Source organism: Echiichthys vipera, assembly GCF_963691815.1.
Source record: "Echiichthys vipera genome assembly, chromosome: 3".
Lineage (NCBI taxonomy): Eukaryota > Metazoa > Chordata > Actinopteri > Perciformes > Trachinidae > Echiichthys > Echiichthys vipera.
The window spans coordinates 33,373,022-33,661,379 of NC_139828.1; positions in this window are offsets into that span (position 1 = coordinate 33,373,022).

Sequence of the window (288,358 nt, forward strand, 5' to 3'; positions counted from 1 at the left end):
ACAAGCCTTAACAGACTCAGTACTATGGTTAATCCTAAAACCAGATTGACACTGTTCTAAAATTGTGTTGCTGTTTGAAAAATTATTTAATTGGATAAAAACCAGCTTTTCTAAAACTTTACTTAAAAAGGACAAGTTGGATACAGGGACTTCACCACTTGCCTTCAAGAAGTACGTGGGGAAGACACTCGTCTGGAGAGAGCAATTCACACGGTTTAAGAGTTCAAACTCTAAGAATGCATAAAATTGTTTAAGAGTGATTTGGGAATTAGGTCTAAAAGGCAGGTTGTTGGGTTAACTCTACCAAGTGTTACTGCATCAACCAGGACAAAATGCTCCATTGTCTTCTCGATTTTACCTCTGAAGTGGTCTGCAAAGTCCCCACATAGATGGTTTGTTGGAACTATGGAGGATTTCTTAAATTCACTATTAGTTAAACGAGCTATTGTGGAGAAGAGGAATTTGTGGTGGTTCCTTTTATCTGAGATGGGTTGTGAACAATGGGAAGTTCTTGCCGGTTTTACTGCTTTATTGTAGATTTTGAGTGTGTCCCGGAATATGTCATAGTGAACTGTTAACTTTGTCTGCCTCCATTTTCTCTCTGCAATCCTGCAATTTCTTTCCAGTTGTTTTATTTCAGTCTTTATCCAAGGTGGTGTAGGTTTGGTTGATATTGTTTTTGTGCAATATGGAGCCACTGGATCTAGGGCTGACCTGAGTTTACCTTACTTTTTTAATTGTTAACAATAAAATTGATGGGTGCAGGTTAAATGTCAGCAGTGCTATTGTGTAAAATCTCAATAAAATTTTGCAGCCACTTCAAGTAAGCTAGCACTTCCTCACTGTTCTCACCGGGGCCTCCTGATGGATAAAACTGGAGATATCAAAAAACACACAATAATGGTCGGACACACCCAGATCGACAACAGAGGACACACCTGCTGACAGACCATATGTTACGCCGCGGTGAGGTTTGTCCTGTCTTTGGGTTTTTTGTCTTGTGAATTTCCTGTTTTATTTTGAAAGATAACTCTCCTCTCGTTCCAGGTCACTTGCCCTTCCTCTTGTGTCACCGGTCTGACTTCATTCCCTAATACCCGATTGTTTCCACCTGTGGCTCCCCTTCCCTCATGTGTATAAAGTCTGTGTCTTTCCCCTTGTTCCTCGCCAGATTATACGTTCAGGTGACTGAGAGGCTTCACAGGGACGTGCTGACGTGCTACGGTGACGTATTACATAATTTCCGGTACTTGTGGGTTGGTCACTCGTTGTTGTTTCACTGTTAGCTGCTCTCACTAAATTCAGCTGTTTTGCTATAATATTCACCACAGCCACTTAACTTACTCTACCACTTAACATTTAATCATCAACTAGTTCTACTCAAGCACCCACAGCTCTCCTTCTTTCAGCCGCTTTCTCGCTAATTCCGTAGTGTTAAACGTTACACACTGTTAGCCACTTTAGCTTAGCAGTTAGCTTCAGGGCTGGTAATGGATTCCCCCACTCTCTCTCCTGCTCTCTCTTGCTCTGAGTGTCTTATGTTTAGCTACTCCTCTGCCTCCTTTAGTGATAATGTGTAAATAAGTGTAATAAGTGTAGTGTATTTGTAGCGCTGGAGGCGAGGCTCAGTGAGTTAGAGGCACGGCTCCGCACCATGGAAGCTCAGTCTCTCAGCTAGCCGGCCACCTATAACTTTAGCCAGTGCGAAGCCACATAGTGTAGCGTTAGCTCCTGCTAGCCCTCCCCCTGCAATCCCTGAGCAGCCAGGGTCCTCCTGGATGACTGTGAGAGGAAAGCATAGCTCTAAATCGAAGCCCATGGTTAACCATCCGCCCGTTCACGTTTCAAACAAGTTTTCTCCACTCAGTCACACACCTGCTGAGGAAACAACACTGGTTATTGGCAGCTCCATTTTGATGAATGTGAACTTACTGACACCAGGGACCATAGTACAATGCGTCACAGGGGCCAGAGCGGGTGACATTAAGTCCTATTTGAAACTGCTGGCTAAGGATAAACATAAATATGGTAAGATTGTTATTCACATCGGCGGTAATGCACTTATGCACTTATGCATAGTTTTTGCTTATGCAAAAACTATGTCGGACTCCGTAATTTTTTCTGGTCCCCTGCCCAACTTGACTTGCAATGACATGTATAGCCGCATGTCATCATTCCGTCGCTGGCTGTCTGGGTGGTGCCCGGTAAATAATGTGGGCTACGTAGATAATTGGCAGTCTTTCTGGGGAAAACCTGGTCTTATTAAGAGAGATGGTATTCATCCTACTTTGGAGGGTGCCGCTCTCATATTTAAGAACCTGGACGCAGTTGTTAGCGGTCTAAAACCATGACAACCCGGTGTTGGGATCAGGAAGCAGAGTCGCAGTTTAATACACCTCTGCGCTGCCCTTATCGCAGGTGCCCAGGAAGCAGAGTGGCAGTCTTACACACCTCTCTGCGCTCCCTGTGGAGCATTTTCCAGCTCAGTATAGTATACAAACACTTTCTGCCCCACGATCATTTAAATTAACCAGATCAAAAATGAACAGAAGAGGAGCTATACAGAAAAACTTGATACAAATCAACGCAAAATCTGCGACTATGCAACAAAATCAGAAAATAAAATGTGGACTTTTAAACATCAGATCTCTGTCATCTAAAGCTGTATTAGTAAATGATCTGATATCAGATAACCATATTGATTTACTCTGTCTGACTGAAATATGGCTGTGTCATGAAGAATATGTTAGCCTAAACGAATCCACTCCTCCCAGTCATATTAATACTCATATTCCTCGAGGCAGTGGTCAGGGAGGAGGCGTTGCAGCTATTTATGACTCGGACCTATTAATTAACCCTAAACCTAAACTAAATTATAATTCATTTGAAAGTCTTGTTCTTAGTCTTTCACATTCAACCTGGAAAACTGTGCAGCCAATTATATTTTTTATAGTGTACCGTGCTCCTGGTCCGTACTCTGAATTTCTGTCTGAATTCTCAGAGTTTCTGTCAAATTTAGTCCTTAAATCTGACAAAGTAATCATTGTAGGAGATTTTAATATTCATGTGGACAGCGATAATAATAGTCTTAGTACTGCGTTTATCTCTCTCTTATTAGATTCGATTGGTTTTAGTCAGAGTGTACATAAACTTACTTACTGTTTTAATCACACCCTCGACCTTGTTTTGGCTTATGGTGTGGAAATGAATGACTTAATAGTCTTTCCACAGAATCCTATTTTATCAGACCATTATTTAATACCTTTTTAGTTCATATTACAGGAATACTCACCTCTGGGCAAAAGTTTCTACACTAGATGTTTATCTGATAGTGCTGTAACAGCGATTGCGATTACATCTGCATTTAATTTAATCCTTATCCTAATATTTAAGATTCCTGTACTAACATTAGTTTCTCTGAAATTGATCACCTTGTTGACAGTGTTGCAGGCTCACCATAAACAACACTCGACTTTGTTGCTCCTTTAAAAAAGAATATAATGAAATGGAGGAAGTTATCTCCATGGTATAACTCACAAACCCCTGAATTAAAACAAGTGTCGGGGAAAATTGGAATGTAAAATGCGCTCTACTAAATTGGAGGAATCTCGCTTAGTTTGGCATGAAAGTCTAAAAACATATAGGAAGGCCCTCCGTAATGCCAGAGCAGCCTATTGCTCATCTTTAATAGAGGAGAATAGGAACAATCCTAGATTTCTTTTCAGCACTGTAGCCAGGCTGACAGAGAGCCACAGCTCTATTGAGCCATGTATTCCTATAACCCTCAGTAGTAACGACTTCATGACCTTCTTTAATCACAAAATTAGAACTATTAGAGACAAAATCAACTCGCTTGGCACCAACTTTTCTTCAAACCGAGGAACCTTAGAAACAACTGTGCGACCTGATATGTTCTTGGACTGCTTTTCTACAGTTGACCTTAACAAATTAACCTCTACTATTTCAGCATCAAAGCCTTCTACTTGTCTCCTAGACTCTATTCCAACTAGGTTACTTAAAGAAGTGTTACCTTTAGTTAGCACTCCTGTACTAGATATGATTAACATGTCTTTATCAGCAGGTTATGTACCACAGTCTTTTAAAGTAGCTGTAATTAAACCTCTTCTTAAAAAGCCCAGTCTTGATCCTTAAGGTACTAGCCAACTATAGACCTATATCGAACCTTCCTTTTCTCTCTAAGATCCTCGAGAAATTAGTTGCCAATTAGCTGTAGGACTTATTAGTTAGTTATTTGAGGACTTCCAGTCAGGATTTAGAGCCAATCCTAGCACTGAGACAGCACTGGTAAAAATTCCTAACAACCTACTAATAGCTTCAGACAAAGGACTTGTCTCTGCACTTGTTTTACTAGATCTTAGTGCTGCCCTCGACACTATTGACCATCGCATCCTGCTACAGAGACTGGAGCATCTAATTGGCATTAAAGGAACCGCATTAAGGGGGTTTAAGTCACATTTATCAGATAGATCTCAGTTTGTACAAGTTAATATCACTATAGTCACTGTTACTTTTGTGGTTGCTTGGATCTCTGGAAGTGTGTCTTTGTGTATATCTTTCTCTCTCTCTGTCCATCTGTCTGTCCTTTCTCTCTTCTTTTCTTCCTCCCCAAACGGTGCAGACAGATGGCCGTCCTCCATAGATCTGGGTCTGTCCGACGTTCCTGCCTGTTATAGGGAAGGTTTTCGTTTCCACCGTACTCAGTGGGGGAATTGTTGGGTCTATGTAAATCATAAATATGATTTAGTTTGTGGCTACCTTGTCTTGCTGGCTTTAGTCACATTGTTGGCTATATTGCAGCATACCATTGCAAAATGTCACACCAGCTCGCAGTGCTTCCCCTAGGTTAGATGCTTTGAGATGGTGGCTTTTGTTGTTAGCGTAGCAGCTTCAAGTAATTACAACTTACGCGCACAACTAATGCTTGTCAATGTATTTCAGCTGATTCTGCACTCAGTGAAACATCGGATATAAATAATGTGATCTGAAATTTTAGCAGTGGCGCCACTGCTAAATGCATATAGCAGAAACATTATGCGAGCTGAGTGTCCAAAGATTTTTTGAATTTATGATTCATCTTTTTACTGTGGTTTTGACATGAAATGTGACCACACGTTCATAAGCCGTTTTAGACCTTAACAATTGGGGGTGCAAGGATGACCCCTGTAGGGTTTTTTCCCCATAAGAAATGTTGAACATGCATCATTCTAGTGCGCTTTAAGAGAAAAATAATGAGGCTAGATTGAGGCTTTAATTGTTACAGCAGTATATGAACATCTGTTTGATAGTCAATATTTGTTGAAAACTTTACATTTTTTATAACCTGCACCAGATGGATTGATTTGCATGATTCTTTTTTGCTGGGCATATCCATCTGGGAACTCTCGTTTGGAGATCTTTTGGGAAGGGGCAGAAATACTGGTTGCTGATTGGATAATACATCTGTCTTTCACCAACATACGGGCCAAATCAACCAATCAGATCAACGAAGTCGGTAAAGGATATTTGCCGTTTGTGTAATGCAAATTTACAGATAAAAGGCACAATTTCAGGTGCCAGGTCCATATTCCAACGGAAGGATCCAAGAGAAAAAAATAGTTAGCGAGCGGCTAACAGAATTAGGGCTACCTCTGTCTGAAAATGTGTCCTGATCAGGTCGGATTTGCGTTGCGTCACACTAAAACCCACCAAAAAAAAAAAAATGTCTCCATTGCACGTTACCAGACTGATCTGAGAGTAAAAAACAATGGAGCTCACAAGATCAGGATGGTCTCATGAGGCTACATTTTTATACATCTGAACAGAAACAAGTTTTCAATGTAAAGTATCACTTTAATAAAGAGCCAGTGTTTCAATTTTGATATATCATGCTGAAGGCTTGTTTGTTTCCTTCACACTTATGTACTGATTAAGTATTGACACTTGCCCAGAAACACCTCACTAGCTGCAGTGAAAACATTCAACAACTATAAATGCAGCCTCTCATTTGGACATATTTCCAAACTTTTACTGTCTATGAGAAGAGGAGAAGAATAGAAATGGTCTGTTTAACTACTATTGTAGTAATTGTTAGTCAAAATGCAGTACACCCTTCTATGGAATGGGCATTTATACCAAGAGGTTATTTCAATAAACTTCCAGCAAACAGGACTTCATCTTTCTGACATCAGTTAAGTGAGACAGCTAGCCGTGTCACAATTTGTTCCGACTATCTCCTGTTCAATGATATAGCTTTATGATTACTGTAAATTTGGAATTTTTGGTGGCCCATGTTACGACTGTGATGGTTGTTTTTTTTGTTCTCTTTGTGCGCCCCGGCTGTAGGTCCCGCCTTTTCCCCACCTGACATCGATTACAGCCAGTCAGCGGGACCTTTAAAGGAGAAGGGGATCTGCTCTCTCGTTCTCTCTGACTCTCTCACCCTCGCCATTCCCTGAGCAGCAACTTCGGTGGCAGAAGCTGTGTGTTCTTCTTGCAGCTGTTGGAGCTGTGTGTGTGTGTGTGTTTCTGCAGCTATGTGTCTTTTGTTATTATTTAATACACCAAAGGTTAATAAAAACCTAATTTAGCTTTTAAAAAACAGCTGGTCCTCGACTCCTTACCCCCCGGTTATTATTATTTTAATATAACTTTATTTTGTGTTCGTCCCTGTTCCCCTAGACACTAATCGGGATGTAACCGCCCAATTAAAACAATATGGGATCCAGATGTTCATCTTTTCTCTAAGAAAAGAGCAAACTCACTGGGTAACGCAGGGCCGCATAATCACAGCCACAAAACGGATACGGAAACGGACTCCCTGACCGCGACACATTATCCTTACTTAGCATCACTTCATCCTTCTCAGTTCAGCAGGGCCTATCCCAGCTGCTGCTGCTCCTTCATCTCATGGGGGGATTAACATTATAGATGCATCTGCGTCTGCGATCATATTTTTCAAGTCCACAGTTTTGGGTTTTTTTGGTGAAAAATTGGTCAATAGTTGTATGAGTATGTCCACGCTTCGACATAGCTGTTGATTAGCCTAGCCAACATCAGAGTCAGTCAAATGTGACCATGTGCGACAGTTAAGAGGTCATTATTGTTAAATGTAGAACACAAATTTAATATAGGTAAGTATGCCATAATATATTTATTATTTATACACACTGGAGATCAAAATGAGAGAACATAGTATTAATACTTGATTTATTCTGTAATGTTGTTATTCTTTATTGTTCAGAATTTGATATAATAACTGCTGTGGCTATACCACAGCTATCCTAGCATGTTTTTTTGAATAACCAAGGCACTTCAACAAAAACCTTTATTTTGTGAAAAAACAGTGAGCAAAATTAGAGAAAACCTTCAGATACCTCCCAGTTATTGGTGGCTACTGGTGTATGGAGTTAGAATCATGCCAAGACCTCACACACACAAAACTTGTTTTTCTCACGGCCAACAAAGTGAATCTTTGGGCGTGAGTAAAGCACGTTTTGTGTGTGTGGCATGATTCTAACACTATACTGGAACCTGGTGACAATTTAATTAACTTATATAAAACATTGCTTAATTGTTGGATACCAGAGATGATAATATAATACAATTTAGTGCAATGTGGGGAAAGTTGCATGATGCCTGTTGCTACTCCAGCCTTTGAGTTTGCTTTTTTAAACTTTCTTAACTTTTATTCTCTTTTTGTTTATTCTGTTTCTTCACCCTAACTTCTGTGGAGTTCTGCCCTCTACAATGAGGTTACTTTCGCTAGTTTTTTTTTGTGCTGTTTTTATTAATGCCGCTTCTACTATTAGAACTACTACTAGAACTATTACAATGAGTTCTGCCACTTTCAGAAGTTTTGTGATGAATAATTGACTGTATCAGAAAGGGGGATGAAAGTGAATACAGGACTGTTGTGGGCAACTTTGTCACTTGGAGTGAGCTGAATCATCTGCAGCTCAACGTGACTAAAACAAAGGAGCTCATAGTGGATCTGAAGAGGGTGAGTATAAGTACCTGGGGGTGTACTTCATAATAAGTTGAACTGGACTAGAAACGCCAAAGTCGACTCTTCTTCCTGAGGAGGCTGAGGTCCTTTAACATCTGCCGGACGATGCTGAGGATGTTTTATGAGTCTGTTGTGGCCAGTGTGATCTTCTTCGCTGTCACATGCTGGCGCAGTGGGCTGAAGGTCACAGACACCAACAGACTGAACAAACCGATCAGGAGGGCCAGTGATGTCATGGGGGAGGAGCTGGACACCCTGACGACCGTGGCAGAGAGGAGGAGCTTGGTAGCTGAAGGCTGTGCCTCCCCTTCTATTTTTGGAGACTCTAGGAAAGAAGAGTAGCCCTACATTTTCAGAGCGCAGCGATCTAGTCGGATGATACGGTACTATGAGCTCTTTAAGAAATGACAGAGCCTGACTAATAAGAGCTTTGTGGGTAAGGAGAAGGATTTTAAATTCTATTCTAGATTTTACAGGTAGCCAGTGCAAAGAGGCTAATACGAAAGAAATTTGTTCTCTTCGGTTTGTTTTAGTTAGTACACGAGCTGCAGCATTTGGGACCAACTGGGGACTCTTAACAGACTTATTGGAGCAGCCTGATAATAAGGAGTTGCAGTAGTCCAGCCTAGAAGTAACAAATGCATGTACTAGTTTTTCTGCATCTTTCTGAGACACAATGTTCCTAATTTTCGCAATATTACGCAGGTGAAAATATGCAGTCCTTGTTGTTAATTTTATGTGAGAATCGAAGGACATATCCTGGTCAAAAATAACACCCAGATTCCTTACTGCGGTGCTGGAGGACAACACAACATCATCCAGAGTAACAATAGCTTTAGTTATTGAGTTTCGGAGGCCTTCTGGGCCAAGTACGATGACTTCAGTTTTATCTGAGTTTAACATCAGAAAATTGCAGGTCATCCAGCTCTTAATTTCCTTAATGCACATTTGAAGTTTATCTAACTGATCAGTGTCTTCTGGTTTGATCGATATATATAATTGTGTATCATCAGCATAACAATGAAAATTTATGGAGTGCTTCCTTATAATATTTCCTAAGGGAAGCATATATAAGGTGAATAGAATCGGTCCATGGACGAAACCCTGTGGGACTCCGTGACTAACTTTAGTGTGAATGGATCGAACACAGATAAAATCTCACTGGAGAATTGTTGGAATGTAGCCTGCCTAGTCAGGGGATTATTCCAAAACCCAGCTCCCCGGACTCGAGCCCTACCGGATCATAAACCTAACACATATACTATTTTGTTGCTATCACTAGCGTATGTGAGAGGCTGCTGACCGAAAACCAGAGAGCACTGAAATAGGAAAATCTTACATTCCCCTAGTTTCCCACAATAATGCTCGGGTGCCGGAACATGAGGCTCACAAGGCAGAAGAGTACTCGCGGTGGTAGCGGGTGACTCAGCATTCCCAGGTTAAGCAAGGGGAGGCCCTACCTGTCTTCTCTCCAAACGAGAAACACAGGCAGTCCGTTGACTCAGACTTTCCATGATCCCTTGCAGCGCCTGCGAATGCTGACAGAGTAGTACTTCCTGGGAGGTAACCGCTCGACGAACGGAAAAACCCGGGGGAGCGGTTTCCATGTCCGTGGTGTCCATGTTATGGCCGGACCGTTCTGTCAGACTACCAGGGAATAGGACGAGGAAACAGGAACGCTGGAAACTACGGAGAAAACAAAGAGAACAACGATTAATAGAACAAACAACAAGAAGCGCAAAACCAATGAACGAATAACGGGAGCCAATCTGACGAAGAGTTTACCAGGGGAAGGATAACGGTCCGGCGCTGCATGCCTGTCAGCTCACGGTTCTTATAGTCCTTCAGGTGATTAGCGTAACAGGCTGCAGCTGGGGGGGACACGCCTGAAAAACAAAACACAAGGGAGGGTCACATGCAGGGAAAAACAGACAGAGGGAGACAAACTCACACAAAAGGGAGAGAGGAGGGTACTGACAGAACCAACTCTTGACAAGTACTTTTGATATGTATATATTACTATTGTAATTTTTTGTAATTTAATATTTTATATATGTATATATGGTTATATACATTAACTGTTTTATATGTCTGTTTTCACAAATATAAGTTATCTGTTTAATATTTTTGTTGTTAAATATGTTGCTTGTATAGCTTGAGTTTGAAACGAAAATATTTTCCCCCTGGGATTTTTAAAGTATTTCTGATTCTGATTCTGATATCCATGCTCGGTTTGGGTGAAAATCCTCATTCTGTGATATATTTGTCACAGAGCCGCTCTGCGTCTGTGTCCCCCTCCACTACACACACAGACACCCGCTCTGCTCACTCACACACACACACACACACACACACACACACACACACACACACACACACACACACACACACACACACACACACACACATCTTGTGTGGAAATGAAAAAGAACCAAAAAAAATAAAAATTCAATGTGACCATAAAAAAAATTAAAAGTTAAAAAAAGAAAGTTACGTTGAGCATGAAAACTCTTGTTCATTACATTCTTGTGTTTTATTCATTGTTGTGAACTTGTGTAAATAGTTTGTTTACTATCGTGATCTGAAGCTCAATGCTGATGCTGTCCTGGAAAAGGTTTTCTAATCAGCAATAAATAGAACTATTTCTGACCCAATCCATAATAATTGCATGCTTAAAATAACATACATAAAAGCCCTGGCCATTTCAAGACAACTTGAAGCACTTTCGGATTAAATCCTCCACACTTCCGGGTTAGGCCCCGCCCACTGGTACACAGATACAGATAATTCTGTACTCGCTCATCCCTATTGGACCCACACTATTTATCTGGCAGCTCTCCTGGTTACTTTGCAAGATGGCGAGCTGCTCTAAGGAGACTGAAACCCTGAGACAGCAAGTTGTCCAGAGAAAGGCCAAAGGGATGACCCTCTCAGCCATCAGAGAGAGGTTGGGCGTTCACAGTCTGTGATTTCAAGAATATTAAAACTTTGCAAGGACACAGATTCATTTAAGTCCCTCAAAAAGGCGTGTCCACGTAAAACAAGTGCACCAGAGGACAGGATTATGAGAAGATTCTCAATGGGAAATCAGTTCAACACTGCAGCAGGAGTTGATTTCCAGTTCAGCACTCAGTGTCCCATCGTTTAAGACTTTTTGGACTGAAAGCCCACTCTGCAGTGACCAAACCTCTCATCATCAGAAAGAATAAAAAGGCTAGACTTGCCTTTGCTGAGGAGCAGGTTGTGTGGACGGAGGAGAACTGGTCCAGAGTGCACTTCAGTGATGAGAGGACTGTAGGTGCAAACGGCATTCCACAGATGATTGTTAATTTCTGGATTAATGGGAACTTCAGTTTGGTTTAGACAAGGCCTCAGCCTAATCAAACAAAGGAAAAAGACCAGGGCCGAAAGCCTGGTAGCCTTTGTTCCTGAGCGCATGGTCACAAACAAAGGACTGCCATTTAACCCCTCCCCCAACAGGTCACAACCAGGTGTAGAAAAACCCTCAAAGGGCGCCCAAACTGTTAGTCCATTAGCTGACCTGACCTCTGGCTGATGACATCAGCATGTCTACAAAACTGGAGGACACCATCTTCTTCTTATTCCTCTTACTCTTGGAGTCTTCTTTGATCCTCTTCTCCTCTAATCTTCACTGGTCTCTCTTCTGCTGAATCAGGGGACCAGCTGCCAGCTGTCCCTAGGTCCTGAACATGGCCTGTATGGAGTAGGGTCATCAGCCATGGTAACCAACCGGTTACCAACCCAACTGAGCAGAACAAAGAGCGATGTGATTCCTCTTTTGTCTAAGAGCAAACATCAAGGACAAGAACCTTTTCTTCAACCAGCTTCCTTCACAAGGAACAGACATAGGCATCAAAGCAACACAACTAATCTTTCCCATCTCATGGACTGGTAACTAATCAGCAACTGGGCATTATTACATGCTATGAGACTTTATGAACAGCTGAGCAAAGAACTGTAACTTTCTTACAACTGATGGCTAATGATGATTATGTGTGACTGTGTTGATTCAGTTAAGTTGAGGAGGTTTTGTTAGCAATGTTTCCACACAGCTATCGTACGCACTAACACTCCTTTAACTATACCTGTATTTGAACAGACTTCACACACATAACCTGAGTGTAGCATTTCTTAGATCTTCAGCCTGCTGGCATTTGTGTGACTTAAATGTTTACACTTTAAAAAGGGGTGCATACCCACATATGCCCCCCCCCCCCACACACACACACACTTCTCTTTGTTCCTCATTCACACACACACACACACACACACACATACACACACACACACACACATTTGTTGTTTGTTGCATTTATAAAATTGGTAATAAACATGTTTACAATATGTCTAATAATATTATATGTAGTTTTTTTTGATTGCTTTGACCTGGTTGAAGAAACTGGTAACCTCTCAGTCTTCATCATCACTCTCTCAGCAGAGCAAAAGACACCTCTTGCAAATGAGTTAACCCATTGTCATTGTTTTGACACACTTCCCGCACCCTTTTGCAAATCAGTTAACGCAGATGTCATTCAAGCAGTCCAAACTCCACTGCTTTAGCTGTGGTAACCAAACAGAACATATATGTCCCAATCTCTTAGACACTTCTTGACCAGTATGAAATCACTGAAGCACCTGTTTGACACTGCTTCACAAAACTTTTCAATTTGCAATCAGTCTGCAGGCTTCCTCAATACTCTACATTTTTAAATCCTATAGAGGAATTCTTCAGTGCATGGAGATGGAAGGTTTACGATTCAAGATTCAAGATTCAAGATTCAAGAAGCTTTATTTATCCCGAGGGAAATTATTTTGCAACAGTTTCAATACAAAGGTGGGAAAGGGTCAGAGTAACAATAAGCATAAACATAAATCAAATCAAAATACTGTAAAGCTAACGTAAAATAAATCAAGCAATGAACTACCGTAATTTCCGGACTATAAGCCGCTACTTTTTTCCCTCGTTCTGGTCCCTGAGGCTTATACAACGGTGCGGCTTTTCTACGGCTTACGGTAACCAGGGGCGCGCACTACCGAGGATGCGCGAGACAGAGGCAGACATCTGGCGCCAGGTAACGAGAGCAAAACAAAGAGTAGGAGAGCTTCAGCGACAGTTTGCGCGAAGGAAGTGTTCATGCAAACACCCTCAACATGGAAAACAAACGGAGAAGTGCATATGATGCTGCTTTTAAGTTAAAGGCAATCGATCTGGCTGTCAAAGAAGGAAATGGAGCTGCTGCACGTACCCTTGACATCAATGAATGGCTGGTTATTTTGATAACGTAAACGGCCGCGGGACTGCACTTTTACTGCCGTGTTACAGGCGAGCACTTTGTATTACTTTGCACCGTTGTATTATTTGTACTCTGCACGAATGCTGTTCGCCATGTCAAAGATGTGAAAGTTTGATTGAATGATTGAAAGATTTATTGTTAATAAATGGGACGCTTTGCGTTCCCAAACAGTCATCTCTGTCCCGACAATCCCCTCCGTGGTAGCAAGAACCCCTATATACTACGGTAATTACACATCAAAACGCCTGCGGCTTTTAGTCGGGTGCGGCTTTTATATGGAGCAATCTGTATTTTACCCTAAATTTAGCTGGTGAGGCTTATAGTCAGGTGCGCTTTATAGTCCGGAAATTACGGTAAGTGTGACAGAGTGCAACAGACATCGTGGTTAAGCGTAGGTATATACAATATACAACAATACGCACTGTGCAGTTAAGCAGCAGATTGAAATGAAATAAGTACAAACTAAATAAGTGAGAAGGAGCGATAAGTTATAAGTCTTACGAATGTTAAAAATGTTAAAAATGTTAAAAATGTAGCAGCATTTCCTACAGAACTAAGTGACAGTATGGCACAGTGGAGTGTAGCAGCATTTTACTGAAGTAAGTTACAGTAAGTGACAGTAAACCACAGTGAAATGTAGCAGCATATCCTAAAGCACAGTAAGTGTAGCAGCAGATAGTTACAGTACCACAAAATATGTGATGTAGTGGTGGTATAAAGTGACAGTGTAGTATAGCAGCATTTCTTACTGAAGTAAGTGACAGTACAACATCGCCCCTATGACCAGATGCCCTTGATCGTTGCAATGACCGCTGCTGCCCAAGATATAGATGCAGATGCATGCCAAGGCTGGATCAGGCATGCAAGAAAATTTTTCCCTAGGTGCATCGCAAGAGAAAATATTGAGTGCGACGTAGATGAGGCCATGTGGCCCATTCGTCAAGAGAGAATTGACTAGAAGATATTTTTTTCTTTATTGTACAGAATTTTTATTTTCATTTTCCTTATGTCTTACACAGTGATGGATTTTTATACTATATATGTGGTTTCTGTTGGAATATTTCATTTCTTAGCCACAATCTCAAAAAAAAAAGAATGAATACTGCATTCAATAAAATTTGAAAAATCATTGTATATGATTCTGGATCTATTTTTTGAAGAAAGCAAATTGGCACTGATATGAAAGCTGCTGACCAGTAATGCAGCACTGATTCACACTGAGAGCTGAATTTTGTATTTTGATGCCCCTTGTCTAATGACTGATTGGAAGCGCTTATGCACTTGTGTGCAAGTTGTGTCAATTGAGGGCAAAATTTGCTTTTGGTCCATATTTTAAATGTTTTGGCGGAGGTAGAGCCTTTTGCAGGCAAAATGAGTCATTTTGACCATTGGTGCCACTGTTTAGGCCTTTGCGTTAACAGTTTTGAGGAATGTGTATTTTGAGTCGACTACTGTGTCAAAGCAATCCCACACTTTTGATCCAATTAACCTAGAGCACCTACAGGACATTTAGTTTATTTGTGTCTGATGGAAACATTATTTTGGGCGTGTGTAAAGAAGTCAGTTCAATTTGGAGGAGGAAGTGTCATGGTTTGGGGATGTTTTCTGCAGCAGGAATTGGGCCTCTTGTACAGCTACATGGCAGAGTGAATGCAAATGTTTATGTGAACTTCCTTCAGCAACATGCAATACCTCCACTGCAATTGTCTCCCAATCAGCTGCAGTTTTCATGAGGACAATGTCCCCTGTCACACTGCAAAACAGGTTAAGCCGTTGATTGAAGCTAAGAATACTGAAACAATGAAATGGCCAGCCCAGAGTCAAGCTCTAAACCCCATAGAGGATCTCTGGAAAATCCTCAGCATCAAAGTAATGTCTAAGAAACCCACTCCAGTTACTGAACTGTGGAAGAGACTGAGTCAGAGCAGTGTGAGAAACTAGTGATGTCCTGTGGGCGCAGATGTGCTGAAGTCATTCAAAGCTGTGGCCTCTACACTTCCTATTCATTTTTGAATACTATAGAAGAAAACATTCTTGAAATCTTCTCTTCTGACACAATGGTTATTGTTATCCGTTTTTTCTTGAAGTACCTTGGTTATTTAAAAAACATTCTAGTACAGCAGTGGTATAAACACAGAGGATATTCTATCAAATTGAGATAAAATAAAAGATAACAGCATTTCCGAATAAATCAAGTATTTATAATTTGGGCCTTATCCTATGATCGGGGCAAAATAATCAGGCCCACCCCAAATTGAACTTGAATATCTGTCCAAGCCGACCCGAGGCAGAACTGCAGCAAAAACACAAACTTCCACTGCCTTTATCCATGTGTGTAAGTTAAATAATGAAATTAGTGAATTTTGAGAAATTACAGCACAAACAAACCCTACTGCATGGTCCGTGTTAATTTCTTCATTCCCTTATAAAGAACCTAATTTATAAGCTTGTTCTGTATATTGATTAGGGCCTATTAAAAAGGAATGTATGAAAATTAAATGCCATTTAGTATGTCTTATTAAAACAAAGTAAGAAATAAAAGTAAAATGACTTTGGTGAGAATGAATGGCCTACAATGAGAAAGTCTAACACAACCACTGACTGACAGGGTGATTAGAGGATAAGAAACGTGAGCAGGTAGATATGGGAGTCAGGTGATTGGGAAAGGTAGGAAAGTCCAATGGCATGTGGTTGATGGAGAATAACAAGGACTGCAGAGCTTCAGAGAAATGTAGGAGGAAGAGGGGACATGACTGAAGGGAGGGACAGAGAGGCAGACGTTGCAAGGACGTTGCATTCATGTCCTGCTTCCTGCAGGTTCTACCCCCCATCCCACACAGACACACTTTTTTACTAATTGTGTTGTAGGATGTATAGCTGAAACCTTCTTGGTTAAACACTTATTGTAAACTGCTGTGGGAAACGTCAGCTAAATTACTGCAATATAAGAAAGGTCTATCAATGTCATTAGTGTTTGTGTATTGGCTATTCTCTCACTATGAGACAACAAAAATATGACTGATGCAGTCAGTTTGTTTCAGAGGTTGCATAAACAGCTGAATGGAGCAGATCAATGTATTTGCATCCAACAGATTCATATTTTTTACAAAATCACTTATACTCATCCTCAACTGCTTATCCAGGGTCAGGTCGCAGGGGCAACAGCTCTAGCAGGGGACCCCTAACTCCCCTTTCCCGGGCCACATTAATCAGCTCTAACTGGGGGATCCCGAGGCATTCCCAGGCCATTGTGGAGATATAATCTCTACACCTGGTCCTGGGTCTTCCGCAAGGCCTCCTCCAAGCTGGACGTGCCTGGAACACCTCCCTAGGAAGGCATTCATGGGGAATCCTTACCAGATGCCCGAACCACCTCAACTGCCTCCTTTCAACTCAAAGTAGCAGCGGCTCTACTCCGAGTTCCTCACGGATGGCTGAACTTCTCACCCTATCTCTAAGGGAGACTCCAGCCACCCCCCTGAGAAAACCCATTTCGGCCGCTTGCACCCGCGACCTCGTTCTTTCAATCATGACCCCGCTTTCATGACCGTAGGTGAGGGTAGGAACGAAGATTGACCGGTAGATCGAGAGCTTTGCCTTCCAGCTCAGCTCTCTTTTTGTAAGCATCCCGGCGGTTTGCTGTTGAGCACCATGGCCTCAGATTTAGAGGTGCTTATCCTCGTCCCAGCCGCTTTACACACAGCAGCGAACAGGTCCAGTGAGTGCTGAAGGTCAAGCTTTGGCCTAGGGTGCTCTGGTACCACATGCACTTATGAGCATCCATATGTTTGAACATGATTTTTATTATAGACAATACATGACTAGCAGAGAAGTCTAATAATAAATGACCGCTCAGGTTTAGATCAGAATCCAATCACGCCCCTCCAGGTGTGATGCACCAATCCGATATAAAGATCAGATATCGGTCCAGATATTAAGAAATTAGCTGGATCGAGTATCGGATTATTCATGAACCAATCCATTGGATGGAGTGACCACAGACTCAGCTGTATGGAGGTATTTCACCTAGTTCAGTCAACTGAAATACAGAAATAAAGATACAAATGTACAAATTATGATGTGTTCACACCACTGGAACAATAGCCTGTGCTTTTATTATTAGTTACAAAAAATGACAATTAACATGAATGCTAACCTAACATTGAAAATGCCATAGACGGGCTAGTATGATTAGCATGTCGCCCAGTTCATGTTTACACATGAATGAACAACAGATATAATTAAGTTTAAGGGATTTTAATTAAACAAGCCTGATCTAATGAGGTCAAATTTAACTTTTTAAGAGATTATGAGCGAGCAGAGTGGAGGAATAAAGAATTTGTAGTGTGTTGAGGGAGAATAGTAAGGGTAGAAGTGTGAAAAGAACATGTGTGTGTATGGATTTACAGTTTTTTTTTATTGCTTTGACGCAGTAGTCGATTCAAAATACACATTTTTCAAAACTGTTAACGCAAAGGCCTAAACAGTGGCACCAACGGTCAAAATGACTCATTTTCCTGCAAAAGGCTCTACCTCCACCAAAACATTTAAAATATGGACCAAAAGCAAATTTTGCCCTCAAACAACACAACTTGCACACAAGTGAATAAGCCCTTTCAATCAGTCATTAGACAAGGGGCATCAAAATACAAAATTCAGCTCTCAATGTGAATCAGTGCTGCATTACTGGTCAGCAGCTTACATATCAGTGCCAATTTGCTTTCTTGCAAAAAATAGATCCAGAATCATATACAATGATTTTTCAAATTTTATTGAATGCAGTATTCATTCTTTTATTTTGAGATTGTGGCTAAGAAATTAAATATTCCAACAGAAACCACATATATAGTATGAAAGAAAAAATACGGTAAAATCCATCACTGTGTAAGACATAAGGAAAATAAAAATTCTGTACAATAAAGAAAAAAATCTCTTCTAGTCAATTCTCTCTTGACGAATGGGCCACATGGCCTCATCATGCACCTAGGGAAAAATCTTCTTGCATGCCTGATCCAGCCTTGGCATGCCTCTGCATCTATATCTTGGGCAGCAGCGGTCATTGCATCGATCAAGGGAATCTGGTCATAGGGGCGATGATTGTAAACCCTCCATCTTCATGCACTGAAGAATTCCTCTATAGGATTTAAAAATGGAGAGTATGGAGGAAGCCTGCAGACTGATTGCAAATTGAAAAGTTTTGTGAAGCAGTGTCAAACAGGTGCTTCAGTGATTTCATACTGGTCAAGAAGTGTCTACAAGATTGGAACATACTGTATATGTTCTGTTTGGTTGCCACAGCTAAAGCAATGGAGTTTGGACTGCTTGAAAGACATCTGCGTTAACTGATTTGCAAAAGGGTGCGGGAAGTGTGTCAAAACAATGACAATGGGTTAACTCATTTGCAAGAGGTGTCCTTTGCTCTGCTGAGAGAGTGATGATGAAGACTGAGAGGTTACCAGTTTCTTCAACCAGGTCAAACCAATCAAAAAAAACTGTAAGAGGGTAACATACAGGGAATGGACAGGATGTAGAGAGGTGAATTTGTTTCAATAAAGTTTAGAAGGGAGAAAAAAAAAAGTCAACAGTGATCGTGAATGTGACAAGATGGAGGCTCTGAAAGAACAGGCTTACCACCAAAGAGGTCGCTAGAAACAAGGTATCTCAATTCTAATGGGGTACAACTTTAATAACCAGAGTGTAACTGAGGTACTGAGAGCACGACCAGAAAACAAGATTCCTCTCAGTGCTGCGTTTAAATTAGATTTATTAACTATTGCTGATCAAAAGAAATATCCAAAGTGAAGAAATGCTTCTTACCTGTCAGTGTGTGTGTGTGTGTGTGTGTGTGGGGGGGGAGAGAGAGGCCATGCCCCTGACTATTACCAACAGTGCTGGAACCCTGCAGAAACAGCAACACAGACAATTTACTCCCCGTGGGAGCTGCTGACGCAGCCTGCAGCATATGATTTTCAGCTGATTGTATGTCACTGAGTTCTCTCTTACAAGCTACAGTTCTCTCTCCTACACTCGCCTTTGTCTTCGAGGAACTGTAGCATAACTGTGTACCTGCTCCCGCCTCCATAGCGGCCATTGATTTTCCTCTTTTCCTGCTTGCCAGCCCTTTCCCTGAAATCAATGCTCTTGAATTGCTTTTTCACCACCAAAATGTCAAGCGGTTACCAACAGAGCGTGAAGGGCAGAGAATGTTTCAGGGGATGTTTTTCAGGTTGGGCTGTGCCAGATTGGGCTTTTTGAGGAGACGTTGGACAGTTACTGTACAGTTAGGAAGTGATGGGAGAACGCATCGTCCCGCTCAATCTTTCCCTCTATACTATATTCAGAAATGTTCAAGGTGCCAGTGTCAGATTTATAGGAATTTATAGGGAATATTTTGTTGACACACGCAAAATGTACCCTAAATGTTTTACTTGACCTGAAAAGGGCCATTTGGGTTGGCTACAAATAAATGAGCCACTGATTGGTTCACTTCTGCATTACAGCATGTTTCTCTTGAGACAATAGCACTGAAGAATTTCTAAAGAAGGTCCTGCAGTGGAATTGACAGGGACTCATGGGTAGAAAAATCGGCCTGGTGGTCTACCGACCACAGTGCATCATTTTAAAATGAAGAACACATTAAATCACATTTAAGTCAGTGATAAGTTGTGATGGGCAAAGTAAGCTATATAAAGCATTTTCTTTATTTTCTGAGCCCACTAGAGGGTGCTCTCCGCTATTGAATTACACTGAATTACCATTCTTTAAGCCCTGATTTTTAAAACCAAGCGCTCCATCTAGTGGGCCCAGAAATTACAGAAAATGCTTGCTCTTCATGAAGTATACATTATACCTTTGAAGTAGTTTGGCTTTCCTTAAGACAAAGAATACCACAAACATGGTGACGCCCGACGTGATCTTGAGGAAAAGCAGTAAAGGATTGGACTCCCATCCGGTTTCAAGGTTGTTGAGAAGTTGAGAATTTAAAAAAAGGGTTAAATAAATGTCAGGGACATTGAATCGTCTGGGACGAGTTTAACTCTCCTGTTATCAGGGGCGCAGATTACATTTTTGAACTGGGGGCCACTGTGGGGGAACCAAGCTGTCAGCAAATGATTTTAACTGAATGAGTTATTTTTGTGTAATTTGGGTTAGCGCTCAAGTACTTACTTTTGTAATAGCCTATGGGCCAATGGTTTGCACATAAAAGCCATTGGAGAATTCTAATTTGAAGTCATGGATGAACAACAATGAACATTGTTAAAGAAAGGCCGGCCTGATCAACACTAGCCATGTATGATGAAACTCTAATTTGTTTGGGTGCCAATCACCCACAAAAACATCATGCCCTATGCAAAATATGTTTTATTTAAACATTTGGGTATAAATTCAGAAGTGTTAACAACAACATATCATACATAAATAAAAATAATTGAGTTTTTATTTATGTAGAGTTGGAGATCCGACTGTAAATGAAATTCACATATTAAATGACAGAAGTAGTACTATTAGGAATTCCCTATAGTGCAGCCAAACAAATTTACTGTCATCAGAAATTCCCTGCAGGCCAGGAGGATAATGATAATGTTTTAAATCTTAGAATTTCACAACCGTGGTTTATTAAAATAAGATTATACATAAAATATATTAAAAAAATATTAAAGCTATTCACCTACGGCCTAAAAAGACTTTTATTTTACATTTAGCCTACTTCAGGTAAGAGCAAATGCCATTTATTAATGTCAGACTAGCTACTCAACATTACAAAACGATTAGCTGCCACATCTGGGAAAGTCAACAGACGTAGGATGGCCTACTTACTCTTTTGTTTTTTGTTTCTTCATTGAATTGAAACCACCCGCTCTGTCATAGTAGACAAATGGTCTGATCAGTGCAACATGCACAGGTGCAGCTACCAGTTCCTCTTTAGGACCCCGGGGAGAGCTCGGAACAATGTAACCCCAAGGTTGAGTGCTCCCAGTGCTTCCCAGTGCTTCCCGGCCAAACGTACAACAAAACATGTAACTGCTGTTTACATGAGAAGCAGATAGCATGAAGTCAATGTCTGGCTGGTGAGATTAATCCGACTTTCAGAGATGGAGATCCGACTGCACGAGCATGGGGGATCAAAATTCTCCCTTGGAGCTTGGAGATTTCAACGTTCGTGCACAACTTGAACCCACCATTAGTCGTAGCACACAAACGCCAGGTTCTCAATGCGCTCTGCAACGTACATTAGTCTAACTAGTGGAAGATTAATCCTCATGCCCTGGATTAGAACAGCAGTGGAGGAAGGAGAAGGCAGGGAGACTCAATTAATGTACAGTTGAGCTGGATATGGACAAATATCGCATGTCCTACAAACTAAAAAAGAAGAAGATCCAGAGGAGTTCGGGCAACATGACTCCAGTGAACCAGGCCATAGAGAGACAGCAGAGGAGGGTCAGAGCATTTGAGAAGCACAATAGACACAAATTAGAAACTAATAATGAACGGTACATAAACACTACATGCTATGACACCTTTGACTTAGAATGCACAAGATGTTTAAGTTCAACACGTACATGCACACATACACTAAGCACATTTAGAACATTTGTCATTTAAAACTGAAGAAAAATAATACTTAATAAGAACCAAACAGAATATGAACTTATAATGAAACAGAAACATGGAATTCTTAGACTTAGACCTAGACTTTTCTTTATTGATCCTTTGGGATGACTCCCGCAAGGAAATTGAAGAAGAAGAATTACTTTATTAATCCCGCAAGGGGGTATTAATATTGTTCACTCTGTTATTATACTTGTTACACACACATGCACAAACAGGAACTATATATATGCAATTAATGGAGAGATGTCAGAGCGAGGAGGCTGCCAACGGGGTCGGCGCCCCAAGCAGTTTGGTGTTTGTTGCCTTGCTCAACAGCACCTCGGCAGTGCCCAGGAGATGAACTGGCACCTCTCCAACCACCAGTCCACACTCCATACATGGTCCACACATGGTCCACACAGGGACTTGAACTAGCAACCCTACGGTTCCCAGCCAAGTCACCTATGGACTGAGCTACTGCCACCCCAAGACAATATCCATTTCAGGTTAGAGACAAAGTAAGCTGTCAAGCCAACACTGTTTTCCCCCGGCAGATCTCATCCACCCTTCTTCGTCTCCTGCTGGGGCCAGATTCTTCTTTGTGGAGAAAAAGGACCAGACACTACGCCCCTGCATTGATTATTAAAGCCAGAACGACATAACTTTGAAGAACACGTACCCCCTCTCACTCATCTTCTCTGCTTTCACACTTCCCTGAACCTAGCTGGATCTTGTGATATAGGCCACGTCCGTTTCCGCCTCGACTTTTTGCGCGATATATGCAAAAGCTACTTTTTCAAGTAGTTGTAAGTGTCCGATCAAAGTGAAACTTAGCACCCTTAATGTTTGGATGAACCTGATGAAAAGTTAACAAAAGAATTTTGATAATCTTAAAACTGACAAAGTTATAAAGGAACAACTTTCTGTAGATTACAGTCAAAACAGGAAGTACTTCATATCTTCGCCAAAATGTGTCAAATCATCACCAAACTTGGTAATCTAGTTCCCTATGTCTTATTGAGGCCTGCTACAAAGTTTAGCAACCAATCATTAGGTTGCACTGTTATGCAGCATATCTCCGCAATTATTTGTTGGATTAACAAGAAATAAACAAATAGTTTCTGATGCTCGTCTGATGCTTTGAGAAAAATATGACATCAATCAGCCAGTAGGTGGTACTGTTTGAATATCACTCATACTGGAGAATTAACTGTACAAGTTATGGAAACAAAACTTCCAGGGGAAGTTAAAACTGGTGCCCCCACAGAACACACTAAAAGGAAAAGGCCTTTTGGCCTCTTAACTCCCCTATCGTATAACGCAAATTAAAATGCCTTACTTCCATGTGTTCTCTAATTGGCTAACAGAGAGAGTAGGCGCTGAAGGCTCTGTGCCCTGAAAGTCGGGAAGTTGGTGTTGGCCCTTAGTAATGCTGCTATAGGCCTAGTCTGCAAAGAGACTTCCTGTGATAATCTGAGTTTCTCTCTCCTCCCCTCTCTCTGTCTGTATCATTCCTGCCCCAATAATGCACATTGATAGCTTCATTTCTTCACCAAAGTTGTTTGTGCTTTCTTTTCTCACGGGTCTCTGCTGATCGTGGCGGTGCCTGCTGTTGTGGTCCTGCTTGACTCTTCCTGCTGCTATAATTGTTAGTCTTCATATCAAATTTTTTGTATAAGCCCCTTGAGATGCACCATCTCGTTTTCGAGGGGGTCCAGACATAGATTGCATAATACATTGCAAATAATCAACCAACACAAGCAAACAAACAAAAACAAAACAAAACCTAAATGAAAAAAAAAAGGCTAAATAAACAGATACACCAAAGATTGCTATGAAAAAAAATGGGTTATTACAACTAAAATAGGGCCATAATGGCCGACATTAAATCAACAGCAAAGTTATAAATTGAGTACATTTAACAAAACATATTGGGAAGGCACATACAAGAATTCATTGAACACAGGAGCAGGCCAGACAAGACAAGATCCCTTGAAAAGATGCAGTGAGGAATTAGACCTGATACTACAAGGTAAATTGTTCCAGTCTGCTGGGGCCTTAAACATAAAAGCTCTTCTGCCAATTGATTTTTTGGCTAGGGGAACAAAAACATAGAGTTGGTTAGAATGTCTAATAGTATGATTTGATGTGTAAGGTAAGAGAAACTGCTGAAGGTAAGGGGGGTAATTAAAATAAATACATTTATATATAAGTAATAGGGATACAAACAATGAATCAATTATCGATTAATTGTCGATAAGAAATTACTTGATTAAAACAAATGAATCGCTGTTAATTGCGCTTTGAACCAATAATTTCCCGCCACGTGGGGGTGTGCTTGACGCCAGACGTACTTGACTCTCACGCCAGAACACACAAGCGAAGCAGTTCTCTGACGACAACAACAAGACAAACCAGAAGCAGTACACTGACAGGATGAAGAGGATAAACAGAGTGCAGTATGGCAGTATGGAGCCTCTTTAAGACGGGCTACAAGTTATAGTCACAGTGACGTCAGTCACCTGACGAACCCGAAGCCTCAGCTGTCAGCAAAATTTACTAAACCAAAAATAGTTTTCATGTCGGCTCTATGGGAAGAAGTCCACAGTGTTTAACTGATTCATTGACTTTGTTTCTCCGAGTGAGACAGCAGGTGGCACAGACTGATCTGGGGTCATCTGTTTCAACAGCCAATCCAGTCTGAGCAAAGTCCGCTGGTCAAGTCACTGACAAACTGTCAGCTGGTTGAAAAGGCCGTTCAGGCCGGACAAAGGATCAACAGCAACAGTGTGTGTGTGTGTGAGAGAGAGAGAGAGAGATGAATAAGTACACGGTTATCCCCATCCCCAAGAAGAGCGCCGTCAAATGTCTGAATGACCTCCGGCCGGTGGCCCTCACCTCTCTTGTGATGAAGGCCATGGAGAGGATCATAAAACAACACATCATCAGGGAAACCCACTCCCAGATGGACCCGCTCCAATTCGCTTATCGAGCTGGCAGGGGCGTCGATGATGCAAAAACATTCATAATAGACACTGTTCACAAACACCTGGAGCGCCCCAACACCGCAGCCAGACTCCTGTTTGCAGACTTCTCCTCTGCATTTAACACCATGCAGCCCCACATCCTGGCTGACAAACTCTCAGCCCTCTTTCATCTGGACCAACTGCTAATCCTGTGGATACTGGACTTCCTGACCAACCGTTCACAGAGAGTCCTGGTCAACAGCACCTTCTCCGACCTCCAACACACCTCAACCGGCTCCCCTCAGGGCTGTGTGCTCTCACCTCTGCTCTTCATCCTCTACACCGATGACTGCAGAACCACACAGCCTAACTGTCATCTGGTGAAGTACGCTGGCGACACCGTCCTCCTGTCCCTGCTGTCAGGCCCATCTCTGCACCACGGACCAGCTCTTCAGGAGTTTGTGGAGTGGTGTGACAGCTCCTGCCTGGAGCTGAATGTCAACAAAACCAAAGACATGGTGGTGACCTTCTCCAACAAGCAGAGGGAACTGGCTGCATCAGCAAACACCGTGATCCACGGGAAGCCTGTTGAAGCAGTTGAGGAGTACAGGTACCTGGGCACCATCTTCGACAGCCTGCTGAAATTCTCCTCCAACACAGAGGAGATTCTCAGGAAATGTCAGCAGCGGAAATACCTCCTAAGGAAGCTCAATTCCTTTGGAGTCAGCAAGAACATCCTCCTGACCTTTTACTACTCCTTCATCGAGAGCATCATCACGTTCTCCATCACATGCTGGTTCTACTCCACCAGCCTCCAGAACAGAAACCGCCTGCAGAGCGTAGCCACGGTCTGCTCTAAGATCATTGGACTTCCTGTTAGAACTCTGTCGACCATCCACGAGCAGCAGACACTCAGGTTAGCTGGTCGGATCATGCAGGACCCCTCTCACGCTCTCTTCTCAGCGTTTGAGTGGCTCCCCTCAGGACGCCGTCTTCGCTGTCCCTGCTGCAGGACACAGAGGAGAAGAGCAACCTTCATCCCCAGGACTGTCCAGCTCAACTCCTGACCCCTCTGACCATCCCCCTCCCCACTCTTGACACCCTCCCCTGGACACTTCACCCCCCCCCCCCCCCCCACTCCAGACACCCTCCCTGGACACTTCTCCCCCCTGGACACCCCTCCCTTCACCCCTCCTCCTCCCCTCCCCAGAACACCCTCCCTGGACACCATCACCATCACCCCCCCCTTCCCACCCCTGACACCTTCCCTGGACACCTTCACCCCCTGGACACCCCCCCCCCCGGACACTTACCGGACACGTGAACTGGCTATCTACCTCCACTCCTGTCCTCAAAGCTGTGAACTACTGGTTTGATGCACAATTCCACTTATGCTCTTCACTCGGTTTATAATGTTACTGGACTGTTGCACTACGCCACTTATTTATTCTGTTTATAATGTTACTCCGGTCTGTTGCACTACGCCACTTATTTACTCTGTTTATAATGTTACTCCGGTCTGTTGCACTACTCCACTTACTTATTTATTCTGTTATTATGTTCACACCGGACTTATTCTGTTACTCTGTTCTTACTGGTCCACTTGATTCTGTAGTTATGTTAATTTATGGTATTAATGCACTACTCCACTTTATTCTGTCTATCAGGTCTATATTGGATCCATCACAGCACTATGGTCACTTTATTTTTCAGTATTCATCTGTTACACAGAGCTAGCATATACTTAGACTGCTGTTTTCCTGCTATGCACCACTATCACTTTATTATTTAGCTTATAGTTGTATATTATATTTATACTCTATTACTGCACTATAGTTCTGTTTACGTCTGCTCATTACACACATGTATCATGTCTGACCTCATCTGAATCCGATCACTGTCCACTTATATCTTCTCTGCACTACAGTTCTGTTTATACCTGTTTCAACAGTCTACTGCATGTTTACATTGTTTACATCTTATACACCCGTTCACATGTCTGCTTACATCTGATACACACATGTCTTTCTACATCTCACGCCGACGATGTTCTCTCTATCTAACCTGTACTAACACACTAACATCCTGACACTTATCCTACCTGTACTAACACACTAACATCCTGACACTTACTCTTCTTTTACACTTTATTCTTGTGTTAGGTTAAAATGTTTTTTGTATAATTGCACTGTCGTGATTTGCTGCTCTGTGTGCCTTGAATTGCCCCCCAGGGACAAATAAAGTTTTTTGAATTGAATTGAATTGAATTGAATAGAGCAAGCGCAGTAATCCAGAACAAAGCAGTGAATCAGGGAACTAAAACAGTATTTTCTCTGTTTTATCTCACTATCTCTGTCCTCATTTATACTTTATAATGCTACAAATGATATCCAGCTACGGAAAAAACCCTCAAAAATTCAGAGGTTAGAATGGAAGTACAGAGAGGCGTTGCAATGGAGATGATAAACCCACTCACCTGGTCGCATTGGTCTGAACGGGCCGGTTTTAGAACGTTGCAGACCTGCACGTTGCAAGTAGTTGCAAGTTTCAACTCGCATTGCGAATCTTTAGTCTGAACTGGGCTTTACAGTCCTCCAAGGTGCATGTTGATCCATAACTTCAAGAAATTCTTTGTAAAATAAATCCCAGGCATCATGGACATAGGTATACATTGGTATCCATCCCAATTAATGTTAATCAGATCATTAATAATAGATCAACATTAAGTGTCTTATATTGTCTGATTTTAATTAATTTAGGAGGCAATTTAAGGGATCTAATTTTCCAGACGCAATAAACAATTGAATTGTCACTTAAGCAATCAGACATAGTCCCAGCCTTTAAGTCTCGATCAGGTTGGGATCCAAAAATCCAATCGACCAAAGGCTAGCTTTTAGAAGTAACTTGTGTAGGTTCCTTAATTAGTTGGGTAAGATTTATATAATCAAATAATTGTTGTTCTTAAATTACATGACTTATCCAACCAAGTAAGTCGCCAAGTAAGATGAGTTCATTGTTACTAAAGAAGGAGTTAATGTAGAGATCATGCAATTAAATGACTCAGCTGGAGTGGAGGGTGGCCTATATATGCTACCAATGATTAGAGATTTATTTGTATGAAATATAACTTTAATAAAAATACGTTCAAAATATAGAGGCTCAATTGTAGGAACAACTAGCTCAGTTTCAAGGTCAGATGAGACATATATAGCTACACCTCCACCCCTGGAGCATCTCTCAGAGCTATAGAGAACATAATTTGCAATATTTAGTTTATTGTCAGGGATGTTGTTATTGAGCCAGTGTAAGGATGTCAGATTTATACAAAACAACCCATGTACAATCTACAATCTATGCCTCTTTCGCGCTAGAGAAAGGAAGTGACGTATTCGACACTGCAAAATGTAAACAAACAATACTATAGCGTGAATTGTACATAACACAAAAAAAGTGTTGATGACACATCCATAACCACAACATGTCAACTTAGTGCCTCAATATTTGAGGCAAATGAAAAGAGGAAAAGGGTAACTTAGGGAGGTTAGTTTGAGGTGGACAAGAAGGTAGCTTCAGCATCTTTATGGGTAAAGAAGCGTTGCTGTTTACCATCCATAAAGACACACAGTGTGGCGAGGAAGCTGAGAAAGTACGTCAGGTTGAGTTCACAAAGCTTTCGTTTGACTGAATCAAAGCTCTGGAGCCTCCTCTTCAGGTCAGGACCGAAATCCGTATAAATATGGATATATTTCCCATTCAACTCCAATGTTCCTCACTGGCAAGTGGATAAATTTCCACTTTATCCTGAAAATTTAGCAGCTTGATCATGATAGAGCGGGGACGGGCCCGATTGCTTTGCCGGACCATCAGGGACTGGTGCGCCCTCTCAATGACAGGCTGTTTGGGAAAAGCATCTTGCTCCAGGAGCTGTGGAATTAGATCGATCGTATTCTTAATGTCTTCTTTATCCATTTTGAAATTTAGAGTTTCTTCTAGTCAGACAAATTAGTTATATGGTAAGGATGTCCTCTAACCTTTTTTTAGCTGGTAGTTTCGGCTGTACTCCCACCTTCCCCAGAGGTGCTGTTTTCTTACGGGTATGACGTGTTTTCATAAACTAAACTCTAAATTTCAAAGCTGTGGAATTAACCGTGACATGAAGCGAGCAACGTTGCTGCCATTAGCTGACTCCTGAATCCCAACAAAGCGAAGATTAGAGCGTTGGCTTTGGTGTTCCAGGTCGTCAACCTTATCCATCAGGTAAGAGTTATCTTTCTCTACCTGCTTAATCCTGGTGACCAGCTCCGATATACTGTCCTCATCAGCGGCAACTCGCTGCTCTAAGATGCCAACTTGTTCTCCCAAAGTAGACAGAGAATTCAAAATGGTAGATAGACTTTTCTGAATAAGATCCAATTTGGAATCAGATAGGGACAGTATGTCGTTCTTGCTCTGTTGAATGGCGTCCCACAGAATTTGCAAAGACATGTTTCCCTCCATAGCGGCTGAAGTTATTCAGATCCAGCGGCCACTGCTCGGCTCAATCAAAATATGAACAGTTCAAATCACGAAGATCGGTACCAAATTAAGGTATTCAAAGTTACTTTCAGTTATAGTAAGCATACAAGCTTGAAGTGCGTTCACACTTTGGCCATCTTGATTTCCTTCTAGGAATTCATTGATCATATATATTATCATTACTATCATTCCTTCTAATATTCACTGCCATAATAATACTATTAGTGTCCGTCCATATGTTTGTCTGTTGTTCTCTCTCGCTCTCTCTCCCCCCAGACGGTCAAGATGGCCGTCCTCCATAGAGCTGGGTCTATTCGATGTTCCTGCCTGTTAAAGGGAAGGTTTTCATTACCACTTTGTGCGCTGATTGCTGGATAAATACCGTATATAGATATAATTATTAGAGATGAGCCGGATACTCGCCTGAAACAAGTATCCGGTACGGCGAGTGATACGCGTCGATATCCTTGGATTGAATGAAAATCCTCATTAGCGGACTGTGTCTGCCTTCTGTGATATGTTTGTCTGAGCACCGCTCCGCTGCTGTGTCCGGCCCCTCCGCCACACACACTCACACACACACATTCTGTCTCTCCTTCACTCAGACTCATGGGTCTTTTACTTGAACTTTCATTGTTTGTTTTAACTTTGGTTTGTACTCACTTATTAACAGCAGAGTTCTGTAAACGTGGGTTCATTCAGATGTGCTGCTTGGTAGAATGGGACTCCTGTTGCATCTCTGCCTGTGGAGATTTGTTTCTTTTTCTTTTTTTAACTGAGTGTCTGACACTTTCTTGCTGTATTCCATAAAAAATAAAGGTTGTAGTGGTATAAATATGACAAATTAATTATACTGCACACACACACACAATCTGAGGCCATGGCTCTCAGCAGGTAACCAGTGGATTACTTACTCCAGGTAGGGAATGAGTCCTTACCCCACGTGAAGGAGTTCAAGTACGACGATGGAGCATGAGTTTGGCCGGAGAATCGGAGCAGCGGGGGCGGTATTGCAGTCGCTCTACCGCACCGTAAAGAGAGCTGAGCTGGAAGGCAAAGCTCTCGATCTACCGGTCAATCTTCGTTCCTAGCCTCACCTATGGTCATGAAAGCTGGGTCATGACCGAAAGAATGAGGTCGCGGGTACAAGCGGTCGAAATGGGTTTTTTCAGGAGAGTGGCTCCCTTAGAGATAGGGTGTTCAGCCATCCGTGAGGAACTCTGAGTAGAGCCACAGCTCCTTTGCTTTGAAAGGAGCCAGTTGAGGTGGTTTGGGCATCTAGTAAGGATGCCTCCTGGGCGCCTACCTAGGGAGGCACGTCCAGCTGGGGGGAGACCTCGGGGAAGACCCAGGACCAGGTGGAGAGATTATATCTCCACACTGCCCCGGGAACGCCTCGGGATCCCCCAGTTAGAGCTGGTTAATGTGGCCTGGGAAAGGGAAGTTTGGGGTCACCTGCTAGAGCTGCTGCACCCGCGACTGGACCCTTGATAAGCTGTTGAAGATGAGATGAGATGAGACCTACACACACACACACACAAATAAAAATCCCATTGATTATACAAAAATTAAAAGTTACAAAAAGAAAGTTATGTTGTTTATGAGTATGTAAACACTTGTTCATTACATTCATGTGTTGTATTCATTGTTGTAAACTTGTGTAAATAGTTTGTTTTCTATCGTGATCAAAACCATTGATCTGAAGCTCAATGCCGATGCTGTCCTGGAAATAGTTTTCTAATCAGCAATAAACAGAACTATTTCTGATCAACCATATCAATTGCATGCTTAAAATAACATACTGGTTAAAGCCCTGGCCATTTCAAGACGACTCGACCCACTTCCAGGTTAGGCCCTGCCGACTCCTAGTGCGGACACGGATAATTCATATGGTAAACAGATACAGATAATGCTGTACTCACTCATCCCTAATTATTAATAGTCAGAGAGTATGGTCTAGACTTACTCTATATGTTAAGTGTCTTGAGATAGAGTAACTTTTGTTATTATTTGGCACTTTAAATAAAATTGAATTGAACTGAAATTCAATTGACGATGATGTCACAGCAGTTTTACAGCATCGCGCTGGTGATCAGCTAAGAGTCCTGCCTACAGTGAAGGGATCCTATCCGCAGTGGAAAATGAAATTGAGTATCTGTATCTGGTACCAAAACTGTGTTGAGCATTACCATGCAGTGTAAATTTAGCAATTGACTCCCATCCCACCACTGTGTAGGCCTCTTTGATGGAGCTCTTTAGATTTCCGAAAAGTGGGGTTATTTACAAGTAGATGGTGCAACACAGCTACTAATGTAGGACAGCTTCTTCTGTTTTGAAGTCTCCAGCTCTAAGTTACATCAAAGATCAATACTGTCTAAGAGAGTAATATACTACTCCATGGTGAGAATTTACATGTCCATCGATGTTAAACTCTTTGTGCGTGCAAATTTATTTTACTCCTGCTAATTGCACCAAATTAAAATCTACATCATTCCTTTCATTTCACCCAAAAATGACATAGAGTTTAAATTGATTTTAACATCAAAGATCAGACAATCAGAACTATGAATCTGGGCCTATCTGCCCCGAGAGAGCTTATTACCTGAACCATCATTTTTTTTAACTTTTTGTACTTTAATATCAAAGTTAATCATCTTGATTTTCAAACCATATCCTCTGTCTCTCTTGGGGGCGTTGTTGATTGCCTCTCTTTTTGGCTGTGCAGCCTTCCAATTTTTCTGCTGATGTTGGTGTAAATGAAGTATATATGAATTGATAGACTGAGCAGTGTCTGCCCTTAAGGAAATAGTGTAGGTGAAGCTCTCCCCCTGGCTGACAACTTCTAAGTGGTTTAATTAAAACAGCGGAAATATCAGCCTAGTTTCCTCTCCACAGAGATGCCCAGCAGGAATCAAAAGCTGTCAGCCAATCACACACATCCTGCATAGACGTTGGATCAATTACATTATGCTAAAGTGCTTATTACCACCAGCATGGGAATAATCAGCCATTTAACTCAACACAGTCTCAGAACCCCATGAAGTGTCAAGCTGAGATAGAAACAATTCATCAGCAGCCTCAGCCAAGACGTTTACCTGCACACAGCAGGACACACGATAAAGGCTAAGCAGATGGTGCCCAAACTTCACAGACACAAAGCCATGTTTACAGAGCCTAACTAGAGAACTGTATGCTATAAATATCTAAGAACCTGGTCAGAGTCGAAATAAAACAAGAGACAGGTCTCACAAACAAATTGGTGGTATAGGGCTTTGACTCACAATCAGATTATGAGGCTGAGTATTCTCAATAAACATATTGTTAATCAATTAATATAAGCAATCACAAATAATTATCAAAGATAATAATGAAAATGACTCTATTCTATGGATTCCTCATTTGAATACTAGGGACACCACCCTTAAAAAGGGAAAGTGACAGCCAGTATCAGGTCTCATGAAATAAACTATTCATTTAGGGTTATGAATAATAATTAACGTAATAATCACTAACAAAATCACTATGCCAATAGTTAGCCAGTTAAGGGATCTGGGAGTTCTTACCCAGACAAAACATACAAACATATTGAATAAATGCAAACAAAACACACAACAAATCTAACTCAACTAAGAACATGATAGAGAAGAGGAATAGGGGTTTGAACCACTCTGTGAAGCCAGAGGCTTGAAACTGTGTTCAGACAAAGAGCAGCTGTGCTGTTTGAATCTCTCACAATCTTTTAAAAGCCAAATCCAAGTTATGTGTGCGTAGTCTGTTTAGATAAAGTTATAGTCATATGAGTGTTACCTTGTGTCTTTGTGAAGCATTGCTAACATAAACATCATTAACTTGTAGGGCCTTGATGCACCAGTTGTTGTTACCAGTCAATGGAAAGACTAAGTTGTGTTATGGTTGCTCTCAGACAAGTTTGCCCTTCCTGTGTTGCCTTTATACACAAGAGAAAACTTGGCAGGCCTCACCAGGGCTTTGGGATTTCAGGAAGGCCGACGGCCAGTCCAGGAGGGTGTTCCAGTAAGAGAGTCTGAAGAAGAGGGGAGAGGAAATCCAGGAGAAGAAAATGGCATCCTCCAGTTTTATAGACATGATGATGTCATCAGCCAGAGGTCAGGGGCCTGTTTCACAAAGCAGGTTTAGTGAAAACTCTAAGAGAGTCTGTTAACCCTGAAATGAGGGAAACTCTGAGTTTTCCGTTTCACAAAGGGAGGTAACTCAAACCAGAGACAGAGGGGTAACTCTAGCCTGTTTCACAAAGAGAGGTAACTTAACCTCTCGGTCAGTTACCATGGTAACATGCTCTCTGAAACTAACCTGGTCGGGACCAGGTTTTTCTCAGAAAACCTTGAGTTTCTCTCTGTCTCCGCCCTCTTTCAGCCACACACGGTGTTTTATTTCCTCATTCATTCAGTCAGCAGGCGAGTTTTAGCGTAGTATAGTTCCGTCTGTTTTTTCAGAAAATCACTGCAAAAATCAGACGTTAGGAGTTATATTAGGTCGCAACTATTTCACTACCATGGCGTGTCCTTTTGATAACGATCCCGTGGATGAAGGTGCAGAATTACTGCGCAGAGAATTAAATATTCGTCGGGAGATGATTATCAGACTATTGATTATAGATGTTCTTGCATTTCCAGGCAATTCTCTTTTTGAGCGGTACCGTTTCATATCACAGCAGATATTCTGTGTTGCGCTGCGTTTTTTTGCAAACGGGAGTTTTTGTATACAACGTATAAAAATTATTCAGTAGGCCTACATTAGAAGTTATATTAGGAGGTGAATATTTACACTACCATGGCATGTCCTTTTGATAACGAGCCCGTGGATGAAGGTGACACATTACCGCAAAGAGAATTAAACATTCGTTGGGAGATGATTATCAGACCGCGCATTGACGTCCTTAATATACTGCAGCCATGATTACAAAATGAATGAAATGGATCTTTTGAGCAAGTTGAATGTATTTGACTTAGCGTTTCCTAAATATAATCCCAGCTTTTCTTGCAATTCATAGGTTCAAAAGTGTGTGCTTTTAGTTGGGTTACTGGTATATAAACTACTCCTATATATCCTTCTGATCCAGAATATCACCTATAATGCGAGGGGGCTGAATACCGCACAACACCGTTTCATGTCACAGTCCATCTCACCCCTCCTTACATTTCCAACATTAACAACCAGTAATGCTCTCATATCACAGCAGATATTGTGTGTTGCGCTGCGTTTTTTTGCAAATAGGAGTTTTTTATACAACATTTATATGTTGTATAAAAAACAGCCACTTACGGTAATATTTACTTTACCATGTAAAACATGCTCAAAATGAGGCGTCACCATGAGATTTTTCAGATGTTTTACCTGTTTGTTTTTATGTTTCATCTAAAGCTACTGCCAAGTGCGCTTCTCCCCCGCGGGGTTGCACTTAAATTAAATAAACTAATAGGCTCCCACTCAAGCAGTTTCCCCTGTGATATTACTGTGATTGCAACAGAACTACATTTAAACTTATGCACTGACCCGAGCAGCAATGTCCTCCCGCATCGTCTCCCTCTATTTTGCTGCAGCAGCGGTTTAAACCTGCTCAAAGTCACCGTATGAGCGCATTAATATTTCCAATTCCAGTTGTAGCGTAACCCTTCGCTTCCCCGTTGCCATGGTGACTCGTCGAATCAGGGCTCCATTGATGCTGTCTATTTTTACTTGTGGTGCACGCGCTTAACTCCAGGTCAAACTACTCTGAGTTGATCAACCTAACGCAAATCTGCTGTTCTGGAACCGAATACTCAGAGTTTCCTATCTCAGGGTAGATCAACTCAGAGTTCAGGGTTAGACTCAGAGTTTTTTGAACCTGCTTCGTGAAACAGGCCCCTGGTCAGCCAATGGGCTGACATAAGAATCTTTGGAGAGTTTTCACACCTGGATGTGAGCTGTGTGATCCTTAGCCTTAGACTTCTCTTTATTGATCCCTTTGGGATGACTCCCGCAAGGAAATTGAGTTTCCAGCAGCTTACAAAACACGAGGGAGGTATAAAAAAATACAGTATAGGATAACCAATAAACTCTTAGCTAAATAAATACAAAATATATATATAGCAATAAACAGTAAACAATAAACTCTTAGTCAAATATATATGAGGTAGATGTAAGAATTCACAGAAAATGAAATAAGATAAGTTAAATGTAGAGGAAATGTATAAGATAAAATATGTATGACTGTATATGACAGAAATGAGCAGTAACATTAAATTATTGCACTTAAGTGGTAAGTGTTGCACAAAGAAAAGTAGATAAGTGTCCAGGTATGTAAGAGTAGATTATTAATTGCACAGTGAGTGGCTCCAACTCCTTCCCGTCTGTCCTCTTTATTTCCTCCTCCCCCTGAGTAAGGAGTTGTAGAGGATGATGGCCTGAGGGACAAAGGAGTTCTTGAGCCTTCCACTGAAAAGGCTCCTCTGGTTGCTGATGATTGTGCGCAGGGGGTAGCTGGCATTGTCAATAATCTCCAGCAGTTTGTACAGGGTCCTCTCTACCACCGTCACCAGTGAGTCCAGTTTCATGCCTACCACAGAGCCGGCTCGCCTGATCAGTTTATCCAGTCTGGAGGTGTCCTTCTTGGATATGCTGCCCCCCTAGCATACTCCTAGATACTCCTCCTCTCTGTCACCCCTGAAACATCCCACTGGGAGCAATTCAGGGTTCAGTGTTTTGCCCATGGATACTTCGACATGTGGATAGGAGGAGCTGTGGATCGAACCCCTGATCTCTCAAATTGAAGACGACACACGATACCTCTGAGCCCTTCTGGCCCCAGTTGAGGCCTCCACCTAATCAAACTGGAAGTTCAAATTAGTCCAGAAATTAACAATCATCTCTGGAATGCTGGTTGCACCTACAAACTTAACCTAATCGACACGATCCCATCCGTAGTCACCATTAAAACATCAGTCATATAACATACAGTTCTGTGCTAAGCTGTTCATGTAAAGCCTCAGAACATGTATTTAATGCCCAGTTGCAGTTAGTTACCAATCCATGGAATAGTGGCTCTTAGATTCTGGGGTCTGGTCAGATAACCCTTCCTGCGTTGCTCTTTAACACAGGAGAAAATCAGGTCACTCCTGTTGTGTGCGGTTACCGTGTGTAAATGGTAGATGACAGGGAAAATGGCAGGCACTCACATCTCTGCTAATCTGCTGTTTTGGTCAGGCGGCTCTGCTCCGTTCAGGCCACACCAAGAGTCCAGGATTCAGGACAGTCGGCTGCCAGTCCAATATTATGTTCAAGTAAGAGAGTGGAAGTGGCTTTCCTCTACTTTTATAGACCTGGTGATGTCATTGGTCATGGGTTATGCTTTTTGACCAATTGTAGCTGACACTTTGGTCTCCTTGGAATGAAAGGGGAGGGGATGAGTTGGCTATCAGCCAACTTTGCTGCTCACAAAGGGATTTGCCTGTTTTTTGATGCACGAAGGACTATGTGGTCAGAGAAACAGGCTTTTGGCCTTATCTTTGTCCTGAGAGTCCAAATTTATCACAGAAATGAACAAATCATCTGTGGAAAGCTAGTCAATATCATCCCACTGCAGACACAAATGGGCGTTATCTCGTGGTGGGCATTCTCGTTTATGCAGACTGGAACGCCCTTGCTCTTTGATTCACATGGAGAGGACCTTGATGATCTCACGGACTGCATAACAGGGTACATCAATTTCTGTGTGGACAGCGTTGTTCCTACAGTGACTGTACGCTGTTTCCCCAATAACAAGAGAGACATCAAGAGACATCAAGGTCCTGCTGAATGAGAAGAAGAGGGCCTTCAGATATGGGGACAGAGAGCAGATGAGGCAGGTCCAGAGGGAGCTTAAGGACAGGGCAAAGACAGCTACAGGAGGAAGCTGGAGCATAAACTCCAGCAGAACAATTTAAAGGACGTGTGGAGTGGTATGAGGAGCATCACTGGCTACAAACCATCTGGTAGCCAGTCTTGAGAAGGTTCCTGTGCTGTGGAAGACATCCTGCCTGGCACATGTACCGAAGAAGGTGCGTCCCAGCACCTCCGAAGACTACAGACCGGTGGCGCTGATGTCGCACCTGATGAAGTCCCTAGAGAGGCTGGTCTTTTCACTTCTTCGGCCCCTGGTCAGCTCATCACTGGACCCTCTACAGTTTGCCTACCAGCAGACACTATGTGTTAAGGGCGCTATCATCTTCCTGCTCCACCGTGCAAGCGCCCACCTGGACAGACTGGGAACCACTGTGAGAATCTTGTTCATGGACTTCTCCAATGCGTTCAATACCATCCAGCCTGCTCTGCTGGGAAGTAAGCCGACGGCGATGCAGGTGGACCCTCCCCTTGTTTCCTGGATTACGGATTACTTGACAGGTCGACCATAGTATCAACAGCACTGGAGCTCCACAGGGAACTGTTCTTTCCCCCTTTCTGTTCACCCTGTACACCTCAGACTTTGCTGACGATTCTGCAATTGTTGGCTGTGTCAGTGAGGGGAAGGAGGAGGAGTACAGGGGCATTGTGGACTCCTTCGTCGACTGGTGTGCAGCTAATCACCTGATTCTAAACCCCAGCAAGACTAAGGAGCTAGTGGTGGATTTCTGCAGGAGTAAATCTTCCCCCACACCCATCTCCATCAACGGCGTGACTGTGGATGTTGTCCAGGATTACAAATACCTTGGAGTATACCTGGATAACAAACTGGACTGGTCCAAGAACACTGAGGCTGTTTACAAGAAGGGCCAGAGTCGTCTCTATTTCCTGAGGAGGCTCCGGTCATTCAATGTATGTAACACCATGCTGAGGATGTTCTACCAGTCGGTGGTAGCCAGTGCCATATTCTTTGCTGTTGTGTGCTGTGGCAGCAGACGCCAAGAGGATCAGTAAGATCATCAGGAAGGCTGGCTCCGTCCTGGGGGTCCAGCTGGTCTCTTTGGTGGTGGTGTCTGAGAGGAGGATGCTGTCTAAACTGCACACCATCCTGGACAACGACATACCACCAGCTGCTGACCTACAGCAGAAGCACCTTCAGTCGTAGACTCATTCTCCCCCGGTGTAACACTGAACGCCGGAGAAAGTCTTTTCTTCCGGTGGCCATCAAACTGTATAATTCATCTCCCCCTGGTCAGGTAAGGAACAGTGGAGATACTTGTGTCCTGAGAAAATGTCACTTTTGTCACTTTACATCATCACTACATCACTTTATTTAGTTGTACTGTAACCTACTTCAGTAAGAAATGCTGCTACACTTTACTGTACTTTACTGTAACTTAGTTCTGTAAGAAATGCTGCTACATTTTTAACACTGTTATCACTTATGGCTCCTTATCACTCACTTATTTAGTTTGTACTTATCTTATTTCAATTTGCTGCTAAACTGCACGGTACGTATTGTTGTATATTGTATATACCTACGTTTGACCACAATGTCCATTGCACTCTGTCACATTTAGTTATTGTTTGATTTATTTTATGTTAGCTTAATTTTGATTTGATTTATGTTAGCTTATTGTCACTCTGATCCTTTCCCACCTTTGTATTGAAACTGTTGCACAATAAATTCCCTTGGGATAAATAAAGCTTCTTGAATTGGATTGAATTTAATTGAATTCTTGAGACTGCACTTTCTAACCTCAGGCACTAGGGGGCAGCAGTATACTTAAAATCTGTTAACAGGATTTAAGGAAAATACACCCTCCTCTGGGTTTCAATGACATAGTGGCACTGTCCGTATTTCTGCATTATGACTCTCCAGGAAATAAGCAGCTGAAGAAGTATTGTGATGCTGACAGCTACAGCAAAGAGGCTGAAATCTGAGAGAACCTTGCCTGTGCCAACTCACAGGACTTGATGATGACTGGTGGACTGATATTCATCTTATTTATTCAGGGACTGAATCAACGGTAAGACGAGGCATGACTGTCCTGTTGTCTTTGATTTTCATCATTGTTTACATGTGAACACCATTAGAGCTCCTGTTGTTTCTTTTATTTTTAATTTGAGGATAAATGCAGATATCATCCATTGGTAGGCTAACGTAAAAACTGTTGGTCTGCGCTGCGTTCTTCACTCGGCCGTTGGTCTTGAACAGCCTGATTAAAACTGGATATTGTTTTTAAAGTTGCCATTTTTCATGTGCTGAGTCATTGTTCAGTCATGCACATGTTACACAGAATTAAGTCTCTGATCAGCTCAGAATATAACATCTGCATGTCATTTTTTAAGATTAAAACACTGTGACTGTGCAGAAATAGCAAAAATTGTGAAATAACGAATGTTTTATTTTGTCTTTTCTTTTTCTTACTTTTCACATTTAATACTGTAGGTCCGTGGTTGAACCTGTCTATCTGCCCTGATGACGTGAAGACAAAGAGGAACTCAGCCATGGATTTTAAAAAAAAATGTTATACTGTAGGTGTGTGGGGGTTGTTGACACAAACGTCACGATGGTAGATGGCCCATCAGCCTAAACAAAAGGATCAAGAAACTCTGGAGCAGTGCGGTCAGGTTACTTGTTAAAAGAGTTTACTTTTAAATTAAGTTCTTAGTATATCATAGTTTAAAACTGGCATTTTTATTGTACTCTTGTTAAGCACACTGTTGCTTAGAAAATGGAATACAATGTGAATAGTGCCACTCCATTCAGTCTTTACATCAAAATTATGACAAACTATTTGCTGTGTCTGAATGTCAACCACATTATACTTCTCAAAGTGCAGAAGCGCTGCTCCCGTGCGTTTCGGCAGGACTACACCCCTGGTTCTACTGTATATCATAGGTTACACCTGGCATTTCTATGTTTCTCTTGTAAAGCACGCTGTTGCTTAGAAAATGGAATATAATGAAAATGGCAATATAAATAAAGATTATTGATCTCTATTATTGTTATTCTTGTTCATATTATTTTTTGCTACCTCTTGTATTTGTATTTGTAGTACACCCCACTGGAGCTGACATTTATTATTGCAGCAATAAAGGTAAAGTGTTTATTAGCAAACAAAACTAAAGCATTTGACGAAAACATTCACAGCGTTCCTGTAACAATCTGAAGTCCAGAGCAGACGGCCATGCTACAGTAACTGACAGTGGTCCAGTGGTTAAAGCAGGCTCTGTGTACAGAGGCTGAAACTCTTCCTCAGCAGAATAGGTTCGACTCCATCCTCTGTGTTGCATCTTATTCTCGCTCCACTTGAAATATCCAACCGTGAAGAATTTACGAGTTCCAGGTTGAACTAAAACACAACATAAACCAGTGTCATTGAGTCTTGCTGCTGTATTAAACACTAATGCAGTGTAGCCCCGCCCTAAAGCATCCGCTGCTTTATGATCTCTTTTACTCTAAATGGGATCATAAGTTACTACATGAACGGCATTCTGTATTGAAGAAGACTTGAAACTAGAGATTAAGACCATAAACTATATGAATGAAGGTTAAGGTGCACACTCGTCTACTTATTTTATTAAACGTCTCTGGTCATAGCACATAACATAACATGTCCACTATGAAATGAAGACTCTGTAATGTGTAAGTATACTGTAAAAGCACAGCAGTTTTTTTTGGGGGGGCTCAAATTTTTAATTTCCTTTCATAACAGCCAAAGTTACAACAAACATTAAACAAAAGGTGCAAAATATATACAAAAAAAAAAAACCAAAACAGTACAGACAAAGAAATTAAGAAGACAAAAAAGTGAATCATAAACCCTGTGGTGTACCTTCCCTCCCCACCCCTTTGGTTTCTATTTTACATAATATTATCTGGAAATTTGAATGTTGCTTTCCCTGCATATAGTATTATTGGGATAGCACTTACAACAGATCCTTAATTTTTCCTAAAATCAATTCCCATGAGATGGTGACAGCTGTAGCACAAGAAAATCTACAGTATTGAATAACATGACTAAAGAGCTTCGCTTTACTGAGCCATGGAGGGATAACAATCCAAAGAGGAGAGACTATACATTTTAATTCAAACCTGCATTCAAGATTCAAGATTCAAGAAGCTCTATTTATCCAGAGGGAAATTATTGTGCAACAGTTTCAATACAAAGGTGGGAAAGGATCAGAGTGACAATAAGCTAACATAATCAAATCAAATAAAGCTAACATCAAATAAATCAAACAATAACTAAGTGTGACAGAGTGCAACAGACATTGTGGTTAAGCGTAGGTATATACAATATACAACAATACGCACTGTGCAGTTTAGCAGCAGATTGAAATAAAATAAGTACAAACTGAATAAGTGATAAGGAGCGATAATTGAAACATTGTTAAAAATGTAGCAGCATTTCTGACAGAACTAAGTTACAGTAAAGTGCGGTGAAGTGTAGCAATGGTAGCTATTCGAGGATAGATTTTTTTTTCTATGTATCACAGCAACATATACCCAAATTATTGAAATGTGGAATAGAAATATAGCTATAAGTGATCATGCACCTGTTGCCCTAACCATAGATCTAGGCAATGAGCACCTTTTCAGATATTGGAGGATGAATGTGTCTATTCTTTCAAGTGATAGTGTAATAAAAGAAATAAAGCAGAATTTAAAGGAATACTTTCAAATAAATGATAACGGGGAGGTAACACCATCAATATTATGGGAAGCTAGGAAAGCAGTAATACGATGGAAAATAACAGAAGTATCATCTCGAATGAAGACAGCTTGACTAAAACAACTTAGACCTAAGAATAAGATTAAAGAATTGGAGATGGAACATAAAAGAACATCAGATAAATCCATATTTGTGATTTAAAAACAATCAGAGGGAAATTAGATGAACTCTTAACGTTTAAAGCAGAAGGATCTCTACACCCCACATCTAAACAAACTATTGTAAAACCTTGAGAAATTGCGGAGGCCTTTGCAGAGTATTATGAAAGCTTATACTGTATGATGACTCTGATTTGGACCACAGTGATAATGACACACAAGCCTTTCTTAAAAAAATGTTTTTACCAAACCTGTCAAGAGAAGAGGCATCCGAAATGACTTGGCCAGTTTCTACACAGGAAGTATTGGATACTATAAAAACCTATAAAAATAATAAATCACCTGGGACTGATGGTTTTCCAGGAGAGAGTTACAAAAGTTTTAGAGAGGAGATAACACCTGTGCTACACAAAGTATTTAACCGTGCTCTAACATCTGGGGACCCACCTAAGTCGTGGTCAGAGGCCATCATATCAGTCTTGCATAAAGAAGGAAAAAATTAACTCTGTGTGAAGGATATAGACCTGTGAGTTTACTCTGCAATGATTTAAAGATCCTAACAAGCATAATGGTAATACGAATGCAAAACTATATAACTAAATTAATTAAAATAGGTCAAACGGTTAATTCCCGGGAGGCAGGACATAAAATATCACTGTTTGCAGATGATTTATTAATACTCATAAACGACCCATCCCTATCGATACCATCCCCAATGGAGAATCTTAGAGAATATGGAGAAAGTCAGGATATTTGACTAATGAAAGCAAATCATTTGCTGATCTCAGGTAATTGCCCAGCAGAGTTAAAAGAAAGGGTTGGGTTTAAATGGGCCGACAAACGGTTTAGATATCTAGGTGTTATTATTACTCCTAATGTCTCACAGTTACTGTATATGATGCAAATTATGGAAAACTGATAAAGGAAATTTAAAAAGACTTGGATAGGTGGGTGATTTTACCCCTAACTCTCATCGGGAGGGTAGAAACAATTAGAATGAATATCTTGCCAAGACTATTGTTCCTGTCACTGCCAGTTTTGATCTCTGGCTCCACCTTTAATACGCTGGACAAAAGTATGTCAGTTTTCTATGGCAAAGTGAAAAAGCCAGAATTAAATACAAGATACTTTTAGCCCCCAAAAATAAGGGAGGGCTAAAGTTACCAAATCTAAGGAACTATTACTGGGCTGCTCAACTTAGAGCTCTTATATTATGGATAACTAAAGACAGAGATGCAATATGGGTGGAGATGGAGCAAAGGGCCTTAGTGTAACTACTATTTGAAACCAGGTCGATGCAAAAGAAGCTTAAAATTAAAAATTATATGATTATAGAAACAAAGAAAATATGGTCGACAATACAAAATAAATCAAATATATCAAGCTCTGTAAGTAAAAGCTACAAAAATATCAAAAAATTCTGACTAACAAGGGCTTAATATATAAAGCACAACTTTTTACAGGTACTCAAACAGCAGTTAAATTGACCAAATAATGATTTTTATAAATATTTGCAACTGAGAATGAATATTAATCCATTATTATGGATGTTGACGAAAGGTGGGAATTGGAAGCAAATGTAATAATAACAGATGAGGATTGGGAGGAAACTTTCAGATCTGGACATAAATTAACAGTCCAACATGGAGGGAGTTTGATTGAAAAGCGACAATGCGTTACTTTAACACCCCATCTGCCACTGCAAAATGTAGTAAAACATCAGATTTATGTTGAAGGAATTGTGGCATGGTCGGAGACTTCACTCTTCTATTTCGGGATTGCCCAAAGATCATAGACTTTTGGAAATGTGTGAAAACAGCAATAAAAAGAATTCTGGGTATTGATCTACACCTTGACCCAACCCTGTATATACTTGGGATACTACCCGAAGATCTGATAGACTAGAGTCCTGCTCTTGATTGCAAATAAAATGATCACAGTCAAGTGGTTGAAGCCACACACCCCCAACATAATGCAATGAATAGAAAGGGTAAAAAAGGTATTTATTATAGAATAAACTACAGCAAGACTACAACTGAAGCTAGAAAGATTTGAGAGAAGATGGAAACCAATAACACAAGCGATATCAGAGCTCTAAATACCTATTTTTGTTTTAAAATTTTAAGATTGTACCTATTTATTCTTATTTACATATGTGGCCTTTTGTTGGCTTAATTATTTGTATTATCATTTAAAATTCTATTGTTTTTTTGTTTTTCTTTCATGAACACCAGTTTTGGTTTCACAAGTACACTTGTCTCTGCTAGTGAATATTAGAGAGAGTTCAGAATTCGAGAATTTTGGGGTTAACCGTGTAATATATATGTGTGATCTTATGTTTGACATGTACAGAGGGGAGGTATGGTATGTATTGATGATGATATGCATCAAGTGGGTTGTAGACTGAGGCAGGTGTGTATTTAATTTTTTTTTGTACTTCTTCATGTGTTCTACCTGTGGAATAAATAAAAAAGTTAAAAACGTTTTTTTTAAATGTGTTCATGAAGTGTTCACAATAATCCTTATTTTTAAGTAACAAAGTGTTAAAGCGCCACCTTGTGGATCTAATCTGAGTACTCTTTAATGTTAACTGTGAGGCCATAACCCCATGGTCAGACAGAGAGTTAGTATGAATTACAGAGGGCTAAATACGCACAACACCGTTTCATGTCACAGTCCATCTCATCCCTCCTTACATTTCCAACATTAACAACCAGTAATGCTCTTATATCACAGCAGATATTGTGTGTTGCGCTGCGTTTTTTTGCAAATGGGAGGTTTTTTTGCAACATATAAAACAGCCACTTACGGTAATATTTACTTTACCATGTAAAACATGCTCAAAATGAGGCGTCACCATGAGACAGTGCTGAGGTTTTACCTGTTTGAACAATGTTTTTATGTTTCATCTTAAGCTGCTGCCAAGTGCGCTTCTCCCCCGTGGGAATGCACTTAAGTTAAATAAATGAATAGGCTCCCACTCAAGCAGTTTCCCCTGTGATATTATTGTGATTGCAACAGGACTACATTTAAACTTATGCACTGACCCGGGCCGCAATGTTCTCCCGCACCGTCTCCCTCTCTTTTGCTGCTGCAGCGTTGTAAACATGCTCAAACTTCCGTATGAGCGCATTAATATTTCCAATTCCAGTTGTAGCGTAGCCCTCCGCTTCCCCGTTGCCATGGTGACTCGTCGAATCAGGGCTCCATTGATGCTGTCTTTTTTTATTTGTGGTGCACGCGCTTAACTCCAGGTCAAACTACTCTGAGTTGATCAACCTAACGCAAATCAGCTGTTCTGGAACCGAAAACTCAGAGTTTCCTATCTCAGAGTAGATCAACTCAGAGTTCAGGGTTAAACTCAGAGTTTTTGAACCTGCTTTGTGAAACGGACCCCTGGTGTGCCAGATAAGGGATCAAGGATGGCATTCATATCAGCACCAATAATTACTGAAAAATCCTGTAAGGTGCATAAAGTATTGCTAACTTGTTTAAAGAAATCTATGTTAAATTGGTTAGGGGCATATATACAAAGGAAATCTACTTATTGTTTATATTTGCCTTTATGTATGCAATCCTACCCTCTTCACCACCATAGGCTTCAATAATTCTAAGGATAGACCATGTTTTGAACACTCCCCGGCCTTTAAAGTTAAAAGCAGCCGCGGTATAAAAGTGCCGGGTTTGCCAGTCTAAATTTATCAACATATTTAAGGTGTGACTCTTAAATAAAACCTACATCTATTTTATGTCTCTTAAGCCAATCTAAACACATTGAGTGCTTGACTGGGCCATTTAAACCGTTAATATCCCAACTAGCAACATGTAACATAGCCATTGTTATAAACAAGACAGTGTAAGTGCTTATTCCACTGCATATATATGAAAAACAAAACTATAAGGACCCAAATATACCCAAACCCACTTTGCAACGTAACTACATAAACTAAAAGCAAAACTAAAAGACTACAAAACACATACGACACTACCCAACATGGTGGCGGCTGCCACTACAAAAGCCCACTAACTGGGAACCTGAACTGAGAAAATTTGGCTATCACACCAATGCACAAACCACTTCCCTGTGTAAATAAACAATGTAACAATCCACGTAACTCCAGATGAGCCTACTAAGAAAAACAAACATTTATTTCCAACGTCTCCCTGGCAAGAGTAGGAAACCACTTCAGGAGACAAGACGAGACAAAAATTGTTGCAATGTCGTTCTCAACTTTTTCAGGCAAGTTTATGATGCGAACATGTCCTCTTGCTCTGCTTTACTAGCTTAAAGTTTAGAGGAGGTCATTTGGAAAAATGTTTCCGTCTTTGCCACTTTGGAAGACAGATCGTTATGGTCCGCTTTCAGCTTTTTTATGTCGTTAAGAGTTCTTTGTTATCTCCATTTTAATAGAGTACAGACCGGTTCCGAACTTAGCAATCTGTGAATCAATAAACTTGCGCTTTTCTGTGAGTGCCGTAGATAGCATGGAGGCTAGGGCTAGCTTCAGTGGATCTAGTTCTCCTTCGACAATTGCAGGCTCTTGGCAGCCTTTGCTTCTTAAACCCTCCGCCATGGTAGGTGCATGGGTTTAAAACGCTTGATGCAACTTGCAACTAAAGTGTAAGTGCGTGAAAAGATGGATAATCTTTTGAAGTTAGGGAAAAGTTTGGCAAGAGCAATTGTGCTACGCAGCCATCTTTGCCAGAAGTGTTTTCATCTCGTTTCTCCCATTGCCGTCTGTACCATAGACTGTATAACTCCTCTTAGCTGCTCAGATGAGCATTGCAGCTACTGCAGCTGGTGAAATGAAGCGGGGAAAAAATAATGTTTGACCCCCCCTTAATCATGCCACCGCATTCATGCAGAGCTCAGGTCAAATGAAAGGAGGAACATCTGTAACTATTGGTCATCTTGGTGATTTATTGTATTTGTAAAGGAAGCACAGATTTCAGCCTATCAAGACGTGAAGTCTGTAGGAAAAGGACCGGAGCTAGCTTAGGGCGCTCTCTTATTTTCCCGGTGATAGGATGCATGTCAGAGTGAGATATTGGAGCTGACGCCTACATTCATATGAGGCAGACAGCTGGTGCACCTCCTTCAGTACAGAAGCTTCATCAGCCTCCGGTGCTGCTGACGCCCCGAGTGGGATTGATGGTCATGGAGAATCAGCTGAACTAAAACATGAACTGTGCACCGTAAGTTTAATTTTCTAATGTTTGTCAGCTTCCACATGAACCAGCATAAGTGTTTCAGGAATTACAACCGAGCTGTGGTTAGTACTCTTGCTATAAAGCAGCCAAAACACCCCAGCTAATAAGCTAATATTATTATTAGCTGACGTTACCATTAGCAGTTAGCATTGGATTTTGTCAAATTTACAAGTTAATCCGGGGAAATCTGTAACGTCAGTTCGCTAATGTTATCCTGAATTGTAGTTACAGGGCGTTAGCTTGTGGTCATGTTTGCACAGCTAATGTATTTATAATTTATGGTTGTAAAAGACTACTATGGCCTGCAGGTCCAGACAGCTCACAGAGTCAGTTAAAATGGAAATATCAGGCAAATAACGTTAACAGCAATGTTGGTGTGTTAACAACAGTTTATAATGTTTATGGAGAGTCTGTCAGTAACGTTAATGTAGGGACAGATGCACCTAAAGTTACAGATCTACTGTCATGAACAGTACAGAGATAACACACAAAAAAGGGTGGACCCCATGCAGACACGGACATGAAGTAAAAGAACAAACAAAAGTTTAATAATACTACGCAAAAACACTACAGGGAAAACAGGCAATACAAACAAAGAGACGGTCGAGGGAAAACAGGAACGGGGAGATGACGGAAGAATCAGGGAGACGGACGAGGAAACAGTAACACGTGAAACTACGGAGAAAAAGAAAACAAACACGATTAGATATACTCAGCGACAGGAAGCGTGATAACCACAAAAAGAAAGGGAATGCCGGTCCGGGGGGAATAGTTTACCAACGAAGGAATAAAACGGTCCGGCGCTGCATGTCTGTCCGCACAGGGTATTAGTAGGGATCCAGGTGATCAGCGTAACAGGCTGCAGCTTGGGGGGAACGCCTACCGGACCTAGACGAGAGACACAAGAGGAAAACACACACATGCAGGGAAACACAGACAGAGGGAGACAAACTCACACAAAAGGAAGAGAGGAGGGCACTGACAGAACCGAGTCTTGACATCTACAGTGTTGTAGATTCAGAGAAAAACATATCCATTTACTCTGGTATCTAGCATGAACTGTTAGTTGTACATGTTCTATAGTAAACAGATATATCCACTGATGCTGTGTAAGCAGTAGTGGCTGCTGGTCTTTAAAGGAGGGGAAGCTAATTTATCCGACCTACATCAAAAATGTGTTTGTTTATTTATATGGAAATTCTGCTCTTTGTTCCTTTTCATGAAAATAATCTGTGACCTTGTCGTACTATGACACGGCCAACACAACCCCGGGTATTTTACTACTTCCAAATAGGCAAACACTCGCGTCTAGGGCTTCCGAGGCTTGGCTGCCTGTTCATACGTTTCAAAGGAGAAGGTTTCGGCTGCCAGGCTAGGGAGTGAAGTGTGTGTGTTGGCTCACCTGCTTCATCGTCGGCCTCCTTCAACGCCCGTCACTTGGTCAGCTCGCTCCCAGCGGTCCAACCCTCAGTTACGTTCGGACTCCGTTCGACAGTTCATTTGTTTTACCTACTCTGTAAAGTGTCCTGAGGTAACTTTTTTTATGATTCGACACTATAAATAAAATTGAATTGAAGTTGAATTGAATTTGTGACATGTAGCACGCGGACAAAACTTAAACAAACGTAATCGCACAAAAGAAAGGAAACACGGTAATCATCTCTCCTCAAGTTACTCAGGGTCACTCTTCTCCGTAACTCTTCTGTCACTCCTCTGTAACTCCTCTGTAACTTCCACCCAAACCTGTCCTGGAACGCCCTATTAATCACTCAGGCCGAGTGGAACCAGGTAAGCCCACCCCCCTAGCCTCACAGCCAAACAGGACAGCCAATCACAAGGTGTGTGTGTGTGCTGTGAAATTCCTCCCCCCATAAACAAACAAACAAAAAAAAACCCTGACACGAGACTAACATCCAAATTTATCTAAGTGTTTTTTGTTTTTTTTCTTTTCTCAACCCACATTTTTTTTTTTTCCTCATAAAATGTTCACTTGTCATTCATTCACATTTTTAAAGTTACCAAAGAAAATCAAAGGAAGACTTTTGTAAACTTTCTTCCTTGAACCCTAAACCATCTGGTTTTATAAAACAGGTGTATTCAAACTTCTCACCTCTGAGCTACTCTCCTCAAGTTCTGGATAAAGAATCGGCTACCACATAGTTCTTGCCTGCAATATGCTTGATCTCAAGATTATATGGTTGCAGAAATAGACTCCAACGAAACACCCTTGCATTAGCACTTTGAAATTCAGCCAGAAACACCAGAGGGTTGTGGTCGGAGTACATCACAACCTTCTCACTGCTGACAACATAGACCTCAAAATGTTTCACTGCCAGAACCAAAGCCAGCTCTTCCTTCTCAATGGTTGAATATGCTTGCTGCTGTTTGTTAAGCTTTTTGGAGAAGTAGGCCACTGGTTTTTCACAACCATCCTCCCCTACTTGGAGCAGAACAGACCCTACACCGACGTCACAAGCATCAACGGCGAGCAGAAGTGGCAGACGAAAATCTGGAGCTCGGAGCACTGGGGGACTAGATAACATGGCTTTGATCTTTGCGAGCGCTTCCTGACAGCTCTCTGACCAGACCAACCTCACACTTTTCCTCAAGAGGTTTGTCAAAGGGGCTGTAACGGTGGCAAAATTCGGCACAAACTGACGATAGAAACCACACATCCCCAAGAGTCGCATTAGCTGTGTGCGGGTGCATGGGACAGGAAAATCTATAATTGCTTGGACTTTCGCTATTCTTGGAAGCACAACCAACCTGATGTTCAAGGTAAGTCACTTTACCCTTGCCAAAGTCACACTTGGCCAAATTTACCACCAGCCCAGCCCGCCTGAAAGATTCAAACAGCTCCCTTACCTGCTCCATATGTTCCTTCCAGGTTTCACTAAAGGTAACCACATCATCAATATAGGTAACTGTGTTCTGCAACCCCTGGGTGACAGAATTCATTAAGCGCTGAAACGAGGCTGGTGCATTTTTCATACCAAACGGCATAACCTTAAATCTGTACAGACCATTGTGATTAAACAAAAGCTGACATCTCACTTACCCGCTCTGTTAAGGGCACTTGAAAATAACCCTTCAGGAGATCCACCTTGGTCACATACCTGGCCTGACCAACCTGATCAATACAGTCCTCAAGACGAGGAATAGGGAAAGCGTCGGCTCCGGTCACACTGTTAAGCTTTCTGTAATCTACACAAAACCTGTCTGCCTTCCCTTCCTGTGCTGCCAACACCACTGGTGAACTCCAGGCACTGTCAGAGGGCTCAATGACCCCAATCTGCAACATATATTCAACATCCTCTTGGACAGTTTCCTTTCTATGCGGGGGATAACGGTAGGGATGCTGTTTTATAGGGATGGCATCGCCCACGTCAACATCATGCACCGCCCTATTAGTTCTTCCTGGCACGTCTCTGCATAGCACAGGATAAGAATCAACCAAATGACACACATCCTGCCTCTGAGCTTCTGTCAAATACTGCAAGTTTTCCTCAAGCACATCCCGAGCCTGGGTGTTGAAAAACTTGGCACTCACAATATCTGGAGGAGAAGACATCTCGTTGCCACCAGCACCTGACTCTCCCTTCTCAATCAGTGTTGGCACTGCACAACCAACCGCTACTTCCCGACCCTCATATGCCTTTAATGCATTGATGTAACAGAGTCTGGTTTTACACCTCCTGTCAGGAGTGCTTAAGATGTAATTCAGGTCACCTACCTTCCTCAACACTCTGTATGGACCAGCAAAACCAGGTCCCAACTGATCACGTGCCCCTTGGACCAACACTAACACATGGTCACCTGGATCAAAAGTGCGCCTTACAGCCTTTTTATCATACCTGACCTTCATGCGGGCCTTGGCCCCAACCAAGTTCTTTCCTGCGACCTCACAGGCTGACCGGAGGCTGTTTCTAAAGGACGTTACATATTGCAAGACTTCTCCTGGCGATACTGGCTCAATAACCTGTTCCTTAAACAGATGCAACGGGCCCCTTACCTCATGACCAAAAAATAAGAGACTCAGAGACTCAGTTGGCGCATCAAAAACAGCAAATAATAAGAACGGTATAGCCTCATCCCATTCCTTAGGCTGCGCTTCGACAAATGTCCTTATCATGCTCTTGAGCGTGCTGTGAAACCTTTCTATAACTCCCTGTGACTGTGGATGGTACGCCTTTGAATATTTTGGTGCTATGTTTAACTCTGACTGCAGATAAAGTTTAGAAGTGTAATTACAGCGTCTATCCAACTGGATAGTACGTGGCAGACCCGCCCAAGAGAAAAACTTAACCAAATGGTCCACTATTACCTTTGCTCTGATACTTCTCAGTGGGATAGCCTCCGGATACCTTGTGGCTACATCCATTATGGTAAGAAGGTACTCATTGCCCCGTTTTGATTTAGGCAAAGGCCCTACACAATCAATCATAATGTGAACAAAGGGCTCCTGCTCAACAGGCAATGGCTGCAATGGTGCAACAGGTGGAGCTTTTCCAGGTTTACCTACCACCTGGCACACATGACAGGAACGACAAAACCGCTGCACATCTTTTCTGATGCTGGGCCAATAAAAGTGTCGATTGATTCGTTCCAAGGTCTTTTTCATGCCCAAATGACCACCAAAGGAGGAATTATGGGCCAGTTGCATCACCACGGTTCCTCAAAGGCAGAACTACCTGTTCATATACTGCCCAGTCGTCATGTGCAGGTCGTGCGGCCGGCCTCCACTTCTGAAACAGAATGTTGTCCCTAACAAAATAACCTATAGGCACCTCCCTGGCCTCCCTAACACAGGTTGCCATCTTCAAAGCATAGTTCAGTGACTAATCTTTCTGCTGTACTTCTACCAGTGCCTGGCAGTTAAGGGGCAGCAACTCTGGTCCGCTAGGGGCCCTTCTCATCCCCTGGTCTTGGCTGTCCACCATTGGATCAAGTACCAACTTTATGCTCTCATTAGGTTCTTTCACTCTATCCAACCCCTCAGTCACCATCTTCTCTTGCCCCTGGGCCTCTTCAGACTGAATGAAGATGGTGTCTGTCAGGTCGATGGAGAGGTCCTTCTGGCCTTCCATTTCTGCAGGCACAAGGGCCTCATCGTGCGTCTGTGCCCCTTTCTTCACCTGCGCAAGGGTGACCACACATGCTGGAAAGACCTCAGGATAGTCCATTTCCAGTTGTCTTAGCTCAGGTAAGTCGCCTGGCTGCTCAGATGCGTCTGTAATCACCTTACTCCCAGCTAAATCATTACCCATAACAAGATCAATTTCATTAAAGGGGAGGGTCTTCCCCTCTGCTACATTCACATAACCCGACACCAGCTCTGATCTTAAGTAAATGCGGTGAAGAGGCACAGTCTCATAACCGCCTCCAATCCCCCGCACTACAGCTAACTGCCCAGTGAAGGTGGAACTCGGCAATTCCACCGCACCTTTTTTCAGCAAAGTTTGTTTGGCTCCAGTGTCCCTAAGTATGGTGACTGGCACCGAGGGATTTCAACCCGAGGGTAGGCGTTTACCTGCCTGCCAGAACTGATGTGAATGAAAGGGGGGGTTTCTCTCAGCCACTGGGGGGCGCCATACTCCACTATCACCTGACCTCCTCTGTCGGTATTCTCCTCCCTGCATCTCTTCTTGAGGTCTCCTCCTTATCAATCCACCAGTTTTATTACCATGGGCCACCTCATAACCATCGGCCAACTCCGCTGCACGCTGTGGATTGGGCACCTCACGTTCATTGAGATAGACCTCCATCTCCCTGGGGACACTGACTTTAAACTACTTCAGTAGTAGTAGATCTCTTAATTGCTGGTAATTAAAGGCATTACAAGAATTAGCCCAGCGATCGAATGCAACCTCTTGTCTTTGCCACAGGTCCAAGTATGATTCACCCTGCTGCCGTCTCAACTCCCGGAACAATTTCCTATAGGCCTCTGGTACACTGCCATACGCTTCCAAAACAGCTTTTCTCAAAGCATCATTTTCAAGGCTTACTCGGCCGTCCAAAGCCGCAACTGCTCTCTGAGCTTTTCCAGTAAGCACGCTTTGAACTAACAGTGGCCAATCACTTTCTATCTCAACCTTCTCGAACATTTCAAAGAAAATGTCAACAGCGCTTTCATCAAAAACTGGCATGAGACTGCGAGCTCAGTTAATATCAAACCTGTGCTCAGCCCTATGTCCCATCGCAGAGGCTTTCTCAACCTCCAACCTTGCCAACTTCTCCTGGTGGGCCCTATCCTTGTCCTTCTCACGGCGTTGATTTTCCCTTTCTTGTCTTCAAGTTCCTTTTCCTTCTGGCATCGTTGGATTTCCTTTTCTCTATCCTGCTGTGACCACATTTCCTCTAACTGTAGGACATCAATCAAACAGGCTGCTATTGCTGGCTTGGTCAGGTCCTTTTCTAGAAAAACTTCTTCTTCCCCGGCCATAGCAATAAGCTGATTCTTCTTCAGCCTCCTAAATTGCTCCCTGGACCGCCCACTGACTGCCACAGGAACTGCCTCATTCGCCATTGCACCTAATGCTATGCTGCTTAACGAACGCAGAAAACTATTGCTTCTCACAGCACTGTTTACAGCTATCGACCTCACCAAAAACAGCATACACAACATCCGTTCCCCAACTCAAACCAAACTCCTAGCCCTACCTACTCAAAATAGCTGAAAATCCCTGAAGTCATTTTCCGTGTATTCACAGCTACCCTACCTACCACCATACACTACCATCAAGCAAACTTACATTTTATTGATCTAACCTCATTCAATTTTTATTTTATTTTATTTTATTAATGTAGGTGCAACCGGCGCCCAAAGATGATTGTTCATTTTCTGGATTAACTCGAACTGTCAGTTTGATTAAACGTAGAACCCACAGCCTGCTGGAACAAAGACCTCAAAATGCCTTCACCCCCACAACAGGTCACACCCAGGTGTGAATCCTCCAAGGCACCCAAACTGTTCATTGGCTGAATTGACCCCCAGGTGATGACATCATCCGGGCCTATATAAAGTGAAGCACACAATCTCTCGCTCTCTTTCTACTGAATCTTTTCTACTGGATCTTTCGACCGGATCTTCCTCCTACTCTCCTCCATCTCTACGCAATCACTCAACTCCAGGAGACCAGCTTCCAGCTGTCCCCTTGGCCCTGGACCTGGCCTATGGCGTGGGATCACCACAAAGGTTAACCAACCGGTTATCCTCAACTGAGCCCAGCACAGAGCGATCCGAATCCTCTTTTGCCTAAGAGCCACAATCAGACAAGAACTACCACGGAGCTATCTTTCTTCAACCCAGCTGCTGGCATCAAGCAATGCGCAACATCTCCCATCTCATTGACTGGTAACTAATCACCAACTGGGCATTACTACATGTTATAGGACTGTATGAACGGCTAGATACCATTGTAACTTTGTCATAAGAACTGAGAGATCAGGCTTCCGGCCTTTGTGTAACAATGAGAATGTTCACACCTTCTTCGAGCCCCCACCTCTTCTCTTTGTCTCTCTCTCTCACACACACACGCACACACACACACACATACACACAAACATACGTTTGCTGTTAGCTTTAGTTAGTTTATTGTGTTTTGTTTGTTGCATTTATTAACCTGTTAATAAATGTTTGTGTTTACCATATGTCTGATTATTTAATATTACACAACGATGAATGAGCCAGCTTCTACTAAGAAAAGAACTTTTAAATCCTTCAACTAGTTAAACTATTATATTTATTGGTGTTTAACCCTTAATTAGTAGTTTAATATATTTTATGAGACTTTAATATTAGTTATCACTCCGTCTATGACGGTGGTGCCCCGAGGAACTCTGGTTTAACTAGAGTCATTTTTATTATTATCTTTGATAATTATTGGTGATAACTAATATTTACTTGATTAACGGTAAGTTTATTGAGAATACTCAATCTCATAATCTGAACGTGAGTCAAGGCAATATATTTGATTGGTTCTCCGTGTGACATTTTTAATAAATTGAAGTTATTAATTTTTGGTAATTTTTCTTTATCAATTTTCGTTATCAAATATTTCATTTGATAGTCACACTATTGATCCAATTAAACCCAAAGTACCTACATTAAGTTGCATTTTTTTTTGGTTTGTTTATTATTTATTTTAACTTCACCTCCCTTCAACTCTGTCTGCGGTGGTACTAAAACTGAGCTGCTTGTCCATCCATAAGCTGTACACACCTCTATTTAAACCTGGCTGCGCACACTTTTTAAAGAGCTGAAATATCAACTCCGGTGTCTTTCCCAGTCACAGACAGAGTTTAAGACTATACTTGATGTAACTACGGTAAAATACAGATAACTTCAGCAGCGCTACCGTAGGCCTCAGTAGCGGGCTACTTGCTATTGCTACAAACAAATGCCCACACTGTCACTCAAATCGCGGACGAGCCACCCATTTATATGACACGGCCAACACAACCCCGGGTATTTTACTACTTCCAAATAGGCATACACTCGCGTCTAGGGCTTCCGAGGCTTGGCTGCCTGTTCATATGTTTCAAAGGGGAACGTTTCGGCTGCCAGGCTAGGGGGTGAAGTGTGTGTGTGGGCTCACCTGCTTTGTCGCCGGCCTCCTTCAACGCCCGTCACTTGGTCACCTCGCTCCCAGCGGTCCAACCCTTAGTTACATTTGGACTCCGTTCGACAGTTCATTTGTAACATGTAGCACGCGGACAAAACTTAAACAAACGTAATCGCACAAAAGAAAGGAAACACGGTAATCATCTCTCCTCGAGGTACTCAGGGTCACTCTTCTCCGTAACTCTTCTGTCACTCCTCTGTAACTTCCCCCCACACCTGTCCTCAAACGCCCTATTAATCACTCAGGCCGAGTGGAACCAGGTAAGCCCACCCCCCTAGCCTCACAGCCAAACAGGACAGCCAATAACAAGGTGTGTGTGTGCCGTGACAGTACCAACTAAGCGTCTTTTCCAGGGACTTGGAGCTGTAGCTGCTGCACCAGGCTACTGTGAAGTGTGACCGCCTGTGAGTGTGAGTGTGAGTGACGAGGGGAGAAGCTCCGCAGCTGCCACTGCTCGTTGGGGAAAGACACCGCAGAGTGACAGAAAATTGTTGCCAAACACAACGCTTGTCGTTTTTACCAAAGACAAAGTCGCTGGGAATCGGTAAAGTCTCCGGATCAGTTCAGAACAACGGAATGAAAAACTTGGAAAATGCTCCGTTGGATGTTTATTCTTCAAGATCGCTGGTTTGCTCATTTAGCTATCAATCAAAAAAAGATTCCGCATCAGACAGCTCATACAATCATCATGCAGAAGCCGAGCGTCTGGGCAAGTCCATTGTTCCATAAACTCCCAGAGACGCTGAGCGTCTGATGGGCGGGACAAAGCTCAGCATTTATCCAATGAGCGTCTAGTTTGGCTGCAGTGGAACAACCCGCTCTACGCTTCCCCATTGAAGTCAGTAGAAGCTGAGCGTCCGACTGTGTAAAGCGCTGTAAATGTACACACAGCATTACATATTTCACCACTTTTTTTTCGGTGACTTTTAGGGAAGCTGAGCTTCCCTTGCCATCTTAGAGCAATCGCCACTGGTAGCTTGATTTAATCTTCCCACCTCTAACTATCAAATAGTGAGTTAAAACAATGGTGACTGATGATATGACCCACTAATGAAACCACTTTTTGCTGAGTATTACAATATCTTTGTGTGCGGAGACACTCCCTCTCTAGATAGAAATAAGCCATATTTAGTGATGCTGCTGACAGCGGTTGGTCTGTCAACCCAGATCGACGGTTATGCTGCATTTCATTGTAATTGGAAATCGGGAACTCCCAAATTTTGAGTCAGGCCTGTAGTAAGGGCAGAAGTGTAATAGGAACATATGTGCATGGATTTTAAGAGGGTAACATATAGGGGATGGAACAACTTTTGAATTCGTATTACAGGACTCACCTCTGGGCAAAAGCTTCTACACTAGATGTGTATCTGATAGTGCTGTAACTAAATTTAAGGAAGCGATTCCATCTGCATTTAATTTAATGCCTTATCCTAATATTTAAGATCCCTGTATTAATGTTAGAGCCATATTTTATGTTAGTTTAAAATCACTTATTATATTAATGAATTCCTATTTGATTTAAGGGATGTTTATGTTTTATTCTTATTTATTTAAATATTAGATTTACGTTGTATTAATCCAAAGCATGGTGTAATTAGAGGAAGCTGACAGACAGTGGGTGGGGTCGCCAGGCCAGGTTAAGAGCCAGGAAATGGGGCATTGACGGGGTGGAACAGGGGGAATCGACACTGCTTTAGACCTCACGCTCACGCTCACGCTCACACTCACCAAGTCAAATGAAATGTTCTGTGAATATAAGGAAAATGAATCATCTTAAACGAAGAAGCAAGACTCTGAGTATAATTGAACACCGACGTGCGAGTCCAGCAAGCGATCCCCTGTAAGGTGAACGGTTTAAAAATTAGGTTATACATAGTCTAAAGCATCGAAATCGCTTTTAATGGAAGGAAAGCTCGTGAAAAGAAACAAGCAACTTGGATCGGAGAGACTGTGTTACGAGCTGCGAAGCGACCGCAGCGGGCCGCTGATTGACAATCGGCTGATCGCCGGCATGTGCGGAGACGGTAAATGGAACAAAGAAATGGATCAAGCTGTGAGTAACCAAACGATAAAGATGATCTGTGGACTTTGTGATGATAAACTATAAGGCTGATGGCATATGGATACGTTTGGATGTCTGTCTAAAATAAGGAAACTGGAAACACAGCGGAAAGAAATGTTTGTTGATGCCGACGGAAATGTTTGTTGATGTAACTCATGCAAGACGCGATGAATGGAAAAAAGTGACAAACAAATGCTTATGAACTGATTGATCAATTAATTGTTAGGAACGCAATAAAAGTGAATGATGGCTGATGAAATGGAAAAACCTGAAAATGACTTTAAAACTCTCTGCGCAAGTCGCAGAGGGAAGCTGGGCGCATGCACGCGCAAAATGGATGAAGTCAGACCATATCTTGTTACTGACGGCGGTGAGAGTGAAAAAGTGTTGAATGCTGTAGAACAATTCAAAGTGACATTGAATAACTTTAAAGAGGCCCATGTTGCCGTACAAATGTTCTTATATCCTGAAATAAAAGAGAATGAAACAAAAGACTGGTATGAACCCAAAATGGAAACATTTGAGGAATTCCTAGCAGAGGTGGATTTGTGGAAAAAGTCAAGGAAAGATCCTCAGACACTCATTGGACCTCAGGACAGTGTCTCAAATGTGTCTAAACAAAGTAGCAAATCCAGAGGTTCACACCAGACTGCAGCATCTCCATCTTCCTCAACACGTCTAAAGATAGCCACAGAAGGAGCGGCTCAGCAAGCACGTATGTCAGCGTTAAAGGAGAAGCATGAGGTGGAAATGGAAAAAGCAAAACTTGAAATGGAAAAAAATAAATTGCAAGCAAAACTTGAAAGAATTGAACTACAGACAGAAATCGCTGAATCTGATGCCAAACTAAAGGTTTTAGACAGTTTCCAAGAAGCAAGCCTTCAATATCAAGCACAAGAAGAGGATGGCATGAATTCATATGTGGGCAGACATAATGCCTGTGAGGAGGATGAGTTGGAAGAATCCTCTCCTATTAGATTTGCAGAGTTGGGAGCGATACCCAAGACACCCCTTCACAGATTCCTGACTCTACCGACAGAACTGGAGGACCCCAGACCAAATCCCAGGCAAGAACAGAGCGAACAGATAACACTGGATTGTTTTGAGGAAAGAGGCTCAAGTAACAAAAACAATGATTTGCTGCGTGTGATCCACAGACAAAATGAAATTGCAGATTTGCTTGTTGTACATCAAAGACAATCATCACTCCCCTCCAGACAAATCCCAATATTTGATGGACCAAACATTCATGAAAGCATTTAGACATGGTATTGAAAAGAAAACCTGTAATGAAGAAGACAATCTGTTCTACCTCGAACAATACACTAGAGGCCAGCCCAGGGAACTAGTCAGGAGCTGCTTCCATATGGAGCCAAGCAGAGGCTACGCAGAGGCACAAAGACTTCTAAAAACACACTTTGGAGATGGATTCAAAATTGGCGATACTTACATGGAGAAGGCTGTCAATTGGAGCAACATTAAATCAGATGATGGCAATGCATTACACTCCTATGCCCTTTACCTGCGTGGATGCTGCAATGCTATGCATGCACTAAAAAGCATGCAGGACCTGAATCTCCCATCTGCCTTAAAACTCATATGCCATATCTGTCAAGGAAATCACCCTAGCCTGCTACACATTGAGAGGCAAGCAGTTAATGTGGAAAATAGTATGTCAAACCAGATGAAAAAATCTGTTGGTGGAACACTTCTCTCACTGGAAAAGGAGGAGGATACTGGGGCTGGAACAGAGTGCAAGCTTTCGATAGTGCCAGTACAGGTAAAAGCTTCAAAAGGCAGCAACACAATACTTACCTATGCATTCTTGGATCCTGGTAGCACAGCAACATTCTGTACAGAGAAACTTATGAGACGACTCCATGCAACTGGAAGGAAGACTGCAGTTCTTCTTCAAACAATGGGTCAGAAGAAAACAGTCAGTAGCCATGAAATAACCGGACTTTAAGTTGGGGATTTGTATGGAAAAAACTTTATTGAGCTGCACAAAACATACACACAAACAAAGATACCAGTGACAAAAGAAAACATTTTTTCTCAGCATGATCTCAGTAGATGGCCTAACCTTAAAGAAATACAGGTGCCTGAAGTTGATGCAGAAGTGGAACTCCTGATTGGAGTAGATGCCCCGAAGGCAATTGAGCCTTGGCAAAAAATAAATAGCCAAGACAAGCCCTATGCAGTGAGAACGCTCTTAGGATGGGTGGTGAATGGACCACTCAACTCACCTGCAGCCGTGGATGGATTTGAAAGACCATTAGCATCAGTCAACTGCATCTCAATTGAACAATTAAAAAACCTTATTGTAAACCAGTACCACCATGATTTCCCTGAGAGAAAGTACGAGGGAAAACCGGAGATGTCAGCTGAAGACCAAAAATTCATGCAACTGGTATCAATCGGAGCTACAATAAAGGACAATCACTACTACTTACCTCTGCCATTTAGAAATAAGGATGTCAGTATGCCAAACAACTACAAAATGGCAGAAGAGCGAGCGCACTATCTCGCAAGGAAACTCAAAAAAGATGCTGCCTATGCAGAGGAGTACAAGAGCTTTATGAAAGATGTCATCTCAAAGGGCTACGCAGAGAAGGTGCCCTTAAAGGACCTTCATCAAACAGATGGGAAAGTGTGGTACATACCCCACCATGGGGTGTACCACAAGCGAAAAAAGACACTCAGAGTAGTGTTTGATTGTACATCCTCATACAAAGGAACATCGCTAAATAATGAACTCCTACAAGGGCCCGACTTAACCAACTCACTGATTGGTGTTCTGCTGAGGTTCCGCCAGGAGGAGGTTGCTATAATGGCAGATATAGAGGGGATGTTTCACCAAGTTCGGGTAAGCGAAGAGGACTCAAACATGCTGAGATTTCTATGGTGGCCAGACGGTGATACAAGCCAACATTTAGAGCAATACAGAATGAAAGTTCATCTGTTCGGGGCCGTTTCCTCACCAAGCTGCGCTAACTACGCTCTGCAGAAAACAGCTGAAGACAACAAAGACAAGTTTGATGTAGTGACAGTTGACACCATCAAGTCAAACTTTTATGTCGATGATTGCCTTAAATCCGTGGCTACAGAAAAGCAAGCCGTTACCCTCATCAGAAATCTCAGGAACCTGTATGCTAAAGGAGGGTTTAAACTAACCAAATAGATTAGCAACAGCCGTGTGGTCCTGGCCAATATCCCACATGAGCACAGAGCCAAACTGATGAGAGAGCTGGATCTGGACAGAGAAAAACTACCGGTGGAGAGGGCCCTGGGGATGTACTGGAACCTTGAAAAGGACGAATTTGGATTCCAGATGGCACCTGAAACTACCAAACTTACCAAACGAGCAGTACTCTCCACTGTCAGCTCAGTATACGACCCACTAGGTCTTGTTGCACCGTTTGTGCTCAAAGCAAAACAGATTCTTCAAGATCATTGCCAGGCTAAATGTGGATGGGATACACCAATACCTCCTGAATTCTCCAAACAATATCAAAGATGGCTGACCGAGCTAGATCAATTAAAACATTTCAAGGTCAGGAGATGCTTGAAACCAGAAGTTGGACAGGTAAAATCAATTAATTTGCATCACTTCTGCGACGCCAGTGAGCAAGGCTATGGCACAGCTAGCTATCTCAGAGCTGTTAACAGCTTGGGTGAAGTACAGGTTGCTCTAGTGATGGGAAAGGCTAGAGTAACTCCCCTCAAAAAAATGACGATTCCCAGACTTGAGCTAACAGCCGCCACCCTAGCTGTAAGAATGGAGAGGATGTTACGCTCGGAGCTTCAACAGAACCTTCAACAGTCAATCTTCTAGACCGACAGTCAGTCTGTACTCAAATACATCTGCAACCAGACCAAGAGATTCCATACCTTTGTAGCCAATAGAATTACTGTGATCCAGGACTTGTCAAACGAGACTCAGTGGAGGTATGTGGACTCCAAGCAGAATCCTGCAGATGATGCTTCAAGGGGCTTAAACATTGAGCCTTTCCTGAAGTCTAAAAGATGGATACATGGACCGGACTTTCTTCAAAAGGAGGAATGTCAATGGCCAAAGAACCCTGATACATCACCAAGAATGTTCCTCCCTCCTGATGACCCTGAGGTAAAAAGGGATGTGATTGTCAACACTGTGACTTTAGAGGACAAGAGCCCCACCAGTAAACTGATTGAATACTACTCAGATTGGAGCCACCTGAAAAAGGCTGTTTGCTGGATACTGAAGTGGAAAAGCTTACTCCTGGAGATCAGCCAAAAGAGGAAGATTGTAAATAGTGGCAATAGAGGAACATTGAAAGAACATGCTGCAAGCTTGAAGGTTGTACTGAGCACTAAAGTGACTACTGAGGATATGGACAATGCTGAAAGAGCCATATTGATATTTGAGCAACGGCATCACTTTGGGGAGGATATTGCCCTGCTTGAAAGAGGGGAACACTGCAGGAAAAATAGTCCTATTCTGAAAATGGATCCAATCATGGATAAAGGCATTCTCAGAGTTGGAGGAAGATTGAACAGATCAGCAATGCCTGTTTGCAGCAAGAATCCCATAATCATACCTAAAAAATCCCACATATCAGAAATGATTCTAAGACACATACACACCCAAGTTGGTCACTCTGGAAGGAATCATATGCTTTCAAAACTAGGACAAAAGTAATGGATGCCCTCTGCAAACTCCTCAGCAAGAAAAACAATCAGAAACTGCGTCTTCTGCAGACGAATGCAGTCCAAAGTAGGAGAGCAAAAGATGGCAGATCTTCCACCTGATCGTGTGATGCCAGACCTACCACCTTTCACTTCAACTGGCATGGATTACTTTGGACCCTTTGAGATAAAGCGAGGTCGTGCTAATGTCAAGCGGTGGGGTGTTATATTCACTTGCCTGACTAGTCGTGCAATCCATCTTGAGGTGGCCAGCAGCTTGGACACCAATTCATGTATCAATGCCATACGCAGATTCGTATGTCGAAGAGGAAATGTAAAAACAATAAGATCTGATCAAGGAACAAATTTCATTGGTGCACAAAAGGAGCTTGAAAAATCACTAAAGGAACTAAACCACGACAAAATCCAAAGGAATCTACTCTTAGATGGAATAAATTGGTTATTCAACCCAGCATCTGGCGCTCACCATGGAGGAGTATGGGAACGCCTCATTAAGTCCTTGAAAAAGATCCTGTGCTCTGTGGTGAGAGAACAAGTTCTCGATGACGAGGCTCTTCAAACTGCCTTATGTGAGGTGGAGGCAATAATGAACGACATCTGGCTGACCTTTTCTGGAAGAGATGGGTCAGAGAATACCTCTTCATCATGCAAGAAAGAAGTAAGTGGAATAAGGTTCAGAAAAACTTCCAAATCGGAGACCTTGTTGTCATCGTGGATGGCTCTGCCCCAAGAAACACCTGGCTTCTAGGATGGATTCTAAAGACCCTGCCAGGAGATAAAGGACTAGTCCGTAGTGTCCTAGTCAAAACAAAAACAAGTGTCTTACAGAGACCAGTCAACAAACTCTTTCTGCTTCTGGAAGCTGAAGAATAGCAGAAGGAAATATAATGTTGAATGAACTCTGAACCTAAGTCTATGGACTGAAAAGAGCAACTGTAATAATGATTAACTGTCTGAATATGGGCTCTATTTGTTGTTTACGTAATTGCTATATAAGGAGCAATTAGGGGCTGGAGTGTTAGAGCCATATTTTATGTTAGTTTAAAATCACTTATTATAGTAATTAATTCCTATTTGATTTAAGGGATGTTTATGTTTTATTCTTATTTATTTAAATATTAGATTTACGTTGTATTAATCCAAAGCATGGCGTAATTAGAGGCAGCTGACAGACAGTGGGTGGGGTCGCCAGGCCAGGTTAATAACCAGGAAATGGGGCATAGACTGGGTTGAACAGGGGGAATCGACACTGCTTTAGACCTCACGCTCACGCTCACACTCACCAAGTCAAATGAAATGTTCTGTGAATATAAGGAAAATAAATCATCTTAAACAAAGAAGCAAGACTCGGAGTATAATTGAACACCGACGTGCGAGTCCAGCAAGCGATCCCCTGTAAGGTGAACGGTTTAAAACTTAGGTTAAAAACTGGCCGCAACAGTTAACGTTAGTTTCTCTGATACTGATCACCTTGTTGACAGTGTTGCAGGCTCACTACGAACAACACTCGACTCTGTTGCTCCTTTAAAGAAGAAGATAATGAAACAGAAGAAGTTAGCTCCATGGTAGGTGCTGGACAAAAAAGCAGTACAAGAATAAACGGTCAGTCCGCACACCAGGATCAGCCCCAAATAGCGTTTTTAATAAACCATGTAACGTTTCGGGCCCCAGCCCTTCATCAGACATGAGACAAAGTGGGGAGACACACCTCCTTAAAAGCACCTGCGACAAGTCATGTGATCTATGCTCTCAAAACGGAAGTACAGAAGGACCATGCAATAAAGTATACAAATATACATGTAACCCTATGGGAAATTAGAAGAAATGTTTTTATTTTCTTATTTCCTGTAAGAAATACATATTATGTCAAAAGAATGTAACGGCAATATTTGAATGTAAAAAATATAAATTTGTTTAAGATTACCTACCTTGGGGAGATCTAATCCATGATCAGAGGAGAGTTTGGCCGGAACCAGAGAAGAAGTGATGAGGGAGAGACAGAGGAGAAGAAGAAGAACAGGGAGCGAAGAGCTGCATGGTGGCGAAACGCGACAGTTAAGCAAAAGACTTTGATAGTAAAGACGCTAGTTGAGGAACGTATGTCGGGACAAACGGACAGTGAGTCTCAGAGGGACAGTTCAGTCAACGTAGTATATATGTATGAGTCTCGAGGAGGACTATTCTGGAAAAGAGTGTCTGACGAGAAGCGCAGCTAAAAGCTAATGTAGCTCATGTTAGCTTACCTGACGGCCTTCACTACGGAGCAGCTCCCTCAGCCTGTGATGGTCTAACACAGACGCTACCTGGACAAAGGGAGGAATCGACTATGGCCCACGCCTCAGCAACCCGCTGTACGGCTGAAAGGACGAGGACGACGCCATTACGCCGTGAGCTTGTCATTGTTTCTTTTGCACTGTGGCGCGAAACAGCCATTGTGGTTTTCGGCTTCCACGCACACAAGCATCGACTCAGGCCTGCATCGCTTCACAGACACATTGGGTATCCATTTTATTTTATTTAGTAAATAAGTGCCGGCTTTAGGGGATATATATATATTATTATTTCTGTGATTATAAAACCTATCTTACAGAGTGCATATTGGAAAAAAGTACTGAACTGACTGCCTCTATTTTGCACTGGGATATTGTTTTGTTTTTTGTGTGTGTTTCTATGATACAGATATGTGTGTTTAGTTTTTTCCTAAGTAAATAGTTAAAACGTACCTATGGTTATTCATTTTTCACCTGGTATCTCATAAATACTCATTTGTAGACATTTTAGAGAGTGTTGGTGTGTGACTTAGAGAGTGCTTCAGGTGAGTTCAAAAAAAACTTAAAGGGTAACTAAAGGTAGAAAATATAATTTCATTGATGTACAAGGGGGATTTAAAAACCTTTAAAACAATATTAAAAATTACACATTCTGGTAAATAAAAGTACAATTAATAACAGAGTTCATACATAACATTTAATAAATCCCCTATTACAGTATACTTACCTACTAGCATTAGTTACCTAATTAATAATAGGTTTAAGGAACATGGGGAGCGCACCTCAGTAAAAGACCAGTCATCTAGAGGGAGCTACATACATACACACACATACACACACACAAATGTATAAATATACACTCCAAAATTTACCCTACCAAGAAATTTAAAGTGCAAAAGTAACTTAAAGTGCATGAATCATATAGGTAAGAGAAGTTCTACTGGGCCTAAAGCTTAACCTAAACGACTTGTATATACATGTCTGAAACATCAGGGAAACTGTCATAATGAGTGCATGCAATATCAAGAAGAAAGTAGTAAAGATCCGCCCCTACCACTATAAAAAGTCGTGATGAGAAATGAAATATTAACATTGGACAAATACCACAGAGGTGTGTTACACAAGTGTAGCGTAACGTGCTGGACATCGTTCCCATAGCAATGGAATGATACATGAATGTAATAAACTATTAGACCAACAGATGGGGGGAAAAATGTCCACACACAAGTGAAACGCATCCAAATCAAGCAAAAGAGTAAAATACACAGACATCTTAGAATCTAAGACCAGTTCAAAATGGCTCAGAGTAATACATCAACACAACAGGAAAGTTGCAGACAGATATATACAAAGTGTCAAGGGTATAGATCCAAAATGCTTTAAGTAACAGACAATTAATGTCACCTCCACGGCAGGGCGGTTTTACTAGTTCAGTCCCAACGTATCTGAGAGTTGACACATTGTGCAAGGCTTGTGTGAAGTGCAACATTACAGGGTTTTCTGGTGTCATGGTTGCAGGTATTGGATCAGTGTTCAAAAACAGGAAATTGTTGTTTTCAGAGGTCAGGTTGTTTTAGTACATAGGCCAAGCTGCACCGACACTTGAGTAAATAAATTACATTATTAGTGTTACAAGTGATCACACCTTTGATGTCATTAGATTTTCCTGTGTGTGGATGATTAAAGGTAGTAGTGTTATGTGTGAAGTTGCATTGAGGGCAATTACCACAACACAAGGTAGTGTGGTGAAGCATTTGAGTGTTGCATCAGAGTCAACAATTTAATATTTAATACATTTAGGATGATGGATGGAAGATCTCTGCAAAGATGTGACTATTGGACAAAACAATTAACTCTGGACTCAGGTGTTCTGGATCTGGTATTGTTGAGACACTTAGTTTGTGACAAACTATCAAAGCGACTGTGTGCATGTGCTATCCATTCAGGTTTATATGTCTTTGTCGGAAATGTATTTCCAGATCAGCAGCCTGGGCTTGGAAGTCCTCATCCGAGCTGCAGATAGGGTGAACCCGACTGAACTAAGAGACAGGCAGACAGAGTAGGATGAAAGGATTGTTCATGTAGGATAGAGTTTCTGTCTTTACTTTTTCGGTATAAATTTGAGCCAAGTCTATAACAGTCTCTGTACAAAAGGACGTCAAGGAAATTCATCTTCTGAGTGTCATACAGTATATATAACATCTTAAGTTGGGCCTTAGAACCTGTCCATAGGGAAAAAATGTCATCGATGTTCCTCCTCCAGTCTTTTAAAGTAGTTGGTTTAAATCTTATTCATCAGATCGATCTCAGTTTGTACATGGGATTTTGTCGTTGACTGATTCTGTTCACCTTAAATATGCTTCCCTTAGGAAATGTTATAAGGAAGCACTCAAAGCACTACATTTTCATTGTTATGCTGATGATACCAAATTATATTTATCGATCAAACCAGAAGAATCAGTTAGATAAACTTGCAATGTGCATTAAGGAAATAAAAACCTGGATGACCTGCAATTTTCTGATGTTAAACTCAGATAAAACTGAAGTTGTTGTACTTGGCCCTAAAGGCCTCAGAAACTCAATAGCTAAAGCTATTGTTACTCTGGATGATGTTGTGTTGTCCTCCAGCACCACAGTAAGGAATCTGGGTGTTATCTTTGATCAGGATATGTCCTTCGATTCTCATCGACAAGTACCGCATATTTTCACCTGCGTAACATTGCGAAAATTAGGAACATTGTCTCAGAAAGATGCAGAAAAACTAGTCCATGCATTTGTTACTTCTAGGCTGGACTATTGCAACTCCTTATTATCAGGCTGCTTTAATAAGTCTGTTAAAAGTCTCCAGTTGGTCCAAAATGCTGCAGCTCGTGTACTGACTAAAACAAATCTAAGAGAACATATTTCTACTGTATTAGCTTCTTTGCACTGGCTACCTGTAAAATCTAGAATAGAATTTAAAATCCTTCTCCTTACCTACAAAGCTCTTATTGGTCAGACTCCGTCATATCTTAAAGAGCTCATAGTACCGTATTAACCGACTAGATTGCTGCGCTCTGAGAATGCAGTTCTACTTGTCGTTTCCAGAGTCGAAAGTAGAATGGGAGGCAGAGCCTTCAGCTACCAAGCTCCTCTCCTGTGGAACCAACTCCCAAGTGTTGTTCGGGAGGCAGTAACCGTTGTAGGTGCAACCTGCACCCAAAGATGATTGTTCATTTCTTGATTAACTCAAACTTTCAGTTTGATTAAGACTAGGCCCAAAGTCTGGTTGCCTTTGACTCTGAAACAAAGGCCTGCCATGCCTTCTCCCCCACAAATCACACCCAGGTGTGATTCTCCAAGGGACCCCCAAACTGTTCATTGGCTGACTTTACCTCTGACGATGACATCACCAGGGCCTATATAAAGTGTAGCACACAGCCTGCACTTCCTCTTCCTCTCTCTTTCTCCCGGATCTCTCTCTCCCGGATCACTCAACTCGACGCGATCCTGCGGATCCAGGAGACCAGCTTCCAGCTGCCCCCTCGGCCCTGAACCTGGAGTATGGCGTAGGCAGCAAAGGTTAACCAACCGGTTATCCTCAACTGAGCACAAGACTGAGCGATCTGAGGGCGCACTCACACTGTCCTTCTGCACCGCGCCCCAGGCTTTAGGGTACTTATCCCCCCTCCCTCTCCCCCCGCGCCCCAGGCCCGTTTGTACTCACACTGCCTGGGCCTCGCGCAAATGCTTCTTGCTGTCCATACGTCATCACGCTGTAACACGTCACACGCATTGATTGACGTCATCGCGATGCGTCGCTTTGTTTACAAATCTTTCCATAGACCTCAGAGTTTTTGTGCGTCTTGTCCGACTGTTTTTTTAATATACTCATCGACCAAAATCTGCAGTAAACACTCCACCTGCTCATCACACCAACGGGTGCACTCACACTGCTCAAACGCACTAGGCTTGAGCTGAAAAAACGGTTTTGGCCCGGTGCGGAAGGACAGTGTGAGTGCGCCCTAAGTTTCCTCTTTTGCCTAAGAGCAACAATAAGACAAGAACCATTCTTCAACCAGTTCCTTTCTTCAACCAGCCGCTGGCATCAAGCAACGCAAAACATCTCCCATCTCATGGACCGGTAACTAATCACCAACTGGGCATTACTACATGTTATAGGACTTTATGAACGGCTAGATACAATTGTAACTTTGTCATAAGATCTAAGAACTGAGAGATCAGGCCTCTGGCCTTTGTGTAACTTAAATGTTCACACCTTCTCTGCAGGGGTCCGAGCCCCCACCTCTCCTCTTTGTCTCTCACACACACACACACACACACACACACACACACACACACAAACACACACACACACACACACACACACACACACACATTTGCTGTTAGCTTTAGTTAGTTTATTGTGTTTTGTTTGTTGCATTTATTAATTTGTTAATAAATGTTTGTGTTTACCATATGTCTGATTATTTAATATTACACAAAGATGAATGAGCCAGCTTCTACTATGAAAATAACTTTTAAATCCTTCAACTAATTAAACTATTACATTTATCTGTGTTTAACCCTTAATTAGTAGTTTAATATATTTAATGAGACTTTAATATTAGTTGTCACTCCGTCTATAACGGTGGTGCCCCGAGGAACTCTGGTTTGACTAGAGTAATTTTTATTGTTATCTTTGATAATTATAGGTGATAACTAATATTTACTTGATTAACGATAAGTTTATTAAGAATACTCAATCTCATAATCTGAACGTGAGTCAAGACCCTACATTTAATTGGTTCTCTGTGTGAAGTTTTAATAAATTAAAGTTATTAATTTTTAGTAATTTTTCTTTATTAATTTTCTTTATCAAATATTTCATTTGATAGTCACACTATTGATCCAAATAAACCCAAAGTACCTACACCGTCCTCATATTTAAGAGCAAACTTAAAACTTTCCTCTTTAATAAAGCTTACAGCTAGGGCTTACGAACCCATTAGCAATGTTGTTATTGGCATTCAGTTTGTCTTAGAGCCTGCATGTACAGGGCCTAAGCGGATTGTGTTATGATTAATTATGCTGCTATAGACCTAGTCTGCTAGGGGATAATACTTTCCTGATACTCTGAGCTTCTATCCTCTCTAGCTGTATCATTCATGTCCAATGCATGTTACTAATTCAACTTCTTCCCCGGAGATGTTTGTTATTTGTCATCTCGCAGGTCTCTCTTGATGGTGTTGGTGCCTGCTGCAGTGGTCCTGAATGACGCTTCCTGCTACTATTATCACTATTACTCAAATATACTATCATTAGTCTTATGAATTATAAAATTTGTAGCCATAAATACACCATAAGTAATTTATCTCACTGTATCACAGCTGTTATTACTGCTACCCCCCCCCCCCCCCCCCGCTCTACATCATGTCCTCTACAATCTGATGACCTCAGCCCTCCCCAGACGGACACCTCTAAAGTGTCCTTCCACGCCTGACCTGGTGAGCAGACAGCTGACGAGCCTCCACACTGGCAAAGCTGCAGGCCCCGATGACGTATTTCCCAGGGTGCTTAAAGCTCTCTGGAGGGTCCCTGTGCTGTGTAGGACATCGTGCCTCGTGTCTGTTCCGAAGATGCCGTGTGCCAGTGGCCTTTACGTCCCACATCATGAAGACCATGGAGAGACTTGAGAGTCCTGGAGCAGCTAAGGCCTATGGTCAGGCCCTTTACTGATCTGCTATAGTTCGCTTACCAGCCCCGCCTGGGAGTTGAGGACTGGGTCACCTACCTGCTGAACAGAGTGTACAGTCATCTGGACAAGTCTGCAAGCACTGTGAGAGTCATGTTCTTTGACTTCTTCAGTGCATTCAACACCATCCGTCCGGCTCTACTGGGTGAGAAGATGACTGCGATGCAGGTGGAGGCTCCCATCGTGTCCTGGATTGTGAATTACCTGACGGGCAGACGACAGTATGTACACCTACAGAACTGTGTGTCTGACAGTACCTGTGACCCAAGTCTCCTTCCAGGGGCTCCATGTGGACACTGTTGGGGAGTATAAGTACCTGGGGGTGTACTTCAATAATAAATTGAACTGGACTAGAAACGCAGAGGCTGTCTACAAAAAGGGCCAAAGTCGACTCTTTGTCCTGAGGAGGCTACGGTCCATCTGCCGGACAATGCTGAGGATGTTTTATGAGTCTGTTGTGGCCAGTGTGATCTTCTTCACCGTCACATGCTGGGGCAGTGGGCTGAAGGTCGCAGACACCAACAGACTGAACAAACTGATCAGGAGGGGGATGTCGTGGGGGAGGAGCTGGACACCCTGACAACTGTGGCAGAGAGGAGGATGCTGCCCAGGCTCCGGTTTATCCTGGACAATGTCTCCCATCCTCTCTACGACACACTGGCCCAGCAGAGGAGCACCTTCAGCGGAAGACTCCTCGCACCCAGATGCACCACAGGAAATCTTCCCTGCCTGTTGTCATTAAACTATACAATGCATCCCCAGGACAGTCTGTCACTCCCTCTCTGTAATATGGACTCAATCATAAACATCTGTTCTTTGCACCTTATTACAGTACTTTTGATCTGTATTTATTACTATTGTATATTTGATATTATATATATAAATATATATATATATATATATATATATATATATATATATATATACGTAGTTATATAATGTATATATACTGTTTTATGTTTCTGTTTTTACAAATATGTTATCTGTATAATATTGTTGTTATTAAATACTGTATGTTGTTTTTATAGCTGGAGTTTGAAACGAAAAAAAATTTCCCCTTGGGATTATTAAAGTATTTCTGATTCTGATTCTGAGTCATCATTGATCAAATTTACCACCATAAATGTTATTATTGTAACCCTGTTAAGTATCCTTACTCATAAAATAAATAATTCATGGTTTATATGAGTTCATGTTTGGTTAAAACTTTAATTAGAAGTCTATCAAAAATGCAACGGTTAAAATAGCTTGATAAAAGAGTAAGGTGTAATAAATAAGATTTAAAGACACAAATGTAAATGTCAAATCTTTCATTTTATTTTGAAGAAACTCATGAAGAGAGAGGAAGTACTGATTCAGAAGAAGTGTGATCCTGGCATTTTCTTGGTTAAGGTGTAATTGACAGGTCTAGACCGGAAGTGTGAGAAGGTGTGTTTTGGGGAGAGCTTAACAGAGAGAACAGCGCCATGACCAAGCGACGCATGTTCGCGACTATGATATTCTACAAAGAAAATAGTTAAGTGTGTAGTTTTCAATGTTTAAGAGACTGTCTGCTCGACACTCGGAACCTGGATATTGGAGCTACTGCTGTTCGGTGTACAGCTTGAGAAGTTTCAACTCGGAACTCCTGTCGAAGCTGCACTGTTTTAGCTTAGCCTAGCTACTGAGCTAACTTTAAGCGTATTGTTAGCATTCGTTAGCTAAGCGAATGAACTTAGCCGTGAGGAGCTAAACCAGCTTCTGATAGGCTGTGCCTTGTGGTCTCAACGCGGGAGCAAGATGACTCGGCTCGGACGCTGCTAGAGTGTGTGACTCGTCGTCGTTGGATATCGTCCCGAGCTGCTAGGCTCCATCGCCTGCTCGTCTGTCTTCATCTACGTGCATTGTCACCTTCCAGACTTCGGACGCTGGATTTCATCGCACTCAAAAGTCACTATATCAGGCCTGCAACGGGGTTATTTTATTTTGCCGGCTGTGTGTGTGTGCGTGTGAGTGTGGGCCCACTGAGTGTGTTTGAGTTTATTACTGAAAGTAACTAAAATTTAACTATTTAGGGTTGGAGTAAATTGAATGGTATTTTGAGTCCAAAGAGTAATTCTGAAACTTAACGGATTAGGATTTGAGGAACTTAAAGGTGTTCTATTTAACACAAAAGGTACTATTTGGTGTTTTGCTAAATTTGATTTATTTTATAACTAGCAGTAAACAAATAATTTACTTTAGAAATATTTCAGTTAAAGTGTATTTGTGTTTTGTTTGAATACATTTAAAACCTGAAGTAAATCCTTGATTTGTTAATTTTTTTAAAAGAGTCTTGTGATATTTCCTTTGCCAAAGTTGAAAAGGTGAATTCATCTAGGTGTATTAGTTAAGGTCGTATTAAACGAAATCCAAATTACTTTCAGAAAATTATTTAAGAAAATAGGGTTAACATACAGTAAATGAACCCAGAAGCCTCCCCTTAGTAAAAGGTCTATTGAGGGGAGTGCTACATTATCATTGTCATATTCTTCACCTTGGCTGTGCTTTTTTCTTACTATTCTACTATATTAACTGCCATAACATATAAGTCTATTTTAAGTCACTTTACTATAGATACTATAGTTACTGTTACTTTTGTGGTTGCTTGGATCTCTGGAAGTGTCTCTCTGTCTGTCTGTGTCTGTCTTTCTCTCTCTCTGTCTGTCTTTTCTCTCTTTCTCTCTCCTTTTCTTCCTCTCCAACTGGTCAAGACAGATGTCCGTCCTCCATAGAGCTAAGCCTGTCTGACGTGCCTGCCTGTTATAGCGAAGATTTCTGTTGGCACTGAAATGCCACCGAATTGTTGGGTCTTTATAAATCATAAATAAGTCAGTGTGTGGTCTATACCTACTCTGTAAAGTGTCCTGAGATAACTTTTGTTATGATTTGGCACTGTAAATAAAATTGAATTGAATTGGATTGATTAAAATCTTAAAATGTATATATATATATATATATATATATATGCTTGTGTGTGTGTGTGTGTGTATGCGTGTGTGTGTGTGTGTGTAATTGTGCAGCCTGATAGAGCTATGCTCTCTCTGGGTGCTTTCTGGGTTTATATATGATCATTGTTGCCCACTTTGTCTTCTACAGTCCTCTGTGAGTGCTATAGCTTACTATAATACTTCACACAGTGCCATCCAGCTTTGTTGTGTGTGTAGAATCCTCAGCTGTAAAATTGGCTACATCAATGTGTCAAGCAAATACAGATGAAGTAACAGTTCATAAAACCATGAGAAGTGCAGCAGTCACCATGGAACTACCTCTTAAAATAGCGGATTTCACTTACTTTTTGAAGGTATAGATCATTTTGATGTGAACACTGATTATTTATGATGAACAGGAAGTCGTTTTAAAACTTGTTTCCATTGATTGCTGTCTCAGGGAAAGCACATGGGTCCTCTGGAGACCTTCTGTAATCGTTTTTAAAGTCTGTCAGCAGGGATGAGCCTTAAACTAAGGAACTAAGGATCTCACCCTTAAAAGTTAGGACAACTTGTGTGACATATAATCTGTAATATAGTTGAATAAATGTGCTCCCTGTCATATATCTAGATCAACAATCCTGCCAGCTGGGTCAGAATCAAATACAAAACCACCTGAATCTTTTGGAGCAGGTTTCATTGGACAAATTTAAAGCTTAATAACTTGTAAGCATATACGTCTGGTTGTAGATATTCTGAATGTTGAATAATGTTTTGATATCTTATAAGACCATCATCTGTTATTTGTTTCCATTTTTTTATAGTTATATGTGTGTTTTTATCTGAAAATGTGTTACTTGGGCTACTGCCTGTCTTGGCCACACTGAAAAATAGATTTTTAATCTCAAAGAGTCTTTTACTCCTGGTTAAATGAGGTTAGATTAAATAATACATACAACTTAAAACCTAAGTTGTACACCTAAAGGTGTACAATTTCTTTGATAATTTTAAAGGTCCCCATGGGTGCAGGTTAGAAATATATCATTCAAAATAATTCATTGCATATTAAAAACCCAGATGCTTGAATTAAAAACCCTGAAATTCATAGTGGAAAAATTAATTAATTAAATATAATGTTTTGTTTATGGTTGAAAAACAGATGTTCCTTAAAAAGAGAACTAGAACTGTAATAAAATAAGATATTTAGAGTTTTAATTTGTAAGAGCTGGGTTGGAGATGCTCTTTCATCCAATCAGAGAGAAGCTCCCGCCCATTGACCTGATCAGACTGGGTTCACTTCCTCTGAAGCTGCTAGGAGAGAGAGAGAGTAGCGGCATTGAACACGAGTCACGGTATACACACTTGCCAATGAAACAACCAAAAAAACGTGGATAAATCCCAGAGAGAACTGTTGGAGAAAACCCCCAGTCGACCTGGACCTGTGTGAGCACAGTTGGTGAGCAACCAGTTTGAAATGCTAAATTGCTAATGCTAATAGCGACACAAGCTAATCGTTAGCATACGAGACAATGACAGAGCGCTAGCTCCCGGTGCTAATTAGCAACAGGGCAGACACACTAGATAAAGCTGAAGCATTAGTCTGGCATTTTAAAGACATTTGTTTTTTTGTGTTCACTGAGCTGTATTATGTGTGTGTTTACCACTTTATCTATGAACTTTTAGCCACAATTTACCGACGCACATTTTGCCACAATTTACCAATTGTGCACATTAGATATTTTTCTTTTCATAATGGCTGATGTTGTTTGTGTGCTTGTTACTATATAAAGAGCACAGAATATTTTGAGAAGTTATTTTAATGACATAATATATTTGAATGCTGTTTATTTTATTACTTAGAAATGTGATGTCATATTACACAAGTAATTCAGTAAAAATATTTATTCTCTATTGAAATAATTTGCCTAGATTTAACATGATTTATGTTCTATAATTTATTGAGAGCTGAGAAATTAAAATGAATGCTCTGATCCTAGGTCAGGTTTTTTAATTTATTTTATTTTTTATTATCATTCTTACCCAGGTAAGAGTTGTAATTAATGTGTTGTCTTCACCACCCTGTAATAAATAGGGAAGCATTATTGGTTCTTTAAGAGTACACTGTGGTCGCGTCATTTCTGTGCTATCAGTTGGTCATTCCTGAGGTCCGTAGTCGTTGTTAGAGCTTCTGATATTCCTGGCCAATAAACCGAGTTACTATTCTTCCTTCTTCAAAGGGTAATGTGTTACAATAAGTGGCGAGTTGATTGCCAATTGATCGCCTGGAGCAAACCATTTCATTGTGTGGAAGATAGAGGAATGAGCTGCTCGGTCATGTGGCTTTTGAAATGGCTAAACTGAAGTTGGTGCACAGTGGGGTCATGGTACATAAACCCCTGGAATGAGACTAGTCCTGGCTGGTTGAGCAGATAATAACTTGCATCACAGAGCCTCACAGAAAAGAGAGGAAGATAGAGATCTCGTGCTCTCTCACACATTACCTCGTTATGATCCTAAAAGAACAGAGGAATGCGCATTTCCTTATTTTAGGCACACACACACATACTCATTAACTAACAATTTTGTGTGGTGTAAACACAGACACATCTGTTCTCTCTAGATAGCCATATAGGGACATGCACTAAGTTCCCTCTCTCAGCTTTTAGTGTTATAATGTGTTGCCAGGCAGATTAACGGCCATTGCCGCCTTTTTTACCTTTAAGGCGTTACCATCGACAGAAGGGTATTTAAAGCCGCTACCCCTAGACCACAACAGACTCGTCTGATGTATGACCTGGTTTGAGTTGTATCAGAACTTGTCTCCGCTTTGCAAAGTGCTCCAATAAAGATATTGGTGTGATCTCAAGCCATCGTCTCAAGATCTCTCCTTCTATCCTCCGATCAACGGACCCGGGGAGGTAACTGCAGGTTGATCTCAACAATTGTTAGTGTCAAGTACTACCTTTGGTTAGCACTCCTGTATTAGATATGATTAATATGTCTTTATCAGCAGGTTATGTACCACAGTCTTTTAAAGTAGCTGTAATCAAACCTCTTCTTAAAAAGCCCAGTGTTGATCCAGAGGTACTAGCCAACTATAGACCTTCCTTTTCTCTCTAAGATCCTCGAGAAATTAGTTGCCAATCAGCTGTGTGACTTTTTACATAATAATGAGTTATTTGAGAAATTTCAGTCAGGATTTAGAGTGAATCATAGTACTGAGACAGCACTGGTAAAAATGACCAACGACCTTCTAATAGCTTCAGACAAAGGACTCGTCTCTGTACTTGTTTTACTAGATCTTAATGCTGCCTTCAGCACTATTGACCATCGCATCCTGCTACAGAGACTGGAGCATCTAATTGGCATTAAAGGAACCGCATTAAGCTGGTTTAAGTTTTATTTATCCGATTGATCTCAGTTTGTAAATGTTAATGACAAATACTCCATGCACACTAAAGTTAGCCACGGAGTTCCACAGGGTTCTGTCCTTGGACCAATTCTTTTCACCTTATATATGCTTCCCTTAGGAAATATTATAATCAGGATATGTCGTTCGATTCTCACGTAAAACTAATGACAAGGACTGCATATTTTCACCATTTTATTTGTTTGTGCTTTGTCGTCTCGCAGGTCTCTGCTGATCGTGGTGGTGCCTGCTGCCAGGATCGAGCATGATGCTTCCTGCTACTGTTATCACTATTAGTCATATATACTATCATTAGTCTTATAAACTATAAAAATTTGTAGCCATAAAAACACCATCAGTGGTATGTCTTGCTGTATCGCAGCTGTTATTACCGCTAATCATCATTGATCATGTTTGCCTCCATAGTTATCATTTTCATATTCTGTCACCTTAGCTGTGCTTGTTTCTTACTATTCTGCTATAATAACTGCCATAACATATAAGTCATTTTCACTTTACTATAGATATCATTATAGTTACTGTTACTCTTGTGGTTGCTTTGCATCTCTGGAAGTGTATCTCTGTCTGTCTGTCTGTCTGTCTGAATTAAATTGAATTGCATTTTTATCTCTTGATTATACACATTGCTTAAAAAAAGGATGTTATTGAAAAATTGGGTATCAACGTTCCTAATTCAGTTCTAGTGAGTAGGTTGACAGGATCAGGAAAAGATGAAGAGATTCTTGACTTTTGAAAACACATGGTTCAATCAATAGAACTGAAAAGTCAGATGATCCAACAACAGAGTTCCACATGAACCAGATAATAGAGCATAAACATGGGACTGCTATGCAAGCATTAGAACCTCTATTGCCTTGTACTCACCCATTGTCAAGCAGTCCCAATATCACCTTCCATGTTCAAGCCCTGGCGAGTGTCTACACACAAAAGGTAAGCAGTGATGTCAAACAAACTTACCTTGGCAAACTGAAGGGAATCACCAAACTCAGTGGAAAGCACTTCGAGGAGGTGTTAAAGGAGGTGATGTCACAAATAGAGCAATCCATTGAGGGTGCTGAATCTAGTGAGTGTGTTACTTCTCCCCAACACCCAATGGAAACTGAGAAGGCTACAGAGGCCAGCCAGCATGACATTACATCACAGCTTTTGGCTGTTGCTCCCCCTCCCGTTGATCTTGGTCTCTCTGACATTAATCAAAGAACAACTACTCCCTCCTTTAACTCAAAGACACCCTCAACTCTGAGTCCCAGTGAGCTCAACCCACCTGAGGTGCAAAAGATAGTGGAGGAGCATATTGTGAGGAGTGAAGACAGACCCCCACACTCTCATTCTACCCTGAGATTGAGAGGTTTCTCTGGGAAGATCCCTCGACCATACAGTGAGGTTGATTATGACACCTGGATGTCCCATGTTGATTTGCTGATGACAGATGTTTCTGTCTCTGACCTTGATAAAGCTCGTAAAATCCTTGAGAGTCATCTTGTTCCAGCTTCTGATGTCGTCAGGCATCTTGGTCCTGAAGCGCCTCCCACTGCCTATTTGCAATTGTTAGACTCTGCGTTTGCCACAGTTGAAGATGGGGAGGAACTGTTTGTGCAGTTCATGAACACATTTCAGGATTCTGGAGAAAAACCATTTACGTACCTGCAGCGCCTACGGGTTGCCCTAGGAGACACTGTGCATGCCATCTGTGAGAGGCATCTTGTTTGTAGCATACCAGATGATTGCAGTGACAGTGTTAAAGGCATGGCGCTGGTGCAATCCTTAGAAACCTCCCCTGAGTCCCTGCCAGACAGTTTTGTGGACAAGCCTGGTGGCTTACCTGGCCTTCCTCACCGGTCGCGGTTAAATCAGAGATGTGCAGCGAGCTGACCCCTGTCTCCGGGAGGTAATAGCTCAAATCAAAAGTGGAGAAAAAGCTGCCTCCAATGGTCAGAAAAAAACTGTCTGACATTCCCTTCCTTCTACGGGAGTGGAATCATCTTGAATTACAAAATGAAATACTGTACGGGAGACGTCAAGACAATGGCAGAGTGATATATCAACTTGTTATACCTGAGAAGCTCCCGACGGTTGTTCTTCGGAGCCTTCACAATGATATGGGCCACCTAGGTACCCGAACGTACCTTGGATTTGGTACGGACCAGATTTTTCTGGCCAAAGACAGCTGCTGATTTTAAGTCCTGCGAACGGTGCATCCGCAGAAAAGTACAGCCAGAAAAGGCAGCACTGCTGGGGAACATAAAATCCACCAGGCCCTTAGAGCTTGTTTGTATGGACTTCTTGTCTGTAGAGCCTGACAGAAGCAATACGAATGATATTTTGGTGATCATAGATCATTTTTCGAAGTATGCAGTTGCCATACCAACGGCAAATCAGAAAGCTCACAACGTCACCAGGTGCCTTTGGGACAACTTCATGGTCCATTATGGAATCCCAGAGCGATTGCATAGTGACCAAGGACCTGACTTCAAGTCACGGACAATCAAGGATCTCTGCAGAGTAGCTGGAATCCGTAAAATCCATACGATGCCCTATCATCCCAGAGGGAATCCAGTCGAAAGGTTCAATAGAACGTTGTTCAGCATGTTGGGAACACTTGACAACAAGGACAAATCACAGTGGCAAAACTTTGTGAAACCTTTAGTACATGCGTACAACTGTACGATGAATGATGTAACAGGTTTCACACCCTATGAACTTTGTTCGGTCATCAACCAAGGCTACCTGTTGATCTTCGGGTTACCGATGAAGGACGGTGAGTACAAGTCTCGCTCAAAGTACGTTTCTCAAGTCTCGTCTGGAAGACCTACAAGATAGCCACCCAAGACGCGGCTAAGACAGCAGCAAGAAACAAAACCACGCTAGCTGAAAACACAAAAGTCTGTTGAACAGTGAAGATGTACAGGATCAGTGCGACTCTGAGGATGACATTACATACGAGTGGTTCAGAGAGCAGCCTGACAAAGAAATTATGAGATTTACAAAAGTCTATAAAGTTCCCAAACCAAACATCCACCCTGGGACCCTTTTACCAAAGAACGAGGAAAGGAACCTATCCCAACAACACCTACCTGTTGATCCTCCAGTCAGTAAAGAACACTTAACTGTTGATGCTCCTGTTTGTGACTATCACTTACCTGATAACCTATCTGGTGACTAATGCAGAGCTGAAGCAGGAGACCTACCTGAAGTTCTGCCTTCTGCTTCATCTCCCACAGAACCTGAAAAAGAAGTAAAGTCTAAAGAACCATCAAGTGAATACTTACCTACCAATGTCCCTGTTGGAAGAAAGGAAAGAGAGATTAATAATGGTTCAGGAGCTACCAGTGATAGTGTGCGACGTTCAACCAGAAATAGAGAGAGACCTTAATGGCTGCACTATTCACGCCTTGGCAGCCCACTGGTGTCCATTGCTCAATCCCTTTTTCAAGGACTGGGCACTGCTCTTACTGAAGCACTATTGGAAGCCGAACAGACTAACCTCAACTCATCCGTCAACCTGTTACGGGACATCAGTTCCCATGCACAGAGACGTGCATAGATTCAAGAGGGGATGGTGTAACCCAGGTTAAAAATCTGTATTCAAAATAATTCATTGCATATCAAAAACCAAGATGTTTGAATTGAAAAGACTGAAATTCATAGTGGAAAAATCAATTAATTAAATATAACGTTTTGTTTATGATTGAAAAACAGATGTTTGCTTACATGTTTGCTTACAAAGAGAATTATTCTGATTATTTGAATGCGTTTTATTTTATTACTGAGAATTGTGATGTCATTTACAACAGTAATTCAGTAAAATAGTCATTCTCTATTGAAATAGTTTGTCTAGATTTAACATGATTTATGTTCTATAATTCATTGAGAGCTGAGAAAATTAAAATGAATGCTCTGATCCTACTTACCGTAGGTCAGGTTCTTTCGTTGGACCCCATTGAGATTTGGACCTACCTGGATGTTGGAGCCAGTCCAAGTTTGATGGCGAGCCAGACCCCTGACAATAGTTAGAGATATGACAATAAAAGCAGCTGCAAACTTTATTAAATTTTTTATTACCATACGTACCCGGGTAAGAGTTGTAATGAATGTGTTGTCTTCCCCATCCTGTAATAAATAGGGAAGCATTATTGGTTCTTAAAGAGTACACTGTGGTTGTGTCTGTCCTGTGCTATCTCATCATCTCATCTCATCTTAAACCGCTTATCTATGGTCGGGTCGCGGGGACAGCAGCTCCAGCAGAGGACCCCAAACTTCCCTTTCCCGGGCCACATTAACCAGTTCTTACTGGGGGACCGCGAGGCGTTCCCAGGCCAGTGTAGAGATATAATCTCTCCACCTAGTCCTGGGTCTTCCCCAAGGCCTCCTCCCTGCTGGACGTGCCTGGAACACCTCCCTAGGGAGGCGCCCAGGAGGCATCCTTACTAGATGCCGGAACTGGCTCCTTTCAACGCAAAGGAGCAGCGGCTCTACTCCGAGTTCCTCACGGATGGCTGAACTTCTCACCCTATCTCTAAGGGAGACTCCAGCCACCCTCCTGAGAAAATTCATTTCGGCTGCTTGTACCCGCAACCTCGTTCTTTCGATCATGACCCAGCTTTCCAGGTGAGGGTAGGAACGAAGATTGACCGGTAGATCGAGAGCTTTGCCTTACGGCTCAGCCCTCTTTTTGTGGTGCGGTAGAGCGACTGCAACACCGCCGCCGCTGCTCCGATTCTCCGGCCAAACTCACGAGGTACTTGAACTCCTTCACTTGGGGTAAGGACTCATTCCTTACCTGGAGTAAGCAATCCACTGGTTTCCTGCTGAGAGCCATGGCCTCAGATTTAAAGGTGCTGATCCTCATCCCAGCCGTTTCACACTCAGCAGCGAACCGTTCCAGTGAGTGCTGAAGGTCATTGACCGACGATGCCATCAGGACCATGTCATCTGCAAAAAGCAGGGACGAGATCCTCAGCCCACTGAACTGCAACCCCTCCCCACCACGACTACGCCTCGATATCCTGTCCATGAAAATCACAAACAGGATTGGTGACAAAGCGCACCCCTGGCGGAGGCCAACCCTCACCGGGAACGAATCCGACTTACTGCCCAGGATCCGGACACAGCTCTCGCTTTGGGTGTACAGAGATTGGATGGCCCACAGAATGACCCCCTCACCCCATACTCCTGCAGCACCTCCAACAGTATCTCCCGAGGGACCCGGTCATATGCCTTCTCCAGATCCACAAAACACATGTAGACTGGATGGGCATACTCCCAGGCCCCCTCCAGGATCCTTGCGAGAGTGAAGAGCTGGTCCGTTGTTCCACGTCCAGGACGGAATCCGCATTGTTCCTCTTCAATCTGAGGTTCGACTATAGGACGAACCCTCCTTTACAGCACCTTGGAGTAGACTTTACCAGGGAGGCTGAGTAGTGTGATACCCCTGTAATTGGCACACACCCTCTGGTCCCCCTTTTTAAATAGGGGAACCACCACCCCGGTCTGCCACTCCCTTGGCACTTTCCCAGACTTCCATGCAATGTTCAAGAGACGTGTCAACCAAGACAGCCCCTCCAAATCCAAAGCTTTCAGCAATTCTGGACGATCTCATCAATCCCTGGGGCTTTGCCACTGTGGAGTTGTTTGACTACCTCAGTGACTTCCGCCAGAGATATTGACAATGATTCCCCATCAGCCTCCAGCTCTGCCTCTACAAGAGAGCGCGTATTAGTCGGATTAAGGAGTTCCTCAAAGTGCTCCTTCCACCGCCCGATTACCTCATCGGCTGAGGTCACCAGCATCCCGTCCTTACTGTAAACAGCTTGGACGGTTCCCCATTTCCCCCTCCTGAGATGTCGAATGGTTTTCCAGAAGCACCTTGGTGCTGCCAAAAAGTCCTTCTTCATGACTTCTCCGAACTCCTCCCACACCCGCTGCTTTGCCTCTGACACAGCAGAGGCAAAGACTCGGATTTAGATCAGGGAGGCAGTTCCTCCCAATCACGCCTCTCCAGGTGTCTCCATCATTGCCCACATGGGCGTTGAAGTCTTCCAGCAGAACTATGGAGTCCCCTACTGGAGCCCCATGCAGGCTGAATACTCTGACCTGCTGTTTGGTGCATATGCAGGCGTAAGGAGGCGACCCTCTCGTCCACCGGGGTGAACTCCAACACCGCAGCGCTCAGCCGGGGGTTTGTGAGTATCCCCTCACCCGCCCGGCGGGTTGGACCCTATACTTCTTCTCCAGAGAAGAATAGGGTCCAACCCCCTATCCAGGAGTATGGTTCCAGAACCGAGACTGTGTGGAGGTAAGCCCCACCAGATTTAACTGGTAGCGCTCCACCTCCTGCACAAGCTCCGGCTCCTTCCCCGACAGAGAGGTGATATTCCACGTCCCCAGAGTCAGCCTCTGCTGCCCGTGTCTGGTCCGTTGAGGCCCCTCACCTTCACTGCCACCCGTGCAGCAGCGCACCTGACCCAAGTGGTTCCTCCTGCAAGTGGTGGGCCCACAGGATGGAGAGGAGGGAGGTGCCACGTCTACTTTTCGGGCTGTTCCCGGCCGGGCTCTCGTTTGTCCATTGAGTCTTTGTGATCCCCCCCATTTCTGAAAACATGAATTGTTCCCCCCAAATAAGACTTCACATTCTTCACAATGTAAGTAATATTGTTTGACAAATATATTTCTGACTTCACATTCCATCTCTGCTCTTCTTCACTACAACACAAATTAACAGGTAGTTTCTTACATCAGCAGGCTTAAAAAACAACAACAAACCCTTCAATCTTTCTCTCAGCTCTTGTAAGACATTCAAGGCATTCAAGAACTCAAAACTTGTTGTTCTTTATGGACTTTATAGTGTACTGTATATTATGATATTCAAATATTTTCTGAGCAAAAAATAGTTGACGCCATACATTTTTACTCTGATTTCTAGAAAACAAACCATAAAAAGAATCTTGGTAGGCATAAGAACATTAATAGGATGTGTATGATTTATTTAAATGCTATATGTAAGCACTGCATTGTCATTCCAAAATAGTAATTAATCGTAATTTGAAATCTTTAAACTCTGAAAATATTATTTCAACTATCAACTTTTACCCTTTCACCGGGAATATGTTTTTGCACAAAAGTAAATGTTTAAAATAAAATTATATTTAGTTTAATTATATTTGTATGTATATTTTATTGAACAAATGTCATTTTTAGCATTTTATTTTTTATCTGATATATGCATTGCACTGAATGACGTTTTGTCAGAAGATGTAATGCAATTCCAATATTAGAACTATTATTGTTACTTATTGTAATATTATTAGCATTAGAATAGCACAGTCCTGAGTAAATGATGCAGCAGTAGATATTTCCAAAGAATAAACATTATTTATTAAAGATTAAAAACATTACAAAGAAATATTTAAAATTAGATGAACATTCGACAAATCTGAGTCTGTTAATTCTGAAAACCTCTCCCAGTCTCCATGGCTAAGCTTGGACTGCTTCGCCATTGTTGTAAGGGGCTTTGACTTTGGCCATATGTAGACATAGCCTGCTATTTTCATAAACATTTCCCCGCTCTGTTTTCAAAAATAACATCATAAACACCTAAACGTCAGTTTTTAGAAATATTTTTCGTTTACACAATCTTATGTATATATGGCGTCAAGATCATGCCAAACCTGTACGTGTCAGTGTATAGAGTAGCTCAATGATCCATGATTACCACAGCCAAGTGAAAATGGAAACACAGGTCGCACCTGTGACGTAGAGTTTTTCAAAATCTCTGCTCTGGACAGAATTTTTGGAAATAATCGTTTTCAGAGGAGAATTCTCCATTTGCATGTAAACGAAGGACGCAAATGCAGGGAAATGTCTCTGTTTTTAAAAATATCTGTGGACGTGTAAACGGGGCCTTAGACACAACAGCCTATTGGATTTGCATTAATTTTCTCTAATGATTTCAATATCAAAACATAATAACTCAATGTCCTTTTATTATAGAAATCATTAACATGTGCCAAGAAAGTTCAAATGTATTTTTGTTTGGTATTTTACATATTTTGTAAGGATGAAATAGTCATACTGAAGTCTGGACCAATACACTGAATGACAATTTTTTTACCCACATTTTTTTATTGAATTTTGCCGATGGTCAAAGAAGAAAAGGTACAACAGGTGTACAGTGTGTCAATGCATCTGCCCTAAAGTGAAGAAACAGGAACAAAAACAAAAAAAAACAATATAGATCTCACTATCCCTCCCGACAACCCATGTCAGGCGTGGTCACAGTAACCAACTAAATAATTGATTAACATATAACATAAGTAGATAAATAAGTTACAATTAAACCAAATACAGTGAAATCCAAAGCTTAGAGCAAAAAATAAGTAAGGTAATTCAGGAAAAGAAAAGAAGAAAAAAAGAAGGGGGGGTGAAGAATTAAAAATCAATGTGTGAAGTATCATAATCATGTGTAAGCGTTTGTATTAGTAATGATTAATGAGAGTGTGATAATCAATGATTGAAGAATTAATAATCATGTCTTAGCGTGTGTATTAGTAATGATTGATAAGAATGTGATAAGTGTGATTATTAGGTATGATCATTTAAAAGTGTGATAGTGATTATTAGTCCAAGCTCAAACTTTTGACTCAAGCTTTTTCTGCTCTTTCTGCACAGGAGCAAGTCAAGGTCACAAAGACAATGAACTGGTCAGCTTTCACACATACATATGGCAGATAGTGGAGATTTAGGAGAATTGTTGTCCGTGGTGTGCTTCCTTCACAGATAAAGAAGAAGACTCCTGTGGACACAGAGGGTACCCCTACGCGTGGGGGTTGAAGATGGAGGCGTCGTGACGGCTGCTTCTAAAATACACATATATGCACGCACAAGCGGACACATAACCACGCCTTTGTAACAAGCATAAATGCTGGAGTTTTTAGAATAGATATCAGAACTTCTTGACTCTGATCACGGGTACTGTGTTGCACACAGATGCTCTAAATAGAGAATAGAACATTTCTCCAGACATCTGTATCATCCGATGTCCTTCTGTTAATAAATGCCTGCTGGCGCACTAAACTACCAACGACTCTGCTGACTCCAGGAAGCCTCCTGTAGAATTTGAATTACGCAATATATACTCTGTGAGGTAGGAAGTATTGTGTGTAAAATTCCGACAGAGAAACTTGGTGACCCCGGACGTGATTCTAACAAGGAGGCTCAGCTAAAAGGAGCTTTAGAGGTTGGACCGGTGACCACGCGGAGTCACAAGGGCGCCCACCACTAAGAAAGGTAAGCAGTCACCTATTCTTCTTAAGAAGTAAAGACTGTGATTCGGCCTATAATCTAAATTGGTGGGGAAAGTCAGTATGTTTCCTAGAGGTTAATTTGATCCAAATTTAGCCGATGGATGGACGATTTGAAAAAAGGCCTGGTAAACTGATTTGGAATCAGTATAAGACTAAAAGGTAAAGGATTGTTGGGATCCTAAATCTCGACAGGTCCTAGGCGCATAAATGGTGCTCAGTAAGACGTTCAGGGAACGCAGAAAGGCCGGAGGCTGTAGAGACCCTCGAATATACATTAGGCATTAAGGACTAAAAGCACCTAGGTGAGCCTAGAAAGCCACCGTAGGTCTGGGACCTAAAGGTTTTGGGAACCAAAGAAAATTGTAGGTCTGGGACCTAAGGTTCTGGGAACCAAAGTATAAGAAATGCCTAAAAGTTGTGTTTGTTTGTGGGATTGTTGTGTGGGAGGTTTCGAGGATAATAGAGAACACAAACAGATAAAAGTGTGAGTAGGTTTCTGTGATGGTGGATACACCCTTGTCTGGAGCCGCTGATAGTGAAACACTGTCTGTAGAAGCTTGTTGCAGACATCACAGAAAAGCCTGACGGTTAAACTCACCACTGGTCTTCTCTTATCTGGGGGTTCATAAAATAACGGGGCTGTGACATTCGGCTTTTGGTCATTAAAACTGGTGATTTATCGTCTCACTCCGCTCAATCACGGTAGATTAGAAGCTTGAGTGAGGGGAGGATCACTGAGGACTAGATCCACCGACCGGATAACAAGTGTGTGTGAATAAAGAATAAATAATACCTGTGAATAGTACTTTAACAGCTGAAATAACTATGGCAGGCCCTGTAGCGTCCCCGGCTGATTGATGGTCGAACTCTTTAACTGATGGTTCACACTGATGGTTTGTTTTTGGGCAAAATAGATGATACAGTTGCTCCATTAAATCTTTTGACACCTTGAAGACTCTGAACACAACGCGAACACACCGTGAACACACCGTAAGAGCTATGGAATAAAACAAAAATAATATGTTACCATCTATGTAATATCATGTTCAACAATATCAAAATAGTGTGTTTTTAACCTTTTACAAAAAATGAATTGTCATTTACAATCATGAAGTATCATTTTTAACCTGTTTAATCTTAATTACAATCTCAGAATAGAATGCAATAAACAAACATATTTAACTTAAAAAATTATATTATAACTCTCAGTTTGCAGCTTTAACTTCCAAAGATTGTTAATGCACACAAAAATAATGCTGTATTTATTAAATACTAGCAGTGTAATGAAATAATTGTCTCCTTCAGAAAGACAGATGCTCTGAATCGCTCCAAAACAGCGTTACTGATTAATTGAGCTTAAAATAGACTTGTATAAAACGATGCAAAACAATACAAGGACATCACGTTTTGATAAAGCATTAAGCACCACATTAAAACAAAATGATGACAAACCTTGTGCCCTTATCAGCCAGGTGCTAAACAAACTTGTCGGTTTACATTTCCTTAAGTTTTTGCACTTTTGATGGACCCGTTTGCGATACACTTAATTTCCTGTAAAGTTGTTATTTTTTCCTCTTTTCCGGTTACACTCTATCAAAAATAAAAGCACAAGCCTAAAAACAGGAAGTAACGGTAAAAATAAACTAATTTTAAGAGATTTGACTGTAGAAGCCAGAAAAGCAACAAACATGGGAGAAAGAGAGAGGGATTTAAAAACAAACACATAAATATAAAAAATCAGTATGATGAGTTCTGGCTTAGAGGGTGAGGAAGAGAAGATAGTATGGTCAGAATGCGGAAGTGAAGGACAGGAGTGATGAGGAGGATGAGGGAGTATACATGCAGGAATTAGTAGAGATGCAAGAATTAGTGGAAAATAATCGAAGAGAATTAGAAGATGAGTTAAGACTTCTGACACAGCATGGAGCAGACGGACCAGTAGCGTTTAGAACACGTGGTAAATCTCACATGATGCCTCTAGTGCGCTCTAAAGGGACAGGACCACCGATATACAAACCATTTAGTTTAGTAGACAAGGAACACATGAATGCACAACTACCACCACTTAGTGACGGAGCTGGAATATGGTTACAGAAATTAGCTGGTCTAACCGTAGGCACAGAGCTCACCATGAATGAATGAATGAATTTTATTTTTGGTTCTACATCAGATGTTAAATAAAATGACATAATGTTTTGACAATTTCAACCAAAGAAAGGATTTGGCTGAAGCAACTTGCTTTTATTAGCCCACCCTAACATCACAGTTCTAACTGTTTAAACCCAACATATTTACTTATGATTAAACATATTTTTGATTAAAAGTATATTTACTTATACCTAAATAAATGAAATAATTTACTTACTTTATATACATTTAAACATATTATACATGTAAACATACACACACATACTCACAAAGCAAAAATAAAAATCTTCAAAATCAAAATTCATATTTGCTTAAATAAGGTTTACTTTTTTCTCATTTCCATGTATTCAATAATCAAAATGAATAACATTTCCTTTTTTTATTTATCTATTTCTTTTTCTCTTTTCCAATTATAACATTTATACATATGCATTAATTATTTCAAATTTCAAGGTCTTTTAAAATATCGGTCGTGTTGTAATTACTTTCAGTTTATCATTAGGGTCATTGTTTCTTAAATTAAATAAGGATTGAACACCTGTAGGAAGATCTTTTTTACAGCTCTGAATAAGATTTCAAGTATTTTTAGCTTGACTATATCCTTAAATTTTAAAATATTAGATTTTATGAAATGCTCCTTAGTAGAGTCACCGTATCCCACCATAGGTGATGTGAGAGGATTAAGATTCAAGATTCAAGAAGCTTTATTAATCCTGAGGGAAATTATTGTGCAACAGTTTCAATACAAAGGTGGGAAAGGATCAGAGTGACAATAAGCTAACATAAATCAAATCAAAATAAAGCTAACATCAAATAAATCAAAAAATTACTAAGTGTGACAGAGTGCAACAGACATTGTGGTTGAACGCAGGTTTATACAACATACAACAATACGCACTGTGCAGTTTAGCAGCAGATTAAATAAGATAAGTACAAACTAAATAAGTGAAAAGGAGCGATAAGTGATAACAGTGTTAAAAATGTAGCAGCATTTCCTACAGAACTAAGAATGAATTGGACAGAAATACGGAATAGGGACAACAGACCAATTCGATTTAGATGCAGGAAAGACTGGCAGGAAAAGGTCAGGAACAAACCCAGTTTCAGATCCACTGCAGGGATCAATGTTTAAAGCCACCGTTATGAAAGGAACAGATAAGGAAGTGCAGGCAAAGATTGAGGATGACCCCAGAGCAGACACAGTGCCATTACACATATGGATGAGGACACTTCAACATCACATGCGTAGAGCAGATGAAAGAAAGGCTGCGAGCAAAACAGAGATAGAGAATTTGAAAATACAACTGACCAAATTACAGTTAGCAAAAGCCAGAGAGGAAGGCACAAGCCACAAACAAGCAGCTAAAGCAAAGACACAAGCACAAATGAGCCAACAACAGGGGGAGCCAGTGCCAATGGGAATCCCCAGTTCCAGTTGCCCCAGTTGCGTGCCAATTCTATGCAGGACCCCCTCCCGAGGGACCATGGAACCCGCCAGGACCATGGGGCCCAACACAATCACCTTATAGAGGAGGAAGAGGACGAGGCTTTAATCCTCGAGGAGGTTATGGAAGGGGCAGGGGCGGATCACCGGGGACTAGGGACAATGGATGTTTCGTGTGTGGAGGTCATGGACATTGGGCACGAGACTGTCCACAAAACCAGAGAGGGCCACCAAGAGGGGGACCCCCTACACAGCAGCAACAACAGCATGTGCCACCGCAACCACAACTTGCCCCAAGTAACCAGTTGCCCCAAGGCACCTGGTATCCAGACCAATACTAGGGGTGCCCAGGGTCAAGGGCAAGGGGAGAGGCTGACCCTTGCTACGGGGAGAAGTGAACGAACGAAAAGTGAACTTTTTAGTCGATACAGGAGCAACACATTCGACTCTGATACAACCTCAGTTCAGTCAACAGCTCTCCAAATATTCCATAGACCTGGTGGGATTTGGAGGACAGCCAATGCCACTCCCTTTCACAGAACCCCTCCCCACTAAAATAGCTGGTTACCAGTTTCATCAAAGCTATGTATATTCGCCACAATGCCCAATCTCACTGCTAGGAGGAGATGTCCTAGTTAGATTGAAAGCATCTATCCTATGTGGCCCTCAGGGGGTGCAAGTTAATTTCCCTAATGGGGTAAAAATAGACTGTTCAGAGACAATCACTTCAAGATGTAATAATGGACAATGGATCCTAGGGGAAGATCCTGATCAGCAGCAACAGTCGGCCAACGTTTACTGGGCTCAATTGAAAGAGGACCCAGACCCTCCAATTACCAATGTTTTGAACCTGTATCAACAATGGAAACCGTGAGCCTGTGAATGTTCTCATTCGTCCAGGTCATCGTTATCCTCAAAGCAATTTCAGTCAAAAACAACTGGACTGGTTGTTTGTCTAGGAAGACGTTTCACCTCTCATCCAAGAGGCTTCATCAGTTCATGTACGCATCTGACCAGGCTGGGACTGGTCCAACTAACTGGTGTGGAGATCCAGGTATTTAACCTCTCACAAGGCCGATGATGTCACTGACACTCTTTGTGCTCCAAGTGCCCACGCCCGTCGTTAGAGTGACAGTCGTTGGTGGGCAGTTGGTTTCGACTTTGTTAGTGCTCTATTGAGTCTGAACGACAGTCGTTGGGGCCATGTGTGAACAGTTGTCCTTTGAGGTTAGATTGTTGAATCTCCTGGGAAGGGATGAAAGGGCGGCATTGTAAATTGGAGATAAGTGGTGTCTCAGACCCCCTCCTCTGTTTAGCGATGGTTTCTCCACTTTTACATAGATGGCTTCTTTTACTCCTCTTTCAAACCATCTGTCCTCTCTGTCCAAGATTTGGACATTGCTGTCATCAAAGGAGTGGGCTTTCTCCTTGAGGTGTAAGTGGACAGCCGAGTCCAGGCCTGAGGAGTTAGCTCTCCTGTGTTGGGCCATGCGTTTATGCAGTGGTTGTTTTGTTTCTCCAATGTAAAGATCTTTGCATTCCTCGTTGCATTGGACAGCATAAACCAGGTTGCTTTTGTGGTGGTGTGGTGTTCTGTCCTTCGGATGTACTAGTCTCTGTCTGAGTGTGTTACCGGGTTTGAAATACACAGGGATGCAGTGTTTGTTGAAAATCCTCCTGAGTTTCTCCGATACCCCAGCCACATATGGGATGACTATGTTGTTTCTCCTGTTATCTTTTTCTTTCTCAACCACTTTGGTTTTCTTTCTGGAGGCAGCTGCCGTTTTAACAAAGGTCCAGCTGGGGTAGCCACAAGTTGTGAGGGCGCCTCTCAGGTGCTTGCGTTCTTCCCCTTGAGCCTGTGAGCTAGTGGGTACGTTATCAGCTCTGTGCTGCAGTGTTCTGATAACGCCAAGCTTGTGTTCCAAAGGGTGGTGAGAGTCGAAAAGTAGATATTGATCCGTGTGAGTGGGTTTTCTGTATACCCCTATGTTGAGGCTCCTGTCATTCTCCATATGGACGTCACAGTCCAAGAAGGGCAAGCTGTTGTCCTTAACTTCCTCTCTGGTGAACTTGATGTTTCTGTCCACTGAGTTGATATGTTCAGTAAAAGTTTGCACCTCTTTGGATTTGATCTTAACCCATGTGTCGTCCACATATCTGAACCAATGGCTTGGGGTTATTCCTTTAAAGGAGTTCAACGCCTTGCCCTCTACCTCCTCCATGTACAGATTTGCCACAATAGGGGATACTGGTGAACCCATGGCACAGCCGTGTTTCTGTCTGTAAAAAATGCCATTAACCTGGAAATATGTGGTATTCAGGCACAAATCCAGAAGTTGACTGTCACTCTAACGACGGGCGTGGGCACTTGGAGCACAAAGAGTGTCAGTGACATCATCGGCCTTGTGAGAGGTTAAATACCTGGATCTCCACACCAGTTAGTTGGACCAGTCCCAGCCTGGTCAGATGCGTACATGAACTGATGAAGCCTCTTGGATGAGAGGTGAAACGTCTTCCTAGACAAACAACCAGTCCAGTTGTTTTTGACTGAAATTGCTTTGAGGAATGGAAACCGTGGATTCACTCAGTGCACCCATATGAACCGGTCCCTGACGTTCCTCACTGTACTCTTCTCTATGACCGCACCCAAACTGAAGAAGTGTATGAGGAAAGATTTAGGGAAGTAGAGGGTTCCCCTTGGACACTGACTTTGGACTGTATATATCAGAATCAGAATCAGAAAACCTTTAATGTCCCGCAGACGGGGAAATTCTTTTTTTCACAGCAGCAACAGAATATTACAAAATAAGATTAAAAAAAGCAAAAATAAGCAATAAAGTTAAATTTTAAAAAGGGAAGAAATAGAAATAGACTTATATATATATTCACATGATATAGTGCAGTTGTTCTTGTTTTGTTTGTTTTGTAATAATATAATATGGAGTGAATAAATATAAGTAAAGAAGACCAAATAGTGCAAAACAGAAGTGACCATAGTACATAGTACATATGTATCAAAGAAAGGAGTTGTAGCACAAGTCCTGCTCACTGCAGAACAGGCAGAGTGGTACAACATGGGTGACACTGCAGCACCCCATATTAACTTAGCATTAGGAGCAGGAATTCAAGCTAAAGATTTAGGGCCCATGGTAAAAACAACATCTCAGTTACAGGACTGGGAACAAACCACAATCCCGGCAGTCACATACTCTAAAGAAGGACAGGTGTACAAGATCACTCATCACACCACCTCGCAGTCAGAATTAGAGAAAAAGATAATCCAGGCATCCACTCAAAATTTTGACCAGGCATAGTGTAATAGCGTTAATCTCATCATCCGTTTTTACTCTATCAGGCTCTCGACTGAGGAAAGTAGAGGACGGCTTAAATGCATACATAACGTACACACACGAAGGAGTTAATGCAGCGAGCTGTTTAGTAGTTCCAGATGACAAAAACCCACATGACTGCATTCCACTGACAGCGCAAGCCATTAAAGTGAGACCCGACTTGCACCACTGGACCGACCAGACATGGACTTGTATGTAGATGGGTGCTGTTTCAGAAAAGATAATGGAGGACTAAGCGCAGCATGGGCAGTGGTTATCAAAGATCAGGGAAAGTTTGAGACACTAAGTACAGGAGAAGTGACAGAAAAACCGTCAGCTCAGCTAGCGGAAGTGATGGCAGTGACAGCAGCTTGTAAGCATGGTGAGGGAAAGAGAGTGAAGATAGATAGATAGATAGATAGATAGATAGATAGATAGATAGATAGATAGATAGATAGATGGATAGATAACTTGATTTATCCCCGAGGGGAAATTAGGTCATCGTAGCAGCGGTACAAAGCAATCAAAAGTACTAAAAATAAGATAAAATATAACAATAAAATAAAATAAAAGTACAGTATCGCAGATAAACACTATATTACAATGTGCTATGTGGATTTTAATGTGCAAAAGAGATAAAGGTGCATTTCAGTGATAGGTCACTTTGAGTAGTGTGAGTTTATTCCCTGAGCGTTGCTCAGCGTTGCTGTGCAGTGTTGTACAGTCTGATGGCAGGCATATGCAGACTCTGCATATGCCAGTGCAGCAGTCCATTGTCAGTTGAAAGAGTGAGAGAGAACAGGTTTTGTGACAGCTTCAGGTCTGCCTATTAAGCATGAGGAGGAAATGAGGAAAGAGAAAATAGCAAAAATGATGGCAACCACAGGTCTATCATGATTAGACTGTTTGCCTATGGCATTATACTCTAAGAGGGCTAGTGTGAACAGAGAAAATAAATTTACCCCTTATGAGTTACTTACAGGTCGCACCATCCCCGGACCAAGACAACAGGAACCGCTGCAGCCAGGGGCCAAACCAGGACTAGCACGCTCCTACGTGACTCAACTCCAAGGCTGGGTAAAAACATTGGCAGGAAGCCAAGGGGGGTCAGGACCAGTACCGGCCCCATTCACTCTGTTTGGTGAGCCTTGGGTATATGTAAGGATATTGAAAAGAAAGTGGGCACAACCTCGGTGGACAGGACCCCATAAGGTGGTGGAGCGAACCTCCGCAGTAGTAAAAATACAGGGAAGTGACAAGTGGATTCACCTTTCAAGGTGTAGACAGGGGGAGGAGACCAAAAGGTCCCTAGAACAAGTCAGAACAGATCTAACCGAACAGGGTTAAGGGACTTCTGTAAATACATATAATCTATGATTGACCCACATACACCATTAGTAAAAAACACCACAGTATATAGAGTTGATAAATAGGGTAAAAAAGGGAGCAGAAAAACAAACAGTGTGTGTGTGTGGACACTTAGTGTGTTTATTGCAATATTCATTATTTTAGTGTTAATTTATCCCATATGGGCATGGTCAGATAATTGTTAGAGTTATGGAACTTAGCAGGCTACGTCCGTGGCATCCCTTTAGACATCCAGGATTTTGTGGTCTCGGAGGAATGATCACTCTGGTGAGTGATCAACAGGGGGAATTGAAGAATTAGAAATCAATGTGTGAAGTATCATAATCATGTGTTAGCGTTTGTATTAGTAATGATTAATGAGAGTGTGATAATCAATGATTGAAGAATTAATAATCATGTGTTAGCATGTGTATTAGTAATGATTAATAAGAATGTGATAAGTGTGATTATTAGGTATGATCATTTAAAAGTGTGATAGTGATTATTAGTCCAAGCTCAAACTTTTCTGCTTCCAGCAAAGCACACAAACTTTTGACTCAAGCTTTTTCTGCTCTTTCTGCACAGGAACAAGTCAAGGTCACAAAGACAATGAACTAGTCAGCTTTCACACATACATCTGGCAGATAGTGGAGATTTAGGAGAATTGCTGTCCGTGGTGTGCTTCCTTCACAGATAAAGAAGAAGACTCCTGTGGACACAGAGGGTACCCCTACACGTGGGGGTTGAAGATGGAGGCGTCGTGACGGCTGCTTCTTAAATACACATATATGCACGCACAAGCGGACACATAACCACGCCTTTGTAACAAGCATAAATGCTGGAGTTTTTAGAATAGATATCAGAACTTCTTGACTCTGATCACGGGTACTGTGTTGCACACAGATGCTCTAGACAGAGAATAGAACATTTCTTCAGACGTCTGTATCATTTGATGTCCTTCTGTTAATAAATGCCTGCTGGCGCACTAAACTACCAACGACTCTGCTGACTCCAGGAAGCCTCCTGTAGAATTTGAATTACGCAATATATAGTCTGTGAGGTCCTTCTGATTTGACTAAAGTATTGTGTGTAAAATTCCTACAGGGGGGTGTCTCCTTCCAAGCGCTAGGAAGTGTCCTTAGCATCATCAGGAGTAACTGTAAGACTATAGCTAAAAAGGGCCAGCAGTGCGTCTCATGTTTTGTGGAATGCTTTCAAAGATACCCTCTGTGAAAACCTTAACTTCTCGAACCTTAGACATTGTAAAATTTCACGTATCCAACTATTATGGTTGGTGGAGAAACAGGTTTCCATTTAAGGAGAATGTTATGTCTGACGAGCAGGGTGGTAAAGGCTACGACACGTTGCGTAGTTATGGGCAGATTTTTAGATGGAGGGAGCCCAAAAAGAGCAGTCAGGGGATTTGGTTCCAAATTCATGTTAGGAGCCTGTTTGAGGGTTTGAAATACATCGGACCAAAATTTATCAAGCTTCAGGCACGTCCAGAACATGTGTGTGTGGTTGGCTGAGGACTGCCTACAGAGGTTACAAGTGTCACTGTGACTAGGGTATATCTTAGCCAGTTTAGCGTTGGTGAAATGGGCTCTATGGAGTACCTTCCGCTATAATAGGTTGTGCCAGAGTGGACCAGTTTAAAAATGTCCTTCCACTGGACCTCAGTAATGTCTACCCCCCAAATCCCTTTCCCATGCATTTTTAGGTAATACAGTGGGGACTGGGCTCAGAAGAGCAATTTTATTATAAATAACATATATCAGTCATTTGTGTTGTACGTTGAGAAGCAGGAATTGGTATATCTCAGCTTCAGGGGGCGGTTTGGAAAATTTGGGAATTTCTTTTGGATCAAATGCCTCATTTGAAGTTACCGAAAGAAGTGGCTATTAGGCAGGCTGTATTTGTCCGACATAAAAGCAAAGGATGCAAAAACACCTTTGTCATACAGGTCATTAAGCGTTCTGAGGCCCTTATCTGACCATATGTGGAATGAGGAAGGGGAAAACACAAAGTTATTCAAAACTGGGGCAAGGATCGAAGCCCTTTTCAAGCCGTACTGCTTCCTGAACTGGATTCAAATTTTAATGGTGTTGGCGACAACCGGATTATGAGCAGTTATGGGGAGCTTTGAGCAAATCCTAGAGTACAAAGAGCAGGAGGAAGATGTTATCTCAGTATAAGCCCAGGGGGAGCAGACGTTTGCAACTCCAGCGCGGAGCCAATATAAAAGTTTATTAATGTTGCAGGCCCAGAAGTAGTGGCGGAAATTAGGGAGGGCTAGTCCCCCTTCAGGTTTAGGTAGTTGAAGAATATGTTTTTTGATACGGGCTGGTTTATTCTGCCAAATAAAAGCGTTAAGTTGTTGGTCTAGATTAGTGAAAAATGATTTGTTAAGACAAATTGGGAGGTGTTGAAAAAGATACAGAAACTTTGGTAGAATGACCATCTTAATAAGATTTACCTGGCCTGCAAGGGAGAGGGGGAGGCCCGCCCATCTAGACAAGTCTGATTTGCATTTATCCAATAGTGGCTGGAAGTTCTTTTAAAAAAGGTCCCTGAAGGACCTGGTGATGAACACCCCCAAATACTTCTGAATATTCGACTTATACCCCAACCCAGGTGCCCCAACTGATCCAGGATTGATAAAACTGGGGGGATGGAGGATGTGGGGTTTGAAATAAATAAGAGAAAGTCATCGGCATATAAGGAAAGACCAATATGAGTGATGCCTTCAAACTCATTCTGGTTTCTAAGCCAGATGGCTAATGGCTCGATGGCTATGTTGAACAACAAGGGTGAGAGCAGACAGACCTGCCGGGTCCCAGACAAGATGAAAGATATAAATATACATACATGTTTAGTGCAAATGAGCATGCAAAGGCAGGGGGATTATGGGGAGATCAGGGAGACGGCCAGGGGGAAGAAACAGTTTTGGTTTCTGGTGGTCCTGGTATACAGAGCTCTGTAATACCTACCAGAGAGCAGAGAAACTCCGAGGCGACGATTTTCGGCGCCATCTTGGTATGACATGATATATATGACAGCAGTCCTCTGGTATTGAAGAATGACTGTCTCCCTTATATGAAGCCTGTCTGGTCTAGTGAAATGATTGATGACATCACACTTTGGAGGCGGAGGGTGAAGACCATAGCAAGGATCTTACAATCTTCATTTAAAAGTGAGACCGGTCTGCAGCTGCCAAATGAGGTAAGTCTTTCATCAGGAGCAGTGAAATAGATGCCTCATACAAGGTCATTGGCAGTCTGCCTTCAGTAAAGGAGTCATTGAACATTCTAACAACGTTGGGAGCCAATAGCATCGAGTATGCCTGAAAGAACTCAACTGTAAAACCATCGGGACCAGGAGATTTTCTGTTTCGCACAGACTTAATTGCTTCATGCAATTACAACAGAGAGATGGGTCTACCAAGTTCCCTGGAGATATTTATATCAATCTGAGGGTACGTTAAACACTCTAAGGCAGGGCTATTCAATTAACTTGGAATTGGGGTCAGTTGACGAAAAATATCCAAAATGAGGGTCCTGAAAAGTATGAGCATCACATTAGTAGATATTGTAAAACAATGCAGCGACATAGGAGCACATATATTGTCTTTATTTTATCGATGTAAATAGTAGTCATAGGCCTCAAAGTGCAACAAGCTTGTCAAAAACTATCCTTGTTAAATGAACAAACCTGTTAACCAGAGGTTTGCACTCAATTATTGGACTTAAGGACAAATTTGAGGCTCTTGTCCTTCACTTGAGTATTTTATTTACATGCTACTTTATACTCATACTTCACTACAAATCAGTGGAAATGTTCTACTTTTTACTCCACTACATTTATCTCATTACTTACTAGTTACTTTACCAGCTGACAAGTACATATGAAACATTAGTTTATTCTTAAAAAACTGGACTGACAAAAATTAACGTAACATAAATGCAGAGTAGCATGATTTTTCTGAAAATGCCTTATCAACTTATCCTCTTTACACACCGATATGGCTGCAGAGTAAACACAGGCTTCACAGTGACGGGAACAAAAAACTTCTCTGTCCATTCTCTGGTGAACTGACGGCTTTCTGTGACAACCCTTCTTTTTTTCAGAGTAGAAAGAGACATCGCGGTGGTGATTTAACCACAGATTTAACCTGACATAAACGATTAAGAACAACAACAGAGGGGAGCTTAGCGAGCTGTTGCCAAGAGTATTTAGAAACTCACAAAGAAGAGTGTAGTGGGAGCGCATGGAGCGAGTCTCACAGTGCGCTGGTATTGAGACGTTAGCGCTGAGATGGATACAAGAAAGGACAGTGGTCATGAATTACTTTTTCACACAGGCTTCTACTCAAAGGGTAAATAAAACAGTACATTTTTTATGGATTTTAGGGAGTCCATATAAGCAGGGGGTAGAGTCCTGGGGGTAGAGCCTGTAATATTGGGATTTGCCAATGACCCCTTCTTTTTGTAGTTGCTGTAGACAATCTATAACATTCTTTTTGTAACCGCTGGTAGGGTCCCGTTTCAGAGTTTCATAAGTGTTAGAGTCACTGAGTAGTGCAGAGATCTTTGCCTGATAATCAGTTGTATTGAGAACAACTGTGCATCTACCCTTGTCATTTGGAAGGATTGTGATGCTGTGGTCTTTGCTCAGTGCTGTTACAGAAAGACAAACCAGGAAATGTCACAATTTACAATCCCAGGATGTTAGCAAAAACACAGAAATACTCACTTGGAGGCAAAAAACTGACTCCAGCACAGGAAGAAACACAAAACTGATGGGTCAAGAATTTGTCGGACAGAGATCTTACCCACCCAGAGAAGGAGGTCTTAGCCAAGGGCCTGAACTTTGCCATGACACCAAAACAGGTACCCATAGTGGAGTTGATTACAGCTACAGAATCGGCTATAAAGAAAAACAAACTTACTGGAACTGAGGCTGAACAGCTAAGGTTAAAAGTGTCAGCAGCTGTCCCAAGTTAAAGTCCCCCCATCCAACCTCAACATTGAGGAGAGAAAAGCAGTAACAGCACTGAGCAAAGACCACAGCATCACAATCCTTCCAGCAGACAAGGGTAGATGCACAGTTGCACCGCGCCCCAGGCTTTAGGGTACTTGTCCCCCCTCCCTCTCCCCCCGCGCCCCAGGCCCGTTTGTACTCACACTGCCTGGGCCTTGCGCAAATGCTTCTTGCTGTCCATACCTCATCACGCCGTAACACGTCACACGCATTGATTGACGTCATCGCGATGCGTCTCTTTGTTTACAAATCTTTCCATAGACCTCAGAGTTTTTGTGCGCCTTGTCCGACTGTTTTTGAATATATTCATCCGACCAAATCTGCAGTAAACACTCCACCTCCGCATCTCACCAACGTGAACCTTTCGCCGCCATTGTTGTTGTTGTTAAATGTCCGTGCATGGTCCCTCCTTCTATTTTCTATGTCCGAACAGGCGCACATAAAGGACGTCAGAACTACCGTAGGCCTCGTGCTCTAGCTCGTACACGTGCGCACGCTTGTGCTAGTACAAACAGGCTCTACAAAAGCCCACCTCTCTCAGGCGGGCCGTGGACGCTGTCTGCAGTTATGCGAGGAGCGGGTGAACTCACACTGCTCAAACGCACTAGGCTTTAGCTGAAAAAACGGTTTTGGCCCGGTGCGGAAGGACAGTGTGAGTGTGCCCTTAGATTAGAGGTGAAACGTCTTCCTAGACAAATAAACAAGTTCAGTTGCTTTTGATTGAAATTGCTTTGAGGATAACGATGACCTGGACAAATGAGAATATTCACAGGCTTTTATCAAGAGAGTTGTTACAGAGAGTGCTGCTTCCCAAAGCAATGTTTCAAACTTGGAAAGTGTATGTTCTGCAAGTGTGTTTATGTGAGTATTTTAATATATAGCATGTGCTTGTTAATTTAGTTTCTGGATTCTTCAAATGACTAATAGTTGCTTTAAACAGTGTTTGTGGTTCATTTACCAAATTTGAGTCACCGTCTGGGTCAGAATCCTGCATGTTTTGACATACTGACACAGGTGAGATTTTCTGTCCATGCCTTTGTTTTGTCTTCCCTTGAACTAAAGATCCCTCAGCCTAATCTATTTTCCTCTATTTGTTATAAACATTTCTCTATCCTAATTAAACTGTTTCAAACTGGAACTTCCTGCGCTGGGAAAATGATTTAAACCCTTGTAGATAATCAATTCTATAATCATATGTGAGTGAGTCTTTAGATATTGAAAACCCATCATCTCATGATTGTTAAAAAGCTATTTTTTTTTAAATAAAAGAGAAATGATTATGATGCAAGACTATGTTGCCATAGTAACCCAAGCTGTAGTATCCCTCAGCATCAACAATGAACAAACTTCTAAAAGTTGATTATTTGAAAACAAGGAAATTTGTTTCTTTAACCTTAAAAAGTCTACAATTAGAAAACTAATTAATTAAAAAATCCCTTTATCCAAACGCATTAAAAATCAATTAAATCATTAAATTATTTGTTTTAAATGAGAGGGAAAATAAAAAATAGAAGAAAAATGAGGGAGAAATGAAATTTAAATATTTAAAATAACAATAAAACATTTCAGATGCTGAGTTACAAAATTAGAAGTTTTTATGTACAAAAAAATGCATTCATCTGTGAATAGGAGCTAGATTATGTTTATTTCTATTGTTTCCAAAGAATATGGGAAGTTCAAGAGGGAAATAACAATTATAACTGAGGAAAACAAAAATCTATCTATTACTATAGTGCTTTACACTCCTTGATTTTTAGATCGAACTTGTGTATGTACTGCTATGCACATATTGGCTGTTAGCTGAGTCGTTGTCAGTCTTCCAGTTGAAATTTCTTCCTTGATTAATATTAAACATTTGTAGATTTAATCTTATGAACATAACCCTCTTAAAAATATATTTATAACAAGGCATTTAAAGGAGCCTTTTAAAGTAACTGAAATAATAATGAATAACAGCACATCAAAAGACAGAAAGCTAAAATATCCCTTCTGGGTAATTATTATAAAATATTTTAGTTGCTTCCTTATTAATGTCAGCCTTCCGTTCCCCAGTCAGGGAGTTCTGAGGTGACAGGAGATGTTTCTCAGAATAGAGTAAATACTGTAATTCATAAATGAAAGCTTAAATTCAAGCTTAAATGAATGCTACTAAGCAAGATTATTTTGTTAGCGTGGTATGTTTAGTTGGGTTAAATTACTATGATAAAGAATGAGATACTTAATTGGATGGATGATGATGGCAATTTGGAGATGGTTACGACCACGTTGACAGTTGATGTTGATCACCTTTCTGGAGACTGTGATTAACAACTAGTCGATTCTGCGGCAACAGATGTGATTCTTTTCATTGCAGAAGGTCCCTAGTTTTCTACTGGCTAGGATTTGCGGTCCAGCTTCGATTCTTGCTGAGGGAATGCTCATGTTTGAGGAGGTGCTTTGCCTTCAGTTAAAAAAGCACATGTTGGGACAGGCTATTAGTTGCTTGAGTTGCGTTCATGTCATTCTTCCCATTGCTGCAGTACCCTTATCGTCTAGTGGTTAGGATTTGGCGCTTTCACATTCCTGACTAGCCTTCCTTTCCCCAGTCAGGGAGTTCTGAGGTGACAGAAGATGCTTCTCAGAATAGAGTTAATACTGGAATTCATAAATAAAAGCTTAAATAAATGCTACTAAGCAAGATCCTGTTGTTAGCGTGGTATGTTGAGCCTGAAGTCAGGACTTTAAATGATACAAAGGTGGCTCTTGCTATGTTTGTCGTGTTCTGTAGCTATTTGCCCATGATAGCTCTAAAATAAATAAAATCATACTGCTTTGGTCTTGAGAGGAAGCTGTGTAACCAAGTGTGGGCAGCAAATGAAAGTGAAGGTTTCCCAAAAATGTAAAGGGTCACTGTATTTGACTGCATAGATATAGGTTCCACTGAGACTTCAACTCAGATCACTAGAGTCAGAATCTAGGGTGATAGCCATTACACCATGGAACCTCAAAGCCATTTTATAAGTGTCCCTAACAAGTGGAAAGGCTAATATATATTTATGGACGTGGATGAAGATTCTGCTACATTGGAAAATACTGCAAGTGAAACTTGCAGCTGCCGCTATCAAAGACACACTACAAAGAAAAATCCGTTCAAGGAAAATTAAGTTGGGCTAAATTACTATGAAAAAGAATGAGATACTTAATTGGATGAATGATGATGGCAATTTGGAGATAGTTACGACCACGTTGACATTTGATGTTGATCACCTTTCTGGAGACTGTGATAAACAACTAGTCGATTCTGCGGCAACAGATGTAATTCATTTCAAGCAGAAGGTCCCTATTTTTCTACTGGCTAGGATTTGCGGTCCAGCTTTGATTCCCGGTGAGGGAATGCTCATGTTTTAGGAGGTGCTTTGCCTTTAGTTAAAAAAGCACATGTTGGGACAGGCTATTAGTTGATTGAATTGCATTCATCTCATTCTTCCCATTGCTGTAGTTCCCTTATCTTCTAGTGGTTAGGATTTGGTGCTTTCACAGTCCTGGCCAGCCTTCAGTTCCCCAGTCAGGGAGTTCTGAGGTGACAGGAGATGCTTCTCAGAATAGAGTAAACACTGGAATTCATAAATAAAAGCTTTAATGAATGCTCCTAAGCAAGATTCTTTTGTTAGCGTGGTATGTTGAGCCTGAAGTCAGGACTTTAAATGATACCAAGGTGGCTCTCGCTATGTTTGTCGTGTTCTGTAGCTATTTGCCCATGATAGCTCTAAAATAAATAAAATCACTGCTTACTGCTTTGGCCTTGGGAGGAAGCTGTGTAACCAAGTGTGGGCAGCAAATGAAAGAGAAGGTGTCCCAAAAATGTAAAGGGTGAATTTGACTGCATAGACATAGGTCCCACTCAAACTCAAACTCAGATCACTGGAGTCAGAGTCCAGGGTGCTAGCCATTACACCATGGAACCGTAAAGCCATGTCATGAGTCTCCCTAACAAGTTGAAATGCTAATATATATTTATGGAGGTGGATGAAGATTTTGCTTCATTGGATATACGGCAAGTGAAACTTACAGCTGCAGCTATCAAAGACACACTACAAAGGAAAATACCTTCAAGGAAAGTTAAGTTGGGCTAAATTACTATGAAAAAGAATGAGATACTTAATTGGATGGATGATGATGGCAATTTGGAGATGGTTACGACATCGTTGACAGTTGATGTTGATCACCTTTCTGGAGACTGTTATTAACAACTAGTCGATTCTGCAGCAACATATGTAATTCTTTTCTTTGCAGAAGCTCCCTAATTTTCTACTGGCTAGGATTCGCAGTTCCGGCTTCGAGTCCCGGTCAGGGAATGCTCATGTTTGAGGACGTGCTTGACCTTCAGTTAAAAAAGCACATGGTACAGGCCATTAGTTGCTTGATTTGCATTCATGTCATTCTTCCCATTTCTACAGTTCCCTTATCGTCTAGTGGTTAGGATTTGGCGCTTTCACAGCCCTGGCCAGCCTTCCGTTCCCCAGTCAGGGAGTTCTGAGGTGACAGGAGATGCTTATCAGAATAGAGTAAATCATAAATAAAAGCTTAAATTAATGCTCCTAAGCAAGATTCTTTTGTTAGCGTGGTATGTTGAGCCTGAAGTCAAGACTTTAAATGATACAAAGGTGGCTCTCGCTATGTTTGTAGTGTTCTGTAGCTATTTGCCCATGATAGCTCTAAACTAAATGAAATCAGTGCTTACTGCTTTGGCCTTGGGAGGAAGCTGTGTAACCAAGTGTGGGCAGCAAATGAAAGTGAAGTTTCCCAGAAATGTAAATGGTCACAGTATTTGAATGCATAGACATAGGTTCCAATGAGAGTTGAAATCAGATCACTGGAGTCAAAGTCCAGGTGCTAACCATTACACCATGGAACCACAAAACCATTATATGAGAGTGTCACTAACAAATGGAAAGGCTAATCTATACTTATGGAGTTGGATGAAGATTCTGCTACATTGGAAATACGGCAAGTGAAACTTACAGCTGCAGCTATCAAAGACACACTACAAAGGAAAATCCCTTCAAGGAAAGTTAAGTTGGGCTAAATTACTATGAAAAAGAATGAGATACTTAATTGGATGAATGATGATGGCAATTTGGAGATGGTTACGACCACGTTGATAGTTGATGTTGATCACTGTTCTGGAGCATCTCACATTCATTATTAATAAGTTATAGTTTTGTATTAAGGAGTTTTGCAATAAAAGTTATTTCTAAAGAAATGTTTCATTCTTATCAATGCCACCATGAATCAACTGTAAGTCAGAAACGCTGAGGAGTTCAGAGCGGAATTACGATATGTTGTTCCCTTGGTCTCCAGGTGTGGGCCTTGTGAATTTCAGCGTTTTGGGTCATTGCCCTGGGGAGATATAATCATTTTATGCAGAAGGTGTCCACCCGACGTTCGGAACCCATTTAAACGTATGGCGAAGTGACAGCCTCGAACTGGCCATTAATATGTGGACACCTGATTTTAACTGAAAATGGCCTTTTTTACCCCCAAGACATGGTGCTATGAGGCTGAAATTCACAGTGTATATTCACCCAATAAGCCTTCAAAACATATGTAAGTCTCAGCCTCCTACTCCAAAGCTGTCCCCGTTTTGACCCCGGTCAAAACAGTAAATCAAGTATGAATATAGTGTTACTCAGAAACACTAAGGAGCACAGGGCTGGTATCGATACCTGTTGCTCCTCAGTTACCTGGGAGTGTGCCATGTCAATCTCAGCCCCATGGAGCAATGCACTGGGGTGATATAATCATTTTATACAGAAGGTGTCCACACGGGGTTCCGAACCCGTTTAAACTTATGGCGAAGTGACAGCCTCGAACTGGCCAATAATATGTGGACACCTGATTTTAACTGAAAATGGCCTTTTTAACCCCAAGACATGGTGTTATGAGGCTGCAATTCACAGTAAATATTCATCCAATAAGCCTTTACAACATATGTGAGTCTTTGCCTCCAACTCCAAAGCTGTCCCCTCTAAGGAGCACAGGGCTGGTATCGATAACTGTTTGTCCTCAGTTACCTAGGAGTGTGCCATGTCAATCTCAGCCTCGTGGAGCAATGCCCTGGGGTGTTATGAGCCCCTCTCTGCTGAATGCGTCCAAAGGCAACACATACGACGGGGTCCCAATCGTGGCACACTCCGCGGGTTTAAGGGGGGTCCGGGGGCGGCTTGGGGGATTTTATTGTGTAGCTCCAAATCTTACTTTTCCGCCAATGGAAGGGTGCCTGAATTGGACACCCAGGGTCGCCACTTCCCTAAGGTAGAAAATTAGGGATCTTCTGCTTGAAAAGAATCACATCTGTTGCCACAGAATCGATTACTTGGTATTCACAGTCTCCAGAAAGGTGATCAACATCAACTGTCAACATGGTTGTAACCATCTACAAATTGCCATCATCATCCATCCAATTAAGTATCTCGGTCTTTTTCATAGTAATTTAGCCCAACTTAACTTTCCTTGAAGGGATTTTCCTTTGTAGTGTGTCTTTGATAGCTGCAGCTGTAAGTTTCACTTGCCGTATTTCCAATGTAGCAGAATCTTCATCCACCTCCATAAGTATAGATTAGGTTTTCCACTTTATAGGGACACTCATATACTGTTTTTGTGGTTCCATTGTGTAAAGGCTAGCACCCTGGACTCTGACTCCAGTGATCTGAGTTCAAGTCTCAGTGGAACCTATATCTATGCAGTCAAATTCACCCTTTACATTTTTCGGACACCTTCTCTTTCATTTGTTGCCCACATGTGGTTACACAGCTTCCTCTCAAGACCAAAGCAGTATGATTTTATTTATTTTAGAGCTATCGTGGGCAAATAGCTACAGAACACTAGAAAACATAGCGAGAGCCACCGTTGTATCATTTAAAGTCCTGACTTCAGGCTCAACATACCACGCTAACAACAGGATCTTGCTTAGTAGCATTCATTTAAGCTTTTATTTATGAATTCTAGTGTTTACTCTGTTCTGAGAAGCATCTCCTGTCACCTCAGAACTCCCTGACTGGGGAACGGAAGGCTGGTCAGGACTGTGAAAGCGCCAAATCCTAACCACTAGACGATAAGGGAACTGCAGCAATGGGAAGAATGACATGAATGCAATTCAAGCAACTAATAGCCTGTTCCAACATGTGCTTTTTTAACTGAAGGCAAAGCACCTCCTCAAACATGAGCATTCCCTCACCGGGAATCAAAGCTGGACCGCGAATCCTAGCCAGTAGAAAATTAGGGACCTTCTGCAATGAAAATAATTACATCTGTTGCCGCAGAATCGACTAGTTGGTAATCACAGTCTCCAGAAAGGTGATCAACATCAACTGTCAACGTGGTTGTAACCATCTCCAAATTGCCATCATCATTCATCCAATTAAGTATCTCATTCTTTTTCATAGTAATTTAGCCCAACTTAACTTTCCTTGAAGGGATTTTCCTTTGTAGTATGTCTTTGATAGCTGCAGCTGTAAGTTTCACTTGCCGTATTTCCAATGTAGCAGAATCTTCGTCCAACTCAATAAATATATATTATCCTTTCCACTTGTTAGGGAAACTCATATAATGGTTTTGTGGTTCTGTGGTGTAATGGCTAGCACCCTGGACTCTGATTCCAGTAGTCTGATTTAAAATTTCAGTGGAACCTATGTCTATGCAGTCAAATACAGTCACCCTTTACATTTCTGGGAAACCTTCAATTTCATTTGCTGCCCACACTTGGTTACACAGCTTCCTCCCAAGGCCAAAGCAGTAAGCACTGATTTTATTTATTTTAGAGCTATCATGGGCAAATAGCTACAGAACACGACAAACATAGCGAGAGCCACCTCTGGTCATTTAAAGTCTTGATTTCAGGCTCAACATACCACGCTAACAAAAGAATCTTGCTTAGAAGCATTCATTTAAACTTGAATTTAAGATTTTATTCATGAATTCCTTTATTTACTCTATTCTGAGAAGCATCTCCTGTCACCTCAGAACTCCCTGACTGGGGAACGGAAGGCTGACCAGGACTGTGAAAGAGCAAAATCCTAACCACTGGTAGATAAGGGAACTGCAGCAATGGGAAGAATGACATGAATGTAAATCAAGCAACTAAAAGCCTGTCCCAACATGTGTTTTTTTAACTGAAGGTCAAGCACCTCCTCAAACGTGAGCATTCCCTGACCGGGACTCGAAGCCGGACCGCAAATCATAGCCAGTAGAAAATAAGGGACCTTCTGCAATGAAAATAATTACATCTGTTGCCGCAGAATCGACTAGTTGGTAATCAAAGTCTCCAGAAAGGTGATCAACATCAACTGTCAACGTGGTCGTAACCATCTCCAAATTGCCATCATCACTCATCCAATTAAGTATCTCATTCTCTTTCATAGTAATTTAGCCCAACTTAACTTTCCTTGCAGGGATTTTCCTTTGTGGTGTGTCTTTGATAGCTGCAGCTGTAAGTTTCACTTGCCGTATTTCCAATGTAGCAGAATCTTCATCCACCTCCATAAGTATAGATTAGCCTTTCCACTTGTTATGGACACTCATATAATGGTTTTTTGTTGTGTGGTGTAATGTTTAGCACCCTGGACTCTGATTCCAGTGATCTTAGTTCAAATCTCAGTGGAACTTGTGTCTATTCTGTCAAATACAGTCGGCCTTTACATTTTTGGGAAACCTTCTCTTTCATTTGCTGCCCACACTTGGTTACACAGCTTCCTCCCAAGGCCAAAGCAGTAAGCACTGATTTTATTTATTTTAGAGCTATCATGGTTAAATAGCTACAGAACACGACGAACATAGCGAGAGCCACCTTTGTATCATTTAAAGTCTTGACTTAAGGCTCAACATACCACGCTAACAAAAGAATCTTGCTTAGTAGCATTCATTTAAACTTGAATTTAAGATTTTATTTCTGAATTCCAGTATTTACTCTATTCTGACAAGCATCTCCTGTCACCTCAGAACTCCCTGACTGGGGAACGGAAGGCTGGCCAGGGCTGTAAAAGGGCCAAATCCTAACCACTGGTAGATAAGGGAACTGCAGCAATGGGAAGAATGACATGAATGCAATTCAAGCAACTAATAGCCTGTCCCAACATGTGCTTTTTTAACTGAAGGCAAAGCACCTCCTCAAACATGAGCATTCCCTCACCGGGAATTGAAGCTGGACCGCAAATCCCAGCCAGTAGAAAATTAGGGACCTTCTGCTTGAAAAGAATTACATCTGTTGCAGCAGATTCGACTAGTTGGTAATCACAGTCTCCAGAAAGGTAATCAACATCAACTGTCAACGATGTCGTAACCATCTCCAAATTGCCATCATCATCCATCCAATTAAGTATCTCATTCTTCATAAGCATAACTGTCTCTCACCCTCTAAGCCTGACCGGGTTATCCAGGAAGACCCAGTCGCTCATTCGCTCCGTGTTGTGCCTCATACATAATAAGATAAGAAATACATAAGAAAGGTCTTTACCCTGATGATCTTGGAGAGGGCATTTTCACGCACCTTTGTAGTTGGGTTCAGACCCTCGTGGTGAACCATATAACTTTTCAGGTAGGCCTCTGTCATGAACAATCAATAGAGGTGTTAAAATCCACACAAAGGGATCACAAAACCAATGGAAAAGTGATGAAAACTATATCCTTACCCATGCTGGGAGTGAGAATTATCTCCCTCATGGTGTTCCCCCGGCCCGTCCCTTTACTCAAGGAGGACAAAGTTGGGGCGGGTTTTTCCGTTAGCTTTCTCTTCTTACCCTTCCCAGCAGGGTCAACCTCCTCCTTCTCCCTGACCTTCTCCCCCTTTTGCTGCTGCTGCTTCTGCTGCTGCTGCTTCTGCTGCTCCTCCTCCTCCTCCACCTCCTCCTGCTGCTCCTCCTGCTCCTTCTCCTCCTCCTCCTCCACACAAGCTTGTCAAGATAAGTGTGCAAAGACATTAAAACAGGCACACAGATGGGGAAAATAAATATGTGAGAGTTTGGCCACCATTCCATAGTTCTATTGACTAAATTCACTCCCTTCCTGCCTACCTGTGCAGATGCTGCTCCCGCAGGATAAGCAGATGAGGGCCCAGCCTCCTCATCCTGCTCGAAACATGCAGCAGGTTGCTGTGGAAAACAATAAATAAAATTATTAAACATTTTTTATTAATTACAATTTATTAAAAAAAAACATACACAGAGACAGAAAGGAAAAAAATAATAATTAAAAACCAATCACAGAGGCAGAAAGGAAAAAAAAAAATTAAATGCAGATGCAAAGAGACTCACCACATCTGCTGATGCGCTGGTGTTTGCGCCACCTGTCCTCTGTCTTAAAGCCGCCTGCAGCTTCCTTCTCAGCTTCCCAATTTCAAAAAGGAGCTGCGCCTTTTCCTCCGTGAGCTTCTTATTTTCAAGCATGTACTGCTTGGCCCTTTCGTGGCATTCGGGATCCCCGCAATCCCTCAGAGGAGAATCCGGTTGCTCATCCAATTCTTCCTCAGATGAGTCGAGGTCCATCGTAGACGTGACTACTGGTACAGGATTTGTGGCCCTCAGAGCAGCCAGAAGCTTGATGGTCTCCCGTTGCCGTGCCAACTGTAACATCTGCCCCCTTTCTTGGACGGACAGGTCCGAGTGTGTACGGACAATGTGACAGTCCAAACGGGTCTGCTTGTAGCTGCAGCCCGACACGGGACAGGCAGTGACTCGGATGTTTACCCGCTGGCAGGCAAAACTCAGCAGAATCCTTTTCTCGTCTTTATTAATCACGCGGTGGATGTCCGTTAAGTGACGGGAGAGACCCACGATAACTCTCTTGCACATTGGACACGCTGGCATCTTGAAACTTAAAGGGAGAACAAAGGGAGCGCAAAGGAAAAGTGCGTGTTTAATACTTCTTCTCTAAAGGTGTGACTTACGTGCGTAAAAGCGCAGAGTTTTAAATCGTTGCAGCCAATAAATGTTCCCAAAATAGATAAAACACACAATTTCTAGCCAAGATATTATTAATTATTTCGCTCACACACATACTTAGAATAATTTGTAGAGTTGTGATAAGGCCATGGACGCTCAATGATTGGCTGATCAGGGTTTGGCTATTAAAGGCTGATGACCTCATTTTCATCCATAGAATAAGGTGTGATTTCAGTCTAAAAGTTTTGAAAACTTAATAGCAAAGTTAAAAAGTGTTTTATACAATTTTATATATCTATATATATATATATATATATATATAGATATGTATATATCTATATCTATATATATATTTATATATATAGCTATTTATAGCTATTTATATTTATATGTCAGGTTCAAGCAACCTAAAACATCCAAAACTTAACAAAAGAGAGAAAGACAAGAGTTATATGTTTTACTTGCAAAGAGAACGGACAGAGATGCGTTCAGTTACAATCTCCTACCGCTCTGAAGCACACTCTGCCGAGCCCTTTGTTTTTATTTCCTTTCGGTGGTTCCAAGTTACAATGAGTTACAACTCTTAAGGTGAGGGGGCACACAGCTGCAACTCGTCACATATGGACAATTCATTGTCTTTATGAGTTTACAACTCTAAGGAAGAGGGGGCACATGTTGTTCTTCCTTAAAACATGTCCTGTCATTAATCAGTTGAGCAGTGTCTGTTTTTTCACAGATACCTTTTTGGTGACTCATCAACAGTCACGCTTATCTGATTTCTTCGACATGCAAAACAACTCTACACAAATTGGCTATACACACACACACCAAGTAATGTTAGTTTACATGTAAAGATAATTGGAGTGAATATGGGATTACTTTATGTACAATTATTCTAACATTTCCCTCCTGTTGATCACATATTTGCTCAAATTCTCATTTCACTTTTAGTCAGCCACTTCTTGTTTGATTTTCAGCCGTGAGGTCATTTTCATGAGCACAAATACATTTACACTCAGAAGTTTCTTAATACATTTCAGAGTCATAGTCGGTTGGATCAGGATGCAGTTCCGGCAAATCAAAAGGATTTTTCTTGTCGTCGTCATCATTGCTTTCATCATCACTTTGGGGATCGCTGCCAAGCAAAGAATACAGCTGCTCCATTTTGTTCTCCATGGGTGAAATAGCTGTAGTAATGAGACGGTTAAGCAAAGCATGCAGACAGGAAACACAACAGCAGCCACACAAGGTTAAAATAGCAGCAAAAACCGCTATTGAGACAAGGACAGAGGACACCAAAGTTCTATACTTCCCAAAAGCATCCATCCAGGAGTCCCACATAGTGGTATCGACTCCAGAGTGCTCCTTCATCTTACTGTTGAGAGTACGGAGCCCTGCTATGGCCTTGGTGAGGCTGCCATCAGCAGCAGTGTTGTTAGGGATGAAAGTGCAGCACTGTTCACCAAACATTGCACATACCCCTCCTTTCTCGGCCAATAGCATGTCCAGGGCTATTCGGTTTTGGAATGCCATAAGGGAAGTTGCAACTAATTGATCGTGAACTGCTTCAAAACCACTTTGTGTCCAATTTCCTAGCTTTTGCACGTTGTAGTGGATGTAATTGATTCTGTCAACGTTATTGTTAACTGTACACCACAAGCAAAACATAGATTCTAAACCATTAGATATCTGATTGGCTTCTTTATATTCATCTGGCACCCCTCGTGGAACACCTATATCATCAATGTATGTTGGATCTTTTACATCTATCAATTTCGCAAATCTTTTCACACGTTGCCACCGTTCATTACAATGGATCGATGAGCTGCTAAATCTGCAGCTGACATAGGATGAATAGATATTGGCAAGAGCAATGTTATGAGACATTCCGTATCCTGTCACATCTCTCGGTAATTTATCAAACAATCTCTCGTCCCCACACCACCAGATGTCGCTTCGTGTCACGGGTTTAAATTGTCCGTCTACGGGCACAATTATTTGACACCATTCTTTTGAGAGATTGCCTAGTCGTTTTTCTCCTTCAGTCATGTTTATACATGTAAAATGGCCTGGTGCTACTTTTTTAGAAAACATTACTTTCTTAAGGTCGACCGCAGTGGTCAGGAAAATAGGATCCCAGTAACTACATTTGCCGTAGGATTTGTGTTATTCATTTTATCAGCTACACATGTTTAGGTAATTATAGCTGGGATTATTTGTAAGAGGGGTCTAGGACTTATACAAGCTACACAATTCTGTTTAGACATGTTAGCAGCTTGTTCAACCATTAATAACCAATTGTTATTATCTCCAGATATACCTGTTGCCGCCTGGAACCATTCCTCTCTGCATAGATTTATCAGGAATGAAGGATCATTATAATTAAACAGATAGATGTCACCCAGCAATAAATGGCATCTCCTAACCATCTTTGGATCATTTTGGCTAAATGTATCTCCTCTACTTGGTTTGGTGTCTTATAGACGCTTCACTGACTTTCAGGTCTATCCAGCCTCTAAACGTCTGAATCCACCCTATTATCAGATTTTGGCTCACCTCCCCTAACGGGGTCTTCAACCAAAATGACCCTTTTGCAGTGTGTTAAATGGATCCATGTTAATCATTCTGCTATCTTTACTGCTGTGGGAGTTGTCAGCAATACCTGATACGACCCTTCACACTTAGGTGAATACCAATGTTTCTTTTTTATGATTCTTATTAGCACCCAGCAGTCTCCCAGTTCCACTAGTTGGAGTTCCTGCTGGGGGACAGAAAGGTTTTTCAAAGAACATTTCATAAGGTATTAATTTAAAAAGTACAGATGATATTTATGTATAATTTTACTAAATCTTAACATTGTGTCCATGTCTTCCCTTTTTTTTTCTTCAATGCACTTCTTTAATCAATTTTTAATCATTCAGTTCATTCTTTCTACTAGGCCAGCACTGTGTGGTTGGTAAGCACAATAATTCTTCAGATTGATATGAAACATTATATTATATTATATTTTTTACTATCTGGTTTACAACATGAGTTCCATTATCACTATAGATTTTCTCAGGTATCCCGTACCTGGGAATAATGTCTTTACAGAGTGCCGTTGCCACCGTCAAAGCGTCTAGATGAGTGGTTGGAAAAAGTTCAATCCATTTTAAAAATGCATCTATTATGAATGGACTACTTTTTACTACTTTTTCCCTTCACTTTGGTTTAATTCTATAAAATCCATGTGGATTATTTGGAATGGATATTTAGGTGTAGGGAACTCTCCTCTACGCGGTCTCAGATTACCTTGTGGATTGTGCCTGGCACACATCAGACATACAGACTCTACAGAAATTTTTTGAATAAGAGTTGAATCCATAGGTAGTATGATATTGGTGTATCTGTCCTACCATCCCTCCTGTTGAGACATGTGTTAACCCATGGCTCAATATTGCCGCCCATTTATACAAGTTTCTTGGTAGGATAGGTTTGTATTCTAATTATATATATGTTGCCTTGTAATTTTGCTCCATTTTTTATCCAAACTTCTCATTTATTTTGTGGACTTTGTTCTTGCATTTCTTTTAATGTAGTTTGATCTAGAGTTGTGCATTCTTGCACTGTCAACACAGTTGTGTGACCTGTTGCTGCTGCTTTTGCTGTTTCGTCTGCAAATGCATTTCCTAGGGAAACACTATCCGTGCCAGACGTATGTGCTGCACATTTACATATTGCTTATGCTTTTGGAAGTTGCACTGCTTGCAATAGATTTGTTAAAAGTTCAACATGTGTTTCTAGTTTCCCTGTTGAGGTTATCATGCCTCTGTTCTTCCAATATTGTGCAAAAGTATGAACTGTAGCATATGCATATTGACTATCAGTATAGATAGTTACTTCTTTGTTTTTCATTAATTTACATGCTTCAGTTAGTGCTATTTAATTCAGCAGCCTGTGCTGAATAATGTGATGGGAGTTGTTCTGCTTTTAGCACCATTGTATGAGTTACAACTCCATATCCTGTCAGGGTTTTACCTAGGTCATTCTTTTTAGAAGAACCATCTACAAATATCACCTCTCCCTTTTGTAATGGTTGGTCTCTCAGATCGGCTCTGCTTTTAGCTGTCTGTTCTGCTAGTTCCTGGCAATCATGTTGTATACCATCCTCTGGGAGGGGTAACAACGTAGCAGGATTCAGAGTCTTTCAATGGTCAGATGGGGTTGTGACAGCAAAGTAGACATGCAAGACAGATGTCTAGCCGGTGACAGGAATGTCATATTTGTTTGTAGTAATAGCACAGACACAGCATGTGGCACTTTCAAAACCAGTGGATGAAACAAAGCTATTGTAGCACTTGTTTCTACAGCCGCGGAGGCTGCTATGACCGCTCTTACACAGTGAGGCAGTGCACATGCTACACTGTCTAGTTTAGATGAAAAATATGCTATAGGTTTCAGTTTGTCTCCATGTTGTTGAGCTAATACAGAGGTCATAAAATATCCTTTGCAATCTACCATTTGAACAAAAGGTTTCCCATAATCTGGTAATGCTAGTGCTGTGCTAGATACCAAAACTCGTTTTATTTTGCAGAATGCTTCTTCAGCCTCTGCATTCCAGCATAATGGGGATGTCATTTTTAGATCTTCTTTATACATTAATTCACTCAAGGGTGCTGTTATTTCGGCATAGTTAGGCACCCAAGATCTACAATAATTTGTCAATCCTAAAAAGGACATCATCTGTTTTTTAGTCACTGGTTTAGGAGCTTGGAGGATTGCCGTTTTAGTCTTCCACTATTGTTCGTCCTCCTGCACTAAGATTGTGTCCCAAGTATTTTATCTGTTCTTTGCACATCTGAAGCTTGTTTTTGCTTGCTTTATGACCTTCTTCAGCTAAATATTTCAAGAGTGCTATTGTGTCTTTTCTTCATGTTTCCATATCAGGGGAGGCCAGTAAAATATCATCTACATACAGGAGCACTTGGCTTCCCCCTGGAGGTTGGAATTTAGCCATACTTGCACTCATCACTTGAGAGTAAATAGTTGGACCCTCAGTCTTGGGAAAGTCTGGTATATGTGTATCTTTTCCCCCCAAAGGTGAAGGCGAACCAGAATTGACTTTTTGTTTTCTACTGGCACCGAAAAGAATGCGTTACTGATATCTACTACAGTGAACACTTTTGCATCTGGTCTCAAAGTATTTAGCAGCGTATGAGGGTCAGGAACACATGGAGCTCTTTGAATTACAGCATTATTTACTGCTTGTAAATCTTGCACCATGCGCCATCCATCAGATGGTGCTTGCTTTTTTACTGGAAAAATAGAGTGTTGCAGGCGGAGTCTTCGCATTTAATTATTACTCCTGCAGCAATTAAATCCTCAATTACAGGTTTTATTCCCTCTTGTGCATCCTGTTTTAATGGATATTGTCTCACACATGGTCTGTACTCAGTTTTAGGTCTTATTTGCACTGATAATGCTCCTTTTACTAATCCCACATCAGTTGGTCCTTTAGACCATAATTTATCTGGAACACTTTTTAGCAGTTCTTCCTCATTTTCCACTAACATGATGTTTCACTGAGCTCTTTGGTCCAGATGAGTACCTCCCTGTACTTGTACTGTCCAAAACAATGCTTTTCTGGTCAGATCTGTATTTTAGCTATACCACGTGTTTACTGATCTGGCAACACAGTCTGTTGCACTCTCCCCCATTTGCACTATTTTACCCAAATCTTTCCATTGTTGATTTTTACTTTTATACAGGGAGATGTGAGGTGGGGTCCACATCCGATACAGGTTGGAATTTTCACCAGACTGCTGTAATTTCTGAATCTCCATACAAATAAGTTACAGTGATTTTAGCAGGAGTGTCTTTCCCTAGTTTAGCTTCGTATTCTCTATCTGGTCCAGGTGTAGGTATTCGTGCTAGTCCTAACAACAACAAGCGTCTCTGCCCAAAAGGTTGACTGGACATTCTGGAAACATTAAGATGGACAGCTGACAAGACAGTCCAGATGGATCTGAGTCTCTTATCCACATGGGTTCTGTCTCTGGCACCTGAGTCAGCTTTCCACTGGCAGATCTCACAGTGACACTTGTTTGATTTGGTTTAAACCCTGGTATCAACATAGTATATTGTAATATAGTATGTATCTGCGATACAGTACTCTTATTATAGTTCATATTTTGTATTTTATATTGTATTTTATTCATTCTTTATTATTATTTTTTTATTTATGTTACTTCTGATTGTTTTGTACCGCTGCTACGATGACCTTATTTCCCCTCTGGGATAAGTAAAGTTATCTATCTATCTATCTATCTATTTATTTATCCATCTATCTATCTATTAGTTATCTGCAGGTAGTCCTGTAGGCACCTATTTCACATAAAAATGTAATAGGTTTACCGTTCACATACAAAATGACCTCTGGTTTTATACTATGCATAGAGAGCAGGTCCTGATAATTTAACAGCACTTCCCCTGTGTCCCTGTCTGTTATGCTCTCTCTGAAACCTCCTCTACCCCTACTTCCTTGGTAGTAAATCTCCTCTTCCTGTCCTGAAAGAAAATACTTACATAATCCCTGCACTACGACCTTTGGCCCTGCAGCAACCATTGGCTTTGCAGCAGCTCCTTTTTCTTCACTTTCCTCATCCCTATGTCTCTCCTGTCTTCCTGTCACTGGCCCTGTCTCATCATCCTGCTTCATATAAACCAGCACCTCTTTTGCTTTAGCAAGTATCTGTCTTTTACTTTTTCTTTTCTCCACAGCCTTCATCCAATACTCCGTATCCTCATACCCTTCTTGTTTCATCTTTTTTGGATTCTTTTTGGTCTTTGTTTTTTTTAAATTGCATCTTGTAGTGCAGTTATTTTGTGTGTGTTCGGCTGGCCTTCAAATCTTTACTGTTTTATCCATTTATTTATTAAATTTTTTCAGGATTGTGGAAATAAGAGAAATGAGCTGCTCTCTTCATGTGGCTTTAAACTGAAGTTGGTACATAAACCCCTGGAATGAGACTAGTCCTTGCTGGTTGAGCTGATAATAAACTTGCATCACAGAGCCTCACAGAAAAGAGAGGAAGATAGAGATCTCGGCCCATTCACCCATCACCTCAAGATTCTAACAAACAGAGGAAATGCTCATTTCCTCATTTTAGGCACACACACACATATTCATTAACTAACAAGTTTGTGTGTTGCAAACACAGACACATCTGTCTCTCTAGATAGCCATATAGGGACATGCACTAAATCCCTTCTCTCAGCCTTTAGTGTTATAAGATGTTGCTAGGCAGATTAACGTCTGTTGCCACCTTTTTACCTTGGGGGCGTTACCATCAGCCCACCAGTGTATTTAAAGCCGCTACTCTTAGACCACAACAGACTCGTCTGATGTATGACCCTGTTGGTGTTGTATCAGAACTTGTCTCCGCTTTGCAAAGTGCTCCAATAAAGATATTGGTGTGATCTCAAGCCATTGTCTCAAGATCTCTTCTTCCATCCTCCGATCAACGAACCCGGGGAGGCAACTGCAGGTTGATCTCAACAATTTGGGGGCTCGTCCGGGATCGGAAGGAGGAGAAGGCAAATTCGACCCAAAAGGTTTCTTCACGGGGAACAGCGTGAGACACAAGCCGGCACATCAGTAAAGGTAAGCAGAACCTGTTTAATCGAAACTCTGCACATTGGGCATTCTAAAACATTGTGTCTTGCCTGCGCCACAGTGAGTAAACTATTTAAATTGAGATAATGGCAAAACTGAGAATGGTAAACTGAGAATGGTCCTGGGTCGTGGTTGACCCCACCGTTATTCTGACGAGGATACGGACAAAACCTAGGAGGTTACTGGGTTAGAGGCCCGGGGAACTGAGGATACCCCGAATTCTATAAGTGAGTTTTAGCTCACAGAGACATCACAAATTTTGCTATAAGCTGAGTCTGGGACTCATATGTGTGTTTAACGAAGTGTGGGAGGTTTGTGTGTATATCCACTTTGACATCAGACTCAGGTTCTGAGGAATACACATTTCTGTGGGACAACAGAGGGAGGTGTAATTCTGTCGCTGTTTTTATCTGAAACGGGAAAAGTGGTGCACGTTCTGGGGTAACCCCGAGAGTGAAGGCGCACAGACGTGAGTCTGTGTAGAAGCTTCCTTTACTAGAACGGCATTACCGGCAATGACCCCCGTTGACGAGAGCAGCGAAGTGTTATAATTTCATTTATGGTTGCACCATATACGTCACCAGAATATTTAGAGTGAGATACTTAGGCGCCATTTTGGAATAATTAAATATCAGGCTTGCTGTTTTCTGACTCACAATAAGAGCGAAGTGAACGAATAACACGGTGTCCTGGCTGTTCCAATCAGAGGTGATCTGTAACGAACAAAGTCAGCAGGATCAGCAAGAGCTGATTGGCCGTGGATGAGTCACCGTCTCAGAATAAGGTTCAGAAGACAGTAATCATATAAGAAAATAATGAACAGAGAATTTGATCCCGAGCAGGACGATGGAGGTTGGGGTCCGGTTAACCCCAACTCCAGATGGACGTCATTTGCAGTCCAGTTAGACAATATGATGAAAGTAGCGGATACCACCCTCGGACCGAAAGGGAAAGAAAAGAAATTGTCAGAGATAAGAGTTAAAGTGGAAGGGTTGGTGAAGAGAAAAGGGAAAGAAATGGCTGAGAAAGGATCATTGGGCAAGTGGTTATGGGAGAAGGAGTGTGAAAGTCGGGTGACAAGGGATGAAATGAACGACAAGGGTAAGAATGCAGGAATAATGAAACGTTCCGGATATAAGAAAAAAGTGGAAGCTCTGGAGGAATATAGAAGGGAGTGGTCGGAACTAGGGTTTTACTGGCAAAGTACAAAACACTTACACAAAAAAACTACACCCACTAAAAAACAACTCGCCATTTCTGCCACAGCTTCGTCATGTCCACCTCCGTATTCCCCTTCAGCCACGACTCAAATTTCAGAAACCCCTGGCATGTATCCAACATTGTATATTACTGAGGGCACCCTCACGGTCGGTGAAGAGGAGGAAGTGTACACACAGGATATTGCTAGTAACACCTCAAGCCTACAAACAGGCTCCATCTCACAGGCAACAGGAGGGGCCTCGTGGCCACCTCCACCCCCGCCACCGACGGTTAATACCAGCTCAGGCGGAATGGACACTGTTCCATTTGATCCGCGCAAACAACGTGAAAAACAAGCCGAAGAATGGGCAAAGTTAGAAAATGAATTACAAAAGTACCACTCGACACTGAAGCAACAGACCCAACCCCAACCTCCACCACTCACCACTGCCCCCGCTCCAACAGCACAGCCACCGTCGCAGCCTACAGACTTCCCCACACTGAGCTCTAATACTCCTTTACCACCACTCGATTCAACAGGTCGAGGATGGGCCGCCTTTAGGGGGAAAGGGGGAGAAGAACAGACTGGGAATGTCGTTCCTGTCTCTATGGATCTGTTAGGATCCTGGGACAATAACGATCCGGCATCTGCCCGTCAGTCTCCTTCTGTAACAGAAATACTAGAACGCGAGAGGTCTGCTTTACAGGAGAGAATTTGGGAATCAACAGCCACTGTTAAAGCCCTGGAAAATACTATTGGTAGCAGGGTTGCGGCCAGAAATCGCACAACCCATCAGGAAAATCTTTCCGGAGGGGCACATGGCAATTATCCGCTGGTGACGTCAAATAACAATAGAGGACAATATAAACCTTATAGTCAGGGAGACCTTGGCGCCATTGTTGAAAAACTACCACCTATGTCCGAAGGGGGTAACTTGTGATGATACTCCATTTTTGGCGCTGAGCACTCTGATTGGTCAGTTTTTAAGGGAAAAATACCCATTGCCCAGCGCAGCCGCCATGCCCAAAATGAGGTGGGTTCCTAAGCAAAATCCGCGAGAATACATTGACAACGGCAAAGATTTATGGTTAAAATATACAGGCATGCACCCTGGCAAAGAAGGTACACAACGTGAATGGTTTAGACAGGCGGTACTGGAGGGAGTTCCGGAGGAAGTCAGAGTGGCTATGGTCAATAATCCGGATATGTTAGGGGCGGAGTCGACTAATTGGGAAAAACATCTCATACATCATTTGACTCGTGCACAAGACCAAACTCAAAAAGAGACAGAGGATCTTAAAGAATTACAGACACAACTACTGAAATTACAATTATCTGATGCGAGACAAAAAGAAGTCTAATAAGGACTCTGGGAAGGTGATGGTTGCCGCAGCATACACGCCCGACTCATTCCACTCTGATCACATTCCATGGGTGCCACCACACCCACAACAAACGAGGGGCAGTGGGCGTGGCAGGGGATTCGTGAGGGGTGGCAGCAGGTTCCGAGAAGGGCATGGAAAGGGCAGTACAGGGCGTGGTCAGTCGAGGGAGGGTTGCTTTGTATGCGGTGACCAAGGACACTGGGCCAGAGACTGCCCCAGAGGACAGGGCGGTCCGTCACGTTTCCGGGCCAGAGGCCGTGCATCTGGAGGACGACGACCTCCATGTCCTCCTTGGCGTGCCACTGACGAGGCCCCACCAGAGGGCAGCAACAATGATCCCGGCCAGTTTCCACAGTGGGAGGGTGGCTGGGAGGAGTCCAGCCAATATTGACACACCCCTGAGAACCACACGGACAACAATCCCACGGCAGAACCAATGTTGTCTGTACAAGTAGGAACGGCCAAATTGCCATTTTTGGTTGACACGGGGGCCACGTGCTCAACGATAAAATCATTACCTCCCGGTTCTCTATCTTCAAACACCATCACACTTGTGGGCTTCTCTGGGGAAAAACAAACTCTGCCGATTACCAAACCCCTGTTAACAAAAATTGGCCCACAGACTTTTGTGCATCCCTTTGTGCATTCTCCCATGGTCCCTATGAATCTCCTGGGGAGGGATATGCTCATTAAAATGGGAGCATCCATCCTGTGTTGTGCTGATGGACTGGTTGTCACTCTACCGGACGGTACTCGACTGCCATGCTCGAACGGCCCAGCCTCAGCTGGACAATATCTGCTGCAACCTGTAACCGAACAATGTGTCGACATATACTGGGGAACTATACAACCACAAACGCCGGGGCAGGGTAGCGTTCTTTCGGCTTACTCTCTCTGGAAACCCTGGATAGCTCAGATCGAGCCCTACGTCTCTCCTCCGGATCCACCACATGTCACACTGTTCTATGATAGAGCACAAACTGATTGGTATCAGGATAAATATCAAAGCTGCCTTGAAGGGCAGACTTGGGAAATTGACACACAATACATTTATGTTGCACCAGAGGGTGTGGCTGCTGCGGTTAACTTAACACCTGAACAGACTTCCTGGTACATGATGGATGACGAGGCGTCGCCACACGTTTCTCTGGCGCTGCATCCTCAACATCAGGCCAAGGAACTTGGGAGCATTGTTAAAAGGGCAATACAGCAAACGGATTGGGTAGACACACCGCTGCCACAAGTCCAATATTCGAATACGACTAACACTTATCGTATTTTAGTTTCAGGAACTGATCGGGTAATCTTTGAACATGCACAGTTGTCCAGACGTCATGGTCGCGAGCAGACAGATCACCCAGAGGCCACCAACATACTTGCCGGACTTCCTGCTAGTTTATGGGCAAATGGCCCGACGGACGTCGGCATGGTACAATGCTAGCCGGTCACTTTCCAGATACAGGACGACAATCCTATCTGGATCAGGCAGTATCCGCATAAGCCTCAAGCTGAGGAGGGGATAGCTGACACAATCCTGGGCCTTCTCCACTCAGGGGTCCTGGAGCAATCACATTCCGAATGGAACACGCACATTTTGCCGGTTGAAAAGAAAGGGACAGGTAAATATCGCATGGCACATGATCTGAGGGCGATTAATGACATCCTTCTTACTCCCACAGTACCAGTTCCTAACCCATATGTTGCGCTCACAAATTTGGCTCCGGAACAACAGTGGTTCACCTGTATTGATTTGGCTAATGCGTTCTTCTGTTTACCTTTGGCCAAGGAGTTACGGGATATTTTTTCATTTACCTTCCAAGGACAACGACTTAGATACACCCGCCTACCACAAGGTTTTGCCCTCTCCCCTGGACTGTTTAATCAGACCCTCAAGGAACTGTTAGTCGACTGTCCCTTACCCGTCCAAGTGACTTTGGTTCAGTACGTAGACGACCTGCTACTTGCTGCACCAACGGCCACGTTATGCCTACAAGCGACCCAACTCGTTCTGATTCATTTGGCAAAAGGGGGATTCAAAGTCAGCAAAAACAAACTGCAAGTCTGTCGAAAGCAGGTTTCTTTTTTGGGAAGGGTAATTTCTCAGAAGGGGACTAGCCTCTCTCCACAGCATAAATCCACCATTTTGCATCATTCAAAACCCATGATAGTAAAAGACATGCTGTCGTTTTTAGGACTCACAGGCTATAGTAGGTCGTATATTGCTGACTATGTTGGACTGACGACCCCATTGCGCAACCTCGTGAAAGAACAGGGTATGCGGAATCTCTCAGCGTCTCTTGACTGGACCCAGGAGGCGGAAGAAGCTTTTATCAATCTTAAACAGGCACTTTCGTCCGCCGCTGAATTGGCCATTCCAGACTACTCGTTACCGTTCTGTCTCGATGTCTCTGTCACAAATGCCTGTGCCAACGGCATTTTGTTCCAGAGAAAAGGGGGAGATAGGATAGTATTAATGTATGTAAGCGTCATGTTAGACGAAATGGAAAAACGACATCATGACTGCACTCGACACGCAGCAGGTTTGGCTAAAATCATTCAGAAAACGGCCCATGTCGTCATGGGCCATCAATTACACATTTTGACGTCACACAGTGTGGTAGCATATGTCAACTCACAAGCATTCACATTAACGGCGTTACGACAACGAAGACTGAGTCATGTACTCGAAGCCCCGAATCTAACATTCACACATGAAGGAATAAATATGGCCGATCAAATGGGAACAGGAGAACCTCACACATGCGTGGACATAATATATAGGGATGAAAAAGTGCGACCTGACTTGCAGGCACAAGCAATTGATGGTGCCAGAGACTTGTACACAGACGGCTGTTGCTTTAGAGATGAGAAGGAAGGGTTAAAAGCTGCCTTCGCGGTGGTAGAGGATCTACAAGGACAGTTCGTCACACGAAGCGCGGAACGAATACAGGGACAGCAATCAGCCCAAAGAGCGGAGGTGCTGGCCCTTATAGCGGCCCTAAAAATAGGTGAAGTACAGAGAGTAAACATTTATTCAGACTCCGCGTATGCAACTGGCGCGGTCCATGTAGAATTAAAACAATGGTTAAGGACAGGCTTTCTGACGACCAACAAAAAACCCATCAAACATGAAACTGAAATGAGAGAACTGGCAAATGCATTATTACTCCCAAATGAGGTAGCAGTAATAAAATGCAAAGGACATGACAAAGTCAACACACGAGTAAGACAAGGCAATGACGCAGCTGATCAAGCCGCAAAGAAGGCGGCAGGATACGTAACAAAAGCAATAGTAGTGTGTTCAGAGGCAGAAGAGCTATCTGATCTGAGTGCACTCAAAAATGGACAAGCAGCAGCGTCGCCACAGGAGAAAACCATGTGGAAAGCTAGAGGGGCCACACAAGTGGATGGTTTGTGGAGAGGCCCGGATGGGCGTCTCGTTTTGCCACCGGACGGTAGACAGACCGCTTTAGCTGAAGCACACGGTGTGGGACATGTGGGTGTGGCTCAGATGATGAGGAATCTGGAACATTGGTGGCATCCTTATCCGAAAGACATGGCCAAACACTATGTGACCACCTGCAAAATATGTACACAGTACAATGCCAGACCCACGGTGAAACCACATCCTGGAAGATATCCTCTAGAACCCAGAGTCGGAAGAGAAATCATAATCGATTATACAGATATGGTTACCATGGCAAGAGGGTATAGGTATGTGTTGATGTGTGTGGATGCATATACAGGATGGCCAGAGGCATGGCCTGCGAAGAAGGAAGACAGTAAGACGGTAATTAAGTTTTTGATAAATCAGTACATCCCGAGACATGGGTTCCCGGAGAAAATCAGGTCAGATAACGGAACACATTTCAAGAATCAGGATTTGCAGAAGGTTGAATCAATGCTGGGTTTGAAACACAAGTTTGGTACAGTTTACCATCCCCAGTCACAAGGGAAAGTAGAAAGAATAAATCAGACTATAAAAAACAAATTGGCCAAAATCTGTGCACAGACCAAAATGAATTGGGTTGACGCCCTACAATTAGGCTTGATGTCTGTTAGGAGCTCTGTGAATCAGAGCACAGGTTTCACGCCTTTTGAGTTGCAAACGGGAAGGGCTCTGCCAGGGCCACAGTCTAGCCTGCCTGGTATGAAAAATGATGACCAACCACTAACCAACAGAGAGTATTTCCGTGAATTGCAAAGTCTCGTTTCAGCATTCGCCAAACAGGTGACCGATCGACTCGGCTACGCGGAGGCCCTGGCAGCGCCGGAGACAGACTGGGTGGTGCTGAAGGTCATCAAGCGGAAGTGGTCCGAACCTCGCTAGACAGGTCCATACCAGGTGGTGGAGCGAACATCCCACGCCATCCGACTGAAGGGGAAAGGCGACACTTGGTACCATTGGAGCCAGTGTGCGGCAGCAGCAGAACCACAACGCTCCTTGAGTGAGGTGCATCAGGACCTGAAAGCATCATGCACTGTACCGGCTGGTACAGAAGAAAAGACCACCGACCAACAAGGGGCAGAATAATCCCCTGGTGGCACTGGAGGGAAGGTAGTATACCTGAGCTCGTTAAAACCAACACCCGAAGAAGACGACGTCGCCAGACCCACCATCTCCATGACAACGTGTCAACTGAACTTTTTCGTTTTTCTATCTGTAATATTTGCTATTTACTTTGCTTTAGGTTTGCTAAATTTAATACACACAGGCACCACTAGGTTTTAGTGTTAAATCATGCTACTATTTGGTAATAGAGGAGTGTTATTATCGGTCAGCATGAACAGAGTCAGGCAGTGACACCCCTTAGCCCGTTCTCTCGTGAGAAACGAGGAACGCAAAAAAGGATAAGTGTATACAGAAATATGGGGGAATTGAGTTAGATTACACCCTAAATTCAACCTCGGCATTCCAATTTGACCTATGTAGCGTAATTCCTTGTGGAGGCAAGCCAACTTCGTATAGAGGGTATGACGTATATCTCTGCCAGCTGGGGTGGCCAGGGAGCCAGGTTTGGTGTCCTAGCTGGAACCATGTCTGGCAGGCCACCAATCGAGACTTTAACCCGCAAACGACGACCTCGGAAGGAAAGATAAAAACGGCAGGGTACTTTTGTATACAGAGGGATTTTAGTGCACAAACAAACCCATTAACAATGAGTGTCCTACAATTAACAGCCAATCCGTATCCTAACCGCCCAAGTGGACATTGTTGGAACTATACCGAAAACTCCTTCTATTTCTTATTAGGGTTAGATATTACAGGAAAGGACCCTATGGGCCTAATAAAACTAAACTTACACCCGGCTCGTCCTCAAAACCTCACCGCATTAGCCACTGTGTCCACTCCAGCCCCGGCGACTAAACCGGATCTGGGATCTACCTTTAAGGTTATAGACTACTCTCTATTGAAACCGGCAGATGTAGTACGGATGGCTACCGGGTACTCTGAAGAAAACTTGTGGGTATCCTGGGTAGCTCAGGTAGCGCGAGAACAGAGTGAAGGGGACTGTGTAGCATGTGCATCTGCTCGCCCCAGTTTAGTAACAGTCCCAGCGCCACTCTTTCCAAACGACACAGTAGGCTATAATTGCATGATGAGCTTGACTAACGGCATTGATACCAGCTGTTCCACTCTGGGACATCTGTTTCCCCCAATATCTTACAAAACCACAGTAGGACCATTTACGCCCAATAAGAACAATGGTACGTACATATGTTATGAATGGTCTGACTATACCCCAAGATGTAATCTAACTCACAGCAAAATGCCTGATAAACGCGACTATGGGTCCATAGACTCCTCCTGGTGCAAAGAAATCAGAAACGGAAGTGAAATTGGCACGTGGGCTCGGGCAGGATTGTATTACTATTGCGGCACTAACCGACTCTATGCCCGTCTTCTCCCACATAGCATTGGGAAATGCGCGATGGTAAGACTGAGAACACCTCTCCTTTTGATAGGCGACCATTTGAGACATCTGTCTGCCACCGAAACCGCTAGACAGGCACTCACACAACGTCGACGACGTCATGTGCTCGAGAAACGACACACCGGTTCATTTAATACGTCATTAAACAATCCTACGTATATTGATGCAGTTGGAGTACCACGCGGGGTCCCCAACCGATACAAATTAGTGGATCAAGTAGCAGCAGGTTTCGAAAACATCCCCCTTATCAGTGCTGTGTTCCCGATCACGCCTAACAAAAATGCTGATCGCATCAATTATGTTCATTACAATGTCCTGCGACTAACCAATTTAACCAGGGACGCAGTCGAAGGTCTTTCGGCTCAATTAGCCCCGACTTCACTTATGGCAGTTCAAAATAGGATGGCCTTGGACATGGTTTTAGCCGAAAAAGGGGGTGTGTGTGCAATGTTTGGGAACATGTGTTGCACGTTCATTCCCAACAATACAGCGCCGGACGGTTCAGTGACCAAGGCCTTAGAAGGATTGCGAACCCTCTCTAAAACTATGCACGTTCATTCTGGATTAGATAACCCCTTGGATGAATGGTTCACCACAGTATTTGGAAAATGGAAGACATTGATTCTGTCATTGTTTCTGTCTATCGCTGTTTTCCTGGCTATACTAGTAACTTGTGGATGCTGTTGTGTACCATGTATCAGATCTTTGATGGTTAGGCTAATCACCACCACCATTGAAGGTAAAGCTCCTGTCATGATGACCATGCCTCTACTGTTAGCTGAAGAACAGGAAAACCAGGAGAATAAGGATGGTGACTATGTACGGGATATTAGACTGGTCGATGTCTAGACCCACTACAGATGTGATTCCAACGCTTTTTCTTAAAACCCATGTACGGCCGAACTATAGCATACGGCCGAGCTATATTCATGTTTACTATCAATGATTGTCTGCAATTGCGAACACTTGATGTTGAGCTCTTTTGAGAGCTCAAAAGGGGGAATTGTGGAAATAAGAGAAATGAGCTGCTCTCTTCATGTGGCTTTAAACTGAAGTTGGTACATAAACCCCTGGAATGAGACTAGTCCTTGCTGGTTGAGCTGATAATAAACTTGCATCACAGAGCCTCACAGAAAAGAGAGAAGATAGAGATCTCGGCCTATTCACCCATCACCTCAAGATTCTAACAAACAGAGGAAATGCTCATTTCCTCATTTTAGGCACACACACACATATTCATTAACTAACAAGTTTGTGTGTTGCAAACACAGACACATCTGTCTCTCTAGATAGCCATATAGGGACATGCACTAAATCCCTTCTCTCAGCCTTTAGTGTTATAAGATGTTGCTAGGCAGATTAACGTCTGTTGCCACCTTTTTACCTTGGGGGCGTTACCATCAGCCCACCAGTGTATTTAAAGCCGCTACTCTTAGACCACAACAGACTCGTCTGATGTATGACCTGGTTGGTGTTGTATCAGAACTTGTCTCCGCTTTGCAAAGTGCTCCAATAAAGATATTGGTGTGATCTCAAGCCATTGTCTCAAGATCTCTTCTTCCATCCTCCGATCAACGAACCCGGGGAGGCAACTGCAGGTTGATCTCAACAGGATCCTGTTTTTTCTATAACATTCCAATCTTCAATTAACAGTTCATCTTTTATCCTCAAAGCAATTTCAGTCAAAAACAACTGGACTGGTTGTTTGTCTAGGAAGACGTTTCACCTCTTATCCAAGAGGCTTCATCAGTTCATGTACGCATCTGACCAGGCTGGGACTGGTCCAACTAACTGGTGTGAGATTCATGTATTTAACCTCTCACAAGGCCGATGATGTCACTGAAACCCTTTGTGCTCCAAATGCCCACGCCCGTCGTTAGAGTGACAGTCGTTGGTGGGCAGTTGGTTTCGACTTCGTTAGTGCTCCATTGAGTCTGAACGACAGTCGTTGGGGTCACACGGGGCCATGTGTGAACAGTTGTCCTTTGAGGTTAGATTGCTGAATCTCCTGGGAAGGGCTGAAAGGGCAGCATTGTAAATTGGAGATAAGTGGTGTCTCAGACCTCCTCCTCTGTTTAGAGATGGTTTCTCCACTTTTACATAGATGGCTTCTTTTACTCCTCTTTCAAACCATCTGTCCTCTCTGTCCAAGATTTGGACATTGCTGCCGTCAAAGGAGTGGGCTTTCTCCTTGAGGTGTAAGTGGACAGCGGAGTCCAGGCCTGAGGAGTTAGCTCTCCTGTGTTGGGCCATGCGTTTATGCAGTGGTTGTTTTGTTTCTCCAATGTAAAGATCTTTGCATTCCTCGTTGCATTGGACAGCATACACCAGGTTGCTTTTGTGGGTGTGTGGTGTTCTGTCCTTCGGATGTACCAGTCTCTGTCTGAGTGTGTTACCGGGTTTGAAATACACAGGGATGCAGTGTTTGTTGAAGATCCTCCTGAGTTTCTCCGATACCCCAGCCACATATGGGATGACTATGTTGTTTCTCCTGTTATCTTTTTCCTTCTCAACCACTTTGGTTTTCTTTCTGGAGGCAGCTGCCGTTTTAACAAAGGTCCAGCTGGGGTAGCCACAAGTTGTGAGGGCGCCTCTCAGGTGCTTGCGTTCTTCCCCTTGAGCCTGTGAGCTTGTGGGTACATTATCCGCTCTATGCTGCAGTGTTCTGATAACGGCAAGCTTGTGTTCCAAAGGGTGGTGAGAGTCAAAAAGTAGATATTGATCCGTGTGAGTGGGTTTTCTGTATACCCCTATGTGGAGGCTCCTGTCATTCTCCATATGGACGTCACAGTCCAAGAAGGGCAAGCTGTTGTCCTTAACTTCCTCTCTGGTGAACTTGATGTTTCTGTCCACTGAGTTGATATGTTCAGTAAAAGTTTGCACCTCTTCGGATTTGATCTTAACCCATGTGTCGTCCACATATCTGAACCAATGGCTTGGGGTTACTCCTTTGAAGGAGTTCAAAGCCTTGTCCTCTACCTCCTCCATGTACAGATTTGCCACAATAGGGGATACTGGTGAACCCATGGCACAGCCGTGTTTCTGTCTGTAAAAAATGCCATTAAACTGGAAATATGTGGTATTCAGGCACAAATCCAGAAGTTGGCAAATGTGGTCTGGTTTGAGATTTGTTCGGTTTTGTAAGGAATTGTCCTGTGTGAGCCGCTCTCTTACCGTGGCCAAGCATTTGGAGCACAAAGGGTTTCAGTGACATCATCGGCCTTGTGAGAGGTTAAATACCTGAATCTCACACCAGTTAGTTGGACCAGTCCCAGCCTGGTCAGATGCGTACATGAACTGATGAAGCCTCTTGGATAAGAAGTGAAACGTCTTCCTAGACAAACAACCAGTCCAGTTGTTTTTGACTGAAATTGCTTTGAGGATAACGATGACCTGGACGAATGAGAACATCCACAAGCTTAGTACATCTTTTTGTTCGATTTTGCTTCCCCCTTTTCCCATTCTTGAGATTTTGGTCCAGTCCTATTAACACATAGGGTGTTCTAAAAACTGGTTTTAGTCAGTAGGGTAGCGATTAAACTACCTTTTGTGGTAATTCTCACTTCAACTCTTTCGAGTTGAGAATTCTTGCCTTTGCATCCACAATAGGCTCGCTACTTGTATTCCTACTGTTTTGCATGAGGTAAAATACCTAGTGGTATTTTGATCTCCAATTACACTCACAATCACACTTTCATTCACACAATTTTACCGTTTTTTTCTTCGGAACTTTTAAGACATCCAGACCCCACTTGTCCTTTTACACAGAGCTTTCGGGTCTCTGTCTCCCAGTGGGTTTAGCGTCACAGGACCCCGCCATCCTTTACACAGAGTTTTTAATTTTCAATTATTATCATTTTTTATTTTATTTTTATTTTTATTTATTTTTTTGCGGACCTCCGTTGCCTCTACGGGATTTAAGTGATCGCTTTTACCTGATAGTGTCTAGAATTGTCAGGGCTTTATACACGCAATGATCCTCAGTCATTCGTCATCTTTTTAAGTGAAACTTCACTCACCACTGTGGCACCACTGTTGTCTTTCCCCTTCACGGATTACCGTCAGCCGGCGGATCCCAGCGGGTGAGCTGATTTCCAGTCCTGGAAAAGGATCTTAAAAGACTCACTCTATGGAGTCTGCCGTGGCCACGGTCTTTCCTGGAGTCCCCCACACCCGCTGGAATCCTTCAGGCGTGTTGGTATCCGGCTCGAAGGACCAAATAAATGTCAGGTTTAAGCAACCTAAAACACCCAAAACTTAACAAAAGAGAGAAAGACAAGAGTTATTTTACTTGCAAGGAGAACGGACAGAGATGTGTTCAGCTATAATCTCCTACCGCTCTGAAGCACACATTGCCGAGCGCCTTGATTTTATTGGCTTTTCGTGGTTACAAAGTTTACAATGTTTACAATGAATTACCATTCTTAAGGTGAGGGTCACACATCTGCAACTCAAGACATATGGACAATTCATTGTCTTTATGACTTTACAACTCTAAAGAAGCCTTAAAACATGTCTCGTCATTAATCAGTTGAGCAGGGTCTGTGTTTTCACAGACCCCCCTTTTGGTGACTCATCAACAGTCACGCTTATCTGATTTCCTTGACCTGCATCCACTCAGCACGAATTGGCTATACACACACACCAAGTAATGTTAGTATAAATGTAAAGATAATTGGAGTAAATATGTGATTACTTTATGTACAATAATTCTAACAGTTTGTATAATATGTGTGTAAAATATATAAATCTAAATACATGATGATTCAGTGGAGTGTCACAAAGCTCATGTATCCACCTCATGTGGCCCTATATTCGGACATGTTACGGATGAGTCCGGCCTCTTGCCCTGGAGGCCCACTTCCAACACTCAGAATGACATTGAATGTATGGTAAATGTCACCGCGGTGTCACGGAGCTCATGTATCCGCCTCATGAGGCCCTAAAGTCGGACATGTTACGGATGAGTCCGGCCTCTTGCCCTGGAGGCCCACTTCAAACACCCTGAATGACATTGAGTGTATGGTAAATGGCCACCGGGGTGTCACGGAGCTCATGTATCCGCCCCAGGGGCTCTAAATTCGGATGTGTTGTGGGTGTGTGCAGGGGTCAAAAATAAAGTTTGTCCAATCTGCTCCAGGATTTCAGGGCTGATAACAGACCAAGGGTGGATACCGTTTCCCAAATATCAGCCTCCTAGCTCTCACCAATCTCAAGATATAGTCATATCATTGCCATATCACAGGGCAACAGTATCTCCAAGTGCCAACTAATTAAGAGCTGGCATTCAAATATGTCTGTTCTGGGGTCCCCCAGGAGTGTGCCCTGTTAATTTCAGCCCTATAGACCCATTCCCTGGCATCCTGAGGTACCGGGCTCACCTGGCCTCAACTAAATTTGAACCGCACGAAGGTAGCGATTTTAAGCCGTTGGCCCTTCGACGAAACACAAGAAATTCGGCCTTCTGTCCACTTCTGGGGATGGGAGCTGCAGGTCATTTTGCTTTCTGAAAGAGCTACGGCCTTGAGCTTGACATATGTCATTAAAGGGCAGGCATGGAGCACATATGAGTTGGTTTGAGGTCTCCAGGTGCTTCTGAGCCTCCGCGGGGGGTCGCCACTTCAGGCACCCTGGTCCCCATTCAATGGTATGGCGGGTGGGCCAAAGGAAGCGACCTTTTGTGTTATAGGTCTGAAATGAACAGTGCGCACCCCTGTCGTCCCAGGGACAAACAAATGGTGGGTGCCAGCTCTGTACTGGGTGATCTGTTTTGGAAGGTTTTGAAGAGGTGTGGGGTTGAGATATGTTGTTGAGATATGTTGTTGACTGGGCCTTGTTGAGTATGACCTATTAATTTCAGCTTTCTGGCATATACCCTGTTCATTTCAGCTTTCTGGCATATGGCATGAAGTGTCCCAAAAAGTGTCATTTGGCAATACGAAAAATAAGTGTCCTATGGCCATACGTTTTAACCCTGGCCCATTGGCAATACATCGAATTTTCTGGCCCAATGGCAATACCCGCATACCCGCCCTCGCGGACGGAACGCCAGCGCCAGCCGCTGGAATTTTTTCGCCGGCGCAAGCTTGGCCCATTGTACACACGCTCAGACAGGGACATTGTCACAGTTGCACCCAGGCCATTCTCCAAGGTGCCTGAATTGGGAGGACTTCCCTAGTCTACCAGTGGTTAGGATTTGGTGCTTTCACAGCCCTGGCCAGCCTAACGTTCCCCAGTCAGGGAGTTCTGAGGTGACAGGAGATGCTTCTCAGAATAAAGCAAATACTGGAATTCATGAATAAAATCCTAAATTCAAGTTTAAATGAATGCTACTAAGCATGATACTTTTGTTAGCGTGGTATGTTGAGCCTGAAGTGAAAGAGAAGGATACCCAAATATGTAAGGGGTCCCTGTATTTGACTGCATAGACACAGGTCCCATTGAGACTTGAACTCAGATCACTAAGGTCAGAGTCCAGGGTGCTAGCCATTACACCATGGAACAACAAAGCCAGTCTATAAGTGTCCTCAACAAGTGGAAAGGCTAATATATATTTATGGAGCTGGATGAAGATTCTGCTACATTGGAAATACGGCAGGTAAAACTTACAGCTGCAGCAATCAAAGACACACTACAAAGGAAAATCCCTTCAAGGAAAGTTAAGTTGGGCTAAATTACTATTCTTTTCTTTTTCATTGCAGAAGGTCCCCGATTTTCTACTGGCTAGGAGTCGAGTTCCAGCTTTGATTCCCGGTGAAGGAATGCTCACGTTTGGGGAGGTGCTTGACCTTCAGTTAAAAAAGCACATGTTGGGACAGTCTATTAGTTGCTTGATTTACATTCATGTCAGTTTTCCCATTGCTGCAGTTCCCTTATCGTCTAGTGGTTAGGATTTTGCTCTTTCACAGTCCTGGCCAGCCTTCCGTTCCCCAGTCAGGGAGTTCTAAGTGACAGGAGATGCTTCTCAGAATAGAGTAAATACTGGAATTCATGAATTAAATCTTAAATAAATGCTCCTAAGCAAGATTCTTTTGTTAAAATGATATGTTGAGCCTGAAGTCAAGACTTTAAATGATACAAAGGTGGGTCTCACTATGTTTGTCGTGTTCTGTAGCTATTTGCCCATGATAGCTCTAAAATAAATAGAATTAATGCTTACTGCTTTGGCCTTGGGAGGAAGCTGGGTAACCACGTGTGGTCAGCAAATGAAAGAGAAGGTTTCCCAAAAACATAAAGGGTCACCGTATTTGACTGCATAGACAGAGGTCCCACTGAGACTTGAACTCAGATCACTGGAGTCAGAGTCCAGGGTGCTAGCCATTACACCATGGAACCACCAGTCATTTTATAGATGTCCCCAACAGGTGGAAAGGCTGATATATATATTTATGGAGGTGGGTGAAGATTCTGCTACATTGGAAATACGGCAATTGAAACTTACAGCTGCAGCTATCAAGGACACACTAAAAAGGAAAATCCCTTCAAGGAAAGTTAAGTTGGGATAAATTACTAGGAAAAAGAATGAGATACTTAATTGGATGCATGATGATGGCAATTTGGAGATGGTTACAACCATGTTGACGGTTGATGTTGATCACCTTTCTGGAGATTGGGATTACTAACTAGTCGATTCTGCGCCAACAGATGTAATTCTTTTCATTGCAGGAGGTCTCTATATTTCTACTGGCTAGGATTCGCGGTCCGGCTTCAAGTCCCGGTCAGGGCATGCTCATGTTTGAGGAGGTGCTTTTCCTTCAGTTAAAAAAGCACATGTTGGTATAGGCTATTAGTTTCTTGAATTGCATTCATGTCATTCTTCCCATTGCTGCAGTTCCCTTATCTACCAGCGGTTAGGATTTGGCGCTTTCACAGCCCTGGCCAGCCTTCGTGTTCCCCAGTCAGGGAGTTCTGAGGTGACAGGAGATGCTTCTCAGAATAGGGTAAATACTGGAATTCAGAAATAAAATCTTAAATTCAAGTTTAATTGAATGCTACTAAGCAAGATTCTTTTGTCAGCGTGGTATGTTGAGCCTGAAGTCAGGACGTTAAATGATACAAAGGTGGCGCTCGCTATGTTTGTCGTGTTCTGTAGTTATTAGCCCATGATAGCTCTAAAATAAATAAAATCAGTGCTCACTGCTTTGGCCTTGGGAGGAAGCTGTGTAACCAAGTGTGGGCAGCAAATGAAAGAGAAGGTTTCCCAAAAAAGTTAGGGGTCACTGTATTTGACTGCATAGACACAGGTCCCACTGAGACTTGCACTCAGATCACTGGAGTCAGAGTCCAGGGTGCTAGCCATTACACCATGGAACCACAAAGACATTTCATAAGTGTCCCCAAAAAGTGGAAAGCCTTATATATATTTATGGAGGTGGATGAAGATTCTGCTACATTGGAAATACGGCAAGTGAAGCTTACAGCTGCAGCTATCAAAGACACACTACAAAGGAAAATCCCTTCAAGGAAAGTTAAGTTGGGATAAATTACTAGGAAAAAGAATGAGATACTTAATTGGATGCATGATGATGGCTATTTGGAGATGGTAACGACATCGTTGACAGTTGATGTTGATCACCTTTCTGGAGACTGGGATTACCAACTAGTCGATTCTGCGGCAACAGATGTGATTCTTTTCATTGCAGAAGGTCCCTAATTTTCTACTGGCTAGGATTTGCGGTCCGGCTTCAAGTCCCGGTCAGGTAATGCTCATGTTTGAGGAGGTGCTTGACCTTCAGTTAAAAAAGCACATTTTGGTACAGGCTATTAGTTGCTTGATTTGCATTCATGTCATTCTTCCCATTGCTGCAGTTCCCTTATCGTCTAGTGGTTAGGATTTGGCGCTTTCACAGTCCTGGCCATCCTTCCGTTTCCCAGTCAGGGAGTTCTGAGGTGACAGGAGAAGCTTCTCAGAATAGAGTAAATACTGGAATTCATGAATAAAATCTTAAATGAATGCTCCTAAGCAAGATTCTTTTGTTAGCATGGTATGTTGAGCCTGAAGTCAAGAGTTTAAATGATACAAAGGTGGCGCTCGCTATGTTTGTAGTGTTCTGTAACTATTTGCCCATGATAGCTCTAAAATGAATAAAATCAGTGCTTACTGCCTTGGCCTTGGGAGGAAGCTGTGTAACCAAGTATGGGCAGCAAATGAAAGAGAAGGTTACCCAAAAATATTAGGGGTCACTGTAATTGACTGCATAGACATAGGTTCCACTGAGATTTGAACTCAGATCACTGGAGTCAAAGTCCAGGGTGTTAACCATTACACCATGGGGCCAAAGAAACCATTACTATGGTGTCGCTATCACGTGGAAAGGCTAGTCTACACTTACGGAGGTTGAAGAAGAATCTGCTACATTGGAAATTCGGCAAGTGAAACTTATAGTTGCAGCTATCAAAGACACACTACAAAGGAAAATCCCTTCAAGGAAAGTTAAGTTGGGATAAATTACTAGGAAAAAGAATGAGATACTTAATTGGATGCATGATTATGGCAATTTGGAGATGGTTACGACCACGTTGACGTTGATCACCTTTCTGGAGACTGGGATTACCAACTAGTTTATTCTGCGGCAACAGATGTAATTCTTTTCATTGCAGAAGGTCCCCGATTTTCTACTGGCTAGGATTCGCGTTCCAGCTTCGATTCCCGGTGAGGGAATGCTCACGTTTGGGGGGGTGCTTGACCTTCAGTTAAAAAAGCACATGTTGGGACAGGCAATTAGTTGCTTGATTTACATTCATGTCATTCTTCCCATTGCTGCAGTTCCCTTATCGTCTAGTGGTTAGGATTTGGCGCTTTCACAGTCCTGGCCATCCTTCCGTTTCCCAGTCAGGGAGTTCTGAGGTGACAGGAGAAGCTTCTCAGAATAGAGTAAATACTGGAATTCATGAATAAAATCTTAAATTCAAGTTTAAATGAATGCTACTAAGCAAGATACTTTTGTTAGCATGGTATGTTGAGCCTGAAGTCAAGAGTTTAAATGATACAAAGGTGGCGCTCGCTATGTTTGTAGTGTTCTGTAACTATTTGCCCATGATAGCTCTAAAATGAATAAAATCAGTGCTTACTGCCTTGGCCTTGGGAGGAAGCTGTGTAACCAAGTGTGGGCAGCAAATGAAAGAGAAGGTTTCCCAAAAAAGCTAGGGGTCACTGTATTTGACTGCATAGACACAGGTCCCACTGAGACTTGAACTCAGATCACTGGAATCAGAGTCCAGGGTGCTAGCCATTACACCATGGAACACAAAGACATGTCATAAGTGTCCCCAACAAGTGGAATGGCTAATATATATTTATGGAGGTGGATGAAGATTCTGCTACATTGGAAATACAGCAAGTGAAACTTACAGCTGCAGCTATCAAAGACACACTACAAAGGAAAATCCCTTCAAGGAAAGTTAAGTTGGGATAAATTACTAGGAAAAAGAATGAGATACTTAATTGGATGCATGATGATGGCAATTTGGAGATGGTTACGACCACGTTGACAGTTGATGTTGATCACCTTTCTGGAGACTGGGATTACCAACTAGTCGATTCTGCGGCAACAGATGTGATTCTTTTCATTGCAGAAGGTCCCTAATTTTCTACTGGCTAGGATTTGCGGTCCGGCTTCAAGTCCCGGTCAGGGAATGCTCATGTTTGAGGAGGTGCTTGACCTTCAGTTAAAAAAGCACATTTTGGTACAGGCTATTAGTTGCTTGATTTGCATTCATGTCATTCTTTCCATTGCTGCAGTTCCCTTATCTACCAGCGGTTAGGATTTGGCGCTTTCACAGTCCTGGCCAGCCTTCGTGTTCCCCAGTCAGGGAGTTCTGAGGTGACAGGAGATGCTTCTCAGAATAGAGTAAATACTGGAATTCAGAAATAAAATCTTAAATTCAAGTTTAAATGAATGCTACTAAGCAAGATTCTTTTGTTAGCGTGGTATGTTGAGCCTGAAGTCAGGACTTTAAATGATACAAAGGTGGGTCTCGCTATGTTTGTCAAATAGTGTTCTGTAGCTATTTGCCCATGATAGCTCTAAATTAAATAAAATCAGTGCTTACTGCTTTGGCCTTGGGAGGAAGCTGTGTAACCAAGTGTGGGCAGCAAATGAAAGAGAAGGTTTCCCCAAAAAGTTTGGGGTCACTGTATTTGACTGCATAGACACAGGTCCCACTGAGACTTGCACTCAGATCACTGGAGTCAGAGTCCAGGGTGCTAGCCATTACACCATGGAACCACAAAGACATTTCATAAGTGTCCCCAACAAGTGGAATGGCTAATCTATATTTATGGAGGTGGATGAAGATTCTGCTACATTGGAAATACAGCAAGTGAAACTTACAGCTGCAGCTATCAAAGACACACTACAAAGGAAAATCCCTTCAAGGAAAGTTAAGTTGGGATAAATTACTAGGAAAAAGAATGAGATACTTAATTGGATGCATGATGATGGCAATTTGGAGATGGTTACGACCACGTTGACAGTTGATGTTGATCACCTTTCTGGAGACTGGGATTACCAACTAGTCGATTCTGCGGCAACAGATGTGATTCTTTTCATTGCAGAAGGTCCCTAATTTTCTACTGGCTAGGATTTGCGGTCCGGCTTCAAGTCCCGGTCAGGGAATGCTCATGTTTGAGGAGGTGCTTGACCTTCAGTTAAAAAAGCACATTTTGGTACAGGCTATTAGTTGCTTGATTTGCATTCATGTCATTCTTTCCATTGCTGCAGTTCCCTTATCTACCAGCGGTTAGGATTTGGCGCTTTCACAGTCCTGGCCATCCTTCCGTTTCCCAGTCAGGGAGTTCTGAGGTGACAGCAGAAGCTTCTCAGAATAGAGTAAATACTGGAATTCAGAAATAAAATCTTAAATTCAAGTTTAAATGAATGCTACTAAGCAAGATTCTTTTGTTAGCGTGGTATGTTTAGCCTGAAGTCAGGACTTTAAATGATACAAAGGTGGGTCTCGCTATGTTTGTCAAATAGTGTTCTGTAGCTATTTGCCCATGATAGCTCTAAATTAAATAAAATCAGTGCTTACTGCTTTGGCCTTGGGAGGAAGCTGTGTAACCAAGTGTGGGCAGCAAATGAAAGAGAAGGTTTCCCAAAAAAGTTAGGGGTCACTGTATTTGACTGCATAGACACAGGTCCCACTGAGACTTGCACTCAGATCACTGGAGTCAGAGTCCAGGGTGCTAGCCATTACACCATGGAACCACAAAGACATTTCATAAGTGTCCCCAACAAGTGGAATGGCTAATATATATTTATGGAGGTGGATGAAGATTCTGCTACATTGGAAATACAGCAAGTGAAACTTACAGCTGCAGCTATCAAAGACACACTACAAAGGAAAATCCCTTCAAGGAAAGTTAAGTTGGGATAAATTACTAGGAAAAACAATGAGATACTTAATTGGATGCATGATGATGGCAATTTGGAGATGGTTACGACCACGTTGACAGTTGATGTTGATCACCTTTCTGGAGACTGGGATTACCAACTAGTCGATTCTGCGGCAACAGATGTGATTCTTTTCATTGCAGAAGGTCCCTAATTTTCTACTGGCTAGGATTTGCGGTCCGGCTTCAAGTCCCGGTCAGGGAATGCTCATGTTTGAGGAGGTGCTTGACCTTCAGTTAAAAAAGCACATTTTGGTACAGGCTATTAGTTGCTTGATTTGCATTCATGTCATTCTTTCCATTGCTGCAGTTCCCTTATCTACCAGCGGTTATGATTTGGCGCTTTCACAGTCCTGGCCAGCCTTCGTGTTCCCCAGTCAGGGAGTTCTGAGGTGACAGGAGATGCTTCTCAGAATAGAGTAAATACTGGAATTCAGAAATAAAATCTTAAATTCAAGTTTAAATGAATGCTACTAAGCAAGATTCTTTTGTTAGCGTGGTATGTTGAGCCTGAAGTCAGGACTTTAAATGATACAAAGGTGGGTCTCGCTATGTTTGTCAAATAGTGTTCTGTAGCTATTTGCCCATGATAGCTCTAAATTAAATAAAATCAGTGCTTACTGCTTTGGCCTTGGGAGGAAGCTGTGTAACCAAGTGTGGGCAGCAAATGAAAGAGAAGGTTTCCCCAAAAAGTTTGGGGTCACTGTATTTGACTGCATAGACACAGGTCCCACTGAGACTTGCACTCAGATCACTGGAGTCAGAGTCCAGGGTGCTAGCCATTACACCATGGAACCACAAAGACATTTCATAAGTGTCCCCAACAAGTGGAATGGCTAATCTATATTTATGGAGGTGGATGAAGATTCTGCTACATTGGAAATACAGCAAGTGAAACTTACAGCTGCAGCTATCAAAGACACACTACAAAGGAAAATCCCTTCAAGGAAAGTTAAGTTGGGATAAATTACTAGGAAAAAGAATGAGATACTTAATTGGATGCATGATGATGGCAATTTGGAGATGGTTACGACCACGTTGACAGTTGATGTTGATCACCTTTCTGGAGACTGGGATTACCAACTAGTCGATTCTGCGGCAACAGATGTGATTCTTTTCATTGCAGAAGGTCCCTAATTTTCTACTGGCTAGGATTTGCGGTCCGGCTTCAAGTCCCGGTCAGGGAATGCTCATGTTTGAGGAGGTGCTTGACCTTCAGTTAAAAAAGCACATTTTGGTACAGGCTATTAGTTGCTTGATTTGCATTCATGTCATTCTTTCCATTGCTGCAGTTCCCTTATCTACCAGCGGTTAGGATTTGGCGCTTTCACAGTCCTGGCCATCCTTCCGTTTCCCAGTCAGGGAGTTCTGAGGTGACAGCAGAAGCTTCTCAGAATAGAGTAAATACTGGAATTCAGAAATAAAATCTTAAATTCAAGTTTAAATGAATGCTACTAAGCAAGATTCTTTTGTTAGCGTGGTATGTTTAGCCTGAAGTCAGGACTTTAAATGATACAAAGGTGGGTCTCGCTATGTTTGTCAAATAGTGTTCTGTAGCTATTTGCCCATGATAGCTCTAAATTAAATAAAATCAGTGCTTACTGCTTTGGCCTTGGGAGGAAGCTGTGTAACCAAGTGTGGGCAGCAAATGAAAGAGAAGGTTTCCCAAAAAAGTTAGGGGTCACTGTATTTGACTGCATAGACACAGGTCCCACTGAGACTTGCACTCAGATCACTGGAGTCAGAGTCCAGGGTGCTAGCCATTACACCATGGAACCACAAAGACATTTCATAAGTGTCCCCAACAAGTGGAATGGCTAATATATATTTATGGAGGTGGATGAAGATTCTGCTACATTGGAAATACAGCAAGTGAAACTTACAGCTGCAGCTATCAAAGACACACTACAAAGGAAAATCCCTTCAAGGAAAGTTAAGTTGGGATAAATTACTAGGAAAAAGAATGAGATACTTAATTGGATGCATGATGATGGCAATTTGGAGATGGTTACGACCACGTTGACAGTTGATGTTGATCACCTTTCTGGAGACTGGGATTACCAACTAGTCGATTCTGCGGCAACAGATGTGATTCTTTTCATTGCAGAAGGTCCCTAATTTACAACTGGCTAGGATTTGCGGTCCGGCTTCAAGTCCCGGTCAGGGAATGCTCATGTTTGAGGAGGTGCTTGACCTTCAGTTAAAAAAGCACATTTTGGTACAGGCTATTAGTTGCTTGATTTGCATTCATGTCATTCTTTCCATTGCTGCAGTTCCCTTATCTACCAGCGGTTATGATTTGGCGCTTTCACAGTCCTGGCCATCCTTCCGTTTCCCAGTCAGGGAGTTCTGAGGTGACAGCAGAAGCTTCTCAGAATAGAGTAAATACTGGAATTCAGAAATAAAATCTTAAATTCAAGTTTAAATGAATGCTACTAAGCAAGATTCTTTTGTCAGCGTGCTATGTTTAGCCTGAAGTCAGGACTTTAAATGATACAAAGGTGGGTCTCGCTATGTTTGTCAAATAGTGTTCTGTAGCTATTTGCCCATGATAGCTCTAAATTAAATAAAATCAGTGCTTACTGCTTTGGCCTTGGGAGGAAGCTGTGTAACCAAGTGTGGGCAGCAAATGAAAGAGAAGGTTTCCCAAAAAAGTTAGGGGTCACTGTATTTGACTGCATAGACACAGGTCCCACTGAGACTTGCACTCAGATCACTGGAGTCAGAGTCCAGGGTGCTAGCCATTACACCATGGAACCACAAAGACATTTCATAAGTGTCCCCAACAAGTGGAATGGCTAATATATATTTATGGAGGTGGATGAAGATTCTGCTACATTGGAAATACCGCAAGTGAAACTTACAGCTGCAGCTATCAAAGACACACTACAAAGGAAAATCCCTTCAAGGAAAGTTAAGTTGGGATAAATTACTAGGAAAAAGAATGAGATACTTAATTGGATGCATGATGATGGCAATTTGGAGATGGTTACGACCACGTTGACAGTTGATGTTGATCACCTTTCTGGAGACTGGGATTATCAACTAGTCGATTCTGCGGCAACAGATGTGATTCTTTTCATTGCAGAAGGTCCCTAATTTTCTACTGGCTAGGATTTGCGGTCCGGCTTCAAGTCCCGGTCAGGGAATGCTCATGTTTGAGGAGGTGCTTGACCTTCAGTTAAAAAAGCACATTTTGGTACAGGCTATTAGTTGCTTGATTTGCATTCATGTCATTCTTTCCATTGCTGCAGTTCCCTTATCTACCAGCGGTTATGATTTGGCGCTTTCACAGCCCTGGCCAGCCTTCGTGTTCCCCAGTCAGGGAGTTCTGAGGTGACAGGAGATGCTTCTCAGAATAGAGTAAATACTGGAATTCAGAAATAAAATCTTAAATTCAAGTTTAAATGAATGCTACTAAGCAAGATTCTTTTGTCAGCGTGCTATGTGGAGCCTGAAGTCAGGACTTTAAATGATACAAAGGTGGGTCTCGCTATGTTTGTCGTGTTCTGTAGCTATTTGCCCATGATAGCTCTAAAATAAATAAAATCAGTGCTTACTGCTTTGGCCTTGGGAGGAAGCTGTGTAACCAAGTGTGGGCAGCAAATGAAAGAGAAGGTTTTCCCAAAAATGTAAGGGGCCACTATAATTGACTGCATAGACATAGGTTCCACTGAGATTTGAACTCAGATCACTGGAGTCAAAGTCCAGGGTGCTAACCATTACACCATGGGACCAAAAAAACCACAACTAGGGTGTCCCTATCACGTGGAAAGGCTAGTCTACACTTACGGAGGTGGATGAAGATTCTGCTACATTGGAAATACAGCAAGTGAAACTTACAGCTGCAGCTATCAAAGACACACTACAAAGGAAAATCCCTTCAAGGAAAGTTAAGTTGGGATAAATTACTAGGAAAAAGAATGAGATACTAAATTGGATGCATGATGATGGCAATTTGGAGATGGTTACGACCACGTTGACAGTTGATGTTGATCACCTTTCTGGAGACTGGGATTACCAACTAGACGATTCTGCGGCAACAGATGTGATTCTTTTCATTGCAGAAGGTCCCTAATTTTCTACTGGCTAGGATTTGCGGTCCGGCTTCAAGTCCCGGTCAGGGAATGCTCATGTTTGAGGAGGTGCTTGACCTTCAGTTAAAAAAGCACATTTTGGTACAGGCTATTACTTGCTTGATTTGCATTCATGTCATTCTTCCCATTGCTGCAGTTCCCTTATGGTCTAGTGGTTAGGATTTGGCGCTTTCACAGTCCTGGCCATCCTTCCGTTTCCCAGTCAGGGAGTTCTGAGGTGACAGCAGAAGCTTCTCAGAATAGAGTAAATACTGGAATTCAGAAATAAAATCTTGAATTCAAGTTTAAATGAATGCTACTAAGCAAGATTCTTTTGTCAGCGTGGTATGTTGAGCCTGAAGTCAGGACTTTAAATGATACAAAGGTGGGTCTCGCTATGTTTGTCAAATAGTGTTCTGTAGCTATTTGCCCATGATAGCTCTAAATTAAATAAAATCAGTGCTTACTGCTTTGGCCTTGGGAGGAAGCTGTGTAACCAAGTGTGGGCAGCAAATGAATGAGAAGGTTTCCCAAAAAAGTTAGGAGTCACTGTATTGGACTGCATAGACACAGGTCCCACTGAGACTTGCACTCAGATCACTGGAGTCAGAGTCCAGGGTGCTAGCCATTACACCATGGAACCACAAAGACATCTCATAAGTGTCCCCAACAAGTGGAATGGCTAATATATATTTATGGAGGTGGATGAAGATTCTGCTACATTGGAAATACCGCAAGTGAAACTTACAGCTGCAGCTATCAAACACACTACAAAGGAAAATCCCTTCAAGGAAAGTTAAGTTGGGATAAATTACTAGGAAAAAGAATGAGATACTTAATTGGATGCATGATGATGGCAATTTGGAGATGGTTACGACCACGTTGACAGTTGATGTTGATGTTGATCACCTTTCTGGAGACTGGGATTACCAACTAGTCGATTCTGCGGCAACAGATGTGATTCTTTTCATTGCAGAAGGTCCCTAATTTTCTACTGGCTAGGATTTGCGGTCCGGCTTCAAGTCCCGGTCAGGGAATGCTCATGTTTGAGGAGGTGCTTGACCTTCAGTTAAAAAAGCACATTTTGGTTCAGGCTATTAGTTGCTTGATTTGCATTCATGTCATTCTTTCAATTGCTGCAGTTCCCTTATCTACCAGCGGTTATGATTTGGCGCTTTCACAGCCCTGGCCAGCCTTCGTGTTCCCCAGTCAGGGAGTTCTGAGGTGACAGGAGATGCTTCTCAGAATAGAGTAAATACTGGAATTCAGAAATAAAATCTTAAATTCAAGTTTAAATGAATGCTACTAAGCAAGATTCTTTTGTTAGCGTGGTATGTTGAGCCTGAAGTCAGGACTTTAAATGATACAAACGTGGGTCTCGCTATGTTTGTCAAATAGTGTTCTGTAGCTATTTGCCCATGATAGCTCTAAATTAAATAAAATCAGTGCTTACTGCTTTGGCCTTGGGAGGAAGCTGTGTAACCAAGTGTGGGCAGCAAATGAAAGAGAAGGTTTCCCAATAAAGTTAGGGGTCACTGTATTTGACTGCATAGACACAGGTCCCACTGAGACTTGCACTCAGATCACTGGAGTCAGAGTCCAGGGTGCTAGCCATTACACCATGGAACCACAAAGACATTTCATAAGTGTCCCCAACAAGTGGAATGGCTAATCTATATTTATGGAGGTGGATGAAGATTCTGCTACATTGGAAATACAGCAAGTGAAACTTACAGCTGCAGCTATCAAAGACACACTACAAAGGAAAATTCCTTCAAGGAAAGTTAAGTTGGGATAAATTACTAGGAAAAAGAATGAGATACTTAATTGGATGCATGATGATGGCAATTTGGAGATGGTTACGACCACGTTTACAGTTGATGTTGATCACCTTTCTGGAGACTGGGATTAACAACTAGTCGATTCTGCGGCAACAGATGTGATTCTTTTCATTGCAGAAGGTCCCTAATTTTCTACTGGCTAGGATTTGCGGTCCGGCTTCAAGTCCCGGTCAGGGAATGCTCATGTTTGAGGAGGTGTTTGACCTTCAGTTAAAAAAGCACATTTTGGTACAGGCTATTACTTGCTTGATTTGCATTCATGTCATTCTTCCCATTGCTGCAGTTCCCTTATGGTCTAGTGGTTAGGATTTGGCGCTTTCACAGTCCTGGCCATCCTTCCGTTTCCCAGTCAGGGAGTTCTGAGGTGACAGCAGAAGCTTCTCAGAATAGAGTAAATACTGGAATTCAGAAATAAAATTTTAAATTCAAGTTTAAATGAATGCTACTAAGCAAGATTCTTTTGTCAGCGTGCTATGTTGAGCCTGAAGTCAGGACTTTAAATGATACAAAGGTGGGTCTCGCTATGTTTGTCAAATAGTGTTCTGTAGCTATTTGCCCATGATAGCTCTAAATTAAATAAAATCAGTGCTTACTGCTTTGGCCTTGGGAGGAAGCTGTGTAACCAAGTGTGGGCAGCAAATGAAAGAGAAGGTTTCCCCAAAAAGTTAGGGGTCACTGTATTTCACTGCATAGACACAGGTCCCACTGAGACTTGCACTCAGATCACTGGAGTCAGAGTCCAGGGTGCTAGCCATTACACCATGGAACCACAAAGACATTTCATAAGTGTCCCCAACAAGTGGAATGGCTAATCTATATTTATGGAGGTGGATGAAGATTCTGCTACATTGGAAATACAGCAAGTGAAACTTACAGCTGCAGCTATCAAAGACACACTACAAAGGAAAATCCCTTCAAGGAAAGTTAAGTTGGGATAAATTACTAGGAAAAAGAATGAGATACTTAATTGGATGCATGATGATGGCAATTTGGAGATGGTTACGACCACGTTGACAGTTGATGTTGATCACCTTTCTGGAGACTGGGATTACCAACTAGTCGATTCTGCGGCAACAGATGTGATTCTTTTCATTGCAGAAGGTCCCTAATTTTCTACTGGCTAGGATTTGCGGTCCGGCTTCAAGTCCCGGTCAGGGAATGCTCATGTTTGAGGAGGTGCTTGACCTTCAGTTAAAAAAGCACATTTTGGTACAGGCTATTAGTTGCTTGATTTGCATTCATGTCATTCTTTCCATTGCTGCAGTTCCCTTATCTACCAGCGGTTATGATTTGGCGCTTTCACAGCCCTGGCCAGCCTTCGTGTTCCCCAGTCAGGGAGTTCTGAGGTGACAGGACATGCTTCTCAGAATAGAGTAAATACTGGAATTCAGAAATAAAATCTTAAATTCAAGTTTAAATGAATGCTACTAAGCAAGATTCTTTTGTCAGCGTGCTATGTGGAGCCTGAAGTCAGGACTTTAAATGATACAAAGGTGGCTCTCGCTATGTTTGTTGTGTTCTGTAGCTATTTGCCCATGATAGCTCTAAAATAAATAAAATCAGTGCTTACTGCTTTGGCATTGGGAGGAAGCTGTGTAACCAAGTGTGGGCAGCAAATGAAAGAGAAGGTTTTCCCAAAAATGTAAGGGGTCACTGTATTTGACTGCATAGACATAGGTTCCACTGAGATTTGAACTCAGATCACTGGAGTCAGAGTCCAGGGTGCTAGCCATTACACCATGGAACCACAAAGACATTTCATAAGTGTCCCCAACAAGTGGAATGGCTAATCTATATTTATGGAGGTGGATGAAGATTCTGCTACATTGGAAATACAGCAAGTGAAACTTACAGCTGCAGCTATCAAAGACACACTACAAAGGAAAATCCCTTCAAGGAAAGTTAAGTTGGGATAAATTACTAGGAAAAAGAATGAGATACTTAATTGGATGCATGATGATGGCAATTTGGAGATGGTTACGACCACGTTGACAGTTGATGTTGATCACCTTTCTGGAGACTGGGATTACCAACTAGTCGATTCTGCGGCAACAGATGTGATTCTTTTCATTGCAGAAGGTCCCTAATTTTCTACTGGCTAGGATTTGCGGTCCGGCTTCAAGTCCCGGTCAGGGAATGCTCATGTTTGAGGAGGTGCTTGACCTTCAGTTAAAAAAGCACATTTTGGTACAGGCTATTAGTTGCTTGATTTGCATTCATGTCATTCTTTCCATTGCTGCAGTTCCCTTATCTACCAGCGGTTATGATTTGGCGCTTTCACAGTCCTGGCCAGCCTTCGTGTTCCCCAGTCAGGGAGTTCTGAGGTGACAGGAGATGCTTCTCAGAATAGAGTAAATACTGGAATTCAGAAATAAAATCTTAAATTCAAGTTTAAATGTATGCTACTAAGCAAGATTCTTTTGTTAGCGTGGTATGTTGAGCCTGAAGTCAGGACTTTAAATGATACAAAGGTGGGTCTCGCTATGTTTGTCAAATAGTGTTCTGTAGCTATTTGCCCATGATAGCTCTAAATTAAATAAAATCAGTGCTTACTGCTTTGGCCTTGGGAGGAAGCTGTGTAACCAAGTGTGGGCAGCAAATGAAAGAGAAGGTTTCCCAAAAAAGTTAGGGGTCACTGTATTTGACTGCATAGACACAGGTCCCACTGAGACTTGCACTCAGATCACTGGAGTCAGAGTCCAGGGTGCTAGCCATTACACCATGGAACCACAAAGACATTTCATAAGTGTCCCCAACAAGTGGAATGGCTAATCTATATTTATGGAGGTGGATGAAGATTCTGCTACATTGGAAATACAGCAAGTGAAACTTACAGCTGCAGCTATCAAAGACACACTACAAAGGAAAATCCCTTCAAGGAAAGTTAAGTTGGGATAAATTACTAGGAAAAAGAATGAGATACTTAATTGGATGCATGATGATGGCAATTTGGAGATGGTTACGACCACGTTTACAGGTGATGTTGATCACCTTTCTGGAGACTGGGATTAACAACTAGTCGATTCTGCGGCAACAGATGTGATTCTTTTCATTGCAGAAGGTCCCTAATTTTCTACTGGCTAGGATTTGCGGTCCGGCTTCAAGTCCCGGTCAGGGAATGCTCATGTTTGAGGAGGTGCTTGACCTTCAGTTAAAAAAGCACATTTTGGTACAGGCTATTACTTGCTTGATTTGCATTCATGTCATTCTTCCCATTGCTGCAGTTCCCTTATGGTCTAGTGGTTAGGATTTGGCGCTTTCACAGTCCTGGCCATCCTTCCGTTTCCCAGTCAGGGAGTTCTGAGGTGACAGGAGATGCTTCTCAGAATAGAGTAAATACTGGAATTCAGAAATAAAATCTTAAATTCAAGTTTAAATGAATGCTACTAAGCAAGATTCTTTTGTTAGCGTGGTATGTTGAGCCTGAAGTCAGGACTTTAAATGATACAAAGGTGGGTCTCGCTATGTTTGTCAAATAGTGTTCTGTAGCTATTTGCCCATGATAGCTCTAAATTAAATAAAATCAGTGCTTACTGCTTTGGCCTTGGGAGGAAGCTGTGTAACCAAGTGTGGGCAGCAAATGAAAGAGAAGGTTTCCCCAAAAAGTTAGGGGTCACTGTATTTGACTGCATAGACACAGGTCCCACTGAGACTTGCACTCAGATCACTGGAGTCAGAGTCCAGGGTGCTAGCCATTACACCATGGAACCACAAAGACATTTCATAAGTGTCCCCAACAAGTGGAATGGCTAATCTATATTTATGGAGGTGGATGAAGATTCTGCTACATTGGAAATACAGCAAGTGAAACTTACAGCTGCAGCTATCAAAGACACACTACAAAGGAAAATCCCTTCAAGGAAAGTTAAGTTGGGATAAATTACTAGGAAAAAGAATGAGATACTTAATTGGATGCATGATGATGGCAATTTGGAGATGGTTACGACCACGTTTACAGGTGATGTTGATCACCTTTCTGGAGACTGGGATTACCAACTAGTCGATTCTGCGGCAACAGATGTGATTCTTTTCATTGCAGAAGGTCCCTAATTTTCTACTGGCTAGGATTTGCGGTCCGGCTTCAAGTCCCGGTCAGGGAATGCTCATGTTTGAGGAGGTGCTTGACCTTCAGTTAAAAAAGCACATTTTGGTACAGGCTATTACTTGCTTGATTTGCATTCATGTCATTCTTCCCATTGCTGCAGTTCCCTTATGGTCTAGTGGTTAGGATTTGGCGCTTTCACAGTCCTGGCCATCCTTCCGTTTCCCAGTCAGGGAGTTCTGAGGTGACAGGAGATGCTTCTCAGAATAGAGTAAATACTGGAATTCAGAAATAAAATCTTAAATTCAAGTTTAAATGAATGCTACTAAGCAAGATTCTTTTGTTAGCGTGGTATGTTGAGCCTGAAGTCAGGACTTTAAATGATACAAAGGTGGGTCTCGCTATGTTTGTCAAATAGTGTTCTGTAGCTATTTGCCCATGATAGCTCTAAATTAAATAAAATCAGTGCTTACTGCTTTGGCCTTGGGAGGAAGCTGTGTAACCAAGTGTGGGCAGCAAATGAAAGAGAAGGTTTCCCCAAAAAGTTAGGGGTCACTGTATTGGACTGCATAGACACAGGTCCCACTGAGACTTGCACTCAGATCACTGGAGTCAGAGTCCAGGGTGCTAGCCATTACACCATGGAACCACAAAGACATTTCATAAGTGTCCCCAACAAGTGGAATGGCTAATCTATATTTATGGAGGTGGATGAAGATTCTGCTACATTGGAAATACAGCAAGTGAAACTTACAGCTGCAGCTATCAAAGACACACTACAAAGGAAAATCCCTTCAAGGAAAGTTAAGTTGGGATAAATTACTAGGAAAAAGAATGAGATACTTAATTGGATGCATGATGATGGCAATTTGGAGATGGTTACGACCACGTTTACAGGTGATGTTGATCACCTTTCTGGAGACTGGGATTACCAACTAGTCGATTCTGCGGCAACAGATGTGATTCTTTTCATTGCAGAAGGTCCCTAATTTTCTACTGGCTAGGATTTGCGGTCCGGCTTCAAGTCCCGGTCAGGGAATGCTCATGTTTGAGGAGGTGCTTGACCTTCAGTTAAAAAAGCACATTTTGGTACAGGCTATTAGTTGCTTGATTTGCATTCATGTCATTCTTTCCATTGCTGCAGTTCCCTTATCTACCAGCGGTTATGATTTGGCGCTTTCACAGTCCTGGCCAGCCTTCGTGTTCCCCAGTCAGGGAGTTCTGAGGTGACAGGAGATGCTTCTCAGAATAGAGTAAATACTGGAATTCAGAAATAAAATCTTAAATTCAAGTTTAAATGAATGCTACTAAGCAAGATTCTTTTGTCAGCGTGCTATGTGGAGCCTGAAGTCAGGACTTTAAATGATACAAAGGTGGCTCTCGCTATGTTTGTTGTGTTCTGTAGCTATTTGCCCATGATAGCTCTAAAATAAATAAAATCAGTGCTTACTGCTTTGGCCTTGGGAGGAAGCTGTGTAACCAAGTGTGGGTAGCAAATGAAAGAGAAGGTTTTCCCAAAAATGTAAGGGGCCACTATAATTGACTGCATAGACATAGGTTCCACTGAGATTTGAACTCAGATCACTGGAGTCAAAGGGGGTTCTAACCATTACACCATGGGACCGAGAAAACATATCTAGGGTGTCCCTATCACGTGGAAAGGCTAGTCTACACTTACAGAGGTGGATGAAGATTCTGCTACATTGGAAATACAGCAAGTGAAACTTACAGCTGCAGCTATCAAAGACACACTACAAAGGAAAATCCCTTCAAGGAAAGTTAAGTTGGGATAAATTACTAGGAAAAAGAATGAGATACTTAATTGGATGCATGATGATGGCAATTTGGAGATGGTTACGACCACGTTGACAGTTGATGTTGATCACCTTTCTGGAGACTGGGATTACCAACTAGTCGATTCTGCGGCAACAGATGTGATTCTTTTCATTGCAGAAGGTCCCTAATTTACAACTGGCTAGGATTTGCGGTCCGGCTTCAAGTCCCGGTCAGGGAATGCTCATGTTTGAGGAGGTGCTTGACCTTCAGTTAAAAAAGCACATTTTGGTACAGGCTATTACTTGCTTGATTTGCATTCATGTCATTCTTCCCATTGCTGCAGTTCCCTTATCTACCAGCGGCTGGATTTGGCGCTTTCACAGTCCTGGCCATCCTTCCGTTTCCCAGTCAGGGAGTTCTGAGGTGACAGGAGAAGCTTCTCAGAATAGAGTAAATACTGGAATTCATGAATAAAATCTTAAATGAATGCTTCTAAGCAAGATTTTTTTGTTAGCGTGGCATGCTGAGCCTGAAGTCAGAACTTAAATGATACAAAGGTGGCTCTCGCTATGTTTGTTGTGTTCTGTAGCTATTTGCCCATGATAGCTCTAAAATAAATAAAATCAGTGCTTACTGCTTTGGCCTTGGGAGGAAGCTGTGTAACCAAGTGTGGGCAGCAAATGAAAGAGAAGGTTTCCCAAAAAAGTTAGGGGTCACTGTATTTGACTGCATAGACACAGGTCCCACTGAGAATTGAACTCAGATCACTGGAGTCAGAGTCCAGGGTGCTAGCCATTACACCATGGAACCACAAAGACATTTCATAAGTGTCCCCAACAAGTGGAATGGCTAATCTATATTTATGGAGGTGGATGAAGATTCTGCTACATTGGAAATACAGCAAGTGAAACTTACAGCTGCAGCTATCAAAGACACACTACAAAGGAAAATCCCTTCAAGGAAAGTTAAGTTGGGATAAATTACTAGGAAAAAGAATGAGATACTTAATTGGATGCATGATGATGGGAATTTGGAGATGGTTACGACGACGTTGACAGTTGATGTTGATCATCTTTCTGGAGACCGGGATTACCAACTAGTCGATTCTGCGGCAACAGATGTGATTCTTTTCATTGCAGAAGGTCCCTAATTTTCTACTGGCTAGGATTTGCGGTCCGGCTTCAAGTCCCGGTCAGGGAATGCTCATGTTTGAGGAGGTGCTTGACCTTCAGTTAAAAAAGCACATTTTGGTACAGGCTATTACTTGCTTGATTTGCATTCATGTCATTCTTCCCATTGCTGCAGTTCCCTTATGGTCTAGTGGTTAGGATTTGGCGCTTTCACAGTCCTGGCCATCCTTCCGTTTCCCAGTCAGGGAGTTCTGAGGTGACAGCAGAAGCTTCTCAGAATAGAGTAAATACTGGAATTCAGAAATAAAATCTTAAATTCAAGTTTAAATGAATGCTACTAAGCAAGATTCTTTTGTCAGCGTGCTATGTTGAGCCTGAAGTCAGGACTTTAAATGATACAAAGGTGGGTCTCGCTATGTTTGTCAAATAGTGTTCTGTAGCTATTTGCCCATGATAGCTCTAAATTAAATAAAATCAGTGCTTACTGCTTTGGCCTTGGGAGGAAGCTGTGTAACCAAGTGTGGGCAGCAAATGAAAGAGAAGGTTTCCCAAAAAAGTTAGGAGTCACTGTATTGGACTGCATAGACACAGGTCCCACTGAGACTTGAAATCAGATCACTGGAGTCAGAGTCCAGGGTGCTAGCCATTACACCATGGAACCACAAAGACATTTCATAAGTGTCCCCAACAAGTGGAATGGCTGATCTATATTCAGCGAGGTGGATGAAGATTCTGCTACATTGGAAATACAGCAAGTGAAACTTACAGCTGCAGCTATCAAAGACACACTACAAAGGAAAATCCCTTCAAGGAAAGTTAAGTTGGGATAAATTACTAGGAAAAAGAATGAGATACTTAATTGGATGCATGATGATGGCAATTTGGAGATGGTTACGACCACGTTGACAGTTGATGTTGATCACCTTTCTGGAGACTGGGATTACCAACTAGTCGATTCTGCGGCAATAGATGTGATTCTTTTCATTGCAGAAGGTCCCTAATTTACAACTGGCTAGGATTTGCGGTCCGGCTTCAAGTCCCGGTCAGGGAATGCTCATGTTTGAGGAGGTGCTTGACCTTCAGTTAAAAAAGCACATTTTGGTACAGGCTATTAGTTGCTTGATTTGCATTCATGTCATTCTTTCCATTGCTGCAGTTCCCTTATCTACCAGCGGTTTTGATTTGGCGCTTTCACAGCCCTGGCCATCCTTCCGTTTCCCAGTCAGGGAGTTCTGAGGTGACAGCAGAAGCTTCTCAGAATAGAGTAAATGCTGGAATTCAGAAATAAAATCTTAAATTCAAGTTTAAATGAATGCTACTAAGCAAGATTCTTTTGTTAGCGTGGTATGTTGAGCCTGAAGTCAGGACTTTAAATGATACAAAGGTGGGTCTCGCTATGTTTGTCAAATAGTGTTCTGTAGCTATTTGCCCATGATAGCTCTAAATTAAATAAAATCAGTGCTTACTGCTTTGGCCTTGGGAGGAAGCTGTGTAACCAAGTGTGGGCAGCAAATGAAAGAGAAGGTTTCCCAAAAAAGTTAGGAGTCACTGTATTGGACTGCATAGACACAGGTCCCACTGAGACTTGAACTCAGATCACTGGAGTCAGAGTCCAGGGTGCTAGCCATTACACCATGGAACCACAAAGACATTTCATAAGTGTCCCCAACAAGTGGAATGGCTGATCTATATTTATGGAGGTGGATGAAGATTCTGCTACATTGGAAATACAGCAAGTGAAACTTACAGCTGCAGCTATCAAAGACACACTACAAAGGAAAATCCCTTCAAGGAAAGTTAAGTTGGGATAAATTACTAGGAAAAAGAATGAGATACTTAATTGGATGCATGATGATGGCAATTTGGAGATGGTTACGACCACGTTGACAGTTGATGTTGATCACCTTTCTGGAGACTGGGATTACCAACTAGTCGATTCTGCGGCAACAGATGTGATTCTTTTCATTGCAGAAGGTCCATAATTTTCTACTGGCTAGGATTTGCGGTCCGACTTCGATTCTTGCTGAGGGAATGCTCATGTTTGAGGAGGTGCTTTGCCTTCAGTTAAAAAAGCACATGTTGGGACAGGCTATTAGTTGCTTGAGTTGCGTTCATGTCATTCTTCCCATTGCTGCAGTACCCTTATCGTCTAGTGGTTAGGATTTGGCGCTTTCACATTCCTGACTAGCCTTCCGTTTCCCAGTCAGGGAGTTCTGAGGTGACAGCAGAAGCTTCTCAGAATAGAGTAAATACTGGAATTCAGAAATAAAATCTTAAATTCAAGTTTAAATGAATGCTACTAAGCAAGATTCTTTTGTTAGCGTGGTATGTTGAGCCTGAAGTCAGGACTTTAAATGATACAAAGGTGGGTCTCGCTATGTTTGTCAAATAGTGTTCTGTAGCTATTTGCCCATGATAGCTCTAAATTAAATAAAATCAGTGCTTACTGCTTTGGCCTTGGGAGGAAGCTGTGTAACCAAGTGTGGGCAGCAAATGAAAGAGAAGGTTTCCCAAAAAAGTTAGGAGTCACTGTATTGGACTGCATAGACACAGGTCCCACTGAGACTTGAAATCAGATCACTGGAGTCAGAGTCCAGGGTGCTAGCCATTACACCATGGAACCACAAAGACATTTCATAAGTGTCCCCAACAAGTGGAATGGCTGATCTATATTCAGCGAGGTGGATGAAGATTCTGCTACATTGGAAATACAGCAAGTGAAACTTACAGCTGCAGCTATCAAAGACACACTACAAAGGAAAATCCCTTCAAGGAAAGTTAAGTTGGGATAAATTACTAGGAAAAAGAATGAGATACTTAATTGGATGCATGATGATGGCAATTTGGAGATGGTTACGACCACGTTGACAGTTGATGTTGATCACCTTTCTGGAGACTGGGATTACCAACTAGTCGATTCTGCGGCAACAGATGTGATTCTTTTCATTGCAGAAGGTCCCTAATTTTCTACTGGCTAGGATTTGCGGTCCGGCTTCAAGTCCCGGTCAGGGAATGCTCATGTTTGAGGAGGTGCTTGACCTTCAGTTAAAAAAGCACATTTTGGTACAGGCTATTACTTGCTTGATTTGCATTCATGTCATTCTTCCCATTGCTGCAGTTCCCTTATGGTCTAGTGGTTAGGATTTGGCGCTTTCACAGTCCTGGCCATCCTTCCGTTTCCCAGTCAGGGAGTTCTGAGGTGACAGCAGAAGCTTCTCAGAATAGAGTAAATACTGGAATTCAGAAATAAAATCTTAAATTCAAGTTTAAATGAATGCTACTAAGCAAGATTCTTTTGTCAGCGTGCTATGTTGAGCCTGAAGTCAGGACTTTAAATGATACAAAGGTGGGTCTCGCTATGTTTGTCAAATAGTGTTCTGTAGCTATTTGCCCATGATAGCTCTAAATTAAATAAAATCAGTGCTTACTGCTTTGGCCTTGGGAGGAAGCTGTGTAACCAAGTGTGGGCAGCAAATGAAAGAGAAGGTTTCCCAAAAAAGTTAGGAGTCACTGTATTGGACTGCATAGACACAGGTCCCACTGAGACTTGAAATCAGATCACTGGAGTCAGAGTCCAGGGTGCTAGCCATTACACCATGGAACCACAAAGACATTTCATAAGTGTCCCCAACAAGTGGAATGGCTGATCTATATTCAGCGAGGTGGATGAAGATTCTGCTACATTGGAAATACAGCAAGTGAAACTTACAGCTGCAGCTATCAAAGACACACTACAAAGGAAAATCCCTTCAAGGAAAGTTAAGTTGGGATAAATTACTAGGAAAAAGAATGAGATACTTAATTGGATGCATGATGATGGCAATTTGGAGATGGTTACGACCACGTTGACAGTTGATGTTGATCACCTTTCTGGAGACTGGGATTACCAACTAGTCGATTCTGCGGCAATAGATGTGATTCTTTTCATTGCAGAAGGTCCCTAATTTACAACTGGCTAGGATTTGCGGTCCGGCTTCAAGTCCCGGTCAGGGAATGCTCATGTTTGAGGAGGTGCTTGACCTTCAGTTAAAAAAGCACATTTTGGTACAGGCTATTAGTTGCTTGATTTGCATTCATGTCATTCTTTCCATTGCTGCAGTTCCCTTATCTACCAGCGGTTTTGATTTGGCGCTTTCACAGCCCTGGCCATCCTTCCGTTTCCCAGTCAGGGAGTTCTGAGGTGACAGCAGAAGCTTCTCAGAATAGAGTAAATGCTGGAATTCAGAAATAAAATCTTAAATTCAAGTTTAAATGAATGCTACTAAGCAAGATTCTTTTGTTAGCGTGGTATGTTGAGCCAGAAGTCAGGACTTTAAATGATACAAAGGTGGGTCTCGCTATGTTTGTCAAATAGTGTTCTGTAGCTATTTGCCCATGATAGCTCTAAATTAAATAAAATCAGTGCTTACTGCTTTGGCCTTGGGAGGAAGCTGTGTAACCAAGTGTGGGCAGCAAATGAAAGAGAAGGTTTCCCAAAAAAGTTAGGAGTCACTGTATTGGACTGCATAGACACAGGTCCCACTGAGACTTGAACTCAGATGACTGGAGTCAGAGTCCAGGGTGCTAGCCATTACACCATGGAACCACAAAGACATTTCATAAGTGTCCCCAAGAAGTGGAATGGCTGATCTATATTGATGGAGGTGGATGAAGATTCTGCTACATTGGAAATACAGCAAGTGAAACTTACAGCTGCAGCTATCAAAGACACACTACAAAGGAAAATCCCTTCAAGGAAAGTTAAGTTGGGATAAATTACTAGGAAAAAGAATGAGATACTTAATTGGATGCATGATGATGGCAATTTGGAGATGGTTACGACCACGTTGACAGTTGATGTTGATCACCTTTCTGGAGACTGGGATTACCAACTAGTCGATTCTGCGGCAACAGATGTGATTCTTTTCATTGCAGAAGGTCCATAATTTTCTACTGGCTAGGATTTGCGGTCCGGCTTCGATTCTTGCTGAGGGAATGCTCATGTTTGAGGAGGTGCTTTGCCTTCAGTTAAAAAAGCACATGTTGGGACAGGCTATTAGTTGCTTGAGTTGCGTTCATGTCATTCTTCCCATTGCTGCAGTACCCTTATCGTCTAGTGGTTAGGATTTGGCGCTTTCACATTCCTGACTAGCCTTCCGTTTCCCAGTCAGGGAGTTCTGAGGTGACAGCAGAAGCTTCTCAGAATAGAGTAAATACTGGAATTCAGAAATAAAATCTTAAATTCAAGTTTAAATGAATGCTACTAAGCAAGATTCTTTTGTTAGCGTGGTATGTTGAGCCTGAAGTCAGGACTTTAAATGATACAAAGGTGGGTCTCGCTATGTTTGTCAAATAGTGTTCTGTAGCTATTTGCCCATGATAGCTCTAAATTAAATAAAATCAGTGCTTACTGCTTTGGCCTTGGGAGGAAGCTGTGTAACCAAGTGTGGGCAGCAAATGAAAGAGAAGGTTTCCCAAAAAAGTTAGGAGTCACTGTATTGGACTGCATAGACACAGGTCCCACTGAGACTTGAACTCAGATGACTGTAGTCAGAGTCCAGGGTGCTAGCCATTACACCATGGAACCACAAAGACATTTCATAAGTGTCCCCAACAAGTGGAATGGCTGATCTATATTTATGGAGGTGGATGAAGATTCTGCTACATTGGAAATACAGCAAGTGAAACTTACAGCTGCAGCTATCAAAGACACACTACAAAGGAAAATCCCTTCAAGGAAAGTTAAGTTGGGATAAATTACTAGGAAAAAGAATGAGATACTTAATTGGATGCATGATGATGGCAATTTGGAGATGGTTACGACCACGTTGACAGTTGATGTTGATCACCTTTCTGGAGACTGGGATTACCAACTAGTCGATTCTGCGGCAACAGATGTGATTCTTTTCATTGCAGAAGGTCCATAATTTTCTACTGGCTAGGATTTGCGGTCCGGCTTCAAGTCCCGGTCAGGGAATGCTCGTGTTTGAGGAGGTGCTTGACCTTCAGTTAAAAAAGCACATTTTGGTACAGGCTATTAGTTGCTTGATTTGCATTCATGTCATTCTTTCCATTGCTGCAGTTCCCTTATCTACCAGCGGTTAGGATTTGGCGCTTTCACAGTCCTGGCCATCCTTCCGTTTCCCAGTCAGGGAGTTCTGAGGTGACAGCAGAAGCTTCTCATAATAGAGTAAATACTGGAATTCAGAAATAAAATCTTAAATTCAAGTTTAAATGAATGCTACTAAGCAAGATTCTTTTGTTAGCGTGGTATGTTTAGCCTGAAGTCAGGACTTTAAATGATACAAAGGTGGGTCTCGCTATGTTTGTCAAATAGTGTTCTGTAGCTATTTGCCCATGATAGCTCTAAATTAAATAAAATCAGTGCTTACTGCTTTGGCCTTGGGAGGAAGCTGTGTAACCAAGTGTGGGCAGCAAATGAAAGAGAAGGTTTCCCAAAAAAGTTAGGGGTCACTGTATTTGACTGCATAGACACAGGTCCCACTGAGACTTGCACTCAGATCACTGGAGTCAGAGTCCAGGGTGCTAGCCATTACACCGTGGAACCACAAAGACATTTCATAAGTGTCCCCAACAAGTGGAATGGCTAATATATATTTATGGAGGTGGATGAAGATTCTGCTACATTGGAAATACCGCAAGTGAAACTTACAGCTGCAGCTATCAAACACACTACAAAGGAAAATCCCTTCAAGGAAAGTTAAGTTGGGATAAATTACTAGGAAAAAGAATGAGATACTTAATTGGATGCATGATGATGGCAATTTGGAGATGGTTACGACCACGTTGACAGTTGATGTTGATGTTGATCACCTTTCTGGAGACTGGGATTACCAACTAGTCGATTCTGCGGCAACAGATGTGATTCTTTTCATTGCAGAAGGTCCCTAATTTTCTACTGGCTAGGATTTGCGGTCTGGCTTCAAGTCCCGGTCAGGGAATGCTCATGTTTGAGGAGGTGCTTGACCTTCAGTTAAAAAAGCACATTTTGGTTCAGGTTATTAGTTGCTTGATTTGCATTCATGTCATTCTTTCCATTGCTGCAGTTCCCTTATCTACCAGCGGTTATGATTTGGCGCTTTCACAGCCCTGGCCAGCCTTCGTGTTCCCCAGTCAGGGAGTTCTGAGGTGACAGGAGATGCTTCTCAGAATAGAGTAAATACTGGAATTCAGAAATAAAATCTTAAATTCAAGTTTATATGAATGCTACTAAACAAGATTCTTTTGTCAGCGTGCTATGTGGAGCCTGAAGTCAGGACTTTAAATGATACAAAGGTGGGTCTCGCTATGTTTGTCGTGTTCTGTAGCTATTTGCCCATGATAGCTCTAAAATAAATAAAATCAGTGCTTACTGCTTTGGCCTTGGGAGGAAGCTGTGTAACCAAGTGTGGGCAGCAAATGAAAGGGAAGGTTTTCCCAAAAATGTAAGGGGTCACTATAATTGACTGCATAGACATAGGTTCCACTGAGATTTGAACTCAGATCACTGGAGTCAAAGTCCAGGGTGCTAACCATTACACCATGGGACCGAAAAAACCACAACTAGGGTGTCCGTATCACGTGGAAAGGCTAGTCTACACTTACGGAGGTGGATGAAGATTCTGCTACATTGGAAATACAGCAAGTGAAACTTACAGCTGCAGCTATCAAAGACACACTACAAAGGAAAATCCCTTCAAGGAAAGTTAAGTTGGGATAAATTACTAGGAAAAAGAATGAGATACTAAATTGGATGCATGATGATGGCAATTTGGAGATGGTTACGACCACGTTGACAGTTGATGTTGATCACCTTTCTGGAGACTGGGATTACCAACTAGTCGATTCTGCGGCAATAGATGTGATTCTTTTCATTGCAGAAGGTCCCTAATTTACAACTGGCTAGGATTTGCGGTCCGGCTTCAAGTCCCGGTCAGGGAATGCTCATGTTTGAGGAGGTGCTTGACCTTCAGTTAAAAAAGCACATTTTGGTACAGGCTATTAGTTGCTTGATTTGCATTCATGTCATTCTTCCCATTGCTGCAGTTCCCTTATGGTCTAGTGGTTAGGATTTGGCGCTTTCACAGTCCTGGCCATCCTTCCGTTTCCCAGTCAGGGAGTTCTGAGGTGACAGCAGAAGCTTCTCAGAATAGAGTAAATACTGGAATTCAGAAATAAAATCTTAAATTCAAGTTTAAATGAATGCTACTAAGCAAGATTCTTTTGTCAGCGTGCTATGTTGAGCCTGAAGTCAGGACTTTAAATGATACAAAGGTGGGTCTCGCTATGTTTGTCAAATAGTGTTCTGTAGCTATTTGCCCATGATAGCTCTAAATTAAATAAAATCAGTGCTTACTGCTTTGGCCTTGGGAGGAAGCTGTGTAACCAAGTGTGGGCAGCAAATGAAAGAGAAGGTTTCCCAAAAAAGTTAGGGGTCACTGTATTTGACTGCATAGACACAGGTCCCACTGAGACTTGCACTCAGATCACTGGAGTCAGAGTCCAGGGTGCTAGCCATTACACCATGGAACCACAAAGACATTTCATAAGTGTCCCCAACAAGTGGAATGGCTAATCTATATTTATGGAGGGGGAGGAAGATTCTGCTACATTGGAAATACCGCAAGTGAAACTTACAGCTGCAGCTATCAAAGACACACTACAAAGGAAAATCCCTTCAAGGAAAGTTAAGTTGGGATAAATTACTAGGAAAAAGAATGAGATACTTAATTGGATGCATGATGATGGCAATTTGGAGATGGTTACGACCACGTTGACAGTTGATGTTGATCACCTTTCTGGAGACTGGGATTACCAACTAGTCGATTCTGCGGCAACAGATGTGATTCTTTTCATTGCAGAAGGTCCCTAATTTTCTACTGGCTAGGATTTGCGGTCCGGCTTCAAGTCCCGGTCAGGGAATGCTCATGTTTGAGGAGGTGCTTGACCTTCAGTTAAAAAAGCACATTTTGGTACAGGCTATTAGTTGCTTGATTTGCATTCATGTCATTCTTTCCATTGCTGCAGTTCCCTTATCTACCAGCGGTTATGATTTGGCGCTTTCACAGCCCTGGCCAGCCTTCGTGTTCCCCAGTCAGGGAGTTCTGAGGTGACAGGAGATGCTTCTCAGAATAGAGTAAATACTGGAATTCAGAAATAAAATCTTAAATCAAGTTTAAATGAATGCTACTAAGCAAGATTCTTTTGTCAGCGTGCTATGTGGAGCCTGAAGTCAGGACTTTAAATGATACAAAGGTGGGTCTCGCTATGTTTGTTGTGTTCTGTAGCTATTTGCCCATGATAGCTCTAAAATAAATAAAATCAGTGCTTACTGCTTTGGCCTTGGGAGGAAGCTGTGTAACTAAGTGTGGGCAGCAAATGAAAGAGAAGGTTTTCCCAAAAATGTAAGGGGGCACTATAATTGACTGCATAGACATAGGTTCCACTGAGATTTGAACTCAGATCACTGGAGTCAAAGTCCAGGGTGCTAACCATTACACCATGGGACCGAAAAAACCTATCAAGGGTGTCCCTATCACGTGGAAAGGCTAATCTATATTTATGGAGGTGGATGAAGATTCTGCTACATTGGAAATACAGCAAGTGAAACTTACAGCTGCAGCTATCAAAGACACACTACAAAGGAAAATCCCTTCAAGGAAAGTTAAGTTGGGATAAATTACTAGGAAAAAGAATGAGATACTTAATTGGATGCATGATGATGGCAATTTGGAGATGGTTACGACCACGTTGACAGTTGATGTTGATCACCTTTCTGGAGACTGGGATTACCAACTAGTCGATTCTGCGGCAACAGATGTGATTCTTTTCATTGCAGAAGGTCCCTAATTTTCTACTGGCTAGGATTTGCGGTCCAGCTTCAAGTCCCGGTCAGGGAATGCTCATGTTTGAGGAGGTGCTTGACCTTCAGTTAAAAAAGCACATTTTGGTACAGGCTATTACTTGCTTGATTTGCATTCATGTCATTCTTCCCATTGCTGCAGTTCCCTTATGGTCTAGTGGTTAGGATTTGGCGCTTTCACAGTCCTGGCCATCCTTCCGTTTCCCAGTCAGGGAGTTCTGAGGTGACAGCAGAAGCTTCTCAGAATAGAGTAAATACTGGAATTCAGAAATAAAATCTTAAATTCAAGTTTAAATGAATGCTACTAAGCAAGATTCTTTTGTCAGCGTGCTATGTTGAGCCTGAAGTCAGGACTTTAAATGATACAAAGGTGGGTCTCGCTATGTTTGTCAAATAGTGTTCTGTAGCTATTTGCCCATGATAGGTCTAAATTAAATAAAATCAGTGCTTACTGCTTTGGCCTTGGGAGGAAGCTGTGTAACCAAGTGTGGGCAGCAAATGAAAGAGAAGGTTTCCCAAAAAAGTTAGGGTTCACTGTATTTGACTGGATAGACACAGGTCCCACTGAGACTTGAACTCAGATCACTGGAGTCAGAGTCCAGGGTGCTAGCCATTACACCATGGAACCACAAAGACATTTCATAAGTGTCCCCAACAAGTGGAATAGCTTATCTATATTTATGGAGGTGGATGAAGATTCTGCTACATTGGAAATACAGCAAGTGAAACTTACAGCTGCAGCTATCAAAGACACACTACAAAGGAAACTCCCTTCAAGGAAAGTTAAGTTGGGATAAATTACTAGGAAAAAGAATGAGATACTTAATTGGATGCATGATGATGGCAATTTGGAGATGGTTACGACCACGTTGACAGTTGATGTTGATCACCTTTCTGGAGACTGGGATTACCAACTAGTCGATTCTGCGGCAACAGATGTGATTCTTTTCATTGCAGAAGGTCCCTAATTTTCTACTGGCTAGGATTTGTCGTCCGGCTTCAAGTCCCGGTCAGGGAATGCTCATGTTTGAGGAGGTGCTTGACCTTCAGTTAAAAAAGCACATTTTGGTACAGGCTATTACTTGCTTGATTTGCATTCATGTCATTCTTCCCATTGCTGCAGTTCCCTTATGGTCTAGTGGTTATGATTTGGCGCTTTCACAGTCCTGGCCATCCTTCCGTTTCCCAGTCAGGGAGTTCTGAGGTGACAGCAGAAGCTTCTCAGAATAGAGTAAATACTGGAATTCAGAAATAAAATCTTAAATTCAAGTTTAAATGAATGCTACTAAGCAAGATTCTTTTGTCAGCGTGCTATGTTGAGCCTGAAGTCAGAACTTTAAATGATACAAAGGTGGGTCTCGCTATGTTTGTCAAATAGTGTTCTGTAGCTATTTGCCCATGATAGCTCTAAATTAAATAAAATCAGTGCTTACTGCTTTGGCCTTGGGAGGAAGCTGTGTAACCAAGTGTGTGTGGGCAGCAAATGAAAGAGAAGGTTTCCCAAAAAAGTTAGGGGTCACTGTATTTGACTGCATAGACACAGGTCCCACTGAGACTTGCACTCAGATCACTGGAGTCAGAGTCCAGGGTGCTAGCCATTACACCATGGAACCACAAAGACATTTCATAAGTGTCCCCAACAAGTGGAATGGCTAATCTATATTTATGGAGGGGGATGAAGATTCTGCTACATTGGAAATACCGCAAGTGAAACTTACAGCTGCAGCTATCAAAGACACACTACAAAGGAAAATCCCTTCAAGGAAAGTTAAGTTGGGATAAATTACTAGGAAAAAGAATGAGATACTTAATTGGATGCATGATGATGGCAATTTGGAGATGGTTACGACCACGTTGACAGTTGATGTTGATCACCTTTCTGGAGACTGGGATTACCAACTAGTCGATTCTGCGGCAACAGATGTGATTCTTTTCATTGCAGAAGGTCCCTAATTTTCTACTGGCTAGGATTTGCGGTCCGGCTTCAAGTCCCGGTCAGGGAATGCTCATGTTTGAGGAGGTGCTTGACCTTCAGTTAAAAAAGCACATTTTGGTACAGGCTATTAGTTGCTTGATTTGCATTCATGTCATTCTTTCCATTGCTGCAGTTCCCTTATCTACCAGCGGTTATGATTTGGCGCTTTCACAGCCCTGGCCAGCCTTCGTGTTCCCCAGTCAGGGAGTTCTGAGGTGACAGGAGATGCTTCTCAGAATAGAGTAAATACTGGAATTCAGAAATAAAATCTTAAATCAAGTTTAAATGAATGCTACTAAGCAAGATTCTTTTGTCAGCGTGCTATGTGGAGCCTGAAGTCAGGACTTTAAATGATACAAAGGTGGCTCTCGCTATGTTTGTTGTGTTCTGTAGCTATTTGCCCATGATAGCTCTAAAATAAATAAAATCAGTGCTTACTGCTTTGGCCTTGGGAGGAAGCTATGTAACCAAGTGTGGGCAGCAAATGAAAGAGAAGGTTCCCCAAAAAAGTTAGGGGTCACTGTATTTTACTGCATAGACACAGGTCCCACTGAGACTTGCACTCAGATCACTGGAGTCAGAGTCCAGGGTGCTAGCCATTACACCATGGAACCACAAAGACATTTCATAAGTGTCCCCAACAAGTGGAATGGCTAATCTATATTTATGGAGGTGGATGAAGATTCTGCTACATTGGAAATACAGCAAGTGAAACTTACAGCTGCAGCTATCAAAGACACACTACAAAGGAAAATCCCTTCAAGGAAAGTTAAGTTGGGATAAATTACTAGGAAAAAGAATGAGATACTTAATTGGATGCATGATGATGGCAATTTGGAGATGGTTACGACCACGTTGACAGTTGATGTTGATCACCTTTCTGGAGACTGGGATTACCAACTAGTCGATTCTGCGGCAACAGATGTGATTCTTTTCATTGCAGAAGGTCCCTAATTTTCTACTGGCTAGGATTTGCGGTCCGGCTTCAAGTCCCGGTCAGGGAATGCTCATGTTTGAGGAGGTGCTTGACCTTCAGTTAAAAAAGCACATTTTGGTACAGGCTATTACTTGCTTGATTTGCATTCATGTCATTCTTCCCATTGCTGCAGTTCCCTTATGGTCTAGTGGTTAGGATTTGGCGCTTTCACAGTCCTGGCCATCCTTCCGTTTCCCAGTCAGGGAGTTCTGAGGTGACAGCAGAAGCTTCTCAGAATAGAGTAAATACTGGAATTCAGAAATAAAATCTTAAATTCAAGTTTAAATGAATGCTACTAAGCAAGATTCTTTTGTTAGCGTGGTATGTTGAGCCTGAAGTCAGGACTTTAAATGATACAAAGGTGGGTCTCGCTATGTTTGTCAAATAGTGTTCTGTAGCTATTTGCCCATGATAGGTCTAAATTAAATAAAATCAGTGCTTACTGCTTTGGCCTTGGGAGGAAGCTGTGTAACCAAGTGTGGGCAGCAAATGAAAGAGAAGGTTTCCCAAAAAAGTTAGGAGTCACTGTATTGGACTGCATAGACACAGGTCCCACTGAGACTTGAACTCAGATCACTGGAGTCAGAGTCCAGGGTGCTAGCCATTACACCATGGAACCACAAAGACATTTCATAAGTGTCCCCAACAAGTGGAATGGCTAATCTATATTTATGGAGGTGGATGAAGATTCTGCTACATTGGAAATACAGCAAGTGAAACTTACAGCTGCAGCTATCAAAGACACACTACAAAGGAAAATCCCTTCAAGGAAAGTTAAGTTGGGATAAATTACTAGGAAAAAGAATGAGATACTTAATTGGATGCATGATGATGGCAATTTGGAGATGGTTACGACCACGTTGACAGTTGATGTTGATCACCTTTCTGGAGACTGGGATTACCAACTAGTCGATTCTGCGGCAACAAATGTGATTCTTTTCATTGCAGAAGGTCCCTAATTTTCTACTGGCTAGGATTTGCGGTCCAGCTTCAAGTCCCGGTCAGGGAATGCTCATGTTTGAGGAGGTGCTTGACCTTCAGTTAAAAAAGCACATTTTGGTACAGGCTATTACTTGCTTGATTTGCATTCATGTCATTCTTCCCATTGCTGCAGTTCCCTTATCTACCAGCGGTTAGGATTTGGCGCTTTCACAGTCCTGGCCATCCTTCCGTTTCCCAGTCAGGGAGTTCTGAGGTGACAGCAGAAGCTTCTCAGAATAGAGTAAATACTGGAATTCAGAAATAAAATCTTAAATTCAAGTTTAAATGAATGCTACTAAGCAAGATTCTTTTGTCAGCGTGCTATGTTGAGCCTGAAGTCAGGACTTTAAATGATACAAAGGTGGGTCTCGCTATGTTTGTCAAATAGTGTTCTGTAGCTATTTGCCCATGATAGGTCTAAATTAAATAAAATCAGTGCTTACTGCTTTGGCCTTGGGAGGAAGCTGTGTAACCAAGTGTGGGCAGCAAATGAAAGAGAAGGTTTCCCCAAAAAGTTAGGGGTCACTGTATTTGACTGCATAGACACAGGTCCCACTGAGACTTGAACTCAGATCACTGGAGTCAGAGTCCAGGTGCTAGCCATTACACCATGGAACCACAAAGACATTTCATAAGTGTCCCCAACAAGTGGAATGGCTAATCTATATTTATGGAGGTGGATGAAGATTCTGCTACATTGGAAATACAGCAAGTGAAACTTACAGCTGCAGCTATCAAAGACACACTACAAAGGAAAATCCCTTCAAGGAAAGTTAAGTTGGGATAAATTACTAGGAAAAAGAATGAGATACTTAATTGGATGCATGATGATGGCAATTTGGAGATGGTTACGACCACGTTGACAGTTGATGTTGATCACCTTTCTGGAGACTTGGATTACCAACTAGTCGATTCTGCGGCAACAAATGTGATTCTTTTCATTGCAGAAGGTCCCTAATTTTCTACTGGCTAGGATTTGCGGTCCAGCTTCAAGTCCCGGTCAGGGAATGCTCATGTTTGAGGAGGTGCTTGACCTTCAGTTAAAAAAGCACATTTTGGTACAGGCTATTACTTGCTTGATTTGCATTCATGTCATTCTTCCCATTGCTGCAGTTCCCTTATGGTCTAGTGGTTAGGATTTGGCGCTTTCACAGTCCTGGCCATCCTTCCGTTTCCCAGTCAGGGAGTTCTGAGGTGACAGCAGAAGCTTCTCAGAATAGAGTAAATACTGGAATTCAGAAATAAAATCTTAAATTCAAGTTTAAATGAATGCTACTAAGCAAGATTCTTTTGTCAGCGTGCTATGTTGAGCCTGAAGTCAGGACTTTAAATGATACAAAGGTGGGTCTCGCTATGTTTGTCAAATAGTGTTCTGTAGCTATTTGCCCATGATAGGTCTAAATTAAATAAAATCAGTGCTTACTGCTTTGGCCTTGGGAGGAAGCTGTGTAACCAAGTGTGGGCAGCAAATGAAAGAGAAGGTTTCCCCAAAAAGTTAGGGGTCACTGTATTTGACTGCATAGACACAGGTCCCACTGAGACTTGAACTCAGATCACTGGAGTCAGAGTCCAGGTGCTAGCCATTACACCATGGAACCACAAAGACATTCTCCAGGGTGCTAACCATTACACCATGGGACCGAAAAAACCTATCTAGGGTGTCCCTATCACGTGGAAAGGCTAGTCTACACTTACAGAGGTGGATGAAGATTCTGCTACATTGGAAATACAGCAAGTGAAACTTACAGCTGCAGCTATCAAAGACACACTACAAAGGAAAATCCCTTCAAGGAAAGTTAAGTTGGGATAAATTACTAGGAAAAAGAATGAGATACTTAATTGGATGCATGATGATGGCAATTTGGAGATGGTTACGACCACGTTGACAGTTGATGTTGATCACCTTTCTGGAGACTGGGATTACCAACTAGTCGATTCTGCGGCAACAGATGTGATTCTTTTCATTGCAGAAGGTCGCTAATTTTCTACTGGCTAGGATTTGTCGTCCGGCTTCAAGTCCCGGTCAGGGAATGCTCATGTTTGAGGAGGTGCTTGACCTTCAGTTAAAAAAGCACATTTTGGTACAGGCTATTACTTGCTTGATTTGCATTCATGTCATTCTTTCCATTGCTGCAGTTCCCTTATCTACCAGCGGTTATGATTTGGCGCTTTCACAGCCCTGGCCAGCCTTCGTGTTCCCCAGTCAGGGAGTTCTGAGGTGACAGGAGATGCTTCTCAGAATAGAGTAAATACTGGAATTCAGAAATAAAATCTTAAATCAAGTTTAAATGAATGCTACTAAGCAAGATTCTTTTGTCAGCGTGCTATGTGGAGCCTGAAGTCAGGACTTTAAATGATACAAAGGTGGCTCTCACTATGTTTGTTGTGTTCTGTAGCTATTTGCCCATGATAGCTCTAAAATAAATAAAATCAGTGCTTACTGCTTTGGCCTTGGGAGGAAGCTGTGTAACCAAGTGTGGGCAGCAAATGAAAGAGAAGGTTTTCCCAAAAATGTAAGGGGGCACTATAATTGACTGCATAGACATAGGTTCCACTGAGATTTGAACTCAGATCACTGGAGTCAAAGTCCAGGGTGCTAACCATTACACCATGGGACGGAAAAAACCTATCTAGGGTGTCCCTATCACGTGGAAAGGCTAGTCTACACTTACAGAGGTGGATGAAGATTCTGCTACATTGGAAATACAGCAAGTGAAACTTACAGCTGCAGCTATCAAAGACACACTACAAAGGAAAATCCCTTCAAGGAAAGTTAAGTTGGGATAAATTACTAGGAAAAAGAATGAGATACTTAATTGGATGCATGATGATGGCAATTTGGAGATGGTTACGACCACGTTGACAGTTGATGTTGATCACCTTTCTGGAGACTGGGATTACCAACTAGTCGATTCCGCGGCAACAGATGTGATTCTTTTCATTGCAGAAGGTCCCTAATTTTCTACTGGCTAGGATTTGCGGTCCGGCTTCAAGTCCCGGTCAGGGAATGCTCATGTTTGAGGAGGTGCTTGACCTTCAGTTAAAAAAGCACATTTTGGTACAGGCTATTAGTTGCTTGATTTGCATTCATGTCATTCTTCCCATTGCTGCAGTTCCCTTATGGTCTAGTGGTTAGGATTTGGCGCTTTCACAGTCCTGGCCATCCTTCCGTTTCCCAGTCAGGGAGTTCTGAGGTGACAGCAGAAGCTTCTCAGAATAGAGTAAATACTGGAATTCAGAAATAAAATCTTAAATCAAGTTTAAATGAATGCTACTAAGCAAGATTCTTTTGTCAGCGTGCCAAGTTGAGCCTGAAGTCAGGACTTTAAATGATACAAAGGTGGCTCTCACTATGTTTGTTGTGTTCTGTAGCTATTTGCCCATGATAGCTCTAAAATAAATAAAATCAGTGCTTACTGCTTTGGCCTTGGGAGGAAGCTGTGTAACCAAGTGTGGGCAGCAAATGAAAGAGAAGGTTTTCCCAAAAATGTAAGGGGGCACTATAATTGACTGCATAGACATAGGTTCCACTGAGATTTGAACTCAGATCACTGGAGTCAAAGTCCAGGGTGCTAACCATTACACCATGGGACCGAAAAAACCTATCTAGGGTGTCCCTATCACGTGGAAAGGCTAGTCTACACTTACAGAGGTGGATGAAGATTCTGCTACATTGGAAATACAGCAAGTGAAACTTACAGCTGCAGCTATCAAAGACACACTACAAAGGAAAATCCCTTCAAGGAAAGTTAAGTTGGGATAAATTACTAGGAAAAAGAATGAGATACTTAATTGGATGCATGATGATGGCAATTTGGAGATGGTTACGACCACGTTGACAGTTGATGTTGATCACCTTTCTGGAGACGGGGATTACCAACTAGTCGATTCCGCGGCAACAGATGTGATTCTTTTCATTGCAGAAGGTCCCTAATTTTCTACTGGCTAGGATTTGCGGTCCGGCTTCAAGTCCCGGTCAGGGAATGCTCATGTTTGAGGAGGTGCTTGACCTTCAGTTAAAAAAGCACATTTTGGTACAGGCTATTAGTTGCTTGATTTGCATTCATGTCATTCTTCCCATTGCTGCAGTTCCCTTATGGTCTAGTGGTTAGGATTTGGCGCTTTCACAGTCCTGGCCATCCTTCCGTTTCCCAGTCAGGGAGTTCTGAGGTGACAGCAGAAGCTTCTCAGAATAGAGTAAATACTGGAATTCAGAAATAAAATCTTAAATTCAAGTTTAAATGAATGCTACTAAGCAAGATTCTTTTGTTAGCGTGGTATGTTGAGCCTGAAGTCAGGACTTTAAATGATACAAAGGTGGGTCTCGCTATGTTTGTCAAATAGTGTTCTGTAGCTATTTGCCCATGATAGCTCTAAATTAAATAAAATCAGTGCTTACTGCTTTGGCCTTGGGAGGAAGCTGTGTAACCAAGTGTGGGCAGCAAATGAAAGAGAAGGTTTCCCAAAAAAGTTAGGAGTCACTGTATTTGACTGCATAGACACAGGTCCCACTGAGACTTGAACTCAGATCACTGGAGTCAGAGTCCAGGGTGCTAGCCATTACACCATGGAACCACAAAGACATTTCATAAGTGTCCCCAACAAGTGGAATAGCTTATCTATATTTATGGAGGTGGATGAAGATTCTGCTACATTGGAAATACAGCAAGTGAAACTTACAGCTGCAGCTATCAAAGACACACTACAAAGGAAAATCCCTTCAAGGAAAGTTAAGTTGGGATAAATTACTAGGAAAAAGAATGAGATACTTAATTGGATGCATGATGATGGCAATTTGGAGATGGTTACGACCACGTTGACAGTTGATGTTGATCACCTTTCTGGAGACTGGGATTACCAACTAGTCGATTCTGCGGCAACAGATGTGATTCTTTTCATTGCAGAAGGTCCCTAATTTTCTACTGGCTAGGATTTGTCGTCCGGCTTCAAGTCCCGGTCAGGGAATGCTCATGTTTGAGGAGGTGCTTGACCTTCAGTTAAAAAAGCACATTTTGGTACAGGCTATTAGTTGCTTGATTTGCATTCATGTCATTCTTCCCATTGCTGCAGTTCCCTTATGGTCTAGTGGTTAGGATTTGGCGCTTTCACAGTCCTGGCCATCCTTCCGTTTCCCAGTCAGGGAGTTCTGAGGTGACAGCAGAAGCTTCTCAGAATAGAGTAAATACTGGAATTCAGAAATAAAATCTTAAATTCAAGTTTAAATGAATGCTACTAAGCAAGATTCTTTTGTTAGCGTGGTATGTTTAGCCTGAAGTCAGGACTTTAAATGATACAAAGGTGGGTCTCGCTATGTTTGTCAAATAGTGTTCTGTAGCTATTTGCCCATGATAGCTCTAAATTAAATAAAATCAGTGCTTACTGCTTTGGCCTTGGGAGGAAGCTGTGTAACCAAGTGTGGGCAGCAAATGAAAGAGAAGGTTTCCCAAAAAAGTTAGGGGTCACTGTATTTGACTGCATAGACACAGGTCCCACTGAGACTTGCACTCAGATCACTGGAGTCAGAGTCCAGGGTGCTAGCCATTACACCATGGAACCACAAAGACATTTCATAAGTGTCCCCAACAAGTGGAATGGCTAATCTATATTTATGGAGGGGGAGGAAGATTCTGCTACATTGGAAATACCGCAAGTGAAACTTACAGCTGCAGCTATCAAAGACACACTACAAAGGAAAATCCCTTCAAGGAAAGTTAAGTTGGGATAAATTACTAGGAAAAAGAATGAGATACTTAATTGGATGCATGATGATGGCAATTTGGAGATGGTTACGACCACGTTGACAGTTGATGTTGATCACCTTTCTGGAGACTGGGATTACCAACTAGTCGATTCTGCGGCAACAGATGTGATTCTTTTCATTGCAGAAGGTCCCTAATTTTCTACTGGCTAGGATTTGCGGTCCGGCTTCAAGTCCCGGTCAGGGAATGCTCATGTTTGAGGAGGTGCTTGACCTTCAGTTAAAAAAGCACATTTTGGTACAGGCTATTAGTTGCTTGATTTGCATTCATGTCATTCTTTCCATTGCTGCAGTTCCCTTATCTACCAGCGGTTATGATTTGGCGCTTTCACAGCCCTGGCCAGCCTTCGTGTTCCCCAGTCAGGGAGTTCTGAGGTGACAGGAGATGCTTCTCAGAATAGAGTAAATACTGGAATTCAGAAATAAAATCTTAAATCAAGTTTAAATGAATGCTACTAAGCAAGATTCTTTTGTCAGCGTGCTATGTGGAGCCTGAAGTCAGGACTTTAAATGATACAAAGGTGGGTCTCGCTATGTTTGTTGTGTTCTGTAGCTATTTGCCCATGATAGCTCTAAAATAAATAAAATCAGTGCTTACTGCTTTGGCCTTGGGAGGAAGCTGTGTAACTAAGTGTGGGCAGCAAATGAAAGAGAAGGTTTTCCCAAAAATGTAAGGGGGCACTATAATTGACTGCATAGACATAGGTTCCACTGAGATTTGAACTCAGATCACTGGAGTCAAAGTCCAGGGTGCTAACCATTACACCATGGGACCGAAAAAACCTATCAAGGGTGTCCCTATCACGTGGAAAGGCTAATCTATATTTATGGAGGTGGATGAAGATTCTGCTACATTGGAAATACAGCAAGTGAAACTTACAGCTGCAGCTATCAAAGACACACTACAAAGGAAAATCCCTTCAAGGAAAGTTAAGTTGGGATAAATTACTAGGAAAAAGAATGAGATACTTAATTGGATGCATGATGATGGCAATTTGGAGATGGTTACGACCACGTTGACAGTTGATGTTGATCACCTTTCTGGAGACTGGGATTACCAACTAGTCGATTCTGCGGCAACAGATGTGATTCTTTTCATTGCAGAAGGTCCCTAATTTTCTACTGGCTAGGATTTGCGGTCCAGCTTCAAGTCCCGGTCAGGGAATGCTCATGTTTGAGGAGGTGCTTGACCTTCAGTTAAAAAAGCACATTTTGGTACAGGCTATTACTTGCTTGATTTGCATTCATGTCATTCTTCCCATTGCTGCAGTTCCCTTATGGTCTAGTGGTTAGGATTTGGCGCTTTCACAGTCCTGGCCATCCTTCCGTTTCCCAGTCAGGGAGTTCTGAGGTGACAGCAGAAGCTTCTCAGAATAGAGTAAATACTGGAATTCAGAAATAAAATCTTAAATTCAAGTTTAAATGAATGCTACTAAGCAAGATTCTTTTGTCAGCGTGCTATGTTGAGCCTGAAGTCAGGACTTTAAATGATACAAAGGTGGGTCTCGCTATGTTTGTCAAATAGTGTTCTGTAGCTATTTGCCCATGATAGCTCTAAATTAAATAAAATCAGTGCTTACTGCTTTGGCCTTGGGAGGAAGCTGTGTAACCAAGTGTGGGCAGCAAATGAAAGAGAAGGTTTCCCAAAAAAGTTAGGGGTCACTGTATTTGACTGCATAGACACAGGTCCCACTGAGACTTGCACTCAGATCACTGGAGTCAGAGTCCAGGGTGCTAGCCATTACACCATGGAACCACAAAGACATTTCATAAGTGTCCCCAACAAGTGGAATGGCTAATCTATATTTATGGAGGGGGAGGAAGATTCTGCTACATTGGAAATACCGCAAGTGAAACTTACAGCTGCAGCTATCAAAGACACACTACAAAGGAAAATCCCTTCAAGGAAAGTTAAGTTGGGATAAATTACTAGGAAAAAGAATGAGATACTTAATTGGATGCATGATGATGGCAATTTGGAGATGGTTACGACCACGTTGACAGTTGATGTTGATCACCTTTCTGGAGACTGGGATTACCAACTAGTCGATTCTGCGGCAACAGATGTGATTCTTTTCATTGCAGAAGGTCCCTAATTTTCTACTGGCTAGGATTTGCGGTCCGGCTTCAAGTCCCGGTCAGGGAATGCTCATGTTTGAGGAGGTGCTTGACCTTCAGTTAAAAAAGCACATTTTGGTACAGGCTATTACTTGCTTGATTTGCATTCATGTCATTCTTCCCATTGCTGCAGTTCCCTTATGGTCTAGTGGTTAGGATTTGGCGCTTTCACAGTCCTGGCCATCCTTCCGTTTCCCAGTCAGGGAGTTCTGAGGTGACAGCAGAAGCTTCTCAGAATAGAGTAAATACTGGAATTCAGAAATAAAATCTTAAATTCAAGTTTAAATGAATGCTACTAAGCAAGATTCTTTTGTTAGCGTGGTATGTTGAGCCTGAAGTCAGGACTTTAAATGATACAAAGGTGGGTCTCGCTATGTTTGTCAAATAGTGTTCTGTAGCTATTTGCCCATGATAGGTCTAAATTAAATAAAATCAGTGCTTACTGCTTTGGCCTTGGGAGGAAGCTGTGTAACCAAGTGTGGGCAGCAAATGAAAGAGAAGGTTTCCCCAAAAAGTTAGGAGTCACTGTATTGGACTGCATAGACACAGGTCCCACTGAGACTTGAACTCAGATCACTGGAGTCAGAGTCCAGGGTGCTAGCCATTACACCATGGAACCACAAAGACATTTCATAAGTGTCCCCAACAAGTGGAATGGCTAATCTATATTTATGGAGGTGGATGAAGATTCTGCTACATTGGAAATACAGCAAGTGAAACTTACAGCTGCAGCTATCAAAGACACACTACAAAGGAAAATCCCTTCAAGGAAAGTTAAGTTGGGATAAATTACTAGGAAAAAGAATGAGATACTTAATTGGATGCATGATGATGGCAATTTGGAGATGGTTACGACCACGTTGACAGTTGATGTTGATCACCTTTCTGGAGACTGGGATTACCAACTAGTCGATTCTGCGGCAACAGATGTGCTTCTTTTCATTGCAGAAGGTCCCTAATTTACAGCTGGCTAGGATTTGCGGTCCGGCTTCAAGTCCCGGTCAGGGAATGCTCATGTTTGAGGAGGTGCTTGACCTTCAGTTAAAAAAGCACATTTTGGTACAGGCTATTACTTGCTTGATTTGCATTCATGTCATTCTTTCCATTGCTGCAGTTCCCTTATCTACCAGCGGTTTTGATTTAGCGCTTTCACAGCCCTGGCCAGCCTTCGTGTTCCCCAGTCAGGGAGTTCTGAGGTGACAGGAGATGCTTCTCAGAATAGAGTAAATACTGGAATTCAGAAATAAAATCTTAAATTCAAGTTTAAATGATTGCTACTAAGCAAGATTCTTTTGTTAGCGTGGTATGTTGAGCCTGAAGTCAGGACTTTAAATGATACAAAGGTGGGTCTCGCTATGTTTGTCAAATAGTGTTCTGTAGCTATTTGCCCATGATAGGTCTAAATTAAATAAAATCAGTGCTTACTGCTTTGGCCTTGGGAGGAAGCTGTGTAACCAAGTGTGGGCAGCAAATGAAAGAGAAGGTTTCCCAAAAAAGTTAGGGGTCACTGTATTTGACTGCATAGACACAGGTCCCACTGAGACTTGCACTCAGATCACTGGAGTCAGAGTCCAGGGTGCTAGCCATTACACCATGGAACCACAAAGACATTTCATAAGTGTCCCCAACAAGTGGAATGGCTAATCTATATTTATGGAGGTGGATGAAGATTCTGCTACATTGGAAATACAGCAAGTGAAACTTACAGCTGCAGCTATCAAAGACACACTACAAAGGAAAATCCCTTCAAGGAAAGTTAAGTTGGGATAAATTACTAGGAAAAAGAATGAGATACTTAATTGGATGCATGATGATGGCAATTTGGAGATGGTTACGACCACGTTGACAGTTGATGTTGATCACCTTTCTGGAGACTGGGATTACCAACTAGTCGATTCCGCGGCAACAGATGTGATTCTTTTCATTGCAGAAGGTCCCTAATTTTCTATTGGCTAGGATTTGCGGTCCGGCTTCAAGTCCCGGTCAGGGAATGCTCATGTTTGAGGAGGTGCTTGACCTTCAGTTAAAAAAGCACATTTTGGTACAGGCTATTACTTGCTTGATTTGCATTCATGTCATTCTTCCCATTGCTGCAGTTCCCTTATGGTCTAGTGGTTAGGATTTGGCGCTTTCACAGTCCTGGCCATCCTTCCGTTTCCCAGTCAGGGAGTTCTGAGGTGACAGCAGAAGCTTCTCAGAATAGAGTAAATACTGGAATTCAGAAATAAAATCTTAAATTCAAGTTTAAATGAATGCTACTAAGCAAGATTCTTTTGTTAGCGTGGTATGTTGAGCCTGAAGTCAGGACTTTAAATGATACAAAGGTGGGTCTCGCTATGTTTGTCAAATAGTGTTCTGTAGCTATTTGCCCATGATAGGTCTAAATTAAATAAAATCAGTGCTTACTGCTTTGGCCTTGGGAGGAAGCTGTGTAACCAAGTGTGGGCAGCAAATGAAAGAGAAGGTTTCCCAAAAAAGTTAGGAGTCACTGTATTGGACTGCATAGACACAGGTCCCACTGAGACTTGAACTCAGATCACTGGAGTCAGAGTCCAGGGTGCTAGCCATTACACCATGGAACCACAAAGACATTTCATAAGTGTCCCCAAAAAGTGGAATGGCTAATATATATTTATGGAGGTGGATGAAGATTCTGCTACATTGGAAATACAGCAAGTGAAACTTACAGCTGCAGCTATCAAAGACACACTACAAAGGAAAATCCCTTCAAGGAAAGTTAAGTTGGGATAAATTACTAGGAAAAAGAATGAGATACTTAATTGGATGCATGATGATGGCAATTTGGAGATGGTTACGACCACGTTGACAGTTGATGTTGATCACCTTTCTGGAGACTGGGATTACCAACTAGTCGATTCCGCGGCAACAGATGTGATTCTTTTCATTGCAGAAGGTCCCTAATTTTCTACTGGCTAGGATTTGCGGTCCGGCTTCAAGTCCCGGTCAGGGAATGCTCATGTTTGAGGAGGTGCTTGACCTTCAGTTAAAAAAGCACATTTTGGTACAGGCTATTACTTGGTTGATTTGCATTCATGTCATTCTTCCCATTGCTGCAGTTCCCTTATGGTCTAGTGGTTAGGATTTGGCGCTTTCACAGTCCTGGCCATCCTTCCGTTTCCCAGTCAGGGAGTTCTGAGGTGACAGCAGAAGCTTCTCAGAATAGAGTAGATACTGGAATTCAGAAATAAAATCTTAAATTCAAGTTTAAATGAATGCTACTAAGCAAGATTCTTTTGTTAGCGTGGTATGTTGAGCCTGAAGTCAGGACTTTAAATGATACAAAGGTGGGTCTCGCTATGTTTGTCAAATAGTGTTCTGTAGCTATTTGCCCATGATAGGTCTAAATTAAATAAAATCAGTGCTTACTGCTTTGGCCTTGGGAGGAAGCTGTGTAACCAAGTGTGGGCAGCAAATGAAAGAGAAGGTTTCCCCAAAAAGGTAGGAGTCACTGTATTGGACTGCATAGACACAGGTCCCACTGAGACTTGAACTCAGATCACTGGAGTCAGAGTCCAGGGTGCTAGCCATTACACCATGGAACCACAAAGACATTCCATAAGTGTCCCCAAGAAGTGGAATGGCTAATCTATATTCATGGAGGTGGATGAAGATTCTGCTACATTGGAAATACAGCAAGTGAAACTTACAGCTGCAGCTATCAAAGACACACTACAAAGGAAAATCCCTTCAAGGAAAGTTAAGTTGGGATAAATTACTAGGAAAAAGAATGAGATACTTAATTGGATGCATGATGATGGCAATTTGGAGATGGTTACGACCACGTTGACAGTTGATGTTGATCACCTTTCTGGAGACTGGGATTACCAACTAGTCGATTCTGCGGCAACAGATGTGATTCTTTTCATTGCAGAAGGTCCCTAATTTACAACTGGCTAGGATTTGCGGTCCGGCTTCAAGTCCCGGTCAGGGAATGCTCATGTTTGAGGAGGTGCTTGACCTTCAGTTAAAAAAGCACATTTTGGTACAGGCTATTACTTGCTTGATTTGCATTCATGTCATTCTTCCCATTGCTGCAGTTCCCTTATGGTCTAGTGGTTAGGATTTGGCGCTTTCACAGTCCTGGCCATCCTTCCGTTTCCCAGTCAGGGAGTTCTGAGGTGACAGCAGAAGCTTCTCAGAATAGAGTAAATACTGGAATTCAGAAATAAAATCTTAAATTCAAGTTTAAATGAATGCTACTAAGCAAGATTCTTTTGTCAGCGTGCTATGTTGAGCCTGAAGTCAGGACTTTAAATGATACAAAGGTGGGTCTCGCTATGTTTGTCAAATAGTGTTCTGTAGCTATTTGCCCATGACAGGTCTAAATTAAATAAAATCAGTGCTTACTGCTTTGGCCTTGGGAGGAAGCTGTGTAACCAAGTGTGGGCAGCAAATGAAAGAGAAGGTTTCCCAAAAAAGTTAGGAGTCACTGTATTTGACTGCATAGACACAGGTCCCACTGAGACTTGAACTCAGATCACTGGAGTCAGAGTCCGGGGTGCTAGCCATTACACCATGGAACCACAAAGACATTTCATAAGTGTCCCCATCAAGTCGAATGGCTAATATATATTTATGGAGGTGGATGAAGATTCTGCTACATTGGAAATACAGCAAGTGAAACTTACAGCTGCAGCTATCAAAGACACACTACAAAGGAAAATCCCTTCAAGGAAAGTTAAGTTGGGATAAATTACTAGGAAAAAGAATGAGATACTTAATTGGATGCATGATGATGGCAATTTGGAGATGGTTACGACCACGTTGACAGTTGATGTTGATCACCTTTCTGGAGACTGGGATTACCAACTAGTCGATTCTGCGGCAACAGATGTGATTCTTTTCATTGCAGAAGGTCCCTAATTTTCTACTGGCTAGGATTTGCGGTCCGGCTTCAAGTCCCGGTCAGGGAATGCTCATGTTTGAGGAGGTGCTTGACCTTCAGTTAAAAAAGCACATTTTGGTACAGGCTATTAGTTGCTTGATTTGCATTCATGTCATTCTTTCCATTGCTGCAGTTCCCTTATCTACCAGCGGTTATGATTTGGCGCTTTCACAGCCCTGGCCAGCCTTCGTGTTCCCCAGTCAGGGAGTTCTGAGGTGACAGGAGATGCTTCTCAGAATAGAGTAAATACTGGAATTCAGAAATAAAATCTTAAATCAAGTTTAAATGAATGCTACTAAGCAAGATTCTTTTGTCAGCGTGCTATGTGGAGCCTGAAGTCAGGACTTTAAATGATACAAAGGTGGCTCTCACTATGTTTGTTGTGTTCTGTAGCTATTTGCCCATGATAGCTCTAAAATAAATAAAATCAGTGCTTACTGCTTTGGCCTTGGGAGGAAGCTGTGTAACCAAGTGTGGGCAGCAAATGAAAGAGAAGGTTTTCCCAAAAATGTAAGGGGGCACTATAATTGACTGAATAGACATAGGTTCCACTGAGATTTGAACTCAGATCACTGGAGTCAAAGTCCAGGGTGCTAACCATTACACCATGGGACCAAAGAAACCTATCTAGGGTGTCCCTATCACGTGGAAAGGCTAGTCTACACTTACAGAGGTGGATGAAGATTCTGCTACATTGGAAATACAGCAAGTGAAACTTACAGCTGCAGCTATCAAAGACACACTACAAAGGAAAATCCCTTCAAGGAAAGTTAAGTTGGGATAAATTACTAGGAAAAAGAATGAGATACTTAATTGGATGCATGATGATGGCAATTTGGAGATGGTTACGACCACGTTGACAGTTGATGTTGATCACCTTTCTGGAGACTGGGATTACCAACTAGTCGATTCTGCGGCAACAGATGTGATTCTTTTCATTGCAGAAGGTCGCTAATTTTCTATTGGCTAGGATTTGTCGTCCGGCTTCAAGTCCCGGTCAGGGAATGCTCATGTTTGAGGAGGTGCTTGACCTTCAGTTAAAAAAGCACATTTTGGTACAGGCTATTAGTTGCTTGATTTGCATTCATGTCATTCTTTCCATTGCTGAAGTTCCCTTATCTACCAGCGGTTTTGATTTGGCGCTTTCACAGCCCTGGCCAGCCTTCGTGTTCCCCAGTCAGGGAGTTCTGAGGTGACAGGAGATGCTTCTCAGAATAGAGTAAATACTGGAATTCAGAAATAAAATCTTAAATTCAAGTTTAAATGATTGCTACTAAGCAAGATTCTTTTGTTAGCGTGGTATGTTGAGCCTGAAGTCAGGACATTAAATGATACAAAGGTGGGTCTCGCTATGTTTGTCAAATAGTGTTCTGTAGCTATTTGCCCATGATAGCTCTAAATTAAATAAAATCAGTGCTTACTGCTTTGGCCTTGGGAGGAAGCTGTGTAACCAAGTGTGGGCAGCAAATGAAAGAGAAGGTTTCCCAAAAAAGTTAGGGGTCACTGTATTTGACTGCATAGACACAGGTCCCACTGAGACTTGCACTCTGATCACTGGAGTCAGAGTCCAGGGTGCTAGCCATCACACCATGGAACCACAAAGACATTTCATAAGTGTCCCCAACAAGTGGAATGGCTAATATATATTTATGGAGGTGGATGAAGATTCTGCTACATTGGAAATACAGCAAGTGAAACTTACAGCTGCAGCTATCAAAGACACACTACAAAGGAAAATCCCTTCAAGGAAAGTTAAGTTGGGATAAATTACTAGGAAAAAGAATGAGATACTTAATTGGATGCATGATGATGGCAATTTGGAGATGGTTACGACCATGTTGACAGTTGATGTTGATCACCTTTCTGGAGACTGGGATTACCAACTAGTCGATTCTGCGGCAACAGATGTGATTATTTTCATTGCAGAAGGTCCCTAATTTTCTACTGGCTAGGATTTGCGGTCCAGCTTCAAGTCCCGGTCAGGGAATGCTCATGTTTGAGGAGGTGCTTGACCTTCAGTTAAAAAAGCACATTTTGGTACAGGCTATTACTTGCTTGATTTGCATTCATGTCATTCTTCCCATTGCTGCAGTTCCCTTATGGTCTAGTGGTTAGGATTTGGCGCTTTCACAGTCCTGGCCATCCTTCCGTTTCCCAGTCAGGGAGTTCTGAGGTGACAGCAGAAGCTTCTCAGAATAGAGTAAATACTGGAATTCAGAAATAAAATCTTAAATTCAAGTTTAAAGGAATGCTACTAAGCAAGATTCTTTTGTCAGCGTGCTATGTTGAGCCTGAAGTCAGGACTTTAAATGATACAAAGGTGGGTCTCGCTATGTTTGTCAAATAGTGTTCTGTAGCTATTTGCCCATGATAGGTCTAAATTAAATAAAATCAGTGCTTACTGCTTTGGCCTTGGGAGGAAGCTGTGTAACCAAGTGTGGGCAGCAAATGAAAGAGAAGGTTTCCCAAAAAAGCTAGGAGTCACTGTATTTGACTGCATAGACACAGGTCCCACTGAGACTTGAACTCAGATCACTGGAGTCAGAGTCCGGGGTGCTAGCCATTACACCATGGAACCACATAGACATTTCATAAGTGTCCCCAACAAGTCGAATGGCTAATCTATATTTATGGAGGTGGATGAAGATTCTGCTACATTGGAAATACAGCAAGTGAAACTTACAGCTGCAGCTATCAAAGACACACTACAAAGGAAAATCCCTTCAAGGAAAGTTAAGTTGGGATAAATTACTAGGAAAAAGAATGAGATACTTAATTGGATGCATGATGATGGCAATTTGGAGATGGTTACGACCACGTTGACAGTTGATGTTGATCACCTTTCTGGAGACTGGGATTACCAACTAGTCGATTCTGCGGCAACAGATGTGATTCTTTTCATTGCAGAAGGTCCCTAATTTTCTACTGGCTAGGATTTGCGGTCCGGCTTCAAGTCCCGGTCAGGGAATGCTCATGTTTGAGGAGGTGCTTGACCTTCAGTTAAAAAAGCACATTTTGGTACAGGCTATTAGTTGCTTGATTTGCATTCATGTCATTCTTTCCATTGCTGCAGTTCCCTTATCTACCAGCGGTTATGATTTGGCGCTTTCACAGCCCTGGCCAACCTTCGTGTTCCCCAGTCAGGGAGTTCTGAGGTGACAGGAGATGCTTCTCAGAATAGAGTAAATACTGGAATTCAGAAATAAAATCTTAAATCAAGTTTAAATGAATGCTACTAAGCAAGATTCTTTTGTCAGCGTGCTATGTGGAGCCTGAAGTCAGGACTTTAAATGATACAAAGGTGGCTCTCACTATGTTTGTTGTGTTCTGTAGCTATTTGCCCATGATAGCTCTAAAATAAATAAAATCAGTGCTTACTGCTTTGGCCTTGGGAGGAAGCTGTGTAACCAAGTGTGGGAAGCAAATGAAAGAGAAGGTTTTCCCAAAAATGTAAGGGGGCACTATAATTGACTGAATAGACATAGGTTCCACTGAGATTTGAACTCAGATCACTGGAGTCAAAGTCCAGGGTGCTAACCATTACACCATGGGACCAAAAAAACCTATCTAGGGTGTCCCTATCACGTGGAAAGGCTAGTCTACACTTACAGAGGTGGATGAAGATTCTGCTACATTGGAAATACAGCAAGTGAAACTTGCAGCTATCAAAGACACACTACAAAGGAAAATCCCTTCAAGGAAAGTTAAGTTGGGATAAATTACTAGGAAAAAGAATGAGATACTTAATTGGATGCATGATGATGGCAATTTGGAGATGGTTACGACCACGTTGACAGTTGATGTTGATCACCTTTCTGGAGACTGGGATTACCAACTAGTCGATTCTGCGGCAACAGATGTGATTCTTTTCATTGCAGAAGGTCGCTAATTTTCTATTGGCTAGGATTTGTCGTCCGGCTTCAAGTCCCGGTCAGGGAATGCTCATGTTTGAGGAGGTGCTTGACCTTCAGTTAAAAAAGCACATTTTGGTACAGGCTATTAGTTGCTTGATTTGCATTCATGTCATTCTTTCCATTGCTGCAGTTCCCTTATCTACCAGCGGTTATGATTTGGCGCTTTCACAGCCCTGGCCAGCCTTCGTGTTCCCCAGTCAGGGAGTTCTGAGGTGACAGGAGATGCTTCTCAGAATAGAGTAAATACTGGAATTCAGAAATAAAATCTTAAATCAAGTTTAAATGAATGCTACTAAGCAAGATTCTTTTGTCAGCGTGCTATGTGGAGCCTGAAGTCAGGACTTTAAATGATACAAAGGTGGCTCTCACTATGTTTGTTGTGTTCTGTAGCTATTTGCCCATGATAGCTCTAAAATAAATAAAATCAGTGCTTACTGCTTTGGCCTTGGGAGGAAGCTGTGTAACCAAGTGTGGGCAGCAAATGAAAGAGAAGGTTTTCCCAAAAATGTAAGGCGGCACTATAATTGACTGCATAGACATAGGTTCCACTGAGATTTGAACTCAGATCACTGGAGTCAAAGTCCAGGGTGCTAACCATTACACCATGGGACCGAAAAAACCTATCTAGGGTGTCCCTATCACGTGGAAAGGCTAGTCTACACTTACAGAGGTGGATGAAGATTCTGCTACATTGGAAATACAGCAAGTGAAACTTACAGCTGCAGCTATCAAAGACACACTACAAAGGAAAATCCCTTCAAGGAAAGTTAAGTTGGGATAAATTACTAGGAAAAAGAATGAGATACTTAATTGGATGCATGATGATGGCAATTTGGAGATGGTTACGACCACATTGACAGTTGATGTTGATCACCTTTCTGGAGACTGGGATTACCAACTAGTCGATTCTGCGGCAACAGATGTGATTCTTTTCATTGCAGAAGGTCCCTAATTTTCTACTGGCTAGGATTTGTCGTCCGGCTTCAAGTCCCGGTCAGGGAATGCTCATGTTTGAGGAGGTGCTTGACCTTCAGTTAAAAAAGCACATTTTGGTACAGGCTATTACTTGCTTGATTTGCATTCATGTCATTCTTCCCATTGCTGCAGTTCCCTTATGGTCTAGTGGTTAGGATTTGGCGCTTTCACAGTCCTGGCCATCCTTCCGTTTCCCAGTCAGGGAGTTCTGAGGTGACAGCAGAAGCTTCTCAGAATAGAGTAAATACTGGAATTCAGAAATAAAATCTTAAATTCAAGTTTAAATGAATGCTACTAAGCAAGATTCTTTTGTCAGCGTGCTATGTTGAGCCTGAAGTCAGGACTTTAAATGATACAAAGGTGGGTCTCGCTATGTTTGTCAAATAGTGTTCTGTAGCTATTTGCCCATGATAGGTCTAAATTAAATAAAATCAGTGCTTACTGCTTTGGCCTTGGGAGGAAGCTGTGTAACCAAGTGTGGGCAGCAAATGAAAGAGAAGGTTTCCCCAAAAAGTTAGGAGTCACTGTATTGGACTGCATAGACACAGGTCCCACTGAGACTTGCACTCAGATCACTGGAGTCAGAGTCCAGGGTGCTAGCCATTACACCATGGGACCGAAAAAACCTATCTAGGGTGTCCCTATAACGTGGAAAGGCTAGTCTACACTTACAGAGGTGGATGAAGATTCTGCTACATTGGAAATACAGCAAGTGAAACTTACAGCTGCAGCTATCAAAGACACACTACAAAGGAAAATCCCTTCAAGGAAAGTTAAGTTGGGATAAATTACTAGGAAAAAGAATGAGATACTTAATTGGATGCATGATGATGGCAATTTGGAGATGGTTACGACCACGTTGACAGTTGATGTTGATCACCTTTCTGGAGACTGGGATTACCAACTAGTCGATTCTGCGGCAACAGATGTGATTCTTTTCATTGCAGAAGGTCCCTAATTTACAACTGGCTAGGATTTGCGGTCCGGCTTCAAGTCCCGGTCAGGGAATGCTCATGTTTGAGGAGGTGCTTGACCTTCAGTTAAAAAAGCACATTTTGGTACAGGCTATTAGTTGCTTGATTTGCATTCATGTCATTCTTTCCATTGCTGCAGTTCCCTTATCTACCAGCGGTTATGATTTGGCGCTTTCACAGTCCTGGCCATCCTTCCGTTTCCCAGTCAGGGAGTTCTGAGGTGACAGCAGAAGCTTCTCAGAATAGAGTAAATACTGGAATTCAGAAATAAAATCTTAAATTCAAGTTTAAATGAATGCTACTAAGCAAGATTCTTTTGTCAGCGTGCTATGTTGAGCCTGAAGTCAGGACTTTAAATGATACAAAGGTGGGTCTCGCTATGTTTGTCAAATAGTGTTCTGTAGCTATTTGCCCATGATAGGTCTAAATTAAATAAAATCAGTGCTTACTGCTTTGGCCTTGGGAGGAAGCTGTGTAACCAAGTGTGGGCAGCAAATGAAAGAGAAGGTTTCCCAAAAAAGTTAGGGGTCACTGTATTTGACTGCATATACACAGGTCCCACTGAGACTTGAACTCAGATCACTGGAGTCAGAGTCCAGGGTGCTAGCCATTACACCATGGAACCACAAAGACATTTCATAAGTGTCCCCAAGAAGTGGAATAGCTAATCTATATTTATGGAGGTGGATGAAGATTCTGCTACATTGGAAATACAGCAAGTGAAACTTACAGCTGCAGCTATCAAAGACACACTACAAAGGAAAATCCCTTCAAGGAAAGTTAAGTTGGGATAAATTACTAGGAAAAAGAATGAGATACTTAATTGGATGCATGATGATGGCAATTTGGAGATGGTTACGACCACGTTGACAGTTGATGTTGATCACTTTTCTGGAGACTGGGATTACCAACTAGTCGATTCTGCGGCAACAGATGTGATTCTTTTCATTGCAGAAGGTCCCTAATTTTCTACTGGCTAGGATTTGTCGTCCGGCTTCAAGTCCCGGTCAGGGAATGCTCATGTTTGAGGAGGTGCTTGACCTTCAGTTAAAAAAGCACATTTTGGTACAGGCTATTACTTGCTTGATTTGCATTCATGTCATTCTTCCCATTGCTGCAGTTCCCTTATGGTCTAGTGGTTAGGATTTGGCGCTTTCACAGTCCTGGCCATCCTTCCGTTTCCCAGTCAGGGAGTTCTGAGGTGACAGCAGAAGCTTCTCAGAATAGAGTAAATACTGGAATTCAGAAATAAAATCTTAAATTCAAGTTTAAATGAATGCTACTAAGCAAGATTCTTTTGTCAGCGTGCTATGTTGAGCCTGAAGTCAGGACTTTAAATGATACAAAGGTGGGTCTCGCTATGTTTGTCAAATAGTGTTCTGTAGCTATTTGCCCATGATAGGTCTAAATTAAATAAAATCAGTGCTTACTGCTTTGGCCTTGGGAGGAAGCTGTGTAACCAAGTGTGGGCAGCAAATGAAAGAGAAGGTTTCCCCAAAAAGTTAGGAGTCACTGTATTGGACTGCATAGACACAGGTCCCACTGAGACTTGCACTCAGATCACTGGAGTCAGAGTCCAGGGTGCTAGCCATTACACCATGGGACCGAAAAAACCTATCTAGGGTGTCCCTATAACGTGGAAAGGCTAGTCTACACTTACAGAGGTGGATGAAGATTCTGCTACATTGGAAATACAGCAAGTGAAACTTACAGCTGCAGCTATCAAAGACACACTACAAAGGAAAATCCCTTCAAGGAAAGTTAAGTTGGGATAAATTACTAGGAAAAAGAATGAGATACTTAATTGGATGCATGATGATGGCAATTTGGAGATGGTTACGACCACGTTGACAGTTGATGTTGATCACCTTTCTGGAGACTGGGATTACCAACTAGTCGATTCTGCGGCAACAGATGTGATTCTTTTCATTGCAGAAGGTCCCTAATTTACAACTGGCTAGGATTTGCGGTCCGGCTTCAAGTCCCGGTCAGGGAATGCTCATGTTTGAGGAGGTGCTTGACCTTCAGTTAAAAAAGCACATTTTGGTACAGGCTATTAGTTGCTTGATTTGCATTCATGTCATTCTTTCCATTGCTGCAGTTCCCTTATCTACCAGCGGTTATGATTTGGCGCTTTCACAGTCCTGGCCATCCTTCCGTTTCCCAGTCAGGGAGTTCTGAGGTGACAGCAGAAGCTTCTCAGAATAGAGTAAATACTGGAATTCAGAAATAAAATCTTAAATTCAAGTTTAAATGAATGCTACTAAGCAAGATTCTTTTGTCAGCGTGCTATGTTGAGCCTGAAGTCAGGACTTTAAATGATACAAAGGTGGGTCTCGCTATGTTTGTCAAATAGTGTTCTGTAGCTATTTGCCCATGATAGGTCTAAATTAAATAAAATCAGTGCTTACTGCTTTGGCCTTGGGAGGAAGCTGTGTAACCAAGTGTGGGCAGCAAATGAAAGAGAAGGTTTCCCAAAAAAGTTAGGGGTCACTGTATTTGACTGCATATACACAGGTCCCACTGAGACTTGAACTCAGATCACTGGAGTCAGAGTCCAGGGTGCTAGCCATTACACCATGGAACCACAAAGACATTTCATAAGTGTCCCCAAGAAGTGGAATAGCTAATCTATATTTATGGAGGTGGATGAAGATTCTGCTACATTGGAAATACAGCAAGTGAAACTTACAGCTGCAGCTATCAAAGACACACTACAAAGGAAAATCCCTTCAAGGAAAGTTAAGTTGGGATAAATTACTAGGAAAAAGAATGAGATACTTAATTGGATGCATGATGATGGCAATTTGGAGATGGTTACGACCACGTTGACAGTTGATGTTGATCACTTTTCTGGAGACTGGGATTACCAACTAGTCGATTCTGCGGCAACAGATGTGATTCTTTTCATTGCAGAAGGTCCCTAATTTTCTACTGGCTAGGATTTGTCGTCCGGCTTCAAGTCCCGGTCAGGGAATGCTCATGTTTGAGGAGGTGCTTGACCTTCAGTTAAAAAAGCACATTTTGGTACAGGCTATTACTTGCTTGATTTGCATTCATGTCATTCTTCCCATTGCTGCAGTTCCCTTATGGTCTAGTGGTTAGGATTTGGCGCTTTCACAGTCCTGGCCATCCTTCCGTTTCCCAGTCAGGGAGTTCTGAGGTGACAGCAGAAGCTTCTCAGAATAGAGTAAATACTGGAATTCAGAAATAAAATCTTAAATTCAAGTTTAAATGAATGCTACTAAGCAAGATTCTTTTGTCAGCGTGCTATGTTGAGCCTGAAGTCAGGACTTTAAATGATACAAAGGTGGGTCTCGCTATGTTTGTCAAATAGTGTTCTGTAGCTATTTGCCCATGATAGGTCTAAATTAAATAAAATCAGTGCTTACTGCTTTGGCCTTGGGAGGAAGCTGTGTAACCAAGTGTGGGCAGCAAATGAAAGAGAAGGTTTCCCCAAAAAGTTAGGAGTCACTGTATTGGACTGCATAGACACAGGTCCCACTGAGACTTGCACTCAGATCACTGGAGTCAGAGTCCAGGGTGCTAGCCATTACACCATGGGACCGAAAAAACCTATCTAGGGTGTCCCTATAACGTGGAAAGGCTAGTCTACACTTACAGAGGTGGATGAAGATTCTGCTACATTGGAAATACAGCAAGTGAAACTTACAGCTGCAGCTATCAAAGACACACTACAAAGGAAAATCCCTTCAAGGAAAGTTAAGTTGGGATAAATTACTAGGAAAAAGAATGAGATACTTAATTGGATGCATGATGATGGCAATTTGGAGATGGTTACGACCACGTTGACAGTTGATGTTGATCACCTTTCTGGAGACTGGGATTACCAACTAGTCGATTCTGCGGCAACAGATGTGATTCTTTTCATTGCAGAAGGTCCCTAATTTACAACTGGCTAGGATTTGCGGTCCGGCTTCAAGTCCCGGTCAGGGAATGCTCATGTTTGAGGAGGTGCTTGACCTTCAGTTAAAAAAGCACATTTTGGTACAGGCTATTAGTTGCTTGATTTGCATTCATGTCATTCTTTCCATTGCTGCAGTTCCCTTATCTACCAGCGGTTATGATTTGGCGCTTTCACAGTCCTGGCCATCCTTCCGTTTCCCAGTCAGGGAGTTCTGAGGTGACAGCAGAAGCTTCTCAGAATAGAGTAAATACTGGAATTCAGAAATAAAATCTTAAATTCAAGTTTAAATGAATGCTACTAAGCAAGATTCTTTTGTCAGCGTGCTATGTTGAGCCTGAAGTCAGGACTTTAAATGATACAAAGGTGGGTCTCGCTATGTTTGTCAAATAGTGTTCTGTAGCTATTTGCCCATGATAGGTCTAAATTAAATAAAATCAGTGCTTACTGCTTTGGCCTTGGGAGGAAGCTGTGTAACCAAGTGTGGGCAGCAAATGAAAGAGAAGGTTTCCCCAAAAAGTTAGGAGTCACTGTATTGGACTGCATAGACACAGGTCCCACTGAGACTTGAACTCAGATCACTGGAGTCAGAGTCCAGGGTGCTAGCCATTACACCATGGAACTACAAAGACATTTCATAAGTGTCCCCAACAAGTGGAATGGCTAATCTATATTTATGGAGGTGGATGAAGATTCTGCTACATTGGAAATACAGCAAGTGAAACTTACAGCTGCAGCTATCAAAGACACACTACAAAGGAAAATCCCTTCAAGGAAAGTTAAGTTGGGATAAATTACTAGGAAAAAGAATGAGATACTTAATTGGATGCATGATGATGGCAATTTGGAGATGGTTACGACCACGTTGACAGTTGATGTTGATCACCTTTCTGGAGACTGGGATTACCAACTAGTCGATTCTGCGGCAACAGATGTGATTCTTTTCATTGCAGAAGGTCCCTAATTTACAACTGGCTAGGATTTGCGGTCCGGCTTCAAGTCCCGGTCAGGGAATGCTCATGTTTGAGGAGGTGCTTGACCTTCAGTTAAAAAAGCACATTTTGGTACAGGCTATTAGTTGCTTGATTTGCATTCATGTCATTCTTTCCATTGCTGCAGTTCCCTTATCTACCAGCGGTTATGATTTGGCGCTTTCACAGTCCTGGCCATCCTTCCGTTTCCCAGTCAGGGAGTTCTGAGGTGACAGCAGAAGCTTCTCAGAATAGAGTAAATACTGGAATTCAGAAATAAAATCTTAAATTCAAGTTTAAATGAATGCTACTAAGCAAGATTCTTTTGTCAGCGTGCTATGTTGAGCCTGAAGTCAGGACTTTAAATGATACAAAGGTGGGTCTCGCTATGTTTGTCAAATAGTGTTCTGTAGCTATTTGCCCATGATAGGTCTAAATTAAATAAAATCAGTGCTTACTGCTTTGGCCTTGGGAGGAAGCTGTGTAACCAAGTGTGGGCAGCAAATGAAAGAGAAGGTTTCCCCAAAAAGTTAGGAGTCACTGTATTGGACTGCATAGACACAGGTCCCACTGAGACTTGAACTCAGATCACTGGAGTCAGAGTCCAGGGTGCTAGCCATTACACCATGGAACCACAAAGACATTTCATAAGTGTCCCCAACAAGTGGAATGGCTAATATATATTTATGGAGGTGGATGAAGATTCTGCTACATTGGAAATACAGCAAGTGAAACTTACAGCTGCAGCTATCAAAGACACACTACAAAGGAAAATCCCTTCAAGGAAAGTTAAGTTGGGATAAATTACTAGGAAAAAGAATGAGATACTTAATTGGATGCATGATGATGGCAATTTGGAGATGGTTACGACCACGTTGACAGTTGATGTTGATCACCTTTCTGGAGACTGGGATTACCAACTAGTCGATTCTGCGGCAACAGATGTGATTCTTTTCATTGCAGAAGGTCCCTAATTTACAACTGGCTAGGATTTGCGGTCCGGCTTCAAGTCCCGGTCAGGGAATGCTCATGTTTGAGGAGGTGCTTGACCTTCAGTTAAAAAAGCACATTTTGGTACAGGCTATTACTTGCTTGATTTGCATTCATGTCATTCTTCCCATTGCTGCAGTTCCCTTATGGTCTAGTGGTTAGGATTTGGCGCTTTCACAGTCCTGGCCATCCTTCCGTTTCCCAGTCAGGGAGTTCTGAGGTGACAGCAGAAGCTTCTCAGAATAGAGTAAATACTGGAATTCAGAAATAAAATCTTAAATTCAAGTTTAAATGAATGCTACTAAGAAAGATTCTTTTGTCAGCGTGCTATGTTGAGCCTGAAGTCAGGACTTTAAATGATACAAAGGTGGGTCTCGCTATGTTTGTCAAATAGTGTTCTGTAGCTATTTGCCCATGATAGGTCTAAATTAAATAAAATCAGTGCTTACTGCTTTGGCCTTGGGAGGAAGCTGTGTAACCAAGTGTGGGCAGCAAATGAAAGAGAAGGTTTCCCCAAAAAGTTAGGAGACACTGTATTGGACTGCATAGACACAGGTCCCACTGAGACTTGCACTCAGATCACTGGAGTCAGAGTCCAGGGTGCTAGCCATTACACCATGGGACCGAAAAAACCTATCTAGGGTGTCCCTATAACGTGGAAAGGCTAGTCTACACTTACAGAGGTGGATGAAGATTCTGCTACATTGGAAATACAGCAAGTGAAACTTACAGCTGCAGCTATCAAAGACACACTACAAAGGAAAATCCCTTCAAGGAAAGTTAAGTTGGGATAAATTACTAGGAAAAAGAATGAGATACTTAATTGGATGCATGATGATGGCAATTTGGAGATGGTTACGACCACGTTGACAGTTGATGTTGATCACCTTTCTGGAGACTGGGATTACCAACTAGTCGATTCTGCGGCAACAGATGTGATTCTTTTCATTGCAGAAGGTCCCTAATTTACAACTGGCTAGGATTTGCGGTCCGGCTTCAAGTCCCGGTCAGGGAATGCTCATGTTTGAGGAGGTGCTTGACCTTCAGTTAAAAAAGCACATTTTGGTACAGGCTATTAGTTGCTTGATTTGCATTCATGTCATTCTTTCCATTGCTGCAGTTCCCTTATCTACCAGCGGTTATGATTTGGCGCTTTCACAGTCCTGGCCATCCTTCCGTTTCCCAGTCAGGGAGTTCTGAGGTGACAGCAGAAGCTTCTCAGAATAGAGTAAATACTGGAATTCAGAAATAAAATCTTAAATTCAAGTTTAAATGAATGCTACTAAGCAAGATTCTTTTGTCAGCGTGCTATGTTGAGCCTGAAGTCAGGACTTTAAATGATACAAAGGTGGGTCTCACTATGTTTGTCAAATAGTGTTCTGTAGCTATTTGCCCATGATAGGTCTAAATTAAATAAAATCAGTGCTTACTGCTTTGGCCTTGGGAGGAAGCTGTGTAACCAAGTGTGGGCAGCAAATGAAAGAGAAGGTTTCCCAAAAAAGTTAGGGGTCACTGTATTTGACTGCATAGACACAGGTCCCACTGAGACTTGCACTCAGATCACTGGAGTCAGAGTCCAGGGTGCTAGCCATTACACCATGGAACCACAAAGACATTTCATAAGTGTCCCCAACAAGTGGAATGGCTAATATATATTTATGGAGGTGGATGAAGATTCTGCTACATTGGAAATACAGCAAGTGAAACTTACAGCTGCAGCTATCAAAGACACACTACAAAGGAAAATCCCTTCAAGGAAAGTTAAGTTGGGATAAATTACTAGGAAAAAGAATGAGATACTTAATTGGATGCATGATGATGGCAATTTGGAGATGGTTACGACCACGTTGACAGTTGATGTTGATCACCTTTCTGGAGACTGGGATTACCAACTAGTCGATTCTGCGGCAACAGATGTGATTCTTTTCATTGCAGAAGGTCCCTAATTTTCTACTGGCTAGGATTTGCGGTCCAGCTTCAAGTCCCGGTCAGGGAATGCTCATGTTTGAGGAGGTGCTTGACCTTCAGTTAAAAAAGCACATTTTGGTACAGGCTATTACTTGCTTGATTTGCATTCATGTCATTCTTCCCATTGCTGCAGTTCCCTTATGGTCTAGTGGTTATGATTTGGCGCTTTCACAGTCCTGGCCATCCTTCCGTTTCCCAGTCAGGGAGTTCTGAGGTGACAGCAGAAGCTTCTCAGAATAGAGTAAATACTGGAATTCAGAAATAAAATCTTAAATTCAAGTTTAAAGGAATGCTACTAAGCAAGATTCTTTTGTCAGCGTGCTATGTTGAGCCTGAAGTCAGGACTTTAAATGATACAAAGGTGGGTCTCGCTATGTTTGTCAAATAGTGTTCTGTAGCTATTTGCCCATGATAGGTCTAAATTAAATAAAATCAGTGCTTACTGCTTTGGCCTTGGGAGGAAGCTGTGTAACCAAGTGTGGGCAGCAAATGAAAGAGAAGGTTTCCCAAAAAAGTTAGGGGTCACTGTATTTGACTGCATAGACACAGGTCCCACTGAGACTTGAACTCAGATCACTGGAGTCAGAGTCCAGGGTGCTAGCCATTACACCATGGAACCACAAAGACATTTCATAAGTGTCCCCAAGAAGTGGAATAGCTAATCTATATTTATGGAGGTGGATGAAGATTCTGCTACATTGGAAATACAGCAAGTGAAACTTACAGCTGCAGCTATCAAAGACACACTACAAAGGAAAATCCCTTCAAGGAAAGTTAAGTTGGGATAAATTACTAGGAAAAAGAATGAGATACTTAATTGGATGCATGATGATGGCAATTTGGAGATGGTTACGACCACGTTGACAGTTGATGTTGATCACCTTTCTGGAGACTGGGATTACCAACTAGTCGATTCTGCGGCAACAGATGTGATTCTTTTCATTGCAGAAGGTCCCTAATTTACAACTGGCTAGGATTTGCGGTCCGGCTTCAAGTCCCGGTCAGGGAATGCTCATGTTTGAGGAGGTGCTTGACCTTCAGTTAAAAAAGCACATTTTGGTACAGGCTATTAGTTGCTTGATTTGCATTCATGTCATTCTTTCCATTGCTGCAGTTCCCTTATCTACCAGCGGTTATGATTTGGCGCTTTCACAGTCCTGGCCATCCTTCCGTTTCCCAGTCAGGGAGTTCTGAGGTGACAGCAGAAGCTTCTCAGAATAGAGTAAATACTGGAATTCAGAAATAAAATCTTAAATTCAAGTTTAAATGAATGCTACTAAGCAAGATTCTTTTGTCAGCGTGCTATGTTGAGCCTGAAGTCAGGACTTTAAATGATACAAAGGTGGGTCTCACTATGTTTGTCAAATAGTGTTCTGTAGCTATTTGCCCATGATAGGTCTAAATTAAATAAAATCAGTGCTTACTGCTTTGGCCTTGGGAGGAAGCTGTGTAACCAAGTGTGGGCAGCAAATGAAAGAGAAGGTTTCCCAAAAAAGTTAGGGGTCACTGTATTTGACTGCATAGACACAGGTCCCACTGAGACTTGCACTCAGATCACTGGAGTCAGAGTCCAGGGTGCTAGCCATTACACCATGGAACCACAAAGACATTTCATAAGTGTCCCCAACAAGTGGAATGGCTAATATATATTTATGGAGGTGGATGAAGATTCTGCTACATTGGAAATACAGCAAGTGAAACTTACAGCTGCAGCTATCAAAGACACACTACAAAGGAAAATCCCTTCAAGGAAAGTTAAGTTGGGATAAATTACTAGGAAAAAGAATGAGATACTTAATTGGATGCATGATGATGGCAATTTGGAGATGGTTACGACCACGTTGACAGTTGATGTTGATCACCTTTCTGGAGACTGGGATTACCAACTAGTCGATTCTGCGGCAACAGATGTGATTCTTTTCATTGCAGAAGGTCCCTAATTTTCTACTGGCTAGGATTTGCGGTCCAGCTTCAAGTCCCGGTCAGGGAATGCTCATGTTTGAGGAGGTGCTTGACCTTCAGTTAAAAAAGCACATTTTGGTACAGGCTATTACTTGCTTGATTTGCATTCATGTCATTCTTCCCATTGCTGCAGTTCCCTTATGGTCTAGTGGTTATGATTTGGCGCTTTCACAGTCCTGGCCATCCTTCCGTTTCCCAGTCAGGGAGTTCTGAGGTGACAGCAGAAGCTTCTCAGAATAGAGTAAATACTGGAATTCAGAAATAAAATCTTAAATTCAAGTTTAAAGGAATGCTACTAAGCAAGATTCTTTTGTCAGCGTGCTATGTTGAGCCTGAAGTCAGGACTTTAAATGATACAAAGGTGGGTCTCGCTATGTTTGTCAAATAGTGTTCTGTAGCTATTTGCCCATGATAGGTCTAAATTAAATAAAATCAGTGCTTACTGCTTTGGCCTTGGGAGGAAGCTGTGTAACCAAGTGTGGGCAGCAAATGAAAGAGAAGGTTTCCCCAAAAAGTTAGGAGTCACTGTATTGGACTGCATAGACACAGGTCCCACTGAGACTTGAACTCAGATCACTGGAGTCAGAGTCCAGGGTGCTAGCCATTACACCATGGAACCACAAAGACATTTCATAAGTGTCCCCAAGAAGTGGAATAGCTAATCTATATTTATGGAGGTGGATGAAGATTCTGCTACATTGGAAATACAGCAAGTGAAACTTACAGCTGCAGCTATCAAAGACACACTACAAAGGAAAATCCCTTCAAGGAAAGTTAAGTTGGGATAAATTACTAGGAAAAAGAATGAGATACTTAATTGGATGCATGATGATGGCAATTTGGAGATGGTTACGACCACGTTGACAGTTGATGTTGATCACCTTTCTGGAGACTGGGATTACCAACTAGTCGATTCTGCGGCAACAGATGTGATTCTTTTCATTGCAGAAGGTCCCTAATTTTCTACTGGCTAGGATTTGTCGTCCGGCTTCAAGTCCCGGTCAGGGAATGCTCATGTTTGAGGAGGTGCTTGACCTTCAGTTAAAAAAGCACATTTTGGTACAGGCTATTACTTGCTTGATTTGCATTCATGTCATTCTTCCCATTGCTGCAGTTCCCTTATGGTCTAGTGGTTAGGATTTGGCGCTTTCACAGTCCTGGCCATCCTTCCGTTTCCCAGTCAGGGAGTTCTGAGGTGACAGCAGAAGCTTCTCAGAATAGAGTAAATACTGGAATTCAGAAATAAAATCTTAAATTCAAGTTTAAATGAATGCTACTAAGCAAGATTCTTTTGTCAGCGTGCTATGTTGAGCCTGAAGTCAGGACTTTAAATGATACAAAGGTGGGTCTCGCTATGTTTGTCAAATAGTGTTCTGTAGCTATTTGCCCATGATAGGTCTAAATTAAATAAAATCAGTGCTTACTGCTTTGGCCTTGGGAGGAAGCTGTGTAACCAAGTGTGGGCAGCAAATGAAAGAGAAGGTTTCCCCAAAAAGTTAGGAGTCACTGTATTGGACTGCATAGACACAGGTCCCACTGAGACTTGCACTCAGATCACTGGAGTCAGAGTCCAGGGTGCTAGCCATTACACCATGGGACCGAAAAAACCTATCTAGGGTGTCCCTATAACGTGGAAAGGCTAGTCTAGACTTACAGAGGTGGATGAAGATTCTGCTACATTGGAAATACAGCAAGTGAAACTTACAGCTGCAGCTATCAAAGACACACTACAAAGGAAAATCCCTTCAAGGAAAGTTAAGTTGGGATAAATTACTAGGAAAAAGAATGAGATACTTAATTGGATGCATGATGATGGCAATTTGGAGATGGTTACGACCACGTTGACAGTTGATGTTGATCACCTTTCTGGAGACTGGGATTACCAACTAGTCGATTCTGCGGCAACAGATGTGATTCTTTTCATTGCAGAAGGTCCCTAATTTACAACTGGCTAGGATTTGCGGTCCGGCTTCAAGTCCCGGTCAGGGAATGCTCATGTTTGAGGAGGTGCTTGACCTTCAGTTAAAAAAGCACATTTTGGTACAGGCTATTAGTTGCTTGATTTGCATTCATGTCATTCTTTCCATTGCTGCAGTTCCCTTATCTACCAGCGGTTATGATTTGGCGCTTTCACAGTCCTGGCCATCCTTCCGTTTCCCAGTCAGGGAGTTCTGAGGTGACAGCAGAAGCTTCTCAGAATAGAGTAAATACTGGAATTCAGAAATAAAATCTTAAATTCAAGTTTAAATGAATGCTACTAAGCAAGATTCTTTTGTTAGCGTGGTATGTTTAGCCTGAAGTCAGGACTTTAAATGATACAAAGGTGGGTCTCGCTATGTTTGTCAAATAGTGTTCTGTAGCTATTTGCCCATGATAGCTCTAAATTAAATAAAATCAGTGCTTACTGCTTTGGCCTTGGGAGGAAGCTGTGTAACCAAGTGTGGGCAGCAAATGAAAGAGAAGGTTTCCCAAAAAAGTTAGGGGTCACTGTATATGACTGCATAGACACAGGTCCCACTGAGACTTGCAATCAGATCACTGGAGTCAGAGTCCAGGGTGCTAGCCATTACACCATGGAACCACAAAGACATTTCATAAGTGTCCCCAACAAGTGGAATGGCTAATATATATTTATGGAGGTGGATGAAGATTCTGCTACATTGGAAATACAGCAAGTGAAACTTACAGCTGCAGCTATCAAAGACACACTACAAAGGAAAATCCCTTCAAGGAAAGTTAAGTTGGGATAAATTACTAGGAAAAAGAATGAGATACTTAATTGGATGCATGATGATGGCAATTTGGAGATGGTTACGACCACGTTGACAGTTGATGTTGATCACCTTTCTGGAGACTGGGATTACCAACTAGTCGATTCTGCGGCAACAGATGTGATTCTTTTCATTGCAGAAGGTCCCTAATTTTCTACTGGCTAGGATTTGCGGTCCGGCTTCAAGTCCCGGTCAGGGAATGCTCATGTTGGAGGAGGTGCTTGACCTTCAGTTAAAAAAGCACATTTTGGTACAGGCTATTACTTGCTTGATTTGCATTCATGTCATTCTTCCCATTGCTGCAGTTCCCTTATGGTCTAGTGGTTAGGATTTGGCGCTTTCACAGTCCTGGCCATCCTTCCGTTTCCCAGTCAGGGAGTTCTGAGGTGACAGCAGAAGCTTCTCAGAATAGAGTAAATACTGGAATTCAGAAATAAAATCTTAAATTCAAGTTTAAATGAATGCTACTAAGCAAGATTCTTTTGTCAGCGTGCTATGTTGAGCCTGAAGTCAGGACTTTAAATGATACAAAGGTGGGTCTCGCTATGTTTGTCAAATAGTGTTCTGTAGCTATTTGCCCATGATAGCTCTAAATTAAATAAAATCAGTGCTTACTGCTTTGGCCTTGGGAGGAAGCTGTGTAACCAAGTGTGGGCAGCAAATGAAAGAGAAGGTTTCCCAAAAAAGTTAGGGGTCACTGTATTTGACTGCATAGACACAGGTCACAATGAGACTTGCACTCAGATCACTGGAGTCAGAGTCCAGGGTGCTAGCCATTACACCATGGAACCACAAAGACATTTCATAAGTGTCCCCAACAAGTGGAATGGCTAATATATATTTATGGAGGTGGATGAAGATTCTGCTACATTGGAAATACAGCAAGTGAAACTTACAGCTGCAGCTATCAAAGACACACTACAAAGGAAAATCCCTTCAAGGAAAGTTAAGTTGGGATAAATTACTAGGAAAAAGAATGAGATACTTAATTGGATGCATGATGATGGCAATTTGGAGATGGTTACGACCACGTTGACAGTTGATGTTGATCACCTTTCTGGAGACTGGGATTACCAACTAGTCGATTCTGCGGCAACAGATGTGATTCTTTTCATTGCAGAAGGTCCCTAATTTTCTACTGGCTAGGATTTGCGGTCCAGCTTCAAGTCCCGGTCAGGGAATGCTCATGTTTGAGGAGGTGCTTGACCTTCAGTTAAAAAAGCACATTTTGGTACAGGCTATTACTTGCTTGATTTGCATTCATGTCATTCTTCCCATTGCTGCAGTTCCCTTATGGTCTAGTGGTTAGGATTTGGCGCTTTCACAGTCCTGGCCATCCTTCCGTTTCCCAGTCAGGGAGTTCTGAGGTGACAGCAGAAGCTTCTCAGAATAGAGTAAATACTGGAATTCAGAAATAAAATCTTAAATTCAAGTTTAAATGAATGCTACTAAGCAAGATTCTTTTGTTAGCGTGGTATGTTGAGCCTGAAGTCAGGACTTTAAATGATACAAAGGTGGGTCTCGCTATGTTTGTCAAATAGTGTTCTGTAGCTATTTGCCCATGATAGGTCTAAATTAAATAAAATCAGTGCTTACTGCTTTGGCCTTGGGAGGAAGCTGTGTAACCAAGTGTGGGCAGCAAATGAAAGAGAAGGTTTCCCAAAAAAGTTAGGGGTCACTGTATTTGACTGCATAGACACAGGTCCCACTGAGACTTGCACTCAGATCACTGGAGTCAGAGTCCAGGGTGCTAGCCATTACACCATGGGACCGAAAAAACCTATCTAGGGTGTCCCTATAACGTGGAAAGGCTAGTCTAGACTTACAGAGGTGGATGAAGATTCTGCTACATTGGAAATACAGCAAGTGAAACTTACAGCTGCAGCTATCAAAGACACACTACAAAGGAAAATCCCTTCAAGGAAAGTTAAGTTGGGATAAATTACTAGGAAAAAGAATGAGATACTTAATTGGATGCATGATGATGGCAATTTGGAGATGGTTACGACCACGTTGACAGTTGATGTTGATCACCTTTCTGGAGACTGGGATTACCAACTAGTCGATTCTGCGGCAACAGATGTGATTCTTTTCATTGCAGAAGGTCCCTAATTTACAACTGGCTAGGATTTGCGGTCCGGCTTCAAGTCCCGGTCAGGGAATGCTCATGTTTGAGGAGGTGCTTGACCTTCAGTTAAAAAAGCACATTTTGGTACAGGCTATTAGTTGCTTGATTTGCATTCATGTCATTCTTTCCATTGCTGCAGTTCCCTTATCTACCAGCGGTTATGATTTGGCGCTTTCACAGTCCTGGCCATCCTTCCGTTTCCCAGTCAGGGAGTTCTGAGGTGACAGCAGAAGCTTCTCAGAATAGAGTAAATACTGGAATTCAGAAATAAAATCTTAAATTCAAGTTTAAATGAATGCTACTAAGCAAGATTCTTTTGTTAGCGTGGTATGTTTAGCCTGAAGTCAGGACTTTAAATGATACAAAGGTGGGTCTCGCTATGTTTGTCAAATAGTGTTCTGTAGCTATTTGCCCATGATAGGTCTAAATTAAATAAAATCAGTGCTTACTGCTTTGGCCTTGGGAGGAAGCTGTGTAACCAAGTGTGGGCAGCAAATGAAAGAGAAGGTTTCCCAAAAAAGTTAGGGGTCACTGTATATGACTGCATAGACACAGGTCCCACTGAGACTTGCAATCAGATCACTGGAGTCAGAGTCCAGGGTGCTAGCCATTACACCATGGAACCACAAAGACATTTCATAAGTGTCCCCAACAAGTGGAATGGCTAATATATATTTATGGAGGTGGATGAAGATTCTGCTACATTGGAAATACAGCAAGTGAAACTTACAGCTGCAGCTATCAAAGACACACTACAAAGGAAAATCCCTTCAAGGAAAGTTAAGTTGGGATAAATTACTAGGAAAAAGAATGAGATACTTAATTGGATGCATGATGATGGCAATTTGGAGATGGTTACGACCACGTTGACAGTTGATGTTGATCACCTTTCTGGAGACTGGGATTACCAACTAGTCGATTCTGCGGCAACAGATGTGATTCTTTTCATTGCAGAAGGTCCCTAATTTTCTACTGGCTAGGATTTGCGGTCCGGCTTCAAGTCCCGGTCAGGGAATGCTCATGTTGGAGGAGGTGCTTGACCTTCAGTTAAAAAAGCACATTTTGGTACAGGCTATTACTTGCTTGATTTGCATTCATGTCATTCTTCCCATTGCTGCAGTTCCCTTATGGTCTAGTGGTTAGGATTTGGCGCTTTCACAGTCCTGGCCATCCTTCCGTTTCCCAGTCAGGGAGTTCTGAGGTGACAGCAGAAGCTTCTCAGAATAGAGTAAATACTGGAATTCAGAAATAAAATCTTAAATTCAAGTTTAAATGAATGCTACTAAGCAAGATTCTTTTGTCAGCGTGCTATGTTGAGCCTGAAGTCAGGACTTTAAATGATACAAAGGTGGGTCTCGCTATGTTTGTCAAATAGTGTTCTGTAGCTATTTGCCCATGATAGCTCTAAATTAAATAAAATCAGTGCTTACTGCTTTGGCCTTGGGAGGAAGCTGTGTAACCAAGTGTGGGCAGCAAATGAAAGAGAAGGTTTCCCAAAAAAGTTAGGGGTCACTGTATTTGACTGCATAGACACAGGTCACAATGAGACTTGCACTCAGATCACTGGAGTCAGAGTCCAGGGTGCTAGCCATTACACCATGGAACCACAAAGACATTTCATAAGTGTCCCCAACAAGTGGAATGGCTAATATATATTTATGGAGGTGGATGAAGATTCTGCTACATTGGAAATACAGCAAGTGAAACTTACAGCTGCAGCTATCAAAGACACACTACAAAGGAAAATCCCTTCAAGGAAAGTTAAGTTGGGATAAATTACTAGGAAAAAGAATGAGATACTTAATTGGATGCATGATGATGGCAATTTGGAGATGGTTACGACCACGTTGACAGTTGATGTTGATCACCTTTCTGGAGACTGGGATTACCAACTAGTCGATTCTGCGGCAACAGATGTGATTCTTTTCATTGCAGAAGGTCCCTAATTTTCTACTGGCTAGGATTTGCGGTCCAGCTTCAAGTCCCGGTCAGGGAATGCTCATGTTTGAGGAGGTGCTTGACCTTCAGTTAAAAAAGCACATTTTGGTACAGGCTATTACTTGCTTGATTTGCATTCATGTCATTCTTCCCATTGCTGCAGTTCCCTTATGGTCTAGTGGTTAGGATTTGGCGCTTTCACAGTCCTGGCCATCCTTCCGTTTCCCAGTCAGGGAGTTCTGAGGTGACAGCAGAAGCTTCTCAGAATAGAGTAAATACTGGAATTCAGAAATAAAATCTTAAATTCAAGTTTAAATGAATGCTACTAAGCAAGATTCTTTTGTTAGCGTGGTATGTTGAGCCTGAAGTCAGGACTTTAAATGATACAAAGGTGGGTCTCGCTATGTTTGTCAAATAGTGTTCCGTAGCTATTTGCCCATGATAGGTCTAAATTAAATAAAATCAGTGCTTACTGCTTTGGCCTTGGGAGGAAGCTGTGTAACCAAGTGTGGGCAGCAAATGAAAGAGAAGGTTTCCCAAAAAAGTTAGGGGTCACTGTATTTGACTGCATAGACACAGGTCCCACTGAGACTTGCACTCAGATCACTGGAGTCAGAGTCCAGGGTGCTAGCCATTACACCATGGAACCACAAAGACATTTCATAAGTGTCCCCAACAAGTGGAATGGCTAATATATATTTATGGAGGTGGATGAAGATTCTGCTACATTGGAAATACAGCAAGTGAAACTTACAGCTGCAGCTATCAAAGACACACTACAAAGGAAAATCCCTTCAAGGAAAGTTAAGTTGGGATAAATTACTAGGAAAAAGAATGAGATACTTAATTGGATGCATGATGATGGCAATTTGGAGATGGTTACGACCACGTTGACAGTTGATGTTGATCACCTTTCTGGAGACTGGGATTACCAACTAGTCGATTCTGCGGCAACAGATGTGATTCTTTTCATTGCAGAAGGTCCCTAATTTTCTACTGGCTAGGATTTGCGGTCCGGCTTCAAGTCCCGGTCAGGGAATGCTCATGTTTGAGGAGGTGCTTGACCTTCAGTTAAAAAAGCACATTTTGGTACAGGCTATTAGTTGCTTGATTTGCATTCATGTCATTCTTTCCATTGCTGCAGTTCCCTTATCTACCAGCGGTTATGATTTGGCGCTTTCACAGTCCTGGCCATCCTTCCGTTTCCCAGTCAGGGAGTTCTGAGGTGACAGCAGAAGCTTCTCAGAATAGAGTAAATACTGGAATTCAGAAATAAAATCTTAAATTCAAGTTTAAATGAATGCTACTAAGCAAGATTCTTTTGTCAGCGTGCTATGTTGAGCCTGAAGTCAGGACTTTAAATGATACAAAGGTGGGTCTCGCTATGTTTGTCAAATAGTGTTCTGTAGCTATTTGCCCATGATAGGTCTAAATTAAATAAAATCAGTGCTTACTGCTTTGGCCTTGGGAGGAAGCTGTGTAACCAAGTGTGGGCAGCAAATGAAAGAGAAGGTTTCCCAAAAAAGTTAGGAGTCACTGTATTGGACTGCATAGACACAGGTCCCACTGAGACTTGAACTCAAATCACTGGAGTCAGAGTCCAGGGTGCTAGCCATTACACCATGGAACCACAAAGACATTTCATAAGTGTCCCCAACAAGTGGAATGGCTAATATATATTTATGGAGGTGGATGAAGATTCTGCTACATTGGAAATACCGCAAGTGAAACTTACAGCTGCAGCTATCAAAGACACACTACAAAGGAAAATCCCTTCAAGGAAAGTTAAGTTGGGATAAATTACTAGGAAAAAGAATGAGATACTTAATTGGATGCATGATGATGGCAATTTGGAGATGGTTACGACCACGTTGACAGTTGATGTTGATCACCTTTCTGGAGACTGGGATTACCAACTAGTCGATTCCGCGGCAACAGATGTGATTCTTTTCATTGCAGAAGGTCCCTAATTTTCTACTGGCTAGGATTTGCGGTCCGGCTTCAAGTCCCATTCAGGGAATGCTAATGTTTGAGGAGGTGCTTGACCTTCAATTAAAAAAGCACATTTTGGTACAGGCTATTACTTGCTTGATTTGCATTCATGTCATTCTTCCCGTTGCTGCAGTTCCCTTATGGTCTAGTGGTTAGGATTTGGCGCTTTCACCGTCCTGGCCATCCTTCCGTTTCCCAGTCAGGGAGTTCTGAGGTGACAGCAGAAGCTTCTCAGAATAGAGTAAATACTGGAATTCAGAAATAAAATCTTAAATTCAAGTTTAAATGAATGCTACTAAGCAAGATTCTTTTGTTAGCGTGGTATGTTGAGCCTGAAGTCAGGACTTTAAATGATACAAAGGTGGGTCTCGCTATGTTTGTCAAATAGTGTTCTGTAGCTATTTGCCCATGATAGGTCTAAATTAAATAAAATCAGTGCTTACTGCTTTGGCCTTGGGAGGAAGCTGTGTAACCAAGTGTGGGCAGCAAATGAAAGAGAAGGTTTCCCAAAAAAGTTAGGGGTCACTGTATTTGACTGCATAGACACAGGTCCCACTGAGACTTGCACTCAGATCACTGGAGTCAGAGTCCAGGGTGCTAGCCATTACACCATGGAACCACAAAGACATTTCATAAGTGTCCCCAACAAGTGGAATGGCTAATCTATATTTATGGAGGTGGATGAAGATTCTGCTACATTGGAAATACAGCAAGTGAAACTTACAGCTGCAATTATCAAAGACACACTACAAAGGAAAATCCCTTCAAGGAAAGTTAAGTTGGGATAAATTACTAGGAAAAAGAATGAGATACTTAATTGGATGCATGATGATGGCAATTTGGAGATGGTTACGACCACGTTGACAGTTGATGTTGATCACCTTTCTGGAGACTGGGATTACCAACTAGTCGATTCTGCGGCAACAGATGTGATTCTTTTCATTGCAGAAGGTCCCTAATTTTCTACTGGCTAGGATTTGCGGTCCGGCTTCAAGTCCCGGTCAGGGAATGCTCATGTTTGAGGAGGTGCTTGACCTTCAGTTAAAAAAGCACATTTTGGTACAGGCTATTAGTTGCTTGATTTGCATTCATGTCATTCTTTCCATTGCTGCAGTTCCCTTATCTACCAGCGGTTATGATTTGGCGCTTTCACAGTCCTGGCCATCCTTCCGTTTCCCAGTCAGGGAGTTCTGAGGTGACAGCAGAAGCTTCTCAGAATAGAGTAAATACTGGAATTCAGAAATAAAATCTTAAATTCAAGTTTAAATGAATGCTACTAAGCAAGATTCTTTTGTCAGCGTGCTATGTTGAGCCTGAAGTCAGGACTTTAAATGATACAAAGGTGGGTCTCGCTATGTTTGTCAAATAGTGTTCCGTAGCTATTTGCCCATGATAGGTCTAAATTAAATAAAATCAGTGCTTACTGCTTTGGCCTTGGGAGGAAGCTGTGTAACCAAGTGTGGGCAGCAAATGAAAGAGAAGGTTTCCCAAAAAAGTTAGGGGTCACTGTATTTGACTGCATAGACACAGGTCCCACTGAGACTTGCACTCAGATCACTGGAGTCAGAGTCCAGGGTGCTAGCCATTACACCATGGAACCACAAAGACATTTCATAAGTGTCCCCAACAAGTGGAATGGCTAATATATATTTATGGAGGTGGATGAAGATTCTGCTACATTGGAAATACAGCAAGTGAAACTTACAGCTGCAGCTATCAAAGACACACTACAAAGGAAAATCCCTTCAAGGAAAGTTAAGTTGGGATAAATTACTAGGAAAAAGAATGAGATACTTAATTGGATGCATGATGATGGCAATTTGGAGATGGTTACGACCACGTTGACAGTTGATGTTGATCACCTTTCTGGAGACTGGGATTACCAACTAGTCGATTCTGCGGCAACAGATGTGATTCTTTTCATTGCAGAAGGTCCCTAATTTTCTACTGGCTAGGATTTGCGGTCCAGCTTCAAGTCCCGGTCAGGGAATGCTCATGTTTGAGGAGGTGCTTGACCTTCAGTTAAAAAAGCACATTTTGGTACAGGCTATTACTTGCTTGATTTGCATTCATGTCATTCTTCCCATTGCTGCAGTTCCCTTATGGTCTAGTGGTTATGATTTGGCGCTTTCACAGTCCTGGCCATCCTTCCGTTTCCCAGTCAGGGAGTTCTGAGGTGACAGCAGAAGCTTCTCAGAATAGAGTAAATACTGGAATTCAGAAATAAAATCTTAAATTCAAGTTTAAATGAATGCTACTAAGCAAGATTCTTTTGTCAGCGTGCTATGTTGAGCCTGAAGTCAGGACTTTAAATGATACAAAGGTGGGTCTCGCTATGTTTGTCAAATAGTGTTCTGTAGCTATTTGCCCATGATAGGTCTAAATTAAATAAAATCAGTGCTTACTGCTTTGGCCTTGGGAGGAAGCTGTGTAACCAAGTGTGGGCAGCAAATGAAAGAGAAGGTTTCCCAAAAAAGTTAGGAGTCACTGTATTGGACTGCATAGACACAGGTCCCACTGAGACTTGAACTCAGATCACTGGAGTCAGAGTCCAGGGTGCTAGCCATTACACCATGGAACCACAAATACATTTCATAAGTGTCCCCAACAAGTGGAATGGCTAATATATATTTATGGAGGTGGATGAAGATTCTGCTACATTGGAAATACCGCAAGTGAAACTTACAGCTGCAGCTATCAAAGACACACTACAAAGGAAAATCCCTTCAAGGAAAGTTAAGTTGGGATAAATTACTAGGAAAAAGAATGAGATACTTAATTGGATGCATGATGATGGCAATTTGGAGATGGTTACGACCACGTTGACAGTTGATGTTGATCACCTTTCTGGAGACTGGGATTACCAACTAGTCGATTCCGCGGCAACAGATGTGATTCTTTTCATTGCAGAAGGTCCCTAATTTTCTACTGGCTAGGATTTGCGGTCCGGCTTCAAGTCCCATTCAGGGAATGCTCATGTTTGAGGAGGTGCTTGACCTTCAGTTAAAAAAGCACATTTTGGTACAGGCTATTACTTGCTTGATTTGCATTCATGTCATTCTTCCCATTGCTGCAGTTCCCTTATGGTCTAGTGGTTAGGATTTGGCGCTTTCACAGTCCTGGCCATCCTTCCGTTTCCCAGTCAGGGAGTTCTGAGGTGACAGCAGAAGCTTCTCAGAATAGAGTAAATACTGGAATTCAGAAATAAAATCTTAAATTCAAGTTTAAATGAATGCTACTAAGCAAGATTCTTTTGTTAGCGTGGTATGTTGAGCCTGAAGTCAGGACTTTAAATGATACAAAGGTGGGTCTCGCTATGTTTGTCAAATAGTGTTCTGTAGCTATTTGCCCATGATAGGTCTAAATTAAATAAAATCAGTGCTTACTGCTTTGGCCTTGGGAGGAAGCTGTGTAACCAAGTGTGGGCAGCAAATGAAAGAGAAGGTTTCCCAAAAAAGTTAGGGGTCACTGTATTTGACTGCATAGACACAGGTCCCACTGAGACTTGCACTCAGATCACTGGAGTCAGAGTCCAGGGTGCTAGCCATTACACCATGGAACCACAAAGACATTTCATAAGTGTCCCCAACAAGTGGAATGGCTAATCTATATTTATGGAGGTGGATGAAGATTCTGCTACATTGGAAATACAGCAAGTGAAACTTACAGCTGCAATTATCAAAGACACACTACAAAGGAAAATCCCTTCAAGGAAAGTTAAGTTGGGATAAATTACTAGGAAAAAGAATGAGATACTTAATTGGATGCATGATGATGGCAATTTGGAGATGGTTACGACCACGTTGACAGTTGATGTTGATCACCTTTCTGGAGACTGGGATTACCAACTAGTCGATTCTGCGGCAACAGATGTGATTCTTTTCATTGCAGAAGGTCCCTAATTTTCTACTGGCTAGGATTTGCGGTCCGGCTTCAAGTCCCGGTCAGGGAATGCTCATGTTTGAGGAGGTGCTTGACCTTCAGTTAAAAAAGCACATTTTGGTACAGGCTATTAGTTGCTTGATTTGCATTCATGTCATTCTTTCCATTGCTGCAGTTCCCTTATCTACCAGCGGTTATGATTTGGCGCTTTCACAGTCCTGGCCATCCTTCCGTTTCCCAGTCAGGGAGTTCTGAGGTGACAGCAGAAGCTTCTCAGAATAGAGTAAATACTGGAATTCAGAAATAAAATCTTAAATTCAAGTTTAAATGAATGCTACTAAGCAAGATTCTTTTGTCAGCGTGCTATGTTGAGCCTGAAGTCAGGACTTTAAATGATACAAAGGTGGGTCTCGCTATGTTTGTCAAATAGTGTTCTGTAGCTATTTGCCCATGATAGGTCTAAATTAAATAAAATCAGTGCTTACTGCTTTGGCCTTGGGAGGAAGCTGTGTAACCAAGTGTGGGCAGCAAATGAAAGAGAAGGTTTCCCAAAAAAGTTAGGGGTCACTGTATTTGACTGCATAGACACAGGTCCCACTGAGACTTGCACTCAGATCACTGGAGTCAGAGTCCAGGGTGCTAGCCATTACACCATGGAACCACAAAGACATTTCATAAGTGTCCCCAACAAGTGGAATGGCTAATATATATTTATGGAGGTGGATGAAGATTCTGCTACATTGGAAATACAGCAAGTGAAACTTACAGCTGCAGCTATCAAAGACACACTACAAAGGAAAATCCCTTCAAGGAAAGTTAAGTTGGGATAAATTACTAGGAAAAAGAATGAGATACTTAATTGGATGCATGATGATGGCAATTTGGAGATGGTTACGACCACGTTGACAGTTGATGTTGATCACCTTTCTGGAGACTGGGATTACCAACTAGTCGATTCTGCGGCAACAGATGTGATTCTTTTCATTGCAGAAGGTCCCTAATTTTCTACTGGCTAGGATTTGCGGTCCAGCTTCAAGTCCCGGTCAGGGAATGCTCATGTTTGAGGAGGTGCTTGACCTTCAGTTAAAAAAGCACATTTTGGTACAGGCTATTACTTGCTTGATTTGCATTCATGTCATTCTTCCCATTGCTGCAGTTCCCTTATGGTCTAGTGGTTATGATTTGGCGCTTTCACAGTCCTGGCCATCCTTCCGTTTCCCAGTCAGGGAGTTCTGAGGTGACAGCAGAAGCTTCTCAGAATAGAGTAAATACTGGAATTCAGAAATAAAATCTTAAATTCAAGTTTAAATGAATGCTACTAAGCAAGATTCTTTTGTCAGCGTGCTATGTTGAGCCTGAAGTCAGGACTTTAAATGATACAAAGGTGGGTCTCGCTATGTTTGTCAAATAGTGTTCTGTAGCTATTTGCCCATGATAGGTCTAAATTAAATAAAATCAGTGCTTACTGCTTTGGCCTTGGGAGGAAGCTGTGTAACCAAGTGTGGGCAGCAAATGAAAGAGAAGGTTTCCCCAAAAAGTTAGGAGTCACTGTATTGGACTGCATAGACACAGGTCCCACTGAGACTTGAACTCAGATCACTGGAGTCAGAGTCCAGGGTGCTAGCCATTACACCATGGAACCACAAATACATTTCATAAGTGTCCCCAACAAGTGGAATGGCTAATATATATTTATGGAGGTGGATGAAGATTCTGCTACATTGGAAATACCGCAAGTGAAACTTACAGCTGCAGCTATCAAAGACACACTACAAAGGAAAATCCCTTCAAGGAAAGTTAAGTTGGGATAAATTACTAGGAAAAAGAATGAGATACTTAATTGGATGCATGATGATGGCAATTTGGAGATGGTTACGACCACGTTGACAGTTGATGTTGATCACCTTTCTGGAGACTGGGATTACCAACTAGTCGATTCCGCGGCAACAGATGTGATTCTTTTCATTGCAGAAGGTCCCTAATTTTCTACTGGCTAGGATTTGCGGTCCGGCTTCAAGTCCCATTCAGGGAATGCTCATGTTTGAGGAGGTGCTTGACCTTCAGTTAAAAAAGCACATTTTGGTACAGGCTATTACTTGCTTGATTTGCATTCATGTCATTCTTCCCATTGCTGCAGTTCCCTTATGGTCTAGTGGTTAGGATTTGGCGCTTTCACAGTCCTGGCCATCCTTCCGTTTCCCAGTCAGGGAGTTCTGAGGTGACAGCAGAAGCTTCTCAGAATAGAGTAAATACTGGAATTCAGAAATAAAATCTTAAATTCAAGTTTAAATGAATGCTACTAAGCAAGATTCTTTTGTTAGCGTGGTATGTTGAGCCTGAAGTCAGGACTTTAAATGATACAAAGGTGGGTCTCGCTATGTTTGTCAAATAGTGTTCTGTAGCTATTTGCCCATGATAGGTCTAAATTAAATAAAATCAGTGCTTACTGCTTTGGCCTTGGGAGGAAGCTGTGTAACCAAGTGTGGGCAGCAAATGAAAGAGAAGGTTTCCCAAAAAAGTTAGGGGTCACTGTATTTGACTGCATAGACACAGGTCCCACTGAGACTTGCACTCAGATCACTGGAGTCAGAGTCCAGGGTGCTAGCCATTACACCATGGAACCACAAAGACATTTCATAAGTGTCCCCAACAAGTGGAATGGCTAATCTATATTTATGGAGGTGGATGAAGATTCTGCTACATTGGAAATACAGCAAGTGAAACTTACAGCTGCAATTATCAAAGACACACTACAAAGGAAAATCCCTTCAAGGAAAGTTAAGTTGGGATAAATTACTAGGAAAAAGAATGAGATACTTAATTGGATGCATGATGATGGCAATTTGGAGATGGTTACGACCACGTTGACAGTTGATGTTGATCACCTTTCTGGAGACTGGGATTACCAACTAGTCGATTCTGCGGCAACAGATGTGATTCTTTTCATTGCAGAAGGTCCCTAATTTTCTACTGGCTAGGATTTGCGGTCCGGCTTCAAGTCCCGGTCAGGGAATGCTCATGTTTGAGGAGGTGCTTGACCTTCAGTTAAAAAAGCACATTTTGGTACAGGCTATTAGTTGCTTGATTTGCATTCATGTCATTCTTTCCATTGCTGCAGTTCCCTTATCTACCAGCGGTTATGATTTGGCGCTTTCACAGTCCTGGCCATCCTTCCGTTTCCCAGTCAGGGAGTTCTGAGGTGACAGCAGAAGCTTCTCAGAATAGAGTAAATACTGGAATTCAGAAATAAAATCTTAAATTCAAGTTTAAATGAATGCTACTAAGCAAGATTCTTTTGTCAGCGTGCTATGTTGAGCCTGAAGTCAGGACTTTAAATGATACAAAGGTGGGTCTCGCTATGTTTGTCAAATAGTGTTCTGTAGCTATTTGCCCATGATAGGTCTAAATTAAATTAAATCAGTGCTTACTGCTTTGGCCTTGGGAGGAAGCTGTGTAACCAAGTGTGGGCAGCAAATGAAAGAGAAGGTTTCCCAAAAAAGCTAGGAGTCACTGTATTGGACTGCATAGACACAGGTCCCACTGAGACTTGAACTCAGATCACTGGAGTCAGAGTCCAGGGTGCTAGCCATTACACCATGGAACCACAAACACATTTCATAAGTGTCCCCAACAAGTGGAATGGCTAATCTATATTTATGGAGGTGGATGAAGATTCTGCTACATTGGAAATACCGCAAGTGAAACTTACAGCTGCAGCTATCAAAGACACACTACAAAGGAAAATCCCTTCAAGGAAAGTTAAGTTGGGATAAATTACTAGGAAAAAGAATGAGATACTTAATTGGATGCATGATGATGGCAATTTGGAGATGGTTACGACCACGTTGACAGTTGATGTTGATCACCTTTCTGGAGACTGGGATTACCAACTAGTCGATTCCGCGGCAACAGATGTGATTCTTTTCATTGCAGAAGGTCCCTAATTTTCTACTGGCTAGGATTTGCGGTCCGGCTTCAAGTCCCATTCAGGGAATGCTCATGTTTGAGGAGGTGCTTGACCTTCAGTTAAAAAAGCACATTTTGGTACAGGCTATTACTTGCTTGATTTGCATTCATGTCATTCTTCCCATTGCTGCAGTTCCCTTATGGTCTAGTGGTTAGGATTTGGCGCTTTCACAGTCCTGGCCATCCTTCCGTTTCCCAGTCAGGGAGTTCTGAGGTGACAGCAGAAGCTTCTCAGAATAGAGTAAATACTGGAATTCAGAAATAAAATCTTAAATTCAAGTTTAAATGAATGCAACTAAGCGAGATTCTTTTGTTAGCGTGGTATGTTGAGCCTGAAGTCAGGACTTTAAATGATACAAAGGTGGGTCTTGCTATGTTTGTCAAATAGTGTTCTGTAGCTATTTGCCCATGATAGGTCTAAATTAAATAAAATCAGTGCTTACTGCTTTGGCCTTGGGAGGAAGCTGTGTAACCAAGTGTGGGCAGCAAATGAAAGAGAAGGTTTCCCCAAAAAGTTAGGAGTCACTGTATTGGACTGCATAGACACAGGTCCCACTGAGACTTGAACTCAGATCACTGGAGTCAGAGTCCAGGGTGCTAGCCATTACACCATGGAACCACAAAGACATTTCATAAGTGTCCCCAACAAGTGGAATGGCTAATCTATATTTATGGAGGTGGATGAAGATTCTGCTACATTGGAAATACAGCAAGTGAAACTTACAGCTGCAGCTATCAAAGACACACTACAAAGGAAAATCCCTTCAAGGAAAGTTAAGTTGGGATAAATTACTAGGAAAAAGAATGAGATACTTAATTGGATGCATGATGATGGCAATTTGGAGATGGTTACGACCACGTTGACAGTTGATGTTGATCACCTTTCTGGAGACTGGGATTACCAACTAGTCGATTCTGCGGCAACAGATGTGATTCTTTTCATTGCAGAAGGTCCCTAATTTTCTACTGGCTAGGATTTGTCGTCCGGCTTCAAGTCCCGGTCAGGGAATGCTCATGTTTGAGGAGGTGCTTGACCTTCAGTTAAAAAAGCACATTTTGGTACAGGCTATAACTTGCTTGATTTGCATTCATGTCATTCTTCCCATTGCTGCAGTTCCCTTATGGTCTAGTGGTTAGGATTTGGCGCTTTCACAGTCCTGGCCATCCTTCTGTTTCCCAGTCAGGGAGTTCTGAGGTGACAGGAGATGCTTCTCAGAATAGAGTAAATACTGGAATTCAGAAATAAAATCTTAAATTCAAGTTTAAATGATTGCTACTAAGCAAGATTCTTTTGTTAGCGTGGTATGTTGAGCCTGAAGTCAGGACTTTAAATGATACAAAGGTGGGTCTCGCTATGTTTGTCAAATAGTGTTCTGTAGCTATTTGCCCATGATAGCTCTAAATTAAATAAAATCAGTGCTTACTGCTTTGGCCTTGGGAGGAAGCTGTGTAACCAAGTGTGGGCAGCAAATGAAAGAGAAGGTTTCCCAAAAAAGTTAGGGGTCACTGTATTTGACTGCATAGACACAGGTCCCACTGAGACTTGCACTCAGATCACTGGAGTCAGAGTCCAGGGTGCTAGCCATTACACCATGGAACCACAAATACATTTCATAAGTGTCCCCAACAAGTGGAATGGCTAATATATATTTATGGAGGTGGATGAAGATTCTGCTACATTGGAAATACCGCAAGTGAAACTTACAGCTGCAGCTATCAAAGACACACTACAAAGGAAAATCCCTTCAAGGAAAGTTAAGTTGGGATAAATTACTAGGAAAAAGAATGAGATACTTAATTGGATGCATGATGATGGCAATTTGGAGATGGTTACGACCACGTTGACAGTTGATGTTGATCACCTTTCTGGAGACTGGGATTACCAACTAGTCGATTCCGCGGCAACAGATGTGATTCTTTTCATTGCAGAAGGTCCCTAATTTTCTACTGGCTAGGATTTGCGGTCCGGCTTCAAGTCCCATTCAGGGAATGCTCATGTTTGAGGAGGTGCTTGACCTTCAGTTAAAAAAGCACATTTTGGTACAGGCTATTACTTGCTTGATTTGCATTCATGTCATTCTTCCCATTGCTGCAGTTCCCTTATGGTCTAGTGGTTAGGATTTGGCGCTTTCACAGTCCTGGCCATCCTTCCGTTTCCCAGTCAGGGAGTTCTGAGGTGACAGCAGAAGCTTCTCAGAATAGAGTAAATACTGGAATTCAGAAATAAAATCTTAAATTCAAGTTTAAATGAATGCTACTAAGCAAGATTCTTTTGTTAGCGTGGTATGTTGAGCCTGAAGTCAGGACTTTAAATGATACAAAGGTGGGTCTCGCTATGTTTGTCAAATAGTGTTCTGTAGCTATTTGCCCATGATAGGTCTAAATTAAATAAAATCAGTGCTTACTGCTTTGGCCTTGGGAGGAAGCTGTGTAACCAAGTGTGGGCAGCAAATGAAAGAGAAGGTTTCCCAAAAAAGTTAGGGGTCACTGTATTTGACTGCATAGACACAGGTCCCACTGAGACTTGCACTCAGATCACTGGAGTCAGAGTCCAGGGTGCTAGCCATTACACCATGGAACCACAAAGACATTTCATAAGTGTCCCCAACAAGTGGAATGGCTAATCTATATTTATGGAGGTGGATGAAGATTCTGCTACATTGGAAATACAGCAAGTGAAACTTACAGCTGCAATTATCAAAGACACACTACAAAGGAAAATCCCTTCAAGGAAAGTTAAGTTGGGATAAATTACTAGGAAAAAGAATGAGATACTTAATTGGATGCATGATGATGGCAATTTGGAGATGGTTACGACCACGTTGACAGTTGATGTTGATCACCTTTCTGGAGACTGGGATTACCAACTAGTCGATTCTGCGGCAACAGATGTGATTCTTTTCATTGCAGAAGGTCCCTAATTTTCTACTGGCTAGGATTTGCGGTCCGGCTTCAAGTCCCGGTCAGGGAATGCTCATGTTTGAGGAGGTGCTTGACCTTCAGTTAAAAAAGCACATTTTGGTACAGGCTATTAGTTGCTTGATTTGCATTCATGTCATTCTTTCCATTGCTGCAGTTCCCTTATCTACCAGCGGTTATGATTTGGCGCTTTCACAGTCCTGGCCATCCTTCCGTTTCCCAGTCAGGGAGTTCTGAGGTGACAGCAGAAGCTTCTCAGAATAGAGTAAATACTGGAATTCAGAAATAAAATCTTAAATTCAAGTTTAAATGAATGCTACTAAGCAAGATTCTTTTGTCAGCGTGCTATGTTGAGCCTGAAGTCAGGACTTTAAATGATACAAAGGTGGGTCTCGCTATGTTTGTCAAATAGTGTTCTGTAGCTATTTGCCCATGATAGGTCTAAATTAAATTAAATCAGTGCTTACTGCTTTGGCCTTGGGAGGAAGCTGTGTAACCAAGTGTGGGCAGCAGATGAAAGAGAAGGTTTCCCAAAAAAGCTAGGAGTCACTGTATTGGACTGCATAGACACAGGTCCCACTGAGACTTGAACTCAGATCACTGGAGTCAGAGTCCAGGGTGCTAGCCATTACACCATGGAACCACAAACACATTTCATAAGTGTCCCCAACAAGTGGAATGGCTAATCTATATTTATGGAGGTGGATGAAGATTCTGCTACATTGGAAATACCGCAAGTGAAACTTACAGCTGCAGCTATCAAAGACACACTACAAAGGAAAATCCCTTCAAGGAAAGTTAAGTTGGGATAAATTACTAGGAAAAAGAATGAGATACTTAATTGGATGCATGATGATGGCAATTTGGAGATGGTTACGACCACGTTGACAGTTGATGTTGATCACCTTTCTGGAGACTGGGATTACCAACTAGTCGATTCCGCGGCAACAGATGTGATTCTTTTCATTGCAGAAGGTCCCTAATTTTCTACTGGCTAGGATTTGCGGTCCGGCTTCAAGTCCCATTCAGGGAATGCTCATGTTTGAGGAGGTGCTTGACCTTCAGTTAAAAAAGCACATTTTGGTACAGGCTATTACTTGCTTGATTTGCATTCATGTCATTCTTCCCATTGCTGCAGTTCCCTTATGGTCTAGTGGTTAGGATTTGGCGCTTTCACAGTCCTGGCCATCCTTCCGTTTCCCAGTCAGGGAGTTCTGAGGTGACAGCAGAAGCTTCTCAGAATAGAGTAAATACTGGAATTCAGAAATAAAATCTTAAATTCAAGTTTAAATGAATGCAACTAAGCGAGATTCTTTTGTTAGCGTGGTATGTTGAGCCTGAAGTCAGGACTTTAAACGATACAAAGGTGGGTCTTGCTATGTTTGTCAAATAGTGTTCTGTAGCTATTTGCCCATGATAGGTCTAAATTAAATAAAATCAGTGCTTACTGCTTTGGCCTTGGGAGGAAGCTGTGTAACCAAGTGTGGGCAGCAAATGAAAGAGAAGGTTTCCCCAAAAAGTTAGGAGTCACTGTATTGGACTGCATAGACACAGGTCCCACTGAGACTTGAACTCAGATCACTGGAGTCAGAGTCCAGGGTGCTAGCCATTACACCATGGAACCACAAAGACATTTCATAAGTGTCCCCAACAAGTGGAATGGCTAATCTATATTTATGGAGGTGGATGAAGATTCTGCTACATTGGAAATACAGCAAGTGAAACTTACAGCTGCAGCTATCAAAGACACACTACAAAGGAAAATCCCTTCAAGGAAAGTTAAGTTGGGATAAATTACTAGGAAAAAGAATGAGATACTTAATTGGATGCATGATGATGGCAATTTGGAGATGGTTACGACCACGTTGACAGTTGATGTTGATCACCTTTCTGGAGACTGGGATTACCAACTAGTCGATTCTGCGGCAACAGATGTGATTCTTTTCATTACAGAAGGTCCCTAATTTTCTACTGGCTAGGATTTGCGGTCCGGCTTCAAGTCCCGGTCAGGGAATGCTCATGTTTGAGGAGGTGCTTGACCTTCAGTTAAAAAAGCACATTTTGGTACAGGCTATTAGTTGCTTGATTTGCATTCATGTCATTCTTTCCATTGCTGCAGTTCCCTTATCTACCAGCGGTTATGATTTGGCGCTTTCACAGTCCTGGCCATCCTTCCGTTTCCCAGTCAGGGAGTTCTGAGGTGACAGCAGAAGCTTCTCAGAATAGAGTAAATACTGGAATTCAGAAATAAAATCTTAAATTCAAGTTTAAATGAATGCTACTAAGCAAGATTCTTTTGTCAGCGTGCTATGTTGAGCCTGAAGTCAGGACTTTAAATGATACAAAGGTGGGTCTCGCTATGTTTGTCAAATAGTGTTCTGTAGCTATTTGCCCATGATAGGTCTAAATTAAATAAAATCAGTGCTTACTGCTTTGGCCTTGGGAGGAAGCTGTGTAACCAAGTGTGGGCAGCAAATGAAAGAGAAGGTTTCCCAAAAAAGCTAGGAGTCACTGTATTGGACTGCATAGACACAGGTCCCACTGAGACTTGAACTCAGATCACTGGAGTCAGAGTCCAGGGTGCTAGCCATTACACCATGGAACCACAAACACATTTCATAAGTGTCCCCAACAAGTGGAATGGCTAATCTATATTTATGGAGGTGGATGAAGATTCTGCTACATTGGAAATACCGCAAGTGAAACTTACAGCTGCAGCTATCAAAGACACACTACAAAGGAAAATCCCTTCAAGGAAAGTTAAGTTGGGATAAATTACTAGGAAAAAGAATGAGATACTTAATTGGATGCATGATGATGGCAATTTGGAGATGGTTACGACCACGTTGACAGTTGATGTTGATCACCTTTCTGGAGACTGGGATTACCAACTAGTCGATTCCGCGGCAACAGATGTGATTCTTTTCATTGCAGAAGGTCCCTAATTTTCTACTGGCTAGGATTTGCGGTCCGGCTTCAAGTCCCATTCAGGGAATGCTCATGTTTGAGGAGGTGCTTGACCTTCAGTTAAAAAAGCACATTTTGGTACAGGCTATTACTTGCTTGATTTGCATTCATGTCATTCTTCCCATTGCTGCAGTTCCCTTATGGTCTAGTGGTTAGGATTTGGCGCTTTCACAGTCCTGGCCATCCTTCCGTTTCCCAGTCAGGGAGTTCTGAGGTGACAGCAGAAGCTTCTCAGAATAGAGTAAATACTGGAATTCAGAAATAAAATCTTAAATTCAAGTTTAAATGAATGCAACTAAGCGAGATTCTTTTGTTAGCGTGGTATGTTGAGCCTGAAGTCAGGACTTTAAATGATACAAAGGTGGGTCTTGCTATGTTTGTCAAATAGTGTTCTGTAGCTATTTGCCCATGATAGGTCTAAATTAAATAAAATCAGTGCTTACTGCTTTGGCCTTGGGAGGAAGCTGTGTAACCAAGTGTGGGCAGCAAATGAAAGAGAAGGTTTCCCCAAAAAGTTAGGAGTCACTGTATTGGACTGCATAGACACAGGTCCCACTGAGACTTGAACTCAGATCACTGGAGTCAGAGTCCAGGGTGCTAGCCATTACACCATGGAACCACAAAGACATTTCATAAGTGTCCCCAACAAGTGGAATGGCTAATCTATATTTATGGAGGTGGATGAAGATTCTGCTACATTGGAAATACAGCAAGTGAAACTTACAGCTGCAGCTATCAAAGACACACTACAAAGGAAAATCCCTTCAAGGAAAGTTAAGTTGGGATAAATTACTAGGAAAAAGAATGAGATACTTAATTGGATGCATGATGATGGCAATTTGGAGATGGTTACGACCACGTTGACAGTTGATGTTGATCACCTTTCTGGAGACTGGGATTACCAACTAGTCGATTCTGCGGCAACAGATGTGATTCTTTTCATTGCAGAAGGTCCCTAATTTTCTACTGGCTAGGATTTGTCGTCCGGCTTCAAGTCCCGGTCAGGGAATGCTCATGTTTGAGGAGGTGCTTGACCTTCAGTTAAAAAAGCACATTTTGGTACAGGCTATAACTTGCTTGATTTGCATTCATGTCATTCTTCCCATTGCTGCAGTTCCCTTATGGTCTAGTGGTTAGGATTTGGCGCTTTCACAGTCCTGGCCATCCTTCTGTTTCCCAGTCAGGGAGTTCTGAGGTGACAGGAGATGCTTCTCAGAATAGAGTAAATACTGGAATTCAGAAATAAAATCTTAAATTCAAGTTTAAATGATTGCTACTAAGCAAGATTCTTTTGTCAGCGTGCTATGTTGAGCCTGAAGTCAGGACTTTAAATGATACAAAGGTGGGTCTCGCTATGTTTGTCAAATAGTGTTCTGTAGCTATTTGCCCATGATAGGTCTAAATTAAATTAAATCAGTGCTTACTGCTTTGGCCTTGGGAGGAAGCTGTGTAACCAAGTGTGGGCAGCAAATGAAAGAGAAGGTTTCCCAAAAAAGTTAGGGGTCACTGTATTTGACTGCATAGACACAGGTCCCACTGAGACTTGCACTCAGATCACTGGAGTCAGAGTCCAGGGTGCTAGCCATTACACCATGGAACCACAAAGACATTTCATAAGTGTCCCCAACAAGTGGAATGGCTAATCTATATTTATGGAGGTGGATGAAGATTCTGCTACATTGGAAATACAGCAAGTGAAACTTACAGCTGCAGCTATCAAAGACACACTACAAAGGAAAATCCCTTCAAGGAAAGTTAAGTTGGGATAAATTACTAGGAAAAAGAATGAGATACTTAATTGGATGCATGATGATGGCAATTTGGAGATGGTTACGACCACGTTGACAGTTGATGTTGATCACCTTTCTGGAGACTGGGATTACCAACTAGTCGATTCTGCGGCAACAGATGTGATTCTTTTCATTGCAGAAGGTCCCTAATTTTCTACTGGCTAGGATTTGCGGTCCAGCTTCAAGTCCCGGTCAGGGAATGCTCATGTTTGAGGAGGTGCTTGACCTTCAGTTAAAAAAGCACATTTTGGTACAGGCTATTACTTGCTTGATTTGCATTCATGTCATTCTTCCCATTGCTGCAGTTCCCTTATGGTCTAGTGGTTATGATTTGGCGCTTTCACAGTCCTGGCCATCCTTCCGTTTCCCAGTCAGGGAGTTCTGAGGTGACAGCAGAAGCTTCTCAGAATAGAGTAAATACTGGAATTCAGAAATAAAATCTTAAATTCAAGTTTAAATGAATGCTACTAAGCAAGATTCTTTTGTCAGCGTGCTATGTTGAGCCTGAAGTCAGGACTTTAAATGATACAAAGGTGGGTCTCGCTATGTTTGTCAAATAGTGTTCTGTAGCTATTTGCCCATGATAGGTCTAAATTAAATAAAATCAGTGCTTACTGCTTTGGCCTTGGGAGGAAGCTGTGTAACCAAGTGTGGGCAGCAAATGAAAGAGAAGGTTTCCCCAAAAAGTTAGGAGTCACTGTATTTGACTGCATAGACACAGGTCCCACTGAGACTTGAACTCAGATCACTGGAGTCAGAGTCCAGGGTGCTAGCCATTACACCATGGAACCACAAAGACATTTCATAAGTGTCCCCAACAAGTGGAACGGCTAATCTATATTTATGGAGGTGGATGAAGATTCTGCTACATTGGAAATACAGCAAGTGAAACTTACAGCTGCAGCTATCAAAGACACACTACAAAGGAAAATCCCTTCAAGGAAAGTTAAGTTGGGATAAATTAATAGGAAAAAGAATGAGATACTTAATTGGATGCATGATGATGGCAATTTGGAGATGGTTCGGCCACGTTGACAGTTGATGTTGATCACCTTTCTGGAGACTGGGATTACCAACTAGTCGATTCTGCGGCAACAGATGTGATTCTTTTCATTGCAGAAGGTCCCTAATTTTCTACTGGCTAGGATTTGCGGTCCGGCTTCAAGTCCCGGTCAGGGAATGCTCATGTTTGAGGAGGTGCTTGACCTTCAGTTAAAAAAGCACATTTTGGTACAGGCTATTAGTTGCTTGATTTGCATTCATGTCATTCTTTCCATTGCTGCAGTTCCCTTATCTACCAGCGGTTATGATTTGGCGCTTTCACAGTCCTGGCCATCCTTCCGTTTCCCAGTCAGGGAGTTCTGAGGTGACAGCAGAAGCTTCTCAGAATAGAGTAAATACTGGAATTCAGAAATAAAATCTTAAATTCAAGTTTAAATGAATGCTACTAAGCAAGATTCTTTTGTCAGCGTGCTATGTTGAGCCTGAAGTCAGGACTTTAAATGATACAAAGGTGGGTCTCGCTATGTTTGTCAAATAGTGTTCTGTAGCTATTTGCCCATGATAGGTCTAAATTAAATAAAATCAGTGCTTACTGCTTTGGCCTTGGGAGGAAGCTGTGTAACCAAGTGTGGGCAGCAAATGAAAGAGAAGGTTTCCCAAAAAAGCTAGGAGTCACTGTATTGGACTGCATAGACACAGGTCCCACTGAGACTTGAACTCAGATCACTGGAGTCAGAGTCCAGGGTGCTAGCCATTACACCATGGAACCACAAACACATTTCATAAGTGTCCCCAACAAGTGGAATGGCTAATCTATATTTATGGAGGTGGATGAAGATTCTGCTACATTGGAAATACCGCAAGTGAAACTTACAGCTGCAGCTATCAAAGACACACTACAAAGGAAAATCCCTTCAAGGAAAGTTAAGTTGGGATAAATTACTAGGAAAAAGAATGAGATACTTAATTGGATGCATGATGATGGCAATTTGGAGATGGTTACGACCACGTTGACAGTTGATGTTGATCACCTTTCTGGAGACTGGGATTACCAACTAGTCGATTCCGCGGCAACAGATGTGATTCTTTTCATTGCAGAAGGTCCCTAATTTTCTACTGGCTAGGATTTGCGGTCCGGCTTCAAGTCCCATTCAGGGAATGCTCATGTTTGAGGAGGTGCTTGACCTTCAGTTAAAAAAGCACATTTTGGTACAGGCTATTACTTGCTTGATTTGCATTCATGTCATTCTTCCCATTGCTGCAGTTCCCTTATGGTCTAGTGGTTAGGATTTGGCGCTTTCACAGTCCTGGCCATCCTTCCGTTTCCCAGTCAGGGAGTTCTGAGGTGACAGCAGAAGCTTCTCAGAATAGAGTAAATACTGGAATTCAGAAATAAAATCTTAAATTCAAGTTTAAATGAATGCAACTAAGCGAGATTCTTTTGTTAGCGTGGTATGTTGAGCCTGAAGTCAGGACTTTAAATGATACAAAGGTGGGTCTTGCTATGTTTGTCAAATAGTGTTCTGTAGCTATTTGCCCATGATAGGTCTAAATTAAATAAAATCAGTGCTTACTGCTTTGGCCTTGGGAGGAAGCTGTGTAACCAAGTGTGGGCAGCAAATGAAAGAGAAGGTTTCCCCAAAAAGTTAGGAGTCACTGTATTGGACTGCATAGACACAGGTCCCACTGAGACTTGAACTCAGATCACTGGAGTCAGAGTCCAGGGTGCTAGCCATTACACCATGGAACCACAAAGACATTTCATAAGTGTCCCGAACAAGTGGAATGGCTAATCTATATTTATGGAGGTGGATGAAGATTCTGCTACATTGGAAATACAGCAAGTGAAACTTACAGCTGCAGCTATCAAAGACACACTACAAAGGAAAATCCCTTCAAGGAAAGTTAAGTTGGGATAAATTACTAGGAAAAAGAATGAGATACTTAATTGGATGCATGATGATGGCAATTTGGAGATGGTTACGACCACGTTGACAGTTGATGTTGATCACCTTTCTGGAGACTGGGATTACCAACTAGTCGATTCTGCGGCAACAGATGTGATTCTTTTCATTGCAGAAGGTCCCTAATTTTCTACTGGCTAGGATTTGTCGTCCGGCTTCAAGTCCCGGTCAGGGAATGCTCATGTTTGAGGAGGTGCTTGACCTTCAGTTAAAAAAGCACATTTTGGTACAGGCTATAACTTGCTTGATTTGCATTCATGTCATTCTTCCCATTGCTGCAGTTCCCTTATGGTCTAGTGGTTAGGATTTGGCGCTTTCACAGTCCTGGCCATCCTTCTGTTTCCCAGTCAGGGAGTTCTGAGGTGACAGGAGATGCTTCTCAGAATAGAGTAAATACTGGAATTCAGAAATAAAATCTTAAATTCAAGTTTAAATGATTGCTACTAAGCAAGATTCTTTTGTTAGCGTGGTATGTTGAGCCTGAAGTCAGGACTTTAAATGATACAAAGGTGGGTCTCGCTATGTTTGTCAAATAGTGTTCTGTAGCTATTTGCCCATGATAGCTCTAAATTAAATAAAATCAGTGCTTACTGCTTTGGCCTTGGGAGGAAGCTGTGTAACCAAGTGTGGGCAGCAAATGAAAGAGAAGGTTTCCCAAAAAAGTTAGGGGTCACTGTATTTGACTGCATAGACACAGGTCCCACTGAGACTTGCACTCAGATCACTGGAGTCAGAGTCCAGGGTGCTAGCCATTACACCATGGAACCACAAATACATTTCATAAGTGTCCCCAACAAGTGGAATGGCTAATATATATTTATGGAGGTGGATGAAGATTCTGCTACATTGGAAATACCGCAAGTGAAACTTACAGCTGCAGCTATCAAAGACACACTACAAAGGAAAATCCCTTCAAGGAAAGTTAAGTTGGGATAAATTACTAGGAAAAAGAATGAGATACTTAATTGGATGCATGATGATGGCAATTTGGAGATGGTTACGACCACGTTGACAGTTGATGTTGATCACCTTTCTGGAGACTGGGATTACCAACTAGTCGATTCCGCGGCAACAGATGTGATTCTTTTCATTGCAGAAGGTCCCTAATTTTCTACTGGCTAGGATTTGCGGTCCGGCTTCAAGTCCCATTCAGGGAATGCTCATGTTTGAGGAGGTGCTTGACCTTCAGTTAAAAAAGCACATTTTGGTACAGGCTATTACTTGCTTGATTTGCATTCATGTCATTCTTCCCATTGCTGCAGTTCCCTTATGGTCTAGTGGTTAGGATTTGGCGCTTTCACAGTCCTGGCCATCCTTCCGTTTCCCAGTCAGGGAGTTCTGAGGTGACAGCAGAAGCTTCTCAGAATAGAGTAAATACTGGAATTCAGAAATAAAATCTTAAATTCAAGTTTAAATGAATGCTACTAAGCAAGATTCTTTTGTTAGCGTGGTATGTTGAGCCTGAAGTCAGGACTTTAAATGATACAAAGGTGGGTCTCGCTATGTTTGTCAAATAGTGTTCTGTAGCTATTTGCCCATGATAGGTCTAAATTAAATAAAATCAGTGCTTACTGCTTTGGCCTTGGGAGGAAGCTGTGTAACCAAGTGTGGGCAGCAAATGAAAGAGAAGGTTTCCCAAAAAAGTTAGGGGTCACTGTATTTGACTGCATAGACACAGGTCCCACTGAGACTTGCACTCAGATCACTGGAGTCAGAGTCCAGGGTGCTAGCCATTACACCATGGAACCACAAAGACATTTCATAAGTGTCCCCAACAAGTGGAATGGCTAATCTATATTTATGGAGGTGGATGAAGATTCTGCTACATTGGAAATACAGCAAGTGAAACTTACAGCTGCAATTATCAAAGACACACTACAAAGGAAAATCCCTTCAAGGAAAGTTAAGTTGGGATAAATTACTAGGAAAAAGAATGAGATACTTAATTGGATGCATGATGATGGCAATTTGGAGATGGTTACGACCACGTTGACAGTTGATGTTGATCACCTTTCTGGAGACTGGGATTACCAACTAGTCGATTCTGCGGCAACAGATGTGATTCTTTTCATTGCAGAAGGTCCCTAATTTTCTACTGGCTAGGATTTGCGGTCCGGCTTCAAGTCCCGGTCAGGGAATGCTCATGTTTGAGGAGGTGCTTGACCTTCAGTTAAAAAAGCACATTTTGGTACAGGCTATTAGTTGCTTGATTTGCATTCATGTCATTCTTTCCATTGCTGCAGTTCCCTTATCTACCAGCGGTTATGATTTGGCGCTTTCACAGTCCTGGCCATCCTTCCGTTTCCCAGTCAGGGAGTTCTGAGGTGACAGCAGAAGCTTCTCAGAATAGAGTAAATACTGGAATTCAGAAATAAAATCTTAAATTCAAGTTTAAATGAATGCTACTAAGCAAGATTCTTTTGTCAGCGTGCTATGTTGAGCCTGAAGTCAGGACTTTAAATGATACAAAGGTGGGTCTCGCTATGTTTGTCAAATAGTGTTCTGTAGCTATTTGCCCATGATAGGTCTAAATTAAATTAAATCAGTGCTTACTGCTTTGGCCTTGGGAGGAAGCTGTGTAACCAAGTGTGGGCAGCAAATGAAAGAGAAGGTTTCCCAAAAAAGCTAGGAGTCACTGTATTGGACTGCATAGATACAGGTCCCACTGAGACTTGAACTCAGATCACTGGAGTCAGAGTCCAGGGTGCTAGCCATTACACCATGGAACCACAAACACATTTCATAAGTGTCCCCAACAAGTGGAATGGCTAATCTATATTTATGGAGGTGGATGAAGATTCTGCTACATTGGAAATACCGCAAGTGAAACTTACAGCTGCAGCTATCAAAGACACACTACAAAGGAAAATCCCTTCAAGGAAAGTTAAGTTGGGATAAATTACTAGGAAAAAGAATGAGATACTTAATTGGATGCATGATGATGGCAATTTGGAGATGGTTACGACCACGTTGACAGTTGATGTTGATCACCTTTCTGGAGACTGGGATTACCAACTAGTCGATTCCGCGGCAACAGATGTGATTCTTTTCATTGCAGAAGGTCCCTAATTTTCTACTGGCTAGGATTTGCGGTCCGGCTTCAAGTCCCATTCAGGGAATGCTCATGTTTGAGGAGGTGCTTGACCTTCAGTTAAAAAAGCACATTTTGGTACAGGCTATTACTTGCTTGATTTGCATTCATGTCATTCTTCCCATTGCTGCAGTTCCCTTATGGTCTAGTGGTTAGGATTTGGCGCTTTCACAGTCCTGGCCATCCTTCCGTTTCCCAGTCAGGGAGTTCTGAGGTGACAGCAGAAGCTTCTCAGAATAGAGTAAATACTGGAATTCAGAAATAAAATCTTAAATTCAAGTTTAAATGAATGCAACTAAGCGAGATTCTTTTGTTAGCGTGGTATGTTGAGCCTGAAGTCAGGACTTTAAACGATACAAAGGTGGGTCTTGCTATGTTTGTCAAATAGTGTTCTGTAGCTATTTGCCCATGATAGGTCTAAATTAAATAAAATCAGTGCTTACTGCTTTGGCCTTGGGAGGAAGCTGTGTAACCAAGTGTGGGCAGCAAATGAAAGAGAAGGTTTCCCCAAAAAGTTAGGAGTCACTGTATTGGACTGCATAGACACAGGTCCCACTGAGACTTGAACTCAGATCACTGGAGTCAGAGTCCAGGGTGCTAGCCATTACACCATGGAACCACAAAGACATTTCATAAGTGTCCCCAACAAGTGGAATGGCTAATCTATATTTATGGAGGTGGATGAAGATTCTGCTACATTGGAAATACAGCAAGTGAAACTTACAGCTGCAGCTATCAAAGACACACTACAAAGGAAAATCCCTTCAAGGAAAGTTAAGTTGGGATAAATTACTAGGAAAAAGAATGAGATACTTAATTGGATGCATGATGATGGCAATTTGGAGATGGTTACGACCACGTTGACAGTTGATGTTGATCACCTTTCTGGAGACTGGGATTACCAACTAGTCGATTCTGCGGCAACAGATGTGATTCTTTTCATTGCAGAAGGTCCCTAATTTTCTACTGGCTAGGATTTGCGGTCCGGCTTCAAGTCCCGGTCAGGGAATGCTCATGTTTGAGGAGGTGCTTGACCTTCAGTTAAAAAAGCACATTTTGGTACAGGCTATTAGTTGCTTGATTTGCATTCATGTCATTCTTTCCATTGCTGCAGTTCCCTTATCTACCAGCGGTTATGATTTGGCGCTTTCACAGTCCTGGCCATCCTTCCGTTTCCCAGTCAGGGAGTTCTGAGGTGACAGCAGAAGCTTCTCAGAATAGAGTAAATACTGGAATTCAGAAATAAAATCTTAAATTCAAGTTTAAATGAATGCTACTAAGCAAGATTCTTTTGTCAGCGTGCTATGTTGAGCCTGAAGTCAGGACTTTAAATGATACAAAGGTGGGTCTCGCTATGTTTGTCAAATAGTGTTCTGTAGCTATTTGCCCATGATAGGTCTAAATTAAATTAAATCAGTGCTTACTGCTTTGGCCTTGGGAGGAAGCTGTGTAACCAAGTGTGGGCAGCAAATGAAAGAGAAGGTTTCCCAAAAAAGCTAGGAGTCACTGTATTGGACTGCATAGACACAGGTCCCACTGAGACTTGAACTCAGATCACTGGAGTCAGAGTCCAGGGTGCTAGCCATTACACCATGGAACCACAAAGACATTTCATAAGTGTCCCCAACAAGTGGAATGGCTAATCTATATTTATGGAGGTGGATGAAGATTCTGCTACATTGGAAATACCGCAAGTGAAACTTACAGCTGCAGCTATCAAAGACACACTACAAAGGAAAATCCCTTCAAGGAAAGTTAAGTTGGGATAAATTACTAGGAAAAAGAATGAGATACTTAATTGGATGCATGATGATGGCAATTTGGAGATGGTTACGACCACGTTGACAGTTGATGTTGATCACCTTTCTGGAGACTGGGATTACCAACTAGTCGATTCCGCGGCAACAGATGTGATTCTTTTCATTGCAGAAGGTCCCTAATTTTCTACTGGCTAGGATTTGCGGTCCGGCTTCAAGTCCCATTCAGGGAATGCTCATGTTTGAGGAGGTGCTTGACCTTCAGTTAAAAAAGCACATTTTGGTACAGGCTATTACTTGCTTGATTTGCATTCATGTCATTCTTCCCATTGCTGCAGTTCCCTTATGGTCTAGTGGTTAGGATTTGGCGCTTTCACAGTCCTGGCCATCCTTCCGTTTCCCAGTCAGGGAGTTCTGAGGTGACAGCAGAAGCTTCTCAGAATAGAGTAAATACTGGAATTCAGAAATAAAATCTTAAATTCAAGTTTAAATGAATGCAACTAAGCGAGATTCTTTTGTTAGCGTGGTATGTTGAGCCTGAAGTCAGGACTTTAAATGATACAAAGGTGGGTCTTGCTATGTTTGTCAAATAGTGTTCTGTAGCTATTTGCCCATGATAGGTCTAAATTAAATAAAATCAGTGCTTACTGCTTTGGCCTTGGGAGGAAGCTGTGTAACCAAGTGTGGGCAGCAAATGAAAGAGAAGGTTTCCCCAAAAAGTTAGGAGTCACTGTATTGGACTGCATAGACACAGGTCCCACTGAGACTTGAACTCAGATCACTGGAGTCAGAGTCCAGGGTGCTAGCCATTACACCATGGAACCACAAAGACATTTCATAAGTGTCCCCAACAAGTGGAATGGCTAATCTATATTTATGGAGGTGGATGAAGATTCTGCTACATTGGAAATACAGCAAGTGAAACTTACAGCTGCAGCTATCAAAGACACACTACAAAGGAAAATCCCTTCAAGGAAAGTTAAGTTGGGATAAATTACTAGGAAAAAGAATGAGATACTTAATTGGATGCATGATGATGGCAATTTGGAGATGGTTACGACCACGTTGACAGTTGATGTTGATCACCTTTCTGGAGACTGGGATTACCAACTAGTCGATTCTGCGGCAACAGATGTGATTGTTTTCATTGCAGAAGGTCCCTAATTTTCTACTGGCTAGGATTTGTCGTCCGGCTTCAAGTCCCGGTCAGGGAATGCTCATGTTTGAGGAGGTGCTTGACCTTCAGTTAAAAAAGCACATTTTGGTACAGGCTATAACTTGCTTGATTTGCATTCATGTCATTCTTCCCATTGCTGCAGTTCCCTTATGGTCTAGTGGTTAGGATTTGGCGCTTTCACAGTCCTGGCCATCCTTCTGTTTCCCAGTCAGGGAGTTCTGAGGTGACAGGAGATGCTTCTCAGAATAGAGTAAATACTGGAATTCAGAAATAAAATCTTAAATTCAAGTTTAAATGATTGCTACTAAGCAAGATTCTTTTGTTAGCGTGGTATGTTGAGCCTGAAGTCAGGACTTTAAATGATACAAAGGTGGGTCTCGCTATGTTTGTCAAATAGTGTTCTGTAGCTATTTGCCCATGATAGCTCTAAATTAAATAAAATCAGTGCTTACTGCTTTGGCCTTGGGAGGAAGCTGTGTAACCAAGTGTGGGCAGCAAATGAAAGAGAAGGTTTCCCAAAAAAGTTAGGGGTCACTGTATTTGACTGCATAGACACAGGTCCCACTGAGACTTGCACTCAGATCACTGGAGTCAGAGTCCAGGGTGCTAGCCATTACACCATGGAACCACAAAGACATGTCATAAGTGTCCCCAACAAGTGGAATGGCTAATCTATATTTATGGAGGTGGATGAAGATTCTGCTACATTGGAAATACAGCAAGTGAAACTTACAGCTGCAGCTATCAAAGACACACTACAAAGGAAAATCCCTTCAAGGAAAGTTAAGTTGGGATAAATTACTAGGAAAAAGAATGAGATACTTAATTGGATGCATGATGATGGCAATTTGGAGATGGTTACGACCACGTTGACAGTTGATGTTGATCACCTTTCTGGAGACTGGGATTACCAACTAGTCGATTCTGCGGCAACAGATGTGATTCTTTTCATTGCAGAAGGTCCCTAATTTACAACTGGCTAGGATTTGCGGTCCGGCTTCAAGTCCCGGTCAGGGAATGCTCATGTTTGAGGAGGTGCTTGACCTTCAGTTAAAAAAGCACATTTTGGTACAGGCTATTAGTTGCTTGATTTGCATTCATGTCATTCTTTCCATTGCTGCAGTTCCCTTATCTACCAGCGGTTTTGATTTGGCGCTTTCACAGCCCTGGCCAGCCTTCGTGTTCCCCAGTCAGGGAGTTCTGAGGTGACAGGAGATGCTTCTCAGAATAGAGTAAATACTGGAATTCAGAAATAAAATCTTAAATTCAAGTTTAAATGATTGCTACTAAGCAAGATTCTTTTGTCAGCGTGCTATGTTGAGCCTGAAGTCAGGACTTTAAATGATACAAAGGTGGGTCTCGCTATGTTTGTCAAATAGTGTTCTGTAGCTATTTGCCCATGATAGCTCTAAATTAAATAAAATCAGTGCTTACTGCTTTGGCCTTGGGAGGAAGCTGTGTAACCAAGTGTGGGCAGCAAATGAAAGAGAAGGTTTCCCAAAAAAGTTAGGGGTCACTGTATTTGACTGCATAGACACAGGTCCCACTGAGACTTGCACTCAGATCACTGGAGTCAGAGTCCAGGGTGCTAGCCATTACACCATGGAACCACAAAGACATTTCATAAGTGTCCCCAACAAGTGGAATGGCTAATCTATATTTATGGAGGTGGATGAAGATTCTGCTACATTGGAAATACAGCAAGTGAAACTTACAGCTGCAGCTATCAAAGACACACTACAAAGGAAAATCCCTTCAAGGAAAGTTAAGTTGGGATAAATTACTAGGAAAAAGAATGAGATACTTAATTGGATGCATGATGATGGCAATTTGGAGATGGTTACGACCACGTTGACAGTTGATGTTGATCACCTTTCTGGAGACTGGGATTACCAACTAGTCGATTCTGCGGCAACAGATGTGATTCTTTTCATTGCAGAAGGTCCCTAATTTTCTACTGGCTAGGATTTGCGGTCCAGCTTCAAGTCCCGGTCAGGGAATGCTCATGTTTGAGGAGGTGCTTGACCTTCAGTTAAAAAAGCACATTTTGGTACAGGCTATTACTTGCTTGATTTGCATTCATGTCATTCTTCCCATTGCTGCAGTTCCCTTATGGTCTAGTGGTTATGATTTGGCGCTTTCACAGTCCTGGCCATCCTTCCGTTTCCCAGTCAGGGAGTTCTGAGGTGACAGCAGAAGCTTCTCAGAATAGAGTAAATACTGGAATTCAGAAATAAAATCTTAAATTCAAGTTTAAATGAATGCTACTAAGCAAGATTCTTTTGTCAGCGTGCTATGTTGAGCCTGAAGTCAGGACTTTAAATGATACAAAGGTGGGTCTCGCTATGTTTGTCAAATAGTGTTCTGTAGCTATTTGCCCATGATAGGTCTAAATTAAATAAAATCAGTGCTTACTGCTTTGGCCTTGGGAGGAAGCTGTGTAACCAAGTGTGGGCAGCAAATGAAAGAGAAGGTTTCCCCAAAAAGTTAGGAGTCACTGTATTTGACTGCATAGACACAGGTCCCACTGAGACTTGAACTCAGATCACTGGAGTCAGAGTCCAGGGTGCTAGCCATTACACCATGGAACCACAAAGACATTTCATAAGTGTCCCCAACAAGTGGAACGGCTAATCTATATTTATGGAGGTGGATGAAGATTCTGCTACATTGGAAATACAGCAAGTGAAACTTACAGCTGCAGCTATCAAAGACACACTACAAAGGAAAATCCCTTCAAGGAAAGTTAAGTTGGGATAAATTAATAGGAAAAAGAATGAGATACTTAATTGGATGCATGATGATGGCAATTTGGAGATGGTTCGGCCACGTTGACAGTTGATGTTGATCACCTTTCTGGAGACTGGGATTACCAACTAGTCGATTCTGCGGCAACAGATGTGATTCTTTTCATTGCAGAAGGTCCCTAATTTTCTACTGGCTAGGATTTGTCGTCCGGCTTCAAGTCCCGGTCAGGGAATGCTCATGTTTGAGGAGGTGCTTGACCTTCAGTTAAAAAAGCACATTTTGGTACAGGCTATTACTTGCTTGATTTGCATTCATGTCATTCTTCCCATTGCTGCAGTTCCCTTATGGTCTAGTGGTTATGATTTGGCGCTTTCACAGTCCTGGCCATCCTTCCGTTTCCCAGTCAGGGAGTTCTGAGGTGACAGCAGAAGCTTCTCAGAATAGAGTAAATACTGGAATTCAGAAATAAAATCTTAAATTCAAGTTTAAATGAATGCTACTAAGCAAGATTCTTTTGTCAGCGTGCTATGTTGAGCCTGAAGTCAGGACTTTAAATGATACAAAGGTGGGTCTCGCTATGTTTGTCAAATAGTGTTTTGTAGCTATTTGCCCATGATAGGTCTAAATTAAATAAAATCAGTGCTTACTGCTTTGGCCTTGGGAGGAAGCTGTGTAACCAAGTGTGGGCAGCAAATGAAAGAGAAGGTTTCCCCAAAAAGTTAGGAGTCACTGTATTGGACTGCATAGACACAGGTCCCACTGAGACTTGAACTCAGATCACTGGAGTCAGAGTCCAGGGTGCTAGCCATTACACCATGGAACCACAAAGACATTTCATAAGTGTCCTCAACAAGTGGAACGGCTAATCTATATTTATGGAGGTGGATGAAGATTCTGCTACATTGGAAATACAGCAAGTGAAACTTACAGCTGCAGCTATCAAAGACACACTACAAAGGAAAATCCCTTCAAGGAAAGTTAAGTTGGGATAAATTACTAGGAAAAAGAATGAGATACTTAATTGGATGCATGATGATGGCAATTTGGAGATGGTTCGGCCACGTTGACAGTTGATGTTGATCACCTTTCTGGAGACTGGGATTACCAACTAGTCGATTCTGCGGCAACAGATGTGATTCTTTTCATTGCAGAAGGTCCCTAATTTTCTACTGGCTAGGATTTGTCGTCCGGCTTCAAGTCCCGGTCAGGGAATGCTCATGTTTGAGGAGGTGCTTGACCTTCAGTTAAAAAAGCACATTTTGGTACAGGCTATTACTTGCTTGATTTGCATTCATGTCATTCTTCCCATTGCTGCAGTTCCCTTATGGTCTAGTGGTTATGATTTGGCGCTTTCACAGTCCTGGCCATCCTTCCGTTTCCCAGTCAGGGAGTTCTGAGGTGACAGCAGAAGCTTCTCAGAATAGAGTAAATACTGGAATTCAGAAATAAAATCTTAAATTCAAGTTTAAATGAATGCTACTAAGCAAGATTCTTTTGTCAGCGTGCTATGTTGAGCCTGAAGTCAGGACTTTAAATGATACAAAGGTGGGTCTCGCTATGTTTGTCAAATAGTGTTTTGTAGCTATTTGCCCATGATAGGTCTAAATTAAATAAAATCAGTGCTTACTGCTTTGGCCTTGGGAGGAAGCTGTGTAACCAAGTGTGGGCAGCAAATGAAAGAGAAGGTTTCCCCAAAAAGTTAGGAGTCACTGTATTGGACTGCATAGACACAGGTCCCACTGAGACTTGAACTCAGATCACTGGAGTCAGAGTCCAGGGTGCTAGCCATTACACCATGGAACCACAAAGACATTTCATAAGTGTCCCCAACAAGTGGAACGGCTAATCTATATTTATGGAGGTGGATGAAGATTCTGCTACATTGGAAATACAGCAAGTGAAACTTACAGCTGCAGCTATCAAAGACACACTACAAAGGAAAATCCCTTCAAGGAAAGTTAAGTTGGGATAAATTACTAGGAAAAAGAATGAGATACTTAATTGGATGCATGATGATGGCAATTTGGAGATGGTTCGGCCACGTTGACAGTTGATGTTGATCACCTTTCTGGAGACTGGGATTACCAACTAGTCGATTCTGCGGCAACAGATGTGATTCTTTTCATTGCAGAAGGTCCCTAATTTTCTACTGGCTAGGATTTGTCGTCCGGCTTCAAGTCCCGGTCAGGGAATGCTCATGTTTGAGGAGGTGCTTGACCTTCAGTTAAAAAAGCACATTTTGGTACAGGCTATTACTTGCTTGATTTGCATTCATGTCATTCTTCCCATTGCTGCAGTTCCCTTATGGTCTAGTGGTTATGATTTGGCGCTTTCACAGTCCTGGCCATCCTTCCGTTTCCCAGTCAGGGAGTTCTGAGGTGACAGCAGAAGCTTCTCAGAATAGAGTAAATACTGGAATTCAGAAATAAAATCTTAAATTCAAGTTTAAATGAATGCTACTAAGCAAGATTCTTTTGTCAGCGTGCTATGTTGAGCCTGAAGTCAGGACTTTAAATGATACAAAGGTGGGTCTCGCTATGTTTGTCAAATAGTGTTTTGTAGCTATTTGCCCATGATAGGTCTAAATTAAATAAAATCAGTGCTTACTGCTTTGGCCTTGGGAGGAAGCTGTGTAACCAAGTGTGGGCAGCAAATGAAAGAGAAGGTTTCCCCAAAAAGTTAGGAGTCACTGTATTGGACTGCATAGACACAGGTCCCACTGAGACTTGAACTCAGATCACTGGAGTCAGAGTCCAGGGTGCTAGCCATTACACCATGGAACCACAAAGACATTTCATAAGTGTCCCCAACAAGTGGAACGGCTAATCTATATTTATGGAGGTGGATGAAGATTCTGCTACATTGGAAATACAGCAAGTGAAACTTACAGCTGCAGCTATCAAAGACACACTACAAAGGAAAATCCCTTCAAGGAAAGTTAAGTTGGGATAAATTACTAGGAAAAAGAATGAGATACTTAATTGGATGCATGATGATGGCAATTTGGAGATGGTTCGGCCACGTTGACAGTTGATGTTGATCACCTTTCTGGAGACTGGGATTACCAACTAGTCGATTCTGCGGCAACAGATGTGATTCTTTTCATTGCAGAAGGTCCCTAATTTTCTACTGGCTAGGATTTGTCGTCCGGCTTCAAGTCCCGGTCAGGGAATGCTCATGTTTGAGGAGGTGCTTGACCTTCAGTTAAAAAAGCACATTTTGGTACAGGCTATTACTTGCTTGATTTGCATTCATGTCATTCTTCCCATTGCTGCAGTTCCCTTATGGTCTAGTGGTTATGATTTGGCGCTTTCACAGTCCTGGCCATCCTTCCGTTTCCCAGTCAGGGAGTTCTGAGGTGACAGCAGAAGCTTCTCAGAATAGAGTAAATACTGGAATTCAGAAATAAAATCTTAAATTCAAGTTTAAATGAATGCTACTAAGCAAGATTCTTTTGTCAGCGTGCTATGTTGAGCCTGAAGTCAGGACTTTAAATGATACAAAGGTGGGTCTCGCTATGTTTGTCAAATAGTGTTTTGTAGCTATTTGCCCATGATAGGTCTAAATTAAATAAAATCAGTGCTTACTGCTTTGGCCTTGGGAGGAAGCTGTGTAACCAAGTGTGGGCAGCAAATGAAAGAGAAGGTTTCCCCAAAAAGTTAGGAGTCACTGTATTGGACTGCATAGACACAGGTCCCACTGAGACTTGAACTCAGATCACTGGAGTCAGAGTCAAGGGTGCTAGCCATTACACCATGGAACCACAAAGACATTTCATAAGTGTCCCCAACAAGTGGAACGGCTAATCTATATTTATGGAGGTGGATGAAGATTCTGCTACATTGGAAATACAGCAAGTGAAACTTACAGCTGCAGCTATCAAAGACACACTACAAAGGAAAATCCCTTCAAGGAAAGTTAAGTTGGGATAAATTACTAGGAAAAAGAATGAGATACTTAATTGGATGCATGATGATGGCAATTTGGAGATGGTTCGGCCACGTTGACAGTTGATGTTGATCACCTTTCTGGAGACTGGGATTACCAACTAGTCGATTCTGCGGCAACAGATGTGATTCTTTTCATTGCAGAAGGTCCCTTATTTACAACTGGCTAGGATTTGCGGTCCGGCTTCAAGTCCCGGTCAGGGAATGCTCATGTTTGAGGAGGTGCTTGACCTTCAGTTAAAAAAGCACATTTTGGTACAGGCTATTAGTTGCTTGATTTGCATTCATGTCATTCTTTCCATTGCTGCAGTTCCCTTATCTACCAGCGGTTATGATTTGGCGCTTTCACAGTCCTGGCCATCCTTCTGTTTCCCAGTCAGGGAGTTCTGAGGTGACAGGAGATGCTTCTCAGAATAGAGTAAATACTGGAATTCAGAAATAAAATCTTAAATTCAAGTTTAAATGATTGCTACTAAGCAAGATTCTTTTGTCAGCGTGGTATGTTGAGCCTGAAGTCAGGACTTTAAATGATACAAAGGTGGGTCTCGCTATGTTTGTCAAATAGTGTTCTGTAGCTATTTGCCCATGATAGGTCTAAATTAAATAAAATCAGTGCTTACTGCTTTGGCCTTGGGAGGAAGCTGTGTAACCAAGTGTGGGCAGCAAATGAAAGAGAAGGTTTCCCCAAAAAGTTAGGAGTCACTGTATTGGACTGCATAGACACAGGTCCCACTGAGACTTGAACTCAGATCACTGGAGTCAGAGTCCAGGGTGCTAGCCATAACACCATGGAACCACAAAGACATTTCATAAGTGTCCCCAACAAGTGGAATGGCTAATCTATATTTATGGAGGTGGATGAAGATTCTGCTACATTGGAAATACAGCAAGTGAAACTTACAGCTGCAGCTATCAAAGACACACTACAAAGGAAAATCCCTTCAAGGAAAGTTAAGTTGGGATAAATTACTAGGAAAAAGAATGAGATACTTAATTGGATGCATGATGATGGCAATTTGGAGATGGTTACGACCACGTTGACAGTTGATGTTGATCACCTTTCTGGAGACTGGGATTACCAACTAGTCGATTCTGCGGCAACAGATGTGATTCTTTTCATTGCAGAAGGTCCCTAATTTTCTACTGGCTAGGATTTGCGGTCCGGCTTCAAGTCCCGGTCAGGGAATGCTCATGTTTGAGGAGGTGCTTGACCTTCAGTTAAAAAAGCACATTTTGGTACAGGCTATTAGTTGCTTGATTTGCATTCATGTCATTCTTTCCATTGCTGCAGTTCCCTTATCTACCAGCGGTTAGGATTTGGCGCTTTCACAGTCCTGGCCATCCTTCCGTTTCCCAGTCAGGGAGTTCTGAGGTGACAGCAGAAGCTTCTAAGAATAGAGTAAATACTGGAATTCAGAAATAAAATCTTAAATTCAAGTTTAAATGAATGCTACTAAGCAAGATTCTTTTGTCAGCGTACATGTTGAGCCTGAAGTCAGGACTTTAAATGATACAAAGGTGGGTCTCGCTATGTTTGTCAAATAGTGTTCTGTAGCTATTTGCCCATGATAGCTCTAAATTAAATAAAATCAGTGCTTACTGCTTTGGCCTTGGGAGGAAGCTGTGTAACCAAGTGTGGGCAGCAAATGAAAGAGAAGGTTTCCCCAAAAAGTTAGGGGTCACTGTATTTGACTGCATAGACACAGGTCCCACTGAGACTTGCACTCAGATCACTGGAGTCAGAGTCCAGGGTGCTAGCCATTACACCATGGAACCACAAAGACATTTCATAAGTGTCCCCAACAAGTGGAATGGCTAATCTATATTTATGGAGGTGGATGAAGATTCTGCTACATTGGAAATACAGCAAGTGAAACTTACAGCTGCAGCTATCAAAGACACACTACAAAGGAAAATCCCTTCAAGGAAAGTTAAGTTGGGATAAATTACTAGGAAAAAGAATGAGATACTTAATTGGATGCATGATGATGGCAATTTGGAGATGGTTCGGCCACGTTGACAGTTGATGTTGATCACCTTTCTGGAGACTGGGATTACCAACTAGTCGATTCTGCGGCAACAGATGTGATTCTTTTCATTGCAGAAGGTCCCTAATTTTCTACTGGCTAGGATTTGTCGTCCGGCTTCAAGTCCCGGTCAGGGAATGCTCATGTTTGAGGAGGTGCTTGACCTTCAGTTAAAAAAGCACATTTTGGTACAGGCTATTACTTGCTTGATTTGCATTCATGTCATTCTTCCCATTGCTGCAGTTCCCTTATGGTCTAGTGGTTATGATTTGGCGCTTTCACAGTCCTGGCCATCCTTCCGTTTCCCAGTCAGGGAGTTCTGAGGTGACAGCAGAAGCTTCTCAGAATAGAGTAAATACTGGAATTCAGAAATAAAATCTTAAATTCAAGTTTAAATGAATGCTACTAAGCAAGATTCTTTTGTCAGCGTGCTATGTTGAGCCTGAAGTCAGGACTTTAAATGATACAAAGGTGGGTCTCGCTATGTTTGTCAAATAGTGTTTTGTAGCTATTTGCCCATGATAGGTCTAAATTAAATAAAATCAGTGCTTACTGCTTTGGCCTTGGGAGGAAGCTGTGTAACCAAGTGTGGGCAGCAAATGAAAGAGAAGGTTTCCCCAAAAAGTTAGGAGTCACTGTATTGGACTGCATAGACACAGGTCCCACTGAGACTTGAACTCAGATCACTGGAGTCAGAGTCAAGGGTGCTAGCCATTACACCATGGAACCACAAAGACATTTCATAAGTGTCCCCAACAAGTGGAACGGCTAATCTATATTTATGGAGGTGGATGAAGATTCTGCTACATTGGAAATACAGCAAGTGAAACTTACAGCTGCAGCTATCAAAGACACACTACAAAGGAAAATCCCTTCAAGGAAAGTTAAGTTGGGATAAATTACTAGGAAAAAGAATGAGATACTTAATTGGATGCATGATGATGGCAATTTGGAGATGGTTCGGCCACGTTGACAGTTGATGTTGATCACCTTTCTGGAGACTGGGATTACCAACTAGTCGATTCTGCGGCAACAGATGTGATTCTTTTCATTGCAGAAGGTCCCTTATTTACAACTGGCTAGGATTTGCGGTCCGGCTTCAAGTCCCGGTCAGGGAATGCTCATGTTTGAGGAGGTGCTTGACCTTCAGTTAAAAAAGCACATTTTGGTACAGGCTATTAGTTGCTTGATTTGCATTCATGTCATTCTTTCCATTGCTGCAGTTCCCTTATCTACCAGCGGTTAGGATTTGGCGCTTTCACAGTCCTGGCCATCCTTCCGTTTCCCAGTCAGGGAGTTCTGAGGTGACAGCAGAAGCTTCTAAGAATAGAGTAAATACTGGAATTCAGAAATAAAATCTTAAATTCAAGTTTAAATGAATGCTACTAAGCAAGATTCTTTTGTCAGCGTACATGTTGAGCCTGAAGTCAGGACTTTAAATGATACAAAGGTGGGTCTCGCTATGTTTGTCAAATAGTGTTCTGTAGCTATTTGCCCATGATAGCTCTAAATTAAATAAAATCAGTGCTTACTGCTTTGGCCTTGGGAGGAAGCTGTGTAACCAAGTGTGGGCAGCAAATGAAAGAGAAGGTTTCCCCAAAAAGTTAGGGGTCACTGTATTTGACTGCATAGACACAGGTCCCACTGAGACTTGCACTCAGATCACTGGAGTCAGAGTCCAGGGTGCTAGCCATTACACCATGGAACCACAAAGACATTTCATAAGTGTCCCCAACAAGTGGAATGGCTAATCTATATTTATGGAGGTGGATGAAGATTCTGCTACATTGGAAATACAGCAAGTGAAACTTACAGCTGCAGCTATCAAAGACACACTACAAAGGAAAATCCCTTCAAGGAAAGTTAAGTTGGGATAAATTACTAGGAAAAAGAATGAGATACTTAATTGGATGCATGATGATGGCAATTTGGAGATGGTTACGACCACGTTGACAGTTGATGTTGATCACCTTTCTGGAGACTGGGATTACCAACTAGTCGATTCTGCGGCAACAGATGTGATTCTTTTCATTGCAGAAGGTCCCTAATTTTCTACTGGCTAGGATTTGCGGTCCGGCTTCAAGTCCCGGTCAGGGAATGCTCATGTTTGAGGAGGTGCTTGACCTTCAGTTAAAAAAGCACATTTTGGTACAGGCTATTACTTGCTTGATTTGCATTCATGTCATTCTTCCCATTGCTGCAGTTCCCTTATGGTCTAGTGGTTAGGATTTGGCGCTTTCACAGTCCTGGCCATCCTTCCGTTTCCCAGTCAGGGAGTTCTGAGGTGACAGCAGAAGCTTCTCAGAATAGAGTAAATACTGGAATTCAGAAATAAAATCTTAAGTTCAAGTTTAAATGAATGCTACTAAGCAAGATTCTTTTGTCAGCGTGCTATGTTGAGCCTGAAGTCAGGACTTTAAATGATACAAAGGTGGGTCTCGCTATGTTTGTCAAATAGTGTTCTGTAGCTATTTGCCCATGATAGGTCTAAATTAAATAAAATCAGTGCTTACTGCTTTGGCCTTGGGAGGAAGCTGTGTAACCAAGTGTGGGCAGCAAATGAAAGAGAAGGTTTCCCAAAAAAGTTAGGGGTCACTGTATTTGACTGCATAGACACAGGTCCCACTGAGACTTGCACTCAGATCACTGGAGTCAGAGTCCAGGGTGCTAGCCATTACACCATGGAACCACAAAGACATTTCATAAGTGTCCCCAACAAGTGGAATGGCTAATCTATATTTATGGAGGTGGATGAAGATTCTGCTACATTGGAAATACAGCAAGTGAAACTTACAGCTGCAGCTATCAAAGACACACTACAAAGGAAAATCCCTTCAAGGAAAGTTAAGTTGGGATAAATTACTAGGAAAAAGAATGAGATACTTAATTGGATGCATGATGATGGCAATTTGGAGATGGTTACGACCACGTTGACAGTTGATGTTGATCACCTTTCTGGAGACTGGGATTACCAACTAGTCGATTCTGCGGCAACAGATGTGATTCTTTTCAATGCAGAAGGTCCCTAATTTTCTACTGGCTAGGATTTGCGGTCCGGCTTCAAGTCCCGGTCATGGAATGCTCATGTTTGAGGAGGTGCTTGACCTTCAGTTAAAAAAGCACATTTTGGTACAGGCTATTACTTGCTTGATTTGCATTCATGTCATTCTTTCCATTGCTGCAGTTCCCTTATCTACCAGCGGTTATGATTTGGCGCTTTCACAGTCCTGGCCATCCTTCCGTTTCCCAGTCAGGGAGTTCTGAGGTGACAGCAGAAGCTTCTCAGAATAGAGTAAATACTGGAATTAAGAAATAAAATCTTAAATTCAAGTTTAAATGAATGCTACTAAGCAAGATTCTTTTATCAGCGTGCTATGTTGAGCCTGAAGTCAGGACTTTAAATGATACAAAGGTGGGTCTCGCTATGTTTGTCAAATAGTGTTCTGTAGCTATTTGCCCATGATAGCTCTAAATTAAATAAAATCAGTGCTTACTGCTTTGGCCTTGGGAGGAAGCTGTGTAACCAAGTGTGGGCAGCAAATGAAAGAGAAGGTTTCCCAAAAAAGTTAGGGGTCACTGTATTTGACTGCATAGACACAGGTCCCACTGAGACTTGCACTCAGATCACTGGAGTCAGAGTCCAGGGTGCTAGCCATTACACCATGGAACCACAAAGACATTTCATAAGTGTCCCCAACAAGTGGAATGGCTAATATATATTTATGGAGGTGGATGAAGATTCTGCTACATTGGAAATACAGCAAGTGAAACTTACAGCTGCAGCTATCAAAGACACACTACAAAGGAAAATCCCTTCAAGGAAAGTTAAGTTGGGATAAATTACTAGGAAAAAGAATGAGATACTTAATTGGATGCATGATGATGGCAATTTGGAGATGGTTACGACCACGTTGACAGTTGATGTTGATCACCTTTCTGGAGACTGGGATTACCAACTAGTCGATTCTGCGGCAACAGATGTGATTCTTTTCAATGCAGAAGGTCCCTAATTTTCTACTGGCTAGGATTTGCGGTCCGGCTTCAAGTCTCGGTCATGGAATGCTCATGTTTGAGGAGGTGCTTGACCTTCAGTTAAAAAAGCACATTTTGGTACAGGCTATTACTTGCTTGATTTGCATTCATGTCATTCTTTCCATTGCTGCAGTTCCCTTATCTACCAGCGGTTATGATTTGGCGCTTTCACAGTCCTGGCCATCCTTCCGTTTCCCAGTCAGGGAGTTCTGAGGTGACAGCAGAAGCTTCTCAGAATAGAGTAAATACTGGAATTCAGAAATAAAATCTTAAATTCAAGTTTAAATGAATGCTACTAAGCAAGATTCTTTTGTCAGCGTGCTATGTTTAGCCTGAAGTCAGGACTTTAAATGATACAAAGGTGGGTCTCGCTATGTTTGTCAAATAGTGTTCTGTAGCTATTTGCCCATGATAGGTCTAAATTAAATAAAATCAGTGCTTACTGCTTTGGCCTTGGGAGGAAGCTGTGTAACCAAGTGTGGGCAGCAAATGAAAGAGAAGGTTTCCCCAAAAAGTTAGGGGTCACTGTATTTGACTGCATAGACACAGGTCCCACTGAGACTTGAACTCAGATCACTGGAGTCAGAGTCCAGGGTGCTAGCCATTACACCATGGAACCACAAAGACATTTCATAAGTGTCCCCAACAAGTGGAATGGCTAATCTATATTTATGGAGGTGGATGAAGATTCTGCTACATTGGAAATACAGCAAGTGAAACTTACAGCTGCAGCTATCAAAGACACACTACAAAGGAAAATCCCTTCAAGGAAAGTTAAGTTGGGATAAATTACTAGGAAAAAGAATGAGATACTTAATTGGATGCATGATGATGGCAATTTGGAGATGGTTACGACCACGTTGACAGTTGATGTTGATCACCTTTCTGGAGACTGGGATTATCAACTAGTCGATTCTGCGGCAACAGATGTGATTCTTTTCATTGCAGAAGGTCCCTAATTTTCTACTGGCTAGGATTTGCGGTCCGGCTTCAAGTCCCGGTCAGGGAATGCTCATGTTTGAGGAGGTGCTTGACCTTCAGTTAAAAAAGCACATTTTGGTACAGGCTATTAGTTGCTTGATTTGCATTCATGTCATTCTTTCCATTGCTGCAGTTCCCTTATCTACCAGCGGTTATGATTTGGCGCTTTCACAGCCCTGGCCAGCCTTCGTGTTCCCCAGTCAGGGAGTTCTGAGGTGACAGGAGATGTTTCTCAGAATAGAGTAAATACTGGAATTCAGAAATAAAATCTTAAATTCAAGTTTAAATGAATGCTACTAAGCAAGATTCTTTTGTCAGCGTGCTATGTGGAGCCTGAAGTCAGGACTTTAAATGATACAAAGGTGGGTCTCGCTATGTTTGTCAAATAGTGTTCTGTAGCTATTTGCCCATGATAGCTCTAAATTAAATTAAATCAGTGCTTACTGCTTTGGCCTTGGGAGGAAGCTGTGTAACCAAGTGTGGGCAGCAAATGAAAGAGAAGGTTTCCCAAAAAAGTTAGGGGTCACTGTATTTGACTGCATAGACACAGGTCCCACTGAGACTTGCACTCAGATCACTGGAGTCAGAGTCCAGGGTGCTAGCCATTACACCATGGAACCACAAAGACATTTCATAAGTGTCCCCAACAAGTGGAATGGCTAATATATATTTATGGAGGTGGATGAAGATTCTGCTACATTGGAAATACAGCAAGTGAAACTTACAGCTGCAGCTATCAAAGACACACTACAAAGGAAAATCCCTTCAAGGAAAGTTAAGTTGGGATAAATTACTAGGAAAAAGAATGAGATACTTAATTGGATGCATGATGATGGCAATTTGGAGATGGTTACGACCACGTTGACAGTTGATGTTGATCACCTTTCTGGAGACTGGGATTACCAACTAGTCGATTCTGCGGCAACAGATGTGATTCTTTTCAATGCAGAAGGTCCCTAATTTTCTACTGGCTAGGATTTGCGGTCCGGCTTCAAGTCTCGGTCATGGAATGCTCATGTTTGAGGAGGTGCTTGACCTTCAGTTAAAAAAGCACATTTTGGTACAGGCTATTACTTGCTTGATTTGCATTCATGTCATTCTTTCCATTGCTGCAGTTCCCTTATCTACCAGCGGTTATGATTTGGCGCTTTCACAGTCCTGGCCATCCTTCCGTTTCCCAGTCAGGGAGTTCTGAGGTGACAGCAGAAGCTTCTCAGAATAGAGTAAATACTGGAATTCAGAAATAAAATCTTAAATTCAAGTTTAAATGAATGCTACTAAGCAAGATTCTTTTGTCAGCGTGCTATGTTTAGCCTGAAGTCAGGACTTTAAATGATACAAAGGTGGGTCTCGCTATGTTTGTCAAATAGTGTTCTGTAGCTATTTGCCCATGATAGGTCTAAATTAAATAAAATCAGTGCTTACTGCTTTGGCCTTGGGAGGAAGCTGTGTAACCAAGTGTGGGCAGCAAATGAAAGAGAAGGTTTCCCCAAAAAGTTAGGGGTCACTGTATTTGACTGCATAGACACAGGTCCCACTGAGACTTGAACTCAGATCACTGGAGTCAGAGTCCAGGGTGCTAGCCATTACACCATGGAACCACAAACACATTTCATAAGTGTCCCCAACAAGTGGAATGGCTAATCTATATTTATGGAGGTGGATGAAGATTCTGCTACATTGGAAATACAGCAAGTGAAACTTACAGCTGCAGCTATCAAAGACACACTACAAAGGAAAATCCCTTCAAGGAAAGTTAAGTTGGGATAAATTACTAGGAAAAAGAATGAGATACTTAATTGGATGCATGATGATGGCAATTTGGAGATGGTTACGACCACGTTGACAGTTGATGTTGATCACCTTTCTGGAGACTGGGATTATCAACTAGTCGATTCTGCGGCAACAGATGTGATTCTTTTCATTGCAGAAGGTCCCTAATTTTCTACTGGCTAGGATTTGCGGTCCGGCTTCAAGTCCCGGTCAGGGAATGCTCATGTTTGAGGAGGTGCTTGACCTTCAGTTAAAAAAGCACATTTTGGTACAGGCTATTAGTTGCTTGATTTGCATTCATGTCATTCTTTCCATTGCTGCAGTTCCCTTATCTACCAGCGGTTATGATTTGGCGCTTTCACAGCCCTGGCCAGCCTTCGTGTTCCCCAGTCAGGGAGTTCTGAGGTGACAGGAGATGTTTCTCAGAATAGAGTAAATACTGGAATTCAGAAATAAAATCTTAAATTCAAGTTTAAATGAATGCTACTAAGCAAGATTCTTTTGTCAGCGTGCTATGTGGAGCCTGAAGTCAGGACTTTAAATGATACAAAGGTGGCTCTCGCTATGTTTGTCGTGTTCTGTAGCTATTTGCCCATGATAGCTCTAAAATAAATAAAATCAGTGCTTACTGCTTTGGCCTTGGGAGGAAGCTGTGTAACCAAGTGTGGGCAGCAAATGAAAGAGAAGGTTTCCCAAAAATGTAAGGGGCCACTATAATTGACTGCATAGACATAGGTTCCACTGAGATTTGAACTCAGATCACTGGAGTCAAAGTCCAGGGTGCTAACCATTACACCGTGGGACCGAAAAAATCACTACTAGGGTGTCCCGCTCAAGTGGAAAGGCTAGTCTACACTTACGGAGGTGGATGAAGATTCTGCTACATTGGAAATACAGCAAGTGAAACTTACAGCTGCAGCTATCAAAGACACACTACAAAGGAAAATCCCTTCAAGGAAAGTTAAGTTGGGATAAATTACTAGGAAAAAGAATGAGATACTTAATTGGATGCATGATGATGGCAATTTGGAGATGGTTACGACCACGTTGACAGTTGATGTTGATCACCTTTCTGGAGACTGGGATTACCAACTAGTCGATTCTGCGGCAACAGATGTGATTCTTTTCATTGCAGAAGGTCCCTAATTTTCTACTGGCTAGGATTTGCGGTCCGGCTTCAAGTCCCGGTCAGGGAATGCTCATGTTTGAGGAGGTGCTTGACCTTCAGTTAAAAAAGCACATTTTGGTACAGGCTATTACTTGCTTGATTTGCATTCATGTCATTCTTCCCATTGCTGCAGTTCCCTTATGGTCTAGTGGTTAGGATTTGGCGCTTTCACAGTCCTGGCCATCCTTCCGTTTCCCAGTCAGGGAGTTCTGAGGTGACAGCAGAAGCTTCTCAGAATAGAGTAAATACTGGAATTCAGAAATAAAATCTTAAATTCAAGTTTAAATGAATGCTACTAAGCAAGATTCTTTTGTCAGCGTGCTATGTTGAGCCTGAAGTCAGGACTTTAAATGATACAAAGGTGGGTCTCGCTATGTTTGTCAAATAGTGTTCTGTAGCTATTTGCCCATGATAGGTCTAAATTAAATAAAATTTGTGCTTACTGCTTTGGCCTTGGGAGGAAGCTGTGTAACCAAGTGTGGGCAGCAAATGAAAGAGAAGGTTTCCCAAAAAAGTTAGGGGTCACTGTATTTGACTGCATAGACACAGGTCCCACTGAGACTTGCACTCAGATCACTGGAGTCAGAGTCCAGGGTGCCAGCCATTACACCATGGAACCACAAAGACATTTCATAAGTGTCCCCAACAAGTGGAATGGCTAATCTATATTTATGGAGGTGGATGAAGATTCTGCTACATTGGAAATACAGCAAGTGAAACTTACAGCTGCAGCTATCAAAGACACACTACAAAGGAAAATCCCTTCAAGGAAAGTTAAGTTGGGATAAATTACTAGGAAAAAGAATGAGATACTTAATTGGATGCATGATGATGGCAATTTGGAGATGGTTACGACCACGTTGACAGTTGATGTTGATCACCTTTCTGGAGACTGGGATTACCAACTAGTCGATTCTGCGGCAACAGATGTGATTCTTTTCATTGCAGAAGGTCCCTAATTTTCTACTGGCTAGGATTTGCGGTCCGGCTTCAAGTCCCGGTCAGGGAATGCTCATGTTTGAGGAGGTGCTTGACCTTCAGTTAAAAAAGCACATTTTGGTACAGGCTATTACTTGCTTGATTTGCATTCATGTCATTCTTCCCATTGCTGCAGTTCCCTTATGGTCTAGTGGTTAGGATTTGGCGCTTTCACAGTCCTGGCCATCCTTCCGTTTCCCAGTCAGGGAGTTCTGAGGTGACAGCAGAAGCCTCTCAGAATAGAGTAAATACTGGAATTCAGAAATAAAATCTTAAATTCAAGTTTAAATGAATGCTACTAAGCAAGATTCTTTTGTTAGCGTGGTATGTTGAGCCTGAAGTCAGGACTTTAAATGATACAAAGGTGGGTCTCGCTATGTTTGTCAAATAGTGTTCTGTAGCTATTTGCCCATGATAGCTCTAAATTAGATAAAATCAGTGCTTACTGCTTTGGCCTTGGGAGGAAGCTGTGTAACCAAGTGTGGGCAGCAAATGAAAGAGAAGGTTTCCCAAAAAAAGTTAGGAGTCACTGTATTGGACTGCATAGACACAGGTCCCACTGAGACTTGCACTCAGATCACTGGAGTCAGAGTCCAGGGTGCTAGCCATTACACCATGGAACCACAAAGACATTCCTTTAGTGTCCCCAACAAGTGGAATGGCTAATCTATATTTATGGAGGTGGATGAAGATTCTGCTACATTGGAAATACAGCAAGTGAAACTTACAGCTGCAGCTATCAAAGACACACTACAAAGGAAAATCCCTTCAAGGAAAGTTAAGTTGGGATAAATTACTAGGAAAAAGAATGAGATACTTAATTGGATGCATGATGATGGCAATTTGGAGATGGTTACGACCACGTTGACAGTTGATGTTGATCACCTTTCTGGAGACTGGGATTACCAACTAGTCGATTCTGCGGCAACAGATGTGATTCTTTTCATTGCAGAAGGTCCCTAATTTTCTACTGGCTAGGATTTGCGGTCCGGCTTCAAGTCCCGGTCAGGGAATGCTCATGTTTGAGGAGGTGCTTGGCCTTCAGTTAAAAAAGCACATTTTGGTACAGGCTATTACTTGCTTGATTTGCATTCATGTCATTCTTCCCATTGCTGCAGTTCCCTTATGGTCTAGTGGTTAGGATTTGGCGCTTTCACAGTCCTGGCCATCCTTCCGTTTCCCAGTCAGGGAGTTCTGAGGTGACAGCAGAAGCTTCTCAGAATAGAGTAAATACTGGAATTCAGAAATAAAATCTTAAATTCAAGTTTAAATGAATGCTACTAAGCAAGATTCTTTTGTTAGCGTGGTATGTTGAGCCTGAAGTCAGGACTTTAAATGATACAAAGGTGGGTCTCGCTATGTTTGTCAAATAGTGTTCTGTAGCTATTTGCCCATGATAGCTCTAAATTAAATAAAATCAGTGCTTACTGCTTTGGCCTTGGGAGGAAGCTGTATGACCAAGTGTGGGCAGCAAATGAAAGAGAAGGTTTCCCAAAAAAGTTAGGGGTCACTGTATTTGACTGCATAGACACAGGTCCCACTGAGACTCGCACTCAGATCACTGGAGTCAGAGTCCAGGGTGCTAGCCATTACACCATGGAACCACAAAGACATTTCATTAGTGTCCCCAACAAGTGGAATGGCTAATCTATATTTATGGAGGTGGATGAAGATTCTGCTACATTGGAAATACAGCAAGTGAAACTTACAGCTGCAGCTATCAAAGACACACTACAAAGGAAAATCCCTTCAAGGAAAGTTAAGTTGGGATAAATTACTAGGAAAAAGAATGAGATACTTAATTGGATGCATGATGATGGCAATTTGGAGATGGTTACGACCACGTTGACAGTTGATGTTGATCACCTTTCTGGAGACTGGGATTACCAACTAGTCGATTCTGCGGCAACAGATGTGATTCTTTTCATTGCAGAAGGTCCCTAATTTTCTACTGGCTAGGATTTGCGGTCCGGCTTCAAGTCCCGGTCAGGGAATGCTCATGTTTGAGGAGGTGCTTGACCTTCAGTTAAAAAAGCACATTTTGGTACAGGCTATTACTTGCTTGATTTGCATTCATGTCATTCTTCCCATTGCTGCAGTTCCCTTATGGTCTAGTGGTTAGGATTTGGCGCTTTCACAGTCCTGGCCATCCTTCCGTTTCCCAGTCAGGGAGTTCTGAGGTGACAGCAGAAGCTTCTCAGAATAGAGTAAATACTGGAATTCAGAAATAAAATCTTAAATTCAAGTTTAAATGAATGCTACTAAGCAAGATTCTTTTGTCAGCGTGCTATGTTGAGCCTGAAGTCAGGACTTTAAATGATACAAAGGTGGGTCTCGCTATGTTTGTCAAATAGTGTTCTGTAGCTATTTGCCCATGATAGCTCTAAATTAAATAAAATCAGTGCTTACTGCTTTGGCCTTGGGAGGAAGCTGTGTAACCAAGTGTGGGCAGCAAATGAAAGAGAAGGTTTCCCAAAAAAGTTAGGGGTCACTGTATTTGACTGCATAGACACAGGTCCCACTGAGACTTGCACTCAGATCACTGGAGTCAGAGTCCAGGGTGCTAGCCATTACACCATGGAACCACAAAGACATTTCATAAGTGTCCCCAACAAGTGGAATGGCTAATCTATATTTATGGAGGTGGATGAAGATTCTGCTACATTGGAAATACCGCAAGTGAAACTTACAGCTGCAGCTATCAAAGACACACTACAAAGGAAAATCCCTTCAAGGAAAGTTAAGTTGGGATAAATTACTAGGAAAAAGAATGAGATACTTAATTGGATGCATGATGATGGCAATTTGGAGATGGTTACGACCACGTTGACAGTTGATGTTGATCACCTTTCTGGAGACTGGGATTACCAACTAGTCGATTCTGCGGCAACAGATGTGATTCTTTTCATTGCAGAAGGTCCCTAATTTTCTACTGGCTAGGATTTGCGGTCCGGCTTCAAGTCCCGGTCAGGGAATGCTCATGTTTGAGGAGGTGCTTGACCTTCAGTTAAAAAAGCACATTTTGGTACAGGCTATTACTTGCTTGATTTGCATTCATGTCATTCTTCCCATTGCTGCAGTTCCCTTATCTACCAGCGGTTATGATTTGGCGCTTTCACAGCCCTGGCCAGCCTTCGTGTTCCCCAGTCAGGGAGTTCTGAGGTGACAGGAGATGTTTCTCAGAATAGAGTAAATACTGGAATTCAGAAATAAAATCTTAAATTCAAGTTTAAATGAATGCTACTAAGCAAGATTCTTTTGTCAGCGTGCTATGTGGAGCCTGAAGTCAGGACTTTAAATGATACAAAGGTGGCTCTCGCTATGTTTGTCGTGTTCTGTAGCTATTTGCCCATGATAGCTCTAAAATAAATAAAATCAGTGCTTACTGCTTTGGCCTTGGGAGGAAGCTGTGTAACCAAGTGTGGGCAGCAAATGAAAGAGAAGGTTTTCCCAAAAATGTAAGGGGCCACTATAATTGACTGCATAGACATAGGTTCCACTGAGATTTGAACTCAGATCACTGGAGTCAAAGTCCAGGGTGCTAACCATTACACCGTGGGACCGAAAAAATCACTACTAGGGTGTCCCGCGCAAGTGGAAAGGCTAGTCTACACTTACGGAGGTGGATGAAGATTCTGCTACATTGGAAATACAGCAGGTGAAACTTACAGCTGCAGCTATCAAAGACACACTACAAAGGAAAATCCCTTCAAGGAAAGTTAAGTTGGGATAAATTACTAGGAAAAAGAATGAGATACTTAATTGGATGCATGATGATGGCAATTTGGAGATGGTTACGACCACGTTGACAGTTGATGTTGATCACCTTTCTGGAGACTGGGATTACCAACTAGTCGATTCTGCGGCAACAGATGTGATTCTTTTCATTGCAGAAGGTCCCTAATTTTCTACTGGCTAGGATTTGCGGTCCGGCTTCAAGTCCCGGTCAGGGAATGCTCATGTTTGAGGAGGTGCTTGACCTTCAGTTAAAAAAGCACATTTTGGTACAGGCTATTACTTGCTTGATTTGCATTCATGTCATTCTTCCCATTGCTGCAGTTCCCTTATGGTCTAGTGGTTAGGATTTGGCGCTTTCGGAGTCCTGGCCATCCTTCCGTTTCCCAGTCAGGGAGTTCTGAGGTGACAGCAGAAGCTTCTCAGAATAGAGTAAATACTGGAATTCAGAAATAAAATCTTAAATTCAAGTTTAAATGAATGCTACTAAGCAAGATTCTTTTGTTAGCGTGGTATGTTGAGCCTGAAGTCAGGACTTTAAATGATACAAAGGTGGGTCTCGCTATGTTTGTCAAATAGTGTTCTGTAGCTATTTGCCCATGATAGCTCTAAATTAAATAAAATCAGTGCTTACTGCTTTGGCCTTGGGAGGAAGCTGTGTAACCAAGTGTGGGCAGCAAATGAAAGAGAAGGTTTCCCAAAAAAGTTAGGGGTCACTGTATTTGACTGCATAGACACAGGTCCCACTGAGACTTGCACTCAGATCACTGGAGTCAGAGTCCAGGGTGCTAGCCATTACACCATGGAACCACAAAGACATTTCATAAGTGTCCCCAACAAGTGGAATGGCTAATCTATATTTATGGAGGTGGATGAAGATTCTGCTACATTGGAAATACAGCAAGTGAAACTTACAGCTGCAGCTATCAAAGACACACTACAAAGGAAAATCCCTTCAAGGAAAGTTAAGTTGGGATAAATTACTAGGAAAAAGAATGAGATACTTAATTGGATGCATGATGATGGCAATTTGGAGATGGTTACGACCACGTTGACAGTTGATGTTGATCACCTTTCTGGAGACTGGGATTACCAACTAGTCGATTCTGCGGCAACAGATGTGATTCTTTTCATTGCAGAAGGTCCCTAATTTTCTACTGGCTAGGATTTGCGGTCCGGCTTCAAGTCCCGGTCAGGGAATGCTCATGTTTGAGGAGGTGCTTGACCTTCAGTTAAAAAAGCACATTTTGGTACAGGCTATTACTTGCTTGATTTGCATTCATGTCATTCTTCCCATTGCTGCAGTTCCCTTATGGTCTAGTGGTTAGGATTTGGCGCTTTCACAGTCCTGGCCATCCTTCCGTTTCCCAGTCAGGGAGTTCTGAGGTGACAGCAGAAGCTTCTCAGAATAGAGTAAATACTGGAATTCAGAAATAAAATCTTAAATTCAAGTTTAAATGAATGCTACTAAGCAAGATTCTTTTGTTAGCGTGGTATGTTGAGCCTGAAGTCAGGACTTTAAATGATACAAAGGTGGGTCTCGCTATGTTTGTCAAATAGTGTTCTGTAGCTATTTGCCCATGATAGCTCTAAATTAAATAAAATCAGTGCTTACTGCTTTGGCCTTGGGAGGAAGCTGTGTAACCAAGTGTGGACAGCAAATGAAAGCGAAGGTTTCCCAAAAAAGTTAGGGGTCACTGTATTTGACTGCATGGACACAGGTCCCACTGAGACTTGCACTCAGATCACTGGAGTCAGAGTCCAGGGTGCTAGCCATTACACCATTGAACCACAAAGACATTTCATAAGTGTCCCCAACAAGTGGAATGGCTAATATATATTTATGGAGGTGGATGAAGATTCTGCTACATTGGAAATACAGCAAGTGAAACTTACAGCTGCAGCTATCAAAGACACACTACAAAGGAAAATCCCTTCAAGGAAATTTAAGTTGGGATAAATTACTAGGAAAAAGAATGAGATACTTAATTGGATGCATGATGATGGCAATTTGGAGATGGTTACGACCACGTTGACAGTTGATGTTGATCACCTTTCTGGAGACTGGGATTACCAACTAGTCGATTCTGCGGCAACAGATGTGATTCTTTTCATTGCAGAAGGTCCCTAATTTTCTACTGGCTAGGATTTGCGGTCCGGCTTCAAGTCCCGGTCAGGGAATGCTCATGTTTGAGGAGGTGCTTGACCTTCAGTTAAAAAAGCACATTTTGGTACAGGCTATTAGTTGCTTGATTTGCATTCATGTCATTCTTTCCATTGCTGCAGTTCCCTTATCTACCAGCGGTTATGATTCGGCGCTTTCACAGCCCTGGCCAGCCTTCGTGTTCCCCAGTCAGGGAGTTCTGAGGTGACAGGAGATGCTTCTCAGAATAGAGTAAATACTGGAATTCAGAAATAAAATCTTAAATTCAAGTTTAAATGAATGCTACTAAGCAAGATTCTTTTGTCAGCGTGCTATGTGGAGCCTGAAGTCAGGACTTTAAATGATACAAAGGTGGCTCTCGCTATGTTTGTCGTGTTCTGTAGCTATTTGCCCATGATAGCTCTAAAATAAATAAAATCAGTGCTTACTGCTTTGGCCTTGGGAGGAAGCTGTGTAACCAAGTGTGGGCAGCAAATGAAAGAGAAGGTTTTCCCAAAAATCTAAGGGGCCACTATAATTGACTGCATAGACATAGGTTCCACTGAGATTTGAACTCAGATCACTGGAGTCAAAGTCCAGGGTGCTAGCCATTACACCATGGGACAGAAAAAAACACAACTAGGGTGTCCCTATCACGTGGAAAGGCTAGTCTACACTTACGGAGGTGGATGAAGATTCTGCTACATTGGAAATACAGCAAGTGAAACTTACAGCTGCAGCTATCAAAGACACACTACAAAGGAAAATCCCTTCAAGGAAAGTTAAGTTGGGATAAATTACTAGGAAAAAGAATGAGATACTTAATTGGATGCATGATGATGGCAATTTGGAGATGGTTACGACCACGTTGACAGTTGATGTTGATCACCTTTCTGGAGACTGGGATTACCAACTAGTCGATTCTGCGGCAACAGATGTGATTCTTTTCATTGCAGAAGGTCCCTAATTTTCTACTGGCTAGGATTTGCGGTCCGGCTTCAAGTCCCGGTCAGGGAATGCTCATGTTTGAGGAGGTGCTTGACCTTCAGTTAAAAAAGCACATTTTGGTACAGGCTATTAGTTGCTTGATTTGCATTCATGTCATTCTTTCCATTGCTGCAGTTCCCTTATCTACCAGCAGTTATGATTCGGCGCTTTCACAGCCCTGGCCAGCCTTCGTGTTCCCCAGTCAGGGAGTTCTGAGGTGACAGGAGATGCTTCTCAGAATAGAGTAAATACTGGAATTCAGAAATAAAATCTTAAATTCAAGTTTAAATGAATGCTACTAAGCAAGATTCTTTTGTCAGCGTGCTATGTGGAGCCTGAAGTCAGGACTTTAAATGATACAAAGGTGGCTCTCGCTATGTTTGTCGTGTTCTGTAGCTATTTGCCCATGATAGCTCTAAAATAAATAAAATCAGTGCTTACTGCTTTGGCCTTGGGAGGAAGCTGTGTAACCAAGTGTGGGCAGCAAATGAAAGAGAAGGTTTTCCCAAAAATCTAAGGGGCCACTATAATTGACTGCATAGACATAGGTTCCACTGAGATTTGAACTCAGATCACTGGAGTCAAAGTCCAGGGTGCTAGCCATTACACCATGGGACCGAAAAAACCACAACTAGGGTGTCCCTATCACGTGGAAAGGCTAGTCTACACTTACGGAGGTGGATGAAGATTCTGCTACATTGGAAATACAGCAAGTGAAACTTACAGCTGCAGCTATCAAAGACACACTACAAAGGAAAATCCCTTCAAGGAAAGTTAAGTTGGGATAAATTACTAGGAAAAAGAATGAGATACTTAATTGGATGCATGATGATGGCAATTTGGAGATGGTTATGACCACGTTGACAGTTGATGTTGATCACCTTTCTGGAGACTGGGATTACCAACTAGTCGATTCTGCGGCAACAGATGTGATTCTTTTCATTGCAGAAGGTCCCTAATTTTCTACTGGCTAGGATTTGCGGTCCGGCTTCAAGTCCCGGTCAGGGAATGCTCATGTTTGAGGAGGTGCTTGACCTTCAGTTAAAAAAGCACATTTTGGTACAGGCTATTAGTTGCTTGATTTGCATTCATGTCATTCTTTCCATTGCTGCAGTTCCCTTATATACCAGCGGTTATGATTTGGCGCTTTCACAGCCCTGGCCAGCCTTCGTGTTCCCCAGTAGGGGAGTTCTGAGGTGACAGGAGATGCTTCTCAGAATAGAGTAAATACTGGAATTCAGAAATAAAATCTTAAATTCAAGTTTAAATGAATGCTACTATGCAAGATTCTTTTGTCAGCGTGCTATGTTGAGCCTGAAGTCAGGACTTTAAATGATACAAAGGTGGGTCTCGCTATGTTTGTCAAATAGTGTTCTGTAGCTATTTGCCCATGATAGCTCTAAATTAAATAAAATCAGTGCTTACTGCTTTGGCTTTGGGAGGAAGCTGTGTAACCAAGTGTGTGCAGCAAATGAAAGAGAAGGTTTCCCAAAAAAGTTAGGGGTCACTGTATTTGACTGCATAGACACAGGTCCCACTGAGACTTGCACTCAGATCACTGGAGTCAGAGTCCAGGGTGCTAGCCATTACACCATGGAACCACAAAGACATTTCATAAGTGTCCCCAACAAGTGGAATGGCTAATATATATTTATGGAGGTGGATGAAGATTCTGCTACATTGGAAATACAGCAAGTGAAACTTACAGCTGCAGCTATCAAAGACACACTACAAAGGAAAATCCCTTCAAGGAAAGTTAAGTTGGGATAAATTACTAGGAAAAAGAATGAGATACTTAATTGGATGCATGATGATGGCAATTTGGAGATGGTTACGACCACGTTGACAGTTGATGTTGATCACCTTTCTGGAGACTGGGATTACCAACTAGTCGATTCTGCGGCAACAGATGTGATTCTTTTCATTGCAGAAGGTCCCTAATTTTCTACTGGCTAGGATTTGCGGTCCGGCTTCAAGTCCCGGTCAGGGAATGCTCATGTTTGAGGAGGTGCTTGACCGTCAGTTAAAAAAGCACATTTTGGTACAGGCTATTAGTTGCTTGATTTGCATTCATGTCATTCTTCCCATTGCTGCAGTTCCCTTATGGTCTAGTGGTTAGGATTTGGCGCTTTCACAGTCCTGGCCATCCTTCCGTTTCCCAGTCAGGGAGTTCTGAGGTGACAGCAGAAGCTTCTCAGAATAGAGTAAATACTGGAATTCAGAAATAAAATCTTATATTCAAGTTTAAATGAATGCTACTAAGCAAGATTCTTTTGTTAGCGTGGTATGTTGAGCCTGAAGTCAGGACTTTAAATGATACAAAGGTGGGTCTCGCTATGTTTGTCAAATAGTGTTCTGTAGCTATTTGCCCATGATAGCTCTAAATTAAATAAAATCAGTGCTTACTGCTTTGGCCTTGGGAGGAAGCTGTGTAACCAAGTGTGGGCAGCAAATGAAAGAGAAGGTTTCCCAAAAAAGTTAGGGGTCCCTGTATTTGACTGCATAGACACAGGTCCCACTGAGACTTGCACTCAGATCACTGGAGTCAGAGTCCAGGGTGCTAGCCATTACACCATGGAACCACAAAGACATTTCATAAGTGTCCCCAACAAGTGGAATGGCTAATATATATTTATGGAGGTGGATGAAGATTCTGCTACATTGGAAATACAGCAAGTGAAACTTACAGCTGCAGCTACCAAAGACACACTACAAAGGAAAATCCCTTCAAGGAAAGTTAAGTTGGGCTAAATTACTATGAAAAAGAATGAGATACTTAATTGGATGCATGATGATGGCAATTTGGAGATGGTTACGACCACGTTGACAGTTGATGTTGATCACCTTTCTGGAGACTGGGATTACCAACTAGTCGATTCTGCGGCAACAGATGTAATTCTTTTCATTGCAGAAGGTCCCTAATTTTCTACTGGCTAGGATTCGCGGTCCGGCTTCAAGTCCCGGTGAGGGAAGGCTCATGTTTGAGGAGGTGCTTTTCCTTCAGTTAAAAAAGCACATGTTGGTACAGGCTATTAGTTGCTTGAATTGCATTCATGTCATTCTTCCCATTGTTGCAGTTCCCTTATCTTCCAGCGGTTAGAATTTGGCGCTTTCACAGCCCTGGCCAGCCTACCGTTCCCCACTGTATTTGACTGCATAGACATAGGTTCCACTGAAATTGGACATCAGATCGCTGGAGTCAGAGTCCAGGGTGTTAGCTATTACACCATGGAACCACAAAACCATTATATGAGTGTCCTTAACAAGTGGAAAGGCTAATCTATATTTACGGAGGTGGATGAAGATTCTGCTACATTGGAAATACAGCAAGTGATCTCCAATTTACAATGCCGCCCTTTCATCCCTTCCCAGGAGATTCAACAATCTAACCTCAAAGGACAACTGTTCACACATGGCCCGGGTGACCCCAACGACTGTCGTTCAGACTCAATAGAGCACTACCGAAGTCGAAACCAACTGCCCACCAACGACTGTCACTCTAACGACGGGCGTGGGCACGTGGAGCACAAAGGGTGTCAGTGACATCATCGGCCTTGTGAGAGGTTAAATACCTGGATCTCCACACCAGTTAGTTGGACCAGTCCCAGCCTGGTCAGATGCGTACATGAACTGATGAAGCCTCTTGGATGAGAGGTGAAACGTCTTCCTAGACAAACAACCAGTCCAGTTGTTTTTTGACTGAAATTGCTTTGAGGATAACGATGACCTGGACGAATGAGAACATTCACAGGCTTATTGCACAAGAATTTGGGTTGGCAACCCTGAAAACGGTGTGGGAACATGAAAGGTTGGCTCGGAAAATTGCAGATTACAGAAACCACCTACGGTTCAGTCTGAGATGCAAACAACAAAGGCTTACACCAACTAGCCTATGTTTGAATTCCACTATGAGAGGGCATAGAGTGGAGAAAATCATAGAAAAGGCTCAAAACCAACTCCTCGGTGAGCGAATAAGGCAGGTCAATTTCACCATTGAAGGGCTTAAAGAGAAAGCGGACCTCTCACTCCAGAAACTGACATCAATCCTACCTGTCTCTATCATGGAAAGAGTTGTGGATTTCACCCAGAAAGCCCAACTATCTCAGCACAACAAGAGCAAAGAGAGACAAACCAAGAAATTTCACAATTTGCAATCCCGGGACACTGGCAAAAACACAGAAATACTCACTTGGAGGCAAAAAACTGACTTTCCATCAAAGGAAGAAACACAAAACAGATGGGTTAAGAATTTGTCGGACAGAGATCTTTCCCACCCAGAGAAGGAGGTCTTAGCCAAGGGCTTGAACTTTGCCATGACACCAAAAGAGGTACCCGTTGTGGAGTTGATTACGGCTACGGAATCAGCTATAAAGAAAAACAACCTTAATGGAACTGAGGCTGAACAGCTAAGGTTGAAAGTGTCAGCAGCGTTGTCCCAGGCTAAGGTCCCCACATCCAACCTCACCATTGAGGAGAGAAAAGCAGTAACGGCACTGAGCAAAGACCACAGCATCACTATCCTTCCAGCAGACAAGGGTAGATGCACAGTTGTTCTCAATACAACTGATTATCAGGCAAAGATCTCTGCATTACTCAGTGACTCTAACACTTATGAAACTCTGAAACGAGACCCTACCAGCGGTTACAAAAAGAAGGTGATAGAATGTCTACAGCAACTACAAAAAGAAGGAGTCATTAGCAAACCACAGTATTACAGGCTTTACCCCCAGGACTCAACCCCCTGCTTATATGGACTCCCAAAAATCCATAAAGAAGGGGCCCCGCTCAGGCCCATTGTCAGCAGCATAAACTCGGTCACTTATAACATTGCCAAGCATGTTGCCAATATTCTGGCACCACTGGTGGGAAACACCCCACGCCACATCCAAAACTCCATGGACTTTGTGAACAAAGTCCGAGACCTAAAAATGGATCCAGATGAAACCATGGTGTCCTACGATGTGACTTCCTTGTTCACTTGTATTCCAACCATGGAGGCCTTGGCCACAGTAAGAGAGCGGCTCACACAGGACATTTCCTTACAAAACCGAACAAATCTCAAACCAGACCACATTTGCCAACTTCTGGATTTGTGCCTGAATACCACATATTTCCAGTTTAATGGCATTTTTTACAGACAGAAACACGGCTGTGCCATGGGTTCACCAGTATCCCCTATTGTGGCGAATCAGTACATGGAGGAGGTAGAGGGCAAGGCTTTGAACTCCTTTAAAGGAGTAACCCCAAGCCATTGGTTCAGATATGTGGACGACACATGGGTTAAGATCAAATCCAAAGAGGTGCAAACAAGTGAAACTTACAGCTGCAGCTATCAAAGACACACTACAAAGGAAAATCCCTTCAAGGAAAGTTAAGTTGGGCTAAATTACTATGAAAAAGAATGAGATACTTAATTGGATGGATGATGATGGCAATTTGGAGATGGTTACGACCACGTTGACGGTTGATGTTGATCACCTTTCTGGAGACTGTGATTACCAACTAGTCGATTCTGCGGCAACAGATGTGATTCTTTTCATTGCAGAAGGTCCCTAACTTTCTACTGGCTAGGATTTGCGGTCCCGCTTCAATCCCGGTCAGGGAATGCTCATGTTTGAGGAGGTGCTTGACCTTCAGTTAAAAAAGCACATTTTGGTACAGGCTATTAGTTGCTTGATTTGCATTCATGTCATTCTTCCCATTGCTGCAGTTCCCTTATCTACCAGCGGTTAGGATTTGGCGCTTTCACAGCCCTGGTCAGCCTCCCGAACCCCAGTCAGGGAGTTCTGAGGTGACAGGAGAAGCTTCTCAGAATAGAATAAATACTGGAATTCAGAAATAAAAGCTTAAATTCAAGTTTAAATGAATGCTACTTAGCAAGATTCTTTTGTCAGCATGCTATGTCGAGCCTGAAGTCAGGACTTTAAATGATACCAAGGTGGCTCTCGCTATGTTTGTCGTGTTCTGTAGCTATTTGCCCATGGTAGCTCTAAAATGAATAAAATCAGTGCTTACTGCTTTGGCCTCTGGAGGAAGCTGTGTAACCAAGTGTGGGCAGCAAATGAAAGAGAAGGTTTCCCAAAAATCTTAGGGGTCACTGTATTTGACTGCATAGAGACAGGTCCCACTGAGACTTGAACTCAGATCACTGTAGTCAGAGTCCAGGTTGCTAGCCATTACACCATGGAACCACAAAACCATTATATGAGTGTCCCTAACAAGTGGAAAGGCTGATATATATTTACAGAGGTGGATGAAGATTCTGCTACATTGGAAATACAGCAAGTGAAACTTACAGCTGCAGCTATCAAAGACACACTACAAAGGAAAATCCCTTCAAGGAAAGTTAAGTTGGGCTAAATTACTATGAAAAAGAATGAGATACTTAATTGGATGCATGATGATGGCAATTTGGAGATGGTTACGACCACGTTGACAGTTGATGTTGATCACCTTTCTGGAGACTGGTATTACCAACTAGTCGATTCAGCGCCAACAGATGTAATTCTTTTCATTGCAGAAGGTCCCTAATTTTCTACTGGCTAGGATTCGCGGTCCGGCTTTAAGTCCCGGTGAGGGAAGGCTCATGTTTGAGGAGGTGCTTTTCCTTCAGTTAAAAATGCACATGTTGGTACAGGCTATTAGTTGCTTGAATTGCATTCATGTCATTCTTCCCATTGCTGCAGTTCCCTTATCTACCAGCGGTTAGGATTTGGCGCTTTCACAGCCCTGGCCAGCCTTCCGTTCCCCAGTCAGGGAGTTCTGAGGTGACAGGAGATGCTTCTCAGAATAGAGTAAATACTGGAATTCAGAAATAAAATCTTAAATTCAAGTTTAAATGAATGCTTCTAAGCAAGATTCTTTTGTCAGCGTGGTATGTTGAGCCTGAAGTCAAGACTTTAAATGATACAAAGGTGGCTCTCGCTATGTTTGTAGTGTTCTGTAGCTATTTGCCCATGATAGCTCTAAAATAAATAAAATCAGTGCTTACTTCTTTGGCCTTGGGAGGAAGCTGTGTAACCAAGTGTAGGCAGCAAATGAAAGAGAAGGTTTCCAAAAAATGTTACGGGTCACTGTATTTGACTGCATAGACATAGGTTCCACTGAAATTGGACATCAGATCACTGGAATCAGAGTCCAGGGTGTTAGCCATTACACCATGGAACCACAAAACCATTATATGAGTGTCCCTAACAAGTGGAAAGGCTAATCTATATTTATGGAGGTGGATGAAGATTCTGCTACATTGGAAATACGGCAAGTGAAACTTACAGCTGCAGCTATCAAAGAGACACTACAAAGGAAAATCCCTTCAAGGAAAGTTAAGTTGGGCTAAATTACTATGAAAAAGAATGAGATACTTAATTGGATGGATGATGATGGCAATTTGGAGATGGTTACGACCACCTTGACAGTTGATGTTGATCACGTTTCTGGAGACTGTGATTAACAACTAGTCGATTCTGCGGCAAGAGATGTAATTAATTTAATTGCAGAAGGTCCCTAATTTTCTACTGGCTAGGATTCGCGGTCTGTCTTCGAGTCCCGGTCAGGGAATGCTCATGTTTGACAAGGTGCTTTGCCTTCAGTTAAAAAAGCACATGTTGGGACAGGCTTTTAGTTGCTTGATTTGCATTCACGTCATTCTTCCCATTGCTGCAGTTCCCTTGTCGTCTAGTGGTTAGGAATTGGTGCTTTCACAGTCCTGGCCAGCCTTCCGTTCCCCAGTCAGGGAGTTCTGAGGTGACAGGAGATGCTTCTCAGAATAGAGTAAATACCGGAAATCATGAATAAAAGGTTAAATTAATGCTACTAATTAAGATTATTTTGTTAGCCTGGTATGTTGAGCCTGAAGTCAGGACTTTAAATGATACAAAGGTGGCTCTCGCTATGTTTGTAGTGTTCTGTAGCTATTTGCCCATGATAGCTCTAAAATAAATAAAATAAGTGCTTACTGTTTCGGCCTTGGGAGGAAGCTGTGTAACCAAGTGTGGGCAGCAAATGAAAGAGAAGGTTTTCCCAACAATGGAAAGGGTTACTGTATTTTACAGCTTTGTCCAGGAGAACAGTAGTGTGTTTTTCTGATTGGTTTGAAATAAACTACAGTGGAGATCCAATTAGAGAAAAAATTATTAGTACTTGATTCATTCTGAATTATTCTTTCTTTTTTACTGGTCAGAATTTGATAGAACCTCCGCTGTGCCTATATCACTGCTGTACTAGCATCTTTTCACAAAAAACTTTATTTTGTGGCGAAAAAAAGTTATTAAATTCAGAGAATTGTATCAGAAGAGAAGATTTCAATAATGTTGTCTTAGCACTATTGGATTAAGAAAATGAATAGGAAGTGTAGAGGACACAGCTTTGAATGACTTCATCCACTGTGAAATGCGATGTCGGAGTGACGCATTTTCAATGTAGTTTTTGGACGTCCAATTTCGGTCCACTGAAGAAGCTGTTTTGTTACACCAGGCGACGTCTTTTCTCAACGTTTATCAAAGGTCCAACAATGACATTCGTGGGACATCCGTGTAAGAGCTATGTATAGTCCAAATGTGGACTTTTTTAACATCAAATTAAGACTAATTCTATAATAATAATATGCCACTTTCCTTTTCCCTCAAAGCACTCTTACACTATTACAGTTTCCATTAATGCACACACAGAATCTGTGTCCTTGTAAAGTTTCAATATTCTTGAATCATCGAAGTTTTGTTATCCTAGATATATTTGTGGTTTTAAGGGCCAAAAACCATCTCAATATACTTCCGTACAGAGGTACGAGCATTTCTGGGATAGTGCTCATATTATAGACCTTTTGTACACAAGCTGCTTTTCAGACATTAAAAGGTGCACTCACATCCCCTCCAATAATGGCATTTTCTAACTTTCATCAGCCATTTATGCACTTCCGCAGTGTATATGCAAGTCATGTTTTGACCCGCACAGAAAAAAAATGCTCAATGCTCCATAAATTCAATTAAATTCAATTCAATTTTATTTATAGTGCCAAATCATAACTAAAGTCATCTTAAGACACTTTACAGAGTAGGTATAGACCACACTCTATGACTTATTTATTACAGAGACCCAAAAATTCCCCCATGGAGTACGGTGGCAACGAAAACCTTTCCTATAACAGGCAGGAACATCGGACAGACCCAACTTTATAGAGGACGGACATCTGTCTGCACTGGTTGGGGAGGAAGAAAAGGAGAGAGAAAGACAGAAAAGACGGAGAGATGGACGGAGAGAGACAGAGACAGACAAAAGACAGAAAGACAGACACACTTCCAAAAATGCAAGCAACCACAAAAGTAACAGTGACTACAGTGATAGCTAAAGCAACGTGAATATGACTTACAAGTTATGGCAGTTAATACAGGAGAACAGCAAGAAACAGGCACAGCTAGAGTGACAGAACATGGCAATGATGATAACTATGGTGGCAAACATGGAGTTGAATTAGTTACATGCATTGATGAGGCATGAATGATACAGACAGACAGGATTATTTAGATTTCATACAAGGCCTCACATTACTTATTTTTTTCTTTATATATTGCTGATACATTAACTAAAGAACATAAAATTGAAGTTACCATCAATTTATTTCCTACAAACAGACCCACTTCAACCTTTGGCTTTAACGAGACAAAATATATTACATACTTTTTGACACCTGTCCTGTGTGCCAACGAGTGTATGACCTCACCTCTGTAAGACTTGGAACTTTCTTGGCAATTGACCCATTCTGCCCACATTGTCAGTACTGCAAAAGATGGAAGAGCCAGCCTCTTATTCAAAGCCACCCTGCAGGGAACCTTGAGCTGTCCGCTGCCTTTTATTTCACCCGTACATCTTCCTTTCAACTGGAAAAGGGATCTTTTGATAACATTTGGCCCAATCTGGGTATAAAATTAATAAATTGTGTATTATTTTATTAGATAGTTACTGTTGCCACCAAGTCAAAATGCCACAGAGGCTAATAACAAATTTAAAGTTCATCAGATAAACTTTGAGGCTTATTTAGGCTGTTTTTAGGGTGAGAAAGTCGTGCTGAACGAAATTAAGTGGAAGTTCAGCAAAATGCATCATTAGCAACATGTTTTACCTTATAAGTGAACTACAAATGTCTGTAAAACATACAGTGGGTTATAATGTCTGATGAAATCATGTTGTGATGGCTACTTAATATTCATGTGGATGGATGAGTGATCATGATGCCTGCAGGCAGTGTAAACCTACCTAATGTGTATATGATGCACCTGGATGCATGAAATGCAATATGTTAAATAAATGTTACAACAAATAGCAGGTTAAGTTCACACCAGGGGCCTGTTTCACAAAGCAGGTTAAGTGAAAACTCTGAGTCTGTTAACCCTGAAATGAGGGAAACTCTGAGTTTTCCGTTTTACAAAGGGAGGTAACTCAAACCAGAGAAAGAGGGGTAACTCTAGCCTGTTTCACAAAGAGAGGTAACTTAAACTCTTGGTCAGTTACCATGGTAACATGCTCTCTGAACCTAACCTGGTCAGGAACCGTTTTTTTTCAGCAAACCTCGAGTTTCTCTCTGTCTCCGCCCTCTTTCAGCCACACACGGTATTTGTTTCCTCATTCATTCATTCAGCAGGCGAGTTTTGGCGTAGTATAGTTCCGTTTGTTTTTTCAGAAAATCATTGCAAAAATCAGACATTAGAAGTTATATTAGGTGGCAACTATTTCCACTACCATGGCATGTCCTTTTGATAATGACCCCGTGGATGAAGGTGCAGCAATACTGCACAGAGAATTAAATATTCGTCGCAAGATGATTATCAAACTATTGATTATAGATGTTCTTGCATTTTCAGGCAAAATTTTGAGCGGTACAGTTTCACGTCACAGTCCATCATTTACATACACAACCTCATCCGTCCTTACATTACCAACATTAACAAACAAACTCATGCTCTCATATCACAGCAGATATTGTGTGTTGCGCTGCGTCTTTTTGCAAAAGGGAGTTTTTTTATACAACATAAAAAAATCAGTCAGTAGGCCTACATTAGAAGTTATATAAGGTGGTGATTATTTCCACTACCATGGCCTGTCCTTTTGATAACGATCCCGTGGATGAAGGTGCAGCATTACTGCGCAGAGAATTAAATATTCGTCAGGAGATTATCAGACCTAGCATAGACGTCCTTGCATTTCCAGCGGTACCGTAGTTGTTGTGCCGTATTCAGCACGCCTGCCGTGAAATGCACCCCCTCGCATTATAGGTGATATTCTGGATCAGAAGGCTGTTGTTTCCCCCTATAGGAGTAGTTTATATATATCCTGGTAACCCACAACGGCCAGAACACTGGTTACTTACAGTCTTTAAACTATTTTAAAGAGTTTAAAGTCACAAACTTGGATAATAGCGAACACAAAACAACACCTTTTTGTATGTTCTGTGGAAATATACTGCAGCCATAATTACAAAATGAATGAAATGGATCTTTTGAGCAAGTTGAATGTATTTGACTTAGCGTTTCCTAAATATAATCCCAGTTTTTCTTGCAATTCATAGGTTCAAAAGTGTGTGCTTTTAATTGGGTTACCTGTATATAAGCTACTCCTATAGGTCGAAACAACAGCCTTCTGATCCAGAATATCACCTATAATGCGAGGGGGTGCATTTCACGGCAGGGGTGCTTAATACGGCACAACACCGTTTCATGTCACAGTCCATCATTTACGTACACAACCTCATCCGTCCTTACATTTCCAACATAACCAACCAAAGTCATGCTCTCACATACCAGCAGCTATTGTGTGTTGCGCTGCGTTTTTTGCAAATGGGAGTTTTTTATACAACATATAAAACAGCCACTTACGGTAATATTTACTTTACAATGTAAAACATGCTCAAAATGAGGCGTCACCATGAGATTGTGCTGAGGTTTTACCTGTTTGAACAATGTTTTTATGTTTCATCTTAAGCTGCTGCCAAGTGTGCTTCTCCCCCACGGGAATGCACTTAAATTAAATAAATTAATAGACTACCACTCAAGCAGTTTTCCCTGTGATATTACTGTGATTGCAACAGGACTACATTTAAACTTACGCATTGACCCAAGCGGCAATGTTCTCCCACGCCGTCTCCCTCTCTTTTGGTGCTGCAGCGGTGTTACATTTTCAGCGGAAAACCTGCTCAAACTCTCGTATTAGCACATTAATATTTCCAATTCCAGTGGGGTGAAAAACGTAGCCCTCCCCTTTCCCGTTGCCATGGTGACTCGTCGAATCAGGGCTCCATTGATGCTGTCTTTTTATACTTGTGGTGCACGCGCTTAACTCCCGGTCAAACTACTCAGAGTTGATCAAACTAACTCAAATCAGCTTTTCTGGAACCGAAAACTCAGAGTTTCCTATCTCAGAGTAGATCAACTCAGAGTTCAGGGTTAGACTCAGAGTTTGTTGAACCTGCTTTGTGAAACGGACCCCTGGACATTATTCGTCCATCACAGCTGATGTGTCTGGAGATGGCTGTTACACAGGAGGTCTGTGTGTTTGAACTGGAGCAGACTGCTGTTGTTTTCAGGTGATTTGAGAAGATAAACAGGAGATCTACAGAACCAGTCAAAGTTTGGACACCCTTGTCTCATGACTGTATGCCTACTGGATGTCTGCGCACGGAGCTGGGAACCTGCTGTGAGGCTATATTGTATTTTAGTAGTCAAGTCAGATGTGTGTGTGTGTGTATGTGTGTTTGGGATCAGTGAACTGCTTATTTTCCACACAATCAACAAACAGTCACACAGTCACAAATCAAATGCATTTTGACCCAACACCTAAAGCTTTTCATCAGATCTTTTGATGGTGAGAGACGTCAGAATGTCTTTGATTTGTGAGAGGAGCTGATGTTGACAAAAGAAAGCATACAGTGTGTATGTCCGCTAGGGCTGTAGGATTTTATTGATTCTGCGACATAAATAGATATTTTGTTTCCAAAGAAAGTATTGATTTTTTGGCTGCAAGTATTGAAACATTAAGTCCCATTCAAATCCCCCTGATCGCTGCCTTTTTCCTCCCCAGTTCCCTTTGCAGGAAGAGCTATTAATTTCGCCAGCGGCTAGTGTTGCTGTAGAGCATTTCTAGTCCAGCAGAGATGGGGACTCCAGATTTGAGACTCGTGCACAATCTTTTTATCTATGTACTTTTTGGAGCATTAACATCAGGAGCAGAAAGTAATTCTCTCCCACAGAGATGCACGAGCAGCCACACTCTGCAGATGACAGGGAGAGCACCCTGCTGGGGTGAGTTAGTTTTAAGTTGGACGGACCCACTCTGGTCCCAGTCTATCCGAATATCTAACTTCACCTTGGTCTGCTGCTGCAGTTTCATTACAGTTTGTCATATTGGCTTTAATAACTTCAGGCAAAGCCGAAACAAAAGAATCACAGAATGCAACGTCTGTGTTAAGCTCAGCTAGATAAACTATCAATGTTAGCTTCCTACTATGGATCTGAGGATAGCCGTCCTCCACAGAGATGGGTCTGTCTGATGTTCCTGCCTGTAATAGGGAAGGTTTTCGTTGCCACCTTACTCTACGGGGGAATTGTTGGGTCTATGTTTATCATAAATAAGTCATAGAGTGTGGTCTTTACCTAGTTTGTAAAGTGTCCTGAGATAACTTCTGGTATGATTTGGCACTATAAATAAAATTTAATTGAATTGAATTACTAATGTTAGCTTTGTGAGAGATTAACATCCAATATCCTCAGAGACTTGTGACCATCTCTGTTGTCCAGTCAGTGCCAAATAAATTGTGTAATTGATTCTTTCCGTTTTTATTAGATGAATCCCAGTTAATGGAACACTCAAAAAATGTGACCAAAATCAAATTGTCCCTTTAAAATCTTTGTGTAAGTGTAACATAACGAATTGTATCAAATCGAATCGTATTACTGGCTGAATATCGTGATACATATCGTATCGTGAGCTGACTATCGTGTATCATACAGCCCTGTTGTCCGCGCCGCACACACAAACACCCAGACATACGCATGCACACACACCGGTGAAGTGAACGCCTCAGCTAATGTTACAGCCTATACATTAAATAATTTAAACCTGAATGCCTCTAATGTTTTTGACACTCGATCAACGTGGGTATTGAAGTGAGCAAGCTCCCAGCTCCATGCGCAGTTATGCGCGGACAAAGATGGTGTTTAGTTATTACCCAGTCAGGAACAATCCCTGTGCAATAACTTCGTGACACCAAGCATCCACCTACAACTTAACGAGGGCCAATATACATGTATTTCATAGTTTAAATACTCACTGTTACATACCCACTATAGCATACCGTCACATCCACCTACTTCATGTGTATAACGCAGCCGTTACATTGATTGTTTCATATTCACACCCGCACCCTTTGCATTCTGCACTGTAAGTCATGTTTACAATTTCAATGTCCTGTGTTTATAAACACGAGATCTGTCAGGTGACTCACTTTATTACTGTATGTTTGTGCATAATTTTACACGCGGGCATCCAGTGGGCTACCAATCAAAGGTGAATGAAGCGTGTTTAAACGTTGTTACATTTATTTAACATATTGCATTTCTTGCATCCAGGTACGTCATATACACATAAGGTAGGTTTGCACTGCCTGCAGGCATCATTCAATTCAAGATTCAAGATTCAAGAAGCTTTATTTATCCCGAGGGAAATTATTTTGTAACAGTTTCAATACAAAGGTGGAAAAGGATCGGAGTAACAATAAGCATAAACATAAATCAATCAAAATAAAGCTAACATCAGATAAATCAAGCAATGAACTAATTGTGACAGAGTGCAACAGACATCGTGGTTAAGCGTAGGTATATACAATATACAATACGCACTGTTCAGTTTAGCAGCAGATTGAAATGAAATAAGTACAAACTAATAAGTGAGAAGGAGCGATAAGTTATAAGTGTTAAAAATGTTAAAAATGTTAAAAATGTAGCAGCATTTCCTACATAACTAAGTGACAGTATGGCACAGTGGAGTGTAGCAGCATTTCGTACTGAAGTAAGTTACAGTAAGTTACAGTAAACCACAGTGAAATGTAGCAGCATGTCCTAAGCACAGTAAATGTAGCAGCAGATAGTTACAGTACCATTAATAAATAAATAAAGTGATGTAGTGGTGATATAAAGAGACAGTGTAAGTGTAGCAGCAGTAAGTTACAGTACCACAAAAATAAGTGATGTAGTGGTGGTATAAAGTGACAGTGTAGTATAGCAGCATTGCTCACTTAAGTAAGTGACAGTACAACTGAATAAAGTGGTGCAGTGATGATATAAAGTGACAAAGTGACATTTTCAGGATACAGTGTCTCCACTGTTCCTTACCTGACCAGGGGGAGATGAATTATAAAGTTTGATGGCCGCCGGAAGAAAAGACTTCCTCCGGCGTTCAGTATCACACAGGGGGAGAATGAGTCTGTGGCTGAAGGTGCTTCTGCTGGAGGTCAGCAGCTGGTGGAGAGGGTGAGAGTTGTTGTCCAGGATGCTGTGCAGTTTAGACAGCATCCGCCTCTCAGACACCGCCACCAAAGAGTCCAGTGTGATCCCCAGGACGGAGCCAGCCTTCCTGATGATCTTACTGATCCTCTTTGCGTCTGCTGCCCTCAGTCTGCTGCCCCAGCACACGACAGCAAAGAAGATGGCACTGGCTACCACTGACTGGTAGAACATCCGCAGCATGGTGTTACATACATTGAATGACCGGAGCCTCCTCAGGAAATAGAGACGACTCTGGCCCTTCTTGTAGACAGCCTCTGTCACGAATCCCCGGCCATGAGGTCTGTTTGGGTGTTTTTGTTATGTCTTGTGGTGTTTGTCACTTTCTGACAGTGCTCGGGGGCGTGTCCTTCTTTGGCTGCTCACACACCTGGCTGAGGTCACCCACACACCTGCTCCTCATCAATCCCCTGCAGTACTTAAGGAGCAGCCACACATGCAGTGAACGCCGGATCGCTGTGAAGTATTGTGTATGCTACCGCATTTTCCAGCCACTTTTCGTCGTTGCTACTGTTGGTTGTCTGTCTGCCTCAGCCTGCTGGAGCTGGCCTCTTGGAATCCGTGTCTGCAACTAACCGTGTCTCTCTGCCTCAGGAATCATTCCAGGAAGTCAGCCCGGGAGCCCAGTCCCCAGCCCCGCCGCCTGTGAGCCAGCCACCCTCTGGACCTTCCACACCTCTGGGATCCAAACCTCGCCTGCCAGCTTCTCTGTTCTTCACCACCTCACGCTTTATCTAATAAACTGTTTAAACACTGCCTTTTGTCCGATCTGCTTCTGGGTCCTCCTCAGAACCCTGACAGCCTCAGTGTTCTTGGACCAGTCCAGTTTGTTGTCCAGGTATACTCCAAGGTATTTGTAATCCTGGACAACATCCACAGTCACGCCGTTGATGGACATGGGTGTGGGGGCAGATTTACTCCTGCGGAAATCCACCACTAGCTCCTTAGTCTTGGTGGCGTTTAGAATCAGGTGATTAGCTGCACACCAGTCGATGAAGGAGTCCACAACACCCCTGTATTCCTCCTCCTTTCCCTCACTGACACAGCCAACAATTGCAGAATCGTCAGCAAACTTCTGCAGGTGGCAGGACTCAGAGAGGAACTGAAAGTCTGAGGTGTACAGGGTGAACAGAAATGGGGAAAGAACAGTTCCCTGTGGAGCTCCAGTACTACTGACCACAGTGTCAGACACTCCGTCCTGCAGTCTGACATACTGTGGTCGACCCGTCAAGTAATCCGTAATCCAGGAAACCAGGGGAAGGTCCACCTGCATCGCCGTCAGCTTACGTCCCAGCAGAGCAGGCCGGATGGTATTGAACGCACTGGAGAAGTCGGTGAACAAGATTCTCACAGTGGTTCCCGCTCTGTCAAGGTGGGTGCAGGCACGGTGGAGCAGGAAGATGATAGCATCCTCCACACCTAGACTTGGCTGGTAGGCAAACTGTAGAGGGTCCAGTGATGAGCTCATGATCACTCATCCATCCACATGAAGTTTAAGTAGCAATGTAGAACACAGTCTCATCTCATCTTCAACTGCTTATCCGGGGTCGGGTCGCGGGGGCAGCAGCATTTAGCAGGGGACCCCAAACTTCCCTTTCCCGGGCCACATTAACCAGCTCTAACTGGGGGATCCTGAGGCGTTCCCAGGCCAGTTTGGAGATATAATCTCTCCACCTAGTCCTGGGTCTTCCCCGAGGCCTCCTCCCAGCTGGACGTGCCTGGAACACCTCCCTAGGAAGGCGCCCAGGGGGCATCCTTACAAGATGCCCGGACCACCTCAACTGGCTCCTTTCAACGCAAAGGAGCAGCGGCTCTACTCCGAGTTCCTCATGGATGGCTGAACTTCTCACTCTATCTCTAAGGGAGACTCCAGCCACCCTCCTGAGAAAACCCATTTCGGCCACTTGTACCCGCGACCTCGTTCTTTCAGTCATGACCCAGCTTTCATGACCATAGGTGAGGGTAGGAACGAAGATTGACCGGTAGATCGAGAGCTTTGCCTTCGGCCCGGCTCTCTTTTTGTCACAACGGTGTGGTAGAGCGACTGCAACACCGCCCCTGCTGCTCCGATTCTCCGGCCAAACTCAAGCTCCATTGTCCCCTCACTTGTGAACATGATCCCGAGGTACTTGAACTCCTTCACTTGGGGTAAGGACTCATTCCCTACTTGGAGAAAGCAATCCACTGGTTTCCTGCTGAGAGCCATGGCCTCAGATTTAGAGGTAATTATCCTCATCCCAGCCGTTTCACACTCAGCTGCGAACCGATCCAGTGAGTGCTGAAGGACACTGACCGACGATGCCATCAGGACCACATCATCTGCAAAAAGCAGAGACGAGATCCTCAGCCCACCGAACTGCAACCCTTCCCCACCACGACCACGACTCGATATCCTGTCCATGAAAATCACAAACAGGAATGGTGACAAAGCACGCACCCCTGGCGGAGGCCAACCCTCACTGGGAACGGAACCGACTTACTGCTGAGGATCCGGACACAGCTCTCGCTTTGGGTGTACAGAGATTGTATGGCCCACAGAAGTGACCCCCTCCCCCCATTCTCCCTGAGCACCTCCCACAGTATCACCCAAGGGACCCGGTCATATGCCTTCTCCAGATCCACAAAGCACATGTAGTCTGGAGGGACATACTCCCAGGCCCCCTCCAGGATCCTTGCGAGAGTGAAGAGCTGGTCCCTTGTTCCACGTCCAGGACGGAATCTGCATTGTTCCTCTTCAATCTGAGGTTCGACTATAGGATGAACCCTCCTTTCCAGCACCTTGGAGTAGACTTTACCAGCGAGGCTGAGTAGTGTGATACCCCTGTTATTGGCACACACCCTCTGGTCCCCCTTTTTAAACAGGGGAACCACCACCCCGGTCTCCCACTTCCTTGGCACTGTCCCAGACTTCCACGCAATGTTGAAGAGACGTGTCAACCAAGACAGCCCCTCCAAACCCAAAGTTTTCAGCATTTCTGGATGAATCTCATCAATCCCTGGGGCTTTGCCTCTGTGGAGTAGTTTGACTACCTCAATGACTTCCGCCAGAGATATTGACAATGATTCCCTATCAGCCCGTGCCCGTGTTGGTCGGATTAAGGAGTTCCTCACAGTGCTCCTTCCACCACCCGATTACCTCATCAGCTGAGGTCACCAGCGTCCCGTCCTTACTGTAAACAGCTTGGACGGTTCCCCGTTTCCCCCTCCTGAGATGTCGAATGGTTTTCCAGAATGATGCATTTTGCTGAACTTCCACTTACCTTTGTTCCTTACCTTTGACTTGGTGGCTGTAACAATCTAATAAATTAAAACACAATTTATTAATTATATAACCTGATTGGGCCAAATTTCTCAAATGAAATATATATTCAATTTTAAATCTTTTTTCCAGCTTAAATAAAGATGTACCGGTGAAATGAAAGGCAGCGGACAGCTCAAGGTTTTTTTGCAGGGTTGCTTTGAATAAGAGGCTGGCTCTTCCATTTTTTGCAGTACTGACAATGTGGGCAGAATTGGTTAATTGCCAAGAAAGTTCCACGTCTTACTGAGGTGAGGTCATACACTCGTTGGCACACAGGATAGGTGTCAAAAAGTATGATATATATTTTGTCTCGTTAAAGCCAAAGGTTGAAGTGGGTCTGTTTGTGGGAAATAAATTGATGGTAACTACAATTTTTTTTGTTCTTTAGATAATGTATCAGCAATATATCAAGAAAAAAATCAGTAATGTGTGGCCTTGTATGTAATCTAAATTTTAAAAAAAAGAGAATGTCAGATATAGGGTCTTCCTCATCCCTTTGCTCCTCCTTAAGTCATGGTCTCTTTGCTGGTCTTGAAACCTGGACACCGCTCAAGTTCTCCCTCACAGGTGTTCAGCAGTAAAGGTGCTTGTCTGTGTTCCTAGTAATAGAAATCTAAACATTGAATCATTCTAATAAAGTGAAAACATGCTCTTACTTTAGCTAATTGAAAACGTGTTATCTTCCGTTCATTTCCAATATAAATTTTGTTACTTTTATGAATTGACGTACAATAAGATAAAATGCTGTGAATGCTTTCCCATTTAACTGTGGAGGAAATCTAGTATTATTAGAACCAAGACTCAAGTCAAGTCAAGTGTCCAATGTGACCCATGAGGGACGTGCTGACGTGTTACGGACGTGCTGACGTGTTTCGGTGACGTATTATGCTTCTGTGTTGGTCACTCTTTGTTTGACTGTTTGCTGATCTCACTAAATTTAGATGTTTTTGCTATAATATTCACCACAGCGGCTAACTACCGCTTAACATTTAAACATCCACTAGTTCTACTCAAGCACTCACAGCTCTCCTTCTTTCAGCTGCTTTCTCGGTAATCCCATAGTGTTAAACGTTACACGCTGTTAGCCACTTTAACTTAGCAATTATCTTCACAGCTGGAGATGGCTTCCCCCGCTCTCTCTCCTGCTCTCTCTTGCTCGGAGTGTTGTATGTTTAGCTACTCCTTTGCCTCCTTTACTGATAATGGTAAATGTGATAGGTGTAGTGTATTTGTAGCGTTGGAGGCGAGGCTCCGCACCATAGAAGCTCAGTCTTACGCTACGGTAGCTAGCCGGCCACCTATAACTTTAGCCGGTGCGAAGCCACATAGTGTAGCGTTAGCTTCTGCTAGCCCTCCCCCGGCAATCCCTGAGCAGCCAGGGTCCTCCTGGGTGACTGTGAGAGGAAAGCATACCTCTAAATCGGAGCCCATTGGTTAACCATCCACCCGTTCACGTTTCAAATAAGTTTTCTCCACTCAGTGACACACCTGCTGAGAAACAACACTGGTTATTGGCAGCTCCATTCTGAGAAACGTGAACTTAGCGACACCAGGCACCATAGTAAAATGCGCCCCAAGGGCCAGAGTGGGCGACATTGAGTCCTATTTGAAACTGGTGGGTAAGGATAAACGTAAATATGGTAATATTGTTATTCATGTCGGCGGTAATGACACCCAATTACGTCAATCGGAAGTCACTAAAATTAATGTGGAGTCGGTGTGTGCTTATGCAAAAACTATGTCGGACTCCGTAATTTTTTCTGGTCCCCTGCCCAACTTGACTTGCGATGACATGTATGCTGCATGTCATCATTCCGTCTCTGGCTGTCTGGATGGTGCCCAGTAAATAATGTGGGCTTTGTAGCTAGTTGGCAGTCTTGCTGGGGAAAACCTGGTCTTATTAGGAGAGATGGTATTCATCCTACTTTGGAGGGTGCCGCTCTCATATCTAAGAACCTGGACGCAATTGCTAGCGGTCTAAAACCATGACAGCCCAGTGTTGGGATCAGGAAGCAGAGTCGCAGTTTAATACACCTCTCTGCGCTGCCCTTACCACAAAAGCCCAGGAAGCAGAGTGGCAGTCTTACACACCTCTCTGCGCTCCCTGTGGATCATTTTCCAGCTCACTATAGTATACAAACGCTCTCTGCCCCACGATCATCTAAATTAACCAGATCAAAAATGAACAGAAGAGGAGCTATACAGAAAAGTTTGATACAAATCAACACGAAATCTGCGATTATGCAAAAAAATCAGAAAATAAAATGTGGCCTTTTAAACATCAAATCTCTGTCATCTAAAGCTGTATTAGTAAATGATCTGATATCAGATAACCATATTGATTTACTCTGCCTAAATGAATCCTCCCAGTCATTTTAATACTCATATTCCTCGAGGCAGTGGCCGAGGAGGAGGCATTGCAGCTATTTATGACTCAGGCCTATTAATCAACCCTAAACCTAAACTAAATTATAATTCATTTGAAAGTCTTGTTCTTAGTATTCCACATTCAACCTGGAAAACTGTGCAGCCAATTATACTTGTTATAGTGTACCGTGCTCCTGGTCTGTACTCTGAATTTCTGTCTGAAGTCTCAGAGTTTCTGTCAAATTTAGTCCTTGAATCTGATAAAGTAATCATTGTAGGAGATTTTAATATTCACGTGGATGTTGATAATAATAGTCTAAGTATTGCGTTTATTGGATTATATTGGTTTTAGTCAGAGTGTATATAAACCTACTCACTGTTTTAATCACATCCTCAACTTCGTTTTGGCTTATGGTGTGGAAATCAATGACTTAATAGTCTTTCCACAGAATCCTATTTTATCAGACCATTACTTAATAACTTTTGAATTCAAATTACAGGACTACTCACCTCTGGGCAAAAGATGTTTATCTCATTGTGCTGTAATTAAATTTAAGGAAGCGATTCCATCTGCATTTACTTTAATGCCTTATCCTAATATTCCAGATTCCTGTACTAACATCAGTTTCTCTGAAATTTATCACCTTGTTGACAGTGTTACAGGCTCACTACGAACAACACTCGACTCTGTTGCTCCTTTAAAAAAGAAAATACTGAAACTGAGGAAGTTAGCCCCGTGGTATAACTCATAAACCCGTGAACTAAAACAAATATCGGAAAAATTGGAAAGTAAGTGGCGCTCCACTAAATTGGAAGAATCTCACTTAGTCTAAAAACATATAGGAAGGCCCTCCGTAATGCCAGAGCAGCCTATTACTCATCTTTAATAGAAGAGAATAAGAACAATCCTAGATTTCCTTTCAACACTGTAGCCAGGCTGACAGAGAGCCACAGCTCTATCGAGCCATGTGTTCCTATAACCCTCAGTTGTAACGACTTCCTGACCTTCTTTAATGACAAAATTTTAACTATTAGAGACAAGTCAACTCGCTTGGCACCAATTTTTCTTCAAACCCAGGAACCTTAGAAACAACTGTGCGACCTGATATATTCTTGGACTGCTTTTCTACAGTTGACTTTAACAAATTAACCTCTACTATTTCAGCATCAAAGCCCTCTACTCGTCTCCTAGACTCTATTCCAACTAGCTTACTTAAAGAAGTGTTACCTATAGTTAGCACTCCTGTATTAGATATGATTAATATGTCTTTATCAGCAGGTTATGTACCAGCGTCTTTTAAAGTAGCTGTAATTAAACCTCTTCTTAAAAAGCCCAGTCTTGATCCTGAGGTACTAGTCAACTACAAACCTATATCTAACCTTCCTTTTCTTTCTAAGATCCTTGAGAAATTAGTCGCCAATCAGCTGTGTGACTTTTTACATAATAATGAGTTATTTAAGGACTTCCAGTCAGGATTTAGAGCGAATCATAGCACTGAGACAGCACTGGTAAAAATGACTAACGACCTTTTAATAGCTTCAGACAAAGGACTTATCTCTGTACTTGTTCTACTAGATCTTAGTGCTGCCTTCGACACTATCGACCATAGCATCCTGCTACAGAGACTGGAGCATCTAATTGGCATTAAAGGAACCACATTAAGCTGGTTTAATTCTTATTTATCAGATAGATCTCAGTTTGTACATGTTAATGACAAATCCTCCATGCACACTAAAGTCAGTCACGGAGTCCCACAGGGTTCTGTCCTTGGACCGATTCTGTTCACCTTATATATGCTTCCCTTAGGAAATATTATAAGGAAGCACTCCATACATTTTCATTGTTATGCTGATGATACACAATTATATTTGTCAATCAAACCAGAAGAAATGGATCAGTTAGATAAACTTCAAATGTGCATTAAGGAAATAAAAAGCTAGATGACCTGCAATTTTCTGATGTTAAACTCATAAAAAAACTAAAGTTATTGTACTCGGCCCCAAAGGCCTCCGAAACTCAATTGCTAAAGATATTGTTACTCTGGATGATGTTATGTTGTCCTCCAGCACCACAGTAAGGAATGGGTGTGTTTTTTTTATCAGGATATGTCCTTCCATTCTCACATAAAATTAAGGACAAGTACTGCATATTTTCACCTGCGTAATATTGCGAAAATTAGGAACATTGGCCCTCATTTATCAATTTTGCGTGAAAACGGGCGCAGATCTGAGCGCAGAATTGGTCGTAGGAAAGGACCCACGCGTGATTTATGAAACATTCGTATTGGACCAATCTCAGCGTACGAATGAGCGGGCCTCGCCCACTGAGGTCAAACATGGAGAGGAAGAACGCTGGGAAGAAAAGACACTTTTCCGACACAGAGATCGGCATCCTGACACCCGAGATGGAGCAAAATAAAGATGTGCTTTTTGGCAGTCTTGAGAGTGGAATAAAAGGGGCCCATAAAAACGCTGTATGGAAAAGAATAACGGAGGCAGTCAATCCGAAGCAGCGCTCCACTGTGGCGTGTGTGCGCACTGCTGAACCTGCGCCCCTGCTCTGTAGCAGGGTTTGCCAGCGGGGTTATTAGGTATTCCGTTAGACCTTTGTCGCCTAGAAAAACCATACCAAAATGTTAATCATCTGATATCTTGTTTGATTTAATGCAATTTATCGAGGGTAGCCACTAACCGAGGAGATGACTTTGGCTCTGCAGTGCGCTTTCCTTTTCATTCAGGAAAGCGCAACCGCTTCAACTGCTTGTCCCTGTCGGTAGCCGAGCTGTTTTGGAATATAAAAGAATCGTGTGTGTCCCCCCTTGCCACCTGGCCACCACGTTTAAAAGCGACAGCTTGGCATCACAAATCACCTGTACATTTATCGAGTGGTAGTTTTTGCGATTGATGAATGCGTAATCATTCACGGATTGTGCCTTCAGACGCACATGAGTACAATCAATCACAATTTTTATTTTTTTTATTCGTTTTAAGAATCCGTTTTGATCTGTTCCTAATATGTGACTGCTTATGCTTAATGACAGCTGAGGTTTGTTAATTATTTTCAGCCAGATTTTGCTGTGCTGCACCACAAATACACAGGCTGAAATTTAAGTACACGATCTCAGACCAGACGTGAGATTTGTATCGTAGCTCCCACTTACGTCCAAATTGATAAATGCCGGAGTTTGCCAGGAAATGTTCGTACGCACGTTTTTCTGCTGTACGTTCGTTTGATAAATGAGGGCCATTGTGTCTCAGAAAGATGCAGAAAAACTAGTCCATGCATTTGTTCCTTCTAGGCTGGACTACTGCAACTCCTTATTATCAGGCTGCTTTAATAAGTCTGTTAAGAGTCTCCAGTTGGTCCAAAATGCTGCAGCTCGTGTACTAACTAAAACAAATAGAAGAGAACATATTTCTCCTGTTTTAGCTTCTTTGCACTGGCTACCTGTAAAATCTAGAATAGAATTTGAAATCCTTCTCCTTCCAAACAAAGCTCTTATTGGTCAGGCTCCGTCGTATCTTAAAGAGCTCATAGTACCGTATTACCCGACTAGATCGCTGCGCTCTGAGAATGCAGGGCTACTTGTCATTCCTAGACTCTCCAAAAGTAGAATGGGAGGCAGAGCCTTCAGCTACCAAGCTCCTCTCCTGTGGAACCAACTCCCAAATGTTATTCGGGAGGCAGACACTGTCCCCATATTTAAGAGTAAACTTAAAACTTTCCTTTTTGATAAAGCTTAGAGCTAGGGCTTACAATCCCTTAACAATGTTGTTATTTTTTACATGATTTTTTTCTGCTTAATGATGCTGCTATAGGCCTAGTCTGCCGGGGGATAATACTTTTCTAGATACTCTGAGCTTCTCTCCTCTCTGTCTGTATCATTCATGTCTCATCAATGCATGTTACTAATTCAGCTTCTTCCCCAGAGTTGTTTGTGCTTTGTTCTCTCGCAGGTATCTGCTGATCATGGTGGTGCCTGCTGCCGTGGTCCTGCATGACGCTTTCTGCTGCTATTATCACTGTTACTTATATATACTATCACTCAACAAGGTCTAATAAACTATAAAATTTGTAGCCATAAAAACACCATCAGTGGTATGTCTTGCTGTATCGTAGCTGCTATTGCCACTACTCATCATTGACCATGTTTGCCACCATAATTAATATCATTGTCATATTCTATCACCTTAGCTGTGCTTGTTTCTACTATTCTGCTGTATTAACTGCCATAACATATAAGTCATATTAACATTACATAGATATTATTATAGTTACTATTACGCTTTGGTTGCTTGCATTTCTGGAAGTGTGTCTGTCTGTCTCTCTCTATCCATCGGTCCGTCTTTTCTCTCTTTCTCTCTCCCTTTCTTCCTCCCCAACCGGTCAAGACAGATGGCCGTCCTCGACAGAGCTGGGTCTGTCCGACGTTCCTGCCTGTTATAGGGAAGGTTTTCGTTGGTGGTTCTGGTTACCCCCCCAACCAGTTCTGGTTGTTGTTTGCGACGGAGCCGGCCGGGCACAGATCGAAAAAATGAGGTGGTGCCTCCCTCTTCTCCATCCTGTGGGCCCACCACTCGCAGGAGGAACCACTTGGGTTGGATGCGCTGCTGCACGGGTGGCAGTGAAGGTGAGGGGCATCGACGGACAAGACACGGGCATTAGAAGCTGGCTCTGGGGACGTGGAATGTCAACTCTCTGTCGGGGAAGGAGCCAGAGCTTGTGCGGGAGGTGGAGCACTACCAGTTAGATCTGGTGGGGCTTACCTCAACACACAGTCTCGGTTCTGGAACCGCACTCCTGGATAGGGGTTGGACCCTATTCTTATCTGGAGTTGCCATGGGTGTCAGGCGCCGGGAGTAGGGGGGAAAACTCTGACTGTTGTTTGTGCATATGCACCGAACAGCAGTTCAGAGTATTCGGCCTGAATGGAGTCCTGCATGGGGCTCCAGTCGGGGACGCCATAGTTCTGCTGGGAGACTTCAACGCCCAAGTGGGCAATGATGGAGACACCTGGAGAGGCGTGATTGGGAGGAACAGCCTCCCTGATCTAGATCCGAGCGTTCGTCAGTTATTAGACTTCTGTGCTAGTCACGGATTGTCTATAACTAACACCATGTTCGAACATAAGGTTGCTCATAAGTGTACGTGGTACCAGAGCACCCTAGGCCAAAGGTCAATGATGGATCTTGTGATCGTATCATCTGATCTGTGGACGTATGTTTTGGACACGCGAGTGAAGAGAAGGGCAGAGCTTTAAACTGATCACCATCTGGTGATGAGTTGGGTCAGAGAATGGGGGAAGATTCTGGACAGACCAGGTAAGCTCAAACGAGTAGTGCGGGTGAACTGGGAACGTCCGGAGGAGGCCCGTGTCCGAGAGATCTTCAACTCACACCTCCGGCAGAGCTTTTCTGGCATCCCTGTGGAGGTTGGAGGCATTGAACCGGAGTGGGCAATGTTCAAAGCTTCCATTGCTGAAGCTGCAGCGGTGAGCTGTGGCCTCAAGGTCTTAGGTGCCTCACGGGGCGGTAACCCTTGAACACCGTGGTGGACACCGGTGGTAAGGGAAGCTGTCCGACTGAAGAAGGAGGCCTTCCGGGATATGTTATCCCAGAAGACCCCGGAGGCAGTTGCAAGGTACCGACGGACCTGAAGGGCTGCAGCCTCTGCTGTGTCAGAGGCAAAGCAGCGGGTGTGGGAGGAGTTCGGAGAAGTCATGGAGAAGGACTTTCGGGCGTCACCAAGGTGCTTCTGGAAAACCATTCGACATCTCAGGAGGGGGAAACAGGGAACCGTCCAAGCTGTTTACAGTAAGGACGGGACGCTGGGGACCTCAGCTGATGAGGTAGTCGGGCGGTGAAGGAGCACTTAGAGGAACTCCTTAATCTGACTAACACGCCCTCTTTTGTAGAGGCAGAGCTGCAGGCTGATGGGGAATCATTGTCAATATCCCTGGCAGAAGTCATTGAGGTAGTCAAACAACTCCACAGTGGCAAAGCCCCAGGGATTGATGAGATCCGTCCAGAAATGCTGAAAGCTTTGGGTTTGGAGGGGCTGTCTTGGTTGACACGTCTCTTCAACATTGCGTGGAAGTCTGGGACAGTGCCAAGGGAGTGGCAGACTGGGGTGGTGGTTCCCCTGTTTAAAAAGGGGAACCAGAGGGTGTGTGCCAATTACAGGGGTATCACACTACTCAGCCTCCCTGATAAGGTCTACTCCAAGGTGCTGGAACGGTGGGTTCGTCTTATAGTCGAACCTCAGATTGAAGAGGAACAATGTGGATTCCGTCCTGGACTTGGAACAACGGACCAGCTCTTCACTCTCGCAAGTATCTGGGTGGGGGCCTGGGAGTATGTCCATCCAGTCTAAATGTGTTTTGTGGAAGGCATATGTGCGGGGCCCTCAGGAGATACTGTGGGAGGTGCTGCGGGGGTATGGGGTGAGGGGTTCACTGTGGGCCATCCATTCTCTGTACACCCGGAGCTAGAGCTGTGTTCGGATCCTCGCCAGTAAGCCGGATTCGTTCCCGGTGGGGGTTGGCCTCCGCCAGGGGTGCGTTTTGTCACCAATCCTATTCGTGATTTTAATGGACAGGATAGCGGGGCATAGTTGTGGTGGGGAGGGGTTGCAGTTCGGTGGGCTGAGGATCTCGTCTCTGCTTTTTGCAGATGATGTGGTCCTGATGGCATCGTCGATCAGTGACCCTAAGCACTCACTGGATCGGTTCGCAGTGTGAAATGGCTGGGATGAGGATTAGCACCTCTAAATCTGAGGCCTTGGCTTTCAGCAGGAAACCGGTGGATTGCTTACTCCAGGTAGGGAAAGAGTCCTTACCCCAAGTGAAGGAGTTCAAGTACCTCGGGATCATGTTCACGAGTGAGGAGACGATGGAGCGTGAGTTGGCCGGAGAATCGGAGCAGCGAGGGCGGTGTTGCAGTCGCTCTACCGCACCGTTGTGATGAAAAGAGAGCTGAGCCGGAAGGCAAAGCTCTTGATCTACCGGTTAACCTATGGTCATGAAAGCTGGGTCATGACTGAAAGAACGAGGTCGCGGGTACAAGCTGCCGAAATGGGTTTTCTTAGGAGGGTGGCTGGAGTCTCCCCTAGAGATAGAGTGAGAAGTTCAGCCATCCATGAGGAACTCGGAGTAGAGCCACTGCTCCTTCGCGTTGAAAGGAGCCAGTTGAGGTGGTTCGGGCATCTAGTAAGGATGCCCCCTGGGGGCCTTCCTAGGGAGGGGTTCCAGTTAGTCCAGCTGGGAGGAGGCCTCGGGGAAGACCCAGGACTAGGTGGAGAGATTATATCTCCACACTGGCCTGGGAACGCCTCGGGATCCCCCAGTTAGAGCTGGTTAATGTGGGCCGGGAAAGGGAAGATTGGGGTCCCCTGCTAAAGCTGCTGCCCCCGCGACCCGACCCCGGATAAGCAGATGAAGATGAGATGAGATGATTGCGCCCCCGCCCACCCCCCCCCCCCCCCCCACACACACACACACACACATATAGAATTAGTGGCAGGTCTTGGACCTGATTGTATATACTGCGTTGATGGTTGTGGGCTTCAAGACCTGCCGCCAGTTGAAACCAACACCAGCATGGGGGTTAAAAATGTGGGGGGGACAGATAAAACCGACTGGAGCTACTGGAAGTGCCTCCCTATGGTTGGTATCCTGGTTTAATTTGGTGTGAACTAAAATGTCTTTCAGGTTCTTATTCCTTCTGTAGGCAGAGATCCGACGGCAGTTCCTCAAGGCTCCACAGTCCTCCCTTGCCCCCTAGTTAATTATTGACAGGAGCGTTTTAGACCTTGTGAGTATGTTATGACCAGGAAGAGAATGTTTTTTTGGTATTTATGAATGCTGCCGCTGACCTCCCCCTTGATACTTCTAAGGAAGCGCTTCGAGTAACCGAGGGGTTAGGGTGAGGGTCAGGGTTAGGGTCTACATAGGTCTATTTGCCATGGAATTCTTCACTGACTGTGGAAAAAATAACAGACCAGGGAACATCCGTCCTTTTTTAAAAAAAAAGAGTCCTATGTTCCCTGGTCACATACAAAGCGGGGAACATAGGACCGGGGGAACATAGGTACGCTCCCTATTATCAGAGCTACATGGACCCACACAGGGAGATCACCTTCTGGTAATTGACAGCAGGTCTGCAGTTTACTCAACCTGATGTTCAGGTGTTTAAACTGAATAACTGACTAGGATCTTTATGAGGCTTACACTGCAACTGTAACTCATTTTACTCACATTTGTGAATGAATGTTCCTTCTTTAGGCTGAAGGTTATCTTTTACATGTTCGAACACAGTCCCTTTCACAACACAGCTTATTATATAAGGGTCATAGGATAAAGATCACCTGACACTTCTTTAAGTCCAGAGTGAAAACAGCAAATATATATATTTGTTAATACATAACACGATTTTGACAGTTCACAGTCAGCAGGTTCATATAATAGTAGCTTGATTTAGTTTGGGAGTTCATGCTAAGTCATGTATTCCAGTCGCGGCTGCTGGTCTTTCAAGGAGGGGAAGCTCATTTTTCCGGCCTACATCATAAATGTGTTTGTTTATTTATATGTAAATTCTACCCTTCGTTCCTTTTCAAGAAAATGATCTGTGACCTTGTCATACCAACTAGGCGTCTTTTCCAGGGACTCTCAATGGCAGCAAAGATAGGCTGCTTTAGAGGCCTTGGCCCAGCTGGAGCTGCTACGCCAGGCTACTGTGAGGTGTGACCGCCTGTGAGTGTGAGTGATGGTGATGGGGGAAGAAGCTCCACAGCTACTGCTGCTCATTGGCGAGAGAAACCGCAGTGTGACAGAACAGAGTTGCCAAAACACAACGCTCGTCGTTTTTAACAAAGACAAAGTCTCTGGGGATCGGTAAAGTCTCTGGATCAGTTCAGAACAACAAAATAAAAAACTTGGAAAATGCTCCGGTGGATGGTTATTCTTCAAGATCGCTCATCCAATCATCATGCAGAAGCTGAGCGTCCGGGCCAGCCCACTGTCCAATAGACACCAAGAGACGCTGAGCGTCCGATGGCCGGGACAAAGCCCAACATTTATCCAATGAGCGTCTAGTTTCACTGCAGTGGAACAACCTACTCTACGCTTCTCCATTGAAGTCAGCAGAAGCTGAGTGTCCGACCTGTGATAAGTAGCTGATTCTGAACAAAAATTTAAGGCTTTCTAGCACGTATTTCGTATTATGTCCACACAGAAGTACTTATTTCACCGCTTTTTTTTTTTTTTTGGTGATGTGGAAGAAAACATGATTGAGAAAGTGAATAACAGGGCTAGGTCACCGTGTACTGGGGACATAGGCCTGATAAGCACATTCTGTTTAGAAAACAATAGAACTGTGTAGGAGAGTAAGCCTACCTTTATTATGGCTAAAATATATTAGTCGCTGAATTAATTATGAATTAACTCGACTCGTTAAAATGTAGGTTTAATTTTACCTCGAAGTAGGGCACCACGCCAAAATAAGACAGGATGTTTATTAAACTTTGGTGAAGGTTTAATACCTGTTAGTAATTTAAAGTAATTGATTGTTTAAATTTTATCAGTCTCGTCTTGAACGCGTTAATTTGTACCACAGCCTTTATCAGTGACCAATTTCTGCACAGAACGGAAGACTCTCACATTGACGCAAGGTTATAAACATTTATGTGACTACCTAACAAGGAGAATACAGGATATTGCAACACTGAATAGACAAGTGAAAAGGGTTAAATGTGGATATAAAAAGCTTAAGACCAGAGAGATTCAGACCTACGGGGCGGGTTTATAATATTCCTGGCAGACTTAAAACTGGCTCTAATTAGCCTGTCAACAGAACTCAGATCAGAATTTAACTGTCACCAACGTTTAAACCAAGAGTTGCATTAAAAGGCCAACCTTACTTTGCCGTTGATATTACAGTCGCCCTGGCGTCTTACAGTACCGTTGCAGGTTCGTAGGTCCGCGTCCCGGTGTTTGGCGGACCTGGGCTTGGTCGGTAGACTGGGTCAGCTGCGTGGTTTGATTGGCGGGGCTCGTCTGCTCCCATCCAGGCTTGGATTCAGCTCTTCAGGTTGCCTCTGGAGGTGGTTTGTGGATTGACAAAAAGGTTCTGATCGGTTCTGTGGGGCTGGAGTCACGAGTTCGATGCAATTTGCCGGCCGGACAAAAAGGCAAAGACAGCACGAGGGGTTTTACTATACTTATAAAAGGCATAACCCAACCCTTTGGCTCTGAGCGAATCAACTACTTTTTATGCCGGAATGCTAACAGGGAAGATTAAACTATCTTTGGTTGATTTTCCATTATTAAGCTTTCTGATATCCAATTCAACCAAAATCTTTAGGCAGACAGTTTTAACAGATACAGATACTGAGTGACGGGCCTATTATTAAAACAAAAAATATTTCAGGAATTAGACTTTGCACTTCTGAAACCACACAAACATAATCACAACAAGATACAAATAATGCATATACTGTTACACACTTGCAAGAATGTCTTTGAACAGCCAGTTGCGATGAAACATTGAACTTTAACTGTTTTCCAAACTTTTACACAAAGTTCTGTTGTTAGATTTTATCAAAAAGTCCCTCTGTCTCCAAACAGAGACCGCTCCTCCGGTTCGAATTGCGGTCAGATTTGACGTTGATTTAGGTTAAAAGGGGTCCTTCATCCTGGAGTTCTGTTTTTTTAATTACCCTAGGAGGGTTTTAGGTTGTAAAACACACCATATCTCATATTGAAACAAGTATAAAACGTCTTATCTCCCGTTACCTTCCTGTGACACTGAGCAGAAAAAACAGACACAAAGAACTCATTAAACAGCTCTTCCTCTCGAGGTCCTACAATTCCCCCCTGTTGTCGAGCAAAGGACTTGGAACCTTTGACTCGAGAAGTCGTGAAAGGCCTTGTGGAAGGGCTCCGCTGGTCATCGATGGGGAGTTCCGCCAGTCGTCGTTGAGGAGGCAAAAATGGTTATGGCACAGCTCATGGTTAAACGTTGGTGTTATTTTTGTAAAGGTAAAAGGGAATAAGGAATAAAAAACAAAAATAATCTCCTGTGACATCACTCCCTCCCTTCAATCTGTAAATGTTTTCAGCAGCAATGATAGGGAGGTTAGCGATGAATCTCATCTCTCATCTCTCTCTGTTCTGGATTGGCATAAATGGGGACAGTGCTATCTAGCGAATATGCTAAGTGGGCCTGAAGAAGGGTGACTACGTCCCTAGTGATGGTTGCCAGAATTTTCTGCACCAGAGAAAGGGGAATGAGGTATGGGGGAATCTTACCCATCACTAAGCTATCCATTGACGATCCTATGTCTCTAAGCATGTCGTTCATCAGCAGGGTATCTAGTTGAATGTGAGCATAATCAACCGAAACCACCAACAGGAGAGAGTTTAAGGCGCGGATTGTCTTGTTCAGGGCCTCGCTGTGAGTATTCAACACTTGTAACTCGCGCTGTTGTCGGTTAACCTGTGCTCTGAGGTCTGTAATTTCGACCTGTAATTCACCCATTTGGCGTTTTACCGTGGACAGGCTGACATCGTTGACTGAGGAGAGTCCCAATCCAAAAAGGGAGCCCACAACAGCCGCCACCGTCAGGAGTGTCAGCAGCCAGGTCATTTTGGCGAGAAGAATACACCTGATTAGATATACAATTTAGTCTGTCGGCTACCCCCCTGAAGTGTCCAGTACTTCAATTGGGTGGCTTTGAGATGAACCTTCAATCAATTTCCTATGAATTTGCAAACAACACAACAAAAACAAAAATTAATAATAATTCTGAGATTTCTTTTTTTTTTCCTACTCGCTATTGGCACCTTTGGTGCTTTAGGTGTTTTTATCCCTTTTTATGCTCTAAATAGAGACGTTGGCGTCCCGTACAAGTCCCATGGGGTTTTTGTGTGGTCTAATCTGGTTTCTATGTACCCATTTAAACGTTGATGTAGTACCCATAGGCGACCTGTTGGAGCGCTTGGTGTGTTGCTTTGGTTCGTTTATGACGACGCGCAGAGACGGCCACGCATGGTACAGGTGCCGCAAAACAGGAATCGCGTTAAGGTCCTCGGTGGAGACGCTGTGGGCGGAAGCGTCAGTCACAGTCAGAAGCATCCGGCTAATAGCCGGGTCAGGGGATTGAAGGGACACAAGGTCAGGATCGGGCGCAACAGGAGCAGCCGCCGGCGCCGTAGCGGGGGTTGGAGCCGCTGCCTGGGTCCGAGTGACTGCACAGACCAGTGGGTTGGGAGGGCAGGGAAAAGACTCAGCATCAAAATTGCCATTGCGAGCCGTTTACAGCGCCCTGAGAAGGGGTCAAGGAAAGAGGCCTCCTCACCTGTTCCCAGAGTTCCAAACGCTTGTAATCAAGCAGTGGCTCGAAGCGGTTAAGGAGGTCCTGACCGAGTAGAAGACGGATGGACACTAGATGAGACACATACACTGGATGGATGAGGCTCATAGGCCCGATGGTGAAGTGGATTGCCACTTTTGCGGTCACAGTTTCGCCTGTGGATGAGTACGGTTGAATCTCCAGCGAGCAGGGTTATAGGGTCAAGTTCCTATTGGATTGACGCACCTTTCCCTGTAGTTTGTTGAAAAGCGTAGAGGACATTAGGGTGACATCTGCTCTGTGTCCAGAAGTGCTTCGTGTTCAAGCTCATCTTCAAGTGTAGTTGACAGGTAAAGCTTTTTTGCAACCCCCTTTCTTTTTAGGTCACCTAAGAGCTGTCGAAAAGGTGGGTCACCCTGAATGACAGAGTGACCTCTGTTTGGGGTGTCGTTTGGTTTTACCTAGTTCAGTAGGACTGCGGGTGGGACTGGGTCCTCACCCTTCTTTTTGGTGACGTAGTTGTAGCAACTTGGGCTACTGGAGTCGGACTTGGCGGAGTCATGTTTTGAGGTTCCTCAGAACCTTGATACAACTCTTCCTCTACCACCACATCAGGCTGGTAAGGTGGAGTGTTCGGAGAGGAGGCAGGGTTTGCAGGTGCAGCAGCCATCACTAAACAGTCCCACCTTTTTCCTGTTCTCCTTACTCAGTTCCTGTATTAGGCGTCTAATGCTTTCAATGTCTCTTTCACCCGACTTTGGTTGGTTAGACTTACCCTTGGTTTTGTCTGCTTTGTTTTTGCCTGTTTGCTTGTTCTTTTCGTCTGGATTTTCATCGACAGACGGACTGCGGTGTCTTTCCGGGTGTTGTTTACCCTGTTCGGGGTAGTCTCAGGACCCATTTCCATTGTATATTCTATAATCTCGGTTTTGCCAGGTTTTCCAACGGTTAGGGGGAGGCCTACCTTGACGAAAATCCGAGGTGTACTGGTTTGAGTCAAACCTTTGTGAGTATGAGTTTCTACCTGACCACGGTGCTTGTGCATGCTCACGTCCGGAGTCAGATCTTTGATAGGGGTAACCTTTCTGTCTGCTTTCCGACTGGTAAGACTGTGAGGAGTTTGGGGCCGGCCTTGGCTTAGCCCCTGCTGCGCCTTCCAGCTCCAGGTCTAAGGATGGAGTGTTGATGTTCAAGACACCGGTAGGTTCGATGGGTTTCACCATTGTTTGTCTTTGCTTGGCAAAACCCTTCATAGCTAGATCACGTAGCTGTTGAGTTTTAAGGGTTTCCGGACATGCCATGATCCCAAGGTGATGACTGGTTGTTGGGTAAAGATTCCTAATGAAAAGTTGCTTAAAGTGGAATTCTTCTTCCATCTCAATGTCATTTCTAGCCCCAAAGTACGCCGTATGGAGACGCTCATAGTACTCCTGAGGGGTTTCTTGCCTACCTTGTTTGACTGTCAAGGCGTTGGTCAAGCCCGGCGTGAGTGTATAGCCTTTGAACTCATCCTTCAAAGCTTAACAAAGGTTACCATAATCACCTTTGATGTGAGAAGGTTGTCTTTGTATGAACGCGTTGGTCGGAAGTCCCCCTAATCAGATAGATTTTGTCATCTACTGAAGCATTGGGCAATTTTCGCAGATAAAACTCTATATCTTCAAGATAAAAATTGATATGTACGCCACCTGGTTTAGGCTCAAATCAGCTTACATTGCGGGCCATCTTATCCAGGTCTCGGCCAGAGGGTCCACGCATGGGGTAACCGGTTGAAGGTGGGGAGGCTAAGGGGGAGGAATCCCCCTCATATGATCAGACAACCCTATGCCAGTCCGTGAAGGAGGGGCTAGAGCTGAGAACGGTAAGGGATGTGGGACGGTCGCGTCATACGCTTTGTATGAGGCATCTGTTCTGGGTCCAGCGCGATTTGCGTCACGAATCATCGGGTCAATGAAACCGCGGACTGATACTACTGGATGGTGGAGTAGGTTGAGGCGAGGGAGAGCGCCTACAATGAAAGTCCCTCTGTCTCCAAACAGAGACCGCTCCTCCGGTTCGAATTGCGGTCAGATTTGACGTTGATTTAGGTTAAAAGGGGTCCTTCATCCTGGAGTTCTGTTTTTTTAATGACCCTAGGAGGGTTTGAGGTTGTAAAACACACCGTACTCATATTGAAACAAGTATAAAACGTCTTATCTCCTGTTGCCTTAATGTGACGCTGAGCAGAAAAAACAGACACAAAGAACTCATTTAACAGCACTTCCTCTTGAGGTCCTACAACTGTATTTGGGTATGATGACGTCTGGACACAAAGAAGACGCCACTGATTTTAAATGTACTGAGTGTGTATTGGAAAGACCTGATGGGGCGTGTTAACTCTGTCAGCACACGAACATCCGTATAAGAGGGGAAGTTTTGTTAAGAGACACTTTGAATTTAGGAATTTTGGTATTTTGGATCTTGGAACTCTGTGATGAGTGTGTTAAACCTTTATTCAATAAATTCCCCTTGACAGCTGTGAGACTTCTCTGCTGACTCCTTCTTGTAGACCTTTCTCTATTTTTATAATACATTGTTCTACCATACAGTCTTAGAACAATCGCCACTGCTCTGTTCGCTGTGCAGTAGCGCTACTCTCTCT